The sequence below is a fragment of the Abramis brama genome, assembly GCF_963993115.1.
Source record: "Abramis brama genome assembly, chromosome: 5".
Taxonomy (NCBI): Eukaryota; Metazoa; Chordata; class Actinopteri; order Cypriniformes; family Leuciscidae; genus Abramis; species Abramis brama.
Window position 1 is genome coordinate 13,172,132 of NC_139967.1, and position 288,358 is coordinate 13,460,489.

At 38.6% G+C, this 288,358-nt stretch overlaps 13 protein-coding genes and 2 long non-coding RNA genes across 25 annotated transcripts; 7 read left to right on the forward strand and 8 right to left on the reverse strand.

Annotated features, from left to right (window-relative positions):
- Window positions 1-11,144: 11,144 nt before the first annotated feature.
- Window positions 11,145-34,128, reverse strand: smarca1 (SNF2 related chromatin remodeling ATPase 1). The gene is made up of 25 exons (XM_084113334.1): window positions 33,941-34,128; window positions 31,500-31,583; window positions 30,322-30,488; window positions 30,057-30,157; window positions 28,638-28,738; window positions 28,161-28,340; window positions 27,493-27,648; window positions 27,177-27,308; window positions 24,679-24,747; window positions 24,468-24,577; window positions 23,218-23,444; window positions 22,974-23,095; window positions 20,154-20,306; window positions 19,856-19,988; window positions 18,485-18,630; window positions 18,138-18,266; window positions 17,789-17,899; window positions 16,687-16,800; window positions 16,448-16,570; window positions 16,195-16,327; window positions 14,563-14,681; window positions 14,232-14,306; window positions 14,001-14,138; window positions 12,415-12,525; window positions 11,145-11,796 (listed from the first exon to the last, which is right to left on the reverse strand). Exons 1-25 carry the CDS (start codon window positions 33,995-33,997, stop codon window positions 11,737-11,739), a joined length of 3,051 nt encoding a protein of 1,016 aa, XP_083969460.1. The 5' UTR covers window positions 33,998-34,128; the 3' UTR covers window positions 11,145-11,736.
- A 2,517-nt stretch (window positions 34,129-36,645) lies between these two features.
- Window positions 36,646-58,257, forward strand: gab3 (GRB2 associated binding protein 3). 2 transcript variants are annotated; one of them, XM_084115002.1, is made up of 10 exons: window positions 36,646-36,868; window positions 44,944-45,247; window positions 49,762-49,966; window positions 52,323-52,726; window positions 52,856-52,908; window positions 53,053-53,284; window positions 55,357-55,447; window positions 55,743-55,827; window positions 56,949-57,056; window positions 57,382-58,257. In XM_084115002.1, the coding sequence occupies exons 1-10, from the start codon at window positions 36,797-36,799 to the stop codon at window positions 57,496-57,498; spliced, it is 1,671 nt and encodes a 556-aa protein (XP_083971128.1). In that variant the 5' UTR covers window positions 36,646-36,796; the 3' UTR covers window positions 57,499-58,257. The 2 variants fall into 2 exon arrangements, with proteins under 2 accessions (XP_083971128.1, XP_083971129.1); XM_084115003.1 differs by having other exon boundaries at window positions 52,859-52,908.
- A 1,461-nt stretch (window positions 58,258-59,718) lies between these two features.
- arhgef9a (Cdc42 guanine nucleotide exchange factor (GEF) 9a) lies at window positions 59,719-87,350 on the reverse strand. 2 transcript variants are annotated; one of them, XM_084115004.1, is made up of 11 exons: window positions 87,167-87,350; window positions 78,115-78,294; window positions 77,683-77,766; window positions 68,365-68,580; window positions 67,754-67,933; window positions 67,428-67,660; window positions 67,139-67,268; window positions 65,851-65,982; window positions 64,767-65,010; window positions 64,490-64,558; window positions 59,719-62,221 (listed from the first exon to the last, which is right to left on the reverse strand). In XM_084115004.1, exons 1-11 carry the CDS (start codon window positions 87,173-87,175, stop codon window positions 62,049-62,051), a joined length of 1,650 nt encoding a protein of 549 aa, XP_083971130.1. In that variant the 5' UTR covers window positions 87,176-87,350; the 3' UTR covers window positions 59,719-62,048. The 2 variants fall into 2 exon arrangements, with proteins under 2 accessions (XP_083971130.1, XP_083971131.1); XM_084115005.1 differs by lacking the exon at window positions 77,683-77,766.
- Window positions 87,351-92,401: 5,051 nt separating this feature from the next.
- On the reverse strand, window positions 92,402-101,010 carry amer1 (APC membrane recruitment protein 1). Its single transcript, XM_084113876.1, has 2 exons — window positions 100,892-101,010; window positions 92,402-97,018 (listed from the first exon to the last, which is right to left on the reverse strand). The coding sequence occupies exon 2, from the start codon at window positions 96,911-96,913 to the stop codon at window positions 94,058-94,060; it is 2,856 nt and encodes a 951-aa protein (XP_083970002.1). The 5' UTR covers window positions 96,914-97,018; window positions 100,892-101,010; the 3' UTR covers window positions 92,402-94,057.
- A 994-nt stretch (window positions 101,011-102,004) lies between these two features.
- asb12a (ankyrin repeat and SOCS box-containing 12a) lies at window positions 102,005-107,176 on the reverse strand. Of its 2 annotated transcripts, none has more exons than XM_084114259.1 (4): window positions 107,111-107,176; window positions 106,075-106,275; window positions 105,417-105,989; window positions 102,005-102,976 (listed from the first exon to the last, which is right to left on the reverse strand). In XM_084114259.1, exons 2-4 carry the CDS (start codon window positions 106,262-106,264, stop codon window positions 102,822-102,824), a joined length of 918 nt encoding a protein of 305 aa, XP_083970385.1. In that variant the 5' UTR covers window positions 106,265-106,275; window positions 107,111-107,176; the 3' UTR covers window positions 102,005-102,821. The 2 variants fall into 2 exon arrangements, with proteins under 2 accessions (XP_083970385.1, XP_083970384.1); XM_084114258.1 differs by having other exon boundaries at window positions 106,898-107,116.
- Window positions 107,177-107,295: 119 nt separating this feature from the next.
- On the reverse strand, window positions 107,296-118,587 carry mtmr8 (myotubularin related protein 8). Of its 3 annotated transcripts, none has more exons than XM_084113729.1 (14): window positions 118,429-118,587; window positions 116,907-117,029; window positions 116,396-116,558; window positions 115,850-116,007; window positions 115,022-115,150; window positions 111,943-112,077; window positions 111,382-111,514; window positions 111,109-111,218; window positions 110,886-111,011; window positions 110,150-110,199; window positions 109,683-109,883; window positions 109,348-109,476; window positions 108,941-109,067; window positions 107,296-108,853 (listed from the first exon to the last, which is right to left on the reverse strand). In XM_084113729.1, the coding sequence occupies exons 1-14, from the start codon at window positions 118,450-118,452 to the stop codon at window positions 108,563-108,565; spliced, it is 1,899 nt and encodes a 632-aa protein (XP_083969855.1). In that variant the 5' UTR covers window positions 118,453-118,587; the 3' UTR covers window positions 107,296-108,562. The 3 variants fall into 3 exon arrangements, with proteins under 3 accessions (XP_083969855.1, XP_083969854.1, XP_083969856.1); XM_084113728.1 differs by having other exon boundaries at window positions 107,296-108,856; XM_084113730.1 differs by lacking the exon at window positions 118,429-118,587 and having other exon boundaries at window positions 107,296-108,856; window positions 116,898-117,027.
- Window positions 118,588-121,240: 2,653 nt separating this feature from the next.
- On the forward strand, window positions 121,241-123,988 carry shisa2a (shisa family member 2a). The gene is made up of 2 exons (XM_084113731.1): window positions 121,241-122,545; window positions 123,108-123,988. The coding sequence occupies exons 1-2, from the start codon at window positions 122,257-122,259 to the stop codon at window positions 123,605-123,607; spliced, it is 789 nt and encodes a 262-aa protein (XP_083969857.1). The 5' UTR covers window positions 121,241-122,256; the 3' UTR covers window positions 123,608-123,988.
- Window positions 123,989-125,662: 1,674 nt separating this feature from the next.
- Window positions 125,663-131,603, reverse strand: zc4h2 (zinc finger, C4H2 domain containing; the record flags this gene model as incomplete). Of its 2 annotated transcripts, none has more annotated exons than XM_084114391.1 (5): window positions 125,663-127,119; window positions 127,756-127,918; window positions 128,111-128,283; window positions 129,179-129,350; window positions 131,272-131,603. In XM_084114391.1, the coding sequence occupies 5 exons, from the start codon at window positions 131,601-131,603 to the stop codon at window positions 127,006-127,008; spliced, it is 954 nt and encodes a 317-aa protein (XP_083970517.1). In that variant the 3' UTR covers window positions 125,663-127,005. The 2 variants fall into 2 exon arrangements, with proteins under 2 accessions (XP_083970517.1, XP_083970516.1); XM_084114390.1 differs by lacking the exon at window positions 131,272-131,603 and adding an exon at window positions 129,942-130,126.
- Window positions 131,604-131,657: 54 nt separating this feature from the next.
- zc3h12b (zinc finger CCCH-type containing 12B) lies at window positions 131,658-151,535 on the forward strand (the record flags this gene model as incomplete). Of its 4 annotated transcripts, none has more annotated exons than XM_084114385.1 (6): window positions 131,658-131,849; window positions 139,517-140,409; window positions 141,380-141,519; window positions 142,798-143,032; window positions 145,526-145,647; window positions 145,866-151,535. In XM_084114385.1, the coding sequence occupies 6 exons, from the start codon at window positions 131,658-131,660 to the stop codon at window positions 147,344-147,346; spliced, it is 3,063 nt and encodes a 1,020-aa protein (XP_083970511.1). In that variant the 3' UTR covers window positions 147,347-151,535. The 4 variants fall into 4 exon arrangements, with proteins under 4 accessions (XP_083970511.1, XP_083970512.1, XP_083970513.1 ...); XM_084114386.1 differs by having other exon boundaries at window positions 145,526-145,632; XM_084114387.1 differs by lacking the exon at window positions 131,658-131,849 and adding an exon at window positions 138,028-138,626.
- A 1,005-nt stretch (window positions 151,536-152,540) lies between these two features.
- las1l (LAS1 like ribosome biogenesis factor) lies at window positions 152,541-162,812 on the reverse strand. Its single transcript, XM_084114389.1, has 13 exons — window positions 162,488-162,812; window positions 160,916-161,041; window positions 160,265-160,334; window positions 160,102-160,183; window positions 159,826-159,993; window positions 158,930-158,976; window positions 157,854-157,963; window positions 157,677-157,762; window positions 157,395-157,598; window positions 156,511-156,649; window positions 156,108-156,427; window positions 154,065-154,215; window positions 152,541-153,086 (listed from the first exon to the last, which is right to left on the reverse strand). The coding sequence occupies exons 1-13, from the start codon at window positions 162,631-162,633 to the stop codon at window positions 152,990-152,992; spliced, it is 1,746 nt and encodes a 581-aa protein (XP_083970515.1). The 5' UTR covers window positions 162,634-162,812; the 3' UTR covers window positions 152,541-152,989.
- Window positions 162,813-163,847: 1,035 nt separating this feature from the next.
- Window positions 163,848-189,762, forward strand: msna (moesin a). Its single transcript, XM_084114395.1, has 14 exons — window positions 163,848-164,395; window positions 174,745-174,828; window positions 180,086-180,181; window positions 180,943-181,065; window positions 181,303-181,454; window positions 182,409-182,492; window positions 182,611-182,757; window positions 184,405-184,501; window positions 184,899-185,062; window positions 185,846-185,976; window positions 186,058-186,218; window positions 187,022-187,114; window positions 187,791-188,018; window positions 188,278-189,762. Exons 1-14 carry the CDS (start codon window positions 164,384-164,386, stop codon window positions 188,440-188,442), a joined length of 1,737 nt encoding a protein of 578 aa, XP_083970521.1. The 5' UTR covers window positions 163,848-164,383; the 3' UTR covers window positions 188,443-189,762.
- A 5,171-nt stretch (window positions 189,763-194,933) lies between these two features.
- On the forward strand, window positions 194,934-204,709 carry fdx1b (ferredoxin 1b). The gene is made up of 4 exons (XM_084114396.1): window positions 194,934-195,182; window positions 201,368-201,495; window positions 203,481-203,610; window positions 204,438-204,709. Exons 1-4 carry the CDS (start codon window positions 195,049-195,051, stop codon window positions 204,550-204,552), a joined length of 507 nt encoding a protein of 168 aa, XP_083970522.1. The 5' UTR covers window positions 194,934-195,048; the 3' UTR covers window positions 204,553-204,709.
- A 1,606-nt stretch (window positions 204,710-206,315) lies between these two features.
- Window positions 206,316-207,561, reverse strand: LOC311083111. Its single transcript, XR_014606208.1, has 2 exons — window positions 207,422-207,561; window positions 206,316-206,999 (listed from the first exon to the last, which is right to left on the reverse strand). It is a non-coding gene; the product is annotated as an uncharacterized lncRNA (long non-coding RNA).
- Window positions 207,562-216,896: 9,335 nt separating this feature from the next.
- Window positions 216,897-262,944, forward strand: arhgap20b (Rho GTPase activating protein 20b). Of its 2 annotated transcripts, none has more exons than XM_084114393.1 (15): window positions 216,897-217,232; window positions 218,328-218,395; window positions 227,892-228,029; window positions 228,139-228,285; window positions 230,405-230,446; window positions 230,642-230,732; window positions 230,902-230,979; window positions 231,330-231,396; window positions 233,135-233,299; window positions 238,296-238,465; window positions 240,192-240,353; window positions 240,564-240,664; window positions 247,476-247,665; window positions 255,140-255,254; window positions 257,843-262,944. In XM_084114393.1, the coding sequence occupies exons 1-15, from the start codon at window positions 217,143-217,145 to the stop codon at window positions 259,696-259,698; spliced, it is 3,480 nt and encodes a 1,159-aa protein (XP_083970519.1). In that variant the 5' UTR covers window positions 216,897-217,142; the 3' UTR covers window positions 259,699-262,944. The 2 variants fall into 2 exon arrangements, with proteins under 2 accessions (XP_083970519.1, XP_083970520.1); XM_084114394.1 differs by lacking the exon at window positions 216,897-217,232 and adding an exon at window positions 218,035-218,139.
- A 15,725-nt stretch (window positions 262,945-278,669) lies between these two features.
- On the forward strand, window positions 278,670-280,680 carry LOC311082370. Its single transcript, XR_014606122.1, has 3 exons — window positions 278,670-278,954; window positions 279,965-279,999; window positions 280,303-280,680. It is a non-coding gene; the product is annotated as an uncharacterized lncRNA (long non-coding RNA).
- Window positions 280,681-288,358: the final 7,678 nt, after the last annotated feature.

Genomic DNA, 288,358 nt, shown 5'->3' on the forward strand with positions numbered 1-288,358 from the left:
CAGCTGAGAGTCAGCTGATGCGAGCTTGACTAACGTGACCTGCCAGAACTGACGCTATGCTTGATGTATATTATGAGAAAATTAAAGTGTTTTTTGACCTTTGATTTATGTAAACCTATAGTAGGGAGACCTCCAAAACAAAATTATGAACCTTTAAAATAGCATAATAGGTGCACTTTACCATGTCAACAAGAAGCGATGATTGAAAGAACTTGTCATTGACATCTATACCTGAGGTCTGAAAAGAATGTAAACAAAAACCTCCATATTCACATCCAGAAGGTATATGAATACAAGCACATAATGCAGGAAAGCTTGGGCAGTGTGAATGAACAAAATCTCACAACAGTTGCTGCAACAAATTCGTTCAGTGAAAGAGGTCTGTATCATCTATTGGAATAGTGTTCATTGTATCTCCCTCTTTGGTGAATGCTGGGAGTAGGTGTGAAATTCATAAGGACATATTTCCAGCATTCAACTGATGTTGATGAAAATAATCTAATGAATGTGTTTGTGAAAGTTGAGATACTCAACTAGAATAAGTGAAGAAAACCAAGGTCAACATCTCAGATGTTCTGCCATTTATTTAGGATGAAGCCATCATGAAGCCTTTTGGGAAAAGATTGTGTCAGAATCAGCTGCTCTGAATCATGCTCTCTGAAAACAGATAGGCGTACAAACTTTGACCCTCCCTAATAAAGCCATAAAGGTTTCTTTTTGTGTTGCTCATAGGGGAGATCTCAAATGTAGTGCATGTCAGCTCTGAAACTGCAGCGCTTTGAATGTGTGGATATAGACAACAAACAGCGTGTATTGCTTTCCACATACACAGCCAATCAGAAATGAGTGACATTTAAATTCCCTGAGCATAAGGCAACTGAAAATACTGAGAGGAAAAGACCACAGCAGGAGCAGGCAAGTAACCCGACATGACTCTTAGAGCTGGGACTGTGTGTGTGTGTGTGTGTGTGTGTGTGTGTGTGTGTGTGTGTGTGTGTGTGTGTGTGTGTGTGTGTGTGTGAGCAGGGACTTGTGTCAGCAGAGGGGCTGGCTGATGGAACGTCAGAGGCTGCAGATGAAGGGATGAGAAATGACGATGAGCCGAGCTTGGCTGTGTGGCACTGGTCAAAAGCGTGTGAGGGAGATATGAGCTCTGTAGATCAGATTAATATTTACTCAGATGAGACGAAAGGGAAAAGCATCAAGGCTAGGTATTTTTTTCCTGATAAGTTTGTTGCTGCTGTCCATTGGGCACAAAGATTGAGGGGCTACAAATTCAGTTCAGACTTTGTGCGGCACCTTTTGTGCAAACAGTGCAGTATGATGTGCTGGTAAATACGTAATATATAAATACACGAGTAAATCCTTTATGTATTAAAAGAAACAAAAACTTTGGCATGAATCATTTATAGTTTCCAATCTAATTTACTTCAGTTACTGGTGGTGGTCCAGTTTTGTTGTTTTAGTCAAAGTTTTGCCTTTTGATGAAAATGTCCTTTATATTTCAATATTAATATTATCATGTTTTGTCAATATTTCATCATATTAATACATTTGGTTTTCCATTTTTGTTGACCGTTTAAGGTATTTTTCTTGTTATATTTCTGTCAACAGAAGCTTTGTAATAAAAATTAAAATCTAATATTTCATTAATCTTATTAAAAACTTAATTAAATCAAAATCATTTAATTATCTTCATTATACATCTTTTCTTTTTTCTTTTTTGTCCTTGTCAGCATGTTTGTTGGATGACTGTTGATGTAGCGGGATGAACAAAAACAGATATAACGGATGTGGTGTCAAGCCTTTGAGAGGTGGTTCATTTTAAATAATTCAACATCAATGTGAAAAATGGGGGCAATAGTGTGTCCAAAGGGTTTGTGATGCAGAAAATGAAAGGGGATGTGTTGTCATCATAGGCTGGTTGGTGTGGGTAGGATCTGGGCCCAGCAGTGGTGGTTTAATCCCTCAACCCCAGGATACAGAGTTCAATATTTCTAAAAGAGACTAGTCTTTTCTGAGTGCACGCTGCCAGCAGTACACCTTTACTGTGCCCCTCCTCTCACACCTGCTGTAGTCAGGAGACTGACTACAAGGCGGAGACCAAAAGGATGGGGCGGCACTGACATGAGGCTAGGCGGTAATTCGGTGATGCTGGATAAGAGTGGTGAGACCAGCACATCAACATCCATGAGGACTAGCATCCATTACTCTGGCATGTTCTTCTCCATCGCAAGGCATGTTCTTGCACAGTTTTTTATGTCTTGTACATTGACAGTGCCTTTAAAATGCCTTTACAAAGGAGTATAAACATGAATTGAATGAAAGCAAGTAGAAATGTAACTGAATTGAAATTGCATGTCTTCAGTTTTACTGGCCTTACATGGAGAGAGAGAGAGAGAGGTTATTTAATTGTATTTATATATACACCTTACACATTTATATATATGTATATATCAAAAAATGTCCTCTTTCTAACATTCAAATTCACTTTCTGTGCTATATGCATATCTTTGAATGTTGCTATGTGTCTTTCCCTGATTTTTGCATTTTTAGCCATGAGCACTGTTGTATCAAGTTAAAAAGTTAAACTTTTAAAAATGCATCTTAAGACACTGACTTTTTTGCATTTATTTTACTGCACTATGTTTTTGAGCGCAAGAAGGCATCCTCTGTGAACAACCCCTCAGAGAGCCTGATGTCTTCTGCAGGCTGTTCCATAGTTGGGGACTGAGCATCCTCATAAATGCTAGTTTTGACTGTTAGGACACGTTTAGAAGACCACAGAGACCTGTATGTAATAAACTTCACTAGCTTATTAGATATGGGCTGAGCTGCAAACACATTAAGAGATCTGAACACCAGTAAACCAAAATCAATTTAAGATTTACTAATCAAGGATGTGTAATGCGATAAAGCTGAAACATTTGGGGCCCTTTCTCATGAAGGCCAGCATGAGGACTGTCTGAAACAAAGATGAGACGTAATGTATTCTGTGTTAGGACCGAAATGCTGAGGGGAGGAAGAGCTAAATAAATGCTTGATGGGATTTACTGGAAATTTCACGCTTTGCGACATCTACCGCTTCTGCCACTGCTTCCTGTTCATCCCTTTTGTTCACTTGGAGATTTTATGCACGAAGTACTGTAATGTTAAAGAGAGGAGGGAGAGAGGTTTCAGAACTTCCTCTCTCTTTCACTCCGTCCCTTTCGTTCCCTCTCTTCTAATTGCAATGCATACACACTAAGCGATCCATATTTTCAGACCTACTCGCTCTCTCTCTTTCTCTCTCTCTTTTTATCTCTTTCTCACCTAATTGCATGCGCACATTAACATATATTTCCATTCGGGCTAAAAGCAGTGGCTTTGTCTGCCACCGAATATCAAGAGAATGTTCCTGCATGTTTATGAGTGATGGAGACGTGGGACCATCTATGAACAGAAAATGACATTTTGTTCACATTGGAAACAGAATGAAAATGGGGAACTGATGTTACAAACTGTGTGTGTGTGTGTGTGTGTGTGTGTGTGTGTGTGTGTGTGTGTGTGTGTGTGTGTGAGTGAGTTTTGGCATTATTTATTGACATGGAACGAAAGCAGCCTTAAGAAATCCAGCATATTCTCTGCCATCTCACGATCAGGGATTAGCCAAGTCTGCATGGGCAAGCATACACACACACTCTATTTTTGTCACACACTCCGAAAAATGCAATCGCTTAAACTCCAAGTAAGGCAAAGAGCTCATATGCATGCAAACACACGTTAAATTAATTAACTGAAGTAATTAGTCATCCCCATTTAAGGTATGACATTACTGAGAGAGAGAGAGAGAGAGAGAGAGAGAGAGAGAGCGAGAGAGAGAGAGAGAGAGAGAGAGAGAGAGAGAGCCATCGACTGTGGAAACAGAAGTCAACTCGCAGACACTCGGTCGCCATGGGAACCACTGATGCGCTCAACAGGGGGTCACACATGATCAGGTCAGCCCAGAGCCCCCTTATCGACTTTGTTTCTCCGTCTCACATCCATGCGATGGGGGGCCGCAATGTTTTTATAGGAAAGAAATGGCATTGTCCTCTAAAAGCTGACAAGCCTTTGATTTTTCTGACTCCCATTCTTTGTGGTCTCTCCTGATGAAAGGTCCTGCTGTGTGATGTGGCGCTCTGATCTAGGACCAGCTGTTGAGCCTAAACATTATCAGAGAAAGCACATGGCTGCTCTTAGACCGGTGGACATGGGTAGCCAGTGACCGCACTGCTGCATGTGGGAGGAAAACTCGCCGTTTCCATTATTAAGGTATTGAACAGGCAAACGGACTAGAAAAGAACACTCACAGTACTGAAAGTTTTGCTGAGAAAGAAGGAAAGAAAGCGAAAAGAAGAAAAAGAAAACCAGGAGATGGGGCCCCACCCAAGTCTATAGTAGAAATGAAATTGTGGCGTTTATGAAAAGAGTTTTATTTCTGCCGGTCTAGCACTCTCATATTAGGTTGTTTAGTTTATTCTATCATTTTGTGTTGCTGAATTGTTTTTGTTTAAAGGGTTCATATGATGATTTAGTGTGTTATATAGCTGTTTGTGCATGCATAAGATCTGCAAAGTTACAAAGCTCAAAGTCTCCCACAAAAGGATTTATTCTATCTAAAAGAGAAGGCAGATCCAGACCTAGCTAAAACGCCTCGATCGATTTCTCCTTCACATACCTACGTCACTAGGTGGAAATATTTGCATTAATGCCGCCCGAATGCAGACGCAAAGAAAGAAGGCGTGGCTTCAGTTATTGTAGTAGTGATGTCGCCGTCATGTCGTGAGACGCTGGGTGTTTCTATGCGAAAGCAAAAGTACTTCATTTGGCCTTCCGAAAGTGGACGCAATTAGGAATCAGTGGTTAAGATTTATTTACAACACTGTTCCAGAACAGTACAACCCAAATGTTTGTGTGTGTGCAGCACATTTTACGGAGGATAGTTTCCTGAACCTGGGAGAGTACAAGACCGGCTGTCCACAAAGGCTATTTCTAAAAAATGGGGCAATTCCAACTTCGCTAGTGCAATCTGGCGCTTCTGAATCAGAGCCTGTAAGTATGGTTTATTATTTGTTAAAGTATTTGCTATTGACTGTTCAAATGTTGAGTTTTGTGCAGTGTAGAGTAACGCATATTGTTTGTTGTTCTTATGAGCAAAAGTGCAGAGATGGATTTAAGTTTACAAACATAGTATCCTCTGTTTCCCCGCTTATAACATGGTGTTGAACAGATGACAAACATGGATGCACTACGTGTTCGGTTTCACACTGGCCGTTCTGCTGAAGTCGCACTTGCAAAATTCGTTCCGATCGATCGGCTTGATCATCTGCATTTTCAGAATCCAACTCGGACGACATTATTAACTGCCTTTATAATTGCTTTGGAAGTTGAAGTTTGTGATTATGGTAAGGGGGCGTTACATTTCTGACACACGCTTGAGGTGTTCGGCCAATCACAATGCACTGGGTCAGCTGGCTGATCAATCAATCACCGTACGCCTTGCACAAGAATCAGCATTCAGTTTTTAGGTATGTTATACATTTATTTATGGTATAGGTTGTGAGATTAACCGATATATCCATATTTTTCAACATGGAAGTAAGCTAGCCTATTTCCTGTACGAAACTTCCTATTCTTTAGTTGAATAAAACAAAGCGCAGTAAATGGTAAAACTGTTTGTGCAACAAACCAGTGTGTTTATGATTACGATAATAAATTAAAATATGAAAACAAAAATATCTAACAACAGAAGCCTTGCACATTCAAGGTAAAATGGTCGCACCCGATTTAACACTAAAAATAAGAATAATACAAAATAAGATAATAATAAATATTACAGTGGTACAATATAATTTTGTAAATTTCTATACTTGATCCCAATGTCGATGTGCATTATACAGCACAGTTCGTCAGATCACACGGTGTGATGTGAAGCGTGAAAAATGTTGACAAAGGATTAATTTGTCAGCACAAGGCCACTGAAGAGATGTTTTCATTTAATGAGATATTTATTATTAATCCACACAAATGTCAGTCTTGAAAATGCCCTTTTTTCTTCTGCAGATCGTGTATTTAACTGCAGCAGCGCGAGCACAAGCGCTCAGCGTGCGCTCAGGGACTCTGCATCTGACAGCCGCAGCCCGTTTTTCTTCCAAAGGGCTATGGAGAACAAGCTCTGAACTTTAATAAGACTAAATGAGCTTCCAAAAGAAGAGATAAAGTGCATTTTATCCGTGCTGTGTAGAAATCGGATGGTCTAAATGCATTCATCCCTGTATATAAGATACAGAATACGATGAAGACACAATCTAAGATGGAGGACTGTGGAATAGCGAAAATACTACAGTATGATCTTGCCTTGGTTAGTAATTCATAATTAGGTATATACTATATAGTTACAAATTCTTAAAGACTTTTCTTCTGTTTATTTGAAAGATCCAACCAATCAAGTGTTTAACTATGGTGGCCAGAAGGGGACATGTTCGGTTCGCTTAGTTTTGTCGTGGCCACGACATATTAAATCGTGGGAATGTGATAATATCTCGAGGCCACGAGATATTAATTTGTGGGAACGTCATATTAAAGGCACACTATATACTTTTTCGCCACTAGAGGTAGCTTGATGATGCCTTGATTTCGCAGAATCATGGGAGTTGTTGTCTTCACCTCTACAGTGGGGAATACGATGGGACTCGGACAGAAATCATATTCATGGATGACCGGTAATGTATTAAAGATTTATTAACATTACGAAAGCCGTTGGAGCGGAACGAGGCCGCTGGAGCGATTGCTAATGAGAGACAAGCACGACACACAGCTCGAGAGCAGTGGAGCTTTTATTATGCAAAATAAAAAATGACCGCTTCTTCCGGTCGTGCACACTGCAGTGAGCTAGATCGATATTAGGCATGGTAAATATGGTACTCGCGGTAAATCAAGAAAACGAGATTTAAACAAAAAGACTAACTGGTTGAGCTATATAACAATGATTAGTTTTCTGTCGATGAATGTATCCAAACAGTTGCTCACCTGTCTAATAAAACACATAATATATTAAAGCGTCTTTGGTGTTTCCATGGTTTCTTCAAAATATAACTGGAAATCGAAGGTAACGCGGGTATAATATCATTGATAGGCGACGTACGGACAAGGTCCGTGTCCTGGTTAAAACTGCTTATTTCTCTGTATTTAAACATTCTTAGAAACAATTGGGATAATGTAAGTACACAAATCAACAAAATATATAACACTGTTCTAGTGGTGTTTGGATATTTTGATCCAAAAATCTTACATAGTGTGCCTTTAACTCATGGTAACGCGATAAGTCGAGGTCATTTTGTCGAGGTAATGAATAATAAATAATTTTGCCCGTTTGTTACCGCAGTGGTTTTCAAACTGGGGTCCAGTGATCCCCAAGTGGCTGCAAGGGAGGGTTTTTTTTACAATTTAAATGTGATATTTATACATCTTATGAGAGGGATCAAAATATTTGGGGGTCCATGGCAGTAATAAGGTTGAAAATCGCTGTGGGTATTGATTCAGTATTGATAACTAGGTACTGGAGGCTGGTATCTTTCTAAAGCCAAAAACCAAAATGTTGATATCGATTCAGTCGTATTCCAGTGTAAATACATGTGTATCCAGACTTTTGGTTTGCGGCATAAAGCTTTTTCTTTTTTATGTTAATTATAGGCTATAAATGAATCTGAACTGATTTATATCACTAGCCATTTTTGTGTGCAGTATGCAACAGGCAGTCAGTGAACAGACTGTGAAAGATCTGTAGGCGTGCCATCTGAGGCTAGTGTAAACCAAACTTTCCTGTTATATGTTGTTTAAATTCTTGCCCCTTATTTTGTCTTGAGAGGCTTGTCTTGCGTTTTATCCGTAGGGCTGCTTATTTATTGATCATCCATGCAGTAACAGACAAGCCTGCAAAGAATATCGAACAATGATTCTAAAGTAAAGGTGGACAGAAGTGATTTACAGCAATGATTCCCAGCAGATGTTTCACGGAAAGTGAATCAAAGAAAATTATTAATTGAAAGAGTCATTCAAACCAGTCTTAACAGTGAGGTAAGCTGCATCCATGGCAACAAACTCCGAAATCTCTGTTCGGCCCTTTCGTTCTACTCGGAGAGACGTGGTGTCCCTGTGGCACACCCTTGTCTCATTTGTACAGCTGGATAAACAAATTACTCCAAGCCAATTAGCACAAGCTGTTAACACTAGTGTTTCAAGGTCCTTTCGCATTAAGTGTACCACACAGTTAAAACATACTTTAATAAATGCTATAAATGCAACATCAACGGCTGAAATATATTTTTATATTACTGCATAATAATTATTTGGGAAAGGCAAGATGGGGTGCAGAAACCTGAATAACTCTCTGTGGTTTAAGAATGATTCTCCTGCTCTCTGCCATACAGTATATTTATACAATGTAATTCAATCATGTATTTGTCCATTTATTCATTCATTTCACAAAGCTATAATTTTATTCAACAGCCATTAGTCCGGTCTTTGATGTCACATGATCCTTCAGAAATCATTCTAAAATACTGATCTGATGATTAAAGGTGGGGTATGTGATTCTCTTTTTTGTCCATTTTTTCAAAATCACTTGAAATCCTATTCCTAACCCACTTACAGCCACTGAGTTAGAAGCACTGAAATGAAAATTAAGCAATTTAATCATCTGTGGAACGGGCAGGACTCGAAAAACTCCAGCCAATCATTTCCAAGACCACCTAGAATCATTGGACAGTAAGTGCATCAATCAAACGGTCGTACCATACCCCCCTCCCCCCATCCCACTCCCTCCACATGAATGGGTGGAGTCAGGGCCAGCGTTGGAGGAAAGAAGGTAGGACCATTTGAGTTGTGTATTTTCAAAATCTGCCGGCCGTTTTGCAAATCCCATACCCTACCTTTAAAAAACATTTCTTATTATTACTGAAAACCGTTGTGATGCTCCTATTTATGCACCGATGTATCGTCCGCTGATATTTATCGGCCAATTTTCTTGCGTAATGTCTGTTGCATAATCCAACATTTTTGTCTGGGTAAAATAAATACTTGCTGAAACAAAATGAAATCGGTACAAAATACAGCAGTGCTCGACAATAAGCATTGCCGGAGCCAGCATGAACAACGCTCTGGCTGGATCTTCACGAAAGTTTGTCCTTTGCACGTGTTTTTAAGGCTTGCACATTTAAATATTAAAGTACAAAAAGACGTGAAAGAGAACCAAGGATTTGTGTATATTTAATTTACACAATGAAGAATATGTTTTACATCTGATATACTTTATTTCTGTACCTGAAAACTCTTTGACCAACCTGAAAAAGCACTTTTTACAGAACATCTTTGTTCTGTTGTATTTATGTTGGTCTATTGAGTGTTAAATGGGATCCAATCCATGTTCAATAGAAAATAATTTGATGATGCTGCAATAAACTAGCTAGCATGCCTTAATTAATGTGTTTTTGAACTTTCTTAATTTAAAACATGATCAAAATCTATTTTAATGACAAAAAGTTCAAATAAGAGAGAAAGTGGGAAATTTCAGTATCGGCCAATTGTTGTTTGTTAAAATTGGTATCGGCCAAAATTTGAATCTGTGTAAAAAATAAAATAAAATCGGTGCATCCCTAAATGGCATCAGTGATGTCAAACCTGGTTTGTCTTGTTATACATTTAATAAAAACAGCATAATTTAAGAACATCAATTACCATTTTATTGATTTTCAAAGCTGCAATGTCTATAATAGTAGGCTATAGCTCAAAGCCAAATGAACAGCAGTTGGTAAAAGAGAGACAGCTCTGAACAGTATGGGGCCCTGAGACTATTACAAGAGGAATGTTTTCTGCTAAACAGTCTCCGTTAAACTTCGGAGCGCATTTCATTTTGACCGTCTCAAATTCTTTTGAAAATGAAGACTTTGTGTTCATACATACTCACAATCTTACCTGTTCCTGTTCCCAGTGAAACAGAAGAGTGAGTATTTCAGTGTTCTTTCTGAGCTGCATATGTTTTATATAGTGTTTGGTTGAGTGAGATAAGGCACGAAAACACATTAACACCTGCATTCAAGACCAAGACACACACACACACACACAGCAACGCACACACGTACACGGAGATGGATGATGGGGGAGATTGGATTTCTGGGCCAGTGAGCAGGAAGCAGAATGCAAGCGTGTGACTGCAGTTCTGTCACAGCGGGTCATTTGGGTACTAATGACTGTGTGTGAGTGAGTGTGTGTGTGTGCCTTGCATAAACCGTATAGGTGTGATTGAGACACGCACACGCACACCTACCAGCTGCAATTTCAATTTGAAATCCCTCATTTTTATATAAAGGAGTGAAGAGGCAGCGATAGAGAAAGTGGCAGGGAGAAATAGAGACTTTTGTTTAGTGCTGTTGAACCAAAGCTCTCACCTGATAGTACAGGTTTCTTGTCTTGTCATCTTCCCGCGCGCTTAAATAAGATGTCATCAGTGCGGTACGGTAACGGTTGTCTCCAGAACCAATGATGTGCTCAGAGTGTAACCTGAGTCAGATAACGGCCAGCAGCTCATCTCTGCTCGTTCAGGTGTTTCTTCTTGCCTTTAAGACAACCGGTTTCTGTACTCACGTTGTCTTGAGTGTGTGACAGAAAGTGTGAAGTGCGGCTCGTGTATTAAACAACTGAACGGAGAAAATGTAAGCGGAGAGGAAGTACAACAGCGCACTCATGTGGCGAGATAAGAGGTACTACAGTCACTTCCAACACACACATGCAACTCGCAATTTTTCTTGGTTAATTTTCACTCCCTTTTTTTCCCAGTTAACCCAAGTTGAAAACAACTGCCTAAAGTAGTCTAGGATTGTTTGCGGGTCTTTGCTCGTCTCCCAGCCTGGTTTCAGATGGGTTTGGGGACTGGGTACTTTTCAAGTGGTCCCTTGATCACTGTGAATCGGTTTCAGTGTAAATAGAAAACTTTTATTGCTTCTTCTGTCTTGCCATGCCTGGTTAGGACACGATTTTAGCCCAATTATGCAGTTTGTAAAGTCAAAGTGGCACAAGGACATTGCTTTTCTCCACTATAAACAATAGTAAGATATAAACAAAACCAACACATTTCGTTTTTTAATAATAGGCCCTACTGGACTTGTACATATAAAGATCAAACAAAGGTTCAAACAAGAATGTGTAAAATAGCTTAAATGCAACATTAAAATGGCACATGAAATGTATAAAAGAGCTTAAGAAGATTGGATGTGCAAAGCTACAGATCACATGGATTAAGGTGCAAATCACAGAGACCTTAAACATACAATAACAGTCTCAGGCAAAAAGAATTTCATTTATGAAACACAAACAAGATCAGAATGGGCTTTAGAGACCCTGTTTAGCATGCTAAATAATTGCCAATGTTGATATGAACAAGGAACATTTTGGAAAAAAAACAACATAAAAACAAGCTCTAGCAAAACGTGTAGCTGCCAACAAGTATGCAGCCTGTGGGACAAGATTGAACACGGTATGGAAGTGTTTTATGTCCCAAAAAAGCTTTTGTTTTGCTAAAATGTACATGTTTATTTTAAGAAACTGGTGTTGAGTCACAGATATAACAGATAAAAAATAATAAAAAAACAGAACGGCAAAATGCTGTAGAGAGCATTGATTATTGTAGTGCTTCGTAATGGGGGACTGCGGGCACAGGAGTCAGGTACGAGATTTCTTCTCTTTCCTGTCAGACGACACTTCGGCTTTACGCTTGTGAGCCTGTGACAAGATAGACAGATAGATAAATAGATAGGCAGACAGACATATAGATAGATAGATAGATAGATAGATAGATAGATAGATAGATAGATAGATAGATAGATAGATAGATAATCAGACAGATATAACATTCTAAATCTTGTTGACATTATAACTTTAGATTAAGACATGGGCAGCCAGATAGATAGATAGACAGGCAGACAGACGGAGATAGATAGACAGATAATTTGCATGTTGTTCTTGTCTTGTAGACAGATTTAACACATTGTAAATCTTGCTGCCATTATAGGCATTTAGCATGTGATGGAACGATACTGGAGCAAAGAGAACATGGGCAGAAAAAAAATGCTCCTCGCTCCAGGCAAAATCTTGCAACTCACACCATGCACATGCTCTGATAGATCGACAGATACATAGATAGATAGACAGGCTTAAAATCGTCAGTGGGATATACTAAACTTTACTGTGGACAGTAAATCTGAGGGGAATTTTGATCATTTGCATGTTGTTCTTGTTCAGTTGTTCAAGCATAATTCGGAACTAGAGGGAAAGTCTTTGGGGACGTGAAGCACGGAGCACAACAGATGGAGCGAAAAGAAAGAAGACAGGACGTATTACTGATTGTCCTTTGGGTGTTCTTCTCTTTTTCTCAGCTCGCTCTTTCTCCTCTATCTCCATGTTCTCTTTCTCAATGAGAGAAATGAGCGTGTTACAGCGACGCTGCAGCTCCTAGCAAACCAGACAAAACACACGGAAGGAAACTCTTTCATCATCTCAGCACAAGAGTTATACATCACATCTCATGTACTTTTACAATTCCTTTCAGGCATCACACACGCATCTGCACCCACACGCTTTCATAAACACGCACACCAATATGACCTGAAAAACAATCCCTGGATGCAATATGATTAAAAAGAGAGTTGGTTTGCATTTGTGTGAGACACGCATTCATAGGCTTTATTGTTTTTACAGGGACACTAGACATCTTAACCCAACTGTAAAAGAAAACATCTTCCATTTTAAAAAATGTATTAACTGTTTTTCCAATTGAAGACCACTCCAAATGGAGGCTTCGTCAGATTCAGTTCACTGCTGTCCCCAAAGTACATCTCAGTAAACCCACATACACGTACAACTAGGGCTGTGCGATATGACTATATATATCGGATGGACGAAATAAAAGGTCTATCGTTTCATATTATGCTCTATCGTTTATTTCGTGGTGTCGCAAAATACATTGTTTACGTTAAAACTTTTTCATCATTTGGATGACTGCAATCTTACACGCCACCATGGGGATCGCAGGCAGAAACGTGAATAACAGCATGGTGAGTGAGACAGATCCGGGTGGCTCCGAGCAGGAGAAGGACCAGCCAGGAAAAATCGAGGAGCTCGTTCTTAAACGAGGGGCTAACAGTTACCTCTGTAGCATGGACATGGTTTGATTGACTATTTTATTTAGATAATTAACAGGCTGCGATGTCAAGTTAGCAATGCTAGAATAAGTTGTGTGCGGGTGAGGTGCCGGCGTGATCAGGGGAATATTTGTCCTTCTGAGGAACTTGTTACTCCGTAATTTATGGTCATACGGATAGAAGCAAGACAATTAAACTTAAGATTAAGATATTTCTTAGTATTTTAAGATATTTCTTAGTATTTTGTTATTTTTACAATGAACATTCATCTTTCTAATTATGTCAAGCACTAAAATATTTTATTGGGAAGAAATAGAGGGGGGAGATTCGATTTTGAAAAAAATTATAAAAAAATCTAATATTGTTGTGGACAATAGGGGGATCTTGAAAGTCAAAAAGGTTGAGATCCGCTGATTTAGATCATTCATTAAGCTTTTTTTTTCCATGTGGTGATGCTCCTAAAAGATGGTTTAATCAGTTTTTGCAATTTACATCTAATGATTTTTTTAAAAACGTCTATGAAATTCTTCATTAGTCTGCTACAAAAAACGTCTTTGTTCTTTTGGAGGTTTTTCTCATCAAATATTGATGTATATTAATCAATAGTGAATTGTGATTGATTGATTGATAGACAGCCCTACCAATGATTTTTTCCATGGATTTTCCAGTGATTAAAAATATATATTTTTAATAGTAACAAAAATGCTTGCAAAGAGCAATTCCCTGATATTTCCAGGTTGCCCATGACTTTAGGAGCCCTGGCTCTAACAAAAAAAACATCCTCACCATTGCAGTCCTGGACTTGATGAACCAGTCGAATCTGAACTGTGGAGCGTTCCGTACACACTGTCGAAGTTCTTCATAAACATATTCTTTATCAAAGCCCATCTTGTGCAACATGCAAATCAGAAACCTGTCTTCCTCCTGCAGACATGCACACAAAGAAAAGTTTCCATATTTTAAGTTCTTAGTAAACACACTACATACATACACTAACTCTCTCTCACATGCACGCACCTCTGTGTAGTTCTTTCCTTTGTTTGTGCCGTACTGGATGCGGAGCTGGTGGAACGGAGCCTTATACCGTGCTATCTACAAGTACACAAAACACACCATCAAACAAGAAATATTTACTAATTATTATTGCATCAAAAATTACATTTCCTCTGAAAGTTTCTTGCTTTCCATGATAAGGCTGTGATTGATTTTGCCTTATATTGAGGTTGCAAATCATCAAAAGCATGAAAAACTAAAGCTACCACACAATCCTAATTCAGCAGCCATTAAAGAAAAAACCTGCTTGTCAACAGCGTAATTGAATTCCATTGTGAGTTTTTGAAAGGTTGACCTTGGCATCCAGGGCTTTTTTGATGCTGATGCGTCTCTGGATGCGAGCTTCTCCTCGCTCTATCTGAGCCATGATCTTCTCAATATCCTGCAGCTCATTGCAACGTTCCCAAAACACCGCTATAATAAGGACAAAAGTGTGAGGTGTGTGTCTGTGTAGTGGATGCTGGAGTGAAATATATTTGTGTAGTTCAGACAAGGTTAGCTGATTGTGTATTTTATGCATGTGTATGTGTGTGTGCGTAGTTGTGCATAGTGTACAATAGGGATGAGTCACAATGGTTGACTAGGTCACCAAAAGTAGACTAGTCGATTAGTGAAGTAGCTTAGTTTATCGTTGTTTTTCCTTAAATATTTTTTAGATTATTTTATTAAATATTCTTTTTTTCATAAATGCTGGTGTTGTTCCAATGCCGTCTGCCCTTCTTTCTTTTATGGACCAAAAAACACATTTTTAAGAAATGTCCCACTCGTGCTCATCTATATAATGGTAGTGAATAGTGCCCAGAATCAAGCTTTTTAAAAAATAAGTTTTTGTTCATCTTGATTTCTAACAACTTGTGTGCTTTTTCTCGGTGAGACAGAGTGAACTGCGGCGCTAATAGAGTCACACAAACACGCATGTCGTGTAGCTGTGCACAGACCAACAGCCAAGGCAGGATTTTCATTAAATAATACCTAAAATCTCATATTGTATACCCTCAGAACACTTGTAAAAATTATATCGTTTTTAAATACCGATAATGAAATATCATTATCATGTTAATTAGGGGCGTCGCAATATTGGTGATAACAATAATATTTAAAAATGAATAGTGCACATATGATAATATGAGACGTAAATAATCCAGCACCAGTATCTGTTCGACATCCCAACATACAGTAGGTAACAGTATTGCACCTTAACGCTGGTTTCCATGCGTCAAAAACACAAGCAGACACAGCGTGCAGCTGCTGCTACTGCCGCGTAAATGTCGTCGCATATGACAGACAAGGCATTCAAGACTCTCTGAAAGTTAGCTCACCAGTCTGGAAGTTTTTTTGATTTTGGCATCATTGCGACAGTACATGGTTTATCTGTGTTCTTCAAGTCATCTCAGGTATTGTCAAAAGGATTTATGATGCATAGCCTTTATCACATAATAATAACACAAAATAAAGGATAGCATTTTCCCCCTAAGATTTCTATAGATACTGCGATATGATGATTGCTCTTCTTCTTGATGCTGGTTGCTCTTCACTGCCATTATATGGACAAGTGCGAGCGGGACATTTTTTTTTAATTCTCCTTCTGTGTTCCATAAAAGAAGAAGGGCACAAGACATTAGAACAACACCAGGGTGGGTAATTTATGACTTAATTTTCATTTTAGGGTGAACCATGCCTTTAATATAGATTTTATTTATATAACAAGCAAAAAAAAAATTATATTATGTATTTCTTTCTTCTTCTTTTTTTATACTTCAACCCAAAACCAGCCTAATTATGCAGGGCTTCCTGAAGACCATTTAGTTCAAGTAACCCATCAACTAGTGAATTTGGAAAAAAATTCTAATAAATGCTTGCACATTCCAAGTATGTAATTTTCTATATATAATAGGTTTGTGTGTAGTTGCATTTGTGTGTATTGTACCCGAGTACTCCATGACTTCTTCAGGGGTCTTGCCCTCCACCTCTCTTGCGATGTTGTCAATGTCATCACGACCATATTTCTCATTAGCTTTAATAAACTGATTGAAATCACGCTTGTTCCAGTTTGTGAAACCCTGGGGAAAACAAACAAACATATTCTGCTGTAGCACTGCTCTGTACTTAGCACATTTGTGAGAGTGTGAGTGAATGTATGAGTGAGTGATAGAGAAGAGAGGGTGAGTGTTTGTGTTTACTTGTGTAAGTAGTTTCTCTTTTTCCTCCGTCTCCTCAGGTGAGAGGGGTTCTGCCTCGTCTATCTTTGCTTGTTCCTCCTTCTGTACCTGTGCTGAATTTGGGATATCTGGATTACGTGGAACCTACAGTAAACACAAATACACAATCGCACACCTCTGTATATCGGATGCAACTTTTTCGGAAGCAACAGATTTTACACAAATATTGAAAACAAACATGATGTTCATGAAGTGCTCACCTTGTATCCAATGGTTTTCCTGTAGTAAAGAATCTCCATCTCCAGCAGCTCAAAGAGACGTGGTGGAAAGAATTGAAAGTCCTGGATGTTGGGCTGCTTTGGAGGCCGAGGAGCCTGGATCACATCCACACACATACATATAACCTTTTCATGATCTATCCACAGACACTTATGTGTATACCGTCATTAAAACATTTGTGTGAACCTTGATGTGCACTGTATAATGATAAAACATTGTTATGCTCCTGGCAGATGCATCTTTATCTAGCAGACACTTCACTTTAATCAAAACACTCATTTGATTTTCAATTTAATTTAATGATATTCATTAAAATTGAGGTTTATCGGTTCCTTTCTATTTTGCTTGACAGGGTTATCACTTTATAAACTATCAACTTTCATCACACTAGGAATCATTATTCTTTACAGGACAAGGCACTATTAAAGCTAGTTTACACTGCCCTTGCAAATGCCAAAAAAACATTTACCAACAGTTGTTGGGACAGTGTGAACCAGAATAAATGTTATTTTAGTACTATTTATATACTATTCTATTTGATATACTATTATTATTATAATGTTTATTGTTATTTTTTCAAATTGAATTTATGTGACTTGATTAAATCAGCTATAGAAATTAAGAAGCTGCATAAAAGGTGCCTTCCCTTCTTCTTTAGCAGCCACTTTTATCCTTATTGATGTTTTTTTTATGACTTACAGTGCACTATTCTAACAAACTGTCCCTCAGGAGCAATCTAGTGTTAAGTGTCTCTCTCAAGGGCACGGCAGTGACAGGACAGAGGAAAGAAGAACGTCCAGTTCATGAGGTCATTTCCTGAGTCAGCGTCTGAACCTGCAACCTTTGTTTTTCAACTCTTTATCTATTACGTCCTTCCAATACATGATGATACGGCACCCTTCAGCTGAGTTCCTACATTTACTTTAACTCACTGAATCCAGTGCAACTGTCAGTGATGAAAACAGAGATCTGAGAGCATTATTTATTGTGTAGTAGTGTTGTGTAGACTGTACCTACATGCAGTCATGAGTAGCACTGACAAAAAAATCATTTCAGAGTATCTAAACCGTGTGTGTGTGTTACCTTCGGGGCTCTTGGTTCGCTGACTCGCAGTGCTTCTCTGAAGTAAGCATCTACAGCATAATTGGCCTTCCTTTCTCTCTTAGGAGGCTCGATCCATTCGATCAAACTAAGCTGCACAACACAGAGAGAATTGTTTAAAACTTAAACACACACAAACACACACAAACACACTTTCAGCTACACACCTTCACATAAACTCTTACAGTTTGTGACATACACAGGAGCAAAGCTTACAAACCTGCCAGATTCTCACTGATAGACTCTCACTTTACTGTAATGCACTTCAGTGCTGCATCATAAATGAGTATGAATTGATTTCCACCTGGTTAACTTCCACACAGACACTAACTTTCTGTTTCTCTCTGTAATCCTCTCCCTCAAACTTGTAAAGGCTGGTCTCGGTGGCGCTCGTGTCCATGGTGAAGTTCCTCAGCGAACTCTCGCCGAGATTCTGCATGCGCTCGTTCATCTCAGCCGTCTGAGAGGACACACAAAGTTAAATAGGGCTAAATGGTATCAGCCAAAGTGTAAGATTGAAAAAAATCTCATAATATTAAGGAAATTTGATGTTTTATTTGTCTGAGTTTGAAAACAAATGCTTTTGGAACTTGGACCTAAAGTTATTATGGAGTCTTCCAGTAAATTTAAGCAACTTTATAGTATTCAGTCTAGTCCAAGGTGTCCATGTCCACTCACCTTCTTGGCGCCTCTTTCCAGAATGGTGTCGATGTCTTCATCTGTTAGTTCGCTGTCTTTAGAGGCAAACACATGTGTTGCTCCATGTCGGATCATTTGTAGCATTTCATCCTTCCCCAGTTTATTCTGCTGGTCGATCAGCCGTCCTGTAAGAGCACACATAGAAGAAAATAATAAGTCATAAGACTGACACAAATGCTACTAAACCTTTATATTTCTCACAATCAAATGTACAGTAAAAATAGTAATATTATGAAATACTTTTTACAATGTAAAATAACTTTTTTTTAACTTAAATATATTTTAAAATATATATTCATTTGATGACAAAGCTGAATTTTCAGCAGCCATCACTCCTTCAGTGTCACATGATCCTTCATAAATCATTCTAATATGCTGATTTGGTGCTCAAGAAACATTTCTCATTATTATCAATGTTTAAAACAGCTGTTCTGCTTAAACTGTCATATTTTTCAGGATTCTTTGGTGAATAGAAAGTAAAAAAAATGGCACTTATTTGAAATAGAAATGTTTTATAACATTTGAAATGTCTTTACTGTCACTTTTGATCAAGTAAACGCATCTTTGCTGAATAAAAGTATTAATTTCTTACTGACCCCAACCTTTTTAACGGTGGTGTAAATAAATCGATTTTCTGTCTAACAAATCCTCTGAAAATATAAGTAATAAACTATGAATTGTTAGGTGTCCATGTTGCAAAAAAAAAATTACAGTAATTCTCTCTGTCACTGAATGGCTGTTCTGGCAAAGTGGAAATTAATTTAGCAGTCATTTAAACAAAAACAAACTTTGTTATAAACAAATGTGCTATTATAAAGTGATTTGCATTACTTAAAGGGATAGTTCACCCAAAAATGAAAATTCTGTCATCATCAACTCACCCTCAAGTTGTTCAAAACCTGTATGAATTTCTTTCTTCTGTTGAACACAAAAGAAGATATGACATTTGAAGAATGTCGGAAACCAAACAGTTGATGTCACTCCGTTGACATCCATAGTATTTTTTTCCATACTATGGAAGGCAATGGGGCCCATCAACCGTTTGGTTTCCGACATTCATCAAAATATCTTCTTTTGTGTTCAACAGAAGAAAGAAATTCATACAGGTTTGGAACAACTTGAGAGTGAGTTGATGATGACAGAATTAAAACATTTTGGTGAACTATCCCTTTAAAATAAACAAAACTCTAAAGATAGTTTGCAAATTGTAGATACTATTGTGTTCCCACAGGAGCAGTTTTTGAGCTAGTACTGGATACATGTGTTTGGTGTGTGATACTGAAACCTCATGCTGTTTGCTAGTGGCCAATATGTCACAATGAAACTGTTTTACCCTTAGTGTATTCATACCCTGCTGAATGACTATGGAGTCCAGGCGTAGTTTCATCTCCGCTCTCTCCACAATTCTCTCCTCCACAGTGTTGTCTGTGATCAACCTGAACACTTTAACTGGTTTCTTCTGTCCAATACGGTGAGCACGGTCCTAAATAATACAGTACACGACACAACAAAAACCATTAAAACTTAAAAACAAGCAGTCATAAAGAAAACTGGCATCTCCCTGAGGCTCACAATCATAAAATTTAGTGAGCTCAGTTTTGTAGTTTTGTGTGTGTTTGGTGTGTGTGTGTGTGTGTGTGTTTCTCACCATGGCCTGCAGGTCCACTTGTGGGTTCCAGTCTGAGTCGTAGAGAATCACCACGTCAGCTGTAGCCAAATTAATCCCCAGCCCACCTGCCCGTGTGCTCAGCATGAAGATAAATTTACTGCTGTTCGGGGCGTTAAAAGCATCTATGGCTTGCTAATGCACAACAACAAGAGAGAAGGACAGAACAGGAAAAGCACAGCAAGGGCAGCAATTTAGAGAGTGACCGAAATAATTTATTTAAGCCAGGTATATAATTTTAATTATTAAGGTCTATTTCACATTAGTAGTCGATCAGGGTGGTCAGTGGCCGATATACATATACATAATGCAATTTACATATACAAATGACACATCGACAAAATAAATTAAATCAAACTGATTCGTATTCTGCCCAATATTTACTTAAAAGTTCACTTTAAAACAGACAGACTGGTTGTTCGATTTTAAACTGATACAAGGAGACACTTCCACCTTTCTAATGTCTAATATCTGCAGGAATATTCTTAGCTTATGAGTGTGTCTTACATTCCCATGTAACCGCAGAGTTTCACCCCAGAACTAATCAGTTCGGTTTCCATGACTACCAGGTTGGTTAATCAGTGTCTTTATATAAACTCTGCTGAGATTCCACATGAAGTATCTGTATGTGCCTCATAATTTTATAAAGCCTGTTGATTTCCTTTCTTCCTCTTGGTGAATCATTCCTTTCTACCTCTTGGTATTTAGGGATGGGAATCATAATTCCACAACTGCGGCTCTGGTTACTCCTACAAATTCTACTTTGTAAATGGTTTCACAAATAATTTTTTTAGGGGTTTTTTTAAGTTTTTTTTTTAGAAATATTTTGGAAGAAGTAGTTCAGATTAAGATTTTTTTTTAAATATCAGTTTTGGATTTATAGTTTATTTCGGCATGAGGATATAGGCAAAAACCAACTCTAGACCCTATATTGTTTTTTATGGAACCTACTAGGGCTGTACTGTCCTAGTCGATTAGTCGATTAGTCGATTAATTGGTCGATACGTTCTGGTTCGACCAAAATTCTGATTGGTCGATTTTCTGCCGCGTTTATTTTATCAGTTTTGCCGCGCTGAGGCGCGCTCATTTCATCAGGTGGAAAGCACTAACTGCTAATGGGGGTGTTTTCAGAGTACCCTTGTTTCACTGTAACAGTCTGTCTTCAAAACACCCCCCTTGTTTTCACCTTTTTTGGATTAGCCCAACCCAAGAGAGAGCGTCGAGCGTAGAACAGGTTTGATGCTGAATATTATTTATTTAATTGTGAGAGCGTTTAATAGTCAGTCCTCTTCTAACATGTCAACAACAAAGAAATCGACAGTGTGGCAGCATTTTGTTAAAATTGATAACAGGAAAAATGTCGAATGCAAAGTTTGCAAGCAACAGTTTTCCACAGCTCGACGACAAACATGACATATCATCTAAAAGTGGTAAGCTCACTTGTCTGCGTTAGCTTGCCCTGTCTGTTTTGAGTAGGCTATATGAACATATCAGAATTTGCATATTTCAATGTTTTAGTGTGATAACCTAACTTTTTTATTTTTTATTTGGAGCCTAATGCGCAATTGCGCTGTGCTGTTGGTTGTGTTAGTTTTGAGCCTAGGATGCTTTATTTTTCAGTTATGCACTTTATTTCGTTTCTGCTCTTGATCTGGTTTGTTTAATAAATATTATTTTTTTATTTAAGTGGACGTGCCTTTTGTGTTTATTAAGAGTAAAAGCTTTAAGTTAATAGTCTATTCGTGTCTCAGCTGCGAAGCTGAGCTCATGTTCAGCCTCGCTCGGTGCGAGGACATGCACGGTGAAATGATAGTGTCTGACAGTTATAACTTATTATTATAACATATGACAAAAATAATTGTCTAAATTATGTTGCATATTCCTCAACAGTTCTTGTGATGATATCACTAGTTGACAACATAGTACTATTTTCGGAAATCATAAGCTATGATATTGCGCAGGTGCACGTGATGCAGCGCTGTCAGAGCTGACAGACTCAAGCGTCAGACTCATTTCAGTGCAAAATAATTAGGTCAAAAACGATTTAATATACTGCAAATAGCCTACTAGTTGTTTATGTTTATTTATAATTCATTTAGGCGGACAACAAGGCTACCAAGTACTGCGCACAGCGCGCATCTAATTCAACTAATCTAATTTAACGTTTTTTTTTTTTCTAACGTCATTTTTAGTCGATTTTAGTCGATTTTTCGTCGAAAATTTCAGGACTTCAGTCGACCAAGATTTTCTTTGGTTGAGTACAGCCCTAGAACCTACAATATTAATAAATAGACTATACAATAATAATTATTAATGAACTAATGATTATTTAAATATCTTTTATTTAATTAAATTGTAAAGGTTAAACAAAACATAAATAAATATACTACAGTAATATTATTTTACTTTAAAATAAAATAAACACATTTAATAACTATAATAAGTGTTATAATTAAAGCTTCTTTTGAAGACCTATTTTGGATCCAAAACGGCGATTTTGCCTAAAGTTGACAAGTTTGCATCCATATAATTTTTTTTTTTTTTTTACTACAAAGAACCAGTCAGTAAAGACTCAAAAGAGTCATGATTCGTACATGAATCAGTTGAACTACACAGGTTATGCTGTATGATTTTGATTCAGCAAAAAAAGAACTGGTTCATAAGAGTCATTTGTTTGAGAATCGACAACACTGGTCGCACTTTATGTTTTTGATTCACTAAAAAGAACCTGTTGTGTGACGTGCATGTGTGTAACTATGTATGTATTTTAGTGCATGTGTGTGGTAATGTGTGAGAGTGTACCTCTCTGGCCTCATGAGGTGTATTTCCATCCAATCTGCAGTACTCAAACTCTCTCCACATGCAATAATCTTCTAGAATATCCAACACGCGTGTCATCTGGCTGAATATTAACACTCTGGATCCTGCAAACACATATGTCCAAGAAAACATGCACAAAAAGATGAAAAAAATCATGAATTCCAAATAAAAGCATAAAAATCTGCCTGATCAAAACTGAAAGCCAATAAACACACACACTCCTCACCTTGCTCTTGCACTTTAGGCAGAAGTTTATCCAGTGCAACCATCTTGCCACTGTTGATGACAAGGTGTGTGTCCGTAGTGTATGGGGGACCAGGCTCCGCTCCGTCAAACAGGTACGGATGGTTGCAGCATTTCCGCAACTGCATAAGAATGTTCAAAAGCCGCATCTTATCCATCTTTCCGGCTGAGTTCAGGATGTCAATATCCTTCATCAGGATACGTGTGTACCTGGTTAAATCAAGAAAACAAACACTTGTGTCAGTCTGTAATTTTTATTATTCCAACATCAACTGCTCATCATTTTTCAAGGTTTTCATATCTAGAGCTTGTTTAGTAGTTTATATTGCCAAGTTGTAATAGCAATGGAGCAGTATGGTCGTCTAGTCGCCCAACAGCTGACGAAATTGGTTAGTGAGGTTGACTACTGAGTCGATATTTTTCTTATTTCTTTAAATATCTTTTTTTTATCAATTTTACATTAACAGAATGGTACTTCTCAGATTTTTTTTTTAAAATAAGGACATATAACAGTTATTTATACACTCTTTTAAAAAAAAATCTTTTTCTAAAGAAAGACTGCTGAAGTTCTTCAGACAACCCACTGATGAGTGTTAGGAATCAATAAAAATCTGGGTGATGAGCAACAGTGTTTATTTATATTTACATTTCACCAGTACACATGACACTATAAATAATCACCCAAAGTGTTTATCAAACCATATGGCAAGTTTTACAGCGCCCACGTGAAAATGAAAAGAGACGTTAGATGTTTGGGGAGAGAAATAAGAGATTCCTAGTCTAGTTCTGTAATTCATGTATTACGGATTGGGTGACTAGAATGTAAGACTGCAGCAGCTTCTGTTGTCTTTATCACATGGTGAAAACAGTGTAAAACAACAAAGCCTCAACATAGCACGTGGAACAACTAAAAGGGTTTTTACCACACAAGTTCTGGTGATATTAATGTCTCAATATTTTACTATTGGAAAAAAAATAACTCAGTCCATCAAAGTGATAAATACCTTGTAGCGCAACCTCTTAATACTTACATAGTTTCATCAGATGTGGTTAGAATCTATTCCTACTGACCTCTGAATTTTGCTTCAGTGATATGATCACAATGCATCTTGGGTAAATTTACACTTGACTTTTAATGTAGTCAGGTGCTATATGACTGTGATCCAATGATAAATTTGACTCATCCCTTCAATACCTGTTTTTATTTTTCAAGGAAGTTGTGTGGGAGCTTACCATTCTCTCTGCATTTTACTGAGTCCAAGGTAAATCTTCACCTCTTTCTTGGGAGGAAGACTCTTCTCTACTTCCGCTTTAATGCGACGCAGCAGGAATGGACGCAGAACCTGAAAACAACCATTCAATGGCTTGAGTGTCTCATCAACAAAAAGAACTTCAATGCTGGAAATACAAAAAATATACTCAAAAGAGAGAGAGTTAGACTCACTGCATGAAGTCTTTCAACCAGCTTCTGGTCACCCAGACAGTTATTTGTGTCGAACCATGAATCAAAATCCTAAAATTATAGAAACACGCAGACATGTTGTCGTGGTAGTAACATTCAAGTGATTTCTGCTATTTTTTATACTAAGCTAATGATTTTTTTATCCTATATCCCTAAACCTAACTTAACCATTGGTGGTGGTTGAGGAGATTCCCCCTTCCATGTAAAGTGCTTTGAGTACCCAGAAAAGCACTATATAAATGTAACAAATTCATTATTAATGAACCTATCCCTAAACATTTCTGCTTGTTTAGGTTTCATGTTTATCCCGTTGGCTGCTTCCCTAAATGTAGGTGACTTCAGGTTTTGTTATCCCTTTGGGAAATGCCTGCCATGTAACAGTACAACACAGTAACTATATGTTGTCAAAATTGAGTTATGATCGAAATTGTACCTCTTAGGCCTTGTCCACACAGAGACGCGTTTAGCTGAATACAGTACGTAAAAATTTTGTATCGTATCGGCGTTTCGTCCAGACAGAACCGGCGTTTTGGGAGCCTGAAACCGCTATTTTTTTAAACTGGGTCCCAGAGTGGATAAATCTGAAAACGACACCCTTGCGTTTTCGTATGGACAGCCAAAGCCAGCCAATCCGTATATTTTGTGAAACAATGATGTCATCACCGCACGTGTCGACCCTACTCAGACACCGCTACGTCACGTAACAGCAACAACAACTGCGGACTACATGCTTCTGTTCGTGCTGCAGAAGCTACTGAGCCTCTTTTATTTCTATATTTATTATTTACTTGAATGTATTTTATTTTATTTTATTTCTTTATTTTACTTCTTTATTTATTTATATTTTCTTTCTTACACTATGATGCTTGTCTGTTGTCTGATTAAGACATTTCATATTTTGTACCAGGCCATTTATAGTTGTTTATATTGTTCAATAAAGTTCTTGGTAAAAAAAATAAAATAGAAGTAGAAGACACTACTGAGCCTATTATTGTATACAGCGCAAGGTTTATGCGCATGCTCCAAGTCTTCTTCTCCGTTGTTAGTGTATCACTGTGGCAGAATTACAGCGCCACATGGCATGTATACTACATCGTTTTGATTCGGTTTATGTGGTTTCATGTGTACACAGATATTTCTTGAGACGACGCCGTGTTTACGGAATTTATTTTTTAAACAAGGGGGAAAAAAAGATTGGATAGGGAAAGCTCTGGCTTCGTGTGGATGTGGCCTTTGACTATTCAAAAGTTTGGAGTGGTCTTTAGTGTCACATGATCATTCAGGAATCGCTCTAATATGCTGATTTGGTGCTCAAGAAACATTTATTATTATCATAGTAAAACAGTGGTGGTGCTTCATATTTTTGTGGAAACTGTGATTACTATACATTGATTTCAGGATTATTTGATGAATAGAAAGTTCAAAAGAACAGCATTTATTTGAAATACAATTTTTTGTAACTTTATAAATGTCTTTACTGTTACTTTTGATAAATTTAATGCATCCTTGCTTAATAAAAGTATTAAAGGGATCATGACAAGAGAAATCAAATTTGTGCTCATCTTTTGACAGGTCTTTGTACCATTAAAACATTTCATAGCTTAAACTCCCTCCTCATTATAAACAAAGCATTTATTTAATCAAGCTCCAAAAAAGACTAGTTTTGTTATTGTGGGATCTGTGACATCACACAGGCAAATAAATTTGCATATGACTGCCTCCAGAGCAAGACATTGATGAATACAGTTTACAGTGTATACAGTTGCCCGTTCAGTTTCTGACATACTCCACGTGCTTGAGTTTGTTGACAACAGGACAAATCAAAGAGTTGAAAGAATGTTTGCTTTGACACGTCCAGTTTAAATATCTCGTCTGTACAGGCTTCAGAAGGATTCCAATGGCGTCCTGGATATATGTTTGTTCGGAGCATTTTGTTTTACAATAATCGAGGCACGGTCTAACGGAGAGTTCGCAAAGAAACTTTTGTTGAAAGATGAAGTATTGGATCTGACAGCAGCTGCATTACAAACCGAAAGTAAATGATTTCATTATGCTTGGTCTGTAAATGACGGTTTTATATGGAGAATGTTTTCAAACTCCCGTGCAATAGCAACTTTCCTAAGGAATGATGTTCCCAATTATAACACTGGCCGTTTACTGACAAGCCTTAAAGGAGCCGCCCCTTAAAAATGTATCATTTCAGAATGAGGGTTAAAAACAATTGTTTTTCTGCATATATATATATTTCTTTTTTATTTGTGCGAATTGGCCATTAATATTACAGACGTCCTGTGGTAAAATTACATTACTCCATCTACCCTTGTAAAGTTAATCCTGTCCGAATAGGGCTTAAGGTGTAGACTTCTCTAAATAAACAACACATCTGCACACACACTTCCAACACAACTCTGACAGACACAGCAACATAGAGTGTGGGAGGAGATAAAACAGGATGTGATATTCAAAAAAGTATGACTCACACTGGCAGAGTTGAACACATCAGGCAGCAGAAAGTTCAAAAGAGACCAGAGCTCATGTAGATTATTCTGCAGTGGGGTACCAGTCAACAACAGACGATTGGTCGTCTTAAATTCGCGCACAATCTCTGACAACTGAGAGCGTGAGTTAAAAGAGAAGGAGACAGCAAGAAAGAGAAAAAGAGGAAAGATTCTCTGAAGTCTTTTCCTCTGTATCAGATCGTTAAATCAACTCAGAAGTTTTATGAGACACATTTCTCTGCTTTTTAGTTACTCTTGAATTAATTGGGTCATCAGTTGTTCATCTGTGTTCAAATACCTTTGATTTCTCGTTTTTGATGCGATGGGCCTCGTCGATAACCAGATAGCGCCAGTTAAACTTCTTAAAGACAGATTTCTCCCGAATCACCATCTCGTACGATGTCACACACACGTCCCATTCACCAGGCATCATCACATCACGTATGAATGCTGCCTAAAACACGCACACACATACTAATTAAAGGGTTAGTTCACCCATAAATTACATTTCTGTCATTAATTACTCAAAGTGGTAATAATGTTGCAGCCTATAGGGAGGTCAGACATCTCTCTTAATTTGTGTTCCGAAGATGAACGAAGGTCTTACGGGTTTGGAACAACATGAGGGTGAGTAATTATTGACAGAAATTTAATTTTTGGGTATACTATCCCTTTAAGACTGATTCATTATTACACAAGAACTTTGAAGGACCTGCAGTAGGATGAAACTGGGTAGACGGGAATAGAGGGAAGGAAAGTAAAAGAAAAACTAAAGGACACACACACGTCCCATTCACCAGGCATCAAGTCACGTATGAAGTCTGCCTAAAACACACACATACTAATTAAGACTGATTCATTATTACACAAGCATTTTGAAGGCCCTGCTGGTAAGATTAAAGTGGGTAGAAAGGGAACAGAAGGAAGGAAAGTGAGAGAAAAACAGAAGGATGTGAGCAGCCTTACTCTTTCATCTTTGTTCCCAATGAGACAGACGGCCTTCAGGGTGGGCACCCAGCGCTTGAATTCATTCATCCAGTTATGTAGGGTAGATTTGGGCACTAGGACCATGTGGGGGCCGGGAATGTTCCTGTAGTGCTTCAGGTAGCCTAGCAACGCGATTGTCTGCAGGGTCTTACCTAGACCCTGAACCAATCAGAACACACAAATCCAATGAGTCACAGTCCATGACATCAACAAGACAGACCCAGAAAAATCAGTTTCACTGAAGCCTGAAAAGCTGATAAGATGCCGGAGTCGTGTCTTCATTGTCAGTGTGGTTCCACAATGATGTATATTCAGACTATTTCTGGAAATGTAGGCATTCAACTACTAAATCATATAGTTGCTTTTAAGTAGACCTGCCACTATGAACATGCCTCTACTGTTGCTGTGTTGACCTTTATTGTAAAATATTAGAGAGTGATACATTGGGGTTTTTACCATCTCATCAGCCAGGATGCCATTAATGCCGTTCTCATACAGAGAAATCATCCAGTTCAGGCCTCTGATCTGATAGTCTCTCAAAGTTCCATTCTTAACGTCTGTCAATGAATGAAAAAATTAATAATCAATGGTCATTAAATTTGATCACAGGTGAATGAGCTACAGTATAATAAATCATCTCAATAAACTGGAAGTACTGGAAGAGAAATGTTACACATATTACATTACTGGTGTCTGTTTTTCTTGACAGCATGTTATCACAGTTTGTGTTCATTTGTTGTCACCTATTGTGTAATTAAAGATGCCATGTGTAATTTCAAAATTGCAAAAATAATTGTTTCAAAACATACAAAAGTGCAAAGAAGCTATAAAGTTATAGCAAACAGGCCAAAAACAAAGACAGAAAAATAATGAGGATGCATGGCCTTGGTGGGCGTTTTTTGAGCTTGAAAACAATCATTATTTTTGCCACTCCATTAGGGCTGTTAGTAGTGCAGAAATTTGCACTTCACCTTTAAAGCAGTGGTTCTCAACCTTTTTGACTTCAAAACCTCCCATTGTTTACAACAATATTTGAAAACTCAAGACATTTCAAATATTTTTTACTCACAATTTCTTCCTGATAAAATATTTTAGAGCTTGGCATAACTAGAAAAATGTATATTCATAATAAAAATGAACATACAGTTATGAGATTTTATTAATTCACATGACGTTTTCTAAGTAAGAAACTGTCCTAGTGAATCTAGTTGTTGAGGTCATGAATTTAAATAAGATAATATATCTTATTTAAATTCATGACCTCAACAACTGGATTCACTAGGACAGATTCTTAGAACAGTGTTTCCCTACCTTGATTTGTTTTTATTTTGTCTTTTTTTAATGTGTGTCCCCTAGTGGGCCCCGGGCCCCCAGGTTGAGAACCACTGCTTTAGAGGAATTTACTCACCCTCAAGTGTTTCCAAATCTGTATGCTGTTATATTTTCTGTGGAATACAAACTAATGATTTTTTTAAAACAATCTTTATAGTGTAACACAAAGACATGAGCTGTCAAGATCCCCAAAAAAACAAAAAAAGCACAATGACAGTACCATAAACGTAGTCCATGTGACTTTTCTGAAGTCATATGATAGCTATGCGTGAGGAACAGGCAGAAATTAAGTCATTATTCACAGTTTTGTTGGAACGCTATCAAAACGTGCACCAATGTTCTATATGAAGATTCTTCAAAATCCTCCTGTTGTTTTCCACAGAAAAAAATAACAGCATGGGTTTGGAATGACATGAGGGTATATAAACTTTTGTTTTAAATAACCAATTTATTAATGTACTAATATTAATTATTATTTTTAATTATTAGACTCGCTAATAAACAGAAACAGACTTGACTGTTCATAAAAACATTGATTCATACATGAGGGTGACTCCTCAAAACGAACAAGAACATTAGCTGCCTTCCTGCTCTCAGATAAGAGTTCCTCATCCTCCTCCTGCTCTGTTCGACGATGGCGGTTACTGAAACACACAACCACGGGCCAGAAATAAATCAAACCAAATCACCATGACGACACGTGTCTGACCAGCAGCTTTTGGTCGCTAACCTCATGCATCTGAATGTGTGAGCATGCATGTTTTTGTATGTGTGTGTGTGGGTGTGTGTGTGTGTGAGTCTGGCTTACTCTCCGACAGATAGCAGGTTCTGTTTCTCATCCTGTTTAATTCGGGGTCTCCCCATCTTCACCTTCAGAGGTGAGGTGGGGGATTTCTGACTGGCAGGCTGAATGAAATGAGCAAACAGTTCAGTCTGCTTCAGCAGGAACTCAAATCTGTTTGCACGGTCCGTTTTCTGTATTTAAATGAGAAACATAGATTTGTGAGTAAATTAAGATCTGCAAATTCCTACTTCAAACTAGGGCTGCACAATATATCGAAATTATCGAAATATCGCAAATGTATATATCGCGATATGCATATCGCAACGGCTTGCAATAACTAGGGTCATGAACAAAAGACAAAAAGAAAATCACTCACTGCTCTTGGCTTAAATAACTTTTGTAGCTTTAATAAGAATCAGTATTTAATTCATACAGTGAAAACTAAGCAGTGTTTTATTTTTACATAGCTTTATTTAACAACAGAAACTAAATAATCCTAATGTAGGCCTACCTGAAACCCTAAACCCCGTGATTTACACTGATGTAAAAATGACACTTCTTATGCTACAGTAAAACACTGCTGTTCACTTTCAGAATTTGTAGTTTTCTTGCCACAAAAAGAGTGTGAAACTACACGTATTATGGAGGTTATATAATTTTAAAGATATTTTAAAGATAATTTAAGTTTATTTTACACACTTTAAGCATTATCATATCGCATATCGAATATCGCATTATTTAATAAGTTATCGCATATCGCATTTTTCTTCAATATCGTGCAGCCCTACTTCAAACTCAGTGAAATCTATTTTAACTTCACAAAGTTTGGAATAATAAAAAATAAAAACTACCTGGGAAAAACAACACTTTTTTTCCTACATTTAATGTACCTAACATTTTAAAATTGACTGGTTGATTTTACATTATTTTTATTTCATCAATTAAGAAACATGAATTTCTAAGCTGTATTTGAAGGTACAAAGGGGTCAAGAATTTTTTTATTCAGTTTTTATAAAAAATCTAGTCTAAATCCTTAATCTGGTTGGTCTTACCTCCAACTTAGTCTTAAGGGTTGGTACTGCAAACCTCATTCTCACCTGTAGTTACCACTAACTCAATTCAGCTCAATTTATTTAAAAACCTGCTGGCTGGCAGTACACTATATCATTTTTTGTGCATTAAAAGTGTAATGAACACTCAACTCTTTTTTCCTCATATTCAGGGTCAGCCAGGCTCTCCTTCACAGCTGCTTTAGGAGGAGGGTCCAGGAGAAATGGTGGGTCCTCCTAGAAACATACATCAAAGACACACATCTCATATAAAAGCATCCAGACAAATATATATGTGACCCTGGATCCCAAAACCAGTCACATGTCGCACGGGTATATTTGTGGCAATAGCCAAAAATACATTGTATGGGTCAAAATTATTGATTTTCCTTTTATGCCAAAAATCATTAGGATATTAAGTAAAGATCATGTTCCATGAAGATATTTTGTACATTTCCTACCGTTTAGATATAAAACATTTATTTTTGTGAGTGAATGCAGCAAAATCACGAACATAAATGGACAAATTTAAAGGTGATTTTTTTGCAACCTCAGATTCCAGATTTTCAAATTGTTGTATCTCGGCCAAATATTGTCCTGTCCTAACAAACCATACATCAATGGAACGTTCATTTATTCAGCTTTCAGATGATGTATAAAACATTGACCCATGTGACTGGTTTTGTGGTCCAGGTTCACATATGAAATTGCTTGTCCTTGTTCTGGATACAGTCTAGATTTCAGGCGCTATGCATCTTACAGTAGCAAATAAAATATCTATATGGACAAAAGAGTCAGAAAAAAATAGTCACAAAGTGAGATTTGGCGGGAAAATTAAACAGCAGTTGGCAGGGCAAGTCACTTTTAAACATGATGCTTGTGAGTTAGTTTGAAGTGCTTAAAGGAACACTATGTAGCTTTTCAACCTTCATAATATATTTCCAAGACCCTTGTGATGGTACATCGACTTACAATAGGTTGAATGACACGTCTGCCATAGCCTGACGGGGTCTGTATCGCTTTTACTGGCACTACGTAACTTCGGGGTTCGGGTAGTAACCCGAGCACAAAAAGAACTACAAACTACTTTACGGCATACGTCACTTCCCCCACCACTTCCTCAAATTTGGACGTGAGCGATATACTGTCCATGGACGTGAGAGGCCAACCAGTGTTTGTTTTCGGCTTTCGTGCGTATGTTTTTGTCATGGGGGCTGTTTACACCTGGCCACTTCATGCGTTTTCTCAGATGGGATAGCTATCTGATCGTGAAAAGACCAGGTGTAAATGTCCTCCGAAACGCATTCAAGACGGATTTGAATCCGACCGCTCAAACCACTTCAGGAGGAGGTGTGCCGCATTCCAGACGAAACTGGACAAGTGTGCATCTGGTTGTTGAAACCACATATGTAAATTGTACTCCTCCCAAAAATGTTAAAAAAATAAATAAAAAAACGTGTGAGAGCGTGTTATAGTCTATATGTTATTGCCAGATATGACAACGCTACTGGAACACGCATCACCGCAGATGAGCATCGATTCATCAAGCCAACGTGCAAACTATCGCAAATCAAAGTGAAAGTAAGCGTGAGGGGTATTTACGACAGTGCAAGTATTCCACAGCGACTCTAGGGGTTGTTGTTTGACAAAAACACAATTTCTCCACAGTGTGCCTTTAACAACTTGAGTTGTTAATGCATTTGACACATTTGACTTTTTACGGTATATCCTAATCTGTAAAAGTTAGTAATTCATGCAAATATTTCCACTTTGTGCAAAGGCTCATCTCTGTCTCTGTTACAAAAAGTGTCAGTCCGTCTTTTTTATTCATTTAACACACTATGACTCAGATGTATATGACAGTAAAAAAAGTTACTGTCATATACATGTTGTTTGCTTTCATCTAAAATGCGGCCGAATAAGACACACCTTTATTATTATTATTATTATGTGGCCAATACATTCTCCAATTTTATTTTAAAACTAATAACTGTAGTAGTTATTGGTAGCAGAATTTTTAATGAATGTGTCACAAATCCTATTAGACACTTTTATGTAAACACAGCAACTTGAACAATAATGAGAAATGTGACAAAAGCCATGTAACGTTTAAATCTCTTATTAAACGACTCTTCTTGACAACTAAAAGTTGGACCCCATCCTTGAACTGCTTATAGCAACAAAATATAAATTCGCAAGCATATCTGACCTCAAATAAAACCAAAATGACGTTCGAGTCATTTTAGCAGACGGTATCAGTGAGTATGTAAGTGTTTATTTACGCGGGCAGCGTCTGCAGGTAGTTGTTGATGGGAAGCAGACAGATTTGCATGCTTTCCGTCTGCGGCTGCACGAAGAGTGGCGCAACTCTGCTCCGACCGCAGACGGAACGCATGCAAATCTGTCAAAAGCCCCATAAAAAAACATGCTCTAGAGCACAGAGTAATAAACATCTAAAGCTCTGCAGATGTGAACTGAACTCCGCCTTCCCGCCATGTTCCGTTCCCCCCAAACGCAGATGAACTGTAAACTTCTGCATCCTGTTTTTCATGTCCGTCTGCAAACATATTATGTACTTCTCTCTTTCTCTTTACCTCTTCCGCCTCCGCGTGCGCCTCCCGAGAAGTAGACGGTAGCTCTTCGTCCGACATGTTGGTCAGTGTGCGAAGCTTCTCATGAGTTATTGGTGACCAGACTGTAAGTTATAAAGCATAATTTTGGAATATGCGTCATGACAGGACCGTACAGTCACGGCGCGCGCACACGCCCCTTTCAGAGCTTCATACTAAATATCGCGAGATTAGAGTGATCCCTTGCCACTTTCAGAGCTGTACATTAGATCTCGCGATATTATCAAAGGCTCAAAAATGGGTAACTGTCAAACACTAACCAGCAGTTATTCTTGAAATTCTTGAATATTGTAACGTTACGATCTCACAATGCTCCGAGGCGCAAAGCAGGTAGAACGATCAAATGTGTCATTTGTTTTTTAAATAATGTACTAAACTAAATGCCTGATATCATAAGGTGACCAGATTTCTGAAATGGAAACGAGACGTTTTTTAGTTCAGTGGTCAAAATCTAATTGAAATCTTACTTGTTATTATCTATGATTTAAAAAAAAAAAAACGGAAACAGTAAGTTACATTTTTGTATTGTTGTAGGTTCCATATACTGTTATTGAAATTAATAATTATTATGATGTCTGCAGGTCAACCCCTAACTGGTTTTACAATTATATACAATTGCCAAAAAATTACACTAAGAAAAATAGCAAATTGCAAAAAAATGGTATTATGCCAACTCTCACGCATTGAGCGTGAGACTCACGCAATTGACACTTTTCACACGCTCTCACGCCACACATCCATTTTCTCACGCACAGAAAAATTGCGGAGCAAAGGGGTACTTTTAATATTAAACTAATTCTCAGCTCTTAGATTCCGTCAATTTTATTACGAAATTCAGACAAAAATACGTTTGGCGCTTGTAAATGTGACGTGACAGATCGCTGAGCGCCTCAGTTCAAGTGCACGTGAACCGATCATCTGTTACTTTTTTATTTAAAGATGCAGTACAACTTACCGAAAGTATACATAATATCGACCAATTAGTGTTTTTCAACCACGGAAAGAGGTCAATATAACAGCAGGAAAACAATTATATATCAAATAACGTTACATTTACCTCAGGAAAGCCATTTAATGACCATAGCATATTGAATAGAAAAAATAGCTAGAGAGGAGATTTTGCTGAGCACTATATTACATATTTATTATGTTTTTACTTATGTCATTAAATAATTGTTATTATAACAAAAACTGCATTATATTTATGTTATGTTTATGTTTACAGCATTAGGTGAGATTATTTTTTTTAAATAAAATTTAAAATAAACATGTATCCAAATTAGTCAATATTGAATCAAAATCGGAATCAAATCACAAGAATGGAATTGAAATCTTGAAATTTTTGTCAAGCAATAATAAAAACTGTATCCTACCAGTCATTGTACAATGTAAACATTGTAACATGTTGTCACTAAACTTCATAAAATTCTATTTAGTTACCAAATGTTTTGACAATCACAATTACACTTATTGTGATGCAATATTTGTTTTTACATACCCCCCAAAAACACTGCAGAAATAATACAAAATAAAAATGACAACATATGATAAATGAAACTGTATTTAACAATTTATTTATTTTAGCTTTTTCCATCTGTATTTAGTATTTTTATTTCCACAAGCTGTGAATATGTTGTATACAGTAATAATAACAACTTTGTTTAATTTTTTCAAATGTTATTTTTTGTGTGTGTGTGTGTGCTTCTGGAAGCTATGGTCATCTGGCTTTTTTGCAGTGTTTTTTCAGGCTATTTTGAATGTGCTTTAAAATAGGGACAGCTCCAGTTGGAGACAGGACACCAAAAATGGTCACCCTGTAATATTGTGACATGATATCGTGTAACATGTTATTGTATTATAGAGTAAAAAAAGTGGGGCAGAAGTACACTTTTGTACTTACCCCTAAGGGGTGAAAATTAATACTTTAAATAAACATATTAGTCCCTAAAGTATACATATATTAATACCTTTTGATATGGAACTGCCCCAGTGACAGCTTTTGTACCTTTTTCTGAGAGTGTGTTGTTAGGTCACTCTGAGACTTATTAGGTTTAGGTATCTCCATACATTGTCTGTACAGATAATTTATTTATTTTACTGTGTAAGGATAAAGGTGGCAGTAATAATAAAGTTTCTTATGCCAACATACTATTTTGATATAGATATTGGTCACTAGGTGGCAGACAGATACCACAGTATTTGCAGCACAACCTGCTACTGAGAAATAGTGGTGGTTTCAACCTGAACAAAAATATTTGTTGGTCAGATTATTATGGTGACATTCATAACAAAGTGTTCAAATGAGCAAAAGTTTGAAGTAATTCCTTTTTTATTTTCTGTCTCCCTATTCTCTCTTTCTTTCTCAGATGCTCCAACAACAGATGGCCTAGTAAACCAGTTTAAATTCCCCTCACAGCATTTTCCAAACTGACCTTGGGTTTTCACACAAACACACACACACAAGGTCATGTGCTGGGTTTGTTACAAGATACTAGAGGGAGGAAAATCTTTTCTTCCTCCACCCAGAATACACACACAGATACGGTTTGCGTGTACATACATGTCCTCTCACAGATCACATACAAATACAAAAACACAAATTCTCTCCTCCCACCCTCTGTTTGTTCCTCCTCTCTCTCTCTCTCTCTCTCTCTCTCTCTCTCTCTCGTTCTTTCTGTCTCACTCAGTCCCTGCCTGGTCGATGCTGTGAGTTCCTCCTCTCTGTGTTTGGGGGGGGGGGGTTAAACACAGGATTCTCACTGCTTTCCTCTCAGTCTGCAATCAGCAACGGACACACACACGCACACAGACGCAGCAGCTATGAGCGCGGACGATGTGGTGTGCACAGGATGGCTCATAAAATCCCCTCCGGAGAAGAAGCTAAAGAGATTTGTGAGTGAAAGTCCTGTGTGTCTGAGCGTGAGTGTGATGTACTCGGCATTAGAAGCGGGTACTGCAGTGTAATGATCCACTGTCAGTTCATGTTCTCTGTGTTTTTATAACACAGGATCTCTTTGCTGTGTTTCCCTGTGCTGCATGGTTGGATTTTAATTGCATTTTAAGACATACTATGTTCTCAACTATGTGCATCAGTATCGCTTACACTTGCGCTCTCCCTGCTGCTTTCCATCACTGTCAGTGTTTTACTATTTAACTGTGCTGTGCCGAAGGCTCTGCTTGGCTGCATTTTGATTTCTGTTGCCCGTGGACTTTTGATCGTTGTTATGAGATGCTTTACACATGCTAATTCTCAGCTGTGTTTGTGCACATTTGTGTGCCTTCTTGCACGTGGCTTTGCTGCTTTGCATAGCCTCTTCTTGCCTGTGTGAAATTCAGTGCTGTGCTTTGTGACAAAGCAGTTTACCTGTGCAACCACTTAAACAGGCACTTCCATGTGTTGCTTGTCATTGAATGCATCTCAGATATATTCTTTTTATATCATTTGATATTACCTTTTATTGTATAAGTGACAATGCTTTATGCTTTGTCATGTAACTGCAGTCTCGTTGTTATTTGTCAGTTGCAGAAATGCAAAGTACATGGTTTGTTGTCCTGTGCTGTTCCCTTGTGTTTAGTCGTCCTTCCTCATTCCTCATCTGTTTACGTGTTTACTGTCTTTCACTGTGCTCAGCACTCATTTTGACCCTGTGCTTTCATCTGTCAGACGAGAAGCTACAGTGTCTCAGCAAATGCTACTTTTTTGAGCCTGAAATTGTGTTGCTGTTATAATGTTTTCCTTGTCCCAGAATCTAATGAGTAAAGTATATCTGGAACAGTTTTCAACTGTTTTTACTGTGTAAAATGGTGCTGTGTACGTGTTGACCTCAGTTTTGTTTATAAATAGGGATGAGTGTAATTGTAATCACTATTAACAGTGTAAAGGGCCGTTCACTCCAAGATCTATAACTATAATGATACCTATAACATAGCTAGCTTAGCATCCACACCAATGGACAATTACGTTTTATTATAAGCACTGGTCCTTAGTTCTAGTTCATTAAATCCTTAATCATTTAAATAATTTAAATCATTAAATCCTTAAGCTCTTTGATATCCGGTGCATTCTGATTGGGTAAAAAAATCGTTTCCGATTCCAGTTATATTGTTGTCATTATAAAGGCCTGTTCAAACGATAACTATAGCATAACTATAAAGTTTTAATAATCATTCAAGTTCTATGAGAACAGCTATAACGATAACGACACAGGGGGATTGATATAACTTTGGAATCACTTTTAGAACGTTTTTTTTATAGCAGATGAATGATAAAAAAAACATTGACAAACAATCAGAATCCACACGAGACTTTAAAGCAGCCGACGACATAACTGCAGTGCACACTATTAATATAAAGAACATTATCATCCATTGGTGTGGACACTAATATAGTTATTGTTATAGTGTGTGAACCAACTGTTTTGTAGTTTACTTAAATATTCCTGTGGTGTGATGACATTTTAAAAAGTACAACGATTCCATATCAACGTGTATTGTTATAATTGTTTCAGAACAGTAGCTTTAAATGAAAAATTGCATGTCAGACAAGACAGCATTAGTGTAGTGCTGTTGTCACTGTTTGACATGTCAACTACCCATTTACTAATCTTTCAAGCTTTCTTTGTTACTAGTTTGGCTAAATATAATAGTGAGGTTATATTTCGTTTGTTACTACATGCATTTCACAATTGTACATCACGCCTTCCACAAGCAGGTGCACAATAATATTCAAAAGTTGATTTATATGCAGAAGAGCACTGTTTAGTCTAATTACAACCTGATTAGACAGACAGAGAGACTCTCAAGATCCTCTGCATGGAAGTGAAGGTCTCAGTTGTTTGGTTGAGAAGAGGAAGGGCAGGGAGGACCTTCAGTCATAAGACGAGTGTTCATAGTGTCAGCCTGACACCACAAACACGCTCTCTCCCACCCCTCAATCTCTTTCGCTCCGTTTCTGTGAAATTTGGGTGTGTTGCAAAACATGGGAAGTGTAGGGTGCCAGGCAGTTGAGAGTGACCCTGCATTCAGAAATGAGGTGTGCTATCAGAGACCAGACAAGCAAAAGTGGTTTGACTGCTATTAGGAGGTGGAACTGGGGGACTGACAAAGAGTGAGTGCACATGTGTAAACAAGTGTGCCTTTAGTCTGTTTAGTGCGTATGTGTGTGTCATAGTAAACAGTTCAAGGCACTGCATGAAGAGCAAACAAACTCTCTCTCTCTCTCTCTCTCTCTCTCTCTCTCTCTCACTCTTTCTCTTTCTCGCTCTCTCTCTTTCTCTGGTTTTGTGGCTTCATCAGAGAGTAAAATGTGAGACATTGGGAAGGAGTGTTTGTTGTGTGCTATCAGTGTGATCTTTCTTTCTTTCTTTCTTTCTTTCTTTCTTTCTTTCTTTCTTTCTTTCTTTCTTTCTTTTGTTGGTCATTACATTCTGTGACATACTGTACATGCAAATCAATTTACAGAAAATGCTTTTTTTAAAGATGAGCAAGGCAACTTATCGGCAATGATTAGTCCACAAAAAATATGTCTGTGAACTTTTTTCAAGATTTTAGATTAATTAGGGGAAAAAACCTAAGGGGAAGTGTGTATTTAAGGTGCTGTGACAGGTCTCTATTTCTTTGACATATTTCTCCATTTTAACCACCTTTGAGCTTAAAAGTAACTCTTTTTTTTTTAAATATTTTATTTTACAAATATTCCATGTAGTCTCTCAATTAATGATAATTAGGTAATTAATATGAAATAAATGTATTAGGTTATGATGTTATGTTATTGTGCATTGGCTGCTATACGCTTTCAAAAAGTATTGAAAATGAAAATATTGATTTATAAAGAAAACTGATTTGTTCCTAATTCTGAATATGTGAATTCTTGTGTAGTCCACTGGTAGTACATAGGAATTCAGTTCAAATCTACTTAACTCTTTCCCAGCCATTGACGGAATTTTCTGGAATTTTCCGTCATTTATGATACAACACTTGTTCCCTGCCTTAGCTGCGGGAACATATTTTTAAGGGGGTGGGGCTTGATGTCGCGCGTGCGAATGAAGTCCCTCGTCATGCCATAAGATCGCGCTGCAGCTGAATCATCCATCCATCCATTTTCCAAACAGTGGAATCTGTAGAAAGAGTCATTGAATATTTTACCTTATTAGCCCATACATACAATGCAAAGACTTTATCAAGACTATTATTACTTGTTTGTGCAAAGCATTATGGGAAAAGCTCAGTGGATATTTACTTTTTGTTGTTGACCTTAGGGAGGAAACAAAACACATTGTTTAACATTAGTTTAGATTGACATTTACACAATACTTTTCCATCTAAGAGGAACTACACAAACATGTAGTTTGCTCCAAACACATGTAAACAAACTCATACAGACTCAATTTACTGTTCTCCACAATGTACATAAACATACACAAAGACGCACACATGCAAACGTGAATGTGTTGGTGTTTGCTTGTTGGAGACAAACGTTTGGGCCAATTTCAGACTTCCCTTCTGTGAAGGGTTCTGGGAAAACGTAGCTCTAGTTCCTCTCTTTGACTAAAACACTCATGCATAAGGGGAAGAAAATATAGCCATTCCAATAGAAAGAATAGAGAGAAGGTCTTTGTTTGAGGCAGAGGTAAATCAAGGCCATGCTCTGACCGTGCTTTTCTGAGCATGCCCAGATCTAAGTGTGGTCTCGATGAAAAATTCTGTAGAAAAACTGTTCAGACACGGGAAGGGTAATGTATGTGGTTTAGTGAGATTCACACACACAAACACAAACACACACACATTAGTGGTTCAGTGTGGAATAAGCGCATTTTAATCAGTGTCTGTTGGTTTGTGCTCGTTAACTTTCCATAATCTGTTTAAAAACAATTGTGTTTTTTTGGTACACTTTAATTCTGCTAAATTGGAACAAATAATTTTGTACTTAATGCACTTTAGTTATCCGGAAACAGTGCTGAAGTTCAACTAAAGATATACTTAAGTATATTTTATTGTGCTTAAGTGGATCAAGTATACGTATACTTTAGGTACACTTTAAATATCTTGCAGAGATCATAATATCCTTACTAATAGTGATAAGGCCTAATATTAAGAAGTGTGCATTATGCAAAAAAGTACTCCAAATAAAGTTTAATTATATTTATATCAGTAAAGTCTCAAGCAGTATGTCAGTAAATATGTTAATGGTTTTGTAGTATACTTAGTATGAAATAAATGTTTTTTAAATAGCCTACATTTTTTTTTTTTTTTTTTAATTAAATGCTCAATTACTGAGATATTTCTTAGGTTTCAGGATAAACCACTTCACCCTTTGTCAGCTTTATTTCTTGCATGTCCGAATATTTTAAATAATAAAGACCATGATTTCAGCAAAAACAGTTCTATATTTACTTTGTGTTCTGTGCATATGTTGCGTGCAAAATTAATGAGGTGTGATTGCTTTTTTTAAGGAGGCTTTTGTGGCCACATTCCCCCAACTTTACTGTAAAGTCCATTTCTGGCCTATAGTGTCAAACATTTTTTATACAAATACCACTTACAGTATAATTGGAAAGGTTAATATATCAGCTTAGTATGCTGTTCCTTTCTGTGTGCTTGTGCAATCTGTGAAATGGATTTAAATATAGTAAAATGGATGTGAGAAAGTACTATATTCATATTGACAGCTGAAAGCATGAACACAATAGCCATAATAATATATATATATTTTTTTTTTTTTTTTTTTTTTTTTTAATAAGCCGAAATTGCAATTGAACTTGACAGCCAGCCAATGATCACTGTGTATTTTTGTTTTGTGGAAAAGAGCAGCTTTGACATTTTGTGTTCCACAAGAAAAAAAGTTGTGTTTGAAGTGATTTGAGTGTGGCTAGATTATTTTCAGATTAAAGCAAATCATCTGTGAGTGTGAAATGATGTCATTTTCATTCAATTATATTACGGTGTTTTTTTATTCAAAATCCAATTGTCTCACAAATCTGAGGTGGCACATGCACCTTGAATTTCAGGCATGACACTCCTGGTTGTACTGTAAGTGTATTATAGGTAGAGGTGTAAAGTCCAGGGGTCAGAAGGTTAAAGTCCTGCCATATGTTTATTCCACCCATGAACTCAGCCATCTGATTTCACCAATTACTTCTATATCCTGGCTGAAAAACTGTGCTAATTAGCAAATCCAGGTGATTGGAACAAAATACTGAGGAGGACGTTTACTTTCTGAACCTGGACTTTCCACCTCTGACTATAGGTCACTTTGGATTAAAAGTTTGGCTGTAAGACCAAAGTAAATGGAGAAGTCTTTTCTGGTCTCTTCTTGCTTTATCTGGCTCTCAGGACTCATGTCAGCACTTAGTCTGGATCTCAGAGAAGAGGAAGAGAGTTTGTCTTGTGACAATGTCCACAATAATAGAAATCTTGCAGCTCTGTGGCATTCTTACTCATAATGCATTTGTTTGCAACATATTTGTATATCTGTAAAAACGACCTCAAGGGAGGAAGTCAGGATTTTCCTGATGATACAAGTTGGAGATTGTGGTCTTTTATTAAATATTGCTGGGAGAAAACAACTTTAAAACACTCTGTGAGAAGTAGGCCTGTGAGAAATGTCTTCAGGGGTTGTGTAACAGCTGACTTCTGTGGTAAAATCTTGGTTACAGAAAGAAAACAGCAACTAACTGAACAAAGATGTTTCAACAGAGAACTGAATTATGTCACAGACTGAAGCAAAAGAGAATGTACTAAGTTGCTGATGGATCCAGAACTTTTTTTTTTTTCGATGGAATAACAATCTCATGAAAGGGAATAAGGAGTCACTCCAAATAGACTATAAGCTAGTGGCAATGACAGCCGGTGTGTGTTTTGGGTTGGGTTTTAGCTGGGTTTTTGATGCCGTATCTGATGGTCAGATTGGCTTTTCATCTGGAGTTCATCTCATTTTCACGAATCATAATTCCTAAATTGTGCAATAGTACAAACTGACTTATATAATAAAAATATATAGCAAAAAGTATGTATGTGTCTTTTGAAAAAAGGATACTAGTTATTGGTAAAAAGTGTTTTACATTGGCATTAAAATGACAATTAAATATAAAAGTTATCTATAAATGCAAATACACACAAATGTTGGGTGTCCCCTAACCCTAAACCTACCCATCACAGAAAACTTTCTGCATTTTTAGATCATTTTTATTTATGTATTTTTGATTAATAAGCTGTTTTCCACTTGAGCAATTTTCAAGGCTATTTATATAGAGCAAGAGGAAGAGCAAGTTCGTATATTTTGTTCAGTGTTATTTATATAAGCAGTATAAATGCAGTGTTAATCTTTTTGGGTATTATCTTCCCTAATAAGAAATAAGCGAGCAACTATGAGAAACTATGAGTAAACCTGTGACAGCATAGAAACGGCTATTCCCTGTCTTTTTCTTTGCTTGGAAATGTTTTTCTGCTGTAGTTTCTATAATAGTTTCTGTTACATCATTAAAAATAGGAAACCTCTCTGAAAGATTTACAGATGTCACCTGAGGCAGGTACTGTTTGCACTTGGTAGCACAGGGAAAACCTACTAAAATAACACATAATGTACAATAATCAGAAATAATGACCTAATAACATCAGAGTAAATGCATTTACCACATAAGCTAATATTAACCCAGTTAACTCATGATGACATAACCTAATATCTTAATAGAATAACAACTTAATTCATCTAATGAGCATGTTTTTGCACTGATTACAGTCGCTGGTAAAGCCTGGGGATTTATACTGATTGACTTGGTGTTGATTATTTACTTTTCATAACCATATGTGCAACCTGTTTCTGCTCTGAGAGATTAATCTGTTTGTTTCTTGGAAAGTACATTTGTAAGTCATCTCTAACTGCAGGTCACGCCCTGCCCAGTTTAGTCAGAAGTTTATCTGTAAGTTTGTTCTTGCATTTATACTAGTCTTGCCACGGTATACGTTACGATCGGTAAGGGACGACAGTGGTGCAAAATTTTATATTGGGTAAATGGGGTGATTGACTGAATGCTTGTAATGATTAAAGTTTATTTTTAATGCACTTTATTTTTTGGAGTTTTAGTTTAATTTTTAGTTCAAATAAGTCAAGCTGTTTTCATTACTGTAAAGGCTATTGCGCTATTAAAATGGCTCCTCAGTCGGTTTGAACGCAGATACCACATGGTGTGAAAAAAAGGACATTGTGACAAGTCTAATTTGCACAATAATACTTTAATATTTTGTTGAATCTACTTCTTGAATTAAATTTATGTTTAGCAATCACTTTTCTTTGAAGACAGTTGAAGTACTTTGTTTTGTTCATGAACCTGAACTCTGCACATACTGTACATACCAGAATGGAGCCAGAGCCAATTTGCTAAAACAGTGCTTAGTTAGTACATAGTTATTTGACTATTCATTAGCCGTATCCAGTAGCCACCATGGACTTAGTGACATCAGTGGAAAAGGACATTTGTTTCAGAGGAAGAGCAAGTTAGTATATTTTGATCAGTGTTATTTTATTATTAGTATTTATTATTATTTTTAATATTATTTTTATTATTGTTTTCAATTATATAATATATTTAGATTTTTTTACTATTACCTTTTATTTTTAGATCAAATATTTTTTTTATTTCATGCAATATTTATTTCAATTAATACAAATTATTTTAATAGTTTTAATTTTAGATAACAATAACCCTGGTTTTATAAAGACTGAAGTTTATAAAATACAATTTTTTTTTTTTTTAAATAAAGTGCACAGATAACTTGTTCAAAATAAGGCCAACCAAGAGCAACATGTGTCAAGATACAAATAGGGGCAAATGATAATTTCATGTGAAGACAAGACAAGATCTAAAGATCAAAGGAGACTTGATTGCTAATCTATGTGAGAGTGTCCAGAAGGACAATGCTAATCTAATTCTCTTCCCCTCTTTCTCACTCTCTGTCCCTCTCTCTCTCAGTCATGGCGAAAGCGATGGTTTGTTTTGCGGAGGGGTCGGATGAGCGGGAATCCTGACGTTTTGGAATATTACCGTAGCAAGAGCTCCCGTAAACCAATCAGAACCATCGACCTGCAGGAGTGTGAGGTCACCATCGAGGCAGAGGTACGGCCCACTAAACGTCAGTACCAAAATCAGCACCTATTTGTGGTCAAGACCACCACGCGCATCTTTTACCTGCTGGCCAAAACAGTTGAAGAGATGAACATCTGGGTACAGAACATTGGACAGATTTGTACGTTTGGAGGACTGAACAGACATGCAGGTGAGGCGTTTTACGTGTAATTTTTGTTTTTAGGCCTTGGACAGCTTAGTATGACATGCTCACAATTGCCTTTTTCATGAATCATAGCTTCTGATAGTGTCAGAATTTGTAGACTTGTTGTAGACTGTCTAATGACGACCCAATAGGAGCACAGCAATTGATGACGTGTGTGAGAAAGAGAGGAGAGACATGTTGATATGTTGATACTAGCTTGTCTATTTACTGTAATACGTTATATAAATATCTTATTTGTTTTCCCTTTACATTATCATCACACTATCAAAATTATCTGAAGATTTTACTGATGAATGAGCAGTTCAGAATGAATGCAGTGTCCAGTCTTAGGGTTAGGGTTAGAAATTATAACAAAATACAATTTATTATTAAAATAAATAAATAAATTAAATAATGTTCACCAAGGCTGCATTTGTTTGATCAAAAATACAGTATAAAACAGTAATATTGTGAAATATTATTCAATTTTTTTAAAATGTAACATTCCTATAATGGGAAAGCTGATTTTCATCATTACTACAGTTTTCAGTGTGACATGATCTTTCAGAATCATTCTAATATGCTGATTTGCTGCTCAAGAAACATTTCGTATTATTATCAATTTTTGTGGAAACCGTAATTTAAAAAAAATATATATATTTTTTTTTTTGACCAGTTGAATGCATCTTTGCTGAATAAAAGTAGCAAATTCTTTAAAAAAAAAAAATCTTACTGACCTCAAATTTTTGAAAAGTAATGTAAATATGCACTATATAATTTAGAATAAATATTAATAATCATTTGTACATCAACAAGTGACAGGTGATGAAACAAGATCAGGAGAAAAATATATCATTTTATTCACGCTAAGGTACAGAAAAGAAAAGCACCTCAAAATTAAAATTCTAGTTACAAATTTATTTCTCTGCAGTAAACACACCAGGTATAAAAAAATGATGTGTATGTGTGTGGGTTTATGAGAAAGGAAAGTGCTACAGATGAGCTAAAACAGGAAAAACCCTTGTACGTAAAAAGCCTCCTAAAAACAACCCTTCCGTCACATCAGATCCCTCCATTAACCTAAAGATTCATATTCCTCTAACTGCAGTTTTGAAATGAATGAACTTAGACTGGGAAATAATTAGCCACTGTATGTTTCCTCCAGAGAGAGATGCTGAGACTGAGAGATGCGGACAGAATCTGTGAGAGAAGGACGCTGTAATATAGGCGAGGTCTTATTTTAATATTCTGTTCCATTCCTCCATCTCTCTTCCTCTCTTTCGAATAGTCTGCAGAGCAACAGCTGCGTCACTGAGGAACATTCAGACACACACACGTCTGTCATAACGTAGACAGCTCACAAGTATGTGACATCTCATATCTTTAACTAATAATAGCAAACAGCTAGCGTCATGATCTGTGTCCACAGCACATATGACTGCTATTATAGCAAGAAAATATGTTTTTATTAAAGCTGGCACTATAATAGTGTAAGACGCAGGGAGAATGTTAGCAGTTAGCATATACCAAACACAGAGAGTGAGAGAAACCTCAAGTTACACATTACTTGGAAAGATAGCAAAAAGATGAGTGATTCAGCAGCCGAGAAGTTTTCAGACACACACGCTCTTGGTTACTGTTTAATACACAACACACTGGATGGTTGGACACGCCTCTAAACTGGTAAAGGCTGATTGTGAAAGATAAAGCTAGTATATACAGAACAACATACACGTCCATGCCCTTTTCTCCACAGACATGCAAAGATGAAAAAGACTTAATTCGTTTCTTTCTTCATGTTGCTTACGTCTCTGATGAAGACCAGAGATGACTATCAGACATATTGTTGAAACGGCGAGTGTAGTTTTGGAGACACAAAGTCTCAGTCGCTGCTTAGCCGCTAACCTCATTACAAACCCCAGCAGGACTCCAGCCATGAACTGGAACTCAGCTTTTTATTTACAGGCAGACGTTTTTTGTCTCACTTTTGCAGTGAGACAGACAGACAGCGGGTTAGAGAAGAACAGTTTAGAGATAGTAGTCACACCTGGAGGACCGCAGTTTCAGATCCTGCTTCAGGCCATGTGTCAACATACTCAGAACATACACTGGGGTCCTGTTAAACCAAGGCTTTTTTGAACTTTTGTAAATTCAAGTGTTGATCTCTGCCAGAGCCATTACAAGTACATGGTTATGTCTCTTCTCTCACTCTGAACTGTCACCATGCTTACTGTTTATTTACTCTCTCTGTCGCCATACACTTCTCAAAGTCTTTCACTCTGACCTGTCACCATGACAACTACTCACTGTATCTCCACTGTCCCTCTGACCATCACCATGACAACCACTCATTGTGTCTCCTCTGTCCATATGACCATCACCATGACGACCGCTCATTGTGTCTCCACTGTCTCATGACCATCACCATGACAACCACTCATTGTGTTTCCACTGTCCCTCTGACTCATCACCACGACAACCGCTCATTGTCTCCACTGTCCCTATGACCATCACCATGACAACCACTCATTGTCTCCACTGTCCTTCTGTCACATCACCATGACAACTGCTCACAGTATCTCTACTCTCATTCTAAACCATAACCATGACAACTGCTCATTGTGTCTCCACTGTCCCTCCCATCACCAACCACTCACTGTATCTCTACTCCCACTCTGACCTGTCACCATGATGACCACTCATTTTATCTGTACTGTCCCGCTGACCTATCACCATGACAACTGATCATTGCTTTTATATGAAAATAATTATTATGAACAAGACACCCAAAGTACTTGTGTGATCGCACTGTCAGAGAGTTTAGGAATATTCACACGTAATTTATACACATGATATCAGAGTTTTAAAACCAAACATTTTAGAACAATACAGCATGGTTGTTTAAACCAATAAGCATTAAGCCTGAGTGCAGAATTCGTCACGGCCGTATTTTTATACGAGTAGAAAGACATCAGAGCAAGTCGGACCACACTCTGACACATTTCTAACCGGCAAAGATCTCGCGGTGATCACTAGTAATCGTTTCTGGGCAGATTTTGCTCAACTCAAACAAGTATCTTTTGGCAGTTTACTTTTTTCGACTCTCTGATTGGTGGAATTTTCTGTACAGCATCATGGGTAATGTAGTTTTTCCAAAAAAAACAACTAATATGACATAATGCGGGCTAACAGCTTCAACAGAAGCAAATACTATCGATTAATAACCTCGTAGCTCACAGTAGGTTTCCAAGTTGTCATTAAAAAATACAGTCCCCTATTCCCTAGAAAATGAATTGAGTTTTTACTTCCGGAACCCGGCTGTTGCACTCTATTTCTATTCTCTCTCTGACCCCATAGTACCATGACTACTACTTATTGTATCTCTACTGTCCCTTTGACCCCATCACCATGACAACTGCTCACAACTGCCCTGTTCTCATGAATCCCTTTACCACAGCAACCTAGGTCTGCAGGTGTAAGCAGCTCTACATAATAATTAATGGCTTCTCAATGCAGCTGTATAAAAGAAGCTGTTCAAAAAATTTTACACTTACTGTACAAACATTGTGAAAAAATGTTACAGGCTTATACATTTGAGAAAGATCTGCTAGATATTTACAGAACATTTATATACGAGAACAAAAATGAATACAACCACGTGCCTGGTATTGCTCAGATTTCTCTTCTGAGTCATTGTCAGTTATTCAAGTGTTGGATACCCAATAGTAGGCTCTGCCAAAGAAGCAATGTTTATGTGAGCCCACACAATCCCCCTTAGATTAGCATGCTAGCTGCAACGTGATCAAAAAGCCGGTTATCTACAACTGTTTACCCACAGCATTACTCACAATGCCTTTCAAGCACCAGCAGGTTGAGTGTGATATCAGACGTCCAAACACTGAGTCATCACTGGACACCTCTGTTTATGGACAATTAAAATGATTTGGATAATTTGAAACTACCTATTTAATTAACCTGCTCAACTATAATTCCCAAAATGAGAGATGTGTCACTCAGATTCTCACAGCACACACAGATATAACCATGATGTAAGGCAAGCGGCTCAAAACTTTCCACAATTACCTTTATCTGCGTTATTTCAACTCAGTTCCACCTTCCAAAAACATTTTTGCTTACTATTAAGAAGAGAAACGATTACACCCCAAAAAATCGACCGTGAACATGTCATGTGTTTTTAGCGCGTGTAACAGGCTCACGTGTTCATCTGTGGGGTTTAGAAATGTCTGGCCACTACTAATGCACTGTTGAGTCTAAACAGGAAGAGAAAGAGAAAGAGAGAGTGTGTGTGTGTGTGTGTGTGTGTGTGTGTGTGGGTGGGTGGGGGGGGGGGGTGGTGGGGGGCTGGAAGGGGTGATTTGGTCTGCCACCTTCTGGTAATTAAAAGCAAATGTACTTCAGAAATGAAATGTGTTAAATGTGTGCAATTTTTTGACATCCAAAATAAATCAATGTATCAAAGCCAATCTATTTATTTTTCTCTTGCTCTTTCTCTTTGACAGAATCAATGGACAGTCTAAATCTCACTCCCTCTTCCCAGCAGCCATCTCCAGCACTTTCTCCTCATGTTTCTCTTGTGGCCAATCAGGACACAGTTACCACCGACAGCCACACTGTCCTAGACAGGCCTAGCGAATCAGAGATCAGCCCTCCGCTCGACTACCTCTTCCTCTCTCAGTGTGAAACCGGGACAAAGAGCATCGTCAGGCAAGGCCCACCTCACTTCTTATGATCACATATTGCAAAAATAATAATTACATGTTAATCTCGATACAGAATTGAGATTCATTCCATGTATCGCCTGACTAGTTATTGGCTTTTTCTCTAATCAGATTTAATAAAGGTGACTGAGAGAATAAATGAGAAAAGAAAATCTCTCATGCTTTTCGCATCAGTGAAATCTTTTGATCTTGGTCACTGCAGCATAACACACTGTGATTAGATTCAAATAAAATCTTCAAGGACCCGCATGCAAAGTAGGGACTTAATGGTTTTATAAGAACGCATAATGATTTTTGTAATGCTGTTTTGTTTTGAATACTGATCGTCATTATGGAGGGGTTTAGCTGATTAATGAAATAACTGCAGGCTTCTCAGAGCTGCATTACCGTTCAAAAGTTTGGGGTCGGTAACATTTTTAAAATGTTTTTTGAAAGATATCTTCTACGCTCACACTTGATTTCAAATACAGTAAAAACAGTAATATTGGAAATAGTATTACAACTTAAAATAACCGCTTTCTTTTCAGTACCTATTCTTTCTTCAGTGTCACATTATCTTTCAGAAATCATTCTAATATGCTGGTTTGGAGCTCAAAAACATTTCTTATTATTATCAATGTTAAAAACAGCTACTTAATATGTTTGTGAAAAAAAAACTTTTTTTCAGGATTCTCTGACGAATAGAAAGTTTAAAAGAACAGCATTTGTTTGCAATAGAAATCTTTTGTAATTATAATTATACGTTTTACCATCCCTTTTGATCACTTTAATGCATCCTTGCTTAATTAAAGTAAGGTGACGCTTTAGATTAGGGAACACATATTCACTATTAACTGGAGTTTTCCATCAATACACTCCTAATCCCTGTATATTGATAGTTCACTCGGGGCCGCTTCTGAAAATAGGATTATATTGTAGTTGATTAGAGTAGGTGGAGTAACAAATCAGTTGTATGACCGTAAGCTGGTATTGTTAGCGATCAGTGGCCTGCCCGAATTACGCTTGAATTCCATTCGATCACTCAAGCTTTAAGTTAGGTAGTTGTTGTAGTGGTTATATTTAGGTATGAGGTAGGGTTAAGCGATGTAGAATATGGTCAATTAACATTTATTTGTATAGCCCTTTTTACAATACATATCGTTTTTAAATCAGATTTACAGATAATGCATGTGTCTACATTATGATTTAGAGTGATCTGCTATCAGATGTGACTGTGTCTAAGTTGTACATTTTAGAAAAGTACATATACAAATCACACAGTAAGCTAACAATGTATTAAAGACATGTTGTTAACAAATGATTAGGATATATACAAAATTCTTCATAAGAGGCTGGATCCAAACTGGAGCTGACATACTTTCTAGTTGCCTCAGGATGAGCATCCTGAGATAAAACAGAAAAGCAAATGGAAAATAACTAGCGTAGCTGCTGTTCATAACAGTAAGCAGATAATAATGTGCATTTGATGGAGCATTTCGTGGAAAGTAATTCCAATGTTTTCTTATAACATTACCAAGTGGCAGCATATAGAGTATATTGAAAAAAGCAGAGGGCCTAACACAGATCCTTGCGGCACTCCATAATTTACTGACGTTATCTGACGTAATATGTGTAAATACTAATAAACAGCTAATATGCTAGTAACATGAATGCGAATAAGCAACTACTTAATAGTGAATATGTGTTCCCTAATCTAAAATGTTTAATTTCTTCAAAAAAAAAAAAAAAAAACGCCACACCTGAACTGTAGTATATATGTTCCAGGAAATTTGTTTTCAAAGTTTTTAATTAAAATTAACATGAATTGGAAATTGGAAAGAAATTATTGTGTTTCTGATCTTAAAAACAACATTTACTTTCTTCTATAATAACATGAACAGCTGAATAAGACCAGGAAAGTCGAATAATAAAAAATAGGGTAAATGTTTATTTCAAAATGACCTTAAGACAACTTTTCTAATGTGAACCAGATTTGAGTGGCTCCAACACTTAAGCAAATGTTGAATTTTTTAACTTATTTAATATGTGAGTTCACTTGTCTATTTCGATTTTTTTTTGTGTTGTCTTCCTAAGGCTTTACATGCAAAAGAGAATTTGGAATTTGTTATGCAAATTTATGATTTCTAAATGAGCAGTGATTCAGCAAAGAAAGCCTGTATAAAAAAATAGTTTCATTATGACACAACAAACCATACTTTTTCCATATGCTTTCTCTGAAGACATTTTTTTCCATTGAAGAGTTTCGTCAACAGGTTTTATTTTGAATAACATTATTTAGTTGAATAAACAAAAAAAAATTGCTTATTTCTTATGCATTTATGTGTGTTTGTCCTTCCCTATAGGTGTGACAGCATCTCTAACTCTGAACGATCCTTTGAGCAGAGCTCGTCTGAGTACACAGAGGATGTGTTTAGCCCCACCCCTCGCATTGACTCCTCCCCCTCCCCTTTCCTTTTGGCCGGGGTGTCCGAGCCCCCGTTCAGCGCCCCCTGTGGTCCGCTCTCTCTCTCCTCCTCACTTTCGTCCTGCCTCTCATCTCCCATCTCTCTACGCCGTCCACCGGACATTTTCAGATTCGACCGACCCTTCTGCGTGACATCCGACCCACAGACGCCTCCTCCCCTCCCACCCAAACCTACACACCTGTCCGATCCCCACAGTAACGAAGATACCGGTCGTAATCAGACGCAACCTGTTCTCCTCCCTCGCAGGACGTCACTTTCAGGAATAGACCACTTTAGGAGAGGTAAACATACACACAAATACACACAACAGATATTATCAATAACTCACCCTTCTCCGCCATTTTTCTCATTGAAACATTGCCCAAAAAAGTATTATATATTTTATTATTATAATGTCTTTTTTTTTTCAGTAGACTTAGACAGTGCTGGAAGAAACTGGAACAAACGTCTAAGCCTCAACCTGGTAAAGAAATATTCAAATATGATATAGTCAAATGAACCTGGAGAAAGTTAAACATACACTGTAAATAAGCATCAATTTGAATATTCACTGCCAGAAACCACATGTATCATAGTGTGTCTCTCTCTGTACCTCGGCTATTTCTAGCCGATATTTCTGAATACCACAGTTACTGAAAACCACTGTGAGGATTCATATGTGCCCATGGCCTCCCCACCAATCAGCTGCTCTAATGTCACTTCAGACGGCTACATACCCATGAGCCCCTCCAGCCTGCCTGTCTCCCTACTGACCAACTGCAAAACAGAGCTGCCCTCGCCTTCCAATCCCGACTTTGAGCCTCCTCCAGTCGACCGCAACCTTAAACCAAAAAGACGGGGTAAATGTTTTCGGGTTGAAAATGTAGTAAAAGTTTACCAGTATCATTCACAAAGTACATGGTATTAAAAAAAAAAACATTAAAAGTTGTATGATTGTAGTGTTAGTATTCCGTATCATGACTTGTAGTCTTTAGACTGAATTTAGTGCTACTGATTTAAATAGGAAATAAGATTTACATGCCCCAAAACAGCATCTGAACCATTCCTAGAATATAATATTCATGAGAAATCTCACTGGATTATTACAATTAATGGCAAAAAGAATGTTTGGAAATGTAAACTGATATTTCCTACTGACACACTACAGCAAAAGATATAAATAACTGACTTAAAACCATTTTTTTTGGGGGGGGGGGGGGGGGGGGGGGGGGTATTAACATGCCTAAGACTTTTGCACAGTGTATATTCCTAACACGTTTTACCACATGCTAAAAAAAATTTTTACCAATGACTAATATCTAGATAAAAACAGGATGTGATGTCATAGTTTTAGGAACTTGATTCCTTGTACTTTTTAAAGTTGTTTGCACAAGTACACTCTTAAAAACTAATGGTTCCAAAAGGAGGTTTTCACATAAATGTCATAGAATAGAATAACCATTTTGGGTTCCCTAAAAAACCCTTCAGTTCTTAAAGAACCATTTTTTTTCCCACTATACAGAACTTTCCATTTGCTCGAAAAGAACACAAAGGTTTTTGCAAGCGAACGCAAACATTTTCGGGGGAACGCAAACATTTTGCGAACAAATGCAAAAGCATTGACAAATAATTATTATTTTTTTTCTTTCAACATATTCCTTCAACATGTACTTTTAGGGGCTCTGTATATTTTACGAAATAAGTGATGTGATATAGTGTGTTGTGTTAGCCGTAACTGCTGCCATGAAGCAATTTCATTAATTGGAATATCACGATTTCAGTTAACTACGTCAGAAAAAGAAAAAAGAGAAATGGAAAAGATGTTCTCATGTGAGGAGAGGTACGGAAGAGTGACGCATGTTGAAAATGAATATGAGGAAGATGAGATGCAGCAGAGGCTCATGATCTGTGTATCACACAGAAACCACATTTCTATTTCAAGCTCTAAATTCAAGAGTTGATTTACTAATGTGACATTTGACAGGATTGCCTTGAAATATCGAATTCTCGATTTTGGCAAATACTTTTGTATGCCTTCCATACAAAGCCACAGCCGAATTAACGTGCAGTCACTTTAGCACAGGCAAAAAATACTTTCATTGTCAATTGACAATAATGTAGCGATATATCAATCACCGCTCACGCAGAAGTCACTTTCAAACCAAACAGCTTTCTGTTGGTCAACGGGACGAATTTACATGATTTGAACCCAGTACGGAAGTCTTTTGCGTAATTCCCAGTTGCGTGATTCCTATTTCCTATTTAAAATGACTGAATTTCGCCCTCAAGAAGCGATTCTACAACTGTGAGTTGCTTGGAGATGGTCCACGATTAAAGTTGTGGTCACATTTACGGTTGTTCAGTGAATTTTTCGAGGGCGAAATCCAGTCATTTTAAATGGGAATCCACGCAATTGGGAATTTTGTGTTCAAGTTAGTCATGCAGATTCGTCCTCAACAGAAAGCTGTTTGGCTTGAAAGTGACTTCTGCGTGAGCGGTGCTTCATACATGTTTGTGATGTTTATGTTAGTATTTGTTAAAAGAATTTCAAATATGTCACAATATTTCATATTTATAATAGTGTGCACTGAGCAACACACTGGTATTTTTGTATTTCATTGAATGGCTGCACGCATACTTCTTTAAGAAAGTCTTTGTGACGTATTTCAAATTCTTTTTAAACTGAGAATGTAGGTTTGCCAAGACAAAAGCACAAGAGTTCAGGAAGTGCATGATACTGTCAGAGACGCAGAGCAGGAACCGCAGACAGCTTTGTGCCTTGAGTGGAGGCACAGGGCTCCTACAGGTCATACACCTTCACACAAAGGAAATGCCTCATTAAACTCAGTGAAAGTGTGTTTGTGTGTATTGTGTGGATGACAGAAAAAGATAAGGAGTGTTTGAGCGTTTTGCATTGTGTTTGGTTTCACAGTTCGACCGCCACCTTTAGACCTACGGGGCCTGTCCACCATTTCTGAATGTCCCTTCCACGTCCCCCTCACACGCACCATGACAGAACCCAGGTGAGATGTACACAACACTGAATTGTGACAAACTCAAAGATCAAAATGACCTGAAACTGATCCTCTGCAAATCTGTTCTTCTTCTCAACCTCTTCCGTCTGTGTCATTCTCTTTAGTATTTCTGTCTGTGTCCTAAATGTCGAACAAAGATATTGTGTTTGTCTTCCTCATGTCACCTGATCTCTATTTCCTGCCTCTGCGAACCCCTCTCCACAAGTCTTTTCTCATTTACATGTTTGTGACACGCTGATGTTTATGTAAGATATTGTTTTGTGTTTGTGTGTTTTGTCTTTAGCACATCACTTCAGTGTGTTCCTTTGGACAGGCGGCGAGGATGGGGCTTAAACGGCTCTGAACAGGAAGGGAGCATCACGCCAACGGTAACGTGACTTCCCGTTTAAGCCGTCCTTTCTCATTAATAATTTATTGCTCTGTTTCTCCTTAAAATTAGAAAGAGCAAGAGGGCAACAGAGAAAAAAAAAGAAAAAAAAGAATGATAAAAAGGCAAGAAAACAACAGTAAATCTCTGTAAACGAAAATAGCAGAAAATTCAGCAAACAGAAAGATTTAGCATAGAGTGCATAGAAAAACTCAGCAGATAGTTAAGAAATTCAAACCATTAAATTATGTAAATAATCATAATTTAAGAATAAGCATAAACATGTAAAATATAAAAAATATTTATAATGTTTATACACTGTTATATGCAGTATACAACTTTGTCACTTTATTTATACATAAATTCCATATATATATTCAGATATATGTGTGTGAATATATATATATATATATATATACACACATATACATATATATATATATACACATATATATATATATATATATATATATATATATATATATATATACATACATATATATATATATATACATACATACATATATATATATATATATATATATATATATATATATTCACACATATATATATACCATTATAAAGAAAGTTTGGGGTAGTAAGAATTTTAAAATAACATTCAAATTTAATTATTAGTACTTTTATTTGGCAAGGTTGTATTAAATTAATCAAAAGTGAGAATAAAGACATTTATGTTACAAAATATTTCTATTTTAACTCAATGTACTCTCTAATCATCAGCGAAACAAACAGCAAAACTAAAATAAGTGTTGTCTTAATAAGAAATACATTTCTACAAAAAGCAGCACAACTGTAGTAATAACAATAATAATAATAAATGTTTCTTAAGCACCAAATCAGCGCATTAGAATGATTTCTGAAGGATCATGTGACACTGAAGACTGGAGTAATGATGCTGAAAATTTTGTTTTGCCATCACAGGAATTAATTACACTTTAAAATTGATTAAAATAGAAAAAATATTGTAAATGGTAGTAATTTTACAACATAAATGCAGCCTTGGTGATAGTTTTGAACACAAATATATATATATATATATATATATTATTGTTATGTATTGTTATTATATATTGTGGGTATATTTGTTTTTCCTTTGTTTAGGACTCTCGGCTGTTCCCAGCTTGTGATTCTGCCCCCTGGATGAGGCCTTCTCAGCTGGATTACTTGTCACTTGACTTCAACTCTGCCTCCCCCTCACCAGTCCAGAAGGTCAGTGGTGGCCATGAAGTGAAAAAAAAAGAACGTTTCAGAAATAAATCTCTTACAAGCATCTGAAGCATTCTATACAAGCACATATTTAGTGAGTGTGCATGGGGTTTTAGTGGGCACTGCTATCTGTTGTAGTAATCTTTTCTGTGGCTCTTCTGTGAATCTTCAGGCAGCGATTACAGTGACTCAGCATTTCCTGTCCCAGTGACAGTTGCTTTGTCTCTAAACACGACGTGGCATAATTCTGCCTGCAGGACTGATACAGTTCCGCCGTGCTGGTTAGTGTTTTGATGGTTTGCTCATATTGCGTTATTGATGCTTTCAGAAACCGCTGCTGGTGGACGAGTACAGGGTGGATTACGTGCAGGTAGACGAGAAGAAGACACAGGCTTTACAAAGCACCAAGATGGAGTGGAAGGATGTCCGTCAGTCAAAAGCCTAAAGCCTTCTGAGGGAGGAGGAAATAATCCATTTAAATTATTACTTGGTTCAAAACTTGACTTGTTTTCATCTCCTACGATTTCAGGTACATGTTGAGTCTCGTACACGGCTGTGAAAGGAGCCAGTGCAGAGATGGATAGGAAACCTTCAGAAATAAAATGGCAGAATATTTAGAAAATTATTCCAGAATAAAAGACCTCCAGTCCAACAATTCAAGAATAAGCTGTTTATTTTGTAGTCCTTAAACCAGGAAGTGAATTAGCATTGTAGATTGGGTTTCCTCTGGAGTTTCATATGGGTTTTTAGAACAGTCAAAAGTTTAGGATTGGTAAGATTTTTTTAATGTTTTTCATGCGCAATAAATGCTGCATTTAATGGAACAAAAATACAGTAAAAAACATTTATATTGTAAAATATTACTACAATTTTAAATAATATATTTTAAAATATTATTTGTTCCTGTGGTGCCAAAGCAGAATTTTCAGCAGCATTATTCCAATCTAAAGTGTCACATGATCCTTCAGAAATCATTTTAATATGCTGACTTGCTGCTCAAGAAACATTTCTTATTATTATCAGTGTTGAAAAAAGTAATTTTTGTGAAAACATAGATACGCTTTTTTCAGGATTCTTTGATGAATAGAAAGTTCTGTCACTTTAGAGGAATTTAATGCATCCTTGCTGATTAAAAGTATTAAGTACTTAAAAAAAAAAAATCTTACTGACCCCAAACTTTTGAATGTTTTTTTATTAAGATGACTGTGTATAATTTATGTTGCAAAACATAGAAAATCCTATGCTAACCGCAGACCTTAATTTATTCAATTGACTGAACAGCTCTATTGAAATTTGTTTCTAAATCTAAATAGATAATGAAATACAAATGCTAACAGCTTCAATCTTATCTGAAAACATTTATCACCAAAGCCTAAAGTTGAATTTACAGAAGTACTGAATTACTTCAGTAATTCTACAGAATATGAATTTGTTTACCAGTGCACAAATTAACACACACTCACTCTTGAGACTTTTATAAAGGAAATTATTTATAAAATGATTATTAATTATTGTTAATTTGCTTATCTTGAAGTACAGAGTGACTTTTTGTGGCACTCCCTGGGACATTTACTTTGGAATAATTCCCCAAATATACACGCTGTTCGTTTTACATCACTGATGTATAAGGTTCAGATGTTACATTGCCAATCTGTGAATTCTGAAATAATGTTTTCAAAGGTGTCATGAAGTCTTTAAGTGGATGTTCTGAATATGTTTATGATGCGTACAATCTCTTAAGCTTGTCACAGAAAAAGATAATGCCAATAAATGTGTCTCTTGCACTGATTTAAAAAGACCCTTGAGACCATGTTTAACATGGTCTTGCATTACTAAAATATGTTTCATGAGTGTCGGACCACTGTAAACCACTGAAACCACACACTGTGATTGGACACTGAAACAAATCAATGAAGGAAGTGAATGTTTTGTAGAAGCGAAATCTGCCTTTTCTTTTTTTTAAGATTGAATGTTGAGTGAATACTGAATGTTGAATATGTTAGACTACTGTCAAATTAATGACCTAACAGGGTTACGAAGGTCTGTCAACATTTATCGGAATGTATTTTTCCCATCGACCTGGGGTGCGTTTCCCGAAAGCATCGTTGGCCAACTATGGTCGCAAGTTCCGTCGTTACCAATAGAGTTCAATGGACATTGCGATGAACTTGCGACCATAGTTGGCCAACGATGCTTTCGGAAAACGCACCCCTGGGCCGGTTCACGATTATGAGGCATTAAGAATGTATTTCTGTCTTGGGTTGTAGAATTTTAGTGCCATGTCATGCTGTGCTTATGACACTGTTTTTTTTATTTTTTTTATGGTGGTCAGATTTTACCTTTGCTGTACTGAAAAGAGCACAAAAATCTCATGGGAAACTATCACTGTGACATCATCAGTTTCCCGCCAATCCTGATATTCTTCAGTGTATGCTTTATATCTCATGAAGAAATGTAATACATGAGTGAGAGAAAGAGAGAGAGAGAAAGAGTGAGAGACAGTGTGTGTGTGTGTGTGCGTGCGTGTCTGAAATTTAGAGACCTTACTAACCTGTGTGAATCAATGAATGTGTATCTGTCAGCAGGTAAATTATTGTGATGCATATGGAACACAATAAAATCACTTTAAAACAATTCAGCTTAATAAACTGGAAAGAAAAAAACATCAAAGACTCTTCTTTAATCTGTTCTTTTTAAATATAAAATATACATAAATATACAATTTGTACCTACGCTACCATTCAAAAGAGGTCAATAAGATTTTTTTTTATGTGTTTTAAAGGATCCGTGTCACATTATCCTTCAGAAATCATTCTAATATGCTGATTTGGTGCTCAAGAAACATTTTGTAACAATATTATCAATGCTTAATATTTTTGTTGGAGCCATTGTTGGATAGGAATCACATTATAACATCCTTGTGTCCTTGCTCAATGAAAGTTCATTTCTTTCAAAAACAAAATATATAAAATCTTAATCACCCCAAACCTTTGAACGGTATTGGATATCTATTTTGAATCAGTTTAATACTAATGATAAATACTTGTGGTTTTAGATTTTTATTCAAATAAACCTATATATATATATAATTCCATCATTTCCTTGGGAATTCATTTTACCCATTGATGTTATCATTATTTTGTAATACCCTCATTATAACATTATTTTTAAAATGAAACCAGCATCACTGTTTAGCAAATATATGAAATCAAATAAAACCAGACGAAGCATGTATTCAGTTCAACTCTGTTTTCTCCATAATTAAGTTTATTATGAAATAATGATATAATGTTCTTATTTCAATCATATCACCGAATCAAAAATATTAAACTGTTTCCTTTGTAACATAATAATAGTTTCATGTGGCACTTAGTACACATGTGTGACATATTTCTTCCATACTGTCCTCTTACATTTTTTTATGCCCTAAAAAGGTCTTTAACACTCCAGCAGAAGCTCTAAAATATAGAAAGAGGATCAAGATGGAAAAAAAGAAAATCACACTATAATAGAATAAATAATGTTTTATAGCAATACTTTAAATATTGTGATTGGACTAAATACTATCCTTTGAAGTTATCAGACAAAACCCGAATATACCATAAATTAAATTTCGCACAAGTCCCTTTAATTTGGGAAAAAAATAAATATATATATATATACTGTATATAGAGAGAGAGAACCAAAAACAACCCAAAAAAAAAAAAAAGAAAGGAAAAACTGAAACTCTATGTCATGCTAATCCTAGCAGCGATAACCAAATTTCACTGACTTAATTTTCGCCTGAGAAGTCACATGGCGGGGTACCAGCTCATGGGGTTGGCATTCGCACATGCCAATGCACCTGTTCGAGGAAAATTTGGCAACCAGACTATTTTGGCACGTTAGACATGAATTGGCACGTCATTACGAGGTTGATCAGCAGGATTAAAGTCGTCCTGGTCTGAGTATCATTCCCTATAAAATGAAGACGGGCTCAGAGGTGGAATTATTACTTTTTAACAACTGATCAGCACTGATGATAGGAGAGAGGAAACAATGATAAAGCCAAGACCGAGAGCTCAGGATAAACAAGGCTCTGACGTAAACACGCTACAGAGGTCCACTGTTCAGAGCAAAACAGTTCCTCCTTCAGGTTTCTCTGGTCTGTAGTTTTCTCAGGGTACCCAATGGCTCCACCAAACCAAAACGACTTTAAGCTTGATCGATTGTAGGTTTCTCTGAATGTCAAAGTTGTTCCAATATCTGTATTTCCAGTAGACTGTGATCGAGTGACAAATTTGCAGATCGTGATCCACTGTTCTTTGAGACCCGTACGAATAGAATTACACAAATAAAAATACCTGCAATGAACTGATTCTCATGCAAAACAAACTAAAGAGTGCAGCAGGTTCCATCCAAGGAGAAATTGTCCAGGAATAAAATAAAAAATCTTCAGCTTTGACCAGACTCGAAACTGTCGGAAAAACACGTGATAATGTTGAGTATGAGATCGAGAGATAAAAGAGAGATTGGGTGAGAGAGAATGCCCCGAAAAGTCACAGTGCACGGAGGAACACCAGGGCGGCGCTAGAGAGAAAGAGTCATTACGGTGGTTTAGTGCTTCAAAAAGTGAAAATTCGCTTTTTGTCGATTTGTGTAGAGAAGAAGAAACCATAGGTGATTTTTCTTATTTCATAATTTAAAACCTCTCTACAAAGAGAGTGCTGAGGGATAAAATGTATATGTTTTGTGTGTGTGTGTGTGTGTGAATTTCTTTTCTGTGAATTACAACATGTCGTGTGCAGAATTCAGTGCAGCCAGCCCGGCGAGGTGTCCCCGTAACCCCAGTAAAAGAAATACGCCTGGTAAACCCCAGTAAAGCAAGGTCCGTCCTCTCTCCTGTAGTTTGTGTCGTGTCAGTCCTCCTCAAGTCCCACAGATGTATCTTAAGTAGAATAGTGCTTTTCCAAGTATAAAGAGGCCGGTGTATCCAACCCCTGGTAGGTGTGTGTTCTATTTTTTAAAGGGAGCTAACCGACTGAAGTTCTGCCAGAAGGGTGATGTGCTGCGCTTGGGCTCGTATTCATATCCATCCGCCTGCCCGTAGCCGTCAGGAAGGAGGTACTGCCCGGGGTTCATGGGGTCCAAAGGTGGTGGGTACGCTGGGGGGACCGACCGGCCCACACCTGAGAAGATGGGCACATAAGAAAACAAAAAGCCTGATGCATAAACTCAAGGTTTATCTGTGGTTAAAGTTCCTTTTATTTGAATTTTGTGTAGATTTATGCTGTATGTAACACCCACAGGCCACCATTTACTCCAAGGCAAACAATTATAATTTGCATTGATTTACTTGTACTTTCTCATTGGGACTTTTTCACCATGGTAACAGCAATACAAAAGAATACAGTTTCATTTATTGGATATGGAAATTGTGTTATGCAAAAAAATAAACCTGTCGATAGCAATATACATACTGTACAAACACAGCTGCTGCCATTTTCGACGATTGTTTTGTACGCTGTAATGGATTATAAAATAACAAACTGGTATGATTTTAAAAGTTTAATCTCAAATCAATATCTCTTATCCCCATTATTACTTATGTGGTGAAATGCCATGTAATATGTGGTATGACTGTACCTTATCCCTTAAATGTCCGTCTAGTTTGAACTTGCCTTGCTAGCAACTGCTTTCTTCACGGAAGCTTTGCGTTTAAAGACTTAATAATAAAATATTTCAACTCGAGACATTTTTCGTGTCAAACTATTTACTTATGTGGCAAGTAGCCATGTAAAAATTGGGATGTTTCAATAATTCCAAATCAAGGCATGTTTCTGTTTTTAACAAAGTACATCCAGCCGGTTGTTATCTCAGAATAAACCCCTTCAGGCTGATGCAAGATCCTGATCACTCTGTTGGGGTTTATTCTGCGATAACAACTGTCTGGATGTACATTATCCCTTACTTTGTTAAAAACAGAAACATGCCTTGAGAGGCCATGCTTTCACTGTGTGATGTAGCTGTCACGGTTTTGTTTTTGGGTTTGTTCATGTCATGTTTCCTTGTCTGTCATGTGATCCTGCCATGTGTTCCCTTGTCTGATGTGTCATGTTGTCATTGGTTCATTGTTTCATTGTTCACAGGTGTCCCTTGTCTAGTCATTAGTCTTGTGTGTATTTAAGCCCTCATGTTTGCCATGTGTCTTGGTCAAGTATTGTTCCCTGTAACCACTGTTTGTGAGTTCTGTTCATGTCTTGTTTTGAGATTTCATGCCATGCCATGTTTTTGTTTCATGTTTGGTTTTGTTTATAATAAACTGCACTTGGGTTCTCATTTACAACTTGCTTCCAGTGGATCATTTTACAGTAGCCTAATAGAATGCAGTTAGAATTCCCCCAAAATTCAATATATTTCTATATGGTATAATTAAGCAATATCACACAACCAAACGATGTATTCTCAGAATATTAGCACGATTGCACATTTGATATTGATTTTTATACAACAGTTAATACAACAGTCAATAAACAAGTTAATATTGTGTTACATTTTAGGCACAATATTGCCTTTTTATGCTCTATTTCGCCAACAAAAATAGTTCCAAACAAAGCCGCATCTCCAAGCAACACAGTTTCATTCCTGAATGAATCAGCATTTTTGAACGAAACAATGATTCAATATTCCATTCACAAAGGCAGTCACTTGCTTCGTTCCTGAATGAATCAGTAATTTGAGCGAATTGAATGATTCAGTGACTCACTCATTAAGACAGTGACTTGCCACCACCTACTGGCAGTTTTAGTTTCATGTTTAAAGTATTGTTTAATGAAAAAATATAAAAAGTCATATCATAATTCAATATTCAAAATATTATTTCTTAAAACATTTATCTCATAGCATTATTTATGTAATTGAAATTATAGTGTAAATACGTCTAAATGCTATTTAAGATGCAGCTTCAGTGCCGCCACTTCTGCAGATTTTGATGATACTGATTTCATTTGATTGGTAACAGCCCTATAATGTCTCATTTTTCTAATTGAATTTATTGATTAAATTTAATTGAGCCAAACCAAACCAGCCAAGTGTGAACACACCCTAAGAGGCTAAAACCAGATTCAACATCAAAATCTAACGTCTAATGTTAAAATGTATGTTTTTAATATAAACTTCTCCCTTTAAATATTTTGGTCAGTTCAAGGATCATTTATACACTTTTATATCATTTATTTGAAAGAATTAGAAGAGCAGTTTCATGTCTATCCTTGTATTGTTCAACTGTTGGAGGTTGACATGGGATTAGAAAGTAATTATTAATAAATAATGCAATACTTTACTTCAACAATACACTGTTGAAGATGTAATTAGTAGCTAGTTATTAATTACTTTTTTAGAGTAACCTACCCACCACTGAACATAATAATGGTCACGCAGGCTTCAAGATTTCATACCTTTCTGTTTGGTGACTCTCCTAACGGTCAAGGCGGCTTGCCTCTTCTGATACCCAGAGATTTCAAACCCTAAAGCGACAAAATGACAGACAACATTTAGTGTAAAACTTTAACAGCTTTGTGTGAAGAACAGAACAAAGTTTAAATCACTGTGAGAGTGGTGAACTTGTATGGTTACTGTATCGAAAAGGTCGGCCTGAATAAAAAAAAAAAGCTAACAGAACACAAATTTGAAACGGCATGAGAATGAATAATGACTAAATGCAAATGTTCTCACCAATCTTCTCATCTTCCTGGACCATCTTTCTTTCCTCCTGAAACGCCCGAAGCCAACGCATTTTCTCCTCCAGCTTTTTAGGCAAGAACAGATGGATCTCGTCTGTGTCTCTGTTGGCCAGTTTGAAGGCATTCTTCACGCTAACGTTAAAATCATCATCTCGGCCGTCGATTGCGTCAATGACCTCATATCGATCCATTTCAATTCGGCCCTTATAGTAGAGAATATCACGGCGAATGAGATCCTGTGGAAGGCGGAGAGACTTTATTAGTATGTCTGTAGTCGGTACTGACGATTTACAGACAGAATGAAACTAAATATTATATTAAAATAAATGTACATGTAAACTACATGTACATATACATACAAGGTGGGATAGGATGCGTGTGTCACCTTTCTATTAGAGATCATAGTGATTTGCATTACGAGTCTCCAAACATGTTTGATATAAATAGTAAGACTGCTAATTGGTTGGCTGGTCTGGGTAATCTCATATCAGTCTTGTGAAAAACAGGCGCTGATTATCTCAGTTTTTGTGTTGCTGAACTGCCTGTGTATGTCATATGGTGCTGGAGAGATGTTTTTGCACCTTTGTGGAGAGACTAAAAATGGGCCATGTGCTTTGAGCTTGAGGGTGTTTGGAGGACAGTGAAACACAAACGGATTTTACCTTCAGCTCGAATCCAAATCACAAACCCTCAGTTGCGCTACACCACCATAATTTGCTTTTCCATGCCTGTCTTGTTCAATTCTGCATCTTCGCTCTCCGAGTGAAAGTTATAGAGTGCAATGTGCTGAAAACATCATCAGCTGCCTGCTACCTTCCCTCAAAGATTCCTACTCCTCACAAACGAAAAACAGGACTGCAAGAGTCATGCCTGACACTATTTTTAATTTTATTTTTATTTTTTGTCAGTAGTAATCTATCTTTTTATCTATCTATCTATAGGTATCACTTTCTTTTTACCTGTTCTCTACACTTTATTTCCAGACCAATGTGTCCCAGTTAAAGCGGACTCCTACTTCATCATCATCAATTGAACTTAAGAGTGTTATTTGTCCCTTAATCCCCTCTTTCTCTCACCTTCTTGCAGAGGACCATCTGATGATCGAACAGGAAGAAGATTCTGGTTTGGCTGCGCCCGTACGGTTGATATATCCAGGACATCTCCCCGGTGTACACAAGCTCTGAGCTCCTGTCCAGAATATCCTCACCCTGCACACACACAATAACAAATGAATCATTACATCTGACACCACTGAGACTCTGATGTCTTCATGTCTCAGTATGCAGTTCTCCAATCAAATATGATGCCTGTGGTGCAGGTTGCACGTCAATAACAAACATCAAACATGTGCCATAGATGCCAGATTTCATTAGAAACTGCATAGAAAAAAAATCTTGTTTTTGTAAAAAATGTTAAATATACTACTTGTCCAAATTTGGAATAATTAACATTAAATGTTTTTGAACGTCTCTGCTCACAAAGGCTGCATTTATTTGATCACAAATACAGTAAGAACAGCAATATTTAAAAAAATCATTACAATTTAAAATAGAATTGTTTTAAAATGTAATTTATTCATGTGATGGCAAAGCTGAATTTTCAGTAGCCATGACTCCAGTCTTCACTGTCACATGATCCTTCAGAAATCATTCTAATATGCTGATATGATATGTTTCTTATTATTATCAATGTTTTGCTGCTTAATATTTCTGTGGAAACTGTAATACACTACCATTCAAAAGTGGAAGTGAAGTGATGTGTAGACAAGTATGGTGTCCCATACTCAGAATTTGTGCTCTTTGAAATTTCACCCATCCAAGTCCACAGCAGTGACACACACACACACGCACGCACGCACACACGCACACACGCACACATAGCAGCCATTTTTGCTGCGGCGTCCGGGGAGCGATTGGGGGTTAGGTCCCTTGCTCAAGGGCACCTCAGTTGTGGGTAATGAGAGTGGAAGAGAGAGCTGTACATTCACTCCCTCCACCTTCATTTCCTGACGGTACTGAAACTCGAACCTGTGACCTTCGGGTTCCAAGTCCGACTCTCTAACCATTAGGCCACAACTGCCCCCCCCCAAAAATTTGAGATTTAGGGGAAAAAAAGAAGAAAAAAAATAATACTTTTATTCAGCGAGGTTGCATTAAATTGATCAAAAGATTTCTCTTTCAAAAAATGACAAAAAAATGTGTATCATGGTTTCCAGAAAAATATTAAGAAGCAAAACCTACATATACATATATATTAAATACATAACAATAAACAACCAAATTTTCAGGTTCAACTCTACTTTTGCTCTCTTTTATATCTTATATACTGCTAATTAACTTGGTCTGAAAAGCTTTAGCCACACACCTCCCAGTCCAGTACAGAGGCCTGCCATTGGGCGATTTTGTCAATGTTCTCAAGCCTTCGTTTGCGTTCGTTGATTTGCTGAGTGACATTTCTCATTACAGCTAGCGCAGCAGCCACATACCGATAATCACTGCGAGAGAAAGGGAAAAGAATGAGCAAAAGAGAAGAGAAAGAAACGAGGGCTGTCAAAATGATAAGTGGAAAGTAGATATGTCAGTTAAAAATTAGTCATTTACAGCCATTATCTGCATGATGCACCGTGTTAGCATATCCATGTTTCTGTGTTTACCTGTGTTCTTGTACTGTGTATTTCAGTAACTCTGCTAGCTGTAGAGGGTATTTGCAGATTTTCTGGACTGGTGTGAGAAGGTAGCCGTCAATGGCGATGTCGATCATCTGCTGGACCAATCGGCACGCTTCAAAGAAGTGCTGGTATCGTGCGTCTCGCATAAGACGTGTGATCTCCATGCAGGCGTCAACGTGGTTGTTACAGTATTCCGAGTAGATCCAGAATCCATCTTGCTGTAAATAAAAATATAAAAATGTTAAATTAAATCAGTTTTCCCCTTGAAACATTATGTATATGTCAGTGATTTTCTATGTTGGAATACAGACGTGTTCCAAAAAGCAGGGTCCGATCTCACTGAGATGAGGTTCTTCCGTGTTAAACTGTTTCTCCAGGTCTCTGACAAAGCTTAACTGGAATCTGTAAATGTCTTCGATATTTCCAAATATCACTTTCAGCTGATCGTCGTTAAACATGTCTCTCCTCTTTTTACACTGACGGAGATACCCCTGAAACAGAAACACAAATACATACACAGATTTACCCTACTGTTCAAAAGTCTCTTATTCTCGGTATTTAATCACAAATACTGTAAAACGGTAATATTGTCAAATATCATTACAATTCAAAACAGAAAATGACTGTTTTCTATTTTAACACATTTGAACATAATTTATTTCTGTGATGGCAAAGCTGAATTTTTATCTGTGTCGTCTGTGTCACATGATCCTTCAGAAATCATTCTAATATGATGATTTGGTGCTCAATAAACATTTCTTATGATGTCTCGTTAGATTCTCACAAAGGCAAATTATCTGAGCCATGCTACCCACGTAAACTTTATAATTTTATACTTTTCCTGTGTTTACATTTTTTATCTCAATTGTGTTTATGTATATTTCTCCTAGGAGACAAATCTGAGACAGCCAAAGATTGTTACCTCACAGATGTCCTTCAGGTGTTTGATGTAATGTCGTTCTGTGCTCATGATCTCATTGATGACATTGGCCCTCATCTGGTCCCGGTTCTGGGTGGGCTGGCCCAGACACAGGCAGTCGGTGCTGGGGTTCGGACTGGCCTCCGCATGGCCGTTCTGCACCTCGCTGGAGCTTTCGGCAGCCTCGACCGCTGTGTTTTCCTCCTGATTTACCCATAACTAGAACACACACACACATTAAGACAGACATGACTTGATCTTCAAGTCCTATTATCATCAATTAAACTAATCATGATGATTGTGCTCACATTCGATTAGCATTCGGCTCAGAGCATCCAGAGTTAACAGTCTGCATGATTGCTTTCATAGGGTCATTAAAGTGTCTAGATGTTGCTTTAAAAGCTTCAGGGGTTAAAGTTACATTGACATGAAACAAAGAGTCAGATTGCGCCCTCTGGTGGCACCAGTCCAAACTACATTTTACCACATTAGAGGCACTGCAGTAATAAACACTTTACAAAATCTGTTTTCACCACGACATAAATGAATCTGCATTTGGACCTGTTACACTGCTGCCAAGATACACACACACAAGCCAGGAGATGAAAAGAGAAGGAGGGCAATACAGATGCGCAGTTAGGAGCATGGTGTGTGTGTGTGTGTGTGTGTGTGTGTTTGAGAGAATCTGATGTAATTTTATTTGCCCTGATTATGTAACTTATCATTTGCTTTCCCAGGTGAGCCAACTGATGTGAACACACATGCGCGGATACACACAAACTCTCTTCTCACACACACACACACAATGAAAACCCATGAATATGCCCACATTTTTATTCCGAGCTAGTAATATTTCTATGTTCTAGTTCTACTAGTTCTACAGAAACCTTTTTAGATTTTAAAGGTACACATAAGGTGTTTAAAGTGATAAGGACAACTCGAAAATGAAAATTCTGTTATCATATACTCATTGAACTTTTGAACAATATGTAAAATCATGTACACTCACAAGAAGATGACTCCAGTCATATCATTAGCCTAATCAAATCAGCATAAATAATCGCTTACTGTACCTTTAAGACATTATTTTGGTCCCTTTATTAAAGGAATAGATCTCACAAAAATGAAAATTTGGTTATCATTTACTCACTCTGAAGTAGTTCCAAATCTGTATGACTTTCTTTCTTTTGTGGATGACTAAAGGAGAAGTTTTGAAGGAAGTATTATTCTCTTTTTTCCTTGCATTTACAAAGAATGCTGGCTGGAGTGTTCAAGCTTCAAAAAGCATGTCACAAATGCACAATAAAATTAGCATATGACTTTAATCCAAGTCTTCTGAAGTCATACTGTACAATAGCTTGTGTGACAAACAGACTGACATTTACATTTTCCAATTTGTGAGTGAATCATACAGACCTGTTTTGTGAACCAGATCAACCGATTCAACTCAAAAGAACCAATCGGACATTTCTAAAGAAAGTTTTTACAGTGTTTTTACAGAAAAATACGGCATACAGGTTTGGAACAAATTTTCATTTTGGGTGAACTGTGCCTTTAAGCCATATTCCTTGTGGAAACTGGTTGGTCCCCACAGTGTAATTGATTTCAGGTTTTGTTATCCTTGTAGGGACATTTGGATTGCACAGAGATAGCAAAATCTGACCCACACATACACACACGCACACACACGCATACTGATGACCTGATCTGGAGTCCCAAACACTGGGGAAAAAAAGAAGACAAAATTAAAAATAGATTTTCATAAATACACAAGCCTGTCACAGATTCTATTCACCCTGAAACCATGTCCTGCATAACTCGCTCGCCCTCTCTTTCTCTCACACACTCTGTTTCTACACAAAGTCAAATGTCTAATCTCTTGAAGGATGTTTCTCGGATTAAGATCTCATTAAAATCTCAAATTATACTCTTATACCTAGAAATCTCTGCCTCAGCGCAACTTTCCAGTGCATTAGCCTTGCTAGTTGTCCGTCCTCATTCTCATCAATGGAAAGGCTTAGTTTAGGGATCCTGCTGCCCGGGTACACAACTCGTGTGTACGCGCACGTGTGTGTGTGTGTGTTGCTACGGCTGTGTGTTTAAAGAAATAGAGAAATCAGAAGAACACTGATGTTGCACACACACACACACACACACACACACCTGCCCACAAATACACAAACATACAAACTTCCATCTTCTCTTTCCTTCCTCTCAGTGTCATCCAATCTATTTTAGCCTCTCTCACTCTCTCCTCCCAGAGCAATCTGGTTTTTCTTTTTTGGTGGTGGTGGGGGGGGGTTGTCTGTTCTTCTCTCCTGTCCTCTAATGAAAAGTGACGTCTCATTTTATGCTTCATGACTCAACCCCACTGAACAGTGAAGAGAAACAAGATACTGTGTAAAAGGTGTCAGCATCTTACACCAAAAAACCTTGCAGGTGATATTAATGCAACATTCACCAATCTCTTTTACTTGGGTATTTCCAATTATTATATTCACCTATCCTTCTCAGATGTACTATTCACAAGTTTGCCTGCCCATCCAGTCTTAATAGTTAATGGTAAACAAACTTGGCTTGCTGTCCATAGATATGTATACATAAATGCCACACCTCTCCGAATCAATGATGCCACAACATTGCGCGGCTTCTGGTTGTGAATCTGCCGAGATTTAAATTCCCAAAGTCATGTGATAACCTTTCACAGGTAAGAATGTGTTGATTTGTGTTTTCATATGTATTAACTCAATATTACAGGTTTTATAGTATGGTAACTTTTTAATGTCGTATTAGCTGATGCCTTCGTCTTCTTGTATTGTGTTAGTTAAGCAAATCATCTGCTATTGCAGTCTATTGTAGATATAGATATTAATATATGCGTCTAACTACGGTTGTAGACGCAGTCAACTTGCTCTCGAGTGTTCAAGGACCATCTCTGACCATTCCAATATGGCGGACGGCTTACATATAGCGGTCCATAGAAACACCCACTAATGAGGCATCTATGTATATAACAGTACTATGTAGAGGAAGAATGAGAGAAATAGGAGATGGGGAGGTGGAGGGATGCTGTGACGGTGCAATGACTGCTGCTTATATACGCTCATAATGATGATTGACAAGGTTGAATGATTAGGCTCCTCCCGAGACACAAACCTACGTTCAGAACTTCATTTAAAATATCTGAGATAAGTTCACAATTAGCAACTGGTCAAAACATAGCAAAGCAAATAGGCTTCATTTGGGAGCTACCACAAGTTCAAATTGGATTCTGTGGTTTCCGTTTGCTGTGCCGCGACTAAATATATTGCAACATTGCAAAATAAATTACACCGTATAGTAATTTTAGGTCCTTGAAGGTAAGGGAAACATTTGCAGAAACCTGATAAATGACAACATAAAGTATACAGTCACATGAACTTCAACACACACACAAATAAACAAATATATATATATATATATATAATATATATATATATATATATATATATATATATATATATATATGCACACAGACACACACAATCAGCAAAAAAAGAAACATCCTCAAACTTTCTACTGCTTTTATTTACAGCAAATTTCTTAACACGCATAAATATTAGATTCAACTGAGACATAAACTGAACGAATTTCAGACATTTGACGAACAGAAATGGAATGAGTCCCTGAACAAAGTGTGGGTCAATATTAAAAGTAGCAGATAGTATCTAGTGTGGCCACCAGCTGCTTTAAATGCTACAGTGCATCTCATCCTCAAGTTCTCGAACACATTTGGGGGACATATGGTTACACAAGGTTTGGCGCTTCAAGGATGATCAGCTGTCCTTCCTGTCTCCCTGTCTTAAGCGTCTTACATTATGGACATTGCAGTTTATTGCTCTGTTCACATCTGCAGTCCTCATGCCCCCCTGCAGCAGGAATATGGCACGTTTATGCAGGGTATCCGAGACTCCGGGCATCTTTCTCCTGGTGTTTTTCAGAGTCAGTAGAAAGGTCTCTTTAGAGTCCTAAGTCATTGTAACTGTGACCTTAATTGTCTTTAAACCGTTGTGTCTTAAAGGGGTCATCGGATGCCCATTTTCCACAAGTTGGTATGATTATTTAGGGCCTTCATATAAAGTTTGTAACATACTTTGGTTAAAATTCCTTAATGGTTGTGTAAAACAACACCCTTTTTACCTCCTCAATATCAGCTCTGTTCACAGCGACTCGTTTCGGTGCATGTCTCTTTAAATGATAATGAGCAACTGCTCACCCCACCCCTCTCTTCCATAGGGGGTGGTGCTGCCTTGGCAGAGAGTATACAAATGGCTGAGGGCGGAAACATGCTAATACGGGACATTCCGTCAGTGGTCGTGGGCGGACCAATATGACATCATATTGCTCAGAAAATTGAAACGGCTTGATTATTGAGAGTGTTTAGACTTTTTGAGGATTAAAAAACAAAGGAGTGAATGGATTTTTTTCATTGTATGGTGGTTGTGTCCACACACTGCAAAGAGACATTTATATGCAAACACCATATAAAAGTGAATTTTGCATCCGATGACCCCTTTAAAGATTGTTCCACAGGTGCACGTGCAATAATTGTTTATGGTTCAAGCATGAAAAACATCATTTAAACCCGTTTTGTAGTCTGGAATTGCATGGTGATCTGATTTCCTAAAGAAAAGTAGAAAAACAATTATTATTTATGAAATGATTTACTCTCATTAATGCACAAAACAAATGCTTCTGTCATCTACTGTCAACATGCATCAGTGCATGTTGGAATGAGGTCATTTACTTACCAGAATCAAAATGTGTGCTGTATATCATACAGTTGCTAGTTGGTATCCAGCCTTCTCGCTTCACTGCTGCAATCCAGGCATCACATCGTTGTTCATAAATCTAAACACTTTCATTTCCTAAAGTAGGTTAGTTTCTGGCCAGAGGGAGCATCCAGCCACCGAGCAACATGGTCCTAATTTTAATTTTGATATTTGTAATAGCAGGATTAAATAAATGATCGCAATCCGATGTTTTGAATGCGCTCAACAACTAACGTTGAGCGGAAACGTCCAAGGAACAAAGACATCACTTCCTTGTAATGAAATTAGCCGTTGAAATTTTCTATATGTAGAATTCAGAAACTTTTGTTATTAGCAACACCGGTGGCCATTAAGTGAACTGCAGCCAGCAACTTATTGCTCGTGCTTGCATTCATCTCGTGTAAACGTAACGTACTAGAGACTGAACGTGATTCAAGGCCCTGATATCACAGTGAAGTTCTTTTTCGTTCTTCGCTTAGAACACACAACAAAAAAGACAGCGGTTAAGAAAGTATCCGATCATAGCGATCTGGATATTTGCACCAGTTCTGCGATTCACCAGCATCTTGCCGACAGATGTGGTAGTTAAAATGACACTGTTATGATAGTTTGATTATTATTATTATTATTATGATAGATGATATTCATCTGGTTATGTAAGGCTATAGTTTGAATTAATCCCTTTTCTTAAGGTTAATCCAGGTGAAACCGGCCAGAGTCCTCCACATATAAAATCAGTCTACAGACCTTTATAGACAACCTAGGAAGTCGGGGAAGTCTATTTTTTTAAGTTTTGTAACAAGCTGTTTACACATTGGCAATACAAAGGCGATTAATACATGAAAATTCTTACATATACTCCCTTTAAAGGTGAAGTGTGTAGGTTTTGTGCTACTAGCAGCACCCAACAGAGTTGAAAAATAATTAACAACAATGGGTAAGTCCTGCCAACAATTCATGTTATTGATTGAGCAATAAGCTTACATGTCAGACTGTTTAAAAGAAAAAAAAGAATTGTGAATGCCACAACTGACTGCAAACAGTAATTTGTTTTATTTGATGCTGCTAATGCCGCAGAAATTACACACTGCAATCGGAATAAAAGGGATTTTTTTTTTTAATTAAATGCGTTCCTCAGATTTGAGCTGTATTTGTTTTTATATATGTAACTTTCAGCTCCGCTGTACGCTGCTGATTCTCGTATGCAGTCACAGTTTGTGTTGTGCGTGTGGACTGTGAATAAACAGTGAGCAATGATTTCTGATGACACGAGAGCTTCAGGTCTCAGCAGGAGAGAGACGCCAAACCTGCAGGCCAGCGCCACCAACTGGTGTGACATAATGCTTTCAGACTCTACCCCATCTATCTCTCCCACACTCATTCTCTTCCTGTCTATTTCTCCTTGTCCTTTCTCAGTGTTGCATAAGAGATGCCCAAAGGGTCAGAATAAAGACATGCTGTACAGATTGATATAGTGTGTGTGTGTGTGTGTGTATGTGTGCGCGCGTGTGTGTGTGTGTGTGTGTGTGTGTATTTAATATGTATGTCTGTGTAGACACAGGTGATATTCTCTGTACAGCGAAGAGATTTTCTCACACCTGTCATGCCCGAGAGTGGCTTACACAACCAGCCATCTGCGTAAGTGTGTTTTTGGGGAGGAAGGGGGGATAGATGACTGTTAGAAAAGAGAGGAAAGAGAGAAAGTAAAGGGGGAACTGAGAAATGCACTTATGAAGCTCTATGTATGTAGCCAAAGTTACGACCAAGTTACATAAAAGTCCCATTAAAGAGCGCTCCAACTTCACGAACACACTCCTCTCTCATAAGCACATCTCTATCCTACACCTCCCTTTTATCCCTTCACCTATGATCCACTAAAAGGGTTTATGTTCATATTTCAGTACTAAGCTTGGGATTTCTCAGAAAGAAAACCAATAGATCACACACAAGCAAAAAGTTTGAGCTTATGACCACAACTGCAGTGGACTTACAATCCAGATGCTTCATCAACAATATGATAGCGGTTTTAAACACTCTATTGCATACATTATGAAAAAATGTAAAAAATAAAACCTGACTTGCATAAAATGCCATTAAAATTATTACTGTTAAAATCAAGAACAATTTTTAAAAGATAATATTTTGAGGGTCCTTGTTAGGTATGTTGTCTGGAGGCAACAATGTCGCAATGTAAAGAAACCGGCTGATGTCACAATTCTAAAAACAAAATCTAATACAACTGGCTCCTAAATTCAATGTATTTAACAAATGTATGTAAATGTTGTTATATAAAATGTATAAATATATTAAATCTAAATGAATAACTACAAATAAATGTAACTATATTTAACATAAATATACATGATTCTCCATGTCTGTTCAAAAGTTTGGGGTTAGTTGGTCGATTTTTTAAATGTTTTTGAAAGAAGTCTCTTATGCTCACCAAGGCTGTATTTATTTGATCAAGTAAAAACAGTAATATTGTGAAATAATGTTATAAATTTGAATATATTGTAAAATTTAATTTATTCCTGCGATGCAAAGCTGAATTTTCAGCATCTTTACATGTCTTCAGTGTCACATGATCCTTCAGAAATCATTCTAATATGCTGATTTGGTTCTATAGAATCATTTCTTATTGTTAAAATAATAATAATAATATTTATTTGTAAACATTTCCAAAGCATTAACAAAACGTTTCATATAATTACAAAGTTATAACTATTTCACAACAATAGCCCTTTCCACAGAAATAATTAAACATACATAGAAATATTAATATAACAATAATAGTAATAAAAATAATAAATATATAAAAATATAAATAGGTAAATAAACTTTAGTATAATGTGCACGTCAACAAATGAACATAATATCATTGTAGGAACATTTCTTATTATAATCAATGTTAGAAAAAATCTTACTGAACCCAGACTTTTGAATGATAGTGTATTTAATCTGCATAATAAGTAATAATTTATAATTTGAAATGTAGATTTAAAAGATAACATATACTCATATATAAGCTTTATAGGTCATTTAAGTTAATTCATGAAAATGCAATGGAAGAAATTGCATTCATGTCCATTTTATTGGCATCATGTGCTTGCAATGTGAAGAGAATGGATTTGTTACCCAGAGGGAATGTCGCGCAATAGAGGGTTAATCTTTAGTTATGGGCAAGGACATCACCCCCCAGATAGCTAGCGGCGAATCTGCATATTATCAAGCATGTCTGTGCTAGCACACCATTAATATTTCATTTTTACTGTGCAGCATGTTCATAATGCCTTCTTTAGTTTTATTCATAACATTTCAAAACATTTTGCTCATGATATTATATCTATATTTTGAGTTTTCCTTCTCTCTAGCTCTCTTTACGTATACAAATGTGATTAAACAGATCTTTAACAGTCAATGGCCCTGTTTACACCTGGTATTAAGATGCATTTTGGTCGATCGGATTCGGATCACAAGTAGACGAGGGAGACACATTCCCGTTTACACCAAGTGTTTTAATCCGTCTCTTGTCCACTTTTGACCACTTCTGTCGTGATTTCTTCGAGGGGATGGTCTATGGGTGGGTAAATGTACGGACTTTTTAAGATCATTCGATCTAATGGATGAAATAAGCTCACGCAATTTTTATATGAACCTTCCCGGAGACGACAGAAATCATACGGAGACAGCCGCAAGACAACGCCGAGCGTTGGTGAGGAATGGTGAGAGAACATTGTGCTTGGTACGTTTTTCGTCTTCAAACCAAACATGGGTCTTCAGCCGACAAAGTTTAAATCCCAATTCAAACCAAGGTCCATGCACAGCCTGGTAGGTGCAGGTAGATAGCAGGAACGGATTTAAATGACAAAAATAAGACCACTCTACCGCACACTGTTGACTTTACTCTTTTATTTTATTCAAAGCGAACAACGCGTTTCGCATCAAAGTTTAAATCCCGTCTGGCTAGCGCACTTCCCATAATGTTTACGCATTAGGTCAGTAGGCGGTCTTTTTGGTTGTTCGAACGCGTTCGACCACAAGACTCTGGAAGTGGTCGAAAGTGGACAAGCTCAAAACGTTTTAGACCCCGTTTACACGTGTATTTAGCGTCGTCCTCTTGTGATCCGATTGACCAAAACGCATCTTAATACGAGGTGTAAACAGGACCAGAGAGGCTCAAATTAAGACCAACATCTGTTCAAGTCACAGTAAAATAGAAATAAACAAGATGTCACCAAATACTGTCAGAAAAGAAGGAAATATTGATAGTTGTCATCGTTAAATGTTATAATTGAGTGAGCATTACATTACATTAACAATATCTTTTTCCTATTTCAGTATTTTCAGACAGACCCAGACTGTCACCGGCATGAAGATAAGTTGCCATGGAAGCGAGGCGCAGCGACTGTGGCGGAAACAAAACGTTGGAACACAGCGACAGCATGTGAGCAGTAAGCGATGGGATGCATTCAACGGTCAAACGGTAAGCAGTGGTTTTGAAAAAACGCACCTTAGCCGTGGCGTTTGTGAGGCGTGATGCAGCGACAGGGTTGATATAAAAAAGCTGTTTGGTTTGAGGGGGGTGGGACTCCACCTTAGAGAAACAACAACAGCAACACAAACAAGAGTTTGGGTTCAAGATGGAGGTTAAAGGGAAGAATGCGACCTCTTCTGACTGATTATCTGAAAATGTGTCAACTAAATATCTGCAGATTTATTCTATTGTTCATTTCTCGAACAGGCCTGAATGTTGCATCTCTTTTAAACAGCTCTATCTGACGGCTATTCAGTTAGAAACAGTATTGGATATGAAAACAGCTGGGTTAAACAGATTTGGTTCTGCAGGTGTGTATTAGACAGGTATTTGTTAGACAGGTGGGCATCAGACAGCTATATGTCAGACAGGAAAGTGTTAAAAATCTAAAAAAGTGTTAAAACTCACCCTGACGAAGCTGGCAGGAAACCAGCCCTCCTCCTCGTCGATTTGACCCCACCACCAGTCTTTATTCGAGGCATCCAACACCTTGATGACATCACCTGCCTTGAAGGCCAGCTCCCGGTCAGCCATGGTCACATGGTCCCATACTGCCTCGGCATTCACTACAGAGCCCCCACTGACCAACTACAGAAAGATAGAAAGAGAGGCGCAGGATAAGCCACAGGAAGACAACAGTTACATAACATCAGAAACATTCTGGATTAACATCAAACAGTCACATGCTGGCTTCCACTCCACAGTCAGCGCTCTGGAAACAAAAATGACAGGGGTGTTGAGCTATAACGCTGCATCTCGTTTGGGTTTGCCTTGTTTCTCTAACTGCTTTGGCTCAGTTTTGAAACAAAAGGTGTAGATGAGGTTGCAACTTGCTAGTATAGACACAACACCCCTATTCTCTGTATTTTTTCAAAATTTGAGAGAGGTTGATAGGCCTTATTAGAATATTGCAGTTTTTCTCAATCGCTTCGGCACATTTTTCGAAACTGCAAGTGCAATTGTCACAACTGTTTACTGGAACATCAGAACTCTATTGCGTGTCTGCGAAACGTAGTAACTCACTCAAAACATTTAATTCATACTTCAAAACCTAGCTATTGTGTCAATAATATATATAGATAAAGTACTGTGCAAAAGTCTTAGGCACTTTAGTATTTTCACCCCCCAAAAAATGGTTTTAAGACAGTAATTTATATCTTTTGCTGTAGTGTATTAATATACATTTGTTAGTGTAAATATTCATTTACATTTCCAAACATTCCTTTTGCCATTAATTGTAATAATCCAGTGATATTTTTGTATGGACAAGGAGTGACAAGAGCCGGAATGATCCACAAAGAGATTTGATCTCACCATCATCGAGTCTGTCTGGGATTATACAAAGAAACAGAAAAAAACTGAGACAGACTAAATCCAAAAGAACTGCGGCAATGTCTCCAAGACGCTTGAAGAAACTGGCCTGCAGTACTGTGAAAGGTTTTAGGCACTTAAAAATAATGTCATAAATAGATTTTATTTATCAATTAACAAATCAATATTTGGTGTGACCACCAAGTTGTGAAGAGTTTGACAATTGCACTGAGAATCAGTTTTGACCAACAAGTCATGTGCATTTAGTCATTTTGCAAATTGTAGACAATTATACTTATTCTTTTGCACACGTGCCAAAACACATGCAATTTGCTTAAATCAAAATGTGAAGTAGAAACTAATTGTTCAGAGATCTGAACTTATTGTTTTGAGGAAAAAAAAGTCTAATTTGAGAATTGAGCCAAAGTGATTGAGGAAAAACTGTAAAAAAAAAAAGAAGAAAAGAAAAAAAATTGGGGTCAGCAAGACTTTTTTAATGATTTTGAAAGAAGTCTCTTACGGTCAATGAGGATGCATTTGTTTGATCAAATATACAGTAAAAACAGTAATATTGTGATTTGAGAAATATTGTTATTATAATATGCCGATTTGGTGCACAGAAAACATTTCTTAAAATCAATGTTGCCAAAAGTGGTACTGCTTAATATTTTTGAGGAAACCATGATACATTTTTTTTAGGATTCTTTGATGAATGGGAATTTTAAAAAAGCATTTATTTAAAATTGAAACTTTTGTAACATTTTAAATGTCTTTACTGTCACTTTTGATCAATTTAATACATCCTTGCAGAATAAAAGTATATGTATATTATTTAAATTATACTATTATTATATTTTAAAAATAACCTTTGAACTGTAGTGTATAATAAAAGACTCAAAACATGTTCATTGCATCCATTTTCCTTCCACTGTCACACAATTCTGCTTCTAGGCAACAAACATATTTATGCAAATCCTCATTAATCATAATTTTTATGACACATAAAATAATACATAAATAAAACTATAATTTTAACTATATATTAAACTATCCTGTTATTTGATGGTTACGAAAAGCATTTATGAGGGCAGTTCTCTTGAAAAAGAGTAAAAAAACCCACAAAGCATATGTCATACATCAATAACCTGCCTTTAAAAAGCTATTTTCAAAACTGAAAGTCAAGAAAGTGCAGCTTCTAGTCCTCTATCATAAATGCGATTGGCTGTGTTAGCTGTAAGGTAGGGCTACACCTCCCAAATTAAAAAGTATGAATTCATTTTTCTCCCATATACTGTATTTCTGTATCATAACCAAACTGTGTATAAATGTAACTGGCTCTCACGGTTCTTTTGTGTTCATATAGGAAGGAAGTTGCAATGTACAAGGTCACAGAGCTATACAGAAGCTGTGCTTGAGTAACCATGGCTTCCATGCTTGAGTAAAGACGAGATGCGTTATAGTATTGCTTCCTGCTGACTTTAACATATACAGGCCCATGACAGCGACTTGAGATGATGGCAGGGTAATTCTCTACACAGAAACACTCATACATAATCAGCTCCAAGATTTCACCCCCACAACTCCAGGCTGTTTTCCTCTCTCTCTCTCTCTCAGAGGCAGCCAGGCTGTAAAAAAATCTCTTTTTTGCGCATTTAAAAAGAAACAAATGTTATGTTGTCAGCAGAAAGAGTAAAATCTGTTTGATTTGTATATAGCAACTGCATTTGATACACACCACGGCAGTTGTTATCTCAGTGTCACAACACACTGTGGGTAAATGCGAGAGTTCTCTGCTGATCTGATATCTAAACTCCATTACTGAAATCTGTTGTTTGTGTGTACAGGGCACTGAATTACCAAACACACACACACACACACCTACAGATACACACAGCCTTTAAGGGTTTGAATTATCGCTCCATCAGTATTCCTTTTATCTACTGTACAGAATCTTTTCTAGAGGTGATGTGTATCTGAGTGTGTGCAAATGCATTACTTGTGTCCTGTACATGTTTCTAATTGGCTATGGTGGCTGTATCTGTATAACGTGCTCGACAGCTTTGTGTACAGGCCAAGGAATGTGTCAACAAGTGACCGCCTATGTATGAATCACTCAATTATTCATTCAAACGATTTGTTCAAAAACGCTGCTTCATTCAGGAATGAAACATACTGTCTGTGAGTGAATCATTGAATCATTCACTCAATCATTCACCTAGCATTCGCTAGGTGATGCTCTGCTGTTGTTAATTCCACTGTCATTTGTTTAGAACTATTTTCATTGGCTGGGTAAAAACAGACAAAGCTACTGGCTATATTGTGTCTAAAATATACTTCTTATAATTTCACAAGTCACAGTTCAGTTTGTTCCTTGATTAAACTTTTGATTAAAAGGCATTTAAAACATTAATTTCCACAATCCATTATACTAAAATACATTTAAAACTCTTGACTGAATAGTTTAACATGTTTTAACCTAATAAAATGCTATTTAACAACTCCGTTTCATATGTTTAAACTCTCATTCAAGTCATAAACATATTTTCTTCCAATGCTTTTATTATAATCTCACTCGTCAGCTCTTGGATCATTACAGTGAGTTTAGTGAATTTTTTACCGATTCATCACTAATGTCAGGAAAATGAATGAGTTAGATTTATTAAGTTAAAACAAAATATTAATTTGAGAAACATCTCTCAGTGCAGTCTCAATAATGTTGCAACGTGTTTCTTTTTTCTTTCTCTCTCTCTCTAAAGGGAACAGTAGGCAGTAGGATTATGCAAATCAGTCAGAAAAACTGCAGTGGAAAAGCTGTGTTCCTGTCCCAGCTAGCATCAGATCACACTAGAACAGAAAAAGAGAACAGCTGATGAGGATCACAACCCTTAAACATCCCAATTCATCCACAGCTTATTCTCACGTAAGATATTATTATGTGGCACTGCGTGTATCAGAGCTGTAGGCTATCAACCACACACTGAAATATTACACCGCACACATGATAAAATGATGCAACAGCCCCTGAGATTATCAGATTGGATGGTGATGAATTTAGCGGGATTAAACAGTGTCTCTAAGAGCCAAACAGAGGCAATCTGTTCATAAACAGTGAGAATACAGCAGTACAGTAACACTAGCATTATAGGGCCTTGACTTTGTGTGTGTGTGTGTTATCTGTCGACTCTTCATTCCTCCTGCCTTTATTCCTGCATGAATGAACTGTACTCAGGAACATTCTTCCTCTTTTCCTCTATTGTCTTGCTCAGTCACTCTTTCTCTGTGTAAATGCCTTGGTGCACACATCTACAACACTGCATCCTTCAGCCAACAGCCAGACCTCACGCTCATTAAATTGATTGTGGATCACGGTTTAATTGAATGGGCATCTGTTAAACGTTTGACCCAAATCACTGAGCTTTCCCTACAACTGACAACTGACGAGGGATGAGTTTGACTTTCTGTTTTAGACCATTCTGTCTTCTCAGCAGAAATGGTGTGTTCTGGCTTTAGATAAAAGTTACACGTCTGGGTTCAAAAGTAAATTGAGAATGCCTTTTGAATTACAATTCATGGTCTTGAATTTGAATTGAGGTAGAATGCGGAATCAGAACTGCAATTTAAATGTAAGAAATGTGAATGTAAGAAAGTAGAATTAAATTGACTAATTTTGTACTGTAAAAGCAAAGTTTGTCCATGTAGACTTGTTTGAAAGTTTAGCAAAATTTTGGCCAGTACGATAGATAGATAGATAGATAGATGGATGGATGGATCAAGTTTAATAAATTTACTTTTGTGAACCGTGGTGGAAGAAAACTCCATTCCCAGAATACCTGTGTTGAATATCTTTGAGTTGCAATTAAATAAATTCCTCGTCCTGTCATTCGAAGTCAAATTTTAATTAAACTTTCTGTGAGGAGCAGCCATTTCTTCAGTTCTAGCTATATATCAGCCTCATTTGAATCTAGACAGATTCAGGTTTCAAACCAGTTTTGTTACAGCTTTCATTTTTAATAATTCACTAGGAAATAGTCCCTTCACTAGTTCTGCACAGAGATGTCAGCACACTTTCTGCTCTAAGAAAGCTGCCGTTCTTTGGACAAACAGAATAACAGAGGCCTAAAAACAATCAAGGGGGTGTATACCTCAACATCTGGCATTCCAGCTGCTGAAGGAAACAGCTGCTATAGGTCAACACTTTCACTGACTGCCATCATTCCATCCAGGTTCCCTTAAATGAAATAAAGAGCTTTGGGTGTCTAAACAGAACATGAAGTGCCTTGTTCATTCAGCATCATCATTGCTGCACTACAGACAGAACAGCCCTATAACTCAAAGGAATATAGCATGGCATCCTTCTAGCATGGCTGCCTCAACACAGACACACACGCACACACACCTGACTGGGGAGGACGATTATGTAATCGGAGTACAGTGGGCTAGGAGTCTAGGAGGGAGAACTGGAGAAAGCACGTGGAGAGAGAAAGGAAAAGAGCGGAAGAGAGAGAGATTGCATTAAAATAGACTGCTACGCTATGGATTAAGCTCTCATAACTGGATACACACACAAACAAACTCATACATCCATTAGTTCTCCTGATATCTCGCAGAGAGAAAGAATAAAAGAAAGGAAATGTGCAGACAGCGAAGTAACATTATGAACCGAATGTTTTAAGGAACTATTCGACTCTTGAGCTGCTTAGCCATATGATGCTGCTTAAGCCTGTTATTCCCTCCACATTCTGATATGAATCATCCTGATAAAACATTTTGCACTTTTCTTGAGGTCTAAATTTAGATTATAAATGCTTTAAACCCATGCAGCATTGCCTGCCCACACGGTTCCTAAAACAAACACAAGCAGAGAAAACGCACAAAAGCCTTTCAGCCATGAAAGATGCAAAAGATACGTGTGTGATACAGCTCACATGAAGCCGCTGTGTGTGCGAGTGTGTGTGTGTGTGTGTGTGTGTAGGTGGGTGGGTGGATTCCCAGCCCACGCTCCCAGTGCAGATGTTTCTAAATCTGGCCATTCTCTTGGTTTTCCCACTCTTTCCCGCACTTACGTAGTCATATTTTTGGATGCACATGCCTCTCCATGTGAATGTCGTGCACCAGCTCTGTGGAACCGTCCTGAAACTTCAAGTCGCTGATTTGAAAGGTCAGAATGCACCCCTATAATGTGCACCATGACATCAGAACCTCCATACTATCTAAAGAACCTCCATACTTGTTCTGCAATCACCTTTTACGTAAGAGTTTCGGAGCTGAATCCAGTGCATTTTAAGATGGCTACAGAGGACAGGATTAGAGGCTGTTGGCGTCTAGAGAGTAGGATGTAAAATGAGTCTGTAAGATACCGTTTTAACGAATACGCCAACATGCGTATATATACGCTCAAGATTTTCAACTAAAAGACTGCATCTGTCTCCAGGGCATATAACACAAACTATATTACGTCAATTGCAACATCAAGACGAAGTCACTTGCTTGGCAGCACACTTCCCAGACTTCCCTTCACCATTAACAGGTACATCAGATCTGTTGGAAGAGAAGGACTGCATGCTAATGCAAAAGGGAAATATCCTGCTATAGCCTGGCAATACAGAATGACAGTAAGCATTCGACTTCCCACACCAGTGCTAACTGATGTCTCAATGCATAATTGCGATGTGTGTGAACAACCTCTTTACACGTGACAATATGTTTACACAAGGAATATGACAGAACTTATAATATGTTTGGTGCTTCATATCAAATGTCAGTTACAAGTTACATGCAATGTGTACTTTGCTTAAAGGAAAACAGAGCAGCTAATGAATCAGTTTACAAAGACACTGATGCAAAACCTTCTTTTCCTTCATTAAAGGCTTTTAAAAAAATGAAAGATGTTTAGAGATGATGTATTGTGGCTTTCAGCGTCCAACAAAGGAGTTTGATGCAGCATGCCGTCAGTGAAGTTTTCAGGAGCAATATTGTTTCTCCGTAGAGACAGTGAGTCAACGGTTTCAGCACTTCGGTGGGATGCATCCGAACCATTATGCTCCAACGCACAACTAAACCCCAGGTCTGCAAAAATGTGCTTGCAGCGTGAACACACGAAACACTAAGACTGACAGTTTGAGCAACGTGAGTTCAAGGGAATGATTCAGCTGATTCATGTTTTAGCTGATGACAGTGATTCCGTAATCATCTTTAATGAGAATACGCCTGTTTGTCCTCTAGAAGGGGCCAGGTTAAGGATAAGCATGTTGGAACACCATCGGTTTAACCAATTAGAAATGGTGAAATCCCTATCATACATGACCATCAGTGTTCTGAGGCGAAAGAGGAAACTCTGTCAAGAAACATAAAAGATTTACAGGACAAAAAAACATTGAAGTATTGCACATCTGAATTATAATTTGACCTGCAATCATGTTAAATTAAATGACAGAACTGGTATAACATAAATTAGCTGAGTCTCTTGCTTCATTTTATATATAACATCCACACAAGAGTTTTGTCTACATTTACAAGTATCATGTCTGATCAGAAGAGGAGGGATGTAGCACTTTCCAACTTTTACTGGACCAACAAAGATCACACAATTTGGGACAGTGTACAAATGTTTGTGACAATTTCATGCACACAAACAGTTTTGAATTTTTAGCCTATGATTCATGTATTTCCATATTTGTTTAAAACGAAAATGTTTTTTATGTTCCCATTTAGAATTAAAATGCACGGCACAATAATTATTTTGAACAAGCACATTTGATTATCACAACAACAAAAAAGACTAAAATGTAAGTGTATTTTACAGTGGGACAAATTGTACAAAAAAACACTGAGTTACAGGATTCATTACAACACTCCCCTACTACAGTCTACCATATTTACCTGCATAAAAAGTGTGTGAAATCTGACAAACCATGCAAAGGAATGTCACACGTTTAAAGACAACGTCTGTGTTTATAGCCTAAACCCTGGATGAATGGGATGTGCAGTAAGACTTGGCTTCAATATATGACTATTTAGGTGGAATTGCCTGGATGCATGTTTTATCTCACAATAAGTCCAAACGCATAGAAATACTCTTCCCGCTTCCTCTATTTCTAATACGTGTAGTGTAGTGTGATTATAGATCAATAGATCTTTATTGGATTCTCAATGAAACTATTTACCTATAGAGAAACCAAAGACAATAGTATGTTGCACAAGAAATGAAAGATGTGAGAGGCAGAATGAGCACTCAGGACATGGTCGTCAGGCACCTGTGATCAGTGCGATCGGCTCACGGACACACCTCAGTATTTCCCCACAAGGAAACAAAATACGTTAGCATTCTTTCACGTGCTCGTTGACCACTCGCGCATTTTGCCAGAGCTCCACAAAACCTACAGCCTCAAACGAAACGTCGGCCTCCGCCGCAACCCTTCACGGCTTTTACGTTTTTTATCCTCTCGAACGCTTGACAGAGGCCAGATTCGCGTCATCTCCGGTCTAGCGCACAAATCTCGTCGTTTGACACGGATAAACTGCGCACCGCCGATCGTATCTGTAAAAAATAAATGAAGCGGACGCATGCGTTTGTGCGTGCGCGCGCCCCGGCACTTGACTACAGAATGCCGGTCGCTCATAATCAATAAACGAGAAAACTCGCATCAGAATCACGCACGACGAAGAAAACCAAATGGATTTGGCGCACGCACACGCGTCGCGCTTAAATTAAAGGTGAGCAGCTCCTAACGGACACCGTGACACATTTAGGAGAGCGCAAAATACACCAACGTCATTGACATGCCCGAGGCTGCGCTGAGGTGCTGGGTATCCCCCTCTGTCGCGCGCTCGCTCCATCTCTCCCGTTTCCATAGCACTGGAACGGTGCGAGTCTCTCCGCGCGGGCGGACGGACAGCGGCGCGAGGGGGAGCGTCCATTAACTCGCAACCTCCCTGGTGAATAAAATGAAAAGGAAAAAATACTGCACGGTGCCGAAATGTCATTCTCGCGCTTTCGCGACCTCTACTCAGCTCATGTATATCCACCATCGCCAAAAAGACACCCTCCCCCCGCCCCCCACCAAACCACCTTCTATTTTTCTACCCGTTAACAGAGACCGACGGTAAGCCAGAAGAATGGCGCTCACGGGAGCATCACAGTCAGCCTCACCTTCATCATCCTCAGGGTCAGTCCCGGTCCTGGATCAGTGTCCTTTCCGCAGGTTCGAGCCCCCGACGCCAGCTGCAACCCTGTATCCGCGCCCCCGTGAGCAACGCGCGGTGTATGGAAGAGAAACGCACGTCCGTTTAGACACTGTTCCTTTCTCACGGCGAGGTGGGAGTCTGCGTCTCTCTCTCTCTCTCTCTCTCTCTCTCTCTCTCTCTCTATGAAAAAAGCTGAAGTATGGGCGGCGCTTGTGCACACAGAACACATACACATACACACATACTGAGGACCCAACCATCAGTCAAAAGAAGGGGTGCTTCACTTTGATATTGAGGAGGCTACAAACATTACATAATAAAAATAATAATAATGGTGATCTATTAGCTTTTGGGAACTCGCATCATCATCATCTCAAAGCAGGAAAGAAAATGTCCAACAAGCAAAAACAACAGAAAATCAAAACTGCGTGCTGTTTTATAATTCAGAGGCAAACAGGCAGCACACAGAATCTCTATTCAAGAACATCACAGCCTGACAAAATATACAACCCTGCAATGTGTCCAGAGACATGCGTAAGACAGAGAGACCACTAAAAAAGGGTCCCAATAATCAATGCAAAACAATATCACTATAGTATAGCTCTCTCAAACGAAATCAGCTTAATTTTTGCTATTTCTTAGATTTTTATTTATTTATTTTTATGCAAAGTAAAAAGTGTACTAATTTGTTTTTAACAAACACTGCAATGGAATATAACAGAAATAGCTATATTTATTTTGTGCAAAATCAGAATAAATTCAACATGCAGGTGTTTCTTTGAATGTGAATCTGAGTACCTCAGATGTGTTTAATTATGTACCATGCAGACAGTTCTCTTCAGCTTTCTCTGATTTCCATCATTTGATATTTTTGTTAAGGGACACCATTCATTTTTTAATAGTTTATTATTATTTAAACATCATACGCAGGCTTAATGTAATATGATACTGAAAACATTGATCTCATGGGTGAGAAGAGATGTGCTGTACCAGATTACCCTCTGCCATCAGGCATAATTATATACAGTGTGTTTTGAAATCACACAGAAAACAGCCACACAAGAGCTGAGAATTAATGTGATGTTTGAATCACAGCTTCATTTCTGTAAAGAGTGAGCTGCTGCTTGTATGCACACTATCGTTTAAAAGCTTGGGGTCGGTTCAGTTAGTAAGATTTTTTTAATGTTTTTTGAAAGTCTCTTATGCTCAGCAAGCTTTGTTTATTTAAAAATAGAGTAACAGCCATCTTTTATTGTCACGTGATCTCTCAGAAATCATTCTAATATTATGCTGATTTGGTGTTATTATCGTCAATGTTGAAAACAGTTATGCTGCTTAAAATGGTTCTGGAAACCATTATACTTTTTTTTTTTTTTTTTTTTTTTAGGATTCTTTGATGAATATAATGTTCTAGAATAAGAACAGCATTTTTGTAACAATGTAAAAGCCTTAACTGTATTTCTGATCAATTTAATGCATCCTTGCTGAATAAAAGATCTCTCAATATGAGGTCATAAAACCTGATTAAATACTAATTATATAAGCCTTAATAAAATAAACATTAAGGTGCATGCATGGGTTCGATAGCCTACTGAAACACTGTCAACTTTCCATTTAAACTCTGAAAGCTAAGCCAAAACATCTCCATGATTTATAAATTGAATGGGAGACAAATGAACCCTAATCTCACAAATCTGTACTGAAAAATAGAACGACAGAAAGAGACCCAGAATGCTAATCCAGATGTGCTGTTCTATTGTTACAATCTTTCTAGCTGACTTTCACATATTTGTATATATTTTTGTTACATTACGCAATGAAGCAGGAGAGATGATGTAACAAGCATTCGGGGGGATCACAGCTTCCCTCTCTGTGTCCCGAGGTTTCCTGTGATGCAGCTCTTTCAGACATAAGAGTTTATTCATAGCAAAACCAAGGCAGGACAGTGTGTGAGTTGGGATGTCACTAATGGACTCAATAGTTCGGAGCATATGCGTGTATAACAGAGAGGGAGTGGAGTGGGTATGTTTGTGTATAAAAGCTTTTGGAGACAATATGTTCTCTCCATGCAGTTTTAACCTTTAGGCATCTTATATGGACACAAATAGTCATCATAAGCTTTACCTCATTCCCAGAGCACTATTTAGAATAGTGTATTTTGTGGCATATGTGTTTTGAGTCATGAATAAATCAGCTGAGAAGAGAGCACAAACTTTCATAAATAAAACATGAAGCTATATTTGCTTTTATAATGTGGAAGTCTTGCTCTATCTATAGATAAAAGGAGGTTTTGAAGTCTTGAGCGCCAGGCTAATGTCATTTCCAGAGATATGGATGATTTTAAGAAAGTGATTTTTTATCTCAAAAATACCATTATATTACTGATATAAATATATGGCATGGCTTCACAGACATTAAGCCAGGATTAGGCCTTAGTTCAATTAGGACATTTAAGTAACTTAAAAAAAAAAAAAAAAAAAAAAGCGTGGTGTGCATCTTGAGGAAAAAACAACACTTTGATGTATGTAATGGTTCTAAATGATCTCCATATTCACACACCGCTTATTTGCATGATTCTCCAAGATTTCTAAAGAAATACTATTAAAATGTTAGCTTAATCCTAAAATCTTAAAAAGACTATTAAATTACTAGTAAAAATCTAAAATTACTTCTAAAACATAGTGTTAAGCACTTACTAAATGATCTCCAAATGCATACACTGTTTAATCACATGGTTCTTCAAAGAATACCATGCTGGGTATTGTCCAAGAATATGGTTCCATGTCCTGAGGTTTCTTTCCCTTTCAAGATTAAGAAATCCCAGACAATCGCAATAATTGCAAAAGTACAAGCTTGTCTACAAACTCTGCAATACCCATGTGTGTGCATGACATCTGGGATGAATGCCAGGACTGTTAAGGAGAGCGAGAGAAAGAGACTGAAGGCTTATGTAATATAGGCCTACTCTCTCCTGAGAAAGAGACTCATCACACACAGCTCCGTGCCAATGGAGGAATCATCAATATGCTCACGCAAATCATGTGGAAATAGGTCATATTAAAATCTGGCCACAGTACAGATCTGGTGGTAGGCTAAAACTAGCGTGGATCTTGTGGAATACGCCTTTCTTTAAATGACCTTACAGTGTGCACTTGTAACAGAGTTTAGTGAACCAGCCATCTGTTTAAAATCAAATAAACATGTTGATAATGTCAGCATGACTGTCATTCCCCACAGAAGAGCCAAGAAAAACATTTCAAAAGCGCTGAGCGGGCAGTAAATAAACTCTGAATAATGTGGTTTTACCCTTTGCAATAAAATATTGCAGTTGCATAGGAACCCTGTGAGTGCATCCTGCAGTGATGCAATGGAATTCTGCATGCTGATTGGTTGAGGTCAGGACAGAGAAAGTAAACAGACAAGCCCATCTACAGTATAGTCAGTTCAAATGCTGCATGTGTGAAGTTCAACTTTGAAACTTTATTTCCATAAATCTACATCAGTTGTGCACGCTGTGACTCAGCTGTATGACTAAGCTTTTGTAAGTTCTTAGGCACCAGAACTACACACAATATCAAAGCACTACTGCTGTTTCAGACGTATTTTTAGGTGAGAGTGCCCTCTAATGGAGTGGCGGACTCACCCCATAGGAAAAATAAGAGCTCTTTGACATCTTGAGCAAAAAAAAATCTTGGTTTCATTTTTTTTTATCTCACTTTAAGACAGTGTTTTGCAATATTCTCTAAATATTTTTAGATATATATATTAAAATCTTTAAAAAGATTATTTCATTACTCAGTTGTAAGTCGCTTTGCACTGTAAAAAATTATATGATCAATAAGTTATGACGTTTTTACATTGCTTTAACTCATCAAAATAAGTTAAGCAATTTTCAATTTATTTTTATACGTTATACAAGATTCAACTAATTTAAGTCAGTTTAATGTAATTTTATGTAATTTGAACTTAAAAATTTAAGGCAGCAACCTTTCTTTTTTTTCCATCTTTTTTTTTTATACAGTGTGACAAAATGCTAAATAAATGAAGCTATAAATGCGTAAATCTGGCTACTTTATAGAACTGGATTAATTTAATGAGTGATAGGGTAACAATAACAGTCACATGACACTAAATTTATACTAAATTGTCTACACATGTAACCATACTAAGGCCTATACAAATGGACAAACATAAGAATTAACTAAAAGGAAATAACCTGAAAGATTTTCAGGGTGTTTTTTTTTTTTTTTTTTTTTTATAATAAAGTGCTCCTTCTGTTTGATAGTGTAAAATGTTTCCACCATAGATTATGACATCTGCACAAAAGGTTTTATTGTGCAGTCTAAGGTTCGATACATAGTGGTTAGACACAATTTCACCAGTAGAGGGAGCCAAAACCTGATGTGATGTCCAAGTGATCGCTGATTCCTTCTCTTATATTTATAACGAACATACAAGGGAAAAGCGAGCGGGGAGGGAACGAAAGACAATATGACCAATCATTTACTGTCAATCACGAATTGCCTACATTTATTATTTCCTCCCCAGCTCATAACGGTAAGACGTGCACGACAGCTTCAACCAGTTTCCATGACAACTGGAGCCTCCTTGATTTTAGAACGGAGACTACCTGTCAATCAAACAAAGCATCAGCATTGCTAATCAGGCAAATGCCTTACAGCTCAGAAAATAATAAGCCATCGACCAATGCTGTTTTCCCTAAGTACCACATCTGTGATGCATTGGCCCAGTTAGTGTTTCTCTACGCAAGCAATTGCTTTCAAACAAAGAAAATTACAGTGCACAAGTCAGTGCATGAGAAAAGCCTATGATTGGTCACGTACACCTACAGTTTGGTTTGGTAAAGGTCATGACTTTACATTCCTCATTTTTGTCATTAAAACAGACATTACAGTCTTGATAGGTCAAACAGTTACACGTTTATGCTGTCATATAACCATATTATACTATATTAATACATATATTCAATATTATATTAACGCTCTTGAAAATCTGCAATACAAAATAACTTTCTTTTTTGTTTAAGCATACTCAGAGTTAAAAAAAAAAATCTTTGATTCTCTACCAACACTACATTCAAAAAGGCCAAATCTGTAAAGCTGCACTACTCTCAAAACGACTGCTGTAAACTCCAGCACTTCTGACTGTACTAAAAAAAAAATCCACAAACTTGCAATACTGAAGTCTGAAGGGTTTATTTCCAGTCAATGTTGATTCCTGTGTGGAAAGAGATTGGGTCAGGGGAACTATGGGGTTGATATGTTTTTAAACTTATTTGAAAATGATAACATTGAGGCTACTGAAAGTTAAAGGGATACTCCACTTTTTTTTGGAAATAGGCTCATTTTACAACTCCCCCAGAGTTAAACAGTTGATTTTTAGCTGAATGGATTCGAAAACGGTAAGACTCAACAACTCTGGGGGAGTTGTAAAATGAGCCTATTTCCCAAAAAAGTGGAGTATCCCTTTAAGTCTTACTGAGATGTTCTAACATTCTTTGTCCATGTACATCCTTGTGTATTAAACAAAACGCACACATAAAATGCTTTTGGTTTTCTAATTTCACTAATGCGGGGGGGGGGGGGGGGGGGGGGGGGGGGGGGGGGGGGTACAGATCTGGTGGTAGGCTAAAACTAGCGTGGATCTTGTGGAATCCTCTTTTCAAAAAAAAATAAAACATTATAGAACAGCACTAGATTCCAAAGGTTACACAAAGGTTGGTTCATTCTTAAAAGCTGAAAATAAGCTCTAGCTAAAAATGGTAAGTCCATTAAGCTGACTTTGGCATTCTGATGAGGGTAGATGATTGTGACTGTAGGACAACAGCAGAGAACAATCACATAACGTCATTAAAGGCTTTACTGACATTCTGTCTGAAATGACTGAAGATAGTACCCTTTGATTAACAACTAGCCTACATAGATCACATTTACTGAAGACTTTGGGCCAGATCTGATTCTCATGAATGCAGAGAATACGCAAATATGCAAATATCCATACAGTGAATACAGTACATTATGTTCTCCCAACTAATCACATACTGTTTAGCAGCAAAAAGGAAATAAACCAGATTCTACACAAATATCCTTGAGTCTTCAGTAAATAGAGTGTACAGAAGTGTAGCAGGGGTGTTGGCCAAAATACCACTGAATACGGCAGATGTGATTTAACAGTCCTATGAATGTAGTCTGTGCTATGCCAAAAACAAACATGACCATATAAAATTAGAAAATAAACGTGAGGCAAGCTAACAAAGATATTTAAAATGTTTCAAGATCTAAACATTAAAACCTTGAAACATATAGCATTTTTTTTAATTCAAAAAAGTGTTGTATTAAAATTATTTGTTCATCAATTCAAACTAAATCTGATATTTGAACAGGATTCTAAGATGATATTGGTTTCAATGTGCTAATGTGCTCAATGTGCTAATGTTTTCATTCTTATGCTAAAATAAGTCATTTGTAGCATTGTTGTCTTTTTTTTGCAAATATAATTATAGCATATCCAAAACATCCAAACAAAATGGATAAATTTCAATGGCAATACCTGGCTACATAAAGGCAAAGCAATATGGCATCTATATATAGACAGCACCTGCTGAATAATGCTGTAACACACAAGGTACAAATACTCAAACTAAAAATAGCTCAAAAACTACATAGTACATTACAAAAGAAAACTATAGCTTATCCGGCAGTAACAGCAACTACAGTGTGTGTGTGTGTGTGTGTGTGTGAGACAATTCAAGAATGTCAGTAAACATCCAGCATCGTCTTTGGTGACGAGACTTGTCTATTTGTATTATTGTTTTATTTTGATTGAGAGAGATTGTTTATATTTTGGGTGTAGCAGGGGTGAAGCCACCCTCAAGCTCTCCCCTCCTGTTCTTCATGGTAATTTCTCGACGGTCTGCGGATTGCTCAGAGCGAAGATGAGGCACACCTTGAGTGACTCCGACAGGTCGATTCTTCCACTGCGTGCCTGATGGGGGATAACTGCAGGGATAAAGCGCATCACCTCCACCAAACAATATCTCCCTCTCACCATCCGCTCTAGTGGCACCAGGGAGATTAGGATTATGGCAGTTGTTCTTTAGGGGGAGATGTGAAGGTCTTACAGTGGATTGGCTCACATGTGGCAAATCCGTTTCTTGCTGAGAAGAGTTGGAGTCAAAACCCCGGCCATAGCCCCGCCTCCAACTATCAACAGTAACCCTGCAGGGTTGTCGCGGTAACGGCACATCACTACAATCAGTAGTCCTACGCTGTGAAAAAACAGCCCCCTTTGAGTCATAGTTGGTAACGCTTGTGTAAAGCTCACTTGTCTTAAACTCCAGACAGTCAGTGTCAAGAGAGCGACTGCGTCGATTTAGTGCTAATGGAGCAGGGACTGGCGGACAAGGTCGACTCAAACTGAGGTGGCGAGGGAGGCTTGCGATGCCCCAAGTGTTACTGAGCAACAGACTTTGTTCGTAGGCATCGAAAGTACGCTGGTCACACTCGGCAAAGGCATCTTGCTGAAGGTAACAGCCATCATCCTCAAAGGGTTCGTAAGGAGAAGCCAACTCTTCCTCTTCCTCAACAAGCTCGGTCTGCTGCTCACACTCGCCCTCATTTTCCATGTCCACCACATCGAACGTGACAATGGCGGGCAGGGCACTCAGACTCGGGCCATAAGGAGAACTTGACTCTGAGCCATCAAGACTCTCAGTTGAGTTGCGATAATGCCGTGTGTTCTTTGTGAAATCTACCAGCGCTTGGGAGAAACAGACCATCAGCTCTTCTTGGGATTGGCGGCAGCCTCTGGTGGGTAGTAATGGGCTTTGATGCTCAGATTGAGGATGCGGTCTGGCTGTGTCTGTGACATGTGAACTAAACCCCGAATCGGCACGGGGTGCAAACAATGGACTCTCCTGAATCTGACCCCTGCTGAGAGGGACTGGCTCTATTACAGCCTGGGATCTCGGTGGTGATTGGGGATAGTGCTGATTGATAACTTCTCCCAAAACTGTCTTACCAGTGTCGACTGCGGGCAGGCTTGAATCATCGTAGAAGGAGTCGTCATGGAACAGAAGCTGATCTTTGGATGGGCTTCTGAGATTCTGAAACTCGCAGCACAGAAGAGCATGCTGGATCTTGCTCAGACGCTCCTCCTCCGTCTCCATGGTTCCGGTCTCAAGAGCATTTGATGCCAGGGCATACAGAGGGTTTGTTGTATTCTTGTCGCCCTGCAAGTGGGCATCCTTCGGAGGAAGAGCAGGGCTGATCAGGCGATCATCAGGCTCAAAAAGCTCATAAAGGGCATCACCACTGTAGCTGTCCCGTGGAAGCCTTTCCTGGTGTGGACGTTCTCTACTCTCCTCCTCCATTCCTGGCGTGGTGGAGTCATAGTATCCCTCATCGCTGTTGGGTACCGACTCCTGCCGATCACTCTGTGGGCTCAAGAGGTCAGCAGGAGTGAGGGCCGTTTCTGTGCATCCCAGTGGGCTGCTGTCGGAGGTGGCACGGATGGAGCTCATTTGCTGATCAGGGGTGAGAGAAGGGCTATCCGAGCCCCTGTCTGAGGGGATGTAGCAGACTTCATTACTAGTTTCAGATTCCCATAAGCTCTGCAAGTAATCTGCATCGGTCTCATCGGGAGTTGCCATCTCTTCCCCTCCACCTTGATATGTGACAAAACACGAGCTCCGTTTTCCTGCGTTTCGGCTGCCTCTCTCGGCAGACACTGAGCTCTCAGCGACGCTGACGTCATCCTGGTCTGCAATGATGTCTCCACAACCTGTCAGTGAATCAAAGCTCTTCAATGATGAAACATCACCAAAGATTAAGTTTTCAGAAGAACAGGATGCAGCAGGAGGCTCCCCATCGGGAACGTTCACATTCTGCTCAGCCAATCGGTCCAGTTCTGACTCAGCACCTAAGGGTTTTTGATATGTTGTCAGTCCTTCCTGTCTCCCATTTTGCTTCTCCTCCCCCTTCTCCTCTTCTTCTGCTCTCTTCCTCTTATCCATCTCTACTCTGCTCTTCCGTTTCTCAGGCACTAGCGTTACATCTTTCGTACATTCAGTGGCAGCCAATGGCAGTTTACACTCACTGCCTGCGGTTTGATTAGGCACATCTGGCACCAACTCTTCACCCTGACTGTCGCCATGGTTATCGCTACGGTCACTGACGCTTGACATGGCACCAGGCACTGTTTCGGCATGGAAGCTTGAAGACATTTCAAGTGCCTCATGCTTTTCTAGCTCGACATTTTTGTTTTTCCTGTGTCTCCGAATGCTGCTGAAAAGACTCCGAAGACCTCTGCGCTGCCGTGGTAGAGACTGAGATTTCCCATGGTCCTCCTGTGATGATTTCTGAGGTTCACTGGAGGTGCAGAACTCAAAGTCTCCGGAGGCCACTTCACCGCTACTTTTGCCCAATTCTTCCCAGCATCCTCTGCTCACTCCATCATATGTTTGGCTCTTTGTTACACCTGTTTTTGATGACCCCTTTCTTTGACTTCTACCACGACCACTGAAAAAGTTGGGCAGAACACAGATGCTCTTCCGACCACCAAAAAACTTGAAAGTCGACTTCCGTATTTTCACAGAAGGGGGTGACTGAGGTTGAGGGGTGTCATGGGAAATGGAGTCTGGCTGTGGACCCCCTATTACACCAACAACCTTAGTTCCTGTGGCGGTCTCCATAGTGACACAGATCACTGTGGCTAATGGAGCATGTCTGTGGTAAACTCTCCTTCCGGAGAGGCAGGCTGGAAGGAACAGGGACTGTGTTTATCAGGCATGTTATACCTGTGAAAGAAACAGAAGTTAAAGACAAACCATTAGAAACAGTCAAAAAAATAAAATAAATAAAACAGAACCTAGAATGGATGTTCTTTGGGGATCAATTAAAGACAATATTTGAATCAATAAATGAACTTCATATGTTATTTAAAAAAAAAACCGCATTGATCTTATGTAATGTCACAAGTTTCTTTAGCTGCTAAATAAGTTTTTCTTCCAGCATTTTAAACACCTCTGAATGTATGCCGGCCTCAAAAATAATGTAATGTAAACATTAACTTGTATCATTATCTTAAATTGTGGTAACATTGTGTTCACACAGCAGGGCCCTTGGAAAATAAGACGGAGATATAATAATATTGTGTATACTGTACATGGAGGATCCTACTAACATTCTAGACAACATTCAAACTTGAGGGGAGAAGTTTGCCACAAAATTTACAATAATTAATTTATTCAAACACTGAAAGACTGTATATCTGTGACTGAGATGGCTGTTTTCACAGCTCAATGATGATGACAAAATTACCTTGTAAACAAGATGTATGGGCAGTAGTCTACATAGTAAAAGTAAACAAAGTTAAACAAAGTGCCACCAGTCGCTCTAACAGGTTATGACATTTTGGGACTTTTCAATAAAATATTTTGAACACTGAGCTTTAATCCCTACGAACAAAGTATAATCCTGCCACCAACTCACTCTTTGTACTATTTGTACTGACTGACCAAAATTCATACGTTACAGACAATGCATAATAACAGGCAAGAAGAGCCCAGAACCTAAAAACAATGTGCACACTGCACAATTTCACATCAAGTGTTTTCCTCCATAAAAACCATTATGAAGAAAACTGTTAAAGTGCCTTTAATGCACTGATTGTATTTATCAGGCAGGGGCTGAATTTAATTTCAGGAAAAAGGGGGGAATTCCCTTGCCCTGACTCTTTGGGGGATTTGAGGGGGGAGTTTACATTACAATGGGATAATTTTGTTGCAATAGCTTACACACAGCACAGGAAAGCTTGATTTCAAACTTTAAACTAAAAGACAAGTAAAGAATCAGTAAAAAAACAAGAACAAATAAACTAATTAAAAGCAGTAGTACAAATAAACACAATAGAATAAACATACAAATGAAATAAACAGCGCTTTACTTTTTTTATGGTCTAACAGTAGTATTTAGGTAAGAAATACCACAGAACATGAAAAACCAATATAAAATAGCTCTGCATAGTCTTAACTGTATAAATTAAATAAAGATTCATACTTATTAAAGCTACAAAATTTATTCAGTCAAGAGCAGTGAGAGTTTTTTTTTGTATTTTATTCTTTGTTTAACATAAATGACATATTAGGCTGCTGCACAGATCCAATTTAATGATAAAAATAAGTTAGTTACATTTATATAGCGCTTTTCTAGGTACTCAAAGCACTTTACATATGGAAGGGGGAATCTCCCCGATGATGTGACGGTTATACTGTTATATATGTGTTTTCTTTCTCAACTGTTTACATTCACTTAAGACTTAAAATTACTATTTACGTAAATACTCGCCGAATTCTGTGTGTATTTGACCATTTAAGCATAATAAGCCACGAAAAATAAGTGAATTTGACACTCGCAAGCTGTTTGATAGGCGGCTTTATGTATGCACGCTTTGGCTGAGAGTGCACAAACAACAATCTCTCGGAGAACGCAAGGGTACTGAGGGAAAGTTCACATGACAATGATGTACTAAAAGCTGAAAAGTGTTTCCTTTTTTCCTTAAACAAATCCCCATTCACACAGATCCACGAAAACAATTAAAAACGCTATATTATGCATGCCAGGCCAGTATTTGGTGAGGTCAGTTTATAAAGAAAAACTACACACCTAGACTGAACATGACATCACCGTTTTCACAAATTCACATTTTTGTAGGGACCCCTAAATGTTTAAAATGCCAAGAATTGGGGGCCATTTACATAACAATGGCGTTTAGGAGGAAAACAGGTTTCAAAGTACAAGTTTTTGAAAACAATACAGTTATTGTCTCAGTGTAAACTACAAATATGCCTATTTGTAAAAAATAAATAAAAAAATGGTGGCATCACTCGCATGCGTATTACGTGTTCAGTGACAGTCTATAGGCGCACAGTTTTTCTTTACAAAGTGACATTGCGAACTACTGGCCTGGCATGCATTGCATAATACAGCATTTTTAATCATTTTTGCAGATCCTTGTGAATGGGGATCTTTTTGACAACGTTGTCATCTGTACGTGAAAAAAAGCAAAGGAAAAACTTTTACATTTTTAGTACATTGTTGTTGTGGAAACGTACCCTTAAAACGATGTGTAAATGATAATCTTTAGTGATGATGCAACACTGGCCCGAATGCAAGTAAAAGTCTTGTTTCGCAAGTGTTTGCAGCTCGCTTGTAGTGCAGACGCGATGTGCTGATATGAAGACATTTGCACATTTTGAGAGAAGGAGAGAGAAGATGCACCACCACTGAATCACTCACAATTACGTCTCACAGAAAGTTTTCAAATTACTGAATTGCTCTGATAATCTGTTAATTTACTTATCTAAACTACATGTTATAGCGCATAAATGTTTGCGGGAATATCCCGCTTTTTAATTGCACTACCTGCGGGAATGTGTAAACATTTGGTTTGATGTAAAACTTTTTAAATGGGAGATGTAAACAGTCACACATCCAAGGATGTTTAATCCCAGTTCAGTCATAACAACGCTCAGGAAAGGTTATAACACATATTATTAATGTAAATGAAATGTACATAGGTTTGGTCTTGGTTGACTATATTTGGTACAATGCTGCTATGGTTGTTGTTGCTGCTGCTGCAGAGCATGCAACCTGCTTCAGCTAAATGCACAGAGCATTCAATTAATGGATATATGCTGCTGCTGCTAGAGAGAGGAAGACTCCCATAGCGGATCTAGGCAGGTGGTGCTGGGGAGGCGGAGGGCTAGAAGAAGAATACCCTAGCTCGCAGAGTTAGGGTATTCATTTGGATGTGCCATGGTTGTAAAGGGATGTGGTAATGGATACGTGAAATCGATTGGCTGGCTGTGAACGTTACATTAAAACAACCAATCAGAACGTGAATAGAGTTTCATGGCTAAACGACCCATTTTGTTTGTCTGTCAAAAGCTCCATAAAAAGAAGTAAAACCTGACATAATTCAGAATTTCAATTAAATATATAAAGTGTCTATTACAAATATATTAATAAGATTTCATGGGCTCATATAGATAATTCTCAAGTAAATACTCTTCAAGTAAACATGGCTGCAATGCTTTTTACTGAAATTGTAAAACAGTACCACATGTTTCCCCACTGGTTACAACTATCATCAATTATAAAACATATCATCATGCAGTGTAGTTTAGCTATGAAATGAGTAGGCAAAGGCAGCAAAGTGACAAGTCTTGCAATGCAACACATAACGCGGGTGAAGTTCCGCTGGATTAAACCGTACAGTCTATGATTAAACCCCTAAAAACAAAAGCTGAATGAAACCAACGGGCCTGAACACTCACTGTATGTACATCATAAACAAAGGAAAATCACATACAGATAGCGTGCACTCCACAGAACTACATCCTATGGACCAATTACACCGATTAATGCACTGTGAATATTATTAGTAACAAAAAACTTCTATCAACAGATTGCACACCGTGTCCCCAGCTGGACACCATCACTACGAAATGAACGCGCAACTGGCGCGCGCTAGCCCAGACGCTAACCAGCTCCCGACCGCTTCACTGATATTCACATAACTTGTATACACAAACAGCTGCTTCTGCATGTCCACTTACACAGTGAAAGAGCGAATAACACAGAGAGATGGAAAAATGAGCGATACTTGCCTTATTTTTGCATCTTTTCCGCCCAAGCGTGCAGTGATGTGCTCTCTCCTCGCGCAGCGCTGGAGGAGCTCGCGGTTGGGATTCACTTTGTTCAGTGAGCGCTGGAGCGGCTGGCGGCGTTTCCGTGCTACGTGCATTTTGGGAAGTGTAGTACCATCATGGTATATCTAGGCAATTTATTTTACTGTATTGGCATATACACAGCAGTGGCAGGAAAAAATACGACAAGGAGCCAGAATTAATATTACTAAAAATAATAACATTAGCCTATACAATAAAATAAGTAACATTTGACTAGACGAAAATAAATTAAATACTCTTTTGCACATGTACTAGGACAACTCTTGAATATGGTAATTAAAGCGGTGGTATTTGTTTGTGCAATTCAAATTTGAGTTTTGCCAACATTTACATGACTGGGGACCCACAAGAGGTTGCCTGCCCTGGGGGTCTACAGAATTATTATTTTTTTACTAAATGAGGCTATCAAACTTAATGTGTTGACAAAGGTTTCTAAATTTGAACTACGTTAATCATGAAAAACACTTTACAAATACTTTTGAATAGAATTTAAATGTTTCTCTTCTGTTTTTTTCCTAACTTTAATAGTGGGTAGAAAGAATAGTTATCCTAATAAAAATTGATATTTCCAGATTTTCTTGAACAAAGTACAAAGACCATATAAAAAGCTTATTTTTTAATTTTACTGCCTTATTTAGAAAGGGGGTCTTTAACATCAAAAAGTTCAAAACTGGGTTGTTAACTAAAACTATTAAAGGGATAGTTCCCCCACAAATTAATATTGTCATTAATTACTCACCCTCATGTCGTTCCAAACCCGTAAGACTTTCTTCTGAACACAAATGAAGATCTTTTTAATGAAATCGGAGAGATTTTTGACAGCTACGCAGCCACTTTTGACTGTATTTTTTAAAGTCTGTCTCTGCATTGTGTATCTTAGCTCCTCTATGCTAAATGAAAGTATTTTAAGTTTGCCACATCAGTGCAATAATACCATTTTATGACATGAATAAAAACATTCTCTATGTGGAAACCAGCACCTCAAATGACCGCATAAATGTAAAAATAAAGAAAAACCACCACAGATAAACATTCAAATGTTCAGTACTTAAATTTTATGAACAAACTAACAAGCCAGCTGTCATCCATAGCATAATAAAGTTGTCAAAATACACTCTCAGAAGCCCATATGTATATCCCATTAGCACAGACTGCTACACGTGAAATCCTCAAGCTACATACTTCAATACCGGTCATAAATCCTTATGAAGACTCTGGAACTGATCTTCATTTTGAAGTCTTTAACCTCACATGAACAGAATGGTCTTCATTACACTCTACCTGCACAATAGAGGTTATACGGCATCTGTTGGAAGAGTGCATCCCTCTAAACAAGGGATTCACAGACACAAGTACATCACAATGGATTTTATATATCATATTAAGATTGATAAGACAGTTACCAACAATTTTGCATCCATCATCAAGCTGTTACTAATCAACAAAACACTAATTACAACAGCTTAATTTACTATGAAAAAATGAAAACCTCCAGATGATCTTGAAAAGAGAGAACAAGGCTATATGACAACGCATAGTTCTAGAGCATTAACTCTTTTAGACAACACTTCTGGTCGTATTACATACAGTAATATTAGATATTACAAATTTGAATGACTATCAAGCTAATTAATGCATGAGGATGTTCAAGTTTAACACACCATACATGTAAACAGAGTTTGTTAGCAGTGTATCGGTCCGTCTGTGAGATTGTATACGAGTGACTCCACGTCATTAGGTCAAGACTCTCTGTCTGTTTCCTTCCCTCTAGATGTCTGTGTGGTCTACCTGTCCAGTGTTTGTTTGAGTCTGTCCTTTAGTAAGGCACAGTTGAATATGCTCTGGTTTGTCAGAAAACCAATGCACTGCTCATAGACTTGTGTTTGAGATAGTTGATGAGCCTGGGTGGAATCTCCAGAGAGTCCAAAGAGTTAATCTTGTTCACCTGTATCAGGTGTCTACGAATGACCAATCTACACTGAGATGCCAGAGTCTTCGGACACCCTGTTTAAAAAAAGAGAGATTAATAAAACAGTTATTAACAATCGCATATGGCAATCAGTGCTATTTTAGTATCATTCATAGGTACTATACGGTTATCCGGAACCACACCTGATGACCTACCCCAACCCCGCCCCTAAACCTACCCGTCACTGGGGTTACGACCAACCAAGAGCGGTTGTGGTCACGTGTGGTCAGGTGTGGTCCGGATAACCGTATAGTACCCATTCATATACTATTATAGTGTTCATTAATATTTTGGATTAGCTTTTATTTGTATATTTTCAGTTTTCACTTTATTTTAGTTTGAATCATTTTGTGTGCTTTGTCAATTTTTTAAATATTTCTATTTAGCTTTATTTTTTATTTCAGTTTTACTTCAGTTTTAAGTTTTTAAAGAGAAACTTTTACATCCAATTTTTATATTTTAATTTATTTTTGATTTATTTAAATATATATATATATATATATATATATATGAAGAGTTCAGATGCAAAAGCCTCTAAGTGCCATCTGAAATTTTCTTCTAGAATGATCATTTTTATCAAGCTTGTATGTTTAAGTTCAGTAATTTCACTTAAATGACAATGAAAATTACCTATTAATTGTCATTTATGTGAAATTACTGAACTTAAATATACAAGCTTGATAAAAATGATCATTCTAGAAGAAAATTTCAGAGGGCACTTAGAGGCTTTTGCATCTGAACTCTTCATATATATACAGTGAGGAGGAAAATAAGTATTTGAACACCCTGCTATTTTGCAAGTTCTCCCACTTGGAAATCATGGAGGGGTCTGAAATTGTCATTGTAGGTGCATGTCCAAAAAATCCAGAAATCACAATATATGATTTTTTAACTATTTATTTGTATGATACAGCTGCAAATAAGTATTTGAACACCTGTCTATCAGCTAGAATTCTGACCCTCAAAGACCTGTTAGTCTGCCTTTAAAATGTCCACCTCCACTCCATTTATTATCCTAAATTAGATGCACCTGTTTGAGGTCGTTAGCTGCATAAAGACACCTGTCCACCCCATACAATCAGTAAGAATCCAACTACTAACATGGCCAAGACTAAAGAGCTGTCCAAAGACACTAGAGACAAAATTGTACACCTCCACAAGGCTGGAAAGGGCTACGGGGAAATTGCCAAGCAGCTTGGTGAAAAAAGGTCCACTGTTGGAGCAATCATTAGAAAATGGAAGAAGCTAAACATGACTGTCAATCTCCCTCGGACTGGGGCTCCATGCAAGATCTCACCTCGTGGGGTCTCAATGATCCTAAGAAAGGTGAGAAATCAGCCCAGAACTACACGGGAGGAGCTGGTCAATGACCTGAAAAGAGCTGGGACCACCGTTTCCAAGGTTACTGTTGGTAATACACTAAGACGTCATGGTTTGAAATCATGCATGGCACGGAAGGTTCCCCTGCTTAAACCAGCACATGTCAAGGCCCGTCTTAAGTTTGCCAATGACCATTTGGATGATCCAGAGGAGTCATGGGAGAAAGTCATGTGGTCAGATGAGACCAAAATATAACTTTTTGGTCATAATTCCACTAAACGTGTTTGGAGGAAGAAGAATGATGAGTACCATCCCAAGAACACCATCCCTACTGTGAAGCATGGGGGTGGTAGCATCATGCTTTGGGGGTGTTTTTCTGCACATGGGACAGGGCGACTGCACTGTATTAAGGAGAGGATGACCGGGGCCATGTATTGCGAGATTTTGGGGAACAACCTCCTTCCCTCAGTTAGAGCATTGAAGATGGGTCGAGGCTGGGTCTTCCAACATGACAATGACCCGAAGCACACAGCCAGGATAACCAAGGAGTGGCTCTGTAAGAAGCATATCAAGGTTCTGGCGTGGCCTAGCCAGTCTCCAGACCTAAACCCAATAGAGAATCTTTGGAGGGAGCTCAAACTCCGTGTTTCTCAGCGACAGCCCAGAAACCTGACTGATCTAGAGAAGATCTGTGTGGAGGAGTGGGCCAAAATCCCTCCTGCAGTGTGTGCAAACCTGGTGAAAAACTACAGGAAACGTTTGACCTCTGTAATTGCAAACAAAGGCTACTGTACCAAATATTAACATTGATTTTCTCAGGTGTTCAAATACTTATTTGCAGCTGTATCATACAAATAAATAGTTAAAAAATCATACATTGTGATTTCTGGATTTTTTTTTTAGATTATGTCTCTCACAGTGGACATGCACCTACGATGACAATTTCAGACCCCTCCATGATTTCTAAGTGGGAGAACTTGCAAAATAGCAGGGTGTTCAAATACTTATTTTCCTCACTGTATATATATATATATACAGTGATTTCCTCACTGTATATATATATATATGTTCTTAATAGTTTTGGTTACCAAAAACAACACTAATGAAAAAAAAAAAAAAAAAGAGACGTTATAATGCTAAAAACTAATTTCTCACCTCGCTCTTTCAGCAACAGCTCAACAGCTTCATTCTGTTTGGTGCTCTTCTCTATAATGAGGGTCGGCATGTAGACGTTTGCCCCAAAGTCAATGAGCAGTTGAATGTATTCGACTCCACAGCCGTGTCGCAAACACAATTCCAGGACCGTCTTCTGCTGCGTGGCCCTGCCGATCACCTTCTCTTCCGGGCTGTTATAGTTCGGATCCGCCCCATATAACAGCAACATTTTAAAGCAATCCAGGTGTCCATATATGGCTGACAGGTAAAGCGGCCCGCTGCACACGGCAACCCCCGATGCCCACAGCGTCACCTTTGACCTGGCGTTGACCTCTGCCCCGTGCTGAAGCAGCTGGCGGAGGATCTCCGGGTCGCCCTCTCGGGCGGCGGTGAGCACCGGCGAGCTGTTGTTCAGGTGACTTCCGTTCGGATTAGCCCCCGCACGGAGCAAGGCGAGCACGCAGCTCAAGTAACGCCCGCAAACAGCGGTGAAAAGAGGAGTCTGGGCTTTCACATCAAGGGGGTCCACCTCTGCCCCATGGGCCAGGAGCAACTGCAGGCACCTCAGGTGACCTGCAGGGAACAAAACATATGCGTCTTGGTGTCCAACAAACTCAGATGTGACATCAGAGAGTGCGTGCAAGGGTGACGCATGTACCTTTGGACGCAGCCATGCGTAACGGGGTACCTGGGATACCCCAACCACTCTGCTGATTAATGCACTTCCTGTAGCGTTCTTGTGACAGTAGCTCAGCCAACAGGAAATGGTCATCATCAGCCACAGCTCTGTTCAGCTCCAGACTCTCAGCAGCAGATTCATCCTCTTCCACCGGTCGCAGCTGGAGCATAGAGAAGAACTCTGGAGAAAAAAAAAAAGTTTATGCACAGATTAGTGTCTTTGTAGTGTTTTTTGTGTGACTGTTGAAAATAACACTGTGAAATGTAAAAAAGCTGCCTACATAGACGAAGCCAAAAATGCTGTCCAGGTTGGCAGCTCACTAGCAGATCAGTTTTACTTTCAGTTCAATCATTTTATGTGCTTTTATCATTTTTATTTGTTGAATATACTTTGCTTTGTTTCAGATTTATTTCAACTGACAAAATGTATATTTTTCATTAGTTAACAAAAACAACACTGGTGGCTATATTTTCAGCCAGAATATTCAAGATGAATTGCATTCTCTTCCAATACGTGAAGTGTTGCACTTTTTTTAAGTTCAGGTGTGCATAAAAACAAAACCTTATATTGTTTTATCTTGTCTTATATTATTGAGTAAATTATGATTACATAATACTATGTGTGACAGCGTTCAAAACATTAAAACGCTTTGTCATGATGAACTTTATATATCTGCATTAGCTTTAACGCACTACTAGCAAGCAAGCAAACACAACACAGGTTAGCCGACTAGCAAATGAGATAAAACACATAAATACAAGCAAAACTGAATTCTTAAAGGCGTTATGTTTCTAAACTCAACTGAGAATAATACACGGAAGAAAATTCATTCTCAAGCTTTGAGCTCGGTAGATTTAACACGAGTAACGTTATCTGTAAATAACGCGGAGTTTGACTCGCTCTCTCCGACCAGCTGTCAAACAAACATACATTTTAACGGTACAAACGACAACGAATATACACCATGACCATTTAGCAGATATTTTAAGTGTGTTTTCGTCTCAAGGACACTCACCGAGCTAATAATAAGCCAAACACTGACGACGAGTAGCGGAAGAAGATGTTCTGCGGGCGGCCAGAGGGGGCGCTGTGCGCGCAAACACCGCCATTGGGATTTGGTCATTCCTCTATGTGTAATGAGTGGGTTAAATGTTCCCCACAAACTTAATAATGCAAATAATACGACTACATAATACAATGCACATTTTTACAAAAAATGTATATTTATTTAAAGAAAATATCCATTTAAATTGAATGGTATACAAAAGAGGTACAAAACAGTGCAATGATCAAAACAAGCGTGTATAAAATTATGTAATTACACAGCAAAACTTAAAAAATATATGTAATGTAACCAACAGGCTCTCATTTTCAGTGACATCACTCAATGCTTATTTCAAAATTCCCTTTTGACTACTGCTGAACATTTAATCATTTTTTTTTTTCTAATTTAATCCAAAAATAATATTGTAAACAAATGCTTCTCAATAAAGGAAGCATTTTTAAACATTGATTTTGCATCTCACATAATAAGAAAAGCCTGTCTGGAGCTCCATAGCAGGGTTCAAGAACTTAAATTCTAGAACTAAAGCTGTCAAATCATTTCCACATACACAAGCAATACACTCATTTTACACATCCAGTAGAAAAAATAAAAAACAATATTGCTTTGCAAAACTATATATGCAATGTATTCAAAAGGCTTGGATAAAAGGACAGAAGTAATATTCTAGAAGGCCCACCATCAACTGTTTTATGTGCATCAAATTATTTGTTTGGCAGTAGAGCTAGGCTTTAACAATCCGGCATTCTATTGCATTCAATCGGCAGCATTTTTTTCAGCTGTGTTTCTTTGCATGCAAAATAAACAGTGTTTGCAATATAGAAAACCACAAAAATAATACAACGCCCTTGAGCAACAACAACAAAAAAAAGTTAATCAATTTGACCCGTTTTCTAATAGTGTGTTCCCTTTATCTACCTGAATCTCACAAGATTAGATTAAATCAGTATCAGGGTCTGGTTTTCAAATGTACTACACATATTACATATATTATATTAAAAGAAAGACATTAAAAAAATACCGTTCAAAATAACTCCAATGAAACAAGGTCAAATTTGATCAGAATGGCATTTAAACAAAACATAAATTATTCTGACTGCCTATGATAAAAGCATGTAGCTTCAATCCTCATGGTCTGAAGGCCAACAAACACACTCAAGTCCACAAAAATGTATAGAACATTTCAGGAATGTTCAGAACAGATATAATAGGGTAAAAGAATACACACAGTGCTAGAAAATCTCATGTACAATGATACACAAATCACAAACTGGTGTGTGGACTTTTTTTCCTATTATGGCGGCCTCAATTGTGAAAAGAGTACTGCACAAATCTTTTCAATACTCTGGACATTTGTTCCTTGGGGTTTCAGTCAAAAAATTTCCAATCTGTTACTATGGAGACTCAATGGGATTCTTGTACCTCCTCTTTGGAATGTTCTGTTTCCACAGAAACAGGTTTGTCCTTAGAGGAGGTCAGATCGTGTTCGGTGGTCGCAGGCTCTGCCCCTTCTTTCTCATTGCACTTCTCAGCTCCTGGACCCGCCTCCTCTTCGTCGCCATAACTCAAAGGAGCACAGCTTCCGTTTGATTGGACAACAGGAGCAGTGGGAGTGTTCTCATTTGGACTGTCCTGTTCTGCAGGTGCGCTGATTGGCCTAGATGGATCAGGAAGAACTCCATCTGCAACAGCCAGCTGCTGTAAATGGAGGAGAGGGAGACAGTGACATGTCAAACAAATACCTCTCCACTCAAAAACTGCAACTCCCACAACCCCACTTACTCGCTGTAATTCAGTCATGGTTCTTTCTCCTTCTACCTGCTTCTGCGTGAGGGACAGAATCTGGTCTAGAACAGACTGTTTTGGGTGCATGCCTCTGTCATAGTGGTTGTACATCCCACACCAGAACCTGGGGAACACAAATACACAATACAGCACTTCATTAAAACTGTGTTGATTGAGTACATCAGTGATATTTTTTTACCATACTTTTGGTGCTAAACTATTCAGTAAACACGAGACATTACAGACATCGAATTAATTTTGGTTTCACTAACAGTATTACACCACTATTATCTTTTTGTTTGCAGTAAGCACAGTGGAGAGTGACGTTGTGCATTTACACCCATCTGTGTTGGTGGGTAACAAGTGGAAAGGTGGTTTGTTCATGTGTTTGAGTGTATTCATACTTGAAGTGCAGGGGTAAAGTGCTTGGTCTGAGAAGTGTGCTCTCTACTGTACGTCGGTACAAGGGGTTTCGATACTGATGCTGGTTCTCCAGAAGATGTGTCCACAATGAAAAAGTTTTTTCATGCAACCTAAAATCCCACACAGAATGTTGAAGCAAAGCATTTAAAATCATTCAAGACTCGGAAACAAACAAACAAACAAGCAGAGTATGGTTGATTTCACTTCTGTCCGAATCAAGAATATTTGCTTTTAATATGAAGCACACACATTAAATGCTGACTGATTTAAAAAATAAATAAATCAATGAGTGTGTGTATGTGAATTCTATCCTCACCTCATCTCCAGTCGCTCTTTCTGGCAGTTGCCGATGAAGTTGCCGTACTGACAGGCATAGACTTGATTGTGTATTTCTATGAGGTAACGTTCATTAAACTCAAACACACAGGGAAATTGTTCTGACAGCTGCCACACGCACTCCAGGAACTGGGTGAACACCGGAGACACTTCCTTGGGGTCGGTGTCCAGATGGCCACACCTAGAGCACAAACGTATATACAAATGAGCACATGATGTCACAAAAAAACTGACCAGTTATTAACAATAATGGCTACAGAGATCACCATTAATAAAGTCAGCCTTTATATAGTATACAAAAGGTAATTATTACATAAAACACTTTTAATATTATTTAACATTTTAATAATACTGCTATATAATATTTATATTTGCTGTTATTAAACGCTGTGATACTGTTTTAAGTATTGTTTACCAATTCATGTAACAGCAGTCAAAAGTTCTTACCTGTGACTGAATTTATGACCAAAAGAGATCCACTCCTTTTCTATTAAAACCTATAAAAAAATATATAAAAAAAGTAAAATAATGAATGAATTTCCCTCAGTCTGCTATTTGATAAACATTTTCAAGACAGTCAAGACCATAACGTTCTCCATAAGTCTAGGTGTTTTACCTTTTAATATACACTACTGTTCAAAAGTTTGGGGTCAGTAAGATTTTGTAAAAGAAATGAATACTTTTATTCAGCAAGGACACATTAAATTGAACAAAAGTGACAGTGAAGACACTGTAAAATAAATGATTTCTATTCATCAAAGAATCCTGAAAAAAATGTATCATGGTTTCCACAAAAAAATATTAAGCAACACTAATGTTTTCAACATTGATAATAATAATAATAATAATAATCATAAGAAATGTTTCTTGAGCATCAAATCAGCATATTAGAATGAAGACAAATCAGCATTGCCATCACATTTCACATTACTTATTAAAATAGAAAAGTTCATTTTAAATTGTAATATATAAATTACAATATTACTGTCTTACTGTATTTTTGAATCTTACCAACCCTAAAATTGTGAACAGCAGTATATATTTAGTTAGTTACACAGAAATAGTTGATGACTTATTTAGCGAAGCCATGACCTGCCTAACAGTGACATAAATGTGAGCGTGCACTTAAAATTCATAGGAGTCCTGTGTTGAGTGTAGAGGTTATAGGTTACTGGCTCATTACCATGAGGCCTTTAATGGTTCTGTAGTATGGGTCCAGCAGTATGCAAGCCAAAGAGCACACCTGAGCCGTTCTGTCCCATCCATCAGAACAATGTACCAACACACTCGCCCTCTCTTCACAGACAGCCTATAACGCAAACAAAATCACGGAGTAAATCAGAAATACTTGATGATCATTTGTGTTGGTGTGTCTCTCCATGCAATTATAGATTTAAGGTCAGTACCTTGGCGAGGAACACGCCTGCATCCATCACAGATTTGATGTGCCTCAGCCAGCCGGAATTCTCCAAACCTATCAGATAGTCACTCATGGAAGGGGATTTCATAGAGCACACTGCAAAGAACAAAGGTACAACCAACCATCACTTTATCTACTACTTGCTTAAAAGGTACAACCAACACTCAAGTGAGCATAAAGTTGCAAACACAAGCGTAATCAGCTTATATAGAGTTAATATTGCATATACCAGTACAAATGTAAAAGCTTGTCCTCTCACCCTCCAGCAGTTTTTGCAGGCTGCTTCTCATGATGTGGATGTTTTCAATTCCTTGGAAGTGGAACCTGATATTGGAGTAGTTGTCCTCATTCTCATAGCCTTTACCAGCTGCGCGGTTCGCCATTGCATTCAACTGACAAAGACAAACAACGTGTATAAATACATGCACACGTTTCTCCAGATGATCAGGTTATGGTTTACTAAAAGAATAGGGAAAGGAATAATATGTTGTTTTTCTAGTTATATTGGTGAAACATGAGATGGGCAACAATAAATAGAACAGTATATACAATATTTGCAATACATACAAAAATAAAATACATTGCATAACTAAACTCTATGACCAGAATTTATTGGTTAACTAATCAGATTCTGTAAATGCTCATTACATAAATAGAGGAGAAGTTGGGGTCAGAGGGTGAAAGATTACACATGACACCTATGTGACTCCTACATATATGCCAGGGCAGTTGGGGTTGAATGTTTAAAGATAAACATTTACAAGTTCCATCATGAGTTGTCCTCTAATGTATATAGAAAGGTTAAGGTTAAAGGTCACACCTTAGGCCGTGTGTCCACTACATATATAAAAGGGCAGTTGGGGTTTGCTTGGCTGATGACCTGAAGCATCTGCTCGTCTTCTACACAGCGAGAGTTCAAACCGGACAAAGGCTGACTGCAGCGACAGATCGCAGCCTGCAAGAAAGTCACACAAAATACAAAGAACAGACAAAGATGTTGTTAGCTGCACAACTTCTCATCTTTCCAGTATAAACCTGTTGATGTATTTATATGTCCTCAACATGGTGCAAACTGTCGACTGTGTGAAATTAGCTGTTAAAAAGCCTAGTAAGGCATTTTGCTGCCTACTATCTAGGTTTAACCTACTACCTATAAATTATTAACTTAAATGTATTTAATAGATTGGACTATTTTGGACTATTCAATAACTTTGCAGTATTGTTTAAAATAGACTGCCCGGCCAAAAAAAAAAAGGACTATTGCAGTGATTATTATGTTTCTAGCATGCAGGGTTCATACAGATTCTGTAAAATGAAATTCCAGGACTTTCAAGGACTTTTCAAGCACTACTTTTTGGCATTTTAAGGACTAAAATCAGCACTTATCAAACAATATCTTTATTTATTTTATTTGTTGTTGTTTTTTAACTCAAATTACATATATATGGTGTCTGATGTTTCACTTCATCGAGATCAATCCATTGACCAGCGCTGTCAGGCATGGGAAATCCCCTTAACCATTGAAAGGAGACTATGACAAATATATCGCCTTCCTTATTCAAACTGTTTTTATTTCCATGAATATACACTCACCTAAAGGATTATTAGGAACACCATACTAATACTGTGTTTGACCCCCTTTCGCCTTCAGAACTGCCTTAATTCTACGTGGCATTGATTCAACAAGGTGCTGAAAGCATTCTTTAGAAATGTTGGCCCATATTGATAGGATAGCATCTTGCAGTTGATGGAGATTTGTGGGATGCACATCCAGGGCACGAAGCTCCCGTTCCACCACATCCCAAAGATGCTCTATTGGGTTGAGATCTGGTGACTGTGGGGGCCATTTTAGTGCAGTGAACTCATTGTCATGTTCAAGAAACCAATTTGAAATGATTCGAGCTTTGTGACATGGTGCATTATCCTGCTGGAAGTAGCCATCAGAGGATGGGTATATGGTGGTCATAAAGGGATGGACATGGTCAGAAACAATGCTCAGGTAGGCAGTGGCATTTAAACGATGCCCAATTGGCACTAAAGGGCCTAAAGTGTGCCAAGAAAACATCCCCCACACCATTACACCACCACCACCAGCCTGCACAGTGGCAACAAGGCATGATGGATCCATGTTCTCATTCTGTTTACGCCAAATTCTGACTCTACCATCTGAATGTCTTACCAGAAATCGAGACTCATCAGACCAGGCAACATTTTTCCAGTCTTCAACTGTCCAATTTTGGTGAGCTCGTGCAAATTGTAGCCTCTTTTTCCTATTTGTAGTGGAGATGAGTGGTACCCGGGTGGGGTCTTCTGCTGTTGTAGCTCATCCGCCTCAAGGTTGTGCGTGTTGTGGCTTCACAAATGCTTTGCTGCATACCTCGGTTGTAACGAGTGGTTATTTCAGTCAAAGTTGCTCTTCTATCAGCTTGAATCAGTCGGCCCATTCTCCTCTGACCTCTAGCATCAACAAGGCATTTTCGCCCACAGGACTGCCGCATACTGGATGTTTTTCTCTTTTCACACCATTCTTTGTAAACCCTAGAAATGGTTGTGCGTGAAAATCCCAGTAACTGAGCAGATTGTGAAATACTCAGACCGGCCCGTCTGGCACCAACAACCATGCCACGCTCAAAATTGCTTAAATCACCTTTCTTTCCCATTCTGACATTCAGTTTGGAGTTCAGGAGATTGTCTTGACCAGGACCACACCCCTAAATGCATTGAAGCAACTGCCATGTGATTGGTTGATTAGATAATTGCATTAATGAGAAATTGAACAGGTGTTCCTAATAATCCTTTAGGTGAGTGTATGATTGACCTGAAGAATGAAAGTTGTATAATATACTTATCATAAACTTAATATCATGCGAAATAGCTCTATATCTCAGACGGGCTGCAGCGTGAATTTTACGTGAAAAGATTGTATGTTTTTTTCCCCCAAAACAACACTAATTTCATATATTGTATTTCAATAATTCAAGCAATTTTCAAGTACCTCTTCAAAAATATTGCCGTTTTCCAGGACTTAAATTTCAAAAAGTCAAATTCAAGTACTTCAAGCACTGTAAGCACCTTGTACGAACCCTGAGCATATTATATGTTTGCCAACAGTTCTTCTTCTAACCGTAACTGATGGAGTGTGTAGCTTTTCATTTCTTAAACAACCATGTAGGAAGACGCATCATGGCCATACTCCAGGATGACAATGTCAAGATGCATCAGGCTCAAATTGTGAAAGAATGGTTGAGAGTGAGGAATGACGAATAATTCATGAGTGCTCGACTCTTGCATTGTCAATACAAGATTTTGACCAGAAATTGATGCACCCCTTGATGGAAATAACATTCAACATTCATGCTCCCTCCTAACCATTCTTTCACAATTTGAGCCTGATGAATCTTGACATTGTCATCCTGGAATATGGCCATGATGTGTCTTCATACATGCACAAAAAGTGTTCTCGTCACTTCATAACTTTAAGGTTGAACCACTGTAGTCACATGGACTATTTTAACGATGTCTTTACTACCTTTCTGGGCCTTTAAAGTGGTAATAACGTTGCAGTCTAAGTGGGGTTAAAAGAAAGCTTAATTTGTGTTCCGAAGATGAACGCCGAAGATGAAGGTCTTACGGGTTTGGACTGACATAAGGGTGAGTAATTAACGACAGAACGTTTTCATTTTTGGGTGAACTAACCCTTTAAGGATAAATACAATGCTTTCTTAGAATTTGGCCATTTGTCTTAGACGGCAGCATTATGATGTCTACTGTATGAAATAGCCTTCGCATTAGGAGTGTGCCTATGATGCCTTAAAATGCTGTCTAGGTGGGGAGCCCACTAGGTTGTGGAACAGAGCCATTGTGTGCATTTATAAAGTGCATGCCATGCGCTTGTATACCTTTGTATCTTTGTGATAGTAAGACAGAGCAGGCAATCGCCCTCGGCTCCTAAACTTGGCACTGCCTGTTACCGTAGCAACACTGGCACTTTTAGGGAGTCCAAGGATAGATGGATAAGTGCTACAGATCTATGTGAAAGAGAGACAGAGGGACATTTTTGAGAGATCTATGAAACAGAAAAAAAAAACATTAAAAATAATTATAATATAACTCAATTTATAAATTATTTAATTGTAAAGATTGGTCAAATTTTAAACAAAAAATTCTGATCAAGTTTTGGCTGCATACACTACAGTTAAAAGGTTTGGGGTCCGCAAGATTTGTTGATCAGTCTCTTATGCTCACCAAGACCAATTATTTGATCAATTATACAGTAAAAAAAAAAAAAAGTAGAAAATAATAATAATAATAATGATATTTTGAAATATTATTACAATTTATTAAAATTATCGTTTTAAAATGTAATTTATTCCTGTGATGACAAAGCTTAATTTTCAGGATCATTACTTCAGTCTTCAGTGTCACATGATCCTACAGAAATCATTCTAATATGCTTTTAACTGAAATAGACAAATAACAATGTAGTCCTTACTAACACTTTTTATTAATATTAAGGTTCCTTCCAGAATAAAAGTATAATTATTATTTTATTTTTTTATCTTACTGACCCCAAACTTTGAACGGTAGTGTGTTTGATTGAAACTGTTGCTGGTTCTGCCTAAAACATATTTATCATGCAGGTCAGTGGATGAAAAAAAGTTTGTCTAATTATTGTTAAATGGTCCTAAACAGGATGCATGCTCACTTTACTATGTTTACTATGCTACCTTATAGTTCTTGTTGAGGTGGCTGATTTCCCAATATTCATTGGAGAGACCCATCCTGCTGAAGTCGTTCGCCAAACTGATGAATTCCCAACCCCGTCTCCTGTCCTCCTCATTTTGTTGTGGATTATAGAGAAAGGCATAAAGCTCATCTTCTTTGACTGAAATGACATAAGCATGTAATTATTGGGCCAGTCCTGCACTGTCACTACATTCATTAAGCATGTGTTGTTAACCAAAATTATTAAGAATTGTTTTCGCTAACTGAAATAAAGCTAAAACAAAATATAAATATTTGATGAAACCTAATAAAACTAAAATTAAAATATAAAATAAAAACAAATTCAAAATATTAATAAATACTATAATACATAGTACATACATAATACTGAAATAACACTGTCATGTTCATGTGTTTTCATGTCTTGCATACTTAAACATTTGATTTTCTGTGGGTCATCAATTCAAAAATAAAAAAAGAAATCTCATAAATACCTACTTTGCTCATACCAATGCAGCAAACCACCAGTATGTGTGCGGTGTGTGTACCTGGTTGAGAAAGGCGCAAAACTGACTGATAGACATCCTGACAATCTTTCTCTCTTTGGAACAGCAGATGAAGCATCTGGAAGGTTTTACAGCGGATCAGGAGCGGACAACCAGACACGGTTAAAGGAAGTTTCTCTACTGACGCAATGTGATGATGCAGCACCTTCAAACACGCAGGATTGAAATATAACCAGCGTTATCAGACATATCTAGATGTGTGTTTCTAAAAGACTCAACAACATATGCCCTATGGTGGAAGAGATGGCTGCATCCGAAATCAGGCGAGAAACAAAAGTAAGATGTCCGAATTCTCTGGTATGTCACATGATAATGACAACATGGTGAATGTAGTACATCCGGATTACATTCATACTGAACACATTCACACAATATAGAACATACTTTCTTAGCAGTTGTGTAGTGATTACTTATTCAAATTATGTACCTACTCAACAGAGTATGTGATATCGGATGCAGCCCATGACATTCTGTTCCCACTTGCCTACATTACCCATGTTTCTTTGCGTGTGCTGTTGGTTTGTTCCACGTAGATAAGGTGAGTAGCGGTCAAATAAAGAGTGCCCAGAGCTGATGACTTTTCAGTGTACCTGTTCAGTAGTTTCACATACTCCACCTGCAAAAAAAAAAAAAAAAAATCAGTAAGAATAGCATTAGCGCAGGATTATTGACTCAATGGTCTTCTACTAATGAACAAAGCACTAGCCAATGACTGAAGGGGTTAAGCAGACAGAATCACGTCTGTTGTGTTTGGATGTGCCCCTCAGGGACCAGAAGCCATCATCCAGACTATGTTTAACACAATGGAGAGGAAATCCTACAGAACTTCTTAAGTCTACTGTCAGCACATCCTGTTGCTCCATCTCTGCACTTTTGTCATTTCGGTTACTGAGTAACAAGCGATGAAACACAAATGTAACACAAGATGCCACTTCAGCACGAAGGAACATTTTATTATGAGTCAAAGTCTAATGTATTCTGCTCGTTTATACTTGATGAAGAACTACTCTTTTCAGTAAGTGATTATAAAAATCTTTTCAGGTCTTTAGGATAGCAAAATGAAGCTGGTCAGGTGTGAGATCTCTATTGTCTCCATAAAGTGAACAGGTTAGATCCTGTATTTCTGCATGACATGAAACTCAAGCTAAATCACAGTAGGTCAAATTAAGATTATATTGATCAAGATTCAAACTAATAATTCTCTGTGTGAATGGGAAGAGCAGATCTAACCAGAGTTGTTAGATGCTAATGTTGACCACAGTTCCTGCGATACTGCTGATTCAACATATGACATCCTTTGAGCTGATCCCTCAAACACACACAAAATACAAAAGGGTGCAGCAATCATCTTTTAATACTTTTAAAAACGATCATATGACCATATAATGTTATGTAACAAAATAAACATATTTTCTACAGCATTACTTCTCAGTCCTGGTCTGCAACCCAGACTGCACATCTTGGATATGCAAATTTCAAATAAGATGATGAGCATCAAGTGTGTTTAAATAAGGTAGATGGGATATTTAATGACCAGGACTGAGAACCACTCAGTAAATGAAGTACTATAATGTGTGGGGAAAAATATAATGTAACTTAATAGAAACTAAATATTTTCTAAATAATATTATAGACATGTTTATAATATTATTATTTCACAGTATAAATTGGTAAAATTGCCTGCTTTAGGCAAAGCTTCATAGAATAATTTTCTGTCCCTTTGCCTACAGGTTCCTTTGAGCAAACATACAAGTGGAATTTTGAAGTGCCAACTGAAAACACCTTCCAAGTCCATTCAGATTCATTAAGATGCGTTAACTTACATTAAGTAACCAACTTTAAAATGCATTGGGTGAATTTAACAGCATACTAAAGCTCGGAATCATGTTAAACAATTTAAACGCTTCCTTCTGCATGTTTTTACACGTACCGAGGGTTATTGAGTCTGACATTACATGAGATCTGCCAACTTTACACGAGTAACTTTTACACCTGTTGATCAGATTCAGACCTACCTTTGGCGTTATAATGTGCTCCATATTTTCATTGGGTTATCATCCAACTGTCCACGTTAAACTTTCGCTGTTTGTGTGTCTAGTGGTTGACATGTTTGTTTCGGGAAATCGTTATACGTTGCTAGTGTTCCTCCCTAACATGAGGAGGACTACAATCATGTCAGCTGACGTGAGCAGATATCGCGATAAGTCAAAGAGCAACGAGATTTCAGTCGCCGGGTCGTCAACAGTTCATTAATGAAGCATGCTGTATGTAAATAAAAACATATTGATTAAAAATAAATTAAGCAAATTATTTTAGTAACACAATGTTAACGGTAAAACTAATTCCTATTGCTACAACAGCTGTTATATAAAAAGTTATAAATAGTCTATACGTGAAAGGGACAAATAAATGAAACAAATAAAAGTTGGCTTTTCATTTTGACATGACTCTAGAGCTGAAGTTTTCAGAGTGCTTGGTGGCTTGTTGAAAAGTTGGAAAAACAGTGTAAATATGTACAAATATAATAATAAGTATACATTTAAAAAAAAAATAAATACATAAAATAAATAAAATAATCCCCCCCCCCTATTAATTCCATATAGGTCTTTATTCATGAAAATATAATATAATAGCCTTTTCAATTTTAGGATGCACTGTAAAAAAAACAAAACAAGTGTTGATGCCTTGATTTTTTAAGTACAATCAACTTGGATCTTTAAGTAATTTGAACTTAAATTACATTAAACTGAATTTTTTTTAAAAAATGGTTGAATCTTGCATAAAAGTTGAAAACTTATTTTGATGACTTAAAGCAATGTAAAACATATGTTGTCATAACGTATTGATAATTACATTTTTGTACAGTGTGGGGGTCGCTCGCATGAGGATTATCATGTCTGGGGTTCTGTGGCATCTAAAAGATCGAAAACCCCAAGACAAGTCATAACATATCTGGAAACGTCATTAACCCTTACTTACACCCAGACACACGCAGCACAGGGGGGTTGCTCCTGCAGGGTGGCCCAACCAGATTTGTCTAATTGCTGGGGTGGACCCCCATCGCTTGACCCATTGTCACCTTAACGACCTCCCGACTCTTAGGCTCAGCTATCTGATAACAGGCGCACTAATGAAGAACATTAACATACAGCTCACCCAGCTTAAGCCAAATTCCCTCTCAAATACCTGCCAATGTCCTGCACACACAAAAGAACAAAATACACATGCTGTAGAATCTGACACAATGGTTGACTGCAAGGGTTTTATTCAAATCAAGACTGTTTATTCAAGAAATACAGTGTTACTGCCTCCGAATATGCACACTTCCTCGCGATAAACGGTATGTGAAAAGATTATGTCTGAATTCAAATTATTTAAAAAACAGTGGGCAAATGATACTACTTCAAGGGGGATTCTGAAGTGTGCATCCATGAACACTTTAGTATTCCATGAGTTCAAGGGAGAGAAGTTGTAAATAGTTAAGAGATGCAACTGATTCTGTAGATCCCATGAAATTGACAGCATTACGGATGTATCACGTTCATACATTCATGCGGTATAGAACATACTTTTTTTAATGATTGTGCAGTAAAAAGAAGTACTCAGAGAGAATGTGATTTTGGACGCAGCCCGTGAGATTATTTTTCTGATGGATAGGCCTTCAGATGCTAATGTGTTTTTAGGACTCTCAAACGAGCAGAGAATCAGATAAAGAAAACAGAGATGAATCAGACCCTTCAGGATGATGATAGAATCTGCAGATAGATTTGAATGCTGTCTAACGCTTACCTCAGATCCATCTGACTATATCATTTCATGTCATTCCTGCACTCTCAGCATGTGAGCAATGCATACCAGGTTTGAGCATGTCAAAAGGGTTAAGCTATAGAAAGGACAGAGATGTTTGTCTCATTTTACATGTACTGTGGTATGATAATGGTTTCATGTTATAAGTCACCTAAAAACTTTTAGACATACAATAAAGTATATATTAGTTTACTTAGAATGAAAATGTATTTTTTTAAAATAAAATTATATAAAAATTGCATTTGTTTTAGAATTGTGAAGTAAACTGAACATTTAGCTTTTTAGAAATTAAGGTGTGAATGAAGATATTTAGATCAACCTGAAACTAGTCCTCACTCTCTCTTTCAGCTCCTCTCACTTTCTCTCTTTCCAACGGGCTCTTTTTCCTCACTATTTCCTCTTTCCTTCACTTCACTATTTCTCCCCCCTCTCTCTCTCTCTAGTCTCCCTTCCAGTTTTGTAATCCAACCAGAAAATCTGCCAAATGGTGTCACATTACTATAGTTATTTTGTTTTTTAGAAAATACATTTACCATCTGGAGCTCACACACACATACACACACATACACACTCAGAAAGCCCAGTCTGTCACACCGGGAGACAGGCTTTGTTGACCTGATGCTAATTTGTTAGTTCTTAGACAATGGCAATTTACTGTCTTTTGTGTGAGGACTAATCTCTGTTAATAGCTTGACACAATCAGGTCTGCCCAGCTGCAACAGAGATTTATGTGAATGACGATGTATGTTGTTTTTTTGGATACAGTCAAAGATGTAAAATCTGAATGAAGGTAAAATCGTTTTTAACGGGGTAGGACATATTTGGAAATGAACAATGAAGACACAGATGTGCACATTCTGAGACGTGTTGAATAAAATGAATAGAACCTATAACATGAATTTATTTGAATAGTCTGTAGGTTTAGTGAAACAAAGGAATCACAGAATTTTCCTATAGTGAAAGAACTGTCTTTTTAGAGGTTTAGAGTTTTCACAAAAGGGGTGACACACAAGGTATGGTGTAGACAGCAAGAAAAAAATTAAATATAAGCACAATTAATAAATATGACTCAGATTGCATTAAATAAAGGTTCACTTAGCAACAATATACATGCTGAATGCTGACTAATGATTTTGTTTTATGCAGTGAATTATTGGCCAAAGCCACACAAAAAATTAGCTATTTAAAAAAGTTTTTTATTAAAAAATTCTACATTTTCCTATAATTTGCCTCATGTTAATAATAGAATGTTGCAGTTCAATAATAATACACAACTTATTTTTTTTTTTCAGGTAATTTGATGTATTTTGTACAATAAACCCTGGTATACTGTTTCTTCACTTCTTGATGCTCTGCTCATTAAAGAGTTTCATAGTTGGTAACTAAGTGTGTGTGTGTTGAGATGTGCATTGATAGTGAATTGACCTCCCTGTCTCAGAGAAAGTAAACAGAGACAGACAGGTCTGTAACCTTTACCCCCACATACAAAAGGCTCCATCGTTCTCCAGACACGCATGCTATTTACTTAAGTTATGTATCTATCTAACATATATACTGTTAATATTTAGGTTTGTGTGAAAGAGGCATGTTTTTATCTCTATTTTAAAGTGTACATTTTAGACTGATTACATTTTGTCGGTGTTAAGCCCATGAACAGAGTCCTCATAGCCTACTCTCACTTTAAAAAGAATTTTGATCTGATTAAAGTTTGATTTGTGACCCAGGGAGATGATGATGTCATTTAGAGTGAGTTCATCACCACTTGTCATATCTTGTATACAGTAATTAGCAGCGTAAACATACAAATAAACAACCCTGCCAATCACTAAACCCCGCCTAAATTTAAATGCAGATGACCGATAACGAGGGGCTGATGGGAGCAGGAGGGGCTGCTAGTGTGTGTGTGTGTGTGTGTGTGTGTTTGCAGGGGGATGGGGTCCAGCAAACACATAAATGACGCCTGCAGACAGTATCTCCAGATCAGATGCGACTGGTTTGCGACTTCTGCAACCCAAAGGATTTAAACAAACGCAATCATGACTTCAACCGTACCCTGCGCGCTCTTTCTGTTCATGTCAATCGCTCTCCCGTTGTCTTATGCGTTATCGGGGGAATACTGTCACGGCTGGACGGATTCCTTCAACTCTTGGCACCGGGGATTCCAGTGTCCGGAGCGCTTCGACGGCGAGGACGCGCGCTACTGCTGCGGGACATGCGTGCTCAGGTACTGCTGCACATTCGCGGAGGCGCGCCTCGACCAGAGCACCTGCGACACTGGCTCCGAATCGGAGAACACGGATGACATGAGAAAGATGGCAGAAAGTGGTGAGTATTTATATAAACTTGTGTAATTCATAATGTTGGAAGCACTTTATTTTACAGTCCTACCCATGTAGCCTACTACAGACATTTTACAGAAATTACAATAACTGGGTAATAACTAGGTACTAACCACTAAACCTAACCGTAACCCTGTAACGTTAGTTAGCTTAGGTAAATCCTTAAATGTAAGTACGCGTTTTTGTAGTAGTGTACAAGTTATTTAAGGAAGTAAACGTTACATTTATTGGCCATTGCCTTTTACACTGCAGCAAAGTAATCTAAAATGATATAATCCCTTGAATGAATTCTGTTGTACGAATAGAAATTCATAAATTTCATGAAATATCTAAATTTCAATATTTGCCCCCTGGAGTTGATATCTGGGAACAATTTTAACTTGTTATTTTTTTTAAGCATATTAAAATACCCAGACCTAGATTCTTCAGAAATGTTTTTTTTTTTTTTTTTTTTTTACACATAGAATTTTATTTACATTTTATTATCCCTGACATGCATATTTTTTATGATCCTCATGTTTAATTTTCTTATCTCTCTTCCTCTCTAGTTCCAACATATCTCCCCTTTGTGATTGTGGTGAGCGCGTTCCTGTCGTTCGTTCTGGTCGGTGCGGTTGTGTCTGTCTGTTGCTGCCAGTGTGTGAAACCCAAAGCGAGCGATCGACCAACAGGGCCATCCGCTGCTCAGACCAGCCTGTTGGAGTCTGGAGGACCCTCAGTGGACAGCTCCACCCCATCCCGCACCTCCTCTTCAGGCTCCTCCATGACAAACGCTCGCCCTCCACCATCTGAACTCAGCGTTAACCTCTACGGGCCGATGGGAAACACATTTCCAACTTCTCAGTCGCAGCAGTATGTTCCTCCAGTCCCCCAGGGGGCGCCACAGTTCTATCAGCCCTACATGAATTACGCTCTTCCCCCAGAGCGCGCCATGCTGATGGCCCCAGCTTTCCTAGATGGCCGTTCAGTGTTTGGGCAGGTGCACGGGCAGTCTTTTCCTCAGGCCCCCATGCACACAGAGCCCATCTATCCAACTGTCACTATCTGATGATGTTTATAAAGTTACAACTGTACTCTAAAACTTAGTGGGGCTGCACAAAGAATAGGAATGTCTTGGGAATATGTTGTTTTCGCTGTATTGGATCATGGCTTCCACAGACATTTTCTGTACCCACATACACAATCATGACTGACATCATGTTGGTCATGGTTGGTAACTTTTTATGATGTATTAATGCTTCTCATAGGAGTGTATTTGCATGAACACTTGATTGTTTGCTCAGCAATCACTGATTGTGATGTTATTTATAACAGATTAGAGAATAAATGTATTTTCATAGGCAATTTTTTTTACTCATTTTTACTCAAAGCTATGAAGTTTCAAGACGTGTGTGAAACTACACTTTAAAAATAAAGGTTCTTTATTTGCATCTATGGTTCTATGAAGAACATTTAACTTTTATGGAAACTTATATTCCACAAAAGGTTAAAAATAGTGGAAAAAGGTTTAAACGTTCTTCAAGATAAGAAAAATGGTTCACTGAAAAATTGTTCTTCTATGGCATCACTGCAAAAAACCTGTTTTGGAACCTTTATTTTCAAGAATGTAGGATATTAAGTAATGTGAAATGATTTAATTCTCACAAAACTCATGGAAAACTCCAGCAGAATTGGTTTAATTTACTGAAATGAAGTACAATCTTTTGCTTAAACTGAAGTTCTAGAGATCTTCTAACTATCTGAACAGTAAGTGGCTCTTTGTTCTGCAAAGATCTTTGAGTTTTTCTTAACAGTACTTTGTGAATGTAAAGCTCTCCAGCTGTTACGGCTGCTTGTGTGTGTGGCTGAGCAGGTTTTGTGCGAATGCGAATGGTTTTTATGCGTTTGTGTGTGGAAACGGCAGGAGGGGAGAGGACAAAAGATGCAGATCTCCTTACGCCCCTGAGAGTGGGATTAGCGCAGGTAAAGAGGGGTGTGTGAGTGAGATTAGGCTCTGGATGGCCCAGCTGGAGTTTAAGCAGATGCGTATGAGTTCATTAACGAGCTGCAGATGAACCTACTGAGTTTCAGCCCAAATCCTGTTATGATGTAAAACATTTTGTGTGAAACACCAGAAGCGAAAGACACATGAATAAATACAGCCATGCAGCCAAATAAATCTGCTCGGGTACACAGCTGTAAATACAAGTTACAACCAATCTGCTTTTCCTCACTCAAAACACAAACGCATAGTTTTTTAACTTTAACGCTAAAAGGAGAACAGTAAAACACAAAGCTGATGATATATTTACTGTTTTAGTTCTATCGTGCTTGGTCAAAAACTTCTTAATGTAAATATTAAAGTATATGCAATATAGGTAAGCGTCTAGGCTTACTCCACACCAAAATATTAATGGTTAACTTTTTTGCAAATCAAAAGGTTTTGATTTTCTTTGTATCATAATTTCCATTTTTCCAATTATTTTCCTATTTGAGAACCCCATTGTCCAACACAATATTTGAATATATTTCCTCTGGTATATCTGTTGTATTAATGACAACTCTGCTTGTTTTCAACCTTTTTATGAACAGAAACTATAAACTTGATATATAAAAGCAATTAAACACGATTCATTTTGTGATTGCATAGGATTCAAGATTCTATTTTTTCAATAAAATAATAGTTATTGAGAAGAAAAAGAAATTGGATTTCCATTTACGTCTTGATTTTCTGTTTTTAGCATTTAAAAAAATATATTACTTAATAATTTTAAGTTTAAGTAGGCTGAGGCCACCTGGTTGAGAACCACTGTAGTACTTGTTAGTACAATGGTACAAAGTCCTTTTCGTGTGTTTAAACTTAAGTATTGTAGAAATTTCTGTGGAAATCGCCAGCACGCCACAAATTCTTCCTTAAATGTAAATATCGCCCCACTCAGGATCAAGAGTGGAGTGCAAAAAGAATGTAGAACTTTACACTGGTAAAGACATTAGCAAAAAAAGAATGATTCTGGCATTGTTAGGGGTCATGGGTGAAAGGTCAAATTCCAGATACATATCAAGCCAACCACAGATGGAGTGACACAAAGAGAGAGAAAGATAATGAATCAATCAGATGACAATCAACTGAAATTAATTGTATTATATTAATTTATCATCATGACAAGACGTCCACAGTTTATTAGTTTCACACATTTTAATTATTAAAAAAAGATTTTCAGAAAAAAATGAGACAAACACAATGATTCAATACTAAAGAATCTAACAAATTCTTAATGCCCCTTTCGGTCAAATTCCAGAACACAACGTAACAGCTCATTTGCTCAAACTGAATGATGGTTCTACAAGAACTTCAACTTGTGTTCCATAATTATTCTACTTTTAAGGGGCTGTTCACACAGGACATGTTCTTGCGTTCAGTCTGCGTTAATATTTAATTGTTGGTCTTTTTTGACCCTAGTATTTGTTTCAATGTCTGTTGTACCATGTCTTGTTATTTTAGCATCTAATTAGCAGCACTTTTTAAAGACGCTTAAAGGTGCAGTAAGCGATTTCTGAGAAACGCTGTTGAAAGTGGATCGGACCAAGCACCAAAACACACTTATAGCCAATCAGCAGTAAGGGGCGTATACTCACGAGGGGGAGATGACTGTGCGGCATAGGGTGTTTGTGAATTTGGGGGCGGAGCTATCAAGATAGGGTGTGATCCTTTTGGTAGGGGCGTGTTAGTTTTGGTGATTTACATTTTTTAACAGCGTTTCTCAAAAATCGATTACTGTACCTTTAAAGTTAAAAACTCGATCTGTTCCATTCCAATGCTCTCAATCTACATCATGTGTGAACGGCCCATAAGACATTCTAGAACACTGACATGGTCTGAGACAGTCAATGGTTACATACTACAAGAAAAAAAAATTGTACTTACCAAGAAAAAACATTGAAAAACATGTGAAATCATACCATTATTAATGAATTAAAATGATTAAAGATCAGTTTAAGCATTAAATGAACACCGTACAAATGGCTCTATTGACTAAAGCCACTTTAGAGAATTTAGTTTTGAACTAATGCATTAGACGTAAACCCCACACGGAATAGTACATTTCTAAACCAGCATCCATTTCTACTACAAACTAAATACAGACACAGTACAAACAATATCAAGGTTTCACTAATATAAAACGAAATGGAAAAACTGAGACCTCAAGTACACTGAAGCAGGAAGACAGATGAAATACAGGATCACTATAAGGGGTCAAGTTATCAGACTGCAGATGATCCATTCCTTCAGGACAATGGTGTGTGTATGTGTGTGTGGCTTCATGGTGACCGTCAGTGTGTGTGTGTGTTTGGAAACGTGCATGCATGAGAGCGTAAGTGAGTGCGTTTATGTGTAAATTAGTTTCTGTTAGGGTTGTGTGTGTGTGTAAATGAGGTTTTCTCAGGGGTTGTTTGGAGCCACGTGTGTCACTCGTCTGGTTTTCTCTTAGGTTTTTTAGGGTTGCGTGAGCGACTTTTGGCTTTGCAGAGAGGACAGATTGGTGCATTCCGATGGATTTGTTGGTGGCAGGACAGACAAGCCTGGAAACAGACAACAAATTAAATCAATATCATCTCTTTGACTCCATGACTCCCATTAATTTATCCTCCCATCTCCATGTCCCTATAGAGTTTCATTCAATTACATGATATAAAAGTTACATTTTTTTGACCAGTTTTATTACATTTTTGTTCCTGAAATCCACCCTTCTGCTGGGGTCAGGGTAATCCTGATTTTTTGGATTAAAGGTATCCTGATCTTACCAAAAAGTTTTGAAAAACACAAACTGGCGATTGGATTTTGTGATCTTATCCAATCTACAACCCATTTTCAAGATTTGATCCAACCCGATAGCTGAAATCCAATCTTTTGAACAACTGGGCCCTGGGATTTTAGGAGTCTTTTTGAAAGACTAACTAAACAGAACTGGCTCACAAGGACCCATACATTATTTTTTGAAAGTGGTACAACAAAGCCAATGCAATAAAATTGTGTTTTATTTTGTGGTACCTGGACCATCTACCTCATAACATTCAATTCAGAATACAAGCGAATATGTTATTTCTTTTGCTAGTAATATGTACACTGTCAAATAAGCTTAACATATTTTCCCACATGTGATTGCTGATGTTTGTGTGGGTGTACACAGATAGAGATGCACTAATGTCAAAAAGTACCTTCATAGGTGGCGGCTGCTGGCGGAAGGTCGCTGTCTGCCTGGCGTCCTGTTTCCGCGCAGCTTGAAGCTGCTGGGCTGCAGCCGCCGCCGCCGCTAGGGATTCTGGGATAGGAGGTTCCTGAGGTTCAGTCTGCCACTCAGCCTTTTGCTTTTCAAAGTAACTGAAAGGAGAGGAAGAGTACGCAAACAAACAGTAAGAATTTTAGTCCTTTACACACCACACACTCTCTGTCTAAGAATTACTCTGTTTGCATACACACACTCCTACACTGCAATGACTCATTTTTAGGAGTTCTCTCAGTCAAACACACACACACACACACACACACACACTAAGGAACAGTGTTACTAACTCCAGTGAGAGCTTTTCCTCTTCTTGGCTGAGGTCAGGGAGTCTCTGTAGGCCGAGGGTCATCCTCAGGGCGTCCACGTGTTCTTTCAGGGGCTTGTATTCATCATGGAGACGTCTGGTTGACTCCAGCAGTTTGTTCAAGTCACTTTCAGACTGTTTGATAGTGTTTTCCATCTGGGAGAACAAATACAGCCACTCCATAAATCACAACGGTGGGAAACTAATGGTTAGGCATCTGATCTGGTCACACAGAGGTTACTGGGTCAGATCCTGGATATTGCAGAAATATTTAGCTTTAGTAAAATACAGGCTGTACACTAACATTCAAAAGTTTGGATTTGCTCACCAACAACATGATATGTTTAATCATACAGTATCTTGTATTACTGAAAATACAGTAAACAGTAAAATAACTTTTCTATTTTAATATATTTTCAAATGTAATTAGTTCCTGTGATGGCAAAGCTGAATTTTCAACAGTCTTCAGTGTCACATGAAAATCATTCTAATACTCTGATTTGGTACTTGAGTAACATTATCGAAGTTGGAAACATTTGTGCTGCTTAATATTTTTTGTGGAAACCGTGCATTTTATTTCAGGATTCTTCGAATAAAAGAAAGTTCAAACATACTGCATTTATTTGAAATAGAAATCTTATGTAACATTATAAATGTTTTTTTTTTTTTTTTTTTACTGTCACTTTTGATCAATTAAATGCATTAAAGGGATAGTTCACCCAAAAATAAAATTTCTTTCATCATTTAGTCACCCTCAAAATGTATGTCAGTATTTTCCCCCTTACTATAGAAGTCATTAGGGCCCATCAACTGTTTGATTACCCATATTCTTCAAAATATCTTCTTTTGTGTTCAGGAGAAGAGAGAAATTCATACAGGTTTGGAGTGACTTGAGGGTGAGTAAATGATAATGGTAAATTTCCATTTTGGGTGAACTATCCCTTTAAGTCATAGTAAGTGTAGAGGCGCTGGATATATATTTACTTTATTGAGTGCACTACAAGCATTATAAATAGTGCAATAAAAACTGCAATATTTTTTCATTATTTACCACATTGATATCAGCATGTATGAGACGCAGTTCCTCTACGTGAGCCATTTTCTCCTGCAGCAGAAGATCCATTTCCTGTTTGTACTCTCTCAGGTGCTTCTCCTCTGACTCAAGAGCATCAAACTCACTCCTCAGTCTAGACTTGATCTTCTCCATCTGAATTGTCTTGTTCCTGCAAAATCACACAAACACCATAAACATGTAGCCAGTGCTTGACAGAATATGACAATGCAATGCAAATACTTCTGATCTGGTGCATGTGTTTTTAAACGAATAAGACATTATGTGGTTTCAGAGACCCGATCACAAAACGTTTTTGACGTCGTGCAGAAAATCAAGTGTGTTTAAGCTTTATAAATGATTAAGAGCCGTTCTGCAGGAAATGAACCGTTTGCTCTGCAGTTTCGTGTCTAACCACAACAGGATGCTTTTCAAACTCTCATCCACGCTAAAACAGCGGTGTGATTAGAGACTTAACTTAATTAGAGACAGAATTAGTGCGAGATGTTTTCAGATTTAGTGCAAAGCTGCGTGTTTTTATGGTTTAAGCGGTTTGCTTTAGCATCATGACCGACACAAAGAGCCTGTCAAATGAGAATTTTATAGAATATTTTTAGGTAGATTATACATGCAAATTCATGCATTGCTTGTCAAATGAAATGATTAAGGGAAAATACGCCGTTTTCGTGATCCAGGCGGAAATGGCCAGATGTTGAACACAAGCTAGCGAATCTGCTTTAGGATCAATCTCAGCTTTTCTTACCTTATTTCTTTGATGTTTTCTAGCTTGCACATTATCTCTTGCTCATCCGCCATGATGGACTATGAAATTGTAAGAATTTTGTGGGAATAAGAAAAGAAGCAGCGATTGTAGCGGATATCCCTCTCATAAGAAAGACAATAGAAATGCTAACCAGCTGTGGACAACAGCAACACGGCGCTGACTACATTTCCCACAATCCTCGGCGGGGTTTAAAGGGAGAGTGTATTAAATAAAACCCAAACAAGCGTTTATCAGACGTTTATGATATTCAGAGTATATGTTCTTAATCTTATATGAAATGTTGGGCAAGCTATTTAAAAACGTAGCCAACTAAGATACCAACTACATTTAGAGACCAACAATAACTTGTTACATTTTAAGCCACTTTATATTCTTAAAAGTATTAAATATTAAAGTTAACTGTTATGTGATTTAGTACATGTTTATTGGAAAACAAACAAACAAAAACACATCAACTAATACAGAAAACATTTATATTGCCAATTACTGTGCATGCAGCATTCACATGACAATTCACTAGTTTACAATCCTCGAGTGTATACGATATATTTTTCCATGTATATTTCCATTTCCATAATGTATAGTGGTTTTCCATGTATTTCATAGAATGATACATTTCCAAAAACAGTGGTAACGCAGGGGTTATTTTTTGATACTTAAAGTGCTTGGTGTAATTGTGATGGTCAAATGATTATCTACACTAGCTGCGCTTCAAGACCAGTTTGAACTCAATACCTTATCATAACTGGCAAACGATAGGATGTATTTGCAGTTTGGTTTCGATTACTTGTAGGCAAATCAACTTATTTAATCCAACTGTTTTCGAGGAACCAAATGATTCATTTCGCGACTGAATTCTCCGAACAATTTAGAAAGAATCGCGAACCGCGCTTGAGCAATTCACATAGGCAAATCATCAAAAAGAATCGACTCACAATGATTCTTTTCGCGAATCGGGCATCGCACTTCTGATTCAAAACAGACAACAGAAATTTCAAGGCAGGCGGCTTGAAAGGTCAATTATTATAAGGGAAATGCATCGCTAAACAGACATTTACAACTGAAAAGCGACATTAAAATAAAAAAAAAGTAGTTATCCCATAGCTACCGAGAATTGTAGTTAAACAAGTTTAAAAGCATTCGTGGCGCGCGCTACTGCCCAGCATTAGGCTGATACTTCATTATAACGGATTTAAAAACAGCAACAGCTGAATATTGTATCAACCTGAACCTAAACAAGTTGGGTGTCTGACGGTCATATCGGACTCAACGTGTACGATATATTTGTAACCCTCGGTTGCTGCATTACCGGAGTCCCGTCCACCCACGTGCTTCAACGGAGGCAGCAGCAATAACACGCACTTTCTGCGGCTCTGCCCGTCCGAGTGCAGCGACAGGGGGCGTCCGACGTGTTGCCGAAGCGCAGGCGGTGGGTGCAGTCGGGGCCGCTGTAGGGAGGGAGGGAAGTGAGGAAGGGAGGGCGAGAGGAGAAGGAGGGATGGAGATGGATGATAGATGCTTATGTAGCGCGTCCCGTACGTTTGCCGTTATGCTCGGCCGCAGACAAACTTGCATCCTCCCGTGACTTTCTTTCTTTCCCCTGCTGCTCCACCCATGAAGCAGGACGCAGGGCGAATGCATGCCACTGTCAGTGTTCCGGAGCGCGTCGTGATCGCTTATTTATCCGTCTGATAAATGGTTTTGGAGCTCGCCGCGCCCGCCGGTGCAGGCCCTGCGCTCCAGCGCTGCATCCCGCACATCCAGCGGGTTTTCCGGGTCAGAGTGAGCTGCAGCACCGCAGAGTCCAGCAGCAACATCCCCAACGCCGGCTCCAGTATCATCGTAAACATCGAGGACGGCACGGAAGAAGACTGCACTAAAGCTAAAGTGAGTATGTGTGTGTGAGAGAGAGCGCGTGTGTCGCAGGAGAGCCGCGCGAGCACGACCGACATCGCCATTCAAGCTCATTATTTCATAACAATTTCGGGTCTGTTTTTACTTTCATGGGCAAATTATGAACTTTGTTGGTTGCTTACATGATTAAGTAAAATATACCCATTGTAAATGTTTCAGGTGGGGCGAAATGATCTTTAAATCACGACCAGAACTGATGCTCACGACTCACGTTTTACAGAGATTTACTGAGTTCAGTTTGACAGGCGGCGCGCAAACATGCACTCGTTGACTTTTGAAGCTATAGCCTACAAATGAGGACCTATCATAGACATGATACTTTTTTTTTATTTAAAAAAAATGAATATAATCATATTTATTACTTTTGTCTTTAAACCTGATTCTCACACAGACCTGTTGACATTATTAGAGCCGAAGCAAAACATAATGTAGGCCTATGAGCTGCTCAAATAGTGTGGGCGCTTCAAGTAGATCTTTGACACTTAACATTATAGGCTAAACATTTGGCCTGCCAAACCTGTACTCTTATGCATCCCTAAAAAGGTGTATTTCTCTATTTACAGGCAGGTATTCAATAATAAACTTTTTTCTACTCTTTATCCACTGTAAGCATAAGCATTACACTTGCAGGATGCCGGTCATGAGAAATTAGGTGTCCTTGCTTGGGCCAAACAGAGTCAAGGCAGTTATAGGGTACAAACACACACACACACACACACACACTTTTTTGGCATTGTGCATGTATGTCAGTGTCACAGCACAGGTCTATTGCTGCTGCATTTGCCCGTGTTTTTGTTTTTGCATACACCTAAAGCGTTAAAAAGTAAAGAGTGCAGCTTCAGGTAAGAAGAGGCCTTCTGTCTGTGCATCTCTGAGTGAGTGAGTGAGTGCATGCTTTCACCTCCTGCTGACTATTTTGTCAAAATTGCACCATAAGATGCTGCCACCCACTGTCTTTAGACTGAGTGCCTGAGCTCGGAGCTGCACCGTGGGCCTTAAATGAGCTTCATCTAGCCATAGAGACTCCACTTGTTGCTATGAGACAAACCAGCATAAACCTGTGTGTGTGCACTCGAGTGTATGGTGGCCTTGCTGATTGTACGCCTGTGTTGTGGAGGAGGTGAGGAGAAGAGAAAGGAAAAAGAGAAGGAAAACAAGGCAGAAATGAAAGGGGAAGAGCGAGGGAAGAAAAGGAGAAGGAGGGAGACTTTTAAGAGGAGGATGCATTCTGTTGTCCGGCTTGTTTGTGGTGCGGCTGCTGAATACACTTGTGTTGTTTTGCTGCCGGCTGTTTGAGTCGCAGAGCACTGTGTGATTTTTAGGACATGAGATATGAGCTGTGTGTTTACAAAAAAATGAAATTCGGTGGTCCACTCGTGCGGCTCACTAAAAGCTGCCCCCACATGATGGGCCACTTGTTTGTTCATGCTGGCCATTCTGGCTCACTATGCTGCAGTTTCCCTCTGCAGTCAGTGAAGTGTTTGGCGTGAAAGAGTACGGAGCCTTCCTGTATTTGTTCACCGGCTCTTTTATGTTTTAAATGAAGCCTTACCTTTGCAAAAGGCTGATTGTATCCAATCTGGCTCTTTCTTACAGAGGAGCAGGCTTCTACCTTTTCACCCAAGGAGGAAAATTTCAGCTTTCTCCTCCTTTCTTCCTTGCGTTTTCATGTGCATCATGCACACAGACCTCTCCCTCCCACTCAGCAGCAGTTTCCCGATCAGTTCTTAAAGCTGGCCGGGTAATTTACAGAGAAAGCGTCAATTTACGTCAGACACATCCTAATGAACATGGGTGCGTGAATGAGCAGCTGATCTTTTTTTTTTTTCTCCCTTTTTTATTTAAAACTTTGTGTTCATTTGTACGCTTTTGGCCACTCACCTCTATACCAGAATTATTCAGGTTTTCTTTGGGTTGTTTCACTGATCTCAGAACAGTTTCTCAGTCTGCTGTGGTTGACTGCAAACACTGACTGCATGATGCAGATGATCTGCAGAACTGGATGCATACAAAACACAAAATGTTTTAACAATACACATTCATATAATAAAGTCAATTTTGTATAGTTTATGATTTATTTATTATTTTTGTTATATTTAGATTGAAATATATTAGTAATACATTTTAATATTTTATTTCTTATTCTATACATGCCTTGTAACATCTTTATAATGAATAATAATAACAGTAATAATAATTAATAACAGTAGTATTATTAATTAGTATTATTATTATCATTATCAGATGTTAAAAATAATTCTTTATAATCTATTATTAATATTTAATAGTAGTAGTAGTTGTAGTAATAATATTAATAGTAATTATTTATATTTAAATATATTAATAATATATTTAAATATTGTATTTTTATTTTGAATGCCTGTGAACATCTTTATGATGAATAATAATAACAATAATAATTAATAATACTAGTATTATTATCATTATCAGACTTTAAAACAATTAATTATAATTAAGTATTAATATTTAATAATAATATTAGTAATAGTAATACTACCAATAGTGATTATTTATATTTAAATATATTAGTAATATATATATCTTTTTTATTATTATATGAATGCCTTTTAACATTTTTGAATAATAATTATTAATATGTTAAATATTATTATTATAATACCATATTGACCACAAACCTGTGGTATCACAGAAAATCTCAGAATATTTGCTTTAAGATTCAGAACAGTGGCATGTATGAAGATGTTAACAAAAACTTATATCTACTATGTAAAAGTAAATTGAGTCCTCTACTGTCCTGTAATACCATAATATGCAACTCTCTGTTCAAGCTATAGTGATTATTAAAAATCTTTCCGGTTTACTGCAGGCTATTTCACTGATCTCAGAACAGCTTCTCAGTCTGCTGTGGTGGAGCTGATCTCAGAACTGTGATCCTCAGCTGGGGCCTGTGGCTTGCGAGCGCAGACGATGCGGTTCAGTGCCCCAGGGGAACATGCTGCTGGAGTCAGCGTCACGACTCAGAACAGCAGCTATGTCACGCTGGGGAGGAAATTCTTCAATACGGCACATCTGCAGAGAGAGAGAGAGAGAGAGAGAGAGAGAGAGAGAGGGGGAAGATTGTATACGCCGTCAGTTTAAAGTGATATTATTCATCTCAAATGCAAACAAACTCTCTCATTCTCACTCTCTATCGCTGTCGCATGTGCTAGGAGAGCTCCGGTTCTGCGCGTAGGTGTTTATTAGTGAAGCATGCATGTGTGCTTCTTTATACTTTATACATTTCGGCTTTGCCCGTGAAGGAGTGTATGGTTTCTGCGAGCGGTGTAAATGTAATATGTGTACTGTGTGTTTGAGTGTGTGTGTTCCAGGCTTTCCCAGAGAACACTGCGTTGTGTTAGTCGTGACTGCTAAAAAGCAGTTAGCTGATGACAGGGCTGCGTTGCTAAGCAACCGGTGTCATGAGCGCAGAGGAGCCTCTCGTAGCTGGATGGTGCTATCGGTTTTCTCTCTACACGCACATGCACACGCACACACTCTCAACCTACACATACACACATCCCTCTCACCCCACACAAAAACAAACAGAGATGCACACACATGCACACGCAGATTCACATATTCTCACTCACTTTACACACACACACACACACATATTAGACGATGCGTATCAACTGTGATAGAACTGGATAGAATGATCAATATTTGCTTGTCAAAAATGTACTAGTTTAAACTTTAATTAAATAAGTTTTTGGAAACGGCAGAGAATTATGGCAGATGTGCAGGAATCTGCTGAAGGAAAAGAGAATGGTTTTCTGAAACTGAGTTGAAGTTCATTACCACACTGTCATTTCCCCTCAGGGAAGTTCAACCATAGTCACACCACACCCAAAGTAACTTCTCTTTTTGTTATATTTAAATTGTTTACAATAACCCCCCCCAGCAGCCTAACATATCTATATCTATATCTATATTCCATGACTCACAGCACATAATTTGGAGCAGCTTGTGACACAAGGGCACGTGCGTCATTGCGATTGTCTTCTATGAAAATGCTCACCTTTATAATTTGGCTGACTTGAATAACGATAAAATAATGAGTTAGCTGTATACAAACAGAAGAAGCTCAGAGCCAACTTACGTGTGTTAGATTTTACAAGAAGAAACATTAAAAAGGCTTTATGAAAAGCTTATTTGTATGGAAGCTTGTTTCTGTCACAGGATAAAAAAATATAAAAGATAATTGCGATTTTTTTAAATCCCATAATTCTGACTTTTTCTCACTATTGCGATTTTATATCTCACAATTCTGACTTTATCACTCGCAATTGTGGTTTTATATCACACAATTCTGACTTTATAACTCGCAATTGGGAGTTTATATCACACAATTCTGACTTTTTTCTCGCAATTACGAGTTTATATTTAACAATTCTGACTTTTTTTTGCGCAATTGCGATTTTATATCTCACAATTCTGACTTTATAACCCATAATTGTGATTTTATATCACGCAATTCGGACTTTATAACTCATAATTGCATTTAAATCTCACAATTCTGACTTTATAACTCGGGATTGTGAGTTTATATCACTCAATTCTGTAAAAAAGTCAGCATTGCGAGAAAAAAGTTGCAATATCCGGAAACAAGCTTCCATACATTTGAACCTTTGCAGACCCAACAATTTATTATAGTCATGCAAAACTTTACTACAAAAAAACTTGTTATAAAAAAGACGATGAATAAAAATGTTTTGTATAAAATTAAAATTTTTGTATACATTACTGTTCAAATGTTTGGGGTCAGTATACATTTTTATAACGTTTTATTTATGCTCACCACCACAGCTGCATTAATTTGATTTTAAAAAAATACAGTAAAAAAAACAAAAACAAAAAACAATAAAATGCATCTTTATTATGTATTATTTAAATAAATAAAAAATAAAATATCAATTACAAATATGACTCAGTTATTAATCTATTAAATTAGATTAGATTAAAAATAAATATAATACAAATTATAAATAAAAATTACTTTAAAATTAAATAAACATAAATAATACATTTAACAGTAAATTAATATAGTGAGTTGAAAAGTATAATAAATGTAACAATATAAATTAATTTTAGATTTATAATATAAATGTTTCGGTGTATAAATTGGGTGTTTATAAAAGATAGATGCCTTTGAAATTTTAGGATGGGGTCCCTCACTCGAGGGTGATGACTGATCATATATTGATGGTCCATGGCATTTGAAAACCCCTGCGCTAGGGTATCAGGGCTCACGCAATTGACACTTTTCACACGCTCTCACGCCACACATCCATTTTCTCAGGCACAGAAAAATTGTGGAGCAAAGAGGTACTTTTAATATTAAGCTAATTCTCAGCTCTTAGATTCCGTCAATTTTATTACGAAATTCAGACAAGAATACGTTTGGCGCTTGTAAATGTGATGTGACAGATCGCTGAGCGCCTCAGTTCAAGTGCACGTGAACCGATCATCTGTTACTTTTTTATTTAAAGATGCAGTACAACTTACCGAAAGTATACATAATATCGACCAATTAGTGTTTTTCAACCACGGAAAGAGGTCAATATAACAGCAGGAGAACAATTATGTCACATAACATTACATTTACCTCAGGAAAGCCATTTAACGACCATATCATGTTAATTGAATAGAAAAAAATAGCTAGAGAGGAAATTTTGCTGAGCACTATATTACATATTTATTATATTTTTACTTATGTCATTAAATAATTGTTATTATAACAAAAACTGCATTATATTTAATTTAATGTTATTTTTAACCTTTAATAATACCATCAGATTGGGCCCTCTATGTTTACAGCATTAGGTGAGATTATTTTTTTAAATAAAATTTAAAATAAACATGTATCCAAATTTGTCAATATTGAATCAAAATCGGAATCAAATCACAAGAATGGAATTGAAATCTTGAAATTTTTGTCAAGCAATAATAAAAACTGTATCCTATACCAGCCATTGTACAATGTAAACATTGTAACATGTTGTCACTAAACTTCATAAAATTCTATTTAGTTACCAAATGTTTTGACAATCACAATTACACTTATTGTGATGCAATATTTGTTTTTACATACCCCCCACCCCACCCCACCCCCCACCCCCCTCGCCCAAAAAAAAATCTCACTCCAAGCTAAACTAAAAAATTGGCAGCCCTGGGGTATGCGTACACTGCGCGCGAAGCATCAGCTTTTCTCCGCGCGTACAGTGTATGCAGCTCGCACATGCGCCTTGATTTTTTTTATTTTTTTGTTGCACAAAAAAGTGTTAGTTAGTTAAGTGTTTGTTAGTTTGAATGCGTCCATATCCGAATTACCGTAATTACCAGATACCGATCTATAAAAAGTGTTCAAGTCCTCGTAGAACTCTTGTAAATTCGGTATTTTCTGGGTGCTCCGACTTGTACCACGTGGCCGCTGTACCACATACCGCTGCAGATTCATTTTTGGCGTTGATAGTGTGGCAATAGATAGAACCGTTTAATTCCGAGTCCGAGGACGTGAACAGCCCCGAGTAGAACGTCACGGGTTGTCGTTTGTCACTTTTCCTCTAGTAATTACGGTAATTATGGCATGGCTTGAACGCCTCATTTGCCCACAAGGTGGCAACACTGGCCCGGTCCGTTGTTTCACTGAAACGGGGGAGACAGAACAAGAACCACACAAACGACTGAAGACGGCAACAACAATAGACTCCCGCGTTGACGAGTGCTAGTGTAAGTGATACCCCACAATTCTAGTTTAAACGAGCACAAAGACATTTTTTATCGCTTATAAGATTTGGAAAGAAATATCGCAGACACTAGAAAAGGATGCCTCTTTCTAATGCGCATGTGTCGAGCACTGTGTTCGCGCAGTGTACTTAGAAAGCTTCTGATTGAAAGAAAGAAAGAAAGAAAAACCGGCGTACACTTTGGCCTCATGATCCGTAAGAAATCTTTCTAATATACTGTTCAGAATCAGTTTTTTTTATGAACAGGAAGTTTGAAGAGTAAGTTAGCGGTTTTTAAGAAAAATAGGAACCATTAGAAATAACTAAACGCACTTGCTGATTACAAGTAGCAGTCTATTAAAATTATATAGGCTATTATTAAAATAATTAACTGTTCTGTAAATGTTAAACATTAATATATCACTGGCAAAAAAACTTATGTCTGCCATAAGATAAGGTAAATTGTTTTTGTAATGTCCTGTCCATCTATACTGCTGTAATTTGGATTCAAGCTTTAACAATGGAACAGACAGTGTTTGGTGAGAAGAGCAAGGTGTTACTGCATCCTGCATAGTCAATGTATTGTTTGATTGAGCCCTTGATTTTTTCTGTCAGTGAAAGAAATGAGAGCAAATAGGTGAATAAATAATTAAGATTATAACTGATGATAGGCCATCTCTGTCTTTTTTTTATTATAATGAAATATAAATTAACGTTTTATGCATAAAAAAAGAAGAGTTCTCAGCTTGGTTTGGATGTGTAGCTAATTTGTTTTTAAATGGGCATGAAGTTGGCCCACATAAAGTATTTGAATGTACATTCTAATAATAATGAATAACAATGGCTTAATACCAAGGCAAATGATCTATCCATAATCTTTTCTCTTTCTCTCAGGAGTACATTGTGTCGCTGATTAGTCCTGTTCATAAACACCGTGAGCGTTTGACTCTTTGGCTGCAGCGGCGACTGCATGCCCTACGCGCAGCTATTGAGTACGAGAGCTGCGCCGTGGTGCAGGTGAGGGACCATGCACTGGAGCTTCAGGGAGGTCATGCGCAGGTAACAGCTGCGTGCGCTATGCTGCAGCGCCTGAAGATGGAGCACCGCGGCTGCCGCGACCCCCAGCCCTCGCCGGCTGCTGCTGGCCACGACTCTCCAGAAGAAGAGGAGGAGGAGGATGAAGAAGCTGGGGAAGAGGGGACCAGTTCGGAGAGCGAAGGAGAGGGGCGGTCGCGGAGCGGGAGTTCTGGAGGAGGAGTCAGCACAGCGGGCTCAGGAGATGGACCGACGGGTAGGAGGCGGGACCCGCTCGTAGCAACCAAACCTCACCGGCAGCTGTGCCGCTCATCTTGTTTGGACCGTCCCAGCTTCAGCCAGAGCAGCACCTTGCAGGAGCTACGCTCGGATGACACCCGCACTGACCCCTCCCAGAGAGCCCTTGCTCCGCCCATCTCAGCCCAAATGCCCTTACGTCAAACCAGCGACCGAGATTACCAATCCAAAATGGACTTCGCTCTAAAACTGGGCTACTCCGGAGAGCAGGTGGAGTCTGTGCTGGGTAAACTGGGGACCAGCGCGCTAATCAATGATTTATTGGCCGAGCTGGTGCGGCTTGGGAATAAAGGAGATCCAGAGAGCCAGGCAGCAGTGGGCACTGCCAGTTTAGCACCACGGGCGGTGGGAGCCAAAGAAGCCGTAAGCCCAGAGGCATCACTGGAAGAAGACTCGTCAGACATGTATGAGAACCTCAGACCAATTGTGATTGATGGATCCAATGTTGCCATGAGGTAAATTCTAATGAGAACCAAACTCATGTTTCTGCATGTTTAAAAACAAACAATTTCTGTAATTGCTGACAACACCTGCATATGTATGCTTTTTCGTTTATTTTGAAAGTAAATGGGTCAATTTTAGGGATGTACCGATATTAAAAATCTGGCTGATACTGAATTATTTTTGGCCTAATAACCAATAGATGTTATCTAATGTCTGGTATTAAAATGATAAATGATTAAAAACAAAAATCTTAAATCAGTTGTTTTAAATGCTATAAGTGAATTTAAGCATCACAACATTATAATGCACAATATGAAAACTGGATATAATTTTGAGACAGATACCAATGAATTACAAAATCTCTAATATTGCATGATAACCAATTTTTTACTGATATATCGGGCATCCGAAGTCAATTTTGATTTCATGTTGACTTTGAAGGGATAGTAACCCAAAAATGACAATTTTGACATCATTTACTTACTCTCGTGTCATTTCAAACATGTATACATTTCTTTCTTCTGTGGAATGTAAAAAATATATATTTTGAAGAATGTTAGTAACCATATAGTTTTGGTTCAATTGGAACCAAAACGGTTTGTTTATTAACATTCTTCAAAATATCTTATTTTGTGTTCCGCAGAAGAAAGAAATGCATACAGGTTTGGAATGAGATGAGGGTGAGTAAATATAAAACAGAATTTTCATTTTTGGGTGGATTATTCCTTTAAGGCACTGGACTGTTAACCTGTTGATGAGAGAATTAGTCACAACCTGGGAAACCGTGAACTAGAGAGTCACCATGTTATGACTATTGTTGTTTACTTCTGAAATTTATGTTGTTGCAGGATGTCTTTTGGAGAAATTATCTTGAAGTTCCTGTTTTGAAATGCTTTTAGTATTGAGGAATGTTCAGTCAGTGAGTGAATTGAGTGTATGTCTGCATGCGTGTAATTTGACGTTGGTAATATTATTTTGTAGCCATGGAAACAAAGAGGTGTTCTCATGCCTGGGCATTCAACTGGCTGTTGATTGGTTCCTGGAGAAGGGCCACAAAGACATCACAGTTTTCGTCCCGGCATGGAGGAAAGAACAGTCAAGACCTGATGCACCAATCAAAGGTACCACAGAAGTGAAAGGAACCTGCAGAAAATAATGTTCCTATGATGAGTTAACACTCGAGTATGTGTGTCAAAAAATCTGAGATCACCAGTTTAAATGCTTTAATTTCTTTTTTCTAGTTTAATATATTTAATATAGTTTGTAAAATTATAAGTATAGCAATTTCAGTGAAAAGTTTAATTGAAAGTAAATTTCAGAATGTATTAATATTGTTCGTCCTTGTTTTCCTGCTGCTGTCTCCAGAAGTTTTTTTAAAAACCCGATGATCCTAGTCTGGCTATCACCAGACCAAGCTCAATCTTTTAAGATTGAACATTAGTCTGGGGAATCTGCTCTGTATTTTCTACTGCACAAGAGGCGTGATCAACGGGCATAGTTCAAATGACTCTGTACACAATTGGATAGTCCTTCAACCAATCAGACCAACGATCCGGGTGACATACTTAGACATAGCTACGTGAAAACTCCAGGCAGGAAACGTGTCAAAAAACATTTTGGTTTGTAGCATTGATCAGCGATTTGCAGAAGCAGCAATGGCATCGAGCGATTTTTGCAGGTTGTGCAAAAAAAACATGAAAGTGAGTGGTATTTACACCCACGCGAGCGATTTGTTTGCTAAACTAAAGTGAAGCCATTGAGCATCGTCGAGAGGTTAAAAGGAATTGGATTGATGTCGCTTCTCTATCGTCATCGTGTTAAACCTGCCAATAGCGCCCCAGGTGGATAAGACAGTTTGTGATTGGTCCCCGCAGATTTGTAACGGAAAAATGTACAGGTTTCCAGTCTGAGCTGCAGGGCGAAATCAAATCGCCGGCAGATCGGGCTGGGTTTACCCAGTCTACGATGATCATGTTTTCAAGCATGATTTGAGAAGGATCCACATAGCATCTTGTGCTTTGAGACAAAAAAATGACCTTTTTTTGGTGCAAATTTCACAGATTTGCGTATTTCATTAGTGTCCTGGAAATATTCTTAATCATTTTACTTCATAATATTTATTTGTTTCAAATGTTTCAAAATCCTAAAACCTTGTCTGTTTTCAGGTTTTAAATTAGATTATACTTTTGACCCCTACTGTGTGTTGTTAGATACAGTGAACCTTTTCAGCATGTTTTACCATCAAGAAACATTTTTATTTGCCTGTATGAATGTGTCTGAAGAGATGCCATTTGTCCAGTGAGATCGTCCATCTGTGCTGTGATGTTTATTCAAGTTTGCGTATGTCTGTGCATGAGGTCACAGGAAGTGATGATGTGTGATGTCACCCTCATCCTCAGATCAGGAGATCCTACGGAAATTAGAGAAGGAAAAGATCCTCGTCTTCACACCGTCTCGCAGAGTTCAAGGCCGGCGAGTGGTTTGCTACGATGACCGTTTTATTGTCAAGCTGGCCTGCGACTCGGACGGGATCATCGTGTCCAACGATAACTACAGAGACCTGCAGAATGAGAAACCGGAGTGGAAGAAATTTATTGAGGACCGACTCCTTATGTACAGCTTCGTCAATGACAAGTATGCTCGCCCACAGTTACCGTGGTGACGGGGTTTTCTCTCTCTCACTTATTTGCGTCTTCTGCTTTCCACCCTCGCACCCGTATGGCGTTCCTCTTTCTTTCTTTCTCTCTCTCTCTCTCTCTCTCTCTCTCTCTCTCTCTCTCTCTCTCTCTCTCTCTCTCTCTGTTTTTCTTATTTCATTTTTATTGCTCTGTCACTTGTTTCAACTCTCAAGTCACTTGTTCTATTTTGTAAATAAGCTTTAATTAGTTTTCTGATTTATTTGCTTAAGTTTGATTTTCAGTGATTAGGAATGAGGTCCCATGATAAGGTCTGTTGAGATTATGTAATTGCTTGTTCCCAATTATGTGTTTAAAGCCACACATTACTTGCCCAAAAAAGTCATTTTAGATTTATGTAGGAATTACATGAATGTGCATTTTTATGTCTCTCTTTCGGATGCAGTAAGTGCAGTGTAACTCCTGTTTCACACTGGATGCACAAGCAGTGCGGAGGCAGCACAGATGCTGTCCGTATGCAGAGCGGGAGCAGCACGTGCCCATTGTGCTTTCACACTGGCCGCGTTTGTCGCGCTATTTGTGTACTGCAAATACAGAAGAATATCGTCCATTCTGTCACCTTTTCCGGTGTTCTTCTCCGACAGCTGTCTGACATGTGCTTTGATTTATGCAGCATACCCTGCTGCGATGCGACCGTGTTTCCCTCTGTCCCACACACATATGCATATAGCATGCTGTATATAGCTAGTTTACTTGATAAAAGTAATCTTAATATTAAGATATACCTCTAGTTTAAAAAAACAACCTCTAGTTTTAATCATTTAAATAGGCCTTTGAAGTTTGGGCAAAAACGTGATGTGTTTTCAAGTATTTTACTTTTTCACAGCGCTGAATGTCATATGTTAATAGTGAAACACGAAACACCTCACTTACATGATTTTTTTTAATGTTAATCAGGTCTATGTTGATCAAGAACAATGCACCATGGTTTTAATTCAGCGTGATCGGCACAGCAAAAATAGACTCAGCGCCAAAACAATCACAGCACTGCCGATTCTGCTATGCTCCAGCGACACGCTCCCTCTGCGTGCGGTGTGAATTCTCTAACTTGTTAAAGGTTTAGTTCACCCAAAAATGAAAATTCTGTCAGTAATTACTCACCCTCATGTTGTTCCATCCGCATAAGACCTTCGTTCATCTTCGGAACACAAATTAAGATATTTTTGATGAAATCTGAGTGCTGGATCACTTCTCCATAGGCTGCTAGGTGGCCGAAACTTGCTGGCCCAGAAAAGTTATTAAAGAGATCGTTAATATAGTCCAAGTGACTACAGTGGTTCAATCTTAAGTATATCAAGCGACGAGAATACTTTTTGTGCGCAAAAACAAACAAAAATAACGACTTTATTCCACTATTCATTTCCTTCTCTCTGGACCTCTAGTTGGTTCACGTAGTGTTTTTGCGCAGCGCGTCTGTGTTACACGTCACCACGTAGGCTCACTATTGGCCGACGCTGGTCATGTGTGTGATGCGTGATGACGTGTAACACAGACGCGCTGCGCAAAAACACTACGAGGCCCAGAGAGAAGGAAATGAATAGTGGAATAAAGTCGTTATTTTTGTTTGTTTTTGCGCACAAAAAGTATTCTCGTCGCTTGATATACTTAAGATTGAACCACTGTAGTCACTTGGACTATATTAACGATCTCTTTAATAACTTTTCTGGGCCAGCAAGTTTCGGCCACCTAGCAGCCTATGGAGAAGTGATCCAGCACTCAGATTTCATCAAAAATATCTTAATTTGTGTTCCGAAGATGAACGAAGGTCTTACGTGGTTGGAATTTTTGGGTGAACTAACCCTTTAACATGGGCGCCGGAAAAATATTCTCTGCTCTGTTTACACGTGCGGTGTGAAACCGACCTAAAGCATCTGCAGTGCCTGGTCAGTACCTGGGTGGGAGACCTCCTGGGGAAAACTAGGTTGCTGCTGGAAAAGGTGTTAGTGAGGCCAGCAGGGGGTGTTCACCCTGTGGTCTGTGTGGGTCCTAATGCCCCTGTACAGTGATGGAGAAACTATACTGTAACAAGCACCGTCCTTCGGATGAGACGTTAAACCGAGGTTCTGACTCTCTGTGGTCATTAAAAATCCCAGGATGTCCTTCGGAAAAAGAGTAGGGGTGTAACCCCGGCATCCTGGCCAAATTTGCCCATTGGCCTCTGTCCATCATGACCTCCTAATCATCCCCAAATATACTGATTGGGTTCATCACTCTGTCTCCTCTCCACCAATAAGCTGGTGTGCGGTGGGCATTATGCCACAATATGGCTACCCCTACTATTATTACCCTAATATTACCCTACTTTTATATAATAATCTTTACAAAACTTCATATTTATAATATTAGCAATATTGTTTCATAAAATAATTTTTAGATTTAAATCATTCATATCATAGTTGTACTTATTTTTGTCTGTTGGCTTGTTTTTTAGGTTTATGCCTCCCGATGATCCTTTAGGCAGACACGGACCCAGTCTGGAAAATTTTCTCCGCAAACGACCAGTGGTTCCAGAGCACAAGAAGCAGCCATGTCCTTATGGTCAGTACAGCAAAAGTAGGGAATTAATTTATGTCTTTATTTCAAAACATCACAGCATATTAAAAACATAAATAAATATATTAGATACATTTTCATGCAGGTTATTGTCATGCTATGAAATTTCCAGTTGGAATAAAACAGTTTTTTTCAGTGTACTGTGATTAAAAATATATGTGTTTTAAAAAACAGAAGTAACAATTTTGGCTCAACTGCCACTATTGATTTTATCACAGGTAAGAAGTGCACGTACGGCCATAAGTGCAAGTACTACCACCCAGAAAGAGCCAACCAACCACTACGGGCTGTTGCAGACGAGCTCAGAGCCTTCGCCAAACTCTCCGCTGTAAAAACAATGAGCGAGGGGGCACTTGCAAAATGTGGGACCTCTGGTTCTTCTGCCAAGGGAGACAATAGCTCAGAGGCAAAGCGAGTGGCACCCAAGCGCCAATCTGACCCCAGTATCCGGTCGGTTGCATGTGAGCAGGAAGAGAGACTTTGTCCAACGCGGAAGGCTGAGGCCAGTTCGGTACCATCTTTAGTGTCAGCGCTTAGCGTTCCAACTATGCCATTGACAAAAAGTCATGCAGCGGGCGCTCTGAACACGCGCTCTGCGAGCAGCCCTGTTCCAGGGTCTCTGCACTTTACCCACAGCTCACTTGAGCATGCGGGCAGCATCCAATATCCTCCCATCCTAGTCACCAATAGCCAGGGCGCATCTGTGGCTTACGGTGAGCCGTTTCCCAAGTACGACTCTGTGGTAAGCGACCACGGCTACTATTCCATGCTCAGTGACTTTTCCACCATGAGCCTCCAAGACAGTTTCTGCAGTCTTGAGCAGTCAGATCCTGTAGGTGTGGGTGGAGGATATCCTGGCAGAGGTCCAGGTATGTGCCCAGAACCCGGCCGAAGCCATTCGTCGGACTCCTTCTCGTCCTACAGCGGAGAGATGTACCTCAACTCATTGGAGGGCAGCCTGGACGACAGCATGAAAGGGCCACCTTCGCAGACTCCGAACCAATCTTCGGCACAAACACGCCTTCAAGCCTTTTCTCACGGTTTCCACCATGAGGCCTTGACACGTGTGCAGAGCTACGGAACGGATGAACCCAAACCGGGTCCTCGGAAGCAATCCTCCGCCCACCTTGCACCTCACTCCCAACACCAGGTTGTCAGTGCTCGTTCCAGCTGCCCAGGAGACTACCCTCCTCTCACCCAGAATGTGTTGCCTTCCGCCAACCCCTCACAGCAGGGTCGATCCTTAGGTATGACTCGCATGGACAGCATCTCTGACTCGCGGCTCTACGAGAGCAACCCACTGCGCCAACGCCGACCGCCTCTTTGTCGAGAGCAGCATGCCAGCTGGGACCCTTTGCCATGCGGTAACGAACCCTACGGCTATGGAGGCTATGGTTTAACGGGAGGACTTATGCCTTGTTGTGAGAGGGTGATGGTCCGCAGCATGCCCGAGAAGATGGAGCAGATCTGGAGGTCACCGTGGGATAGCGTGCCGCCTCCACAGCCCACCTCTCGTGGGCTAGTGGGGGAACTCCAAGAGCGGCACCCTATTCCAGAACACCAGTATCAAACCTACCGAAACCTCTGTAACATCTTCCCGGCGTATGTGGTCCATTCAGTCATGGAGAAGAACCCTCACATGACCGATCCCCAGCAGCTGGCTGCCGTCATCGTCACTAAACTGCGCTCTTGCCACTAAGCAAATCACAAGAGGCTGCTAGCAACAGCACCACATGATATATTGATATCCTAGTGGATGAGAATTTGGACACCTCAAGTGTTTTGTGTTTTTGTTTAGCTCTTAAGAAACAGCCATCCCCCATACGTAATTCTGATTGGATTGGATCCATTCGGAGGTTGGCTAGCATGATAGCATTGATGCTGCATCGGTTGTTATGTCATCTGTTAAGCCATATGGGAGCCTGGATCTTGTACCTGATAAGTTTAGCATAGAAAAGTGAGATCCCTCAACAAAACTAAAGTCTTCTGCAAAGTCCTGATTTCTGAAAAATTGTTCATAAAGCCGACTCGAAAGTGTATCCACATTGAAAGAGCAACTCTGCCTGCCAGTTCGATGGCAGATCTTGAGAATTTGTTATTTAGTGGGTTATGATAACATTTATCCTTTGAAAAGGAATTACATGAGAGAAATCTCTTTGGTAAAACCGATCAGAAATGATCCTGCACAATATGAATAGTATTGTGTATGTATATGTGTATTCACTTGCATTTGCGTGTAAATATGACGTAATGCTGTGGTGTTTTATTTGGTGTGCGTGATGACTTGATGTGTGATTTCGGAAAGAGGAATGAACGCTTGCGTACCTCAAAGCATGAACCTTGAACTTTTATGGCCTTACATCGGAGTGACCTCACCACACGTTAATGTGAATAGTGCTTAATAGTTGTGGAGGTCACATTTGTTTTATAAAAGCGAGCATTGGGACAGAGAGGTTTAGATTCTGCCATGCTGCAGTTTTAATTTTAATTGGCTGGGCTGTAACTGCAAACGTGCCCTGCAACGTCTGTTGCCCATGCACAGATGTGTATTTACTAAGCCATTTTAAAAGCCAAAAAGTTTTTCTGATCGGAAAGCACTAGGTACATTTAGTTGGACAAGTTATCCATTTGTATTTCCTTAATGTTGTTGTTGTACTGTAGATTTAAAGAGAGATGTTTGAGTATTTGGTAAGCATGGGCTTCAGTAAATCTCTCCCAGAAAGCATGTTAGCACTATGCTAGACAGAGAGCGCTGCTCACGTTTGACTTGATATTCAATAACTATGTTCAAGTATTCACAAACTGGGGAGGAGAATGAGTCTCTTTGGCAAAATGCTCTTGTGCAGCATCTATTTCCTGATTGATGCCGAGAGACCGCCCCTTTTCATCTGCTCCGCCCTGTAAATTAACATATCTTCAGGAGAGCGTGAATGTTATCAGTCCAGAGATGCTCTGGGTGTTTTCAAAAAGACTTAAATTGCTCCTTCGTTTTTTTTTTCATGAGCACAGGTGTAGCCCCGTGGGGCCCCGTTACTGCTCGTGGGAAGGTGTGACACACTGCCTACCTGTCTCTTCCTGTGCGACACACACAAGGAACACCAGGCTGTTGTTGGGTTGTTTCTGACATTTGGCTGACAGTTTGCTTGCTGCCTCTCGACCGCACCCGACCCTGCTTTGACTTGTACTCAAAACACAGTTCACCTTCCTCTTAGTTTTTGTTTTTCAACAAGGGTCTTTGAGAAGGCCATTATTTAATTTTTAAATAAGAGGCTTTTCTAAATTAATATTTTTAAATGTAATTTTTGGCCAGAAACATATTTATGCAAGTACATAAATGTAGACACTAATGCTTGGTCAATGCATTGCAAGCGCTCATGACATCTTGACGTTTTTTTTTGGTTAATAGCAACACAAGAAGTCTATTTTTGAAATATATATTTTTTTATTTTATGCTCTCATATTGTGAATTTACTATTGCCCTCTGTAGTACCCCTTGTGGCAGAGTTGTGTTAGGAATTGACACATTGTCTTTTTTGCCCACAAAATTTCGCTAATGTGACCACGTCATTAGCATCATTGATGTATTTACACCGGGTATGTTTCAGGCCTAATTGTGTGTGTGTATATGTATATGTATATGTATATATATATGTATATGTATATGTATATGTATATATGTATATGTATATGTGTGTGTGTGTGTGTGTGTGTGTGTATATATAAAAAAAAAAATATATATATATATATATATACATATACATATACATATACACACACAATTATTTTTATTGTATTTTTTTAAGATGGAAGTGTTTTTATGGTTGGGTCTCTCCTTTTCCCCTTCTTTGAACACTGGAGCAAAAAAAAAACCCTGAAGAATATTGTTTCTAGAGCAAACTAGAAACTTTTTTTTTTGTAAATGAAGACATAAGACATTGCTGTCCGCTGCTTATGCTCCAAGGTTCAGACCCCATGCAGTTGAGCAGCAAGCTACCACACATCAAATGTCCAGAAACGACCTTTTGCTTGTTGATACAAATTGTATCTATTTCTTGATTGTAAAAAATATATATTTCTGAGCTGTACAGTATCACTTATGAGTATATATATCTATATATTTAAAAAAAGAAAAAAAAGAAGCTTAGTTTTGTTTAAAAAAAGGATAAAGAAATATAATGCCATAATGTCAGTGATACCGTGTGTCACTCGAGTAGCCCATAGAGATGGCTTATTTCCTGCCGGGCAGACCACTACAGACAGGGATCTCTCTCTCTATCTCTCTCTCTCTCTCTCCTTTTCATTTCTTGTGATAGTTTACCTCAGTGGAGCTGAACTTAATTTCTGTTTGACTGAAGGATGGGCGTGGCTTTATATATCATCATTTCGTCTCTCTCTCTCTCTCTCTCTCTCTCTCTCTCTCTCTCTCTCTCTCTCTCTCTCTCTGTTAAAGGTATATATTCAGGAGAGAGACATTCTGACACAATCAGTGTGCTCCTAATATATTTTTCCTTTTTGTAAATATTGAAAATTAATGTCAAACCTTGTATTTGCACAGTATTAGTGCATTTCATTTTCATAGACACTCTACCAGCTTATTCGAGCAGGATCTGTCTCTCATACACACTTAGGTTGCCTTGACAACCACAGTCAGCTGATCACATGCTGTCATTAGTACTGATATAACTAATGTAAAATGTTGACTATTGTGTGCGCACTAGTGTGAATTTATGGTAAATTCACCAGTTTCACCTGTAACATAGCTTACCTTCTACAATGAAGACATGGAGGTGCCATTCCAGGTTAAAGATGAAACTTTAATTGGATGGAATTTGCACAATAATGTTTTTTAATTTTTTTTAATTTAGCAAATAGGTGAGTTTAAGAGCAACTGAAGTTGATGCCACATGCACACACATTCTCACGAGTGAAATGAGCTTTATCTGAGTCTCCTACTGAAAGATGTCCACACAAACACATGAACATGCGCACCTCGTAATCTGCCTTACAGTTGAACTATTTTGGTTTGTGAGAGTCGAGCACATTCTGACTGTACAGCACCGAGCACTGCGCTTCTTGCTTGTCTTTTTATTCTCATAATCGGAAGCGCTATTGAGAAGATGAGTTTTTTTTTGCCTTCAGCTCTTAATCTCTATTGGCGTCTGAATGGACAACCTGATTTTACTGCACGAACTGCAAGTTTTTATGATTAGATTTGATGAGAATGTCCAAGAAGAACCTACGGGACAAATGGACATGCCCCAAGGAAAAAAAGAAAAGTCAAAAACGGGCATTTCCAACTATCAAAACAGATGGTTTGGAGATCTGATGAATTCTGTACATTTACATGTATGTTTTCAATATTGAATACACCAGCTATAACTCACTCACACACACTCTCACCAACAGATCGATTCTCAGGAACTACTGATGTATTATTATTATTTCTGCTCCTTTATGAAAGACATTATACTTGATGTTTGCTCTTATAAAATTGCGGCGATTTGTGAAGTAGTGTGGATGATCTTGAAAACGTGTTCTTAAATTCGAGTTTTGCTGTTTATTTAACATTTCCCCCCCTTGTATTGTAGGGTTTTCGCGCCTTCGCAGGTTGACTGAGTGGTTTGACACTTATGAGTCTCGTGCTGTGATGATGACATACAATAGTATGTTTTACTCTCTACTGAATGAAACATGTTGCTTTTAAACTTGTTTTCAATATGATAAAAACAAGAACCAAAAAAGAGAATGGAAAAAAAAAAGAGAAAGCGAAATAGTGTGGGAAAACTTTATAACGCTTTGGGTCTGTGGACTCAAACAAAATGTAAGTCTCAATGACAAAAGGTGTTTGTTCCTCTCAATAAAGTCAGACTCTATTTGGTTAACTGTTATCATGCCTGTGTTCCTATTGGTTGTGTGTTTGACTGTAGATGGTAAATGAATGAAGAAATACTGACAAAGATAGTTATATTGCAAAACACCACACAGCAAGACACTTGAGTTAGAACAGACATTTTAAAAAAATCAATCCACACTTAGATCCACATTTCAATGTTAGAAATGTATTGCTTTAGATACAAAATATCAAACCAAGTGGAAAACAAATTATGCTAGTTTTTCCTCAGAAAAACCTTTTCTGAGCCACTTTTCAGTTATTTTTTTAATCAGTTTGTCTATTCATGGATTTCTGAAGTCAGTTCCTCTCAAGTTCACACAGGTGTCAGTTATTGAATCGACAGGTGGCGCAAAATAACCACCGTTTAGTTCATTATATTGACAATAAACACAGAAAGTGCCCCAGTGTTTATTTTGAACAATACATTTAGTTTTTTATTCTCCAACAAACAACTTTCATTCAACATTTTTGAACATATCTTTATTTAATCAAAAATACATTGAAAGTAATATTGTTATATAACTTCTATTTTTTTTATACATTTTAAAATGTAATTTATTCCTGTGATGGTAAAGCATTACTCCGTTGTGCTGCTTAATACTTTTTGGAAATGGTCCATTAACTTTCTTTACTGTCACTTTTGATCAATTGAATGCATCCTTGCTGAATAAAAAGTATTAATTTCTTCATCTTTTTTTTAAGTTATAATAACCGCAATCTTTTGAACAGTAGTGTGCATTTTTAAGTGGCTCAAGTGTCCAAATAGTTTTGGGGCAAAAATAAGATAACCAAATTGTGCTGCATACAGCATACTGATTACCACAGTGTAATGCAGGTCTATGCAAATAAGCTGATGTTTAGGATGTGTAGTCAGTCGTAATGGAAGCAAATACCATGGAGGTTTAAGTAGCAAAAATAGCATGTGTAGTTCTGTATTTACATTACAGCTATTTCAGTGCAAGAAACCTGTGCTAGTAAGTGATCTTGAAAAACACACAAGTACACAAACAAATGTTTATTTGGCAACCTTGTGTTCAAAAATAATGCAATTTAGAAAATTTTTCAAACAGCACCAACTTCTTCATTAAAACCTCGTGAGACATTGCTCATGGGAGTTTCACTTCCGGATGGTTTGAACGGGCGCCAAGAGCTGTAGGACTGAGCGGAGCCGATTAAACTGCGGTTTGGACTAACTGTAATGATATTAGAGTAAGGCAAAATACTTCCTCAATAAACGAATTATAAAACAAAAACAACTTGATGTTTCCATTTATGCAGCACACAACAGCATCATGTCAGACAAAAGTAGAAGAGAGAGATTGGATGTGTGTGTTTAGAAGAGCCTCAGTCCAGCTTAGCCCTCAAGTGTTTGTTTTTAACATGATAGGGTTCAAAGTTAAGGGTTGGCGGTTCACTGTCTTCAGGCCATTGAAGATCTGAGTGTGTGTGTTAGAATAGTTTGAGTCCAGATTTGAGTTTGCTCAAATCACTGTGAGTCCAAAGCGGCCCATCTGATCCACTGGCACCTCTGGTCTGAAGGGAAACACTGTGGATAAAAATGCACTTTTATGAAAATCACATTACAACATAATAGCCATAATAAGGTTCCATTTCAAATAAATGCTGCCACAACATGTTCCAAACTTCTAGTTAAAGTTTCTACCTTTTAGTTGTCAGGGTTACAGCAGGTGTTATGAAGGTAAATGTAAGATTTTTTTAAAGACAAGTTATGGCCATAAGGAATAAATTGAAGGGAAAACAATACCAATATGTTCTCTAAACGTAAACCGCAATAAACTTTTGACAAAATCACAACATAACATTCAGATCTGCATTTCAGAAATGCTGATTCATCCAATAATTATACAAGTATTTATGAACAAGTCACTGAATCATTAATTCAAACCTATTTGAAAATAAATTCATTTAGATTAAACATTTTAAAAAGTCTGCAGCAATTAACAAAAATCGTGATATCTTTTTTTTTAAAAACAAAACAAAAAAACTGTGATTCTCAATTTACCCAGAATCGTGCAGCTCTTCGTTTTAATTTATTGTACAAAAATAAAACAAAAATTAAGGTGCATTTATTAGAGATAATCAATGACACAATATGACGTCTTGTATTCTACAAAACTGATTAAAATGAAGTGAGTTTATGATTACTAGAGAACAAATATCTGCCAATGGGCATAGAAAAATCAACTGACATCAAAGGGAAGTTTCCATAACTTGCTGACATAATTTTTCTTGTTCTACGCATAAACTCACTTCATTTTGTTCAGTTTTTTCATCTCAAGCAAAAGTATTTTGATTTTCATTTTTTGCCATGCATACAACCATACCAAACCAAACTTAATGCCATGACTTTTTGAATTTAAGACTTTCTGTTCTGATTTAAGACCTTTTTAGGCCTTCGTTTGGGTAAGGGTGAATTAAGGGTGAAAGACCGGCAGAAATCCTGTTGCATTTAAGCCTAAATGCTTTCGAATGTACTGTCTGTACATGGCATACATGTCCTCACCTCCTGTTGCCATGGTGCTGAGGGAGTTGATCTAGCTCCACCTGCTGGTCGAACACAGTAAATGTAGAATAAGACTCCACCATCAAACAGGAGGGGTCTTCTGGTTGTCCTGGAACCTTTCCTAGCGGGTACTGTTTCCAGGGGACTTTATCTGATTGGACACAAAACCATCAGATTTAACTCAAACCACATCATTCAAGAACATCTCAGGATTTAGGACTAATTTACCAACTACAGCTAGTTGAGGAGAAAAATAAGGTGCCCTCAGTGATTAGCCAGATGTTTTGAGCTGTCACTCACATTGAACCCCCGCTGACATAACTTGTGCTAGTTCATCCTAGTATTTGGAGTTGTGGAAACAGAAGTCCCCCTTGTGCAATGACTGCAGAAGTGTGCAGATGGTCTGAATTTATAAATGAATGTATTATTCAAGTAACAGGTGTCGAAGCATTACATTTATTTGTAATAAACTGTAGACAGCACAAACATCACATTTCATAAACAGAAGGCAATCCATACACTAACTGCATTGTTATTTTAATACTTTTTATTTATATAAAATTGTAGTTTTATTAATATTGACAGATTTATTTTTTAAATTTTCATCTTTCGTTTTAATTTATTTTAAAGCTAGGGGAAGTGTTTTCATAAACACTTTCTGTTATACTGGTTGAAACAGGAGGTCTCCCATCCAGGTACAGACCAGGCTCAACCCTGCTTAGCTCCAGTGGGCAACAAGTCTGGGTCTACAGGGTGATATGGCTGTTAACCATGCTCTTATTCAAGCAAATGCTTTCAAACCATTCAAGCGCGATACGACACAAAAGAGAAACGCAGTTCAGTACTGGTGCATGTCTGTGAATCTCCTGTCTGTGTGACTCACCTGTCTGTGTGACTCACGACTCGTGCACACAGAAAGCCGCTTCAGACATCGCTCGAATGGACAAAAAATCTGAACTGGTCTGACTGGGCCAATGGAAAAAATGTAGCCCCTATTTATCGAAGGGAACAGCTAAATTTGGCATTCATTATAATGGGTTTATGTAAAGATTGTCTTAAGTTCTCTTAAATTAAATGTTATATTTTTTACATTTAAAGCTTTCAATTATACTGAATGGCTATAATTAATGACTAAAAAAAAAAAAAAAAATCAATTTCATATTGGCATCGGTGATGCCTTATTTCATATATATATATATATATATATATATATATATATATATATATATATATATAAAATATATATAATTTCATTTTTGCTTTTAGTAGTTTTTGTACTTTAACGCAACTTATTTTATATCAGTTAGTTGCTTAGGTAGCAGTAAAAAAAAAAAAAAAGTTTTTTAATCTAATATTTATATATATTTTTATTTTATTTCAATTTAAAAAACTTTTTTTTTAAATAGTTTTAAGTTTCAGTTAAAACTGAAGTACAATGGAAGGAAATGTGTATATGACACAGGGCTTCAGACTGTGACCAAAATATAGACAATGGGTGGGAAAATGTATATATGCATGCGATATGTATGTTTCATGAACAAATTATTCTTTTAAGTCTGGTTCTTTTAATCGATTCCATCCCGATTTATGAAATTTGACCTTGCTCGTGAGTTAGTGGATTGAATCAGGCTCGTACAATTGACCTAACCACTGAACTGCTATTAAAGGAATAGTTCACATCAAAATGAAAATTCTATCATTATTTACTCACCCTCAAATTATTTCAAACATGTATGAATTTCTTTGTTCTGCTGAACACAAAGGAAGATATTTTGAAGAATGTTGGTTACCAGACAGTTGATGTACACCATTGACTTCCATAGTAGGGAAAATTGAAGTCAACTGTTTGGTTACAAGACATTCATCAAAATATCTTCTTTTGTGTTCAACAGAAGAAAGAAATTCATACATGTTTGAAACAACTTGAGGGTGAGTAAATAATGATAGAATTTTCATTTTGAAGTGAACTATTCCTTTAATAAATATTATTATTAAAAAATGAAATCTTTTACAAAAAAGCTGGTATGGGACTGTTAGTGTTACCTGTGCACACGCTCCATGCTGATCCTCGTAATGCAGAGTTTCTGTCCTGTACGGTTTCTGTGCTTAGCTTTTCCTGGAGCTCCTCTGTGGGCAGAGCCTGCAATGATACGGGGGTGTGGTTAGATGAGTGTGTGTCTCTGCTCTGTGCGGCATTCCTCTTTAGTCTCTCCTGGAGGTTCTGTAGGGTGTACACAGGCTGAGCAGGGTCTGAGGGTCCAGGGGAAGAGTTTCCATGGTAACCCTGTGTATAAATGCTGCAGAGCTGAAGCAGGTTCTGCTGAGCGTCATGTGGGAGAGGCTTATCCATGTCACTGAAAATCCTTAAAAGGCAAGAAGTAAGATTTGATTAGTTACCTTCACCCACGCTGTATATGCGAATATGCATACGCGTGTGCACACTCACTGTCGCAGAAGGAACGGTGTAGCGGTGCACGGTGCGTTCACACATGCAGAAATCAGATTCCGCCATGGAAACTGTAATCTGTTCAGAAAGATCCTTTCCTTTGATATTTTTAGTCGCTTGTGAGCCTTCAATTCACCTGCTACAGACATACACCGAGAAGTTTACACTCTCAAACACACTTTTAAAAAACAATGGGTCTCACTCACTAAGGGTGCGCATGCACAAATCAGCATACAATTTCTCGAACAAATGATTCACCAATACACCCCTTTCATTCTAAAATTTATGAAAAATGCAACTGAAACCTCACATATGCAAAAATCTCATAGGGTGGACTAATAATCATGTTGAGATGAAACTTTATACACAGATATTTAATGTTAAATATACCATGAAAAAGTCGTCTGTGCATATAAATACAAAACAATCCATGCAATTATTAATGAATGAGACCCAATTAGTTTGATTTTCAAATGATAAAACAATAAATTAACTGTTCATAATAAGGCAAAAAGATTTTGGACACTTATTTCACGAGATCAGGTTTTCACAACAAGGAACGTCTTTTGTTAAACTGTTTTGTTTCAATCAATATATCCAATGTTTGAGAATTTGGCTTAATTTAGCACTTTATCAACTAAGATTTTGCACACTTATAATTTTTTTATTTATTATTTGTTGACAAAAATTTGATGGTATTTTATTCAGAGTAAAACTGACTAAAATGAATGAACATGACATGACAAATGAGTTTTAAAATGAACACTGCATTCTTAGTTTTAATGTGGCCTTCCTACTCTTAGTGTGGCTTAAGTGTCCAAAAACTTTTTAAGGGCCACTGTATATACAACCACAGGCACCAAGAGGACATCTCAGATTCATACTTTTGCTGTTGCAGAGTAAAATTTCGGAGATCCAGGAGGCAATGTAGTAAGTTCTGTGACTGGACGGCTCATTCGAGAGCTCAGCGAAAAGTTTGTCAAGGATCAGATTTATAAAGATGGATGAATTCAGGACCTTCAATAACGGCAACCAGAAGTGCAAAAACACCCGAGGAAGACAAGGGGCGAACACGTCGTCGGAGTCCTCTACAGAGAGAGATAGAGGCTAATTTAATTTGAGTCAGCAAATTACTGCTTTATAAACAAGATGCAGTGCATTTGTACCGGAGGGGTCAATATCCAAAGACTCCAGTTGTTCTGCAGTGGGAATAAGGAATCCATCCTGCATTAAAACATCAGCAAAGATGTTTCTGTAAACACAGACAGAACAGCTGGCGATGAGACACATACTCTTTAACCTACCAGAAATAAAGACTTGCTAAATTGAACACATGCACAGACCTGGCCTCTGTGGCAAAGTGTTTGATCTGCGTTAGGATCCAGCTGAGATCAGCGCTGGCATCCGGCCACATGTCACGCTGCCTTCCCTGCTTTGTCAGGTCTTCGTATGTCTGCCAAACACACCAAAACAATAGGCAGCCACAGCTCACATTATTATCATCTCAACTAGAAACTACTACAGTGTTTCCCATAGATTAGAAAGCAATTTCTGGTGGTGAAGGGGGTGGGGGGCATGTGTTGTTCCACCCAAAGGGGGTGGTTCAAAATAATTCCTTCGTTAATAATTCGTTACACAGTAATTCGTTACAATTCCTTCGTTAATAATTCGTTATGAACATAACATTATTTATAATAAGTTTATTTGATCCACAGCTTATATAGTGTTTTGACCTCGACAACCCAACTGCATTTTACAAACAAACAAACGTTAGTTAACTTACTAAAGAAGGCGCAATCGCTTGTTTGCTAAGGGTCGGGTCGGGGCTCCAACATTAACACACTGACAACATGTATTCAAATATAAAATATTTTTTGATCTTGGATGATCTCGTTTTCATGGAGACAGACGCGGTGTGGGGCTGTGTGCGTGTATGCGAGAGAGACACGTGAGTGACAGAGAGACGGAGGGAGAGCAGGGAAAGGAAATGCAGTGAACGAATATGCTGCACGTTTTAAATAGCGGTAAAAAAATTTAATGAATAAAGAAACGCAATATGTGGCGGCCGGTGTTGATTCTATGGCGCACCGCCACGAATTAGTCTATGTGTGGGAAACACTGTACTACATTAGTAAAAGAAACAATCTTACCAAACATCACCAATCATAACCTTTTAAAGGTTTTATTTTTTATTAAAATGTAGCTCATGTCAAAATTTTGACTACTGTTTTAAGAATTCAATGTATTCATACATTTTACTCATTTGACATACTTTTGCAATAATTCTATTTAATAGGGAGGTAGGCATATTCGGAAGAGTTCCAACACTCGACTCTGTGTCAGAAACAAAAGCTCATACTGCCCTCTGCTGGTGTAAATTGGGATAGAATACACAATGTAACATTAATCCCAGACTTACCTGAAACTGTTCCTGTTCATAAGAGTTGAGCAGTTCTCTGACTTTTTCTGAAAGGTAGAGCATAAGCAGAGAACTAACATTTAACCGTTTGCTACTTTTGATTACAATATAATATACAATATTATATTATATCATAATATTATATACAATCTGGATGAGGATGAAAGAGGAAGCTGGAAATGGCTGGATGACAGGATTTTGTTTAAATAAGAAATGAATTTATGAAATCCAAATATATATATATATAATGTGTGTGTATATATATATATATATATAAACTGTGACGCAGTTAATCTGGTTCACATCTTTTTCTTTTCTTTTTTTTTGGCTAGTAGAAGTTCGGAATGGCCGGAAACTTAAAAATTTAGTAGCCAATTTGGCCGATGAGTGAAAAAGTTCATTTCAATTTCAAACCCTGTATACAATACAATTCAAAAGTTAGGCTCACCAAGGCTACATTTAATTTAACAAGTAATACATTACAAACAGTTATATTGTGAAAAACTATTACAATTTAATTTGTTTTCTGTTTATGTTACAATATAATTTATTAAATTTACTGAATTTTCATCAGACATTACTCCAGTCTTCATGATCCATCAGATATTATAATCGTCAAAATATTTTCTTTTGTGTTCAGCAGAAGAGAGAAATTCATACAGGTTTGAAACAACTTGAGGGCGAGTAAATTATGACAGAATTTTCATTTTGAAGTGAACTTTAAGTGATTAGAAATACCCTTTATACACTACAAAGGTATTTGGTTTTTTCAGCCTTGTTCCAGTTTCTGAGGTGTAAGAATAGCATGAAAAATCTGATCAGTCTTTCATTTTCCCTCCCTGTAGTTCCACATCTTTGCCCAACCAAGGGATTTTTGAGTGTAAAAGGCTACTCACTGTGTGCCTCAATCTCTTTCTGTCTGCTGAGTAGATCTCTCTCGTGTCTTTTAACAATCTCCTCCTCATCCTCCTCTTCTGATGAAGAGTTCCAGTCCTCTGCCAGCTGACTGCCCATCTGGCGGGACCAGTACTCTTGATGCAACCAGTCCAGCACAAATCCACAACCTGAAGAACACAAACACTACAATGACATTTGCAGCAAACAGAGAAGTGGAAGCATGAGCTTATCTAACTTTGAAAGTGCATGCACGTAAGGGAAATACCGTATCTCACCTTTTCGGCACCACTTTAATGATGGAAGTCTGCGGTGTGTCAGATCATGCCTGAGGTTTACCACCCACTCTGGAATATTTATCTGCCAGAGAGACAAACTGTAGTCAGACGGCAGTTATAGCAGATTATGAAAGACGTTCATCCGAGTAGATGCGTGACTTACATTTCCGGCTAACCTTCGCAAGGGTCTGGCGACTTTTTTCTGTTGCCGTTCTGTGATGAGATTAACAAACCTGAAACACATCATACTCGTTCAGTGATTTTCACTTCAGTAAAGTCAAATGCACTGATTTGCATGCTTTAAAGGTTGTATCAGTGATTTCAGGCCCAAATTTTTTTTAGCACATTCATCTTTCCTAACGATCCGCTAGCTGCCCGCCCCATAAGCATGCCGTCAAAAAAACGCGTCTCTGTAGGCAGCCTAGGCTCTGAGATCTGAGATCAAGACCAAAATAAATAGTGTTCCAACCAATCACCGACAGGGGGAGGGTGTTGTGAGGTTTTGAGCCAACTTCTTCTTCAGCTCCGACTTCGTGTGCAGCCGTGCACGAGCACAAAACCTCACAACACCCTCCCCCTGTCGGTGATTGGTTGGAACACTATTTATTTTGGTTTTGAGTGGTTGGTGAAACCAATTGTTTTTGTGTGCAGATCTCAGAGCCTAGGCTGCCTACAGAGACGCGTTTTTGTGACGGCATGCTTATGGGGCGGGCAGCTAGCAGATCGTTAGGAAAGATTAGATGAATGTGATCTTTTTTTTTTGGGCCTGAAATCACTGATACAACCTTTAAGCGCACTTGGATGATAAACGTACCGAACCAGCGCCATGCCATAGAGCAGCACAAGATCACTGGCCTCCAGCTGACCCGTGCTGTCCAGCACCTGACATCGGACCAGGTCCGCGGTGCTCTCCACGGCCACCGGAGTGCTTTGCCCAAACCTGTGGCAACAGACAGAAAGTCAGAGACAACACTCCACACTGTCCTAATCAACTCGTTTAAATTGAAAGCTTGAAAAACAGTTTGAGAAAAACATAAAAATAAATAGTTCACCCAAAAATAAAAAATTCTGTAATTTAAGGTGGGGTAAGCGATATTTGAAAAACACTGTTTGAAAGTTGGTCAGACCAACACAACAACAAACTTGTAGCCAACCAGCATTAGTAAATCAGTGAATGATTAGTAAAATTATGATCTTTTTGATGAAATCTGAGAGCTTTCTCTCCCTCCATTGACAGCTATGCAACTGACACTTCAAAAAGTTCATAAAGAGATTGTTAAACTAATCCATTTGAATTGAGCGGTTTAGTCCAAATTTTCTAAAGAGACACAATTTGTGTTTTAGATTGAGATTTAATTTAGTCTTTTAATCACATATAAACATTGATCAGCGAACATAAACAGAAGCTCAAGTGAACCTGCTTGATGCGCAAGAACCTCATTGGTTCTTGCGGAAGCTCAAACGTGCTGCGTAACACGAGAACGAACCTCACTGGTTCTCGCACATCAAGCAAACATACTTGAACTTCCGTTTACCACAACTAATGTGAGTTGATGATTGTTTATATTAGAATAAAAGCCTAAATCCGTTCAACATATAACATGATCGTGTATCTTAAGAAAATTTTGACTAAACCACATGAATTAGTGTTACGATCACTTTATGAACTTTTTGAAGCGTCAAAGTGGTAGTTGCGTAGCTGTCAATGGAGGGACAGAAATCTCTCAGATTTCTTCAAAAAGATCTTCATTTGTGTTCCGAAGATGAACGAAAGTTACAGGTTTGTAACGACATGAGGGTGAGTAATTAAAGACAGAATTTTCATTTTTGGGTGAATTATCCCTTTAAGAACTATTATGACAGTTAGTCTTAATTTTTTAATTCAAATTAGACAAATCTACCCTTTTATGTAACTGACTTTTACAATTTATGACCTGAGGCCGGTTGCATAAACATATTATGTTAAGACAGTGTCTTAAGTTCTAGTGTGACCCAGTAGCAGTTAAGTCAGGGGCAGTCAGTCTACCTATCGGTATCAAATTAGGCTACACTACGTTTTTATGTAACTTATTTAAAAAAAAAGAAAAGAAACTATGAACAGTCTTTAAGAAAAAAAATAGATGTCTAACTTGTAAGACTAGTCTAAGCAGTTTATCCAACAGCCGGTTGCAAAAACCATCAGAATTTGGATAAAGCCAATATAATCTATTTTAGGACCCTCACAATTTATTGTATTTTTACACTATTTCAAGGGGAATTTGACCAAATTTTAGCACATCCGCAGAGCAAGAATGCTAAAGACAATACATCAGATGTCACGTGACCGGCGTGATCTCCAACACTATACTCAAAACATCAGATCCATCCCTGACCACTGTGACGTTACCTGCCCTTCCACGCGGAGATCCTGTGCAGCGCGTGTTTCTGCAGTGCGGGCTCTTTGGAGTACAAATACTCCATCACATGCTCGTACTCGGCTTTGTTCATCCAGGCCACGACGTGACGCGTCTTCCCCGTCGTTTTCTTCTTCATCGTCAGATTTGTATGCTTTCAAATTATGTAGGATATGGACCCACAGCGGATAAATAAGCATGTGCAGCTAGAGTCGGGAAAAAATGAAACATACGATTCATGTAAATCTAATGTATCCTGAACACACCACGGTCCTACGCCCCGCCAGCGGTGCGGCAGGTTGAACGTTCCCCTTGAACAAAATGTTGAACAATGGTTCCGTGCGTAACGTTACCAACCAGAATTCTACAAAAACAGAGGGTTCAAAAGAGAGCTGGGAATTATAATATTAATTTAAATTAATCAAATTATTGCTATAGGTGTAGTCTATGGCAATAAAGAACAGTTTACTCAAACTCTTGGTCAGTCAAAATGATTCAGTATTAGTACAATGCTGATGAGCACGATCAGCCATTTTCAGAGAGATACGTTTCAAAGCAGTCACATTAAACTTCCAGCTCTTCTGATAAAACCCAGTCATATTTTGATATTAGTATCACACATTGAAACGGAGAGATTCTAAGATTAGTAACTCTTCTTCATAAAACACTGAATTAACATTCAGTACGGACATAAAGTAACATGCTACTATTTTTGGACCTGCTACCATGGCACACGAGTAATAATTTAGTAGCCTACCATTGTATCAAAGTACCACAGTATTATACCTTACCAGTACACCACAATGCATTTTGTACGGGACACTATTGGTTGTACGATACTCCAATGAGTATCTATAGGAGATATATATTATTATTATTATTGTATATATTACAATTTATCATGTTTAGGTATTTCATTTAAATATTGAATATGACACTGAATATGACATCATCTAGATAAAACTGGGGTATTTTTGGGCATGTGTTTGAAAAGGATCCCGTTAAATTGAATAAAATAACATTACAAAATTGTCTAAAACCATGAGGCTTTAAAACTCAAAGAATGATATTTTAAAATAGTCAATAGTCATAATAAAGAAAGCCAACGTTTTTTCCTAGTCTAATTCTACTCATTCTAAAGTGCACGTCTGCAAAACATTTTTTCCCAGTACTATATATATATATATATAAGAAAGTTATTGTTGTTCACGAAGAGTCTTACTTCTTTAGTGTGAAAAGATTTCTCTCAAATTAAGGTTTTTTTTTTTCAGCTTTGAGACCAGTTAGCACGATGAAGTCCTTTCTCCATATAAAGTCTATCTGGAAACCCATTTCCCGTACCAAAACTCTGCCATTCAACAGAGGAAGCCAAGACGAGCTTGGAATTTCTGGGGAAAATTACGTCAGTGTTGGAATTGTGTGGGATACCCCCACCTCGCATTCCCAGAGCGCGCGCGTTCGAGCCCTGGCGTCTCTCTCTCTCTCTCTCTCTCTCTCTGCCACACAAAGCAGCAGCGTGAGCGTGTATCTCGTATAACGGGGCCTGTTTGAATCCGGGCGGAGTTTAGTCAAACGCGCTTTGCTGTGCCTTCAGCGGCTGGGCTGGGGTGTGGTTTTCAAAACTCAGTTCCGTTAGCAGGAAATCGACTCTAGGACCACCACCACATTTACTTCTCTGAGCGACAAAGACGCAGTGAAAAGTGTAACTTTGTCTTCGGGATCTGGAACGGATTTCAAGAGAAGCTTTTCCACACGGGCGGTGACGGTTGTTCACTCTTACGCGTGGACATCAGCCGATGGGAAAAAGTTTGGCTTTTTGCTGACTTCATTTTATCAGTTCGGTTTGTGACACATCCGCGAGAGAAGAGACAAACAAAAAAACAGACAAAATGCCGAAAACGGTGAGTATTCATGAGAAATGGAAGCCATTGTTTTGAGTTCGTACTGTAACAGTTAGCAAACCAAACTGAGAAGAAGAGATTTCACAGTGTTTTTATAAAAGCTGCGCATTTTCGGTGAAACGGGAGACAGTAGCGAGTAGCGACGCGTAGGCGCTCGAAAGGGGCGAGGATGGTCTTTCTCTTGCAGGCTTTATTGTCAGCCGGTTCCCGCGGCTGAACAGTAGGCCATACGCAGTGCACTATTTATGGCAAGAATTTGTTATTTGAAAAATGACGGTCGTTCATCCGATCCGAGCGCACTGAAGAATAAATTGCTGTGTTGCAAATTGAAAAGGCGGTTTCTCTAATACTTTCGCTGTACGCTGCATTTTATAAGAAATCGCCTAGACCGGTGAAGTTAGCATGTTTTTTTTCTAAACCATTTTATTCTAACATACTTCCAATTAGCAGTGGCGTTTTGTGTTGTATAGGGGCTGAACCGTTACTCGGTGACAACCTGTAACCCCCTCTCTCCCTCCCTCCTCTCTCCCCCAATCCGATTGGCTTTCCATCAAAGTTGCTTTGAATAGACCGTGTCCAGCGGTGATGAGGATTTTGATTCATCCCAGTCTATCGAATCTTTTGAATGCATTCATAGAACGAAAGATTTTTTCAGATTCGTTCACTGACTATTTAAGATGCATCATTACGCCAGTAGGTGGCAACAAGAACGAATTTTGTGTTACGAGTATTACAAAGTTTAACCGATTCCTTGAAGTCGTATTATGTTTTATTAACGTTTGAGTGTCTAACTGTTACACATCTAATAAGAGATTCAGGAAAGAGATTAAAGCTCCATTAAGTATTTCATCTACACATGATAACAAAACAGATATACTTTGTTTAAAACGGGAAACAATGACTCGTTCAGGGAAGGTTCAGTCCAACGAAGGGGCAGGCTTAAATGATAAAAAAAGAAAAAGTTTAATTAATTTCTGTGGTCATTTATGATTTGTTCTTTAACCGTAAACACGTGGTTAAACCAAGTATTTGTTGGCCTATATTGTTCTGTTTTCTAGAACCAGTCAAGCATGAAAGAAATCCGAATTGAATGAACCGAAGTTAATGAGAACAGTTCGTTCACTTAAACCGATTCACATGTTCACTTCACAAGTCATGGAATCAAAATCGACAATTTTGCAGTATTTATTATGAATACATGATTTATCCGTGCACATAATTATTTTTATTTATTTATTCATTTGCCCTCGTAATATTTAATGTGAATAATTTACCCTTCAAAACTTAATCTCTTCTCTGATGACGTGTTTACCGGTACAAGACCAGGACAGGATGTCATTTTAAAGTCGACATGAAACGGTCGTTTTAAAAAATGATTGATTGGATCGTTGAGAAGTTGTACTTTGATATTGAAGCGATCTCATGTGATTGACAAGTTGCCTCGCACCAATAAACACGTCATCAAAGAAGAGAAGAGATGTCACTCAAATTATTTTGATTAAAGAATATGAGAGCACGTGAATTTAAAAAATGATGTGCATGGATAAAACATTTATAATAAATACTGAAATATTCCATTTAAAAAAAAATCAGAATTCATGGTGAATTCAGAAAATCAGTTCATGGTGATATTAAAGCCTCTGTCCTGCCATGTAAGGGCACATTTTTTATCTCCTTGATAAGTGATTTGGGACTAGAAATATGAGGCATGTCAGAAGCGGCTGGTCCTGCATTTTTGGAGCTCGTCTGTCACTAGGGAGGACCACACGAGCTCATGGCGCAATCTTAGACAATTTTCCATGCCAAGGCGTGGTGCTCACTCAAATAGAGAAGAAAACTTTTTGCCCTTTTTGGCTAGAGTCCCTTTTTTTGGGTTACACCTCACAATTAATGAATCATTGTTTAGGTTAAGATTTTATTTAAGACCACATACCAACAGTAGGATAGAAACACATCTTTAAGTAGCCTAAGTTTTTAGCATTTAGAATTTTTCCCCTCCGTAAAATATATTTAAGTGTTTGAGTGTCAGTAGTTAGATATAGACTAGTATTGCATGAATCATATATTACAAATATTCAAAATAACCACTTTCAAAAAAGTACCATGGACATGTGCTATGGTCTTGGGATTGTACCATACTGTTCTTTGAAAAGTACCACATAAATGCCCAAATGGCAACAATAATCTTTTTAATCAGGCTAATGAATTGAAACAGAATTAGATTCTTGGCCCTTTTTCAATCATTAAAACATTAGATAACCGATGAAGGTTATTATATAGTGTTATGGCGTGTTTTCACAGACAGGGCTTAGATTAAGCCAGGATTAGCCTTAGTTCAATTAGGACATTTAAGTAGCTTTTATAAATGTTCCTTAAGAAAAAAAAAGACATTACTGGTGTTCATCTTGAGACATTCTATGGCACTGACATAATTTAAGATATGTCAGTGCAAGTTGCTTTCGGTTTAAAACTGCTCAAACATGCATTTTAGTATGGAATACTAAAGCCCTAAGCCTTGTCTGTGAAACTGGGGGTATATATTGCTCAACAGATTAGTAGTTAATACATGAGAATGAATGAATTAAAGATTCATGAGACGTTAATGCGTGTGAAGCATTGTAGACATTATATACTGTAAGAAATAATGTTTGTTAATTTAATGCAAGTTTTTGCATTTGAGTGCTGATATTGTGGTTAAACTCAATTTCATTTAAAGATTGTTTTCTCAAAATAGCTCAATTACATCCTTACACACATAGCTTACATGTAGTCTGTAGCTTATAGTTAGTTTCATGTTCGGAGTGAAGGGAAACTCAGTTGGGTGTGAATTTAGACGCTAACCGGATGTAATATCAGAGGGGTTCAGGCTGAAAGAACAGATTAGGGACGTGACACTATAATGAAGAGTGTCGGTGTAGTTGTGTGGCAGACTACTGCACACTAAATACTATTTTCTGGAATGGATGGATTTTTATGAGAACGGAAATCAGTCTAGTATGGGTAAATGTGTTTCTCCTTGTCATTGGGGACATCGGATACATTTTTAGAGGTTTTTGGATAGGCGTATAGAATCATATTGGACTGCAAAATGAGTCAGAACTTTTTTTGGCCGTTGTTTTAGACTCCTGCCAAGTCCAAGTGTCTCTTTCCGATAATGACTCAAGGTTTCTGTGCTTAGACTGTGCTTACATCACTTCCTGTCTGAACGTTTCCTGTTCGGGGCCAGCTAGGCTTGACGCTGCCGCACAGTACCTTATTTGGAGTTTCACAGAACTACGGCGTGCGTGCACATACACCCTCACACACACAGCTTTGTGTAGGGAGCATGGGCCCCTTTTCCGCTACAGATTTCTGTTGCCCAGAATGCAGCTGTGTATCACAGCTAATATACTAAAATGGCCTCTTTTTTGAATCAACACACTCCTCTCTCTCTTTCCCTTCACTCGCATGCATTTACAGTCACACACATGCACTATCTCCAGTCATCAGTTCCTCTCAGTGTAATGAGTGGGAGTTTTGTGACCTCCGTAGGTTCAGGTCACAAGGAGTGTGCAGGCAAGAAGTGAGGGACTTGTAAAGGTCAACTTAACACTATAATCCATGTGCAATTATTATTTAATTAACATTTTTGTGTAAATTTATAGCCAGATCTGTTATTTGAATCAGAAGTTTACATTACCATTTTAAAAAGTTGGGGTTGGTATGATTTTAAAAAAAGTCTTGTTCATCAAGGCTGCATTTATTTGATCAAAAATACAGTAAAACAGTAATAATGTGAAATGTTATTCAATTTAAAATAACTGTTTTCTATCGTAATATATTCCTTTGATGGCATAGCAACATTTTCAACAGCCAGTCTTTAGTGTCACATGAAATCCTTATAATATGCGTTTTGGTGCTTAAGAAAGATAATTTATAATTATCAATTTTGAAAACGGTTGTTTTGTTCAATATTTTTATGGAAACTGTTAGGATTTAAAAAAAAAGCATTCTTTGATGTATAGAAAGTTCAAAAGAACAGCATTTCGTCATTATCGTCACTTATGAAAAATAAAAAGCATCCTTGCTGAATAAAAGTATTAGCCTAGTTACTTTACAAAAATCTCACTGACCTCAAACTTCTGAACGGTAGTGTTGTTGCAATCTGCATCTTTTTAGTGCATATTTTCTGGATCGTACTTGTTGATATCATCTTTGCCATATTGAAGTTTAGGTTTAATTCTATTGACAAAAGTACACAAATATGTTTTGGTATGCACTAAAAAGGAGTCTAATGTCCAGACCATAAGTCCTCTATCTGATTTAGAACCATAGAGATGATCCAGACTCTTCTGAAATTAGTATTACAGTCAATAATGTCTAAATTGTAACCCATTGACTTGAGCATTATTTTCTTAAATATACTGCTTAAAAATTATTCTCGACCATACCATTTTAAATGACCAAATCATGAAGTCAGAAGGGGGTTGGAGGTCTCTGGTATGTGCAAAGTGGATGGATTAACTGCAAACACACACACACACACACACACACACACACACACACACACACACACACACACACTCAGATTAATGATCTTTAATAAGGTAAAGCTCCAGGGGGGTTTGAGGGGAAAGTTCTAGAATTTGTTGAACAGTTCACATCTCGATGGAGGAAAACTGCAGCATTGAACGGCATCTCACTTCAAACCTAATGTGAGTCGAACTGTATGTGTTTAAAGTAAAGCAATAGAAATAGATTGTTGAATTAATAGTTAAGTAAGTTTGCAAGTGGTTTTGAACTGTCACATGAAAAGCTTTGAGCAAGATGTTTTGTATAGGACTATTATGGAAATGCAAAATACTGGTGTCAGTTTTTCTCTGCATTTTTTTTTTTGAAGAACTTCCACTTCAGAGTAAATGAGTTGTATTCATTTACCGACAGAAGCCTTTGGTGTAGAGTTAAGGACCTCGATTGTTTAATCAGCTGGAGTGTCTTTTATTTAAGTGTGTTTTTGTGAGATAGCCCATTGTTAAAATGGAGACTCATTTTGATTTCAAATTCATATCCACATTCTAAAAATTGCTGGGTTGTTTCAACCCATGTTTGGGTAAAATATAGACAAACCCAACTATTGGGCTTGAATGAATTCAGAATTAATTAAAAAAATTGAATGGTTGGGTTTGCCCATATTTGACCAAAACGTGGGTTGAAACAAGAGTCCACCTAAGGCTGTGTGTGTTTCTATTTTATTTCAGCATTGGAAGTTCCTGATAATATGTTTGTGTAAATGCATAGCAGTGTGTCTGTAAATGGGATTTCAAGAGGGAGATTTGACACTGCACTGCAGTAACAAGATGCTGGTAGTTCATGTAAATATTTCTGTTCTCTGCAATATGGAAGTTCAGAATAGTTCCTTTTTAATGATTATTCTTCATTTCTACTATTTGCATAATGTTGTTTATGCTGACACAAGACAGTTAAGCTAATTATCGACAGCCTGTTATTGATGTCTTCATTGAACACTTTTCCATTTTAACCATGGACAAACGTGTGGGCAGATGTGCATTAAATAGCCTATACAAGGTCAGATGAGGATTAACCAAAGATGCACTCAGATTCTGCAGTCTCAGTTTTTTTGAGGGGGAAGTATTGTAGAGTCATTATCTTAAATCGCATAACCAAAGGAGGGAGAGAGAAACAGAGTTTGACTTTCACCACCAAGTTAGTTTGTGGTGTCAGTTAACTGAGGGTAACGGTAGAATAAACACACAAATATACAGTCTATTAGCTTTTTATCTCCCCTCATCTGCCTGATAGAAACAGCAGCCATTTTGTCCCTGTTTGAGTGCATATTCAGGCCTACAGACAGTGTGTGTGTAAATGGGATAAAAACACTGTGAAACTTGGATTTGTCTATGAACTTGTGCCAGTTAGTTCAAATATTTGCTCTAATAGTCTTTTCAGTGGAGTAATTAGATTCCCTGGCTTGTTCTGATTTCAAGTTTTTGTAGGATTCAGTCAGTGTGTGGGCTTGCTAATTGATATTGGTGTTTGTTTGAGAAATACGAGTCGTTGTTTGCCAATTTTTGGCTCTGTCATAGCCATAGCTCACGATTAGCATTTTTACTACTTGCCAAAGTAACATGCACATTAACTGATCCCAACCCCATAGTGAGCAGCCTTGCTGTCTACTGCATAGGCTGCTACCTTAAGATAGCAGCATCCTAACCGAATTGAATCCTCACATTTTGAAACACTCTAGTTAGATTACGACTCCGCATGTCACAGATAATGCGCTGCTCAAAAGAATGCAACAGTGCCTGTCTACGTTTTCAGCAGTCTTGGTTCTGGAAGTATTTTTCCCACAGGGATTTTTAAAAAGTCTAATGCTATAAGCCATGAACTGAACTAACCAACTATAAGCATTACAAACTTTGACATGTAAATCAGACATGTAATTCAGGCTGTTAATGAGAGCGAAAACTACAATCCAGAGAAACACTGCAACTGATATAATCGAGATAAAAATGATGGATAAATATAAAACTATTTATTTAAGATGTTGACTGTTTATTGCAAAATATACATACAAATACTTAAGTAGTTAAGGAGAATATGGGAACCTAACTGTACATCATTCAGTTTGTTCCTTGGGAGTGAACGGTCATTGCAGAGCATTTTTCACAGAATCATGGGTAATGTAGTTTTTCACTAGGAATTCAACACAATATTTGAAAAATAACTTGCAATAATTCAGGCTGATGGCTTTAACTAAAGCATAAACTATCTGATTTAAAAAATGTACACGTACGCTATCGTTCAAAATAAAGTCCCCTTTGGAGAAAATAAATGGGATTTTTAATTTTGGAATCTGACTGTTGCACTCTATACTGTTTGCAGTTAGCAGGTTGTTAAATCTTATAACCTTATACTCTAATAAGCATAAATAATATGCATAGCAGCACACAAATATTGGGTAAAATAATTCTAATAATGTCTTCTATATTTTTCAGCAAATAATGTAATAATGAATGAAGTATTTTTTTTTTAGCTACATTTCTCTCATATCGCTAACCATTTTTTTGGAACAGAACTATGTTTACTCTATTTTACAAGTGCAAATACTATATTTAGCCTATTCTTTATTGGTTCTTTGGGTAAGTGTGAGTATTATTGTTCTGTGTATATGAGGGCGTCTGAGTAAAGGCAGGGTGATAAGAATAGAATCTCTGGCGGGTCCACTGTGAAGACCACACCCAACACACACACACACACACACACACACACACACACACCCTGACCAGGCAGAACTACGTATTTTAGTTCCCGTTTCATGAAGCCATGAACTATTTTTATCCTGTGAATCCACCTCATGATTAAGAGAGTCCATTAACTGACCAATATACCGTTTCACACTTAGTGACACACACACACACACACACACACACACACACACACACACACACACACAGCCATGTTTATGTGATTTGTGAGGACATTCCATAGGCGTAATGGTTTTTATACTGTACAAACTGTATATTCTATCCCCCTACACTGCCCCTATCCCTAAACCTACCCATCACAGGAAACATTCTGCATTTTTACATTAAAAAAAAACACTGCTTAGTATGTTTTTAAAGCCATTTGAAAAATGAGGACACCCAAAATGTCCTCATATATCACCTATTTTCCCGAGTGTCCTCATTTGCAGGTGTGTTATCATAAAAATGTCCTCAGTTGTCGTGAAAACAAACACACACACACACACACACACACACACACACACACACACACACACACACACACACACAAACAAACCTACCTCTACCATTAATGACAGAGAGCAAGAGTGAGATAGAGGAAGATATGTTATGTAGAGAGGCTTGTGTTTATGAAATGAACTCTCTCCCAGACCCAGAGAGGAGTGGAAGAGGAAAGAGCAGAAAAGTCATACAGTCGTTGGGAAAGCTCTGCTTGTTCTCTTTTTGTTCCAACTGGCTGATGTAAGCCTGTGAAACAGCAGAACTAGGATTCTCACACACACACACACACAAATGTAAAAATCAAATGATTCACCTCATACTAAAGTCATTCCTAGAGTGCTCGATAGTTACCATTCTGATAATGCAAACTCGGACAGGACACACTTAACGAACATGCGGTTTCACAACTTGCTCTTGTTTCACAATTCTTTTCTGAATGCCTAATGGTCAGTTATAATATTCTAAAGCACCAAAACATCTGACATTTAATAGCGATAACAACTTAGTATGTGAATATAAAATTGTGTGTAGAAATACAGCTTCAAAGATTAGTGTCCATTGTTAAGTATGTAGATATGAGGAATGGTGTGGATATGAAGGAATTAGGGACTTTCTGGATATTTGGGAAGTTAGTAAAGGAATATGTTGGTGTAAAGCAGGCAATAAACACCATTGATATTGAGAGGGACCATATAATTATAGATATGGCCAAATTGCTGCTCTGCTGCACCTCATTACGCATTGCACTGTATGTTGTTAGGATGACAGCATAACATTTCGGTTGGTCTGCCTCAGCGGTGATTGAGAATGTCAAAATTATTAGTTTTGTGAATCAAATAAAGAAAGACAGGCTTTATAATTGGCGTGGTGCTTCAGTTTTATCTGTGAAAGATTGTGAGGTAAGGTAATTCTTTTTGATGTCACATAGTACAGACTAATTTATGCCACTTTTCACATGAAAATACTGGTCTTTGCCATAGCTATCAAATCTCATTTGAGCTTTTCTTTGTCATGATCGTATACAGGACGCACAAGAACCAATGCCGTTTGGCTTCATTGATGTGCAAATGCATGTTGTGCTTAGAGTCTCAGCACAGGAACAGGTCTGGCTCACAGACAGCTGCTAGATAAAGCAGGATATTACGGCTCAGCTGTACCTAAATTAAGCTATTTATCCCTTGCACACACTGTCAAAGCCGGTTAAAAGTCTTTAGTCCAGTAGAAGAGCTTTATGTGAACCACATCAATCAGACTGAAATATATATATATATATATATATATATATATATATATATATATATATATATATTTCTATATATAGAGAGAGAGAGAGAGAGAGAGAGAGAGATATTTACCTATTTGTTCTATTATATTGTTTTTTTTCACAGGTGTCCATATTTCATAGACATTTGTACAGAAAAGTAGTTAAGAGTGAAATAAAAACAAAAACAATTGGCTGACTTTCTTAGGATAATAGTGAATTAGACAGAAGCTGCATTGTACTGAGAATGATTCCTCTGACTGATGTTATTAACAAGAGGTGTGCTCTGATTGGTTGTTATTGTATAGTGAGAAGAAGTGAGGCGCATTGCTTAATGCGTGTCCATGGTTACTGGAGGTGTGGTCATCTGCATCCTGTGGGGTAGAGGTGGAGATGGGGTGAGAGAGACGAAGAAAGGGGGAGAGAGAGAGAGAAGAAAGGGAGGGATATCTTTTTCCATTTGTCCCTCTTGCTGTTTCCTTCTATTGTTTTTATCTTATCTAGACTTCCAGAGCTCAATCAATCATTTTAAAATGGCAAGCCACACTTTAAAGCACAGATTTACACACACACACACACACACACACACACACACACACACACACACACACACACACACACACACACACACTTTTTATGCAATTCGCATTTGATTCACAATTCAGCTCTTTTCACAATACATATCGTTTCGAAGTAATACATGTGTCTGCATTACAATTTAGAGTGATCTGCTATCAGAGGTGACTGTGTCCAAGTTATTTATTTCAGAAATGTACATATACAAATCACGCAGTTAGCTAACAACGTATTCATTTAAGACAGATTTAACGAGCTAATTGAAGTAAAGAATACATGTTGTTAACAAATGATTATAGAAACATTTAGAATTGGTGCATGTTGATTCAGTGTTTGCGTCACCTGAAGTCCTCACAGGAGTTGGAGTCCTCTGGAGTCATCTCATTATACACACAAACATGCACGCTCGCATCTAAGGACCCACACACACATAATGCCTCTTTTAGAGTACTCTGTGATAAGCATTCAAGTTTTTTCTAGCTATTAAAGATGTTTAAGCAGTCTATCAAAAAGAGGGATGTAATTATTTTCATTGCTCATACTTTCACGTTAAATAGGAATCAATTAAACAATTGTAGTTTTGTGGGGAATAAACTTGTATTTTTGTTTGAACATACTGAATGCATTTTATTTTATTATACACTACTGTTAAATGAGGTTTTTAGATAAGAAGTCTCCTCTCTTATGCACAATAAATGCTGCATTCACTTGTTCAAAAATCTGTCTTTCTGTCTGCATTCATTAATATATGTATATATATTTTTCAGATCAGTGTTCGTGTGACTACGATGGATGCCGAGCTGGAGTTTGCCATCCAACCCAGCACTACAGGGAAACAGTTATTTGACCAGGTGTGTGTGTGTGTAAACTTGGTACTTTTTCTTTTTAGAATTTCTTTCTTGGTAGCCCTGTCCACATTGAGATCTCATTGGTTCAAAATCTTGCTCATCATAATTGTACATTAAATGTCTGTGAATATTACACTTTCAGTTTTGACCTGACAAATCTACTGGCAGTGGAAAGTGGAAACTAGGTTAAGACAGTGTCAGAGAAGGTGTGTGTGTGTGTGTGTGTGTGTGTGTGTGTGTGTGTGTGTGTGTGTGTGTGTGTGTGTGTGTGTGTGTGTGTGTGTGTGTGTGTGTGTGTGTGTGTGTGTGTGTGTGTGTGTGTGTGTGTGTGTGTGTGTGTGTGTGTGTGTGTGTGTGTGTGTGTGTGTGTGTGTGTGTGGTTTAAGAACTAAAAATCCTTTTTGTGAGGGAATTCTTCCTTCCTCCACCCTTCCTCTTTCTGACTCTGCTTCTTCCTCAGGCTGCAATTCTGTGCAATCCCTTCTTCCTCACTCTTAGTCACTCTGTTCATCACATCCATGAAGTCATTCTTTCTTAAACTTGATAATGGGCAGCTTTGTTCCTCAGCAACCTTTAATTCTCTCTCTCTCTCTCTCTCTCTCTCTCTCTCTCTCTCTCTCTCTCTCTCTCTCTCTCTCTCTCTCAATCAATCCATTCTCTCTCTCACTCTCTCCCTTCTCTCTCTCTCTCTCACACACACACACACACACACACACACACACACACACACACACACACACACTTCTTCAGGCAGTTGTGTAGGTTGTTGAGTCCTATTTTTTTTTTTAGCAGGATTTAGTCTTCAGTTTGAGCAGAGGGTTTGGGATTAGAAGGATTCAGGTTGACATAACAAATCTTTAGAAGTCAATACCAGTACCACTGAAAATCATCTTTCATGCCACAGCACAAAAAAAAAAAAAAAAAAAAATCTAATATAAATTAAAACCGCTAAATAAAAATTACAGCAATGGCCTTCAAGTGTATTTCAAATTTTTCTTTTAGTTTCTCAATTACATTTTAGTGTTCGACCAAGTATTTAATTCAATATTTTTACATACATCTAATAATTTGTCCCATCTGTTTACATTCTCTTAAGGCTGACTGTATGCTGCCATTCAAAAGTTTGGGGTCAGTAAGGTTTTTCATTTAAAGGAATTAATACTTTTATTGTGTGTATTTACATTATGATGTCGCCAAAATCGCCATTTCATCCAAAAAGAGTGTTGAAAGCAACAGCTTCTCGGTCAGTCAGAACACTGATAAGAAATTGAGATTAAACTTTTACTGCAGAATTACTTCTACTTTGCGGAATATTTGCCGAATTACTAGTACATTTAGTAAGGTAATTTATTTATAAAGCACAATTAAAAACAATGGGTAGTTGACCAATGTGCTGTACAATTTGTAGAAACATGCATAGAGCGTATGTACAAAACATTTATACAGTATAATACATATATCTAACTACTCTCATAAAGCAAACAAGCTACTAACATATCAGCAATTAGAGTTAGACAGAAAAGCCAGAGAAAAAAGATGAGTTTTTAAAAGAGATTTAAAAGATACCACTGTGGAGGCAGTTCTAATATGCAAAGGCAGACTATTCCAGAGTTTCGGAGCCAACACTGAAAAAGAACGATCACCCCAAAATGTACGTCTAGACCTTGGGACAGTTAAGAGTTTCTGGTCAGAAGACCTAAGTGATCTTGATGGTGAGCATATCTGCAACAAATCTGAGAGATAGGGTGGTGCCATACCATTTAGAGATTTAAAAACAAACAACAAAATCTTAAAATCAATCCTGTAACGGATTGGCCACCAATGTAATGAAAATTGGAGTGATATGGTTCCGCTTTCGAGAACGGAACCATAAAAAAATTCCCTAGTCTATGTGGTACTTTAGTGTGTGGTTGTTTTTAATACAAGTGAATGTGTATCCAACTTTCCGCTACTAACCATCCAGCAGTGCAGACAGCATGACTTTATATTCAAAAGGGACAGAAAGAAGCGTCATTTTGTTTGCAAATCATATATATACACAGCTGCCTCCTCCATTATTTTCTCTTTCTCCACATTTACTCATCACTGTCATCTCTCATTCTCTTTCTTTCTCTGTCTCTGTTTAACTTGCATACTTTTCAGACACAATACAGTTTGATCGGTCCAGTAGTAAGCCAGCACCTCATATTTTCCATTGCTCTCTCACACACCCTCTTGACCGGAAATAACCGTCTTTTCTGCATATGTCATCACATTCATAGCATCTCTTGAGCATCTAACTCCTGCTTTAAAGCTTAAAACACATGGCAGTAATTATTTGGCCTCCTGAACATTTTGTCTCCTGGAGGTGCTGGTGGTTCTTACTGAAGGTTAAATCTGATACGTTATTAAAGTTTAACTCCATGTGAACTGGAACTTGCAACCAACTTTACTTTACAAGTGAAACGGTTTTATTACAGTGCACCTTCTCTACATCTCTCAGCGGAAGCACACTGTTCACCACAAGACTAGAAATGTGTGCTTACAAAGTATTTCATGACAACTTTGAGGATTGTGAAACTAGTCCACTGAAACTAGTGTTCCCCCACCCACCCCCACACCCACACACCCACACAATCTTGCCTTATTTTCAGCAAATAGTTAGGTATAGTAATTTGAATATTAAAAATATCGTCCTGCCCTTGCTGTTTTTCCCCTTTTTCGATGTCCATGAAGGGGAATTTGAGGCTCTTTGGCCACATTCACTCATCAGCAGAATACAGTTGACAGTCCTGTATTTGAGTCCTGAATATAGTTGTGTTCACACACAGTTCAGTTTTTTACATGACAACTGCATTTTATAATTGAACTCCCACCCTTAAGTTTTCAATACTCACAACCACATTCTCGTGAAACCTGCGTTGTGTGAACTGTGCAAGAGGGCCACTGTGTGTTGCTGGCTGCTTTCTTATGTGGTTTTGCTTTCGGTAACTTACAGAGACGGAGAAATGAGCTGCGTGTCATCTGAAAGTTTTAGATCCAGTCACTGTTCTGCTCCCGCCAGTTTTGTTTAAGCTCAACTCAAATGCTTCACTCTCCAGCCTGATATAAAAGCTGCTTTCAGACAATGAAGATTTGACGTATGAAATTGCAAAAGTGAAAAGAATTTTCAGTTTAAGGACGTCACTATCTTTGATATTACTTAGGTCATTGTCGCTATGGTTAATGGCAAGAGAATGCAGGCTTTATTCCCGTTACACGTTCATACAGACAGTATTCGAGATGCTACTGCAAGATGCTGTTTGAATGGGACATTCTGAGACTCACACCTGTAATGCGGTTGTCAATCCCAAAAACTGACAGTGTGAATGTAGCCTTTTTCAGGTCTTTCTATTACAGAAAGCAAGATAAACCGGTCTTCTCTTTTCCACATCCTATGAACCTATAAAATCTTTGAGTGGATGCATATACTATGGTTGTGCAAAAATGCTATTTTATTTATTTTATGCTATTGCCGACTGAAGCTAAGCAGCGTTGAGGCTGGTCAGTACCTGGATGGGAGACCTCTTGAAAAAACTAGGTTGCTGCTGGAAGAGGTGTTAGTGAAATTAGAAAATTTGTACTCAAGTACAAGTACCGTTACATTGCTGAAACAATACTCAATTACAAGTAAAAGTACTGGTGTCAAAAAAGTACTTAAGTAAAAGTACAAATTACTCTTCTCAAAAACTACTCAGAGTACTAGTTACTAGTTACTTTTCAGCTGGCGATAGTTAATGTATTGCCAATAAATATTCAACCAAATCATAGATGTAGAAAATAGCTACTTTTAATACGTTTTTACCTTATTGTCGAAGGACATTAATTAGTGGTCATGATACTGGAATTTCTAACTTCAATATAGAAATATGTCAGTATTCAGTTGGCCTAGCCTATCATTTTTAATACCATCGGGAAAACTACCACATACTAAATATTTTAATATCTACATTTTTGTCCATCCATTTTGTCAAGGTAATCATTATTTTCAAGCATCGAAAAGCACAACACTCATTGTAACAGTGATCTATTTGAATGGAAAAGTTTAATTCAAGTCTTCTGAAGAGACACGTCCACTTTATACAGTGAGATTTTAATTTAGGCTTTTGTTTACATATTTAAACATTGATCAATAACCATTACAATAATCTAACTTAAATATTTACTCACTCAGTGTATTTGTCTTTACAATAGGGTAACGTTAACTGTTGCAATAGCTCACACACAGCACAAGGAAGCTTGATTTCAAACTGAATTTAATTTGCAAAAAAGACTAGATTTTTCATAACTTTTGACAACGTTTAATTCAAGAGCAGACTTAAATCATTTGAGTCTGCAGTGAGAACCACTTGGAGAGATTCGCGAATCGCGATTGCACATGATATGACACAGTCCGAGAGCGCACACTCAATATCCGAGTCCAGTTCATTCGTATATTTGAGAGCTCGCGTCCAGTTTTCTGCGATTACATGAATGTGCCCTCGCATTATAATATTGCACTCGTGACATTTGCCATTAAAATATGCCATAGAAACTTGCAGGTATTAATAAAATTATGCGTAATAGGTCTACCTGCAATCCCGCGCTGAGAGGAGGCGGGTGTGTCAAACTCGCTGTCGTTGAGATGAGAGAATGAGAACGCGCAGCTGGTATCGTATCGGTGTATTGGCCAAAATGAGTACTGACAGATATTTCAGTATTGATATGTATCAAAATATAGATATTTTGACAATACTACTATGTAGATTGTTGTTTCTCCAAACTTTCAGTCCAGCCATTAATCACTCTGAGCTCCTCGCCTCCTTCACTTATGATCAGCTCTTCAAAACCTGCTGCGAGTGCGACTGCGGCGGCTTTAATTCAGTCCAAATATCAGGGGTTTTATTGGTCCGTTTACGATCGAATATTTTTATTGGCTACCGAAATGCCGGTCAAAGATTTGAATATCAATTCGAATTGTACTCGGTAACGAAATGTGATTTTACAAGTAGCGAAGTAGATTACTTAGTTTAATATGTACTTGAGTACAAGTAAAATTACAGATTTAAAAATATACTCAAAAAAGTACAAGTACCCAAAAAAACGACTTAATTACAGTAACGTGAGTAGTTGTAATTCGTTACTTCCACCTCTGCATGATTGTAAAGCGCTTTGGTTGTACAGTAGTACATATGAAAAGCGCTATATAAATGCTTCATTCGTTCATTCATTCATTCATTCATTTAATGTGTCTGTTTTATAGGTTGTGAAAACCATCGGATTAAGGGAGGTGTGGTTTTTTGGACTGCAATACCAGGACACCAAAGGCTTTTCCACCTGGCTTAAACTCAACAAGAAGGTATGCGTTTATGCATATAGCTGCTTTTTAGTGTCCCATTTAACACCAGGGTTCATTTTATACATCTATATAATTTTTTTGTCATGTATTTTCTTTTTTTCTCATAAAAATGTCAGGATTTCTTTGTGTCATTTTCATTTGTTAATTTTACTCTAATTTGATTTTAAGTTTAGTCAACAAAAATAACATTTTGGTTGATCATAATGTGCATACATTTTGAAAATGTGTCAGTGTAACAGGCCAGACTTTCCAAAAAATGTTGTAACCATCTTCAACATTTATCAACATTAACAAATTATAACGTGTCCTTGCTGTTTCCATTAGCTCATGAAATGCAGCATATAATAGGCTTACTGAAGGAAGTTAATGTGTTGTGAATTCTTCATCTTTTGGAAATCTTCAGTGTTTTAGATAGGGCTTACGTGTAGACCATTGTTATTCACAAATGCATGCTTTAATTAAAATTTAATTACATTTTAATTTAAAAAAAAAGTTAAATTCTTATCTTCATTATCATTGACAAAAAAAGTAAACTAACACTTTCATCAGTAATGTTGCTGTCAATTTTGCTGATTACTTTCGAGTGAAACCTGCAGTTGTCAGCCTTTCAGAATTCAAATTTTCTTAGTAATGCATATCTCAATCAATTTACACCGTGTGTATCAAAGAAAGTGTCATTATTCCACCTGAATTTTATTACCTGAATTTTATTAAATTACTGTTAGACCAAAAGTGATTCTTGTTTATTCCTTGTTGTCTAGGTTACAGCTCAAGACGTCCGCAAGGAGAGTCCTTTGCTGTTTAAATTCAGAGGAAAGTTTTACCCTGAAGACGTTTCTGAGGAGCTGATTCAAGAGGCGACTCAAAGACTCTTCTTCCTTCAGGTGTGTGTGTGTGTGTGTGCATGCATGTCTCTATACATATCTGTACTGTCTAGGGAAAGTTAAACATATGACACAGAATGCATGTCAATTAGAGTGGATGGAAATGAATGCTGGGTCTTGTAAAGTGATGGTGTGATATTGCTCAGTCTGGTTGTCAGTGAAGGAATTGTACCGGCAGATCTACTTGCAGTATAGGCCAACATTAAAGCATTCATTCCTGTTGTTGGTTTGTTTAAGGTGAAAGAGGGGATCCTGAACGATGATATCTACTGCCCCCCGGAGACTGCAGTGTTGCTGGCGTCTTATGCAGTGCAGGCCAAATACGCTGACTACAACAAAGATCTTCACACTCCTGGATACCTGTCCAGTGAGAAACTGCTCCCACAGAGGTGTGTATACACAGATATTTTAGTACCAGTGGCGACTGGTACTTGACCAGAGTGGCGAAGCACAGATGATTGACAAAAGGCGTATTCTGATCTGTTTTCTTATGAGGTGTATGAGTGTTTCTCCAAAGCATCACTAAGCATGAATTATTTAATAAAAGGAATCAGTAAAGCTTTGAACTGTATTATATTGACAGTATGATGAACTGTACAATATTTACAAATGGCAATAGACATCATTGTTCAATAACTGTTCATCAGTTATGAAATGTTCAATCCCGCAGCTCTGGAGAAAACAGTGATGTCTTCATCCAGCTCAGTTCAGTTCTCATTCAATAGTGTCAGTGTAGTCAAGTAAAATGAAAATATTAATAATATTAAAATGAAAGACTTTAATCTTCAAGCATTCTGTATAATGGCTGTTTTCACATTTCAAAACCTGTCAGTCACATAGTTACTAAATAAATAGTGCAGTATTGCTATGAAATATTTTAAACTTTTATTCATCAATTTATTGAAATGCACCAAGAGTGATGTATAATAACTTATTTATACTAGGGCTGCAATAACTAAAATCTGTAATGAAGATAGCTGTGAAGGATAGAGTACAGTGCGTTCGATGTATTGTACTGTTGTTTAACAACAATCCGATTGTTCAGCTGTTGCAAAAAAAAAAAAAAAAACCCTTTCAGCTTTTAAAGTTGAAAAAAACTTTTCAGTTTGTGAGTTGTGAAAATCTAGGACCTTTATACAGTGTGTGCCAGTCAATGTAAAGACTGTACGTCTATCCCTCACAGCTTTGTTTTAATCTGTGTTAAATTCAATATGGCGTATAACCTGATAAGGTATATCACTCAGTACTTAATGTTTTGGTTAGAAAGTATCAGCCAAAGAACATGTTAAGAACATGTTTGAGATTGTAAATGTGAGCATGTGTGTGTAATCTTTTCTCTACAGAGTTCTGGAACAGCACAAGCTGAATAAGGAGCAATGGGAGGAAAGAATTCAGGTCTGGCACGAGGAGCACAAGGGCATGTTGAGGTACAGCCAATGGAATGCGCTCTTGCTTTTTTTTCTGTTTTATCGCTGACTGCAGTGACCCTGTCAATCTCACACACACCAGACAGAGTGATAATGTGTATCTGTGCGTGTGTTTCAGAGAGGACTCGATGATGGAGTATCTGAAGATAGCTCAGGATCTGGAGATGTACGGTGTGAATTACTTCAGTATTAAGAATAAGAAAGGATCAGAGCTGTGGCTGGGCGTGGACGCCCTGGGACTCAACATCTACGAACAGACTGACAAGTACTGATACATTTAACATGCATAAACAAATGAACGGCTTTGAAACGTGTCAAAAATATATTTGGTAAAAAAATGCACTGCAATATAAAAATTTAGTAAGAATTTGTTTTTTAAAGAAATTAATACTTTTATTCAGCAAAGGTGCGTTCGATTTGAACAAAAGTAACAGTAAAGACATATGTGACCCTGGACCACAAAACCAGTCACATGGGTACATTTACTGAAACTGAGATTTATACATCATCTGAAAGCTGAATAAATAATGTATGGTTTGTTAGGATAGGACAATATTTGGCCGAGATACAACTATTTGAAAATCTGGAATCTGAGGGTGCAGAAAGATCTAAACATTGAGAAAATCGCCTTTAAAGTTGACCATTTATGTTCGTGATTTTGCTGCATTCACTCACAAAAATAAATGTTTTATATATTTACGGTAGGAAATTTACTAAATATCTTCATGGAACACGATCTTTACTTAATATCCTAATGATTTTTGGCATAAAAGAAAAATCCATAATTTTGATCCGTACAATGTATTGTTGGCTATTGCCACAAATATACCCGTGCGACATGTGACTGGTTTTGTGATCCAGGGTCACATATTATATTGTAACAAATTGTATTAAAAGAAATGCTGCAGAAAATATGTATGTAAAAGTTTGGGGTAGTTTTTCTAAAGAAATTAATACTTTTATTCACAAGAGAATGCATTAAATTGATCAAATATATTCAAATAGAATATAGTTATTTTAAATTGTAATATTTCACAATAATATATTTTTAATCATGCAGACTTTCAAAAATCATTAACACTTTACAATAAGGTTTCATTAGTTAGCATTAGTTAATTACTTTAGCTAACATGAACTAAGGATGAACAATATCTCCACAGAATTTATTAATCTTAGTCACTGTTAATTTTTACATTTATCAATACATTATTAAAATAAAAAGTTGTATTCAACATGAATGCGCTATGAACTGACATAAACAAACAATAAACGGCTTCATTTTTTATTAACTAACATTAACAAAGATTAATAAATACTGTAATAAATGTATTGCTCATTGTTAGTTCATGTTAGTTAGTACATTAACTAATGTTAACAAATGAGATCTTATTGTAAAGTTACCAACAAATCTAACAGACCCCAAAACTTTGAACAGTAGTGTCAATGATTTAATTGTAAACATATCATTTAATTATTAATTAATAATTTGTTATATTTTATATAGCGCTTTTCTGGGTACTCAAAGCGCTTTACATATAAAGGGGGAATATCCTAAACCACCAATAATTAAAAAAAAAAATGCTTATTAATAATGCATATTAGAAAATCACAGAAGTTACAGTTTTAAACTGCATTGTATTAGATATTTTCCACATTTTATTAACATGGACATGTTCAGCAAAAAGTACAATCGATAAAAAATAAAATGAGCTGCATAATGTTTACTTTGTCCTCATGAGCTTGACATCCATTGTTTTAGTTTAGCGCTTGCTTTCACTGACCATTTGTTTAAAAAAAGAAAAAAGCACAAACAAACAAACAAAAAAAAGTTTCTGGCATCTTGTACCCTATTTATGGAAAGTGATATGTATTACTGTGCCAAAAAACTGACTCGCCTCTTCTCTCTTTCCAGGATGACGCCTAAAATTGGTTTCCCCTGGAGTGAGATCAGGAACATTTCTTTCAACGATAAGAAGTTTGTCATCAAACCCATTGATAAAAAAGCCCCGGTATGTCAAACATGATTTTCCTGCTGTCTGATTTATCACAGTTTCTGTCCAATTTTTCTGCAAACAGGGTTTAGACAATATCAGTGCTGTTGCTGCAAAGCAGTGAAGTGTTGTAATGTTTCATGAGAGATTTGAGGATGGTGAAATCACAGTATACACCAAAGACTTTCCATTGAAGCTGCACGTTTCTCTGTTACACAATCACAGATGCAAATAAGAGATTAGATGTGGACATGTCTCCTTTTTATTTCATTCTTCAGTATTTCCTGTAGCTCCTGATCCATCCCTCCCTCCCCTGGCTTTCTTTGGCTCTGTTCCTAAACTTGGGGAGCTTTTTATGTATGCAGCGTTAAGACATAGGAAGTAGGTATATAATGTTTTCTCTTTTTCCCCACAGGACTTTGTGTTCTATGCCCAGCGTTTACGCATTAATAAGAGGATTCTGGCTCTGTGCATGGGGAACCATGAGCTTTATATGAGACGCCGTAAACCTGACACCATCGAGGTCCAGCAGATGAAGGCACAGGCCAAGGAGGAGAAAAACCACAAGAAGATGGAAAGGTGAGAGGAAAAAGGAGAGACAGAGGCTCTGATTTTGATCTGGATTGTGATCATTTCAGTGGTGATTTTGATTCTTTCCAGTGAAAGAATTTCAGATGTGTCCACTGATTCATTCAGTGACTCTCTCTGTATGTTACATTATTACACCAATAGGTGGCAACCAGTTAATGTGCTTTTTCCTATTATAAGTAACTGGATCATTGATTCAACTGATTGATTCACAAACTCTGTGTCATTCTAGACTGAATTAAGTCATTTTTTTTTTTATTAAAATGTTTAGACATTTATAAATGTATTTTCTTGTTGAACAATATTGACTTGACTAAATTAACACAAATTCCTTGTTCACAAACTATTTATTTAGGGTTTTTTTTTACTGTTTTTATTGCACTTTTGTTATAAATTAAAGGGTGTTACATAGCATTTGCTTAGAATAGTAATAATAAAAAGTAAATGAATGAATAAATAAATAAATAAACATGAATAAGGAAAAAAAAAACATAAATCCCTGACAGCCTTTTAAAGGCATAGTTCACACAAAAATGAAAATGTCATGTTGTTTCAAACCTCTATGAGTTTCTTTCTTTGTTTTTCCTACTATGGAAGTCAGTGGCTATCGTGAACTGTTTGGTTACCAACATTCCTTGATTAGTTCATTGTTCACAATGACAGGAAGGACACATTCCTCTTCTTATGCATCTGTCTGTTTGTGTGTCTCTCTTTCTCTTTCTCTCTCTCTCTTTCTCTCTCTCTCTTTCTTTCACACACACACTAATGTTGCAGGGCCTTGTTGGAAGATGAACGTAAGAAGAGAGAGCAGGCTGAAAAGGAGAAAGAAAAGATTGAAAAAGAAAAAGAAGAGCTGATGGAGAGACTGAAAGTGATAGAGGAACAGACGAAAAAAGCTCAGCATGGTGAGATGGGGTGAAATTTGCTGTTTCTAATCTTTCATTTATTCATTAATGATCAATAATCCCTCATTATTGTGTGTGCAGAGCTGGAGGAGCAGACCCGCAGGGCGCTGGAGTTGGATCAGGAGCGTAAACGCGCTCAAGAGGAGGCCGAGCGCCTGGAACGAGAGCGCCGTCTGGCAGAGGAGGCCAAAACCACTCTGCTGCAGCAATCTGAGAGTCAGATGAAGAACCAGGAGCATCTGGTCAGTTACCGTGTCAACCAAGCTACACACTGCCAGCCACCATGGCAGCACAATTCTAGTCACCATGACAACCTCACAATATCACCTACACAACCCATGCAGTCGGTTACAGTTGTAACCACGGTAACCAAACTACAATTCTGAAGTTTCCATGAGAACCAAACTTCATCCAACCACAGAGTGCAGGACACCCACAGTTATATCTGCTCCCATGCAACTCTGAGGACCTGTTTACACTAGTGCTTTTTCGTTTTAAAACGCATAACTTTTCCTACAGTTACGCCTGGCGTCCACACTACTCTGGAGTTTTCGACCCTTTTTGAACGTAGACTTTTGAAAACGCTTCGTTTTAGCAGTCGAAGCTTTGGCTGCCCACATTTGCTCACTGTTTAGGTCTTCTGGATCATTGCGTATGCTTCCCTGATTCATCAAGCCCCTATCATATGACCATTACGCTACCGGAAGACGACAATAACAGACCTGCCTCAACGACCGTATAAACAATAACATTGAGACGGAACTACAAGCTTTGCTGAATTTGTTGTCCTTTTTAGCAGCCATTGTGCATTTTATAAATACTGCAGCTGCCTACTTGCGCAAGAGGCAAGCTATTATTAGAGCAATCGACAACACTTGTACACGCGCATGCCCAGTGCACATGAATGGTCATGTGACGTGCGTTTTCAGTTGTGTAGTATGGACAAGGATCGTTTTCATTTTAAAACGCCCTGTTAAAATGAAAATGCTCTAGTGTAAACAGGACCTGAGAATATATATGTGTGTGTGTGTGTGTGTGTGTACAGGCCACTGAACTGGCAGAGTTGACCTCTAAGATCTCCTTGCTTGAAGATGCCAAAAAGAAGAAAGAGGAAGAAGCATCAGAGTGGCAACTGAAGGTAAACATGGTTAATTGTCAGCAGGCGCCTTACAGCGGTGCGCTTACTGTCCATCCATCCAGAAAATTACTAACAGTCATTGATGTTAGGACAAAAATTAAAGGGGTCATGATTAGCCCTCTGTTTTAAAACGCTCTGTTTGAAGGGCCGTGTCTGCTGTGAGACTTCAGTGTAAACGCCCACTGCTGTGATTGGCTGACATTTTTGCATATCAAATCAGTATTACATGTGGAACCCTCTCGAATGCTTTTACTATACGTCTTTACTATTACAGCTGTCGAGATTACCGAATCGTCAAAAAGTGTTGATTATAGCATTATATTTAGATCTATTCCCATCACATGAAAGGTGGCATCGATGAGCATTGAGCAGATGACAGTCTGTTAATCGCGTGAATGCAGTGATATCATCATTGCAATTGGATTTCTGCACTCTCACGAATGCTTTCACCATAAATAATGCAAACACAATGTAAATGTAACAGGATAATTGATTACATAATGGGAGTTTTGGCAAGAGTCCAGATAAACTCGCGCTGTGACTTACAGCTTCAGCGATTGTAATGGGGGCGTTCTTTGATCGCTTTCTGTATGTAATTGATAATTAATTGATGATTTCCAAAAATAACATCATGGTTTGAATTTTGTGAGTTAATGTAGTGCTGTGTCTTATCCAGGCCGCTCAGGTGCAGGAGGACCTGGAGAAGACTAAAGAGGAGCTGAAGAACAAAGTCATATCAACCCATGTCCAAGAGCCAGTGCACAGCGAAAACGACAACGATGAGGATGACAGCAGTGCAGAGGCCTCCGCCGAACTCACCTCCGCAGCAGCTTATAAAGACAGGAGTGAGGAGGAGCGCATGACGGAGGCTGAGAAGAACGAACGCGTGCAGAAACATCTGCTGGTGAGAGAACTAATTCACAAACACCATTTAAATGGATAGTTCACACAAAAATAACACTTCTTTTATCATTTACTCACCCTCATGTCATTCCAAACTGGTTTGACGTTTGTGAGGAGCACAAAAGGAGTTATCTTGAAAAATGTCCAAGCTGCACTTTTTGACTACAGTAAAAAGTGGACTGCATACAATAAAGGCTTTAGCAGAGTAAATTTCCTTTCAAGTGATAACATTTTTTCAAAAATTTTTCTTTTTTCCACAGGCTCTTACTTCTGAGCTTGCTAACGCTCGCGATGACACCAAGAAGACCCAGAACGACATGATCCACGCAGAGAACGTACGAGCAGGACGCGACAAATACAAGACGCTTCGTCAGATCCGCTCTGGAAACACCAAACAGCGAATCGACGAGTTCGAGTGCATGTAAATGTACTACAGTCAGCCAACAGGGGGAGCTTCAGCCTGCCTTTTGCGTCATGCCTGCAGAGGAACTACAGTACCAACAATTCACCACTCCAAGAGAAAATAATGCCAAATATAGAATAATGCTGCACAATTCAAAAATCCCTTTAATTCAGGAGTGTTGTTTGGGTTACTGCATTATGATAAGGGAGATTTATTTTTTTGCTTTGTGTTTTGACCTAGATGTAGCTTTTTTATATTGGAAAACAGTAACAGTTTGCTGAATAACCGAACTAAAGGGTTTTTTTCCGTAAAAACGGGATTTCAGTAGGAATTGTTTTTTTCTAGTGTTATGATAAACTCCGAAAGCACTCCAGAGAGACATGTCAGTGTGCCAAGACTGTAATTCAGATCAGTAGAGTTGATATCAAACTGCACAGTGCCATTGTGATGGTGCAATAGCCCAGCTATTGCTATAACATTGTATCTATGTGCCTTTCTAATAAAACAACTACAGTATAGATTAAAACACATGCCTACGATCATGGCTACCTGCTCCCCATCAACCACTCTGCCAATACCGGCAGCCCACAAGAGCAAAAAAGTGTGTGTGTGTGTGTGTGTGTGTGTGTGCGTGCGAGTGTGAGTGAGTGAGATCCCTGTTGATAATTCCATTAGTTATAGTTTCTCACTGCTGCAGGTTTGTGGCCGCTCCCTGTTTGTGCCTTTTCACTGAAGAGAAAAGAAAGAGAAAATATCAAACTGTATTTCTAGTTTAGTTTTAATCCTATTCTTATTTTAAGCTTTTTTTTTTTAAATAAAAGAGACTTGTTGTTTTTGAGGCATTTGAACTTTTTCGCAGTATTATTTTGAAGAATCCTTAAATAGAATGACACTTAAAAAGCATCTTCTGGGATTATTTTGTCCCCTTTATTTCTGAACAGTATTTACCCAGAGTGTACACCATTTTAAGTAGCACTGCACTTGTAGGCAGTGCCTTAGTTGTTTTTGAGGTCTATATTAGTTTTAGTTTTATTCATGTGGCAATATGCTGCACTGAAGCAATATGACATGTCCCCAGCTGCTTTGGAAGAATTCTTCGTTTTGATCTTACACTTAGATAATCTAAATTGTTTTGATATACAATAAAATGGATCTCGTGATAAATATGAAATTTGTTCTTATCATATACAACTCTCTTGTTACCTGGGTGATTTCTCACCCTTAGGCTGCAGGTGTTTTTTTTTTTGTTTTGTTTGTTTGTTTGTTTTGTCAACCAATCACAGAAAAGTTTGCTGCTTAAAATGTTTCCATTGCAACTGTCAATAAAATATTAAAAACGTCACCAATGCACTGGCTAGTTTTGTTCTTGCAGCATTCTTCTGGCTCATTTGGGATACCCGTTTTGTGATGGCCAGCACACATTATTACAGAGGAATATCTCTATTAAAGAATGATAATATATTCAGAAAACACATGTGAGCTTAAAGGTATGGTTCGGAGTAAACCCCCCTTTAATATTAAAATTAATTCCGTTCCTGGAAATGGGCGTCGTTACACGACATCCTTATGCATCGCTTTCTGCCAAGACTTTTACGTGCTTTTCCCAAATAACGGAAATGACCTCGACGTCCGACGACGTAAACAAAAACTCTTCTAGCACGTGTATTTACCTGTGTCAGCTGTGTTGTCGATGCCTCGAGAGAAAAGAAAGTGCAGAGCGCGAAAGCACCATAGTGACTGAAGGATTGCCGTAAAGCAGTATCTCTGGTTGTACGATGTGTATGACGTCATTAACACTTTAAAAGAATTTTTAAAGCAAATAAGTGACTCTAAAAAATCTAACACCCAGCAATGTGTAATTTCTTTGCATCTCCTTTCGAATACAACATTCAAATTACTAGACAAAAAATTATATCCTGAGAAAAGTGGATTTTGATGGGTATTTCGCCATAGACCTCCATTCATTCTGCACTCGCCTGCGAGCGCCCCCGCATGGACAGAGACGTGTTACTGCAGCCAGTCCAGAAACCGGAAGTAAGCAGAGAGTGCCAATTCTCTTCCTATTAGACATTCTCTGATATCATATAATATAGGCCAAAACTGCATAGCGTCGCTTTAAGACGAAAAGACAAAAGATGAAAACTGTTGAGATGATTTTTTCTTTATTATTATTATTGAATAGGACCATACAAGTTGGAATTTTTTGGACTACATATTCGCAAATATTCTATAGAAAATGGAACTCCCCATGGTAGCATATGCAGTTAAATACTGTTTAATATATTGATTGATACATATCTATTCACAAATTGACATGGGATTAGGGAGCTCATTAGAAATTAAATAGTGAAAAGCCTGTAGGGGGCAGTATAAGGTAGAAAACTGGGCAAATGCATGGGTGTTTTTTGTTTGTTTTTGTTTTTAGTTGCAAAAAAAAAAAACATGTAACAGTTAATTTGTTTCACAAAAAGGAAAAAAAAAATATTGTGAATTGGGCATACAATACTAAATCAAAGTTTATATAAAATATGGAAACACGAAACGGGCAATTGCGATAAATGTGACCATCCAGAAACAGCAAATAATGCTAAATTATACATAACTACAAGTCAAGCTGCAATACCAAACACGAACACATGGAGCCGTTTTAACCTTGCTCACTGGCTGATTCATTCAAAATCAGAATCATTAAACACAGCAGAAGCAGAACACAAATAATAATAAAAAGCATTCTGATTGTGTCAAATGCATTCGCGATGGCGGCTCGACATCATCAATGCTGATCATCAAACTGACCTGTTTGTAACTGTCTCTTCCATCTCAAAATCCTAATATTAAACAGCGCAAACAAAAAGATGAACATACAAATGAATGAAGATAGAGTTATGTGAGAACGCTCAGAAGTCATGATACATTTTAAAAACATAGCACAAAAATCTGCATCTTATGATACAACGCTCAGGAGTTAGTACCGGTTCACACAGAAAGCATAATCTTTAAAAGCGAAAACGCAAGACGCCAAACGCGGGCAGTGGAACGGGGGAAAAACGCAAGGTCTCGAGGCGCATTTTAGTTCAACTTAACTCTCAACTTTACTTCTCCATTTCCCTGCAACCACACCCACAACAACAGAGAAGAGGAAGGCTGCAGACATTTGGCCCAGGCCACTGTTGTTCCTGATGCGTCCAGTAGGGGGAGGCTGTACAGGCTAACTGGTTCCAACATGGCCATATGCACACCTTCACTCGGTTAACTAAAATTATTCATACCCTTGGTATTTTTTATAGTGTTTTTGAGTTGTCTTCTGTAATTAATGAGTTTTATAATGCCGCCATATATTTAATATGTGACAAACAACTGAAAGAATAACAACATGTGACATTTCAAGAAATATGTTATTTCATGTTTATTTTATTGACGAATATTAAAAAAAAAAAATCACCACGTTCAGAATTATTCACATCCTTTGTATTACAAAGTCTAAACTCCTTTTCAATAATCAATAGAAAAGCCTTTGTTCTTGATGACGGCCTCTAAACGCTTCATATAGGTCTCCACAAGATTTCTACAGGTCTGCTTTGGGATGTTTCCCACCTCTCTTCCTTCGCAAAATCCTCCACTTGTTGGAGATTAGAAGGCTTCCCAGCCCTGACCCGGGGTCTTCAACTCTCTCCACAAATTCTCATTCGGGTTCAGGTCATGATGTTGTTGTCCCTGAACCACTGCTTGACCACTCGCGCCGTATGCTTCGGGTCATTATCCTGCTGGTATAGGTCCAATCCTCTGGCAGGTTGAGCTTCTGTGTCGAGGCCACCAGGTTTTCATGATAGCATCTATCTTAACGAGGTTACCTGTACCACTGGCAGAGAAGCATCCCCAACATGATGTGACCACCGCTGTGCTTGACCGTTGGGATGGTATGACTGAAGGCTTCCCCTTTCTTAGACCAAACATATGCAACATCCATTTGTCCAAAGAGCTCCAATTTAGTCTTGTCTGAGGCCTCAATGCCTCCACTACGGGCATTGACAATATGCGTACATAGATCATGACTGAGTTCATTCTTCTTGGCCACGGTGACAGTATCTGAGGATAATTAAAGCTTTGTTCCCTTAATTAATACTTTACAGAGCAGGTTAATTAATTAATTAAATTAATTAGGCATAAGAATGTTAAATTGATTGTCAATGATTATGGTCATTGGATTATGAAAACCATGTGCACTTTCACAAAAGAAGGTTTTTTTCTGAGATTAGGAATATGATTCATTTTGAACAGGCTCAAAAGAGAATCTTTGGCCATATCTATTGATATGCAAATAAGGTTTAGACAACACATATGTGGGTTGTGGATAGCCAGCAACTAATAGATATTGGATTCAATGAAAGTTCCACCAAAGTAGTTTTTTTAATGGAAAAAAAATTAATAATAATAATAATAATAAAGTATTTATTTCTCCAAGGGGTATGAATAATTTTGAGCACAACTGTATATATATATATATATATATATATATATACATAAAGTGAACCTCAAGCTCAGTGTATGTTAAAAATTGGACCAAAGACTAAAAGCAAATGGCATCAGAGCCATCATAAAATTTGCCGTTTTCATGACAATCAGCTCGTGACTTGTTTTCCATTGACTGTGAATGATAATATGATTGTTGTGTAAATATGTTTACACAACCTCTTTTCTTTGTTTGTATTGTACATTTTTGTTGTCCGATCAAACAAAACCTTCACTTTCACTTCTCACAAGTGTGGATGACGAGGCCTGTGTTTATACTTAAAAGGCTTTTGGGTTTGGAGTGGTTATTTGCGTCCAGTGAGTTTCGGATGTTTGGGTACAGCTGCAGTTCTCAGGGTTCTCAAACCCATCAAGGACACGGTAGTGGACACTGTTGTCAGCTGAAGGTTAAAATCTTTCCTGTTGGCCTTCAGAAAGCCTCTGGAGCTGAAAACTTGACATGTTTTTGTTAGTATGTCTCCCAGAAAGTCTGATTATAAACCACTTTTATCTTCCATATTCTCATTAACATGTTATAGCAGCCTGTGCAATACAATCAAAGATAAGGTTTTTCTTGGAAATCCTGTGGTAGTTTCTAGTACACTTATCTCTCTTTCTCTCAGTGTCAAGGTTTTTGCTTTGAAAAGCATTAAATATAATAATAATAAAAAAAAAAATCTTTAAAAAGATTCACATTCACATCAAATTCCAGACAGAGCTGAGTGACTGAGGAAAATTCTTCGGAAAATTTATATTAAATGAATTAACTAATTAAAATGAAAGGAATACCAAAAAGAAATAAAAGCAGTATTGTAAATGTGCAGATATGACAAAGAATCATATCAGGATCTCACATCTTGAGGGTGAGATGGAGGCTGATACTCCAATTAACTTTTCTATACAACTAAACACGAATCATTGTAGCTCACTACCATCTGTTAATACTTTATGGAATAAATACCATGCAAATGTTTACCTCTGAGTCTTTCTGGTAGAACCCCATGGGTAGAACTGAGAGTTATCTGTTGCTATGATGGATTTCTGTCGTTTGGATTGCAGAGAGTTCAATTTGTATGACTAAAAAGTGCCAAGTATTGCAGTTTTTTCAGCTTTAAAATTACACAACCTGGCCATGGAAAAGCTGTTCTAAATCATCTTCCCTTAAAACGCTATTGATCTTTAGTATTAAAATAAAGTGTTTGTTAAAATGTAACTTAGCCTGAAAAAAGATTTCAATCAGAAAAATAAATCCCATGAGGCGACTCACTACACATAATGACAGCTATCTAGATAGATAAAGTTGGGTTAAGGCCAGGTTTGCCTTTTGGTTTGAATTTGAAATTTGTAGTGATCGAAACCCGGACGGTTTTTAAATGGCCAGTGCTGATAGAGAGTGTGTGATAGGTGGCTGATGTAATATGTATGTATATCAGAAACTTAAGGCCACATTTCGATCCAAATCCCTAATCTCTATTCTTAAGGCCCCAATATATTTAGGGTAAAATTGAAGAACAAATGAGTGTGATATCATTTTCGAACGAAATCTGGAACACAACTTAAACACATTCAAACGGCCATTGATGCATGACGATGACGTATTTTCTTTGACCTGGATATCTTTCTATTCACTTAGTCTATCAAGGTCAGATATGAGAACCCAGCGTGCGTTGCATTGAAATGTTTGGTATACAAACAGTAAACAAAAAGCTCAAGAAAAAAATGCGGAGGGTATATCAGGGCCTTTAGTCTGAGCTCTGATCATGATCTCATCTGATCTCTAGATTAACATCTGAATCTGCACCCTGACCCAGCATTGCAGGAGACAGTCTTGTTTCTCCATTGAAACACATTCAATGGCAGGTCAAAAACTACATTTTAAAGTAAATCAAGAAAATATGTGTTTGTATTGTGCCTGCCAAGCGGGTTTATTTTTCATGACCTTTAATGCCAAGGCTTCTCTCTCTCCTTTTCTCTGTGTGTTTAACCTTGCCCATCTCAGGGTTGGCCTTCTCCATGGAGCTTGCAGCTTTGTCCTTGAAACAAAGAACATCCCAAAACTAGATGCAGAGCCTCCTCATTCATACACCCACTTGCACACACGCTAGCACAGCAGAACAGCATGGCCTCTCGTATGTGTGTGCAGGTCTTGGCCCGTTCCAGCTTGGCTCTAGTGTGCCACCCAGGATCCACAAGACCCCATCTGAGATTTCTTCACACAGCTCCCAAACTGTGCAGTGAATCTCAACAAAACGGGTAAGGATTAAATGTACTTTGTTTGTTGTTTCACATAATGCTTTGTGTTCTGTACAGGGAATGCATTCTAATTATATTAGACCACATAATTAGGTGCTCACAAACATGTGCTTTATCCAAGAGTTTAATTCTATCTGTGCTCTGATGCCTCATTTCCTATTCATATTAAAATGTCCAGCTGGGGATGTCACATTTTTTTTAAAGAGAGATTGGAATAACATAAAATGTGCACGTCACTAGCCTAATTGCACACATCCGCAGGATTATTAGCATAAAATGATAGGTCACTGAAGAATGGTTTTATAAGAGTATGTTTTAATGATGGAATGATCTAGGCAAATCTAGTGGGCCTAGATCCAAATAAAAATGAAACACTTTGGATTTCTGATAGAATCTTTTTTCGCCCCTTTGTAATCTCCAGCCACTCTCTTATATGATTATGGTAATTGTTGCTCTCGTTCTTTGTCCTTTCTAACACATTATAATTCATATTATCACACTCTGATGATACTCTACTTTTTTGATTCAGTCATTCTCTGCTGAATGATAAAAAATGTGACTATCTCTAATAACTCTTAGTATCTTGTTGGTTTGTGTGTGTGTGTTCAATTGAACTTGATGTGAGATAAAGGCATTTCTTTCTAATGTGGAAAAAAATATATGTTAAAGAACAGTTTTCGTCCATAAATGAAAATTTGTGGGGTCCAAAACAACATTGTATAGACAAAATAAAAAAGGAAAAAATGGAAACATATCTTTTGTGCTACAAAGATGAATGCAATTATTATAATTATTATTATTGGGTGAACTATGTCTTTAAATAAACCTGAAAATAACAATAGTGTAATGAATTTAAAAGGAATTTTAAATCAGCTGATTATATTATTGGCCTTGGGATTATTTTGCCCATAGCATTTCTTTGAAGGATCATTCATCGCACTCATTATTTGTTTGGCTTCTATACATTAAAGGATCCTTCGATCGTTGAATTCTGAGCTTTTATGCACTCAAACATTAGAAGCGTTTTTTGCTCGCTTTCTTCTGCATTGTATAGTGAATGTCATAAACACTTTAGTATTTTGTTTTCATTAAGATCCTAAATAAGATGAAAAGGCCCACTCTTATCAACCCACCAGAGTACCACAGGGATCAGAAGTGCTTTTCTTCTCCACCTACACCAGATTTCTTGGAATGACCTCCATTCAAATGGAGTTTCTTATCACGTCAGTGCTCATGACACAAACTCATTCCCCAATCTGCCTCTGCATCTGTAATCCAAGAAAAGATCTCTGCATGCCTTGACATATCAGACTGGATGACTACTAATCGCTTTCAGCTCAAGTTCAGTAAGACTGACTTCTTCCTTCCTGCAAAAACCTCTTTTGAGCTCTAAAGTGACACTCAGTAACATTGTGCTGGATATCATCTTGGGCATATTGGACTATAGTAAGTCTCTCTGTAGTTGTGTGCATGCAGCATCACACAAAAATACAAGTACCACAATTATTCCATGAACCTGTCCACCAACAAAGTAATTAGTATTCGGATGATCATGTGATCTAAACGCGCTGATCCCCTTGGGCTTTTATCAGGGTACATACAATATTAATTTGTATATAAAAATGAGATATGAGGGGCAGAAGTACTCTCCGTTCAATAGGCTGTATTCATCGTATTCATAGTTTGCAGTCACGTGACTGGCACGGAGACCTGGTGGGCAAAATATCCATAGAACTGCATTACAGGGCTGTCAGTTTTCCAACTCAAAACAAGAAAAACATAAAATGTGAACTTTTGGGCACTTTTGATTCATATACAGCAGCTTCTGCAATATTCTGCAATATTTCAATCACTAAAACAACGGGACATTCTAAAATGCCTAATGTGAAAAACACCTAAAGGCCTGTTCACACCGGGATGAATTTCGCGCGCGATATTCGCCGACGTTTAACGCCTCGTGACTAAACAAAGGACGCCAATGTGAGTGTGCACACCGACATGAAAAACGCCACGCGTAAAAGCGTCATTTAAAAAAAAAAACGCCTCGGGTTCGTTTTTTTGGTTTGACGCGCCGCGTCAAAAACTATCCGACCAATGAGATTGGCGCTTTTGCTCACGTGTTTGGAGCTTCTGAAGTTACAGTAAAACACAACTTGGGGGCGCTCAAACACAAAACGGTCTTGCCGAGCACACATACGTAACGGCGAAGAAGATAAACGCCAAGTAGCGTCTACACTGGGAATAAATAAGACGAGGAAGATGCAAGGCAAGATGAATGTAGTCTCACACTGGTCTCGTTGGTGTCGGAACATAAAGAACTATATGACAAACGCGACAGTGACTACAAAAATCTTGATAAAAGAGAACTGTTATGGAGTAGTATTGCAGAGCAAATGGACCTTGTGTAACGGGATATTTCTGTTTTACATTAAGCGCCATCTAATGTCATGGAATGAATTTGCATGTTCACTCGGCTCATCGTCAGCGAAAATCGCTTGGGTGTGAACACAAAAAACGCGTTGAAAAACGCTGGCGAATAACGCGAGCCGATATTCGTCCCGGTGTGTACGGCCCTTTAGGCCTGTTCACACCGGGACGAATTTCGCGCGATATTCGCCGACGTTTAACGCCTCGTGACTAAACAAAGGGCGCCAATGTGCACACCGACGCGAAAAACGGCACGCGTAAAAGCGTCATTTTTTAAAAAACGCCTCGGTTTCGTTTTTTTTGGTTTGACGCATTGCGTCAAAAACTATCCGACCAATGAGATTGGCACTTTTGCTCACGTGTCTGGAGCTTCTGAAGTTACAGTAAAACACAACTTGGGGTCGCGTCTACACTTGCGTCTACACTGACGGAAGAAATAAGACGAGGAAGATGCAAGGCAAGATGAATGTAGAGCTGCTGGTCTCATTGGTGTCGGAACATAAAGAACTATATGACAAACGCGACAGTGACTACAAAAATCTTGATAAAAGAGAACTATGTATTTCTGTATTTCTGTTTTACATTAAGCGCCATCTAATGTCAGGGAATGAATTTGCATGTTCACTCGGCTCATCGTCAGCGAAAATCGATTGGGTGTGAACACAAAAAACGCGTTGAAAAACGTTGGCGAATAACGCGTGCCGATATTCGTCCCGGTGTGCACGGCCCTATAAAGTGCCTTAATGTACTAAAACTATTCCTATTATTGGTCCTATTAACTATTAAATAACTATTCCTATTAACTATTACTGGTCATATTATGCTTTTTAACTTTTTTAACTTTAGCTATTGTGTAATGTTGCTGTTAGAGCATAAAAAAGATCTTCAAGGTTGCAAAGCTCAAAGTCCACTCCAAAGGGAGATATTTTATTTATCAGAATCCACTTTTCAAGAACTACAACGAATGACTCGTTTTGACCACAACGCGATTTTTTCGGATCTTATGAAGTCACAATGTTACTCATTTAAATAATCCGCACCCACGGAATAAGCAAAAACGGGGCAGAGGCGTGGTTGGGATGAGCTGTGCTATAGAGAAGAGGAAGACTGCTATGTTGAAGAGATGTTTTTTTTCCCCCCACCCCGTTTTCAAAACCCCTTTGTGTGGCCTTCTTAAGGAGGATAAACTTAGTGGTTAAAATGTTTTTGTTTTTTTTAACACTGCTCCTGAATATTGTAACCCCAACATTTATTTGTGTGCTGCACATTTTATGGAGAACAGCTTGTTTTCTGTTGCTTTTGTTAGCCCTTGCTTTTGTAAGACCAAAATTAACCATGGTTTTGTTACCGATTACTCTTTGTATTACCTTAGTTTCCCGACAAATATCACGATTAAATAGTGGATAACATCGTATCTATAATGTATAAGAAAATTGCAAAAAACATACCACTCTGAAACGTCCTGTGAAATCCGTGCTTGCAAAGTCTGTGCATGAAATCCGTTCTGATTGATCCTCTTGTTTCGTTAACCTTGTCAGGGTCTAAATCGGGTTTTCAATTTTAGAAGCATCCTGAAATTTAAAATTTTCTTTCAAGACATGCATACCTATTATGCTGAGTACACACTACACGATTTTAACCTGGATTTTTTACTCACCGTCGCCGTCAAATGGCTGAAATTAGAGGCAAATCGGTGATCCTTCACGTGAGTGACAATCGCTTAGTGTGTATGATCAAAGATGTGATTTGAGAGAAGCGTTGATGCATTGCCAAGGCCTGTGAAATATTTAGCATGTTAAATAATCTGGACCTGTCTGCGAAATGTGTTACAACTGGAAATTACACTGGCGACGAAATACAGTCAATAAGAGCACAGGATATACAGGGTAAGGGAAAGTTTGGGGGCAGAAGTCATAGACCTGAAAAAAAAAAATCAGCAAGCATGGTTTCTGTAAGCAACCATTCTCTCCACCATAATCTTCTTTTTTCCATTTTTTGTTGCTGTTATCAACGCACCGACAACTTGGATCACAAGCATGTTGCGTGCATCATTTTAAGTGAAGAAATCCAGGTCTCACACAAGAACTCCTGTCTCATGCATGATCTTACTTACGTTATTTCCTGCATCAATTCTTGCGTGTGTTTGGTTATGAAAGGGAGTTTGTAGACCAGACTGAGTTGTCTGTGATTCTTCCTATTGAAATGTTGTGTAAAATGTGACCCCTGTCGCCGATCCGTTGTGTAATGTGCACACAACAGCAACTAAATGGTACCCCAGACAGTCGTGTCGTGTGAGAAGAACAGCGATCCGCCAACTTTGGAAATTGTGTACCTGACATTACTCACACCACTACTTCCACATGTTATACCCTTTTTCCTCATATATATCTTTATGTAAGAAAAAATAGTAAATATTTTTAAAGGCCCCAGTAACTTGCAAAAACCTCAACTAATTAGTCCTGCCAAGTGTGATAAGGAAAGTATGAACCAAAGCAAAAGTACAAAGCTGTCAAACTTTGCAGGGATGTAACAATGTGCCATTCACGAATGGATGGTAACGAAATGTGTTCAGAGTCTCCTGTGTATAGTGCATGAGTCATCGATGAAAAGTCTGGAACAGGAATAGTCACATTAAAATTTGACATGGCATGTGTCATATGCTTCATAGAACTACATAATGGAAATTCAAAAAACATATAGTCCCAAAGCAAGTTAAATAAGAGTTGTGTTTTATAAATTACTGAAAGATTAGTTTGTCTTTTTAAAATAAACTCTACAGAGACTGAAATTTTGCCAGTCAGATTTTTTGCAGAGTTGGACTAACATGGATAATGTGATTTGTAGCTCTGCATGGTCCAGCATGTATACACATAAATCGGCCTCGCCATTGTGCGCCTGAGGTGACGTACTTGATGATTTAAATATTCAGTTACACAGTGTAATTTATCCAGACAAATGAAGTATGTGGCTCGATTACGCAAAACCCCATTGTAGCTCAATTATGACTGCTCATTTAAACACAATGACAAGGAAAAATGCTCTAGTCAGCATCATTTCATTTTCAACTCAGTTTTCTACTTGTAATAAGCCCACTAAACTTTGAACTGTAGCCTTTTTTCCAGGCCATTGCTATCCAAATGCACTGTTTAAAGATGGTAAAAGACCAGAATATCATGTTTACAGTCATGTTTACCTTGTTTTCTGACAAACATCTCTTTAAAGTTGTTTTTGTGTGTGTGTCAGTGCCAATAGCCTCTTGGGCAGCGCTCCGACATATAGCACAACTGCGCTACAGCGACCCGAGTTAGATTCCCGGCTCTATCCAATAAAGCCATAAAAACTCTAAAAAGTTTACATAAAAAAAAAATTAAGTAGGGTTTTTTTTCATCTGGAATCTCAAAATAAAGGTGTCTGTTCTGTGTTTCTTTAAATATATAACTGTCTGTGATTTACAGGCATTTCATTAATGTCTGAGCCATTATAAGGTCTACCCCTTGCAAATGAATGACAAAGAGATTGCGAACACATTCAGCAATTAAGACTAATCAACATCCTTGTGCAATCAAGAGTGGAATTAGTGCAGATCACTGCAGATTCACCCTCTTTAAAATTCACACTCAAAAAAATATCCCTACTACACTACCTGACTTATCAACTCAACCCATTGCTTGCAATTCTATTTTTACTTCTAAGAAGGCTCTACCAAGAGGATCAGTTCAATGAAATGAGTTTGTGTGTATCTGTGTGCTTGTTCTCAGTTCCTCTGACTCTAAAGTGCTGGTGCACTTTGTAAATCAGTCGGGGGTGAAGAGCAGCGTTTTTGTCACAGAGGGAGAGAGTCTTCTAGATGTTGTCATCAAGAAGAATCTTGACATCAGCGGCTTTGGTAATGACATTTTTGTGTGTTATTTTGGCTCCTTGTGATCGTTCTAAGTCCCATCTGTTTTAAGTGGTGTGTGTGTGTGTTATGGAACTTTTGATCCATAACGATGTCCACGCTACTTGTTTTAAAGGGATAGTTCACCTAAAAATGAAAATTAGCTCATGATTTACTCACCCTCAAGTCATCCTAGGTGTATATGACATTCTTCTTTAAGACGAATACTATCGGAGTTATGTTAAAAAATGTCTTGGCTCTTCCAAGCTTTATAATGGTAGTGAATTGTTGTTTTTTTGTTTTTGAAGTCCATAAAAGTGCATCTATCCATCATAAAAGTGCTCCACATGGCTCTGGGGGGTCAATAAAGTCCTTCTGAAGCGAAGCGATGCGTTCCTGTAAGAAAAATATTTATTTTTAACATGTTACAATGTAAAATTCTAGCTTCCGGCCAAACGGCCATACGCAGTCTACTTGCACCTAATGCATGCGCCAAATATGGATATTTTTCTTATACAAACACATCACTTTGCTTCAGAAGGCCTTTATTAATCCCCCAGAGCCGTGTGGAGCACTTTTATGATGGATCGATGCACTTTTATGGACTTCAAAACAGAAACAGCAACTCACTGCCATTATAAAGCTTGGAAGAGCCAGGACATTTTTTAATATAACTCCGATTGTATTCGTCTGAATGTCATATTCACCTAGGATGACTTGAGGGTGAGTAAATCATTGGCTAATTTTCATTTTTGAGTAAACTATCCCTATTTTTATCTGTTCTAACCCATTTTGCTATACAGTATGGCTTATTTATGACCAAATAATTTTTACTTAAAGTCAGCATAAAGTTGGGATCATCTTTCATAAAGTCTTTTCTTCTCTATTGTAACATATAATCAAGAGAAACAGCTTCTCAAACGAGAAAAAATGTAGGGAGGGACTTGATTTCCATAAAGTTCCATCAACAATTGATTGGTTCTAGAGGTTTGCATATTTTTTTAGTCCCCCTCCAGGAAGATTCTGTCTCACTCCTGCTACATAGAAGTTATATTTCTAGATGTTCTTGCCCACAACTGTTTTATCCAATTCCCGCCTGCAAAATCCTGCAGGTAGAAATCTATGGATTTCTCAGTCCCATTCCAGTGAGATTCTCTTCCACTCTAGTGTCATAGTCAATTTTTATTTTTTTCAATTTTCACACACAATGCTTCAGACCTCACCTTGTTGCATTTGTCACAGCAGGCAAGAGCAAGGTGCTTTACCTATATGCATACAACCGAAAAACATGGAGAATATCAAACCCTGCTCCTGTAAATCATTCATTTATATTACATAATTTTGTTGCGAGGGGTGTAGGATATGTTAATCTTTTTGATTCAAGATTACCAGGGCACATGAACAAAAAAAAAAATATGATGAAGGCCTAAATGGATAAGTAATTTATAATAAATACTGCAGTTTTACATAAACAATAAAAATGTACCTGATGCAAATGTCAAAATTAGTGCTGGGAAAAAATTAATCGCGATTAATCGCATCCAAAATAAAAGTTTGTGTTTGCATAATATATATGTGTGTACTGTGTATAATTATTTTGTATATATAAATACACACATATGCATGTATATATTTAAGATTTGTATTTATTTATATATAAATTATTTATATTTATATATAATATAAATTATGTATAAATGTACAGTATATACATGCAAATATTTCTTAAATAAATACATGCATATGTGTGTATTTATATATACAAAATAATTATACACAGTACACACACATATATTATGCAAACACAAACTTTTATTTTGGATGCGATTAATCGCGATTAATTTTTTTCCAGCACTAGTGAAAATATATAAAAGCACTGTTTATAAATTATGTTTACAGAACTACAAATTAAGGCCCTATTTATTTATACTTTGACAGTTCTTAGCATTCTTAGATAATAAATAAAATGATAAAACTGTGTGTGTGTGTGTTAGGAGCGTGCGAGGGCACTCTGGCCTGTTCCACCTGTCACCTGATATTTGAGGAGAGCGTGTATGACAAACTGGAGCCAATAGTGGATGAAGAGACTGACATGCTGGATTTGGCATACGGACTCACCAAGACGTAAGACACTTCGATCTGAAGAGTCAGAGTGTCTGACTGAGTCTCTAACGCTTTGAGTTAGAATGATGTAAGAGGATTTGTCTATTTTAAGATAAGAAAAAGAGCACTGCAAGATATTAACAATGCACTACAATGTTTTCGAAAATGTAGAAAGAATATGGCTGATTCAAATAATCCAATTATATTACGTTGGGTACTGACCTGCTCAAGAACACTGAAACATGTTGCTAGCTGGTTGTCTAATTCAAATGCATCCTATAGTTTAATCAACAATATTCACAACATAAACATAAAATGACAACTTTTTGCACAGACAGTGAAGAAAATGCTTGAACAAAGCTGTGTGCTATTCTGAATGCATGCACTTTTGATGTAACAATGTTATGCAATATCCTAAATGTTCTCTAAAATACAAATGAATAACATACTCCTAAACAGTAACTGTTTAAATTATATTATTACAGGGGTCTCAGGTTTCACAAGGACAGTTTTCACATATTGCTTTTTTAATGTTGATGAATCTTTATTTAAAATGAAAGTGTGTGTGTGTGTGTGTGTGTGTATAATTATAACAATAATATAATAAATCATAATTTTTTTAGACAATTTGGGTACAGTTTGACACCATTTTGCACATTATCATTATCTAAAATGTATTATCAATATCTAAAATGTTACTTTTATCAACTAAAATTATTCATAATTTATTCATTAATCAGAGTGATAAGGTAAACTTTTACTTAAACAAAAACTATACTGTAAAAAAAACTTTCTTTGTCCGTTCACTATGCTAATAATTTTGTATCGCTGTTCTGTCATTGGCTCAGATCTCGTTTGGGGTGTCAGGTGACTGTGGAGCACTGGATGGATGGAATGACTGTTCGCGTTCCGCATGAGATCAATGATCAACGAGGAAAACAAGAGGCAGTGAGCAGCAAATGATACTCAAGCACTCACACGTAAATTACCATGTTAACTTAACACTTAATATACAGTCAGTTCTGTCTAAAACTGATTTTGTATTGTTCTGTTTTAATGGCATACGAACATTGTACTTTACACTTCCACAAAATAATAAAATGAGTGTGACCAACCAGTATGCCCCTGGAAATCACCCAAATTAATCTTAACACAAGAACGAATAGGATGAATATTTCTAGCCTTGAGTGATGTTGTGATTTTGAAGCTTACTGGAAATAACCTTTTAAAATGTATTACAATATTCGCATATGTTCATCGTTAGATGTACTGTATATGTGTACAGAGGACTTCTCACTGTTTGTCACGCATATGAGCTGTGTCAGAGACAGAGCCTTGTGCCCGAACATTGCTGCCTTTGGATAATACTTAATGTAATCATGATTTTTTTTTTAATGGCTAGTATGGTGAAGATTCAGGGTGAAATTATATCAGATATCTTACTGCAGCCAATGTTGTGGTTTTTTTAAGGGGTTTTGAAGAAGGGCAAAGCCTATGACACAGGCACACACGTGCATGTCGAGCAGAGCAGACATTCAATGGCTTGATCTCACCTGCATGTATGGAAGTAGTTTAAAACTACACATGGATCAGTGTGAATTTGTGACTCACACTGGAAACAAACTGCACAATGGAAGTCAATACTGTTTCCTCATTTCTCTTTATTGCATAAAACATTAGATAAATTCTGCTTAAAGCTTCGGGCTAGTAAGCCAAAGTTTCTACATCCAGTGGCCAGTTGCATAAACTGTTAAGACTAGTCTTACAAGTTAGTCATCCAATTTTATTCTTTAAAACTGCTAATAACTTTTTAAAGTCAGTAACATAAAAACATAGATTGGTCTAATTTGACACCGAACAGTAAGACTGATTACCCCTAACTAACTTCTAGTTGATCATACTAGTTCTTAAGACACAGTCTTAACATAATGGCTAAAGGTGGTGACCTTAAGACCCTTGCTTAACCATAGACTGCTCTAGGGGCACTACATGCCTCGGATTGTAAGAAAGCAATGCTTTTTAATGCAGTGGATGCGAGGGGCATCAGTGTTTTGAAATATTACTCAGACATTCTGTTTATCCTTGCATACTTTTCCCCCACCACTACAAACTTCTATAGTTAATTTAGCTCAAACTGTTTGGCATACAGACTCCATTCGTACTTGTGTTTTGTTAATAATTTCCATCTTAGGTGTACTGTATATTTTGGTTTTGTATAACTTTATACTTTTTAAAAAAAAATGTATGGCCTGAGTGTCATTGTCTGAGCTCAAAGTTCAGAACAGAAGAATTGGCTTCCTTTCAATTCATGACTTATAATTTGAATTGAATTAGCCACACCCAACAGGAAGCTGAATTGGAATGACAGGAAGTGGAATTTACTGAATTGCTATTTAAATAAATTCAACACAGTAGTACAGTTAATTCACCATGGGAAATATTAATTAATTTAAAAATAATCCAACATCCTAAAATATTTGGTACCTTAATTCAAAATAAATTCAAATTCAGCATTTGAATTGAAAGTTGGCATTCTCTGTTCAATTCGTAATGCACAGTTGACAGAAAACAAGAATTCAACAAACCATTCTTATACATCCTCGCAAGCACTAGTATTCCTTTCAGGAAAAGCAAATGTTTTTTTTCTTATGAACCTGATAAAATTTTATGTCTAAAAGGAGAAATTATTATTTCATGTTCTTCCCAAACAACCACTGTACACAGAATTGAGATTCTAAAGGTAAAAAAACATTAGATTTAATTAACAGAAATACAGATAGCACACTCCCAAATGCATTACACCACATACTAACAATGACACACACACATTTCACAACTTTTTTTTTTTTTTCAGCAAAGGAATTGTGCACTCCAACTGTCATCAGCAGCTGTCAATGTCCTCAGAACACTGAACGCTGGGTATCTGAATTATGTTGAGAGTGTACGACTTATTACATAATGATCCCTGATACAGACAGCACTACATTAATGAAAATTTTTGAAAAATCTTTGTTTTTCAATCTATGCATCTAATCTACCCGCTCACCCACCCAGAAAGATTGCAGCGATACAGAGCTAATGAACAGAAATGCACATTATAAATTAATAAATTGTTATGTGGAAAACACTTCCTGTGGTCCTGCTTATTTGATTTTTGTTCTTTTCGACATTTTGCATGACCATAAGTAGCTAAACTTACACATGTACTGCAAACACGGTTGAACATGAGATGTTACACACAGGATCGCTTAGGTCAAACTTGGTGTCGCAGAGCTCTGGAGTCTCGTGCCTCCTCTCTTGGGGTATTTGACAAACTGACACCCCCTTAAATCGAGTGTCAACCACAGTCTGTCAAATACTCTAAGAGAAGAGTCTAGATCAGAGAGAGACCGGTAGATGAGTGGATAGACCTGGAGAGATGAGAAAAAACTATTTTAAAGCATGTTTAAAACAGGAAGATCTGTCCTTTGCGCCGCTCACTCCTCCCTCTTTTCCTCCACCCGTTCGGCAGATGTACTCAAACAAACTAAATAATCAATGATTCTTGATTTCTTAGAAAGCTTTTTCAGAATCAACACAAAAGAGAGTCCTTGAGTGGAGAACAGCGTCCGGCTCAAAATATCAGGTATAATTATCAGTGAAATGATTAAAAAAGGATCGAAAAAAGAACCAAATCCTATGAAAGACCTTAAGCAAAGTTAAAATTTTGGATTATTTAATAGAGATGTTTCTTCCCCCACCATGCATCTCTCTGTTTCTCTCTACTTATCTTCCATTTTTAATTCTACTTTCTTGTTTTATCTTTCTAGCCTGGATGAGAAGATGTTCAAACCTTTCTTGCTTCTGCAGTGGTTGGATCTGCATGGCTCCTCGCGTTGGCCCGGTGCCGCTTCCACGGGGACGTGTGCTCTCCGTGGCACACATGTGTCATGCGCCGATGAGTGTTTGTGTGAAGCGGACAGCATGTGTGTGATCACTAATAAGCCACCAGCATGAGGAGGAAGTAAAAGGGGGAAGATAACACGAAGGGTTTAGAGCAGGAAATATCTGGAGGTTAAGAGACAAAACTGTGTGTGTTAAAGTAGTTGTGAAATATTAAAAAAAAGTTCTGAGTTTGCAATACCAGCCACAAACTCTCCCGCCAAATTACTCCACAAACTGTAGTCCTGTGTGTGTTGCATTGTGTTGTATTATCAGTACCTTTTACATTTAGTTTATTTCCTAAAACACAACACAGTGCAATACGTAATTCAAAAATGGGTGAAACATCTGTGAAAAAACAATACAGAGAATTCATATTAACCTGTTAACACTGTATATTGTGCTGCATTTTTAAAGACTTGTCATACATTGTGCACAATCTTCAGATGTGTCTAATAGAATGGAAATAGGACTCAATTTGGACTCTAAGGCAAAAAAGTGTCTATGATTGAGATGCATTCTCGAGTGTGTGTGTGTGTGTGTGTGTGTGTGTGTGTGTGTGTGTGTGTATAGTGTGACATATTTCATTAACATTAACGTGAGCATTTTATGACCCAAGACACAAGCACATGCACATTCGCTGGGTGAGGAAAGTCAAGTCAAGTCACCTTCATTTATAGCGCTTTTAACAACATAGATTGTTTAGCAGCTTTACAGTGATAATAGGAAATTAAAGTAACAGAGATTGTTTTGGCTTTACAGCAGCTCTTGAATAAAGTTATTGTCCAGCTAAAGTTGGTTTTGATTGATTCACTTCCGTCGCAATTTTATTTATTTATTTATTTATTTATTTGCAAGGACAGTGCATATTAACATAACAGCTCAACTGTAAAATATGCCAGAGTTAGCCAAAAGGCTAGTTTTCATCTGTAGTCCTAGGCCAGATGTACAATAGGCACCATAGAAATAAGGATCATTAGTTATTAACTTAGGGGCCGCTTACACAACACCGTTCTAACAGAAAACCCTTAAGTTCTCTCTGCGCAAACTTTAAAAACGTGAACCTGTGAGAACGCTGATGGCGTGCACATGCGTATTACGAGTTCAGTCTATAGGTATGCGCGTTTGAATATATGTGTGCGCAGACGTGTAGTGCGCAGGCGTGTAGTCCTTCCCTACAAACCAACCCTCAAACAAACTACTTGTCTGGCCTTAAAATTTATAATACAGAATTTTTATCGCTTCCGCGTAGCTACGTGAACCGGAATTATCCCGACAACGTTTAATGTTTTATCTGTACAGAGGTAAAGGGAAGGGAAGGAGGCCTTCAGAGGGAGAGACAAGTTGACACTTCAGGACTGCGTTGTCGTCATGTCCAGGCACAGGTCCTTCATCAGATTTGGATACGGCCTGGATCCGGTGGACTGCGGTAAACCTCGGGATAAACAGAGAGACTAATATTAGCGTAGACGCCATTCTTCTTATGATGTAACGAGTACATCAGGATTTATGGGAAGTGTTCCCGGGTTCCGGCTGACCTAATTTATGCAGCCTAACATTGAATTATAGAAGTCTACAATGTGTTATGTGCATGCTATAGGCAAAAGAGATGTGTTTTTAGTCTAGATTTAAACTGACAGAGTGTGTCTGCTTCCCGGACAATGTTAGGAAGACTGTTCCAAAGTTTTGGTGCTAAATAGGAAAAGGATCTAACACCAGCAGTCGATTTTGATATTCTAGGTATTAATTTAATTTAGGCCGTTAATTTTGTGAATTGGTAAGTTTTGTCAGGGTGTGAAGAAATATAGAGCTGAGTATCATCAGCATAACAGTGAAAACTAATGCCATGCTTCCTAATGATATCTCCTAAGGGTAGCATGTACAGAGTGAACAGCAACGGTCCTAGTACTAGAACTAGGACTTTTGATCGATATGACATTTCTTCATTTACTGCTACAAACTGATTACAGTCAGATAAGTATGATTTATGATTTACCATGCTAATGCAATTCCACTAATCTATTCAAGTCTATGGGTCTATTTAAAAGAATGTTATGGTCAATAGTATCAAATGCAGCACTTAGATCGAGTAACACTAATATCGAGATACAACCACGATCAGATGATAAGAGCAAATCATTTGTGACTCTAATGAGAGCTGTCTCAGTACTATGGTACGGTCTAAATCCTGACTGAAAATCCTCGCAGATATCATTTCTTTCTAAAAAGGTAGATTCAAGATTGGCCTGTAATTGACTAATTCTGTAGGATCAAGCTGCGTTTTTTTAACAAGCGGTTTAATCATAGCCAGCTTAAAAGTTTTTTGTACGTACCCTAATGACAAAGATTAATTAATGATAAGAGGATCTATGACCTCTGGAAGCATCTCTTTCAATAGCTTAGTCGGTATAGGGTCTGACATACATGTTGTCGATTTAGATGATTTAATGAGTTTAGAAAATTCTTCCTTTCCTATAGCAATGAATGAATACAATTTTTCCTCAAGGAGACTGCAATGCACTGCCTGATGCGATACTGTAGTTGACGGTTGCATAGCTATAATTTTCTCCCTGATATTATCAGTCTTGTTAGTAAAGAAGTTCATAAAGTCATCACTGCTGTGCTGCTTGGAAACGTCTGGGGTTGAGGATTTATTTTTTGTTAATTTAGCCACTGTTTCAAATAAATACCTAGGGTTTTGTTTATTTTCTTCTAATAGGGTTGAAACATAAGCAGATCTAGCAGCTTTTAAGGCCTCTCTGTACATAATCTTGCTCTCTTTCCATGAAATGCAAAAAAACCTCTAGTTCTGTTTTCTTCCAGTTGCGCTCCATTTTTCTGCAGGCTGCTGGTAACTAATGCATGTTATAGCTCATTCCAGGAATTCTGGTCAGATGAATAGTGGTAACTAATGCATGTTGCTCACTCCAGGAATTGGTCAAATGAATAAACGCAGATGCCATTAAAATCTTAAAGCACCTGCAGAACACAATGATGTGATATTAATGTCTAATGCTCCTGTGGAGTGTAGACAGCCTGGTCTGACAGCTTCTAATGGCATTAACACTGCACTCTTTGAAAATGGTTGAATGCTTTGATGACTTTAAAACCCTTAATAGCACAAGCACAAAACCTAAACATGCTTTCCCCCGTGCTGATTCATGCAAATGTTCTCCTCACTAATAATAAAAAACAACAAAAAAAACCCCTCAAATTCAATCCAACAGATTTGTTCTAATCAATATGTGGACTGCAGTGGGCAAAAAAAAGGAAAAGCTACATTTGAGTTGTGGTGTAGCAAAGTCTTCAGGCCCTCCTGCTGATTGGAAGTGATGGATTATGGTTAAATTGTGAATTTCGTGAAATTGTGAACCGTTTTGAGAAGTGAGGAACTCATTTATTGTTTGTTTGATTAAAAAGCTTTGGCTGCCTGCCACCCTTCAGCAGCCTTTTAAACCATTTGAGTATACGGGGGAAAAGTTAAAGTTTGAAATTCATTTCCGTAGTGCTGCAACTGAGTGGTTTTTAGAGTCCACTTGCAACGGTCGAGCTCTTCACGGACTGCTTTTGTGGTTGATTGGTGTTTTTGTGCTCAGCTGTCATGTGGTAATGTGTGAATTTCTGGTGGGGGATGTTGGATCCTCTGGTCTAGTGAGTTTTCACACTCGACACTCACACACTTCTCCTCGTGTCTCCACACTGCTGACGATCACTAATGTGTGACGGAGCTCAGCTCCAACCCTAGACCTTCTCATCAGGCAGACGACCTAGTCAGGCATGAAGATCCAGTGATACCGAAGCCATAAAATCCAGGAATCAGTATTTCAATTATGTAATTTAAGTAATTTAAATTTAAGAAGATTTGCTAAATTAATTCAGCAACAATTAAAATGGAATCTGGGCTGTTTCCCAAAAGCATCATTAATCAATTGGCACCAGTGGTCTCTGTTATCTATTTAGGCTTACGATGCTTTTGGGAAAAGCAGCCCTGATCAGTTCACACAATTAAATGAATCAGTAGCCTATCACATTTTTTTTTTAAATTTCACCAGAAATAATAGAAATGTACTAAAAATACTGCTTTTATTGTGCAAAGACATTCAGCTTTTTAATATTGATGATCTGATTTTTGGACAGCTGTTTAAATGCAAGGAGAGAAAGTAGATCATTTTATGGCTGATGATGAATCTTTTGCCGTATTAAGAATGATTTAATCATTAGAGAGATTGAGGAGAATTAGGAAGATTCATAATAATGCAAAAAGGTCAATTAGCCTGCCGACAGTGTGCTAGTTCAATATCAAGCTTGAGTGTTTGGCTAACCCAGATGCTTTATACCAGCCGTGCCTTACAGTCGCTTGTGCTCAAGGTTAATGAACATTACTGTAATGTGCTTTAATGAAAATATAATTGATCAATGCATATGCATGGCAGAGAACAGACACAGGAAAAGAAAGGAAACAGCTGATAATTTTATGAATTGAGAGCCGGTACACTCATCCTCAGAGTGCTTATTAAGCATTTGTTTTTAAGTAAGTTATATTTGGAGTTTACAATGGAATAAATTCTGTTTTAAAAGAGAAGCCACAGAATTTTGCAACAAGTAGTGTTCACTTTAAGGCACATTTATTTCTATGATATCCGTAAACAATAATTGAAAGCAATTCAGTTATTCATAATGTAACATGTATGTTATGTTTCCTGAGTTTTTGTTATTAAAAGATCCTGTTTCCTGTTCCTCCTTGTCTTTGTGTGCTTGCTACCATGTTACATGACACATAATCAGATTTGACAATAAATATATCTAAATCTGGTTTATATATTATATTTTGGTTTGGTATATTTGGTATAATCCCAACATGGATCATACAGCGTGCTTATGTTTAAAATGGTTTTCTTTAGGAATGTTGAGCAAATAGTTTTTTGTAACAGTAGTAGATCTACCAATCTAGTTGCTGAAGCCACTGTCTCGTATTGATGAGGTGGTCCTATAAGGTCCTGTTTTGTTCAGCCAACTCATTTGGCCCAAAAGCAGATCCACCAATTATTTTGTCCCTGTTTACATGAATGTATGTGACAGCTCTGGCTACTGTGGACGTGAATATCTTGCAATGTAGTTGCAGGGTCATTTGCCATTGATGAGACTATAAAGGATGGTAATTATGATAATGCAGTCCTGGGAAGAATTGTGTTATTGAGGGCATGCGTGTTATTGAGGGCATGCATGTAATTCAGAAGTGTGTGCCAGAAGGATGAAGACAATCATGCTAATGTGCAGTAGATTCATATTGTGAACTTAAGAGCACAAAAACCAACCGCTAAGAAAAGCAGCAGAAGGAGAAACAACCATGCAAACGTGTGCAGCGCGACTCATATATTTTATGTCTATGGAAATGGATCAAAATATGTATGGATTGGAACATCAGGGGATTGGCTAGTAAAAGTTCTGAATGGCTTATAAATTAAAAAAATGTAGTAGTCAAATTGGCAAGTGGGTGAAAAAGCTGATTTTAAACCATGGATGTGTTCTTGTATAAATGTATGCTAAAAATCGAGTGGGTTTGCAGACCCTGCTGAAAAATCCAGCATTGCTGGCATGCTGGTCCCCAGCATGGGATGCAGGAGTGCTAGACCTACAACAGGCTCAGTTTTGCTTTGAGAACAGCATGTCTATGCAAGTCCACCAGCAAGACAACATGTCAGCTCTAACCAGAATAAACCAGCCTGGACCATCAGGGGGTTCATGCTAGATTTTTCAGCAGGTGATGCACATAAATTATGGACAAACTCATTTTACTAATTTAGACTCATTTGTTTTGTCCAATTGTCCAGATAAGAACATTGTCAGAACACATGGAAAAAGTGTATCTTTAGGGATAGCAGCTTGTCACTGAGCCAGTATCACAAATACACCTTTGTACTTTATCTACAACCTAAAGGCTTTATAGCAGTATCAAATTATACTACTTCAAATTAGTAGCATATAATTATTGCATATTAGTACTTTTAACTTAATCATGCTAATTAGTACATTAAGCATGCATACTAGTACTTTATGGGTGCATAAGTGCTTGAATGTACTAATATACACCCTTTAGGGGTAGATAAGACATAAAAGCATACTTTTGAAAGTACTATCTCAGTGATTTGACAGTACACTTTTTGGACATTTTGTGAAGTCAGTGTTTAGTATTTTTAAATGTTTTCCAGATGACTCACCGCACAGCATACAGCATCGGTGGTCTGACAGCTTGAGATTCTGCCTCACGCATGCTGAGACAAAAGCTTGCATACCTCCATTGCCAGATTGATGCTGCCTGCAATGACAAGAAGCAGATCCACCAATTATTTTGTTCCTGTTTACATTAATATATGTGACAGCTCTGGCTACTGTGGACACTGTGAATATCTTGCAATGTAGTTGCTCAGGGTCATTTGCAATTGATGAGACTATGGTAATTATGATAATGGAGTCCTTGAAGAAGTGTGTTATTGAGGGCATGCATGTAATTCAGAAGTGTGTGCCAGAAGGATGAAAACAATCATGCTAATGCGCAGTACATTCATATGGTGAACTTAAGAGCACGAAAAGCAGCAGAAGGAGAAACAACCATGCAAACGTGTGCAGGGTGACTCATATATTTTATGTCTATGGAGATGGATCAAAGATTGTATGGATTGGAACACTACATGAAAGTGTATTTTTCGTTTCCTCATTAAGCCTCATTCAGTGATCTCTGACTCAGAGTCATGGTCTCTCAGCAGCAGCCTCCACCCTCCACACTGCGGCTGACAGCAGCAACATTTCAGGCCTGATTCTCACAGAGTGTGTTTGAGAAAGAACGAGAGAGAGAAACTTCAGTTACACCTTCACAACTCTAAAAGAAAAAGATGCTTCCTTCGAAGAGACACCTCTTTTTTGGTTTTTCTGCTTGTCATGCAGTTTGCTGCAGTAGCCAAAATAGCAGAACAAGGCATTAGAAAAAGAGAGAAAGGAGTTATTTTAAGGTACATTTTTATTCAGATGCTCGGTATCAAGGTATTTGAGTTGTGCTGTGCTCTGCTGGTTTTAGTCCTAGTTTGGATTAAATCTTCACAGCAGCTTTTCAATGTGACTAGGTGCAGATATAGATCAGCAAAGTGTTCTAACCACACCAGTCACGATGACTCACATGCACTCATATCACACTCTCACACGCACACAGACTTATAGATGTTCTCATCTGCTTCTGTCAAAGCATCAAATATAAAAATGAACATCTTTTCTGAATTTATTCATGATGTCTCTTTTACTAGCTTATGTGAATATCTGTTTTAAGTATTGTGTGTGTCTAGGATGGTCATGTTTGTACATGAATGTGTACAACTTATGTCCGTAAGTGACTGTGTGTTTGTGTAGTTGGGCATGTTTGTAGATGATATTTAAACACTTTTCACTAAAGTTCTGAATGCTTGTTAATCCTTGATTATGAAGTCCTGTGGAGGAAATCATAGGGTTCTCTTCTTCATTGTAAGGTTGTGTGTGAATATGTTTGTGTATGAGTGTGTACATGTGGCCGTGTGTGGGGTGGGTGAGTTTTCAATATCTCTGTAAATAATCAGATGTGTGTGCAATCACCATTTCAACACTCAACCGGCTAAAGTTGTGGCCCATCTCTTAAAGGGGAAGTTCTGATATTCAGTTTGTCTTAAAGGAGAAGTTGACTTTGTTTCTTCAGCATGCACCTTAAGCAAGTGTTTTCATCAGCCTCTTCTGCATGAATTTATTAGTACAAAGTTGTAATTTATAATACTGCAAGGAAGGTAAAAAGAGGAATGAATTTGAATCTAAATTTGAACTTTAGTTGAGTGCTTTTGACTCTGTATGACTCTGTATTTAACTTTAGCTCTGGTAATTCTTCCAGCTGTGTACCAAGCCCTTGCACACTTATAAAGACTTTACGCTTTACAAAAATGCCTACACACATACACACACACACACACACACACACACACATGTGCGCGCCTCCTCACACATGCACAAACACACACAACACTCATGCACTGAAAACAAATCCTAATAATTTCAAATGATTTTAAATTTTTATTATATATATATATATATATATATTTTTTTTTTTTTATGTGTGATAGTTATCAGTGCATTGCACTTGTAAAATTTTTAAACCAAAAATTGTAAAAAGAAAAAGTCGAGCCTTATTTGTTGGCAGATGCCACTTGGTTTGATATACTGTGTGGAATGCAATGAAATGTACACATTTTAAAGTGTCATTTAAGTGCTGTTTTCAAGTACTACTTTGAGCCACTCAAATGCAGTGACAAATTATAAATGATGTCTTTATAAATAATGTCAAATCAGTTAGATCCAAGTACTGAAGTAAAAACAAAAACAGTTAAATAATATAGACATTGAAAAGAGTATATTTTGGCTCCGTCTGTCCATGTACATATGCAGACAGAGCTGTATCTTGTGAGGGAAGAAGTGAGAAGATGGAGGCAACCTGATAATAGCCTCTTACTCAGAACTTGGTCAGGCAGCTCTGTTGCATCAGTGGGCTGAGTCTGCAGGCCTTATGACACATGAAAACTATATAAATACAGTTTGAAAATGATTAATGATCTAAAATTAATTGCTGCTTGACAGAATCCAGTTTAAAAAAGATGGCTAATTTAGCTGCTGTTTGGTGGGATTAGTTCACCAATTAGGCCATGAACCGTGAAACTGCATTTGAGATGTGGCCATTAGTTCTACAATGAATGTTCAGCATGAAGCTGGACTGTTAACATTGTCATCATAAACTGTTTCAAAGCAACATATTAAAATACAGAACTGCTGTTGATTGCAAAGCTGCACTTACAGTGAGGAAAATAAGTATTTGAACACCCTGCTATTTTGCAAGTTCTCCCACTTGGAAATCATGGAGGGGTCTGAAATTGTCATCGTAGGTGCATAGTTAAAAAATCATACATTGTGATTTCTGGATTTTTTTTTTTTAGATTATGTCTCTCACAGTGGACATGCACCTACGATGACAATTTCAGACCCCTCCATGATTTCTAAGTGGGAGAACTTGCAAAATAGTAGGGTGTTCAAATACTTATTTTCCTCACTGTAAATGTAATATCTTCTGTAGTGACGGTAACATCCAGTAGGGGGCCTTGGAACTTCAGTGAATGCAGAACACTGAACCTCCATGTCCATATTTAGAGAGTGAGACTGAAAGAATGTGTGTGAGAGAAAGAGAGAGAGCGAGAGAGAGAGAGAGAGAGAAACAGGGGAAGAAATGAGAAATCCTTGCTAAGGAAGGAGGGAGAAAGGAAGGGGACAGTAATGAAAATTAAAGAGAAAAGAAAAAGTTGGGGGGGGGGGGGGACATGAGATGGGTTGGGTGGGTAAAGTTCCTCACACCAAGTTCCAGACAACTTCTCATCTGGATGATAAAGTCAAACCCTTTTACAATTTATTTTACGATTTTATGAGGGAAAAATAAAGAAATATATAATCCCGAAGACAATTCAAGCTCATTTCCTTTGTGGGAATTGATGCATGTTTTCTTTCTTTCTTTTTTTCCCTTTTTTTTTGTGAATGAGGAGATTTAGAGCAGCCTTGCCGAGGATGATTGAGGGAGATGGATGAAAATGAGTCCACATCAGAAGGTCTCAAACTGCACTAACCTTCAATCTACCAGAAGTGGACCGGTGACCAATCCTGTGGAGGAAAAGGTGAATTTACATAGAGGTAGCAATGGTTTGTTTGTGTAAGTTCAGCAGATGATTTACTTGAGGTTTCCTTGAATGGACCTCAAACTGAGGGTAGGTGAGCTATACATGAGACATTTACTTAAACCTGTTATGCATTTAATGGTAGTGCATGCGTTTAGCTCATATTTAATCTTCTGGTTAGTCGTATCTAAATATGAAATTCTGTACCTAAATTAAATCTGGTTCCTGGGGGTAATTGCTGCTATTTCAGTGCAAATATACAGCATTCATAGCCATCCAATCTTTTTGCAAGTTAAAAGCTTCCAAGGTTTTTACTTTGAATGTTTTTTTTTTATTATTCAGACCCATGTGTCCTGACATGACGTACATGTTTTTCAGATATTATTATTTGTTGTGTTTTGCAACTAAATAAGAGCATCTGCTCATCTACAGTATGTCCATTCCCTGTCACAATTAGAATGCAGTGCTTTCCAGATCTTTAACAGATGTCTTGCTGACATGTTTTCTTACTGGCATATGGTGTCTGATACACACTTTTTATATTAACACACATGTGTTTATTTCATTTTATGGAACATTATGTGAGCTAATCTGACCTTTGTAATTTAATCTTATCTGATTCTTAGGGGAAATCTTTATTGATCCTTAGGATCCTTATGGATTTGTTCAAAATAATGAATTTCCATTAGCAATTTTGGATAGGGATGTTTTAATGCGTCAACCAGAATAATAGACTAATATTGTGCATTCTTATTTTGCAGTTTTGCTTGTGATTTTTTTTCTTGCAATAAATAAAAAAAATAAAACATCCAATGACAAACCGTGCTACCTCTCCTTATGAAAATATGGAAAGGTCAGTGAAGCATTCACACCAGATGTCATATAAAGAAGAGAGATTATCTTAAAGGTGTGAATTTTCTTCTCTCAATGAACAGATAATTGCTAAAGTTACCAAATTATTTTATAACATATTTCTTTTAGTTTTCTCTTCATTTATTAGTACTTTTGTTGCTGCTGCCGATGATGATTTTGACTTTTTGTTTTGTTTTTGCGTATATGTAATTGGTGTGCAATTATGTTTGCTTTTATTTGTAGATGATGAAGTCCACAATTCCAAGAAGAAAAACCGCTGTTATTAAAGCTTTCAGCAAAACCAGACAAAGGTATGCATAGACAAGCAAATACACATTTTTGAAGAGTCTTTGGGCATTTTAAATTGATGTGGAATGTAAATGTAATATTCTTTTAATTTATCATGTCTCATTTTCACTTCCCCCTCACACACATACAAACATGCTCTCATTATTCTTTTCCTGTGCCACTGGCTCCTCCTTTACCCTTTAATTGACTCCAAACAGAAAATCAAAATACCTCTTTTTCCCCTCTGTTCCTGACTGACTGATCTATGTGTGCCTACTTACCTACTTAACCATATTTTGGGGACACATTTGTACCCAGAAGTCAGCTACCTTTATGTGGCCCGTGCTGGCAAAATGAGTCGCAATGAGCACATTTTCAAAAACCAGATATTGTTATTTTCACATTCTCTGTTAAAAAACTTTCAAAAGGATGTATCATTTGTTGGAATCAGACAAAAAAATGACTGAGCTACACCTGTTTGTGTTCGATAAAGTCAGCAAAGTCGATTTTGAGAACATTTTAGAAACGTTTTCTGAATGTTCCAAAACGTCTCGGGTTACTTGCGTAACCCATGTTCTCTGAATAGGGAACGAGACGCTGCATAGCGATGACGCAATGGGAACGCCCTTAGGGCGGTGCTGATTGTCGGAACCCATATAGAATCACGCCAATTCATTGGCTGATGGCGCGGGTGCCTCCTCAGCGGCACTACGTCACTCACTCTTATACAGTGAACGCGCCATCTGCTCCTCAGATTTTCCACAGATGAACAAGAAGCTCCTTCGGCAGCAAGAGGAGCTTGGCAGCGAACGCAGCGTCTCGTTCCCTATTCAGAGAACATGGGTTACGCAAGTAACCCGAGACGTTCTCTTTCGTAGGTTCATCCGACGCTGCGTAGCGATGACGCAATGGGAACAATATACCACACACGCCAAGCTAAGCACTGCCAGATCTGGCCCAACAAGGAGCTCTCCTTTAACCTTTTTTTTTTTAGCCAGACCAAACTCAACTAGGACCTAAGCGACCAGTTCATATGGAAAGAACCCGGGAACCAGGGGCCACATCTAAATCCAAGTAATAAAACCTGATAAAAGTGTGCGGAGAGGACCAACCTGCCGCCACACAAGTATCTTCTAAAGGAACTCCCTTAAAAAGAGCCTGGGAAGACGCGATACTCATTGTAGAGTGAGCTTTAATGCCCAGAGGTGAAGGACGTTACGCACTTCATAAGCCAAAGAAATTGCGTCTCTCACCTTGTGCTTAGAGGTGGCGAGTCCTGGGCGGCCGGCCCCAAAGCATACAAACAACTGAGACGACTTGCGCCACTGGCCAGAGCGGTCCACATATGCCTTTAAAGCCCGAACAGGGCAAAGCAAATGATGCTTCTCCTCCTCAGCAGAGGAAAAAGGAGGGGGACAGAAAGAGTGAAGAACGACTTGAGAACAGAATGATGTTGACAAAACTTTGGGGACATAACCAGGTCTAGGTCGTAGATACACCTTCACAAGACCTGGGGCAAACTCCATGCAAGGCTCACTCACAGAAAGAGCCTGCAGATCCCCCACACTCTTGAGAGAGGCCAATGCTAACAAAAGCGCCACCTTAGCCCCTTTCACACAGAGATTCCATAAAATACACGGATAATGTGTCCCGGGATTTGTCCCGGGATCTTTTGATTTTGGTTCATTCACACTGCCAGTTATATCCAGAATCTGTGAGTACGTTCACACACATCCCATAAAGATCCCGTAAAGACACGTGACGTCAGGATGTGATAACTCCTGTCAGATGTCATTTCTACACAAAGACGAGTCCATATTGCGTCATCACTACGACACACCCCTTATGGCATTGGTCCTGGCTTTTGTTCACACAGGGCGCGTTCCGGCACTGATCCCGGCAATGTTACTAGGTCCCCATCCCGGCATCGATCCTGGCATCAATCCCGGGACGTGTTTGCGTTCACACAGAAGGCACTCTGTCAATTTTACAGCAATTTCCCAGGATCAAAGCGCTGTGTGAAAGGGGCTCTTGAGAGTCAGAATCCAGTCCGGAGCTGACTCCAAGGGTTCAAAGGGAGACTCTAATAACCCCTCCAAAACAACTGATAAATCCTAGGTGGGGACACTAATAGGACGTGCAGGCCTCAAGCATCTAACTCCACGCATAAACGAGGAGACCAGACGGTGTCTTTCTAGGAGGACCTCGTCTGACTCCTTACAGGCGGCGACAGCCGCGACTTAAACTCTCAAGGTAGTAGCAGCTGCTCCAGACACAAACTTATCCTGCAGGAATTCCAGCACTGAACCGACCGGGCAGCTGACTGGGTCCACTGCATGAGCCGAACACCAAGACTCAAAGACCTTCCACTTAGAAAAATATAGCCGCCTAGTAGAAGGCACACAAGCGTTATCAATGGTCTCCCGAACATTAGCGGGAAGACCACACGCCACTGTCGCTAGCGATTCCCTTTTATCAGCCACACCCACAGCCTCCATATCTCGGGTCGAGGACGCCAAATCCTGCTCTGGAGCTGAGATAACAGATCTCTCCTGATAGGAGATTTGGGAGATTTATGGGATTTGGCAGTGAACGTTCTGCGCACTGTTTATGCGCCTGCTGCGCCTCGCGTTTTTGCAGTTGAAAAAAAAGCAACTCCGAGCGGAAAAAGCGCCCGACGTCATCGCGTTTTTTTTCCACTGTCCAATCGAATGAATGGAGAGACGGGCCTTCCGTTTTAGTGATGAAAGCCACAGTTGCTTGAATGCCCGGAAAGTGCAATGATGGAGGATAAACTTGTGGTGCTCTCGCGGGTTACCAGGAGCTTAACGACTTCACGAACCGTAACTACCACAATGTTAACACAAAGTAAATAAAATTAATAAAAGGCTGATTTGACGTTTACTTGACTGACAGGACAGCTGTTTCAGTGGTTGCCAAGCAACATAAAAAACGCAGCGCACTGCTCGTTCTGTGTGATGGGGCAGTGCTGTGTGCCTCGCGTTTTCGAACCTGAAAAACGCGTTAGGTGTGATTGGGGCCTTACTCTGCAAAGGACTGCAGGGATTAGCTTGACTGGAGGGAATGCATACAGTCTCAAATCTGGCCACAGATGAGCGAAGGCATCTATCCCCAGAGGCGTCGGATGAGACAGGGAAAACCACAGTATACGTTCACTGTATAAGAGTGAGTGACGTAGCGTCCCTGAGGAGGCGCCAGCGCCATCAGCCAATTAATTGCCGTGGTTCTATACGGGTTCAGACTAGTGTTGTCAAAAGACCCAGTACTTCGGTACAAAGTCGGTACTAAAAAAATTTAACCGTTACGTTACCAGCTTTTCTTAAGTACCGGTGGTACCGAAGTACCAGATTAATGCGGTTCTTGATGCGCTGTCCAAAAGGTGCACAGTTGCGTCCTCTTCATAAAAACACTGAGACATGGCGACTGGCGGCACTACTAATGCGGTGGCTCTGAATACACTTGTTGACAAGAAAGGAGGAAAGAGCCACATATGGAAATATTTTGGATTAGGCTAATGTCACGTTGCTATAAGGGGCCGTTCACATAGCTCATTTTTTGCATGTGCAAATTCGTTATTTCAAATGTTGTTCATGGTTGCACAGCAACGACAGACGCCACGGGAGAGCAAGCGCATTTGGAAAGAAGGAGAAAGCGGTGCGAACTGCGCTCTCTATGATGACGAGGAAGTATCAGCAAAGAATTAATTTATTTCTAGCCCTTGCATTAGCTTTACTACTAGATATATTTATGGAGATGAGAAATAAAAAGCCGCCCTGTACAGCTATGATCAGCTGTTCGGCCAAGCTTTCGATGTTGTTACGGAAAGGCCGAAGCTGATCAGTTGATTTTTGTCACATGACCTGTTGAGATGAGAAGTTGAGACGTTTTCATTTGAAATAAAGGTTTTGAACGCGCAAAAAATGCGATATGTAAATGGCCCCTAAAGTGGTATCGGGTGCGGTTGTATCGGGGTAGTTTTACGAGTACAGTATCAGACCGACACCCAAATACTGGTATCGGTGCATCCCTATTTATGTCATTAATATCAGTCCGTCAGAAAAACAGTTCTAAGCTTATTCTTGGCTGGATAACTCTTAGCAGGTTTAAAAAGCCCTTTTAAAGGCACACTGTGAAAGAATTGTGTTTTTGTCAAACAGCGACCCCTAGAGTCGCTATGGAATACTTGCACTGTCGTAAATACCCCTCCACCCCCCACCTCCCACCCTGTACACCGGTACCTGCATCGGGCATGGAATAGGCACAGATAGACTCCGAAGACATGATTATTGCAATTTATTATAATAGTTTGCAAATTGTACTCATTTACACTATTTACAACCTCTACGTTAGGCTTATTTATGTCCTGATAATTATGTGAGATATTAAAAACTGTTCTCATGATAATCGCAAGAATCAACGTCAACAGCGTCGTCTGATATCCCTCAGGACTACGTGATAAATACACCTCACAACACCAGCTGGCAAACTAGTTCGTGAGGCAAGCTAGGCAATAAAACATAACGCAAAAAACACGTAAGAGAAACGAGTGTTTTTTTAGCAAGTCTGTTAACAGCTCTGATAATCGAAAGCTAGCTAGACATATGTGGAAATTATTGGACTGGTCTAATTATCAGCAATAAATGAATGAACAGCATATAAAAAAAAACATACTACAAGCAAGCGCAACAACATACAACATAGAATGCAAACAAGTTTACAAATAAGAGATTTATTTACTGGCCACTTCATGCGTTTTCTCAGATCGGATAGCTATCTGATTTATCAAAACAATTCCATTTACACCTGGTCACATAAATGTGTTTTTGCGAAACGGATTTAAATCCGATCTTCAATTCCCGCGCTGTATGCAGATTTAATGGAGTGCACGTCACCGAAAGCAACAGATATGAGCTGCATTTTATTGATCATCAGCTAAAATTTCAAAATCAAAGACCGCAATAAGAGAGAGCGGCAACAGCCCTGGTAAGATCATTTAATTTCTTTACTTTTAATGATGATGATTGTGTGTTAAGCGTCTGCGACTTACTTTCACTTTGATTTGCGATAGTTTGCACGTTCTCTTGATGAATAGCCTATGCTCAGTTGCTCATCTGCGGTGATGCGTGTTCCAGTAGCGTCGTCATATCTGTCTATAACATATAGCCTATAACACGCTCTCACACGTTTTTATTTTTAGCATTTTTGAGAGGAGTACAATTTACATATGTGGTTTCAACAACCAGATGCATTTACACTTGTTCAGTTTCGTCTGGAATGCGGCACAGACCTCCTCCTGAAGTGGTTTGAGCGATCGGATTCAAATCCGTCTTGAATGCGTTTCGGAAGGCTTTAAAACCTGGTCTTTTCACGATCGGATAGCTATCCCATCTGAGAAAACGCATGAAGTGGCCAGGTGTAAACAGCCCCATGACAAAAACATACGCACGAAAGCACGAAAGCCGAAAACAAACGCTGGTTGGCCTCTCACGTCCAAATTTGACGAAGTGGTGGGGGAAGTGACGTATGCCGTAAAGCAGTCGAATTTTGTAGTTCTTTTTGTGCTCTGGTTACTACCCGAACCCCGAAGTTACATAGTGCCAGTAAAAGCGATACAGACCCCGTCAGGCTATGGCAGACGTGTCATTCAACCTATTGTAAGTCGATGTACCATCACAAGGGTCTTGGAAATATATTATGAATGTTGAAAAGTTTCACAGTGTGTCTTTAAAATTAAATATGAACGCAGTTTTGGATTAAATAAAAGTCAAATAAAACATGATATACACTTTAATATATGTAAATTTAATCTAAATTAAGCTTTGGTACCGAGAACCGTGGATTTTCATTGGTACCGAATACTGAAATTTTGGTACCGTGACAACACTAGTTCAGACAATCAGCACCACCCTAAAGCTCAATTTATACTTCTGCGTCGACCGCCCACCGTAGCTACGTCGTAGGCTGTGTGTAGCGCGCGTACCCTTCGGCGTACCCTGATGTGCACCTCTCCAAAAATGTAACAACGCGTCAATTCTACACGGACGCAAGCGCTGTGATTGGTCTATTAGAACCGCTCCCTCGGGTTTCACATGCTCCCTCTGCATGTGTAATTGCGTGTCAACGCGGACAACGTAGAAGTATAAATGAAAACCAACGTGTAGTCTACAGCGTAGAGGCTCCGGCGACGCAGAAGTATAAATCAGCCAAGGGCCTTCCCATTGCGTCATCGCTCACATTTGAGTTGTGGTGAGCATGAGATTAAAAAAATTGCATTCATTGGTTCAGACTCATGCCATCGAGAATTTGCTATGAATATTCACAAAGTTGGAATGCTGCGCTTTAAAACGATACCAAACATGTGCTGAGAGGAAGCTATGCTAGCGCCAGTCGTCGAGAAGCGAGCAGAGAAAAACCGCATTTTTCAAGGAAAAGGAAAGGTACTACTCCATTTGGAGCATTGGGATCGGTGCGAATGGGATCATTTTTGCGAAAACCTCAAATTCAACTAAATTCTAAAATTTTAATTTTAATTTTTTCACTTGTTGTGCCTGTAGCTCGAAATTAGCCCATGCGCACTCCGATTCATTTTGCCAGCACGACACACACACACACACACACACACACACACACACACACACACACACACACACACACACACACACACACACACACACACTTACTGACTGTTTATATCTGACCAATCCCTTGGTAATGGCTAGAAGACACACTCTGCCTTATATAGGCAGGAATGCAACAACAGAGACACACACATAAGAAAGCTGGCAAAGTGCGTCATTCAGATTAGGAGCTAGAAGAGAGAGAGAGACAGTGGCAAGGTGCCAATAGAACAATTAATAAATATAACAGAAAGCTAAAAATCTTGCAATTATTTGTGTTTGTGTTATAGTTTTATGTAAAATTAACTGAAATTCACACACACAGCATAGAATGAATAAATACATTCATAAACCACCTTTCCCCCCATATATATATATATATATATATATATATATATATATATTATACTTTATAAGCCAGTCCTTTGTGTGACAATAGGATGAATTTTTTATATTGATTTAAATAACTCATTTTTTTTAAATATAATGTAAAAATTGCAATGGCAGATTAACTTGCTCCTTGAAATTTAAACAGGATCACAAATGCAGGAACAAGTGTTTTCCATACTGTAATATTCAGCTCGTTGTCATGGCAATAAAGTTGACAGGTTTCTGAAGGTGACTTCCAACTTCAGCGAAAATTATACTTCTTTATGCATAGGCTAACATTGAAAAAAACATTACTGAATGTGTTTACGTGCTCAGAATGTTTCTGTTTTTCTGCACCAAGTTAACTTTGGCTCATGTAAACCTTTATCAATATTTGTGATTATCAGTATTTATTAATTTGTGCATGTTTTATACATTCCTATTATTATAGATTCTGAAGTCTGTTTAAAGCCCAGTTCATGGGAAATGCAGTATTTGTATGTAAATGTAGAAATCAAGAAAACAGTGCAGCCTTTGCCAACATGCCAGAATATAATTTATATAAGGACACGCTGAATGAAACATTATTATTTAAAGGGATAGTTCACCTAAAAATAAAAATTCTGTCATCATTTATTCACCCTCAAGTTGTGCCAAACCTGTATGAAGTTCTTTCTTCTGATGATCACAAAAGACAATGTTTTGTTGAATGTCTGTAACCAAACAGCTGTAGGCCACATTGACTTCCAAAGTATTTTTTTCCCCATATTATGGAAGTCAAGTCCATCAACTGTTCGGTTACTGACATTCTTCAAAATACCTTCTTTTTGTGTTCAGCTTTATTCTTTTTGGGTGAATAAATGATGACAGAATGTTCATTTTTGGGTGAACTATTCCTTTAAACAAACATTATGTCTTATATCATAAAACAGATTGTTCCGGTTCTTGATGCTGATTAGTCAATATGCTATAACCGCCAAACAGATTTGTCTGACAAGCATCCACCCTTGGCAGCATAAACAGTCAATACTGTGAAAATTGTAAAAGTGTTTATCATTTATTTAATTAAGTATGAGTGACCCCTTTTTGACATTATGTCTGCATCATTCACCTTGGTAACACTTAAATTCTATAGTCCACTTTAGACAATCTACTGACTATAAATAACTTTGCAAGTATATGTCAACTTATTCTACTAGTAACCTAACAGTCTAGTAATACTCTGAGAGTAAGGGTATGTTTACACGACAACGATGTGCTAAAAATGGAAACGTTTTTGTACAGATGACAACTTTATCAAAATGATTCCCGTTCACACGAATCCGCAAAATTATTACGCAGTATTATGTATGCCAGACAAGTAGTTGGTGATGTTACTTTATAAAGAAAGACTACGCGCCCACTGCATTCTTTTACTACAGTGCACTCGATCCGAATGGACATGCGTATAGACACAAATTACAAAATGTATAAGTGTTTTGTCAAATTTTCATTCTAAGGAAGTTAATCTTAATAATACTGTGTTATTACTTTGTCTTCTGGGTAAATTTCTTTTTCACTAAGCCAGAAACATTCACTGTAATCCCAATTTTAGAATGTTCTCCTGAAGTCCCATTTAACTTCCTTTAAGAAAATGTCAAAATCTTTGAACACAAAGGCTTTGAAAACATGTATCATCCTTTAGTCTGTTGTAAGGAACCTTTAATTTTTCATGATGACAAAATGTTGTGTTGATTTCTGTAATTCTTATAACCACTTGTGATGATGTCGTATGCCCCCCATTGTTTCTTACTGTTAATATCTGTATCTTTTCATTTCCAAATAAAAGAGACTAAACACGAAATATGCATGTGCATTATGTCACCGTTTTCAGAGATTCCGTTTTCAAAAGTTTGCGTTTTCAGGCCACCAAAAGGCTGTTGTCGTGTAAATGAATGGCCAAAAAGCATAACAAGTCTTTGTTGAAAACTATGTCGTGTAAATGGCCCCTTAGTTGACAAAGTCACTTATGGTTAGTAGAATGCCTACTAGTGGACTGTTGAAATAAACCTTTAATTTTGAGGCCACGGCCTTCCCCCTGTCATTCTCATGCGGGTCCAGGAGATAGAAATTTTTCCATGCTGAGAGTTAAGCAGATGTGTGTGTGTTTGTGTGTTTGAGGAAATAACCTATATTGTATTAAAAAATAAAGCGCATGAGAACAGTTCCTGTTCTCTGTATTTATCTGAGCTCCATTAGATGAGGCATGTTGTTTTGCTTGTTTACTCTCACTGTCAGGGACTATTTTTCTAGTGGAAGGATGGCAGGCACTCAGGCAGTGACCTCTCGTTCCTTATTGCTTACCCATCAAACTTGATGTTTTAATGTTATAATGTTATAGTAAATTGGGTTAATATAGGACAAGTAATGTGGGACACCTAATCTTAGATTGCAGTACATTACAGAAATTTAACTGGCATTCCTAAATGTTCTTCATTGCTATTGTGATTTTAACATGTTCACTCTTCTACAGTGATGAGTATGGGGCATGTAATGCATCACAAAATGCAGTGCTGTTGATGGAAGCACATGCTCACCTTACCATCGGCTTGCAGTCAAGAGAAAGACTTCTGCTGCTTTTCACTGATTCGCTTATCATCGCCAAGACTAAGTATGTCAACTTTTTAGTGGGTGTGAGTATGTGCATTAATATGTTAAAAATGTAGGACATCTGTCTCTCTAAAAGTGCATGTGTGCATTGTGTGTGTTACATGTTACAGGTCTCTGTATCTAAAGCTGAAGTATCGTGTTAGCCTCTCAGACATATGGCTGGCATCCTGTGTTCATTGCATCACAGACAGGAAGCTCACCTCCAAGAACTCGTTTGTGATTGGCTGGCCGACCATCAATTATGTCATCAGTTTCAGGTGGTCTTTGAAAAACTATTTCAAAATTGCTTAAATGTCAAACATCTGCAGTTTTGGCAATCCAAACAAGACTGATGTGGTCATTGTATGTCATTCAAACACATAGTACTGAACAATTCTAAACCATTATGTTTATGGGATTTTTACAACTTGAGATGAAGCAGCAGTCTTTAAAAGAGAACTATTCTGTAGTGGAAGGAAAGAAATGGTGGAAAGCTTTAGGTGCTACAAAGGTGCTGAGGAAAATAATTCAAGTGAGATCCACCCACACTACTGCTACTGACTTGATAATAAAACACTGTGTAATAAGATGACAGAAAACATTTTTTTCCTGCAGCATTTAAATTCTCATGGGAAGTTCGCATTATATGCACTCACACACTCTCTTCCAAGCTCAGCTCAGCTCTTTGTCATTTACAATGCTGATTTGCCTCCTTATTAACCTGATTTTTAATTCTTCATTAGACATATTGTTTTGGAGATAAAAGTAGGTCAAACCCCATGAAATGGAGAATACATAATATGCTGCTAATCACAGGATAAAAAACAACACTGAGAAGCCTTTTAGTTAAAATCATAAAGAGAGTGAGGTAATGACCTTTTCATTCTTCCTCTAATCTATAGTGCGTTAAATACTATCTATGGCAAAGTGAACAAATGATGTAGAAATAAAAGGAAATTGGTGACACATTTTCTTTCTTTTTAAATACACCTGTAAGCATGTGTTGATGATGGAACTATTGTAAAAATGTGAAAAATATCAGGTGCGAAATGTGAAAGAAAGTTTTAAGAGAGTCTCAGCTGCATTTGTTTGACAGCACCTCACTATAACATCAGAAGCCCATAACACAAGATTCAAAAGGAAGTCATAACAAAAAATGTGGTGTAGCAGTGTGTCCAGTAACTGGAGAAAAAAACAGACTGTAGGATTTAGACAAGAAACCATTTCTCAAACTGATCTTTTAATATAAATTGAACGCTGTCCCATGAACACATTTGCAACACAAATTTTGAAATTCTCTGAGGAGGGATTTTCAAAGGGTGGCAGAGTTCCAGTTTACATTTTTAAGGAAATTAAAAGGATTTCTGTCTTTCTAGCCTATGAAAGCTAAGCGAGTTCCGCGTTTCCACTGAAATTACCCGGAACAGTTTGTCCCAAGAACTTTTCTTGCCCCAGACCTGTTGCTTTCTGCGTTTCCACCACAATCTAAAGTACCATGAAGATTAGGCAAATTAGTCCAGTGGCATAGCACTGCGTGCTACTTTACAGTTCCAGCTTAATTTAAGCTTAATAAAGCAGGAACCTCAGTCTCGGTCCATCAGTCGTATTTTTTAACCTCCATTGTTGATTTGAATAGCAAACAACTGTTACTGCACGCACCACAACAGATTTAAAAAAAAAAGGTGGTTGAAATAAAATGCTGCGTGGAGTCAACTAATCAAAATGCGGCATGAACTCAACCAATCAGAATGTTCAGCGCCCATGTCCCACCCCTGAAAGTTCCTGAACTTTAAAAAAGTACTACCTCGCAAGCAGGGACTTTCAGAGGGGGAAATATTTTCCCAGAACTTCATTAAGACCCTGGTTCCTGGTACGGAGTACAACCCCAATGTCCCTAGTTCCTGGGGAAAGTTCCTGCGTTGGAAATGCGGCTAAATACTGTAAATGTTTGGGATCGTCCACGTCTGTGGTTGCGCAATGTTCACTTTTGGGAATGGTTGGTATATATGCAGCTAATGAGAATGTTAATGAAGGGTACATAATATGGTCACTTAGATGGTTAGGTGATACATAAGATGCATAAGATGGTCACCCTAACCCTAACAGGAAGAAAATGGCTTCTCAAACAAGAAAAAAATGTAGGGTGGGATTTGATTTTGTCCATCAGGAATGGATTAGATAATTGGATCGTTGTGGTTTGCATTTGCTGCCATCTCGTGTGAGTGACAGGTTGACTCAAGACTAAGCAACCTATATCAAATAGAAACTACATTCACTAATATCAGAACTCAGTGTCATTGTCTTATCATTCATATTATGCATTTGTCTGAAAATCTAGAAAATTTTAACTAAATCTAACATTTCCTCTCTCTTTCTGCCTGTCCTTCAAAACCAAAGCTCATCAGAAACAAAGGAGAGATGGTTACAAGCTCTTCAGTGGTAAGGAAAAAAACAAATCAAAGACTCATGTCCATAACAGCATATAATGTATCAAAGTACAAGTTTCTTTTCAAACATGAGGTATTCCTGCTCTGATGTTGTGTCCATTTTCTTGAATGTTCCATGCCTCTGTATTTGTTTTTTCTTGCTTTCCCATTTGTTGTTCTTTGTTTGTAATAATGTTTCATTCTTCAGGCACACCTGCAGGGCCAGGCAAAGAGTCTTGCCAAATGCCATTCTTCTCTACGTCCTGCTGATCTGCCATCCCGATGACAACAGCTCAGCGGTACATAAATGCCTTTTGGTTTAATTTGGACCAAGCCACTCCCGGCCCTCAGGGAACTAAATCCATGTCTCTGTTTATAAGTGAAGTTTATTTGTACTCTAGCCTGAAGCTTTTCCTTGTGAGTTGATGGTCAATGCTGTTGTTTGTTTACATGCTGTTGGCTTTTAAGACTGTTGCTGTGGCAGTGGATGTGAGCACGACCGCAGAAAATGTGGTTCAGTACATCATGCAGCAGTGCAAACTACTGGTAAGTAGTCCATTATAGCCTCTTGTTGTGAGTATGGTGTAATACACCTTTGCTTAAACATTAGCTATTTAACCTATTTAAAGCACAGTTGAATACTAGGGAGTGGTCCAAATTAGAGAGCCACTTGCTTTTTCTTTACATCCAATGTCACCTTGCAATTTGGTGGATTTAACTACCTGCTCGTCTGAGGCAATATGCTTTTATAATGTTGTGTACATCGTTCTGTTGCTCTATGATGACCAGTAACTATATTGTGCCAAATTTGTCCACTGGCATTTCCTGTGTTTGATATCAGCCACTTCCTTTTTCCTGTTTCTTTACAAAACATAATGACCACTTCCTGTGTGCAGGGTGAAGTCTTGGACTACCAGCTGTGTGTGAACTATGAAAAAGAACAGGAAACATACCCCCTTATTGGTGATGACACACACACACACGCACACGCACACGCACACACACAAACAAATTAACATATTTTTTAAAACAAATGTGAACACATGGTAGATCAGGGGTGTCAAACTAATATTCAAGCATGTCCTTATGCTTGACCAATTTTAATTTGCTCCCATGCAGGGATCATGCATAACGACACTTTTCTGGAGTCAAAAACAATGTTATGCCTCTTCAGATCAATCAGATAAAACAGCTGGGAGTACATGGAATTTACAAATTTCATTCACCAGAGATCTTAAGATTACATAAATTACATAATTACATAATAACTTAGGGAATATTATTCAAACAACAATATTGAGAAGAAAATTAGAAACCTGCTCTCGGGTGGATAATTTAATAGCTTGAATAAGCCATCTAAATATTACCACCAAGTTCAGCCTAAAACAAAACTGAATGGTTCATTTAAATTACAAGGCATGGTTTTCAGGCAAACTCACCATGAAATTAATATATCATCATGGTTGGGTAAAATACAGAACTGAATTTAATCCCTTTCGGTCCATAAGTTGGAATTTTAGTTGAATTGCTCTGCAACAATCAGAGTTTGTCTTGACAAGCTTTGCTTTTCTAGTTAAAAATTACAGTTCACTTTTTGAAAAGTGACTTTTTTTTTTTACTTCTAAAATATTTCTGTGTACCTCTCTGTTGTCATTATTGCCAAAAAGTACATTCACAAACTTGGGAGAATTAACTATACTGTAGGTTGCCACAAATCTAGTTTCAGCTGCTCGCAAGTGTCATGCATAATTAAATGAAACATTCAATCACATCTAAGATGTAGCTAAAATTATATATTAAGATTTTTTAATTACTCGATATATGCTTCAGCATCCCAGCATTCCTGCGTTCCTACATAGGACAAGTGATTTAAAAAATGGATGGATGTTTTGTTTTGTTATTTATTATGAATATATCGTACTGATATAATGTTTTAAGCGTGATTTTTCTTAAAATCATCCCACATCCCAAGGTTGGACTCCTCCAAAGGACGTGATTTAGCCTGCAGGCTGTCTTTAAAAGCTCTGAGCTATATGAAACTCTTTTCTTCCCACTCATTGACAGCTCTGTGATGAGCTCATGACCCGTCATGATAAAAAAAACAAGCTTTATTACTATTACTACTATAAATGAGCTGTTGGCACCACCCCCCAGGTCATATATATGCACATTTTTATGTAAGGTTTATTGAATGAGACAACAGGATATGAAAGGTTTAGTTCTAGATAACAGAATACAAAACTCAATTAAACTTAAAATCTCTCTATGTCTTCTTGTTTTTTCCTCTACTGTATTTAGTAATGAGGCAACCTCAGGATAATTCGCTCCAAATGCCAGCCATAAACATTCACAAACACACAAGCTGATCTTCACTGTCTGAAATAATCGGAGGTGCTTGCTGGAATTTCTGTAGAAATGTTGCACACTAATCCATAGGTGCATCAATGTGTGTCGGATTTATATACAAATTTTGTACTAGTGAGAAAACAAAAAAGCAGCCTAGCAACTATTCTTAAGATCAAAAGAGGACAGTGTTTTACTCTCATTTTTTTTAAAACACAGACACAATCATACACAGAATGAAATATGTTAGCAATGAAGTAAACACAGTAATATGCTTTTTGGTTCCTGTACTGTTCGAGAATGAAATTGCCTGCAACCTGAAACACCAATTTCCTGTCTCAATTTTTGTCTCTTGTAGGCCATGAGCTACCATTCTTTATCCTGCATCATTCCCTGAGAAGTCAGCAAGACCATCTGCTCATGCCCAGTGAGCCCGTGCAGGAAACATTTAGTTCTGCCCAGCAGACAGTCTCTTCCAAGACCCCTCACTTCACCCTAAAAACCAGAACACAAACTCCAAGGGGTGAGTTCACTTGTCACCAACAGAACACACATGGCCAGCTCAGTAAAACTCATCAAATGCATAATAAGACTTGTGCCTTCTCTGAGGATCTGTTCTCTATGCGATTCCCTTTCGAAGTGTCATGAACGCTCTTTGTGAGCCGGTGTCTGAAGCACCTGTGATGCACGCCATTCTCGATTTGCTACCGCAGTCAGGTGACATCTCATGTGTGCCGACTGGGCATATAAGGGTGCCCAGAAAGAACGCATCAGATTCTTTGTCTTCAGGAAGCCGTTTGTTTGATGTGCATGTGGAATTCTGAACTGGTTATCTGTCTGTATATCTCAAAGAAGATGATATGTATAGGGCATGAGAGCCAGCATGGGTTTATCCTTTCTCAAACATCACTTCACTCCAGCACTTCACTCATATCGAATCAAAAAGCTTGTTCATCAGCTTCTTCAGATCTGGTGGAGAGCATGTTATTGGCCCGGTCTAGCTCTGAGGAGCTGGACATGATGGGAGTTGAAGCAGATGTTGTAAGTGAGCCTGCCTACTCCAACTCTGAGGAGTTGGTTAAAGTTATGACCCACGACATGGCATCCTCACTGAAGTCTCCAGTCCTGCCCTCTAAGCCATGTTGGTTTACATCGCGGCTGGTGGGCAAAGCATATGGAGCGACAGGCCAGGCTGGTGCGCTCTGCACATAATGGCAGTGTTGCAAGTGTATCAGGAAGATTTATTGAAGGACTCAGATCTACGCGAGGGGGTGTCTCCAGAGTCAGTCCTGGAACTCTGCCACAGACTTTGCCCTCCTTGCCACCAAGCAGGTGGCTTGTACTATCGGCCGCTTTCTTGCTGCCATGGTTTTCATGGAGGCATCTTTGGTTGAACTTTGCGGGGCTCAAGGTAATGGAAAATCAAAAGATAAATAATTCATGGTAGCATTATGCTCCTTCTATAACAGTTAGGTTGTGATGAATGTAGATGATGTGCAATGCCGCAACTTGGGTCCCACATCCTCATTGATCACCCTTCCCTCCTCAGGTGGCAGGAGTACAAAGGTGTTAGCTATGTGCTCCCTCTGTGATCACGTGTTAGGACAGGAAGATTGGGCAATACCACTTTAGCATCCCCCTTCCTCTGCTGTCGCCTTCAGTGGCATGGGGCTCAGAAGCATTAATCTGCTTCTTGTTGAATCACATTCATATTGGAGTAACAGGCTAGCACTTACCTTGGGTAAGGGGCAACTATCTAAGCCCCCTCCTAGATTGTAGGCTGCACAGTCTGTTCCCATGTATGGATGGGCTGTACAGTAGGGAGAGTTAGCTTTTCCACTTCTGCGTCTCACTCCTTCATTTGTTGACCCTCTACTCTATACCTGGAGGTGATAAGTGTGGACATAGTGCGGGACTATGTTACCATGTTTTCCTAACAGTTTGCAAGGAGTCTTGGGACAGAGTAATAAAATGGACTCTGACACAGCTAGCAACTTGCTATTCTTTCACTGGAACTCTTTCACTGGGCTATCACGCACCTGTGATGATCAGCAATAGAGAGCAAGGAGGGTGGAGATGCTGTGGTGCTCCATCCTGATGCTTTCTCGCCAGGTCTCTCTGAAGAACATTGCCATGTTTCTTAGGTAGAGAAGGCAGTTAAGAGAATGGTGTTCTTCTGCCTTGCAGGTAAGTTTTAAGGGTATTGAGCTGTGGGCCTCTTACCACAGGCACTAAAGCTCTTCGTGCACTGTATGGCAAACTTTGGCGACAGCTTAGTTGGAATTCTCACAGCACAATAAGCAGGCATTTGTTCAGTATGGCATAGTGAGTATTTTGTTCCCATAGTGTCTCACCTTGACACAGTGTCTCATTCCCCTTCTCAGGGAACCTGAATAACCAGATACATTCTTTACATTGTGTGGCTATCTAGAGGCCATTAGTAGACTTTTGATGTATTTTCTCCCTTAAAGGAGAATTTGTGGAATCATTATTTGTCATTAAAATACTTATTAATGCCAAAAATTCTTACATTTACGGGTCTCCTTTTTTGCTTGGGCAGCCATTTTGCGTCTGTAGCCGGTATATTTCTAATACCCCTTCATTTGAAGTGTGGTCCCGGAAAATCTACCTACAACCCTACCCCTTCATGTGAACGCGCAAAATAGAGGGGTAGGGGAAAGTGAAGGGGTAAGGGGTAGATTTGGGATTGGGCCATAGACTTCCGCCAACATATTAGGAGGAAGATGAAGGACTGTAGAACAGGTACCTTAGGTACATAGCTCAGCCTCGGGTGGAGAATACCTTTTACCCTACCCAGTGCAAACTTTTAAGCAGGAGAAGGCAACTGACAGGGTCTGCAAATCTACTACTCTCCTGAGTGATGATCGCCAGCAGAAACTCCATCTTTAAAGCGATGCGTTTATCTGATGCAGAGTCCAAGGGCTCGAATGTTGCCAGGGACAACCCTTCTAATGCTACTGCTAGGTCCCAAGCCGGGACTCTAATCTGAGCCACAGGCCTCATCCTCAAGGTGCCACGAAGGAAACACATAGTCCTTAAGTGTGGATGGGGAAAGACCGGCAGAGAAACAGTCTTGAAGGAACTCCAGCACTGAAGCCACCGGGCAGTTAACTGGGTCCAACTGATGTTCTCCGCTCCATAATTTGAAGATTCTCCAATTTAAGGTATACAATTTCCTCATGGAGGGAGCTCTAGAATTGGCAATGGTCTCTACCACCTCGGCTGGGAGACCTACATTTAGGAACAGATCCCCCTCGGGCCAGATCCAAAGTTTCCACATCTCAATATACCACCCCCGGCCTGCAATAGAATGTCCCTCACTAGAAGCTTCCATGGGAGAATGTCTAGGAGGGCTATCAGGTCAGAGAACCATACTCGTTCCAGCCAGAATGGGGCTACCAGAAGAAGACAAACCCTATCCTGGTGAACTCTTTCTAGAACTCCCGAGAGCAGAGCAATCAAGGGAAATGCGTACAGACGAAGACTCTGCCACATCTGTACCATGGCATCTAGCTCCAGCGGAAATGGATGTTTGAGGGAGAACCAGAGCGGACAGTGAGTCATCTCTTGTGACACAAACAGGTCCATGTCCTCCTGACCAAACTTTCTCCAAATTAATTCCACCATCTCAGGATGGAGTTTCCTTTTCCCGGGCCTTAGCCCCTGCCTTGACAGGATGTCTGCTCCCTAATTCAGGTGACCAGGGACCACAGGAGGCTCTGGTGCGCCAGTCTGCATAGAAGGCGCTAACTCAGACCCCTTGATGATTTATATACAAGACCACCAACATATTGTCGGTTCAAACTAGAACATGGTGGTCTGGGAGGAAATGCCTTAGGGCTAGCAATACAGCTAACATCTCTAGGCAGTTTAAATGCCAGGAGAGATGATGCTCCTTCCACAGACTCTGGGTCAAGCGGCCTTCCATGACTGCTCCACACCCTGTGTGGGATGCATCTGTGCACAGTCTTGCGATAACAGGATGCTCCAAACACTGGGCCTTGGGACCGGAACCAAGGTTTCTTCCAAATGACCACAGTGTTGTTCAGACCTGTTTGCACACTTCGGAGAGGCGGTAGAATCCTTGTTTCCCAGGACACACTCGAAGGTTTGCATGCTCACAGATGTGAAGAGGTTGTTGAGACAGGTGATTGTGGATGTCTTATAGTTGACTGCTTTTAAGTATTTATAAAAAAAACTTAAAAACTTCATTAATTCTAATCAATTCAACATCTACTTACAGTTTTAACATCCACCAATTTAAGTTCTTGTCCATTTGCTCTGAGAAGAACATTCTTCAGGATTTCTCACATTCATCTTGGAAAGCCAATAATTGTTGGGCATTAGAGTTATCAGATTGGGGGGCTGAGGTCAGGGAAGGCCATGAGCAAGGCAACAAGCATCTCTGTTGTCTGTTTTGATGTTGCACTTTGAAACATAAAAATATCATTGTGTGAGGAATTTGACATTTTTCTGTTAACTTGAAGCCATCCCATAAAAGCTGCTCTTTGTAAAAAGTTTCTGAAGTATATTTAAACATGCTTATGCACATAAAAGCAATGAAATTTTCCCTTTTGTAAATGTCACAAACTTGTTTCTTATTTTATCATTAGTTTTTAAGCAATGGCAATTTCCCTTCTGTAAATGTCACAAACTTGTTTTTTAGAGCAAATTTTTGTTTGTATGATTTTTATATGTATTATTAGTCTTATGAAAATGTATATTTGAAATATTTCACTACCTTACTATGGCACATTGTAGCAATAACCTCTGTGCAAACTTCTTATGCAATTCTGTCATGATTACATGAGCGTCTAATTTTTGTAATCAAGCTTTCTGTAAATGATCATGGATATTCATATTGATCTTTAACTTTTAACAATGCTACTTGCATACTTAAATATATTGTTTTCTCTAACACAGACAGAGCAGCTACATTTTTTGCATTATTCACCAATTTTTTTAGAGCTTAACATTTTTCAGTACACAAATATTGTTTCGAGAGGGGGGAAGAGATATAAAAGAGAACAGTTAACATTTAATTTAGTTAAAGATTTTCCAGCCCTTAATAATGAAACAAATACTTCTTACAGTTTTAACATTTTGTTAAAGATTTATGGACATTTCCTATTATTTTACCTCTAATACTACCAATAATCTATCTGGATCAGTATTAGTATAGTACTAGGAGCATTCAGTGCATGTATTCACATGGGATGTAGCCAATTCTGATATCTATCTGCCTTCCTCATCCCTCGCCATCCCTCACCATTACACTACAGAAAAATAGGAACATCAAAGCATGTGATCAAACATGTTTATTCACTTATAGAGCAAGAGACACTGAAATGCTGTGAGGAAACATTTAATTGAAAGATGGTATAATTTTTCTTGTGTTTTCCTTTTTTTCCTCAAACTAGAATCAGCGGAACAGTAGCTCCTCCCAATAATGTATTTGCCAAAGTCTGATTGGTCCGTTTTGTATCATTGACTGACAGGTGCTTTGCTGAAACACAAAAGAAAGAGGTCTCTGATTGATTGGGCTCTGAGGAGGGGACACTTTCATCAATCTGATGGCCAGTCTGATCCACAAACTGCCTCTCACAAGCTATTTGGTCAGTCTCTTTCTTCCATTTGTCCTGATGGAAACCTACCCAAACCAATAATGGTAAGGATATCACTGGCTCTGGACCTTTTTGTTTTTATTGTTTCACTCATTGTTAATGGATCTTTCATTAAGCCACAGGTTTAGATATGAGAGACTATATAACATATATTTCTTGCTCCTGGCCATATGTTTATTTCTAATATGTGATCTATAGCATATAACCTTAAGTCAAAATGATAATAATAGGTAATGTTGACCAATGTTCTCAAACTGTGTAGTGGTGTGGATGATTAACATTACAATTTTAATCAACGCACACACACACACACACACACACACACACACACACACACACACGCACACGCACACACACGCACACACATAAAATTACAAGAATATATCTTGTCAAGAAAGGGTTATTATTGTATTTATCTTACAAGTTTGTGAGTGGCATCTGGATCAGTGGTTTTCAACCATGGGTCAGATAATATCAGTAATGAAACCAGACAGAATCTAAACAGACAGAAGATGTTTTAAGAAAGAAAAATATTTATGCATTTGACTTGGATGAATTGATGTATGTTTTTAGATGTTGGTCTGATACATTCCATCTAGATCTAATGTAATGGTCCGATGAGGGTCTTTCATCACCATTAGTTATAATCTACAGGGATACTTTAATTAAAACATGGCATTATGTGTGTAATGTGTGTTAAACTTGAACTCTAAGAGATGCCAATTTGCTCAATGCTCAAAAATGTATGTAAATCATTTGAGAACCATTGTTCTTATGTCACCATAATTATTTTAGCTATAAAAAGAATATATTATTAGCTGTCAATGTAAGAGCAGTACTCTTAGCAGTTAGATTTTTAGGTTCTTACTGGCTTCATACTTTTAACTTTTTTTTTTTTTACCCTTTCAAGATAAGTTAAAATCCGTAATTGCTTATTCGAGAGACAGAGCCACAATTATGGGGGTTAAATGCTGTTGCATCATAAATTTGTCATTAGTATTCTGTTTTAAAATTGCCATTAATTTCATGGTCAGGTTAGGTCAGGTTGAGCATCTGTTTATCATAGACTTAGATCAGGGTTTCCAAACTGTGGTTTGTGAGGGAACTGCAAGGGATTTGTGAGTTAGCACAAAAGCAGCCCTGTATAGTCCAAGACGACCAACTGAAGATAAGCAGGGTTGAGCCTGGTCAGACCTGGATGGGAGACCTCCTGGGAAAACTAGGTTGCTGCTGGAAGAGGTGTTAGTGAGGCCAGCATGGGGTGTTCTCCCTGTGGTCTGTGTGGGTCCTAACGCCCCAGTATAGTGATGGGAACCCCATACTGTCAAAAAGCACCTTTGGTGGTGGTTGAGGAGACTCCCCCCTTTTATATGTAAAGCGCTTGAGTGCAGAGAAAAGTGCTATATAAATGTAACAAATTATTAATATTATTATTTAAAGCTAATAATTAATTAAATCATAATTTAAAGTAAATAATTGTAAAATACAAAGTAAAAATAAATAATTTGCTAAAAAGATATATAAATAATTGTTTACCTGGATGTTATGTAACCATTAACCTATATCAGAGAACTGTGAACATGTAAATGTGTTGTTAAAATATAGAAATATCATCTTAAAGTCTCAGGAGGTACTACAAGTACAGTAAATATTTACAGTATGTGCAATGGGTTTGGCTGACTAAAGAGTTTGAGAATCCCTGGCTTTGATTTACTATTGTGTGTGTGTGTGTGTGTGTGTGTGTGTGTGTTTGTGTGTGTGTACACTTAGGACCTACTATATCTGCTATTCTGTGAGGGTCCAGAGACCCGTGGAATCTTCCGTCGTTCAGCAAATGCCAAAAGCTGTAGGATTCTAAAGGAGCGAATGAATTCTGGGCAAAGTATTTCACTGCATGAACAATCAGTTTTCGTCTCTGCATCTCTAATTATGGTGAGAACACAGTCATTTCAATTCAACAGTGATACAGTATACATACAAATTCACACAAATACTTTCTCGTCTACATTCACAGTTTAATTCTACATTCTCAATCTAAGTTATCATAATCAATGGCTTGAGCATAAGAATTGTACTCTGCCCTATATAATACATGTCTTTGATTATCCTTTTTATTCTTGATTAAATTGTGTGAGTGTGTAGGAGTTCTTACGGAAACTGCCTGGTGGTGTTTTGTGCTGTGACTTATATGATGACTGGATGGAAGTGCTAGAGAGTGAGGATAGACATAACAAAATCAGAAGGTGAGAACACCACACAAACATACACATGTACATATGCTCGCACATACACACACACTGTACAAAGTGTACTAAGATTGAGTTCCCACCTGGTATTAAGATTTTCAGTTGATCTATCACAAACAATGGTATTAGGTATTGGTAATTAATATTTCATTTTAATATTTCAATATTTCTCAAAAGTTTACATACCCCTTGCAGAATCTGAAAAATCTGCAGGTTCTTTGGTTTCTGCATATTTGAACCCTTTCAAGCAGTGACTGTATGATTTTGAGATCCATCTTTTTAGACAGAGGACAATTGATGGACTCACACACTAATATTACAAAAGGTGCTCACATTCATTGATGCTCAAGAAGGCAACAGGATGCTTTGAGAGCCGTGGGGTACGCATAATAACATTTCTAGAGACCAAGGTTGCTTTACAAAAACAAAGAAACATCAGCATAGGTACCCAGCCTGGTCTTATTGTTTATCTGCAGATATTTGAACACAATATTTACAGGTACAAAAATATATTTTTCTGTACATTTGGTTAGATGCTGAAACATACATTATGGACGTACTAGCAGTATTTAAAATGTGTACGGTATTACAAATTTACAATTATAGAAACATAAAATAGTTTATTTTATAAAATAAATATATATTTTTATATAGTTACACTACCATTTTATAGCTATATTTTTAGATTCCTTAATGCTATCCTTAAACCTAAACATTAGCCTGGTTAAAACCAGACCATTCTCAGTAGTAACTGAGTTATGGTCTGGCAAAGCTCCATAGACAAATCATTTCCAAAGGGGCGTCACCAACGGACGTCGCTCAAATGCCTCTGGGCGCAGTTGGATAGACCTAAATCCAATCAGAGCGATCGTCATCGTGTAAAGCGATATGCTGCGTCCCAATTTGCCTAAGTTACACTACGCCATAAAAGTATGTAGCCTACTCTTTTTGTGAAGAAAAGGTATTTACTTTTGAATGTGTAGCAAAAAAGTAGGCAAGCTTTAGGACATACTACTTCGTCATATTTTTCGGACGGATCTGTTGCGTGCATCCTGTCACTTAAACTGCCCTGTCAATCATCGTGTCACAGTTAAAAAATCCTCTATTAAATCTAATTTAATTTCCTACCGTTTCGGAGAGAAATGTAGTAGCACGTTCATCTGCCAGTGGGTCTTTTATGGAGACTGTCCTCATGTGTTTGCAATTTGAATATAATGCATTTAAAAGTTGAACGGACAACGCTCAAATGCCTCTGGGCGCAATTGGATAGACCTAAAACCAATCGGAGAAAAATCGTCATTGTGTAAAGCCCGCCTCAATGTTTCTGATTGGTGCCGCGATTTCGACGGCATGGAAATGGGCTTGAATGAGCTCTTTGCCAGACTACTTCTTGAGCAAATCTGAATTTGCCGGAAGTTGTCTGGGTTTTCCCAGGCTACCTAAACATAACATTGTAAAAAAAAACACACACAAAAAAAACAGATAACTCAATAATTTTTTCCGAAAATGGCAAAAAGCAGTCCCAAAGTAGTCCAAATGACGATGTGTTGCATACAAAGTATTCAATAGTCTTATCTAAGATGCAGAGTAAAATTTTAGTTGTTAATCACAGATCCACAGATCTCATTCAAAAGCACACATCACTTGGTGACGAGGCATACAAGAGGCAATGAGCTTTTGATATCATTGACATAAACCCTTTTTCATAACTTTTCTTGAGGTGGCTAATTTTGAATTTTTAACGAGTGTGGGATTTCATCGTTTTCACAATTGCTACTGAGATTGTAGACATAGATTGCTGAATAAAGACTTGAATTTTGTTCTGTTCCTCACACAAACCCAAGAAATTTTCAGAATACATATGCTTGATTTCAGCACAAAAGTAAAGTGGATTGCATTTATGATAATTTTATGGTACGTTTGTGGTATATTTTATAGTAATTTTTTTATTCATCATAGCATATTCAGAAAACTGCCATGTCCCACGGCAAACAAAATAAATATTAAATAAGTAATGGTTAAACAATTCCAGATTTGTATTTCATTTTAATATTTTAAATTCTTGTTTACATTATCTAATCCTTTGAAACGAGCTGCCACCAGAAGGCACGCAGCACAGAATGAAAATTAGTAAATGAGCCAAGTGCTTTTAATAAATTTGATTAAAAACAATCTTATTGATAAAAAATACAATAGAATCAACTGAATTCAATTGATTTAATATTCATAGATTCATTTTGTAAAAAAATTACATCTGTAAAGTATTTAAAGTAAATGCATGGTAGAACCACATCTTGCATAAAATACATATGAATACTAGAGATCATGTTGAGAAACCAGGTGAAGAAATAATACACACAGAAAACAACATTTTGAAAGGAGACTTTTTGAGGAGTTAATTAAATACATACTGGAAAATACACAGGAAAAAAAAAAAGTGCTTTTAGAAGTCTATTGAAAAGAAGAAAAGAAGAGGTGTTGCAGAGGTTCTGAGGGCAATAACAATGTGTTAATAGTCATAGTGGCTAAATGGCACCCATAGTGGCTAATCTAAATTTAAGGGAAAGTAAGTAGACCAGTATCTGAAAACCTCAAGGAACAGGCAAGGGAGTGAGTAATTTACATAGTTACAAAATCAAAGACCCTGCCCTTTAAATAACAAGTGATCACAAGAAAACAAATAGTAATTATCCTTCAAATGGTAAGATCCACCAATAGGACATTTTGACATCCATTCGTCATGGCAAGACTCATAACTTGACTAGATGGCAAGACAAAAAACGTCTGCTTACATGGAAAATTCAAAGCTTAAGTATGAAAGTAAAATAATGACAAATGTTTTTGAAACAAAAAAGCTTGTTGAATTGCACTACTTTAAAACAATATGCATTGCATTAACCCTGCTTGTATTTTTATTCATTGTATTTTTAGGGCTTGCATTTTTATGGGCTGCAATTCAACATGGTTGTATGTTTAAGCTGTTAATATTTCAATTCAAAACATTTCACACACGTTTTCATTATTAAAAATTCAATAATCCATATTCACCTTTCAGATTTCACTTCCAAAATGTTCATTCTGTTTAAAAATACAACCTATAATATTCGACAGGCAATTTTCGGTGCATTTTGTTTCGCTTTACAAATTTGCTTCCACAATTTCAGTGGTTCAAATTCGACAGAAAATTCAACATTTGACATCCGGAACGGCAGGAATATCAGTAGATTGCCGATTGATAATCTCCATAGCTGTTAGTCGGCCTCAACAGCAGGGGGTGCAAGTGTGGCTGTTGATGAAGAAAACTATAGAGCAACGAGTGAGAGAGTCAGTCATTCATTCATAAAAACAGATTTACAGAAATGGAGCAAGCAGTAGGTATTTGTGACTATTATCAGGGCCAGTATATGGAAAAGCTGATGAAGACACAAAAGTTGTGTTTACATTGGGGATATTTTGGGGATTGGGGATATTTTGGGGATATTGGGGATATTTTGGGGATATTAATTTAATTTTATCAATCAATAAATTTACACTAGAAACAACCTTGTTGTGTTATTTTGGTTTAATGCTGTGAAGCTGCTTTGATGCAATCTGTATTGTGAAAAGCGCTATATAAATACACTTGACTTGACTTGACTTGACATTGTTAAAGACTTCACGGTTACTTTTGTACATGTATGCAGCTTTCTCTACCTTGAACGAGATTATGTTATTCCCCGATGCTGATGTACAGATCAAACGTTAAATCATATTTCTCTCAGTTGTTTAGTTTTCTTAACTAAAGCGGTCAGGACACTGTTTATTTAAATAACACTTGCCTGATGGCTAATGCTATCGCTAACCCGCATGTTGAGGTCACTTCAGTGATTAGGGAAAAGCACGTAAAAGTCCTGGCAGAAAGCGATGCATACGTAGTGTAACGACGCCCAGTTCTAGGAATGCACTAATATTTTGTTGGTAGTACCAGTCTGCAACAATTATTAGTTAACACTAAGTTGTCAACACCTCGGAAAAAAATAAATAAAAATGTTGGATATACTGGCTTTCTGCCAGGACTTTTACGTGCTTTTCCCTAATCACTGAAGTGACCTCAGGTAGCATTAAGGTTTATTTACTGATTTATACTTCTGCGTCGGACCTACGCCGGAGCCTCTACGCTGGCACACGTTTTCATTTATACTTCTGCATCGTTGTCCGCGTTGACGCGCAGTTACACTTGCCGAGGGAGCATGTGAAACCCGAGGGGGCTAATAGCCATCAGGCAAATGTTATGTAAATAAACTCCTGATGTACTTACAAATTTCCCAATGCCTCGTTTTATATGAGTACCCTATTTGTACTACTGTAGAAATTTGGTACCATTCCGGGCATTATTAGTGGGGTAATTTAAAATGATCTAAGCGCATGGTCTAAAACGCAGGGCGCAAGTTCACTTAGGGCGTGTCCGAATCCACTTTTGCTAGTTTTACGACGGGAAAAATGGTCGACGCGCATGGTCTAGGGTTGTCCCTATTCTCTTAATGAGTAGGCCTTTAAGGCCTATTAATACTTCTGCGTCGAACTCACGGCGTAGCTACGTCGTAGGCTGTGTGTAGCGCGCGTACCCTTTGGCGTACCCTGACGTGCACCTCTCCAAAAATCTAACAACGCGTCAACTCTACGCAGACGCAAGCGCTGTGATTGGTCTGCTAGGACCGCAAGTTTCATTTAAAAAAAGCAATATTTTGAACAAAGAGCTGAGAAAATTGTTTTTGTCAAAGACTACAACATACAGGTGCTGGTCATAAAATTAGAATATCATCAAAAAGTTGATTTATTTCAAGAATTCAACTTAACAGGTGAAACTAGACTCATTACATGCAAAGTGAGATATTTCAAGCCTTTATTTGTTAGAATTTTGATGATTATGGTTTATGAAACCCACAAAATCAAAATCCCAGAAAATTAGAATATTACATTAAATCACACAGTAATTACACAGTGATACCATGGTCATTGAACCAGGTTTTGGTTCTTTTGGCAGTGTGGGCAGGTGCAAATCCTGCTGGAGAATGAAGTCAGCATCTCCATAAAGCTTGTCTGCTGAAGGAAGCATGAAGTGCTCTGGAAATGTCCTGGTAGACGGCTGCGTTGAGTGGACAGCTCAGTGGACCAACACCAGCCGATGACATGGCTCCCCAAACCAACACAGACTGTGGAAACTTCACACTGGACTTCAAGCATCTTTGATTGTGTGCCTCTCCATTCTTCCTCCAGACTCTGGGACCTTGGTTTCCAAATGAGATGCAAAATTTGCTCTCATCAGAAAAGAGGACTTTGGTCCACTGTGCTTTATTAAATCCAGAGTCAACGCAGCCGTCTACCAGGACATTTTCAGAGCACTTCATGCTTCCTTCATTTTCCAGCAGGATTTGCACCTGCCCACACTGCCAAAAGAACCAAAACCTGGTTCAATGACCATGGTATCACTGTGTAATTACTGTGTGATTTCATGTAATATTCTAATTTTCTGGGATTTTGATTTTGTGGGTTTCATAAGCTGTAAGCCATAATCATCAAAATTATAACAAATAAAGGCTTGAAATATCTCACTTTGCATGTAATGAGTCTATATAATATATTAGTTTCACCTGTTAAGTTGAATTCTTGAAATAAATCAACTTTTTGATGATATTCTAATTTTATGACCAGCACCTGTATGCGTAAGCAATGCTTTTATTGCTTGTTTCTCCTTCTTTTTCACAAGTGTTTTAATCAGGAGATTCAGTACTCTTTCAGAAGATGCGAAATAGCGCCCCGTACCGTATAACAGTGAAAACATTCCACTATGACTATGGTCAAATATGATTGACAATTAGCATACAGTTTGGATTGGCATTATGGTTCTGTTAAGGGCAATAACTCCCTGCGCATCCATGCAGCCTAGCATGGATAAGAGCAGCGAGAGCAGCAATAACCCCCCTTAGGGTAAACAGAACAGAACCAACATGAAAGTATTGCAGATATCATTCATTCAAATTTTTGTACAACAATTTGAGAATTTAGTCTGATTCAAGAGGAATCAGAATGCCAAATCCTGACTGACGAAAGGAGGAGCTGGGGATGGAGGAGGGTAATTAGCTCCTGAAAAACGCGATAGCTGCTGGTAATACTGAAGGAGCTATATGTATACAGTGATAGGCGTCGTATTCCTGTAGGTAGACGTTGATCAGCTGAGCGTCAGCTGATGTGAGCTTGACTAACGTGACCTGCCAGAACTGACACTAGGCTTGATTTATTTAGTATTAAATTTCCTTGGGTTTGCTGATGGTAAAACTTCTGTGAAATGACCCTGATCGCTATAATTTGCCTCTGACTTGCCTCAGGGGATTGAACAAACAAATCCTCTCAACCAGTTTGTACAAACAATATTCTTCTCAATAGATATTCATCATAGAAACTCATGTTGTTGTTAAAGTGCCACTCAAGCAGTTTGCTGTAGGCAAAGTAATGACAGTATTTTCTTTCTACTCTGCAGAGTTTTACATTTTGATCTACCATTTGAAAAGTTCAAATTCCAATCCAATTGCTTATTGCTTGGAAATTTCTTACGTATTGATATTCATATTCACTTATGCTCACCTGCTGTTTTATCTTTGTGTGTGTGTGAACATATTTGTGCATGAATGCATTTCCATATGTATGAGAGGGCTGACAAATTTCTGCACAGTCATTTTTAGGAAAGATTATTTAAGTATTTCTTTTTATGTTTCTGTTATCTGGTTGCATTTGTCTGTCATTGTTCAAGCTGTATTGTCTTTGTGTCTAGTTTGCTTGCACAGTTGCCGGAGGAGAATGTTACCTTGCTGTGCCACTTATTTGGAGTGCTACACAGGATACACACTCAGTCAGAGGTGAATCAGATGACAGCAACAAACTTGGCCCTTTGCATTGCACCCAACATGCTCTGGAGGTCTTCCCAAATCAGCCCTGAGAAAGAGGGACAGAGTGTGTTGCAGGTAAGCCAGTAAAAATCTGTGTACTTTCTCACTTCTTCACAGTGATAGTAAATAACGTGTCCATGAACTGTTTATTTATAAACAGTGGGGTTCAAAAAACTGATTTTTGTAATGAAAATTCAAACAAATTACAAATTAATTATATTATTATAAATCAAATGTAGACTGATCTATGTAGTGAAAATTCTTTGTCATCACAAATTATATTATTATAAATTAGATTTTTTGGTGATCATATTCTCTGGCATTATTTGAGAATGATCCAAAGAGCAGATTTGGTTAAACAAATGTACTTGTTTCATTAGTGACCGAATCAGAATAGTGCAGAATCAGAAATATTTCTTATTAATTTTAGGTCAAAATAAGAGTTTTTTTATTTATTTTTTTAACAGATTTAAAATAGTTTATTTAGAGATAGATCATTTAGAAATATATCATTTAAAACAGATAATTTAGTCTTATAACTTTCTGGTTTAAATGGCATTTTAAATCCCTGATTTTCAGTGTGCCCTCAGAATTTTTAAACCCACAGTTTATGTAAAGTAAAGTAAAGTCAAGTCACCTTTTTTTATATAGCGCTTTTTACAATATAGATTGTATCAAAGCGGCTTCACAGTGATAGCATGAAAATAATACAACAAAGTTTGTTTCTAGAAGAAAATTGCATCATCGTCCAGTAGTAAGGCAGATCAGTAATATTGTTGAATATTAAATGTCCCCAACTAAGCAAGCCAAAAGCCAAGGCAACAGTGGCAAGGAACCAAAACTCCATCTGGTGACAAAATGTAGAAAAAAACCTTGGGAGAAACCAGGCTCAGTCGGGGGCCAGTTCTCCTCTGGCCAATGAATGAACAGTGTATGATTATGATTCAGGCAGCATTACAGGAATCAGAACATTCAGAATATTTATCCAGTTCCATCTGGTTGGAAGTCGGAGTCATCACGTCGGTGTGGAGACGAGTTTGTTGAGGATCAGTGCCGATGGCCCTCGTGTCGATCAGGGCTGGCACTTCAGGGATGCGTTGTGGATGGGTCCAGGCGCAGGTCCACCATCTGATCTGGATACAGCCCGGATCCGGCTGACTTCAGTAAACCTCGGAATAAACAGAAAGACTAACATTAGCGTAGATGCCATTCTTCTTATGATGTAACGAGTACATCAGGTGTTATAGGAAGTGTCCCCGGTTCCGGCTGACCTAATTTATGCAGCCTAATAATCATTTAACTGATTTGAATAATAGAAATGTATATTGTTCTATATGAATGCTAGGTAAAAGAGATGCGTTTTTAGTCTAGATTTAAACTGACAGAGTGTGTCTGCTTCCCAGACAATGTTAGGAAGACTGTTCCAAAGTTTACGTGCTAAATAGGAGAAGGATCTACCGCCTGCAGTTGATTTTGATATTCTAGGTATTATCAACTGGTCAGAATTTTGAAATCGCAGTAGACGTGAAGGACTAAAATGCGTTAAGAGCTCGCTCAAGTACTGGGGAGCTAAACCATTTAGTGCTTTGTAAGTAGTCAGCAATATTTTAAAATGCATTGTTTAATAGGGAGCAAATGCAGTGTTGACAGAACAGGTCTAATACGGTCATAGTTTCTGGTTCTAGTAAGAACTCTAGCTGCTGCGTTTTGGACCAGCTGGACTTTGTTTATTAAGCGTGCAGAGCAACCACCCAGTAGAGCATTACAATAATCTAGCCTTGAGATCATAAACGCATGAACTAACTGTACCGCATTTTTCATTGAAAGCATATGTCGTAATTTATATATATATTTTGAAAGTAGCATTTATATATATATTTTTGGAAATAGCATTTGGATTCATCTCATCACACAGTGAACAAAGACATGACAAGAATTAGAAACAAGAACTAAGAAGCTATACAAGAGAATCAAACCTGAAACAAAGCAAAATACCTAAATCACTGTGACATTTAGCAGGTAATGAACATACAAGAGAGGCATTCTGAATATAGCTAGTGCCCACTTGGCTAATTAGATTGTTAGAAAACTGTTGTCTGAAACAGCTTTAGAAGTATATCATGTTACACCGGAGGACACCACTGTCACAACTACCCACAGACAATATAATCACTGAGTTAAAGGCAAAATAGCTTTATTGTGCATGTATTCATTCATGAAGTGCACTCACACTTTATCTTGTTCAGAAATAGAAGCAGTTCCAGTCCACTATCGGAAAGTTATTCGTTCAAATCTAGGTCAGATTTGAACAAAGAAGTGGATTTTGTGCCCCAGGGCAGTAGATCCTAATTTGTATGCCAGCTTGCTAAGCACTGCTGTCATGCCGCTTAAAAAATACATGATCTATTACATTAGCACAATCGCTTGAATTTTAAATAAGCACAAGCACCTTCTGGTAAGGGTGCTAAAGGGTTCAATAACCCGGGCCAACTAGTATGTGCACAGTTTATTCCTCAAGAGAAACTAATAATTATGTGACTATTATTAGCCTAAAGCTGCAAATGAGTCATGCAAATGATGCATCTGATGGCTGCTGACTTAGTTGTTGAGTTGTTCTTATTAACAACAACAACAACAACAATTTTATTTGTATAGCACATTTAAAAACAACTAGCGTTGACCAAAGTGCTTAACAAGGCCAATAAGGGTAGACAATACCAGCAAAATACACATCAAAGAGAAGAAATCGGACACATCAGGGTATATTAAAAGCTAGTGAAAAGAGATGCGTTTTCAGAGAAGTTTTAAAAAGTGTCAGAGTTTGGGCAGATCTGATATTGGGGGGTAGGCTATTTCACAGCTTGGGTCCATAAGCTGCGAAAGCACGGTCACCCCTATTTTTTAATCTGGTTCTGGGGACAGAAAGTAAGTTCGAGTCCCCCGATCTTAGTGATCTTGACTTAATTTCTGGATGAAGCCATTCAGATAGGTACTGGGGAGCTAAGTTCTGTATAGATTTAAAAACAAAGAGCAAAACTTTAAAATCTATTCGAAATTTAATCGGTAGCCAATGAAGCGAGATCAGAACCGGTGTATATGATCAAATTTACGTTTTCCTTTGAGAAGGCGTGCAGCTGCATTTTGGACTATTTGTAGACGGGTGATGTGTTTCTGAAGAATTACAATAGTCCAATCTGGATGTTACGAAAGCATGCATAGCTATCTCAAAGTGCTTACCAGACAAAAATGGTTTAACCTTAGCTAAGAGACGGCGGTGAAAGAAGCAGGACTTTACCACCGCACTTATCTGCTTTTCAAGGGTAATGTTGTTATCAATCCAGACCCCCAGATTCCGAATACAGGTGGTACTGTGGGGTGACAACGTTTGGAGGTCACAAACATGTGTACTACGATCACTGGGGCCAAACACGATAATTTCCATCTTGTTTTCATTCAGACTCAAAAAGTTACCAGTAAGCCATAATTTCAGGTCATCTATACAGTCCAGTAGTGGCTTTAAAGCAGACTTGTCGTCACGCTTTAGAGGCATGTACATTTGGGTATCATCGGCATACAGGTGAAAAGAAACCCCATGTTTAGTTAAAATAGAACCTAAAGGTAACATATACAGATTAAATAGTTCTGGCCCAAGGATAGAACCCTGCGGAACGCCAAACCCAAGTTTCATTTTGGATGAGCACTGTTTCCAGATACGAACAGAGTAGCTTCTGTTAGACAAATATGAGCGAAACCATTTCAACACCATGCCCCTAAAACCTGTACATGCTTCAAGACGAGAGGATTAAAATATCATGGCCGACTAGGTCAAAAGCAGAGCTAAGGTCTAAGAGGACGAGAGCTTCAGATTGCCCTGTGTCAGTACTGAGCAGAACATCATTCATGACTCGTAGAAGTGCAGATTCTGTACTATGGCGTCATTTAAAACCAGACTGAAATTTCTCGTAGATCAGACTATCAGTTAAAAAAGACTGGAGTTGGCTCAGAACCACTTTTTCAAAAAATTTTGAAATAAAGGGTAAATTTGAAATGGGGCGGTAGTTGCTTAGAATTGATGGATCCAAGCTAGCTCTTTTAAGTTTCGGCAAGACCGAGGCATGTTTCAAGCTGTTAGGAACAACCCCGGTGTAGAGACATTTGTTGATAATAGAACACAAATCAGAACCGATAGCACATACAACCTGCTTAAAAAATTTGGTAGGAATCACATCTTGAAAGCAGCTAGTAGTTTTTAAAGTTGAAACAATCTCAACCAGAGAGTCAAGGGAAACAGGTTCAAAGACAGACCATGTAGAAGAACATATGGGAACTTCAAGTGGCATATAAATAGACAGAGACATTTGAGATCTGATCATTGAGATCTTCTCATTAAAGTATATTGCAAAATCTTAGTATAATGTAGTATTATTAACCTCTGCAGTTTACAGCAGCAAAATCAGATTTCCTGATGTCACCACAGGGATCTCTCTTATCTACAGGATGTTGACACAAATGCAAGCAGGGAAATCATTGAGAGCTTGAATCGCCAGGGACCGTCGTCACTATATTGTTGGCACGAATACTGATGGCACAATATGTGTTGCAACACAACAAGGGATTTATAAATCTTAGGTTTGTTTCAAATACTGTGCAAAATAAGACATACATGTGGCACTGCTTGGAAAAGTAAGTATCAGCTTCCTTGTAAAACACTGTTTTACAAGGTAAAACACTGTAAAACACTGTAAAAACCAGAATGAATCCACACTGTTTGTCTTACTATGAACTGGCTTTCAAATCTAAGAGTGCTGAAACAGAGATTTTGCATGTCAAAGGAGGTTCCTTGTTCAGGGCCAATAAAATTCAGAAGCATGTATAATTGAAAAACATATCCAGATTCTCCTGACTAATATTCGATTGCTTCATATGACAGCTGTTGTTGAGTCATTCACTTCAGATTAACGGGCCAGTTGACATACTCTCACTCAGTGTGTAGTGCTTATTGAAATTGTGAGAATCTGATAATCATACATCAGTTCGAATGAAAACATCACTCAGTGTCACATGTCAGTGCTTGTTTGGACTTTCAGTTTGTGTTTGGATTGGTTCCTGTTTTCCTTTGTTCTTTTCCCGCCACTCCTTCGTTTCTATGGTTACTGTCATTATCAGTTCAGTTGTATCACCTGTTTAGTCAGTCATCGTTATCTGTATCACCTGTGTTCTGTGTATCAGTGTCATCTGTGTTTGTATTTAAGTTCCGTCTGTTCAGTCAGTCTTGGTCCGATCTTCGTTATATTTTGTGTGTTGCTACCTGTTCTGCTGTCCTGTATTTAATTACATTAAACCTTCGTTCTTGGAAATATATCTTCGTCTCCTTCCGACTTCCTGCAACCACCCGTGACACTCAGAATGTGTAAAATGTCTGCATGCCTTGATTTTTCCAGGAAAAATGTGCATATGAATGTATAGCCACCATGGAGCTATACATTAGAGCTACATAAGTATATTTGATTTTTATTTAGTTTTTATAATGAAAGCTTTTAAAACATTTTTGAAATTTAAAAAAGAAAAGAATGTTTCTTAAAATATTTTTTTTGGTGAAAAATGAACTTATTTTAAAAATGGAATTTATTAAAGATAACTTCTTTTTTTACCATAAATACATCCAGTTGGCTGTGTATTAATTTAGCAGTTATAAAGACGGTGAGAATTATAGCACCACCATAGTTTGAGCTGTAGATTAAGGTAGGTGTTGGTTGGGTTTTATTAAAAGCTTGACTGAAGTAATTGTGTTAGATCTGAGATATTTATTGAAAGAGAAAAGTCAGCTGTGACTGGTTGACAGGAATGGAGAATGGAGTACTGCTAGCGCAGCGGCTTGCAATCAGAGCCTAATACATAAGAAGTCAACGAAAAGACTTGAGGTGGTGGTGTCTGTGTGATTTACTCAGAGATTAAAAATAGAGTGGGAGATTTTGGGAGGAAACAGAGCTCAATTTTCTCATGGCTGAGCCTGAGATGATTTACATTATAGCCACATGATAAGGAGAGGAAGAGAAAGATTAACAGAAGTAATATATTATGAGTCATGAAAATTCTTTTCTTCCATTAATTTGAGAACCATGCTGGGAATTTGAAGGACATGAAATTCCATTTTGTTGAGAAAAACATAATGCACTGTGTTGCCTGGCTACCTAAAGATGGCAGTTATTAGAAACTGGTCTCCATAGCAACATATTTACTGGGATATGACAAGCACAAAATACGAGACCAATGATCTGACTCCAAAAAGTTTCACGTATGAGGCAGGGTTTATAAATACACATGCTCTGAAATCCATACCTTCTGCATAATTCATACCACATTGACTACCCATCAGGGGGTTGGAGAAGTCTATATGCCAATTTTGAATTCTGGCCATTCATGCTGGAGCATTATTTAAGCCTGTTTTTAAGATTTACGAATTTATATTGTATAGTAAAATTCCATCAAAGTGAATTGAATATTCCTTCTACATTATTCATATTATGAATTAAGAATTTAGAATTTTAAATGAGTAAAAGCAACTAGAGCTTAATAAAACATTTTGTATAAATCTTAATGTACCTACTAATGTTTTTGATTAAAGTTTATGAGGGCACATCAGGCACACAATGATTTTAGAATAAACACTGCAATGTTCCTTAAAAATAATTTGTCAGTTTTTATTTCATGGTGATGAATCATGGAGGGATCTAAAATGAGCAGTTGGATGTCTGTGACACAGTGCACATTATTTTGTTTCTTAACATCCAAAGGCAACAGCTCATTTATTCAGTGCATTCTCACCTTGCTTCCCATCCCAATTATGGATACTAATTAATGCACAGACAAATATGCTGTATGAGAGCAGGCTATACGAGACAATACCTATTTGTTAATGTGGATAGAACAGTTTGCCATGACCAGGACTACGTTCAATCATGCTTTTGCATTTCTTAACTAAAGCAATTGCTTTAGGAAGAGAACAGCATGAGTCAGTCAGTTGATAGTTATTCATTTTCTGCCAGCTACTGAACCCTATGGTGTCTATTAAATATTGTTCAAATACTGTCTTTTTTTGCAATGTAAATGCTGCAGTGCTACAGCATTCCATTCCCTCTGCATGCATTTTAATTTTCCATTTCTTTGGCCTGGTTTGTAGTTGAAATGAGTTGGAGTAAAAGATTAATTTGCTTTTTTCTATGAGAGAAGTGGGGATCTCTATGCAGATGCCAGACACGCACACACACACACTGGCGTCACGTACGGTCTGTGCTATGAAAACTCTAAACTAATGTCTAAACACTTTAGAACTTAGACAGAAACGAGGTGGTAGTCATACTCATAGCATACCAAATGTGTCCACCACTTGCATGCTCCAATGAATGTACAATACAAACTTCTGGAGCTGGTTTGTACAGTGCTTCGGTCTGATATATGTGCTGCCATAGTCGACGTTTATGTTTGCAGGCCAGCTGTATCTGTTTTCCATACTGATGATGTTTTGTGTTTTTTTTTATCTGTCATTCAGGTCGCCATGCTAATACAGTACCTGATAGAAAACACGCCTGCCATATTTGGAGATGATCTGGACAATCTGTTCACCAGGCAGATGAATTCAGAGCAGGAAACACATGATTACACAGGTAATTGTGTAGTTATGCCCTTTGGACCTCATTAATATGAGAAGCCTATTGAGGTACTTAAAAGACAACAATTTGCCTTTTTGACAGTGCAGTTTTACAATACTCCCACACATATTTAAACTGCCTGCAAGGTGTTTTAGAGTTTGACTTAGTAGTAAATTAATTGGAGCTAAAAAATAAATAAATCTAAATCTCTTTATATAACTCTGAAGTCTATTATTGTCAATATTTTCTATCTAGGAGTATCTATAACCTATTTAGAAGTATTTTTGCCCACCCACAACCCTGTGCAGAGGATAAAGCTGTTTGGAGAATGGATGGCTGTTTTTACCCATACAATGCAAGGGTTCAAATACAATACTTTTACTTGTTAGGTTTACTTTAGCTTATAAAGCACTTTGGGTGTACGGTAGTACACATGAAAGCGCTATATAAATGCGTAATTAATTCATTAATTACATTCATTCATTCATAACTTGCTCTGCATCGTCAATATTTGTCAATATTTTTTATCTACTTCATAATCACAAAAAATGTACTGTTTGCTTGAAGAAATTAATGTTGCATTAAATGGAATTTAATTTAATACATTTATTTGATACATTTTCTTTTAATCATGGCAGCAGTAATTCATCAAATGATGATCAAATGATGGAGAAGAGCATTTTTCTTTGCATATATTCAGATGTATGGCATAGTTGAGCATGTTTTTGACCATAGCTCACAATTTATTTTTATAATCTGTCATAATTTACCCTCATGTCATTCCAAACATTTAATGAGAACCTATTTTGAAGCATTTTTGCCCTCCCACAACCCTGTGCAGAGGATAAAGCTGTTTGGAGAATGGATGGATGGATGTTTTTGCCCATACAATGCAATCAAATGGGTCGAAAACAACATTTGACTCCACTGACTTTCATTGCTTGGACCAAAAAAAAAAAAAACCTACAAAGCTACTATCTTCTTTTGTGTTGGGTGAATTATTACTTTGAGGAGCCACTTCATGTTCCTGGATTGCACTGAAGTGATGCTGTACAGTCTCGGTGTGAAGTATGATTGATCACAGTAATTCTGCATCATCCAGATCCGACATTGTTGTGATATGTCACTCTTTTGTATGAAAGAGTCCTAGTTTTGGCGAACCAATCAAATGTCATGAAGCATATTTTAGATTGCGCTTTACAGTATATTGCTTCTTGTTTGTGTTATGGGATATCATAGCACTATATGGAGCTCTGCTGAATACTGTAAGGATGCAAATTTCATCGGGGTACAACTTTCAATGTAGTTGTTCATCGGGGTATACATACAGAAAGATATTTGCACACCGTACTTGCTTTTCACTGTATACATATACCTACAACATACCCTGTGGTTTTCTGATCTCAGCAGATATTTTTAGTGAGTTTCATGTTTGTGGTTTGGAGCTCTTAGGAACATTCAATATTCTTTCATTTCAAGAGCCATTCTGGTATGGTTTTGGCAGTTTGGTCACACTCCAGATGAATCACTCCATTCACAAGGTGAATGTTTGCCCTGTGGAGTAGGTTTCATCTAAGAATTAGCAATATACAGGTTAAAGTCACAGAAACCCTTTAAACCAGGGCTATTCAATTGGCGGCCCGCAAGCCAAATCCGGTTCACCAATTGTCTCCAAACAGCTTTATAAATGAACTATAGTGTCCTGCACCCACTAGTTAAAAAAATATCAAAAATTATATCTGGTGTCTGGATAATTTTTGGTTTGACTGTAGATTCATAAAATCATATAATTTGACAGTGAGCAGCCAGCATGGTTTTACATGTGGTTACCAAGTCAGTCTCACTGTCACAATTTTTAATTTTTTTAAGCCTATATATAGGCTAATAATTATAAATAAAATAAGCTTGTATAAATAAAATGAGCTTGTATAATTTATATATTTGCTCCAAGGAAAATAGTTGTATACAGCTGTAAATGATCAAGTTTTTATTTATTATGGTCTTATCTGAATACTGTTTGGTGTCACGTTTCCAGCTAAATACAATACTTTTAATTTTTAGGTTTAATTTAGCTTATTTATTGAAACTGTTATGTCCCATGGCACTTCTTGTAAAAAGTAGGGGTATAACCCCGGTGTCCTGGCCCAATTCCCTCCATTGACCCTTACCAATCATGGCCTCTTAATAATCTCCATCCATTGAATTGGCTCTATCACTCCCTGTCCTCTCCACCTATATCTAGTGTGTTGTGAGTGCACTGGCGCTGTTGTTTTGTGACTGCTTTAAAGCAATGTTTCACAATGTATATGTTATATACATATATATATATATATATATATATATATATATATATATATGTATATGTTATATATATATATATATATACATATATGTGTGTGTGTGTGTATTTTAATTGTATTCAGTTATTATTTAGTTCATATTAATTTACAGCTATTAATAATTTTTTTATATACAATTTTTATATTACCTATCTTATATAGGTAATATATAAATTACTCTTATCTATTACTTTTTATATGTATGTTACAATGACAAAGCTGCAATACATTTTGAAATATTTTACAATTCTTTCTCTTCTCTAGATGCTTCATATCATCTTGTGCACTCCTCTTCAGAGGACACAGATCAAGACCTCACCGTTTCTTCCCAATTGCCTGAAGTTCATCCACTTTACCTCCCTTTGGCTGCTCTTTCCCTGAAAGAGAAGAGGAGAACCCGGCCCTTTCAAACTGATATGCCGTCGACAGAAGGCGCCTACAGCTGTGGAACACTGGATTCCATTTCATCTCGTTCCAGTGCTTCTGTGAGTATGCTGGGAGTTGGGGATCTCAGCCAATCACGCGATCGATGCCTCTCTGAGCCTTCCATGTTTTTTTCCACACCCCAAACATCGGCACCGACTCATACTCCTGTTATCCGCCAATCCAGCTATGATGCCACTGTAATAGACAGCAGAAATGAGCAGTCACAAGGCTCCATGGGGCTGAGCCCAGAACAACAATCACACAATTCTGGAATGGGTACCAGGCGACGACGTTACACTTTTTGGAAGTCGCCACAAATCCCCACGCGCTTCCGTCATCCTGCTCAGAGATTAGCCAGCATGTCGAGTCTGTCATCTACAACCACTTCTTCACTCAGCTCATTAGATAGTACGTTGTCCCTTAGCTCTGCCGATCCAATCCCCAGCCCTCAAGATACACAGTCCCGGCCTTTTCTTTTCGGAGCTGCTGCCAGACTGCAGCCTCTCACACCTGAAATGTGCAGAAAGCGGTGGACAAGTACTTTTACTTACGAAGAGGAAGAGGACGTTTGGAGAGAGAGAGATCAAGAGACTGAGAATGAGAAAGAGAGTGAATTTGAAACATCTTTTCATGACTGTTATGGAGAGAAAGTAGTGAAGGATAGAGAAAGACCCGAGGGTGAGGATGCCATGAGCTGTGAGTCCTTCGGTGATGTTCATGAGGTTAAAGGTGCAACAAGACAATCTGTGTCTGTTTGCAGCATGGAGTTTAGTGTGAATCCATTACAACCCTCTGCCGCACACCAGATAGAGCCCAATCTTGATATAAACTCGCAAGCGATTTCACTGAATCCCTGCAGTGTATGGACAGTCCCACTGATGAATCAGGTTAGCAATGATTTACAGGAATCCCAGGTGGCTCAAACACTAACACACACACCCACAATGACACAAAAGCAATCCAGTACCAATGGAGAAAGCTCTGTAAGTCAGCACCAGCTTGAGCGTAAAAAAAATGCTTGCTCAAACATGCATGCCTCAGGTAGGCAGAAAGTGAGCAGAATGAAAATTACAGTCTTTCCTTTTGCTGGAAGAGTGATGCTAAAACATTCTAATGTCACAGATCAAACTGCAAACATGCCAATGGAAACAGAGCAGAAAGTTGAACCAGGATTCAGTGTAGAAAAGGAGGGAAAAGTGCGAGAATCTGTTCAGGTACATATCCCACAGACACTGTTTTACGGTCATAATGTTCCGCTAGTGTTACTTTCTACACCACCACAGCAAATGTCAGTCCAGGTGAGGACACGTTGTACTCCCCCTGATGATGTTGGTGTGACAGATGCAGGTTTGTGTGATGAAGCTAATGTTAGCATTGTCGCAACTGATATTAGCAACGGAGTAAGCAGTTACCCAGCAGAGAATACCATTCAGAACGTCAAATGTATTAGTCATAGCATGAGCACAGTTGATGATTTGCACAGCGCTGGCTCTATTACTGAACCTGCTAGCCCCGCTTTTAGCATTAGGCGTGGTTATAATGTTAACCCAAGTATAAAGCTTATTCACAGCAATGCTAATCAGAGTGTGGCCTATCCGAAACCCGCTAGCAAATTCTCAGGAACCTTTCGCCACACAATCTGTATCAAGCTCCCTGGCAGCAGAGGGATGGCACAGAACAAACCATTACCATAATTTAATCCTTCTGGTTATGTAATATTACGTGGAGGTGGAGTGTATGCAGCATTTGTTCTCAGTGTTTTTTCGTAAGAACGAGGTTAGGTATAGAGTCTGCAGGTTTTATGCAGTGCAGCAGGAATACGTGTTTTGTGGGTATTTGTGTGTTTGGAGTAGAGGCTAAAGGCATAAAATGAAAATGCACTTCCACAGGGATTGCACTGCATGGTGTGCCATTTCAAAGGCTTCTGCAGAGACGGCACACAGAGACGGGAGTGATGCAGTTGTGTGAATGGAAAACTCACATTGCGCCGGTTATAATTTTTTTTTATTTCAAATGAACAATAAAAACATTAACATCACAAAACTGAAAACAAAATAGACCAAAGCTTAAACCAAAGTAAACTAATATGATTTCCATTTTTAACAATGTTAAGTCTAATATTTTATCCAACATAAGACAAAGGAGGTGGACAAAGGCTCTGGATGAGGAGATGGTGAAGGCCTGGAAACAGGCAGAGATGTCAGACAGATGGACCAGGGTGGAGTAAACGGTGGAAGTGTCCATGGAGGAGTGGATTGTGGTAGAATCCATGGATAAGTAGATGACTGACGAGAGCCCAGAGCATAGTGGGAGGCAGCCAGGACGGGGTGGAACTGATGGAGGGAGGAGCCATGGTGGAAACTTGAGCCCGACCAACTGAGGTGATGCAGGGAGATGGTGAGATCCAGGTGAAGTCTGATGGACCAAGAGCCCCGGTGACACCGATGGACACGAGGCTGAGGCGTCGTCTGACCCAGGTGGAACCAGTGGAATAAGGGAGCCCTGTGAAGACGACGGCCCCCATGCGGATTGGTCGACGGTCCAAGGTGGAGCAGTGGGCTCAGATGGACAAGGTGGAGCCAGGGAATCCCTATGCCACGCCAGAGATAGTGACTCAAAGTCCCAAGGTGGATTCAGGTTGCATGGCGGAGTCACTGGATGAGCTAAAGGGGTGAGGAGAGCCAGCAGAGGTGGGCACGAAGAAGTGGCTGGCTTAGTTGAAACACATAGGGATGATAGTGGCGAAGACAATATTGTGCTAGATGGGGATTCCAGCAATGAAAATGATGATTCATTGATACATGGAATTTCAAACAGCAGTAGAGGTTACATGGGTGAGAATCAGGGTGGGAAGCATTATCTCTGAACTCCAGTCTGTCCAATCATTCTCCTCCAGCTCCACTAACACTCCCACTGGCTTGGATGTAATGGCCGACTCACACACCTGGTCAGCCGGGACCTCAGGCTTCTCTTCCTGAACGGACAAGGCTGCTGGCTCAGGCTCTATAGCGGGCATTGGCTGGGTCTCTCGGTCTGTGGTTGGCTCTGGCTCCATCTCCGCATTGGGTGCTGTGTCTAGCTCTGGGGTCATGATGGATGGGAAGTGGGGTTGGACGCTGGCAGTTAGATCCTCAACTACCTTACTCACTGTAAAAGAAGATCCATCCACCCATAAGGCAAAGTTGATATACTCAGCCAGGGTCCAGCACGAGTTTCCTCTCGGTATCACCACCTTGCTCTTGTCATCAAGTCCGACCCAGAACCCCTCCATGAGTGTGATATCACTGCAGGCGGTCCAATGGCAGATGCTCAGATAATTCAAAAATACAAATTGTGGCCCCTGAGGGCCAGAGAAAATTCCCCATAGGCGCTACATTTATGGAGGTAATCTCCATTCCTTTGTGGTCTGGTATTCCACAAAGTTGTTGCCCTGCTTCATGTTCTTTATCAATCAACTGTATGAAATGTAAGATGACCTGTAGGTCTGTGGCAGGGCTGCTCTGAAAAGGAAATCTGTTTCCATAGACATGTGCCACCAGAGAATGCTGCTAAGTGGCTGCCTACACTGTTTGTCTGAGCCAGGATCTGGCAATTCTCAAAGCGTTTTTTATTACTTCACAATTTTGTATCATTATTTTTTAATGGCTGTATAGCAGAGTAACACTAATGGACAAGTTTAGTTAAAACAACATTTTGGCTGGAGTGGTCTGGTATAGGAAGCGCAGTGTCCATGAGGCACATACAAAGAAAGCACAAGATTGAGACAGATAATTAAGACATAAGAAAAGATTATAAAAACAGAAAGAATTTGGTTTTGAATGCATGAACCACAACATTCATGTAGAAACAGAAAATCATGTGATGATGATCACGCTCTTGACAAAGGTTAAACAGTAGACGTCACAAAGTGCGTCACTATAGGAACAAAGTAGGTGGCAGGAGAAGGGACCTACTGTATGTGAAGACAGCAAAAAAAAGGTGTAACCCATGGAAGCTGATCAGTGTAAGATGATGTGAGAAGAATATTAGATGAACAATAAAGAGGAACAAGGGAGAGTGGTTTGTGTTTAGATTTTAGTGTGCATCGTGTAGATCCAGTGAAAGACATTAGTGGTGATGTTTTAAATAATATGGTTCAGAGTCATGTTTGTTTTTGTGCTCTGTGGGTAGCACTGCTCTTCCACAATCCGAAGACATGCAGCATAGGTGAATTTGGAGAGACTGCAATCGTCCGTAGCTGTGAGTGTGAATTATTTACACAATGGCAAGAAAAAAATGTCTTCATGCCTAATATGATGGAAACAAAGATCTAACTAGGATATTGACAACATGAGGGTATACATTTTTGATACTTTCAACTTTCTTTTGAAAATTTACAGATTTTGTATTTTTTATCCAAGTGGATGAAATGTTTTAAAGTTTCAAATACATGTCTAATAATTAGGATATTTGTGGTGTTGTTTCCCACCAAAAACATCACTTCAACCTCATTCCAAACCCGTATGACATTCTTTATTCTGCGCAATACGAAAGAAGATATCCTGAAAAATGTCAGCAAGTCTATTTAGATTTACAGAATTTAACACATCACATCTGATTTTCCTGGTTCTGTATTCAGGATGTTAAAAGTCAGCATAAAACGGAAGTTTTCTGTCAGTGTAATGATAAATGATTGTGATCTGTCCATCCAAAGGTAACATGATGGATACATGCAGTGATGAGTAGTGTTATGGCTGACTGTGATTATGGTTGTATGAGATCCGGCTGTAAAGATGAGGAAGAGGTATAGGGATGTTTTTTTTTTCAAGGTGCCATCAAACTAGACTCGGCGCTCCATTTACTTCCATTCAAACACATGTGAACACAGAAGAATAGAATTGCATGCTCCTTGCCTAACTTTGGTGGGCACTGACCTATGAATTTACCTAGTGAAAAGGTATTTTACCAACAAAAAAAGGATCTAAATGTCACAGATTGTCTTCTTAACTCAATACATTTAATAATAATAATAATAAGATACTGTATTTTAACATTTTGAATTGATTTTTTTTTTTATGTGTGATTTATTATTTATTAAAGACAAAAGAAATAGAGCATGATGTCATATCCTATTGCCCATTCAGTTCAAGTCATTTCAGATGTTCAAAACTTTTATGAAGCAAAGGAGCCAACTGCATTTGGCTGCTATTCTCTTATCCACCCCCTCTCTGAGCCATGTGAATAGCATCTCTAGGCGTTTCTGATGAGCTCTAAATGTCCGCAGCTGTTTCTCTTGTCACACAACCACATGATGAGTTGTTTTCAATCGGAAGTCCAATATGCCTCAGTTCTCGGGCTACAAGGTCAAACTCAAAAGACATCCCAATTTAAAGGATCCGTTGAAGGCAGCCTTCATTTGTGTTCTTCATTCTGCCTGTTTTGAGGGATGCATCAAGTGTATCCTTTGTATCCTCCAATCCCACAAACACAATTCGTTGCACACATTTAAATTCACAAAAAAAGAATTAGCATAATGAATCTGCACTGTGCTTGTCCAATTTCACTACGTAATGCAAGAAAAAAAAAGATTATAACAACATAAAGGCATTGTTTTCTTTTAAATTAATTAAATAATGCAAAACTGTGCATGATGTAAAATACTGGGAAACCACAGATGGTTGTCATTTACCTATACTTCATTAATTGAAAGGCAGTTGACATAAAGGTTTTTAATATGAATTATTTTAATACGTAGTGACCATGGGGTGGAATCATTTATGACGAAGCCATGTGCACTTAGACTGTCTCATTCTTGCATTTAATGCTGTGGACTCTAATGTACAAGCCTCTGAAGGACTGGACTAAGGACACAGCCTCACTATGGGTGCAGCCTTTTGTTTGAGACGCACCCAACATTCCTCCTCAAAGATGGGCTTTTGTTGATCTGCTTAGACAGTGTGCGTGCAGTCTGAGATGTGTGTGCATTAACAGACACATATGTCAAATTTCTGTTAATGAATCATTAGCTGAGACAAATGATAAGTAGCTGAGATTTTGAACACTTCTCACATTTAACACTGCCCCCTACTATTGCTCAAAAGCTGTGTGTATGTCAATGTTTTTATTATGTGTAAGTTATTCACATGGTTTTCTCCTGATATTCCTCATTAGTCTAATCCAAAGCAACAGAAAGTGGGGAGTTGCAAAGGTAACAGCAGGTGAGGAGCAAATCATAATTCTTTTTGTTTTTTTATAATTGTTCATAATTAATCAAATCATAATTGTTTTTTTCCCCCACATTTTTTCAAAATGTATATCACGTGTTCTTTATCTGGGTAGTTTTCATGTATTTAAACAAGTTATTGTGCTATTTGTTTTGTAAATGTAAACACCATTATCACAGATTGTATATTTTAAAAACACAATGTGTGTATTCTGCTCTGCTACAGTTGTAACTGCTTTCACAGGTAGGATATATATACAAAAACTACTTCATCAAACATGTACACGTGTTAAAATAAATTCTAAAATCCATGTTATAGCTGGTTTTAAGATCTAGAGCTCATTTTATTTAGTTTTTTTCTTTATTCAAACAAGAACCAAATGGGCTTTTTTTTTTTTTTAAAGAAAATGTAAAAACATCATCTGAAAGACAAAATGTTCTGAAAAATTGGATGTGTTTAAGAGACCTCTGTAAATAGATTGCAGGATGTGCTTAAAAACATCTTTGGTTAGCATGGCAGAATGGCTGAATGACATTTTTTATGACAATTTGTTTTAAAAACATTCCTATAGCACAAACAGTATAGCCCATGGCACTAGCAACACCAAGTTTATGGGTTCGTTACCCAGGGAATGCATGAACTGATTAGATTAAAAACAAAACAAAAAAAAAAACTATACTTTGAATGTGATGTAAGTCACTTTAGATAAAAGCATCAGCCAAGTGCATGTAAAGTTAAAATAAATTTAACATTAAAGAAGATATTACACATACTGGTTTTATCATAAGCATGAGTTTATGACTCAGACGTTGTATATGTGCTCCTCCTTAATTCGTAATTTTGGCTGGGAAGCTCTGAGATCATTTTGATAACCAAGTTGATAGAATCCTTATCTTTAAAACATTGTGGTTGTATGGTTTCTGTACTAATGCAAAGTTTTATTCTTTTTTTCATGCACAGATATCTTGTTAGCATTTGCTGCTTCAGTCATATAGGCTACATTTTTATATCTTAACAACCATTTGATGCATATTGAAATTTTCTTTCCTATTTTTTTTCCTATAAAAAAAAAAAACAGCACGCAAAGGGTGATGTAATTTCTACTGCAGAAGTGCAGGGTTGTCATGTAAAAGCACATGATGGCAGAATATGTATTCTCTACATTGCACAGACAAAATATATGATTTCATGTGATTTTGCCATTAATTAAAGTATTTATTATTTAAACCATTTTTAAACAATGCATGACTCAGTAAAATGCCAATCTCAATTCCTATGAGTGCACAATTTATTTGTGAACAAATGTGAAGAGTATGGGATTACTCATGCTTCCAAGGGTCATTCACTTGAGTAAAGTGTGAGCAGTGAAGTCGCAGCTCGACGTTCGGACCGTAGGCCTATAGTGTGAGCACATAGATCCTGAGCTTTGGCTTTACATCGCATGCGATCTACTCGTTCAGTGTGAGTGTAGCCTACGTTGCTGAAATCGCACAGACATCGCACAGTGTATGCCCTCTTTTCTTTTTCTTTTTTGCTGCAGGTGCAGTTTTCGCGGAGGTGCAGTGAGGGGAAAAAACACTGAGTTTAGGGCAATCGGTTCGTAGCTCTGCTTCAACTGTGCGATATAGTCACGACGAGGAGCGACCAAAACTTCTAACATGCCAAAAATTCATTCGACCACCCAAATGGCGGTCGGAAGAGTTTAATCTAGTTTAGGCTACCCCTGTACACTGCACGACAAACGATGAACGACAAAAAGCTGAAAATCAGCCCGACCCGAAAAAGAGTCGCACGAGTCAGAATTTGGCTCAAAATCGGACGAAAATCGCACAGTCTATGCCCGCGGGGTTCTCTTACGAGAGATTCTCTCGTACTGCGTAGAATACGCTAGGGGAAAATCCTTTTCCACGAGAATACTGAAGCTAGAAGTTAGACAGCTAGACTGTCGAGAAGCTGCTGGCCGCGCCGCCTTCATCGCCTTCCTGCTGCGCTATCCGGCGCCTATATCCTTTTTCTCTGCACTGTGTGTGTGCTCGCCGGCGCGACACACACTGACTAAAAGAGCTCGCATCTTTTTAAAGATGCCTTCCTGCGGCTTGTGCAATCTGCGTGCCAGACCTGAGGAGCGCTACAGACCTCGCTCTCCGCGCTACCAAGTCTGCGGCACAGGCCATAGGACGGAGCATGGCCTCGCTCACCGTGTCTGAGAGACATCTCTGGCTAACGCTCTCGGACATGTCTGAGTCGGAGCGCACCGCGTTCCTCGACGCGCCGCTTTCCCCTGCCGGCCTCTTCGGAACCTCAGTCAAAGACTTCAACGACAGGTTCGCTGAGGTACAGAAAGCGACCCAGGCCATGAAGCACTTCCTCCCGAAGCGCTCCAGCTCTGCAGCAGGCCGTGCGAAACCGTCTGCTCAGAGCTCACAGCCTAAGCCTCCGCCCACCGCCTCCTCTTCACAACGCCGCCAGACCCAGAGCTCGAGACCGCGCTCTCGCTCTTCCAGCCGCCGCCCCGCGTGGCCCGCGGCCAAAGATTGCGTTGAGGCCAGAGGCCCCGAAGTCGTCCTAGCACGCGACGGTGAAAGCGACGGTGTCCAAGTCCCACTGCGGCCGGACTTCCACCAAAGCTCGCCGCTCATCCAGTTCCAAGAAATGTGACTGGTCCAGCGTATTTAGCAGCCAACAAGCCGGTTCCATTGCCCGCTTGCCTGCACACAAAAGCCGTTTTTATGGCTACCCAGATAAATCCCTTAAAGAGTGTATTTTCTGGTGTCCTGGCCATGGCCGATGGTGTTTCATGTGTAGAAAAAATGCCCACTACTCAGTGCCCATTCCTACACACAAGCACAGCCCCTCATACAGGGCTCGCGCACATAAAATCGACTCAGATCGATTGCGCATTAAACGTAGCAAACGTGCCCACGACCCAGTGCCCACAAACGCTACTTCCTACATGTCTCACGGTTTCTGTAAAAACGAAACCAGTATGCAGGCGCTCTGCTTAGGCGAGCGATGCTATAAAGGTGGTAAATGTGCCCGCTACCCTGCACCCACGTCCACACACAGACATGACAGTTCCAATGGAACTCGCCCAGCCCTCCCCCTCTCGGTTAACTACCACAGAGGAGTCGAGCGCGGGCATTCTGCCTGCTGTTATCAGCGCGCCCCCTGCCTCAGATGTCATGAGTGCGACGCTTATGCCACAGCTCACCGAAGCCGCTGTATCGCGAGCCGATCAGAGCGCGCTTCGCACCCAGCCCCTAGCTACCCGTGCAGACGCGTGGGCGAAGCTTCCCGGGGTTTCGAAATGGGTGCTAAACATCATAAAAGAAGGCTATTCGTTACAGTTTCGCCACACGGCGCGCGTCGAGACCACGGTAGAATCGAAAGTAGCACATCTACTTCGAGCCGAAATTCTGAAACTACTGAGCAAAGGGGCTATAGAACCCTTATCTCAAGCTCAAAGCGAAGGGGGGCTTTACAGCAGATACTTCCTGGTACCCAAGAAAGACGGGGGTCTCAGACCCATACTAGATCTGCGGCAACTGAACAGAGCGCTTATGAAACGTCAGTTCAGGATGCTCACGACCAGAAAAATCCTCGCGCATGTTCGCCGAGGGGACTGGTTTGTGTCAATAGATCTAAAGGACGCGTATTTTCAAATACAGATAGCGTCACGTCACAGGCGATTTTTGAGATTCGCCTTCGAGGGCCAGGCATATCAGTACACAGTCCTGCCTTTCGGCTTGTCCCTGGCACCCCGTACATTTACGAAGTGCATGGACGCAGCGCTCGTACCCCTCAGACTCCGGGGCATACGAGTGCTGAACTATTTGGACGACTGGCTGATTCTAGCCCAATCTCACTCAGAGATCGTGGAGCACAGAACCATTTTACTTGATCACCTCGAGAATCTCGGTCTCACAGTAAACTGTGAAAAGAGTTCGCTATTCCCCAGACAGATTATATCTTTTCTGGGAATAGAACTGAACTCGCTGTCAATGACAGCACGCCTGTCATCTCAGCGCACACTGGACATTCAGCGCGCAGTCGGCTCCTTTCGCTGCGGCACTGAAGTCCCTCTCAAGAAATTTCAAAGGATGCTAGGTCTGATGGCCTCAGCATCATCAGTTCTCCAGTTGGGACTGCTGCGCATACGCCCACTGCAGTTCTGGCTGAGAGAGAGAGTGCCTCACAGAGCGTGGGCCTCCGGTCGGCTTCGCCTCAAGGTCAATCAAGCGTGCATTGCAGCTTTGAACCCTTGGGGGGCAAAAGACTGGTACCACTCAGTGTAAGCCTGGGGACTTCCTCGAGACTGATGGTGGTGTCCACGGACGCATCCGCCTCAGGATGGGGAGCGCTGCTCGAGGGCAGACCGCTCTTTGGCCAATGGTCAAAACGGGAGAAGCTCCTTCATGTAAATTGCCTCGAGATGTTAGCAGTGAGCAAAGCGCTCACGTGCTTTCGTCCCCTGATAAAGGGGTACCACGTCCTAGTACGTTCAGACAACGTGTCGGAGGTATCCTACATAAATCGCCAGGGCGGCCTCAGGTCCCTGACCCTGTACAGGCTAACCAGACGCCTCCTGATATGGGCTCGCAGCAACCTGCTCTCGCTGAAAGCAGCGCACGTGCCAGGGCTCCTGAATATAGGACCAGACAGACTGTCCAGGAACCACGTTCCGACAGGAGAATGGTCTTTGCACCCACAGACAGTACAGCTGCTGTGGAAGAAATTCGGCAGAGCGGAAGTAGACCTGTTCGCGTCTCAGGAAAACACTCTGTCCAGAATTTTTCTCGAAAAGCAAGGACGCGCTGACCCACATGAGGCCTCGCCGTCCTCTCTACGCTTTTCCCCCTGTCTCCCTCCTGACCCAGGTGGTAGAACGGATCAGGGAAGAAGGATGTTCAGTGCTGCTTGTAGCGCCGCTCTGGACGAGCCAACCTTGGTTCCCAGTTGTGATGCAGTTAGCAAGCACCGCCCCGTGGCCATTGCCTCTGAGGAAGGATCTCCTTTCTCAAGCCAACGGCTCGATCTGACATCCTCACCCGGAGCTGTGGTCCCTTCACGTGTGGACCATCAATGGGTACCCGCTGACCTCCCACAGGGAGTGTTAAACACGATCATACAGGCCAGAGCTCCGTCTACGCGACGTCTCTACGCCTCCAAATGGTCGGTGTTTTCTGGCTGGTGCACACTCGTGGCGTGTCACCCCTGAATTGCGGAGTGACGGAGGTTCTCTCCTTCCTACAGGAGCTGCTGGATAAGGGCAGGTCCCCTTCCACGCTCAAAGTCTATGTGGCGGCCATAGCAGTGTTCTCTATGACAACGCTTGGCCAGTCTATAGGAAGGAACGATTTAGTCATTCGCTTCCTTAGAGGAGCTAAGAGACTGAATCCTCCCAGACCTCCCACAGTCCCTATATGGGACCTTTCTACGGTACTGGAAGCCATGAAAGGTCATCCTTTTGAGCCCTTGCAGAAGATTGATCTTAAACACCTGTCGTTCAAGACAGCGCATAGGGGACTTACACGTGCTCTCAGTGAGCGCGACGTGCATGGAATTTGGGCCTAATGACTCTAGGGTTATACTCAAACCTAAGCACGGTTATGTTCCTAAATCCCTCAATACACCGTTTAGGGCACAGGTCATTTCCCTGTCTGCCCTACCGGTCACTGAAGGAAATGAGGACGAAAGCTTCCTCTGCCCAGTCAGGGCATTAAGAGCTTATGTGTCTCGCTCGTCTGCCTTCAGACAGACGGAGCAGCTCTTTGTTCATTCAGCGGGCGTTCTAAGGGACTAGCCGCTTCGAAACAGAGCCTATCCAGATGGATAGTGGACGCAATAGCGCTAGCTTACACAACCAAGGGCATGCAATGCCCATTGGGTGTCAGGGCGCACTCCACGAGAAGCATGGCTTCATCGTGGGCCTGGTCAAGTGGGATTGCCTTGCAAGATATCTGTATGGCGGCAGGCTGGGCCTCTCCATCTACATTTATAAGGTTTTACAACCTAGAGGTTCCCGCACTACAAGCCAGGCTACTGTCGGTCTAGTACGGCCAAATCTCTTAAACTGACACTGTCAGTCTTGAGTTATACGGCTATTGTGAATAGCAGTGCTGCTCTAAGCTGCCATATACGGAAGATAGTGGCTAAACCCCTCTTCTTCCAGGATTCCCTGTGAGTCCCCTAGGTAATTGTGCACTATATGAACTCCGGGCTGTCACCCTTTGAGTCTATGGTGTCAGATCCCAGCACACACAGCGTTTTACATTAGGTTCCCCTAGCGTATTCTACGCAGTACGAGAGAATCTCTCGTAAGAGAACGTACTCGGTTACTAACGTAACCTCGGTTCTCTCTAGAGAGAGGAACGAGTACTTCGTATCCTGCCGTGCATGCACGTGCTCTGGTTGCTTCACTGTGAAAAATCGCCCTCATTGGGTATGACGTCACTCTAGGTCTCGCTCGATAGGCTCAAGCAGTTGCCAGCAGACCAGCCAATAGACGCACGAGCTGTCTCGCCTATGCCTGTATGCTGCAGCAACGCGTTTTACATTAATACAAAATTAAAGGATAATTTTTTGGCTTCAGTATTCTCGTGGAAAAGGATTTTCCCCTAGCGTATTCTACGCAGTACTCGTTCCTCTCTCTAGAGAGAACCGAGGTTACGTTAGTAACCGAGTACGTTAACTACGATCCAATCTCCAGTAGCAAGTGTTTTTTCCCTCACTGAATTTCAGAATTTGAAATTCTGTTTTTCGAAAACAGAATTTCATCTGCAGCAAAAATAAATAAATAAATAAACGAAAAGAGGGATATCTTTAAGTTCTGTAGTTCAAACTAGCTACAAATTACTGTTGCTTACCTCCAGTTCGTCTTGCAAAATGGATTAACGATTACCCACTTCATCCAAGCCACCTGCGATGTAGCCTACACTTTGCCTCTTTTATTGATTTGTTAAACAATGTTTTTGAAATAATGCTGTTTTTAATTTTCATTGATGAATTATTGCAGTGTTCGTACATAGGCCTATTATAGACTGTTAATAATTAATTATATGCCTATAATTCACTGTAATAGACCTAAATGTTTTAGACAATTTTCAATGAGGAGGAGAAAGCTTCAATGTAATATTTTATTATCCTCACAGCGCGTTGGTTATGCGGTGAGGCGCTATGAAATTATTGCATGGCAATTTTATTATAATAGCCTATCAATTTAATAATAAAAGTAGCCTTCCCTAATATTAGCCTAATAATAATAATACAATAATACTTACAATTATTTTACTGGGAATGTAATTCTATGATTTTTCACTGTAAATTATACAGTGACTTGTTCTTTTTCATGTGTAGACATGCTACTGACTATGTAACTTTGCAAATACATGTCATCTTATTCTAATAAGATGAACCCTAACACTTAACCCTAACCTATCAGTCTAACAGTCTATTAATACTCTTATGAGTTTAGTTGATGTGTAGTTGCAAAGTTTCTTGTAGAATGAATAAAGTTGACCATTGAAATAAAGTGTAACCTTGCATTTTCTGGACAGAATTGGCATTTGAATTAAAGCACATACATTCTGGGGGATTGGAATGAACACTGATTAATTGAAACCTCCTTAAGTACACACTCCAAAACATGCTGTCCCTCTTATCTGAACACCAAACAGTGAAGAGCTACACTTTTATAAGGATGTCATTTGAGGTTATGTCATGAAAGGCTCAAAAAAATAGAATGTTAAAAGAAATCTTTAAAAGACCCAGATGTTATATTTTATTTAATACAGAAGAAAAGTATCATCATGGAGTCAAAGCCATTTGAACAGATTTAATGCTTTTAGAGCATATATTCTGTGATTGCATCTTATGCAACCGAATAAAATAAGTAAAGAAAGTAAAGCGTGGAAAAGGCTTTATTTATTTTTTGCATTTCCTAGCAAACTGTACGACGCTGTCTGACTGCTGGGAAAATAAATCACGAAAATGGGGCACAACAAGGCATAAGTGACTGAATTTAAGGCTTAGATCAAGCAAGCAGTTGGAGCAGACATGGGCAGTATTTCAATTAAATGTATTTTAAATACGTATTTAATTACTTTAGTGTATTTTGTAATTTGTATTTTGCAGGTGTGGAAAAAATAAAATGTAGTTTGTAACAAAATATTTTGAGGGAGTGTATTTAGAGTATTTCAAATACTTAAATACTTAAGAAAAATCACCATATGCTTATCACCATAGTAAATGATTTTGCCATATTTTCGGTCTGATGTTGGCAATGGCAATGTCCAGGTTAGATGCACGAAAATCACGTGATACCCTGCAGACCGGGCTCCCTCCAAGAAGTGAATGAGTTTTGAACACAGGAGAAGAAGTGGCGCTGCTCCTCTTAAAAACGGCATTAAAGGGTTAGTTCACCCAAAAATGAAAATTCTGTCAGTAATTACTCACCCTCATGTTGTTCCAACCCCGTAAGACCTTCGTTCATCTTCGGAACACAAATTAAGATATTTTTGATGAAATCTGAGAGCTGGATCACTCCTCCATAGGCATAAGGCATTATAACTTGCTGGCCCAGAAAATGTATTAAAGACATCGTTAATAGGGATGGGACGATACACTTAAACTCACGATACGATGCACCTCGATATGCCAGGGTCACGATACGATACGTCACGATACGATATCAAAAAGAAAAAAAAGAAAAATATTACTGTATAACAACAACTTATTTATTTTTGTACAACTTATTTGTTCATGTTTGATGTGTTGGATGTGGTGTACGGAATGACAGCATGGCATAGCTTACACACAGTCTTAGTCTTGTCAGTTACTCTATTGCCGTCTTTGTCTTTTTTAATGAGAAAGCCAAAATACTGCCAGACATATGACTTGTATCCAGGCGGAGCGTCCTCAATTTCGACCTCATTTGACTCCATGGTCGGCTGTTTGGGGGCAAGGCAGTTGGTGCTAATGCTAATATTTGTTAGCTTGCTGTAGACTGCAGTGTTGTTGTTGCAACATGCGCTGTCTTGACGTGACGACGTACCGCACCGTTCCCCGGATATAATTTTTTTTTTCATTTAGTTTTACCCTGCTTGATCAGCAGATGGTGCTGCCAGCCTGCCACCATAGACTGTATGTCTGCCCCATATACATACACACACATATAATACACTAAATTATTTATATACTACGCAAATCATGCAGCAGTGCCATCTATCTTTATTTCGCGATCCATTTTTTTCGACCTCGATGCGTTTCGTCACGTTTTGTATCGCGATATTTTGTCAAACGATATTTCGTCCCATCCCTAATCGTTAATATAGTCCAAGTGACTACAGTGGCTCAATCTTAAGTTTATAAAGCGACGAGAATACTTTTTGTGCGAAAAACCCCCAAAAATAACGACTTTATTCCACTTTTCATTTCCTTCTCTCTAGGCCTCGAGTTTTTTCCACGTAGTATAACTGCGCAGCGCGTCTGTGTTGCACGTCACACGTAGGCTCACTATTGGCTGACGCTGGTCATGTGTGTGATGCGTGTGACGTGCAACACAGACGCGCTGCGCTAAAACACTACGTGAACTAACTCGAGGCCCAGAGAGAAGGAAATTTTTGCCCACAAAAAGTATTCTCGTCGCTTTATAAACTTAAGATTGAGCCACTGTAGTCACTTGGACTATATTAACAATGTCTTTAATACATTTTCTCGGCCAGCAAGTTATAATGCCTTATGCCTATGGAGAAGTGATCCAGCTCTCAGATTTCATCAAAAATATCTTAATTTGTGTTCCGAAAATGAACGAAGGTCTTACGGGGTTGGAACAACATGAGGGTGAGTAATTACTGACAGAATTTTCATTTTTGGGTGAACTAACCCTTTAAGATTATTGTGGGAGTATTTTTGTATTTTCAAAATACTAATTACTTGTATTTTATTTAAATACATTTTTCACATCAGTATTTTGTATTTTATTTTGTTACATTTCATGAGCCAGTATTTGTAGTTTGTAACAAAATAGTTTTTGATGTATTTGTGCCCACCTCTGAGTTGGAGATGATAAGTTGGTCTGATTTGCCTCCTGGGGTGTTTCCCAAATGCATTGTTAGCCAACTGTGGTTCTGTCATAAGTTGAATGATTTGGCATTTCCTGAAGTTTCAATGACCATTCGCAAACACTGTTGCAAACATACGTGGTTGGAACTGTTAGAAGCATCGTTTCTTGTTAAAATGACGTGATCTTAAATAGATCATGCTCTTGAGCACAATAAGCAAGCTAACATTCAGTACATTCTATATCTTTCATCCCATTTAAATATACACATTTTAATCTATATATTTTAGCATGTCATTAATCATCGTTTTTGAGGACTGCGTGTAGCATGTGCATACATGTTTAAAGGAACCCCTGAGTATGATGTAGGAGGGAATCTGTGATGAATCATACATCAAATAAACCAAAATGACAAGGAACACAACATTGAAGTAGTCTTCAGTTCACGCAGCAGAATGTCATGAAAAAGTACATTACTTGGAGAAAGCAACTGAGGGAGTAAAGTGTCCGCCAAATTCTGCATGATGTATACGAGAGTAAAGTGTACACCGAATACTGCATGTTAATTATGATCAGTATATACAAGTGTATACAGATGCATCTAAGGATCCAAATGGCCAGGTGGGAATAGCATACATCATCCCAAGATTAAAAGTATCAGGAAAAAAGAGAATTTCAAATCAGGTTTCAGTGTTTACGGGAGAGTTACTAGCGATTATGACAGCAATGACTAAAGTATATGAAATGGGATTAAATAAAACACTAATATGCACAGATTCGAGTTCAGCCTTACTATGTTTGGACGCTCAACAGTCTGAAACTAGACAGGACTTAGTCTTGGAGATCCTTCAGTTAATGTACATGATACATCAGGAAAAAAATGTAGTTCAGTTCTTGTGGGTTCCAGCGCATACAGGAGTGGTGGGAAATGAGGAAGCAGATCAGTTAGCAAAACAGGCAGCGGCAAATGAAGGTATAGATATGCAGATTTTGTATAGTAAATCCGAACTTAAGTCAATAATTAGAAAGAAGATAATAGAGAAATGGCAATCTTGTTGGGATAATGAACAAAAAGGTAGGCATCTTTACTCAATACAATCATCGGTAAACAAAAGAAGGAATTCAAGAGGGAGTAGAAAGGTAGATTGTGTTCTTTCAAGACTAAGGCTGGGGCATACGGGACTTAATGCAACATTAAATATAATAGGAAAACATCCAACAGGGTTGTGTGATTGGTGTTGAGTCAGAGAAACAGTAGAACATGTTTTCATTCGGTGCAATAAATATAATGAGGATAGAAGGAAAATAATTGAGGAACTTCAGAAAAATGGGGTGCAGCAATTAACAATAAAAGAACTTTTAAATCCAGTAGGAAGTGATAATATATTAGTAACATTTCTAAAAAGGACTCAGTTATTTCATAGAATATAAAGTTTAATATTAGTTTTGGGTTTAGTATTAATTTTAGTAGTAGTAGTAATATTATTAATATTATTATTATTATTATTATCCCTCGTCCCTAGTCTGGAAGGTCCTGGGCTGTAGATGGAGGAGCTGAACACGCAGCAACATCGAAAGGCCAGGTTCTGAATAGTCTGGGATGAGGGAAATTACAAGTCTCTGATTCATTGCCACAGTAGATGGCGGTAATGTTCTATCTAAGAAGCAAGCCGCCAATAAAAACGAAAAAGAAGAAGAAGAAGAATTACCCAGGATACCTTGCGGGCTCAGCAAGCCGGTAAATTTTTTTAAACAAGATGGTGGACACCGCTGGAAAGGAACAATTGAATTGTAATTATATTTTTGCAAATAAGCATGTTAAAATTTCTAAATATGTTGGAATATGTTAGTTTGATGCACATCCAATGGACTGTAAAGTTTTGAACACTAATGTTAGAAAATATTTCACGAAGCTATCTATACAATGTTGATATCTGCCGAGTGCTTCAAGAGAGTCTGCCCATCAAATATACATCTTATCTGGGTGGTTAATCTAATTTTATTTTCGATGTTGGCTTGAGGTAAAACTATTAAAACTAGACGTGAGGTAAAACTATTAAAAAATAGCCGCGTTCGTCTAGTGCTTCATCTTTTTCTTCACAGCGTTCTGTCACTTCTCCCTAACGTTAAACCCAAACAGCACTGAGCACAATCAGTGATGGTTGTAAAATGCAGTGTCTGCTGATTATAAATTGTGGGAGGTGTTTGATTGTAAAAAGAGCTATTAAAATTATAAGCACAATGATCCGCGCAAGAGACGTTGACCCTGTTCCCATGGCGGCGCGCATTCGGAAACAGACTGCAACTAGACAAGCAAACTATACTTTGGGTTTCATGTGAGCGTCTAAACGATCAAATACAGACAAAAATATGGCTAAATGACCGGTTTGGAGATTCACTTTAACACAGTTTATGTCTTAAATGGGAGCTGGTTGTGGAATAGTTGGGAGAAAATGTGTATTATTAGATCTGCATTAAAGTGGCAGCGTCTAATAAACCTGCGAATGATTACACCTTTAATGTGAATAAAACAACTAAAGGCAAAGAGAAAATTTCTCCCAGCTCTTGAATGAATAACTTTAGCTTTAATGAGCATTAATCTATCTATAATAAACTATGCTGTGTTATTTTACATTTGATTACTTTATTAGATTTCTAGCATATTATTATGGATACTTATATCCTGATCATAACTGGGATAGATGTGCATGTATATAATTTGCATATAGTGGTGTCCCATTTCATAGGGAAAGATCTTCAACTCCACTTCCCCTCGTTGAGGGGACTTTACTTTTGAGGGCACTCAAAACCAAGTGGAAGTTTTAAGGGGGGAGAAATGGGACAGGGCCTTAATCTCCTTTCCGTTAGAGACATTTGAATGTGAGATTATGGAAACGAGATCTAAATTTTGCGGACCCCTCAGGTCGGGAAATAAAGTGGGTGAACACAGAGTGTATTTTAAGCGGTTGCTGAATAGAACCTTGTGGGAGCGGGATGGAAAAAAACAGTCCCGCGCATGACCTTCCTGGTCCGTGTACTTTTTGTTCATTTCATTTCCTGTTTGGAATGGAATAACGAGAAATGAAAACCAGCTCGTTTATTCGTTTTTTAGTTTAGTTTAAAAAACGAAAAATGAGATTTTGGCTCGATTTTTCATTTTTCGTTTGTGGTTTACAAATCGGTTTATGGGTTCAATATTTCATTTGCACATGTGGGCGGTGCTTAAACGCCCCTTTCATCTGATTGGTCAAAACGCTCCGCCTTCAGTAGGCTACGAGCCCCAGATAGCAATTACATTTGGCCCAGATCCGTTTTAAGCCCCTTGCCTCCGTTTCTATCTTAGAGACGTTTTCTGATTGTGAACCAGATCCGTGCCAGATAGAGGTTTCAGCTTAAACATTCTAACTGCCATCAGTTCAGTATTTATATCATTTTACAGATCTGGCCCAGATCACTTTTCCCATAGGTAACCGAAAGACATTAGCTGTGTCTGACACTGATTTGGTCCAGATCTGCAATATGAATCTGAGCCGATACTGTTTTCACATAGGCTACACTGGTGTGGCCCGAATCTGTGATCTGAGCCGACTGCATTTAAAAAAGGGCTAAAAACTGCTCTGGCCCATATCTGCAAAACGGATTTGAGCCAACACTGTTTTGACAGAGACTACCTGATGTGGACCACATCCGAAATACTTTTCTCAAACTGTGTGAAGAACTCCGTGGAATAAACATTTTCAAAACAACATGGTTACCTGTCTGCATTTTTTTTTTTCTATCTAGAGCATGAGATAAATGCATTGTCATTAAGCTGAGCAATATTATCAGTGTTCAAAAACTATACAGCAACATTTTGTGATGCTATAAGGTCCGTTACAGCACACACTGTAAAAAATTTAATTTTACAGGTAATTGTCTGTATTTGTTTACAGATTTTTACCGTTTTGTCATTATTACAGCAAATATCTGTAAAATTTGCAGGTAATTGCTTGTATTTTGGTTTTACATCAATTTTATGTTTTTTAAAAGGAACTTGTCTGTATTTTGAGTTATGTGTAATTTTACAGAAATTATTAGGTAATATTTTACAGATTTTTTTCTGTGAAATTAGAAAACAAAGTAAAGAAGGTATAACTGCGGAAATCAGCATCTATTCAATATGTTTTCCTTACAGATTATTAAGCATGTGGGGGTTAAAGTGAGTTTTTTTAAGGTTAAATAATAGTATTTGTACATACAGTACCCTACATAGGCTACAGTAGGCCTGTATTGAATTATTTTTTATTTCACATTTTATTTTATACTCATTTTGATCATTATTTCATTGTCTTATTCTCCCATAATTTCATGTATATTTTATGAATATTTTTCCAAATCTCCGTTGCTGCACATTCAGGGCTTCGCCATTACTTTTCCGCTGTTTACTCCCGCCCACAGCGGTTAACGTTAGCTGATCAGTCCGGATCAGTCGAGTTTGGGCAAGCGGGAGATTTGAATTCAGTCTACTCTCGTGAAGTGGATTGTGAGATCAACAGTGGTTCAGAGCAATCGTATTCGTCAAGAGGCGAGCAGCCGTGAGCAGGAGTTCTGTTGTCAGTCAGTCCGTTTGGATTCTTCGGAAATAACGCCCTTTTCAGTGAGCCTTGTTCGTCACAGCAGACATCATGCCAACCGATCACCGGCTGAGGTAAGAGTCTCATTATACAAAGTTACATGTGAACGATATTTTATATTACATTTGTGTTACGTTTACAGTTTTCAAGCTAACGTTAGCATTCTTAAATGATGTTCTGTCATAACTGGCGAGAGCTGGAGGGCAAAACACTGAAAATGTAGCATCATGCGTCTTTACATTTTCCATCTGTTTTAAGAAAGATCAGTTGAACCCACATCTCAAAAGACCTAAAACAAGCTTTCGTAGACTTGTTATACATATCAAAGTCCGTTTAATTGTGTATAAAATCTTTGTTAATACGCTATAGTATCTGTCAGTAAATCAATCTCTTAAATGGCGGGACATTTTGAAACACTGCCTGGAAGCTGAAAACTCTTCTCTTAAAACATATCCTCGGTTTTAATGATAGTAACCACGTTTTGGGCGGATTTTTATTACAATTTTTAATAACCACAGTTATACTACAAACAAATAGGCCTACCATGTTTTTTTTTTGTGGTTAAACCATAGTTAATTTTCGTAAGGGTTAACATGGCTATCTCAAGACTGGTAAGAAAACGAATTCAGAAAATACTGTACTTGTTGATGATACAGGAAAGCACATGAGACTAGAATATGAACACAACATGATAAATTGCATATTCTGGCTGCATCTACTTGCCAACACGTAGCTATAGAATGCATATATGTGGCTTATAAAATAAAAGTTGATAGAATGTTTGTGTTCTGATGAAGAAATTAACGTATCTACATTTTTGATGGCCTGGGGTCATCATAGTAGCCTTTTTCATAGGATACTTTTGATCATCGGTTATGAAAATTGCATTGATCCAGATGAACAGACAGTTACACCCCTAACGTTAGGTGTCTCGTCTCAGCTCAAAACCTCACTGTTAGCCTTTCCTGCTCAGCTTCCAGATCAGTCAGTTGAGGTTTTGCATTGTCCCAGTGGAACATATTCTGACATGTGTAAATGTAATACTGAGTTGTTAATTTTTTTTTTTTTTTTTTTGTGATTTCAGGTCAAGTGGAAAGCAGAATGATCATGGCAAACAAGGTATGGGAAGAAGTAATTTAAAATATTGTAATGGCCGAGTCTTCTGATTCCATATGATTGCACTAAAAGTGGCAGAAAATTTCATTTGTTTTATACTATATTTTCCCATATGAATATTCATTTGATCCTTGTGAGGCCACTGTAGCTGCACAAGGTTTGTTTTTACTACAGTAAAACCACGATTGTGTTAGATTCCACACATCTATTTAATTTTTATTTTTTTTTGTAGCGTAACTAGGCTGTCATTTAGAAAAATGACTTTTCCTATCACTTAATGACACATATCTCTACTTTTAATTCCAGCCAGAGGATCTGACGGTTGCTGCTTGCATCTCAGCCTACCTGATGGAAAATTCTTGCTGGATGAATGACCTTCACCTTCAACTCAACCTTGCCAAGACAGAACTGCTTATGGTTTCAGCCAAACCATCCTTGCTGTGTGATCCTGCTGATTTGCCTTCTACAACATCAGAAAGATCCGGCCCTTCCTATCGGAGCCACACAACTCCTTGTCTAAGCTCTTGTTCTATCCAGACTGGACTATTGTAATGCTCTCCTGGCAGCTCTTCCAGCATCAGATCCAGATCTTCCTGCAACTGATCCAGATGCTGCAGCAAGACCTAAACTCACTGCTTCAGATCTATGTGTCTGTACATTTGCTATTATTAAGTACTTAATTAGAGATTGGTCAAAGTTGTGAAACTGGATCTGCAAAAATTAAAACTGTAAATATACAAACTTTGTATTTGAATTTATGTACTTATTGCATTTTTATACATAACTTCATAGTTATTATACACAGAAAAACTATATATTAAAAGAGAATTACTGTAGATAGACAGAGCATTATTATAAATAACTTTATGTATGCCTAGGTAGCATAGGTTACTATGATACCCTAACTGACAAAAATGCCGAAAATAAGGCAAAAGGACAATCCAGTGGTGATTTAAGCGGAATCGTAACACATCCGGCACAGCTCCGGTAGGCGGAATCGTTTCACGCACCCGTTATGCATCTGTAACGGGATGATCAGGCGGTGCTGGATCGGCGCTGGCACATATCCGCAACAACCCCTAAAAACAGACCAGAAACGGCTTTGGCCCGATGTGCGTTTGGACTCAGGAACGAGTCCGTGAGGCAGATGCGGGACAGACCCGGCTCTATCGTTTTGCGGTTGCGGCCCTGTTCCGTTACAGCGTCCAGTGGCTATCTGGGGCTTTTCTTTCTGTCAGGCAGAATAAGAGTCAGTACGAGTGCGGCACTGACACATGCACTTTAATAAAATAATGTCTGAAACCACCACTCACTGTTAACTACGCACAATATTTGAAGCAGAAGTATGTTGCTGGTCACGTAATTCGTGCTGCTGCAAGTGTAGTACCCTCACCGCCTGATGAGGGGAGATATATGTATATATTAACACAGGACACGGAGCTGCTGCTGCTTCACTTATCAGAGTCTGTATTGTTTTTTTATACAATGTAAAACGTACTCGGTTACCTAATGTAACCTCGGTTCTCTCTAGAAGAGGGAACGAGTATTGCGTAAGTAGCTTACGCTTCGGGAAGTTCTCTTTCTTCGAGATCTGAAGCCAAAAAATTATCCTTAATTTTGCATTTATTGTCAACGCAGTGCAGCGGCAGGCAGACCAAAGCAAGCTGTATAAGCGTGCTCATTGGCTGCCAGGCGGCAACTGCTTAAGCCTACCAGTGAGCCCGGCGTGACGTCACACCCGGCGTGACGCTTCGCGCCCTCCGCACCCTTCTAACCGTCAAGAAGGGTGTGACCAGTGTGTATATATTGAGGGCTCACAGGCTGAACTCTGGTTTTCATAGTCTGAAGCGCAAAAGCTCGTGGCGCGTCACGGCAGGTTACGCAATACTCGTTCCCTCTTCTAGAGAGAACCGAGGTTACATTAGGTAACCGAGTACGTTCTCTTGCGAGAGGTTCTCTCGTATTGCGTAAGTAGCTTATGCTTCGGGAACCCATTGTCAACGCCGTGCGCGCCGAGCATCCAACACATGAATCCCAGGGAGACCGGGGAAAAACATAACGTTGAAACAGTTGGCCGGTCGGGCCCACACCTGTACTAAGCACTTCACTTCACATAAATGATAGAGCGGCATAGCCGGTCTGTATACATCAGTGGAAATGGTGTGGCCGGCAGCGCGGGCCCACACAGTGCATAAACACGTATAGGGAAAGGGAATAGAGCAGAAACACTGGTCTATTTGTGGAAAAGAATCCTTCCCCTGGTGCCAACCAGAAAATTAACCAGTATGTGGACATAGTCTGCGCATAAGCGACTGGGCAGCATACATGCCACTTATACTGATAACAGTTTAGCCTGCAGGGCGGGAACTTCCAGGTTATAAAACCTCACGAATGTAGATGGGGAGGCCCAGCCCGCCGCCATACAAATATCGTGAATAGAAATTCCGCTGGACCAAGCCCACGAAGAGGCCATGCCTCTAGTGGAGTGGGCTCTGACACCCAAAGGACACTGCAGGTGTTTGGAGGCGTAAGCTGCTGCAATCGCGTACACTATCCACCTGGGCAGGCTCTGTTTCGAGGTGGCGAGACCCTTGGTGCGTCCGCCAAAAGAAACAAAGAGCTGCTCGGACCGCCTGAAAGCGGCGGAACACGTGATGTAAACTCTCAGAGCCCTAACAGGGCATAGGAGGTTATCACTGTCCCCGTTATCGGATATTGGCAGAGCCGAGAGGGAGATGATTTGTGCCCTAAAGGGGGTACCAATCGCTTTGGGAATATACCTGTGTCTCGGTCTGAGAATGACTTTAGAGTCATTCGGTCCGAACTCAAGACATGCAGGGCTAATAGATAGCGCATGCAGATCCCCCACGCGTTTTACTGAAGACAGAGCTATCAGAAAAACAGTTTTGAGCGAAAGGTACTTAGGATCCACAGATTCAAGCGGTTCAAAAGGAAAAGCCTTCAGGGCCTCCAGGACCAAGGACAGATCCCAAATAGGAACCGAGGGGGGCCGCGGGGGATTCATCCGCCTGGCTCCTCTGAGGAAATGGATAATAAGCTCATTCCTTCCGATTGCCCGGCTGCGCGTCGTCTCAGCGAACGCTGCAATAGCCGCCACATACACTTTGAGCGTGGAAGGGGACCTGCCCTTTTCCAACAGCTCCTGTAGGAAGGAGAGCACTTGTGGAACCCCACATGTGCGTGGATCAAAGCTCTTAGTAGCGCACCATTTAGAGAACACAGGCCACTTAGACGCATAGAGCCGTCTCGTGGAGGGAGCTCTAGACTGCGTGATCGTGTTCACGACCCCTTCTGGCAGGTCAACGGGTATCCGTTGATTACCCATGCATGCAGAGACCATCGCTCCGGATGGGGATGCCAGATTGACCCACCGGCTTGAGAGAGGAGATCCTTTCTCACCGGGATCGGCCATGGGGGTGAGTGCGACAGCCTCACCAGCTCTGGGTACCAAATCTGGTTCTCCCAGCGCGGGGCTATAAGGAGCACTGGGTGCTGTGTTACCCTGATCCTTGTTAAAACCTGTGGTAACAGGGAGATCAGGGGAAAAGCGTACAGCGGGAGGCTGGGCCAGGTCTGGGACAGCACGTCCTCGCTTTTCGAGAAAAATTTCGGGCAATGAGCGTTGTCTCTCGACGCAAAGAGGTCGACCTCCGCTCTGCCGAATAGGCGCCAGAGAAACTGGACTGTCTGGGGTTGCAGGGACCATTCTCCCGGGGGAATGATGTCTCTGGACAGTCTGTCTGGACCGACATTCAGGTGGCCCGGCACGTGCGCGGCTCTCAGCGAGCGCAACGAGCGGTGAGCCCACACAAGAAGGCGTTCTGTCAGCTTGCACAGGTTCCTGGATCTGACACCGCCCTGTCGGATCACATAGGATACCACAGACATGTTGTCCGAGCGGACTAGCACATGGTGATCCTGTATGAATGGGAGGAAGCGCTTGAGCGCGTTCTCGACCGCTATCATCTCCAAACAGTTTATGTGGAGGCATTTCTCCTGGTCTGACCACAGGCCAAAGACCGGTTTGCCCTCGAAAGAGCGCCCCAACCTGAGGTGGAAGCGTCCGTCGAGATAACTTTGCGGTGTGAGATGGCTCCCATTGTCACTCCCCGCTGGTACCAGTCGGCCGCTAACCAGGGCTTCAGTGCTGAAAACGCAGCTCTGAGTCACTCTGATTCGAATGCCGCCGGAAGCCCAGGATCTGTGAGGCACTCGGGCATTCAGCCAGCGTTGTAGCGGGCGCAGACGTAACAGACCCAGCTGAAGCACTGCTGCAGCTGAAGCCATACAACCCAGCATCCTCTGAAATGTCTTGAGAGGTGCGGTGCTGCCCGGCTGGAAGGACGCGGCCAGGTGTCGAATGCAGCGCACGCGCTGTGTCGACAGGCGGGCCGTCATTGCCACAGTGTCCAGATCCAAACCCAGAAAAGAGGTTGATTGACTGGGCACTAATGAGCTCTTGGTCCAGTTGACCGTGAGCCCCAGGCTGTCCAGGTGGCTTAGAAGCACTGTTCTGTGGGCGATGAGTTCGGCCTCTGACTGTGCTAGAATAGCCAATCGTCCAAGTAGTTCAGAATTCGCATTCCCCGACCCCTCAGGGGAGCGAGAGCCGTGTCCATGCACTTCGTAAATGTACGGGGTGCCAACGACAGGCCGAAAGGCAGGACGGTGTACTGATATACCTGACCGTCGAAGGCGAATCTCAAGAATGGCCAGTACACGTCTTTTAGATCGAGAGATATAAACCAGTCCCTCGGGCGAATTTGCGCGAGAATTTGCCCGGTTGTGAGCATTTTGAACGGTCTTCTCATAAGAGCCTTGTTCAAACATCTAGATCCAAAATTGGTCTGAGAGCTCCGTCCTTCTTGGGAACGAGGAAATAACGGCTGTAAAAGCCCGACTCACTCATAGAAGGGGAAACCGGTTCCATAGCCCCTTTGCACAGAAGTGTAGCTATTTCTGCTCGAAGTAGATGTACTACTTCTCCATTCACTCTCGTCTCGGTACGCGCCTGAAAGCGCAGGGGGCGGCGAGCGAACTGCAGAGTATAGCCCTTTTTTACTGTGCTTAGCACCCATTCTGATGCGCCTGGAATAGCTTCCTACGCTTTTGAGTGTGAAGCCAGGGGCAGAATGGCCTCCGGGCTCTGATCGCCGCGCGTCGCGGGCTCGAGAGCTCGAAACGGAGGGGTGGGCGCAACGCGCGCGCTCTTGGTGCTTAGATACGGCGGATCGCACGCAGCGATAGCTGGCCGTTTTACACACGGTGTCCCGGTGGCTTGGACGGGGAACATATAGTGTGAGGCGCGACGTGCGAGGGCGGCGTCGGGGCGAAATGTTCGTTAGTATGTGTGAGCGCTCGAAGGCGGGCACAGGACTTACATTTAAAACATGACCGGTCGTGAGAGGCCGTGTGACAGAGCGGGCAGTGAGTAGGTGTGGGCACGGTGAGGTGGACACGTGACCTACTTTTAACACTCGAGCGGCTTCTGCCTGCTTTGTGAGAGTGGGCTCTGTGAGAAACACGGGATTTATAGTGCTTGTGTGCAGGGGTGAACACGGAAACGTGGGCACATTCACTGCATTTGAAACACATACGGCGTGAGCCGTGCAACCAGACATTATGCTCATTTGAGATTTCTCTGGGTCGCCGTGAGAACGGTGGTTGCGCGCAGGCGAGCGGGTAGATATACCGGCTCGATGACTGCGAAGTAAACATCTGCAGTAGCCGTGGCAACGGGGACTGACAGAGCGTGAAGCTTTGACAGTGGTCCAGCCGCAGCGGGACTTAACCGTCTTTTCTTCCCTCGTGTTTAGATGCTCATAAATACCCGAGCACCATGAGTAGGAGTGGTATGAGAGGCGGGTTCATTTTCTGTATGTAATAAAAACTGGCCGCGAGCTCGGAGAAGCGAACAGCATAAATTTTTATCTGCCGCGAGAGCCGGGATCGAACTCGGGTCTCCCGCGTGAAAGCCTATGATTCTGCCACTGAACCACAGGGGAGAACACATTACCTTTCAGTTAGCGCGAAGATATAAGAGAGCGACCTCATGTTCGTTTGCAGGCGTGCGTGTATAAAAACAGGCTCGTTTACTGCAATAGTAATATTTCCAGCCGCCTGAACTTAAGAGGGGACTGAGAAATGTGTGAGAATTGGCAGTTTGTCCGGCCACAGCGGGACTAAAACACTCTCTCTCCTCTTTTCGCCGGTGAGTGAGGCGCGCGCGCTGAACGTTGCTCGTGACCGTCCGCTCTGTTATCCCTTGTGAACGGCGCAATCTGCGCGGCCCAACAAGGGGGAGAGCGGGTTCGCTTTCTGTATGTAAGAAAAGCTGGCCGCGAGCTCGGAGAAGCGAACAGCATAAATTATTAACTGCCGCGAGAGCCGGGATCGAACACGGGTCTCTGGCTGCGAAAGCCTAAGATTCCGCCACTGAGCCACAGGGGAGAATACAATAACTTTCGGTTAGAGCGAGCATATAAGAGAGCGTCATGTCTTGTGACGGCGTTTGCTTGCAGGCGTGCGTGTATTTATAACAGGCTCGTACACTGCGATATGAACAATTCCAGTCGCCTGAACTTAAGAGGGGACTGAGAAATGGAGGTAGGTCCGGCCACAGCGGGACGAAAACACTCTGTTCTCCTTTTCGCCGGTGAGTGACGCGCGAGGACGGAGTAGCTTTCTTGTAACGTAAAGAGAGCTCCAAGACCGTCCGCTTCTGCCATCCCTTGTGAGCGGCGCAGTTTGCGCGGCTCGAACAAGGGGAGAGGAAGCTCGCTCCGAGACCATCCGCTTCTGCCATCCCTTGTGAGCGGCGCAGTAGCGCGGCTCGAACAGAGGGAGAGTGTCTATCTCATTCGCCTCATTCTCTGACGCGGCGGCGGCGCGGGCGAGAGCCGGCGGTTGAGCGGCCGGGAGGGGGGGCGGAGAGGGCGAGAGAGAAGCTCGAGGGAGAGGTTCCGGCGAGCTCCTCAGTCACAACAGTCTCCGGTGGTCTCTGCGAGCGGCGCTTCTTCTTGCGCGGCCCGGCAGGGACAGGCGGAGCGACAGCTTGGTCGAAAACTTCAAGTCGAGCCCGCAGGGTCGACATTGAAAGTTCCTCGCACTCGGGGCAGCCGCCCGTAGAGAGAGCGGTGGCGGCGTGCTCGCGGCCCAGGCAGAGAGTGCAGAAGAGGTGGCGGTCTCCGTTGCTGAGCGGGGCGGGGCGCGGCACGAGCCGCAGGAAAAACGAGGCATTTTGACAAAAACGCCTCGTGCTCTTTTAGAACAGTGAGAGAGAGTGTGTGTCGCAGGGCGAACACACACAGCAGTAATAAAAGGATATGTCGCCGGATAGCGTAGCAGGCACGGATGGCTGAAGGCGGCCGGCTTCCTCAGGTGCTGTCCTAAGCTTGCTGGTCGCTGGTTTCGACGGCGGCAGCTTCTCAAGATCCAGCGATGCGAAGAGCTTCGCTGAAGACAAGAAAATCAGAATTCAGCCTGTGAGCCCTCAATATATACACACTGGTCACACCCTTCTTGACGGTTAGAAGGGTGCTGAGGGCGCGAAGCGCCCTCATTGGGTGTGACGTCACGCCGGGCTCACTGGTAGGCTTAAGCAGTTGCTGCCTGGCAGCCAATGAGCACGCTTATACAGCTTGCTTTGGTCTGCCTGCCGCTGCACTGCGTTGACAATAAATGCAAAATTAAGGATAATTTTTTGGCTTCAGATCTCGAAGAAAGAGAACTTCCCGAAGCGTAAGCTACTTACGCAATACGAGAGAACCTCTCGTAAGAGAACAGTTCAATCACTCTTATGTCAATCAATGACAGTGCATCACTTCAATAGTAATCACAAAATATAGAACAGAATTACATATACAGTACATACAGTATTTTCCCTTTACTGCTGTGTCTACAGATTAAGCATTATGTACTATGAGATATTCACTGATAACATTTTCCATGTGAATAAATCCTAAAAATGTGTTCATGTTTGCCAGAATTATTCTTTCTGATACACTTTTTAGTACAGACACTCATTTTCACAGTTATTTGGCACTTACAACTTACTCATTGTATTATTTCACCAAAACACATGTTATTTGTGGACTTTACTCTAATATTGCGTATTTTCTCTGAGACCGCATGGTCTCCATCACTAGCATGAAAATGTGTAACTAGCACGCGTGACGCAGCACACAGACGTGACTTGAAGCGAACTTTTACATGTCCGTCATAACAGTAAACTTAAACACTTTAAACAATGTAGTTAACATTTCATAAACTCTTACATGTCAAAAAACATACTCTCATTGCTTTTATGTAACTCATACCTGATGAGGGGAGATATATGTAT

What these genes read in the sequence shown, in the direction of transcription:
- las1l (XM_084114389.1), bottom strand. Translation starts at nt 162,633, where the DNA reads ATGAAGAAGAAAACGACGGGGAAGACGCGTCACGTCGTGGCCTGGATG. An exon ending in GAAAGAGATTGAGGCACACA is followed by an intron (nt 158,977 to 159,825) that starts GTGAGTAGCCTT and finishes TCTACCTTTCAG; the next exon opens with AAAAAGTCAGAGAACTGCTC. An exon ending in TTTGGATATTGACCCCTCCG is followed by an intron (nt 157,599 to 157,676) that starts GTACAAATGCAC and finishes CTCTCTCTGTAG; the next exon opens with AGGACTCCGACGACGTGTTC.
- shisa2a (XM_084113731.1), top strand. Translation starts at nt 122,257, where the DNA reads ATGACTTCAACCGTACCCTGCGCGCTCTTTCTGTTCATGTCAATCGCT. An exon ending in GAGAAAGATGGCAGAAAGTG is followed by an intron (nt 122,546 to 123,107) that starts GTGAGTATTTAT and finishes CTTCCTCTCTAG; the next exon opens with TTCCAACATATCTCCCCTTT.
- asb12a (XM_084114258.1), bottom strand. Translation starts at nt 106,925, where the DNA reads ATGAATTTTCTTCCGTGTATTATTCTCA. An exon ending in TCTTCCGTGTATTATTCTCA is followed by an intron (nt 106,276 to 106,897) that starts GTTGAGTTTAGA and finishes TTTTTTCTCCAG; the next exon opens with AGTTCTTCTCTATGCTCCAG. An exon ending in ACGCATGGCTGCGTCCAAAG is followed by an intron (nt 105,990 to 106,074) that starts GTACATGCGTCA and finishes TGTTCCCTGCAG; the next exon opens with GTCACCTGAGGTGCCTGCAG.
- smarca1 (XM_084113334.1), bottom strand. Translation starts at nt 33,997, where the DNA reads ATGTCGGACGAAGAGCTACCGTCTACTTCTCGGGAGGCGCACGCGGAG. An exon ending in TTTTGAGGAGTCACCCTCAT is followed by an intron (nt 28,739 to 30,056) that starts GTATGAATCAAT and finishes ATTCATTGACAG; the next exon opens with ACGTTAAGAATGGAACTTTG. An exon ending in AGTAAAATGCAGAGAGAATG is followed by an intron (nt 23,445 to 24,467) that starts GTAAGCTCCCAC and finishes TGATTTAACCAG; the next exon opens with GTACACACGTATCCTGATGA.
- arhgap20b (XM_084114393.1), top strand. Translation starts at nt 217,143, where the DNA reads ATGAAAATGAGTCCACATCAGAAGGTCTCAAACTGCACTAACCTTCAA. An exon ending in TGCAGCAGTGCAAACTACTG is followed by an intron (nt 230,980 to 231,329) that starts GTAAGTAGTCCA and finishes TCCTGTGTGCAG; the next exon opens with GGTGAAGTCTTGGACTACCA. An exon ending in GGAAACACATGATTACACAG is followed by an intron (nt 255,255 to 257,842) that starts GTAATTGTGTAG and finishes TCTCTTCTCTAG; the next exon opens with ATGCTTCATATCATCTTGTG.
- arhgef9a (XM_084115004.1), bottom strand. An exon ending in TTCCTGCCAGCTTCGTCAGG is followed by an intron (nt 77,767 to 78,114) that starts GTGAGTTTTAAC and finishes TGTTTCTCTAAG; the next exon opens with GTGGAGTCCCACCCCCCTCA. An exon ending in ACCTGAAGGACATCTGTGAG is followed by an intron (nt 67,934 to 68,364) that starts GTAACAATCTTT and finishes TTTCTGTTTCAG; the next exon opens with GGGTATCTCCGTCAGTGTAA.
- msna (XM_084114395.1), top strand. An exon ending in GGCTTAAACTCAACAAGAAG is followed by an intron (nt 180,182 to 180,942) that starts GTATGCGTTTAT and finishes CTTGTTGTCTAG; the next exon opens with GTTACAGCTCAAGACGTCCG. An exon ending in GACGAAAAAAGCTCAGCATG is followed by an intron (nt 185,977 to 186,057) that starts GTGAGATGGGGT and finishes TTGTGTGTGCAG; the next exon opens with AGCTGGAGGAGCAGACCCGC.
- gab3 (XM_084115002.1), top strand. Translation starts at nt 36,797, where the DNA reads ATGAGCGCGGACGATGTGGTGTGCACAGGATGGCTCATAAAATCCCCT. An exon ending in AATAGACCACTTTAGGAGAG is followed by an intron (nt 52,727 to 52,855) that starts GTAAACATACAC and finishes TTTTTTTTTCAG; the next exon opens with TAGACTTAGACAGTGCTGGA. An exon ending in CGCACCATGACAGAACCCAG is followed by an intron (nt 55,448 to 55,742) that starts GTGAGATGTACA and finishes TTTTGTCTTTAG; the next exon opens with CACATCACTTCAGTGTGTTC.
- amer1 (XM_084113876.1), bottom strand. Translation starts at nt 96,913, where the DNA reads ATGGAGACCGCCACAGGAACTAAGGTTGTTGGTGTAATAGGGGGTCCA.
- mtmr8 (XM_084113728.1), bottom strand. Translation starts at nt 118,452, where the DNA reads ATGGAGCACATTATAACGCCAAAG. An exon ending in ACCTCAACAAGAACTATAAG is followed by an intron (nt 115,151 to 115,849) that starts GTAGCATAGTAA and finishes TCTTTCACATAG; the next exon opens with ATCTGTAGCACTTATCCATC. An exon ending in CCATGACTGAATTACAGCGA is followed by an intron (nt 108,857 to 108,940) that starts GTAAGTGGGGTT and finishes CTCCATTTACAG; the next exon opens with CAGCTGGCTGTTGCAGATGG.
- fdx1b (XM_084114396.1), top strand. Translation starts at nt 195,049, where the DNA reads ATGGCCTCTCGTATGTGTGTGCAGGTCTTGGCCCGTTCCAGCTTGGCT. An exon ending in AGTGAATCTCAACAAAACGG is followed by an intron (nt 195,183 to 201,367) that starts GTAAGGATTAAA and finishes GCTTGTTCTCAG; the next exon opens with TTCCTCTGACTCTAAAGTGC. An exon ending in GCATACGGACTCACCAAGAC is followed by an intron (nt 203,611 to 204,437) that starts GTAAGACACTTC and finishes TCATTGGCTCAG; the next exon opens with ATCTCGTTTGGGGTGTCAGG.